We start from the raw sequence: 288,358 nt of genomic DNA on the forward strand, positions 1-288,358 counted from the left end.
GGTGAACTAGGGACACTTCACAGAAGTGCATTCAATGAAGGACACAATTAATGAAATGAGAAACATGTTTGACAGAATGAACAGTAGGATGGAAGAAAGAGAGGAAAACATTAGTGACCTAGAACACAGAGTAATGAAAAGTAATCAAGCTGAACAAAAGAGAGAAAATAATTATGCAAATCAAGAATAGACATAGAGAGCTCAATGATTCTATCAAACATAATAACATTCGTTTGATAGGCATCCAAGAAGAGAGAAAAAAGGGGACAGAAAATTTATTTGAAGAAATAATGGCTTCAAACTTCCTTAATCTGGGGAACAAAACAAAAATTCAGATCCAGAGGGCACAAAGAACACAAATCCATAGCAACAAAAGTAGACAGACACCAAAATATATTGTAATTAAATTTGCAAAATATAGTGATAAAGAAAAAAATTAAAAATGGCAATACCAAAAAGAACATTCATTTAGGACAGAAAACCCATAAGGCTAGTTGGCAATCTGCCAAGAGAAACTTTATAAGCCAGAAGGCAGTAAAAATCTTCAGCCAGGAATACTCTATCCAGCAAGGCTTATTCAAAAAGAAGGAGAAATAAATAAATAAATAAATAAATAAATAAAAGTTTCCCAAACACAAACTAAAGTAGTTTATGACAACTGAACCAGTTCTGCAATATGTATGTGTGTATATATATGTATATATACATATGGATGCATACATGCATATATACATATATACATATATATACATATATATGATGATCTTGTTAATATAAAAATATTAGCAAAATGAATTCAACAATGGATTTACATTTTTATTCACAATGATCTTGTGGGATTTATATCAGGATTGAAAGCATGGTCCAATATTTGCAAATCAGTCAATGTGATACATAACATCAATACAACAAAACATAAGAATCATATGATGATTACAAGTGATGCAGAAAAAGCATTCGACAAACAACAACATCCATTCATGATGAAATCTCTAAACACTTTAAGTTGAGAGAAACATAATAGAGGCTGTATATGAAAATCCCACAGATAAGATCATCCTAAAAGGGGGAAAAAAAGTGCAATATCCCCCTATGTTCAGGAACAAGACAAGAATGTTCACTCAAACCAATTTCATTCAACATATTACTGGAAGTCTTAGCCAGAATATTCAGAATACAATAAAAAGGAACAAAAAGAATCCAAATTCGTAAGGCAGAAGTAAAAATCTCAGTATTTGCAGATGACATGATACACTAAATATAAAGTCCTAAAGAATCCATCAAAAAAACTGCTAGAACTTATTAACAGATTCCCAAAAGTTGCAGGATACAAAATGAATGTACACACATCTGTTGCTTGGCTTTACACCAATAAGGAAACAGCAGAAAGTAAAATTAAGAAAACAATCCCATTTACAATTGCACACAAAATAATAAGATACCTAGGAATAACCAGAACCAAATAGATGAAAGACTTGTACTGTGAAAACTATTAAAAAAAACTGATGAAAAAATTAAAGATGACACAAAGAAATTGAAAAATATTCCATGCTCATGTATTGGAAAAATTAAGATTGTTTAAAATGTTGATAAAACCCAAAGTAATCTACACAGTTACTGCAAACACTTTCAAAATACCAACAGCATTTTTCACACAGCTAGAACAAATCTAAAATTTGAATCAAGAAACAAAGGGCTCCATACAGCCAAAACAATGTTTAAAAAGAAAAACAAGGGGCGCCAGGGTGGCTCAGTCAGTTAAGCATCTGACTTCAGCTCATGTCATGTTCTTGCAGTTTGTGAGTTTGAGCCCCATGTCTGGCTCTGTGCTAACAGCTCAGAGCCTGAAGCCTGCTACAGATTTTTGTCTCCCTCTCTCTCTACCCCGTTCTCACTTGAGCTCTGTATCTCTATGTGTCTCAAAAATAAATAAACATTAAAAAATTTAAAAAGAAAACCAAAACTTGAGTCATCATAATTCCTGACTTCAAGTTTTAGTACAAAGCTCTACTAATCAAAACAATATGGTACTGGCACAAAAATAGCCACATAGATCAGTGGGATAGAAAAAAAAAAAGCAGAAATAAATCCACAATTATATGATCAATCTATCTTTTACAAATCAAGAAAGAATATCCAAGGGGAAAAGACAATCTTTCAACAAAAGGTGTTGGGAGAACTGAACAGCAACATGTGAAATAATGGAACTGGTCCACTTTCTTACACCATACAGAAAAATAAATTCAAAATGGATAAAAGACCTAAATGTGAGACCAGAAACCACAAAAATTCTAGAAGGGAGTAGAAAACACTAACTTATTTTATGTAGGTCATAGCAACTTTTTCTAGATAGGTCCTCTGAGGCAAGGGAAATAAAAGCAAAAATAAACCATTAGGACTACATCAAAGTAAAAAGCTTCTGCACAGCAAAGGAAACAATCAACAAAACTAAAAGACAACCTATGAAATGGGAGAAGATATCTGCAATGACATATCTGATAAAGGGTTAGAATCTAAAATATGTAAAGAACTTATAACACTCAAAATGCACTTTGTTGACTGATTATTAAAGATCCCAGAATTGGACCCAAAAATGTATGGCCAACTAATCTTTAAGAAAGCAAGAAAGAGCATCTAATGGGAAAAAATACAGTGTCTTTGGCAAATCCTGCTGGGAGAGCCGGACACTGACATGCAGAAGAATGAAACTAGACTTCTTTCTTACACCATACAGAAAAATAAACACAAAATGTATGAAGGACCTAAATGTGGGACAAAAAATCATCAAAACCCTAGAGGAGAAAACAGGCAACAACCTCTTTGAACTCAGCGACAGAAATCTATTGCTCTTCATGTCTCCAAAAGCAAGGGAATTAAAAGCAAAAATCAAGTATTGGGACCTCATCAAGATAAAAAGCTCCTGCACTGCAAAGGAAACAGTCAACAAAACTAAAAGGCAACCGACAGAATGGGAAAATATATTTGCAAATGACATATCGGATAAAGGGGAAAAATATTTGCAAATGACATATTGGATAAAGAGTTAGTATCCCAAATCTATAAAAAACTTACCAAACTCAGCACCTGAAAAATAAATAATCCAGTGAAGAAATGGGCAGAAGATATGAATAGAATCTTCCAAAGAAGATATCCAGGTGGCCAACAGACACATGAAAAGATGCTCAATGTCACTCATCATCAGGGAAATACAATTCAAAACCACACTGAGATACCACCTCACACTAGTCAGAGTGGCTAAAATTACCAACTCAGGAAACAACAGATGTTGGCGAGGATGTGGAAAAATGGGAACCTTCTTGCACTGTTGGTGGGAATGCAAACTGGTGCAGCTACTCTGGAAAACAGGTTTCTCAAAAAATTAAAAATAGAATTACCCTACAACCCAGCAATAGAACTATTAGCAATTTGTCTTAATGATGCAGGAGTGCTGATTCATAAGGGCATATATACCCCAATGTTTATTGCAGCACTTTCAACAATAGCCAAGTTATGGAAAGAACCTAAATGTCTATTAAACGATGAATGGATAAAGAAGATGTGGTTTATATATACAATGGAACACTACTTGGAATGAGAAAGAACGAAATCCTTCCATTTGCAATAACGTGGATGGGACTGGAGTGTATTATGCTAAGTGAAATAAGTCAGAGAAAGACAGATATATTTTCACTCATACGTGGAACTTGAGAAACTTAACAGAAGACCATGGGGAGTTGGAAGGGGAAAATTAGTTGCAAACAGAGAAAGAGGGAGGCAAAATATAAGAGGCTCTTAAATGCAGAGAAAAACTGAGGGTTGATGCTTGGGCAGGGGAGAGGTGAACATAGCTGATGGGCATTGAGGAGAGAACTTGTTGAGAAGAGCACTGGGTGTTGTATGTAAGCAATGAATCACGGGAATCTACGCCCAAAACCAAGAGCATACTGTATACAATGTATGTTAACCAACTTGACAATAAATTACATTTAAAAAAACCTCAACATGCAAAATAAAGTAATACAATTAAAAATGTGCATAACACATGAATAGAATTTTTTTTCAAAGAAAGCATATGGATGGATGCCCAAGAGACAAATGAAAAGATATGCAACATCACTGATCATCAAGGAATACAAATAAAAACTACAATGAGATATTACCTCACACCTGTCAGAATGACTAAAATAAAAAACACAAGGGAAAACAGGTGTTTGTTTCTCAATTTCCATTTTGTTTTATAATATCGAACTATTAAATCTGCCAATTGAGATCAATTTTCAGTAGTAATTTTTATTTTATATACGGAACAATAATTTGAAAAATGATGCATTTCTTTAGGATACATAAGGGAGTTTGAAAAAGTTGAGTAAACATGATTATTTCTAAACCAAGGGAATAAATTACAAAAGGAAATCCATTTTCTGGCACTTGCTGGGAATTCAGCACATGCTGAAATCAATGTATATAGGAAAATAAAGTTGAAATGATTTTACTTTTTTCTTTTTCTTCCCATAAAGTCCAGCCCTAACTTTTCTCCAGGCTTGAAGATGTAGAAGGAAGAAGATCTAGAACAATTATAGATGGAGGGAAAGGGCCTGTGTCTGAATGGACTTAGAGTCAATCTCAGAAATAGAGTTAAAGACTCATAAATAAAAATGAAATTCTTTTTTAAATTCCTCACATCTCATCACTTGTCTATTATCCCTTTAAGCACTAAGCACAGATCATAAGTGTCCTACATTTTTAATCAATTATTTTTTAAATTTAAATCCACATTAGTTAACATATAGTGCAATAATGATTTCAGGAATAAAATTTAGTGATTCATCACATACTTATAACACCCAATGCTCATCCCAACAAGTGTGCTCCTTAATGCCTCTTGCACATTTAGCCCATCCCCCCACCCAACACCACTCCAGCAATCCTCAATTTGTTCTTTGTGTTTAAGTCTCTTATGGTTCCTCTCCCTCTCTGTTTTTATATTATTTTTGCTCCCCTTCCCTTATGTTCATATGTTTTGTATCTTAAATTCCATGTATTCGTGAATTCATGTGATATTTGTCTTTCTCTGACTGACTTATTTCACTTAGCATAATACACACTAGTTCCATCCATGGTGTTGCAAATGGCAACGTTTCATTTTTTTGATTGCTGAGTAACATTCCACTGTGTATATATACCATATATATATACCACATCTTATTTATGCATTCACCAGTCAATGGACATTTGGGTTCTAACCATACTTTGGCTATTGTCAATAGTGCTGCAATAAACATTAGGGTGCATGTGCCCCTTCAAAACAGCACTCCAGTATCCTTTGGATAAATACCTAGTAGTGCAAATTCTGGGTTGTATTTTTCTATTTTTACTTTTTGGAGGAACCTCCATACTGTTTTCCAAATTAGCTGCACCAGTTTGCATTCCCAACAGCAGTGCAAAAGGATTCCTCTTTCTCTGCATCCTCGCCAACATCTGTTGTTTCATGGGTTGTTAATTTTAGCCATTCTGACAGGTGTGAGGTGGTATCTCATTGTGGCTTTGATTTGTATTTACATTATGATGAGTGATGTATAGCATTTTTTCATGTGTCTTTAGCCATCTCAATGTCTTCTTTGGAAAAGTGTCTGTTCATGACTTTTGCCCATTTCTTCACTGGATTATTTGTTTTTTGGGAGATTTTGATCTGTTCTTTATAGATTTGGATACTAACCCTTTATCTGATATGGCATTTGCAAATATTTTCTCCCATTCCGTCAGTTGCCTTTTACTTTTGCTGATTGTGTCCTTCATTATGCAGAAGGTTTTTATCTTGATGAAGTCTTAATACTTGATTTTTGCTTTTGTTTCCCTTGCCTCCATAGACATGTCAAGTAAGAAGTTGCTATGGCTGAGGTCACAGAGCTTGTTGCCTATTTTCTTCTGTAGGATTTTGATGACTTCTTGTATTACATTTAGGTCTTTAATCCATTTTGAATTTATTTTTGTGTACACTTTAAGAACGTGATCCATGTTTATTTTTCTGCATGTCGCTGTCCAGCTTTCACAACACCATTTGCTGAAGGGACAGTCTTTTTTCCGTTGGATATTTTTTCACGCTTTCTCAAAGATTAGTTGGCCATGCTTTTGTGGGTCTATTTCTGGGTTCTCCATTCTGTTCCACTTATCTATATGTCTGTTCTTGTGCCATTTCCACACTGTCTTGATGATTACAGTTCTGTCATACAGATTTAAGTCCAGAGTTGTGATGCCTCCAGCTTTGGTTTTCTTTTTCAGGATTGTTTTGGCTATTTACGGTCTTTTCTGGTTCCATACAAATTTTTGGATTGTTGTTCTAGCTCTGTGAATTCTGCTGGTGTTATTTTGATAGGAATTGCATTGAGTTTCTTAGAGGCAAACATATATTCATGTGGTTTCTTTTTAATGTTTATTTATTTTTAAGAGAGAGAAAAAAAGAGAGAGTGTGGGAGAGAGAGAAAAAAAGAGACAGTGTCAGAGAAAGAGGGGGACAGAGGATCTGAAGCAGGCTTTGCACTGACAGCAGTGAGCCTGATGCATGGCTTGAACTTCCCAACTGTGAGATCATGATCTGAGCCAAAATCAACACTCAACTAACTGAGCCACCCAGATGCCTCTCTATGAGTTTTTTAAAGCTATATGTGATACTTACTACAGAGTTACAACTTCCACATATATTTGGAAAAAAATGATAAATTAATAATCAAAAGTGTTCAAAAAATGAAGTTTAGCTTATTTGGGGGAGATAACAGGATTATGAATTATAAGAATTATAAAGATATTTTGGAAATTTCATATACAGAATATACCTCTTGTGACCAGAGTCATCAACTAGCGTTCATATATAGCAAATAGAAAGAAAAGTTAGCCAGAATCTTCACTAATCAACACATACAGGTACCCACTGATGGCGACAGGAGCTGTGAATATCTAAAAAAAAAAAAAAGATTTAGTTTACAGTAACTAAAGCTACAGTGAATGTAAAGTGGTTTAATATTACCAAATTACGTAGATCACATGTGTATAAATTACCTGCTTCTTCACTAAAAATTGTAATATGTGGCAAAATAAAATTGTGTGTGTCTACAATCTTAACTAAGTTAAGACAAAAACTGCACCTTTTCAGTCTTAAGAATCAAAAGGAGGAGGTTGGCCAACATGGCAGGGAAGTAGGGGGATCTTTACCTCCTGTGTCTCTGAAACAAGGACAGGCTGAATCCAAAGAACTTTGAACCCTGAGGGTATGGAAGAAAAAGAGACTGAGTCTAAAAAGGAGACATCAGGACAATCTTGATGGACTATAAGTGGGTGATAGTGAACTGGAGGAGATAAAACAGGCCATGTAGACACGGAGGGGAAGGATCCCCTTCTGTGGAGAGACAAAGGGAAGAGAAAAAGTGGCTGGGGAAGTGTAGGGCTATATCTGGACAAGAGAAAAACCTCAGACTGGGACTCTTTAACTGCTGGGCTTTCATTGAACTGGGGCAGACTGCCCTGTTCATGCACCTGGGGAGTAGGGGAGCCACCCTCATGTTCGGTGGTAGGTCAGGGATGCAGTCTGCAGTAGGAGAAAGTGACTTCCTCCCTGGAGTGCTGCATGATAGGACAAAGCCTGCCTACATCCGCCACTCCTGAGCTCAGTGGCTAGGTAGAGGGCACAGTCCTCAGCAGGAGAAAGTGGTCCTCTCCCTGGAGGGCTGTGGGACAGGACAAAGCATTCCTGAGTCCACCACCCCCGAACTCAGTGGCTAGGTCATGGGCGCAGTCCACAACAGAAGGTGGTCCTCCCTGAAGTGCTGCAGTACAGACACAACCAGTTGGTACCACATATCGGGCTGTACAGAAAGGTGCTTCCCCAGTGCTGGAGCACACAGAGCAGCAGTTTGAATCCTAGCCAAGCGCTGGGGCAGGGAAGTCAGCAGAGTGAGAAGGACCACCCTGTCTGTGACCCCGGCACAGTGAGGATGAATTGAATGGAGTCCACCAGGTCCATGGAGAAGAGTCTGGGGGATTGCCATTTTCTGCCCCCCCCATCAAGGTGGGGCCTCACGGATCAGTCCATGGGGCTCACAGTGGAGGTTGGACCAGCTTACACCAAGCCACGCCCCTCTGCACCTGGTAACTGCATATCTAATGGAGAAGGATAGATGCCATGGAACCAGATGGCCCCGTCCTCCAAAGCAACACTGCTGTATAGCCTGGATTAACTCCAGGATTTTTCTTGTTATTTAGGTATATTTTCCCTTCCTTTTCTCCTTCTTATCTCTTCCCACCTTTAGGCTGGTTACTCTGGTTTTTGGTTTGTTTAAACAGACTTTTTTTTAACGTTTTTTATTTATTTTTGAGACAGAGAGAGACAGAGCATGAATGGGGGAGGGGCAGAGAGACAGGGAGACACAGAACCGGAAGCAGGCTCCAGGCTCTGAGCTATCAGCCCAGAGCCCGATGCGGGGCTCGAACTCATGGACCTGGAGATGGTGACCTGAGCTGAAGTCAGACGCTTAACTGACTGAGCCACCCAGGCGCCCCTAAACAGACATATTTAATCCATTCTCTTGATACATGTTCTACGCCTCTTTCCTTACTTTCCTCTCTCTCTGGAATAATCAAGCCCTATAGTTTCTCTGTTTGGGTAACTTTATCTTCATTTTTTTTTTCCCCACCTCCTTCTTTATTTTCCTTTCTCTCTCTCTGGATTAAGTCATTTAGTCTCTCTGCCTGGTCAATGTTTATTTTCTCTTTGTTGCAGCCCCTGTCATTTCTCTCCTTTTATGTGTTCTTCCATCAGCACTGCTTCCACCCTGTACTTTACTTGTAGCTGGTGTTTCTGTTTTTTTACTTTTGGATTTTTTATTTGTTTGTTTGTGTTTTTTCCCTTTGTTTGTTTTATTTGTCAGTGTGTTTGCATGTTTTTGTTTCCTATTTGTCTGTTTGTTTTCCTCTCCAGGGCTACTTCAAGGAATAAGTCAAAGGATACCTTATGGTGAGTCCAAAACATCACTATGAGTAGAGAAATAAAATAACCAAAATCACAATAATAGAGAGCAAGTAACACTCTCTGAAAAACACCTCCTGAAGGGACAGGCCCTGGACAGTGTATGACCCCCCTTTAATATAGCAGTGCTCACGGGTACAGAGCACATAACAAGCTTTTAAAACTCACAAGGGACAGAAAACTAGCCAAAATGATGAAATGGAAAAATTTTCCTCAAAAGAAATTCCAGTAATAAGTGACAGCTAAAGAATTTATCAAAACGGATATAAGCAACATAACTGAAAAAAAAATTCAGAATAATAGTCATAAGATTAATGGCTGGGGTTGAAAAAGGTATAGAAAACAGAAGAGAATCTAATACTGCAGATACCACAGAAGAAAAAATAGTCATGATGAATTAAAAATTCTATAAATGAGGTGCAAAATAAAATGGAGGCAACCACAGCACGGATTGAAGAGGCAGAGAGTAGAATAGGTGAATGAGAAGATAAAATTATGGAAAAAGAGGAAGCTGCAAAAAAGAGAGATAAAAAAATCCAGGAATATGAGGGGAGAATTAGAGAACTAAGTGATGCAATCGAGCAGAAACAATAATTGTATTATAGGAATTCCAGAAGAAGAGAGAGAAACGGGTTGAAGGTATACTCGAACAAATCATAGTTGAGAACTTCTCTGATCTGGGGAAGAAAACAGACATTGAAATCCAAGAGGCACAGAGAACTCCCTTCAGACGTAACTTGAATGGATCTGCTGCATAACATATCATAGTGAAACTGGCATAAAACAAGGATAAAGAGAGAATTTATAAAGCAGCTAGGCATAAACCGGCCTTAACATACAAAAGTAGACACATAAGGGTAGTAGCAGACCTACTTACTGAAACTTGACAGGCCAGAGAGGAATGGCAAGAAATCTTCAATGTGATGAACAGAGAAAATATGCAGCCGAGAATCCTTTACCCAGTAAGCCTGTAATTCATAATAGAAGGACAGATAAAGGTTTTCCCAAACCAACAAACCTGAAAGAATTTGTCACCAGTAAACCAGCCTTACAAGAGATCCTCGGGAGGATTCTGTGAGTGAAATGTTGCAAGGACCACAAAGTACCAGAGACAACACTACACACATAAAACCTACAGACATCACAATGACTCTAAACCTATATCTTTCAATATTAACACTAAATGTAAATGTACTAAATGCTCCAATTAAAAGACATAGGATATAAGAATGGATTTAAAAAAATAAACAAGATCCATGATCAAGGGGGATTTATTCCTGGGCTGCAGGGCTGCGTCAATATTTGGAAATCAATAACTGTGATACATCACATTAATAAAAGAGAAGATAAGTACCACATGATCCTGTCAATAGATGCAGAAAAGGCATTTGACAAAATACAGCATCCTATTTTGATGAAAACACTTGAGAAAGTCAGGATAGAAGGAATATATTTAAACATCATAAAAGCCATTTGTGAAAAGCCCACAGCTAATATCATCCACAAGAGCGAAAAACTGAGAGCTTTCCCTGTGAGATCAAGAACACAACAGGGTTGTCCACTGTCACCACTGTTGTTTAACATAGTGTTGGAAGTGCTAGCATCAGCAATCAGACAACAAAAGCAAATAAAAAGCATCAAAACTGGCAAAGATGAAGTTAAACTTTCACTTTTCACAGACGACATGATACTCTACATGGAAAACCTGACAGACTCCACCAAAAGTCTGCTGGAACTGATACATGAGTTCAGCGAAGTCACAGGATACAAAATTAATGGACAAAAATCAGTTGAATTTTTATACACCAATAATGAAGCAACACAAAGAGAAATAAAGTAACTGATCCCATTCACAATTGCACCAAGAAGCATAAAACACCTAGGAATAAACCTAACCAAAGATGTGAAGGGTCTGTATGCTGAAAACTATAGAAAGCTTATGAATGAAATTGAAGAAGACACAAAGAAATGGAAAAATATTTCATGCTCATGAATTAGAATAATAAATATTGTTAATATGTCAATAGTACCCAAAGCAATCTACACATTCAATGCAATCCCAATGAAAATGGCACAAGCATTCTTCTTGAAGCTAGAAAAAACAATCCTAAAATTTTTATGGGACCACAAAAGACCCCAAATAGCCAAAGTAATATTGAAGAAGAAAACCAAAGCAGAAGGCTTCACAATCCCACACTTTAGCCTCTACTACAAAGCTGTAATCATCAAGACATCATGGTATTAGCACAAAAATAGATACATACACCAATGGAATAGAAGAGAGACCTCAGAACTGGACCCACAAATGTATGGCCAACTAATCTTTGACAAGGCCGGAAAGAGTATCCAGTGGAAAAAAGAGAGTCTTTTTAACAAATGGTGCTGGGAGAACTGGACAACAACATGCAGAAGAATGAAACTGGACCACTTTCTTACACCATTCACAACATAAACTCAAAATGAAGGACCTGAATTTGAGACAGGAAACCATCAAAACCCTAGGTAAGAAAGCAGGAAACAACCTCTTTGACCTCAACTGCAGCGATTTCCTACTCGAGATATCTCCAAAGGCAAGAGAATTAAAAGCAGAAATTAACTATTGGGACCTCATCAAGATAAAAAGCTTCTGCACTGCAAAGGAACCACTCAGCAAAACTAGAAGGCAACCGTCAGAATGGGAAAACATATTTGCAAATGACATATCAGAAAAAGGGCTAGTATCCAAAATCTTTTAAGAGCTCACCAAACTCCACACCCAAAAAACAAATAACCCAGTGAAGAAATGGGCAGAAAACATGAATAGACACTTCTCTAAAGAAGACATCCGGATGGCCAACAGGCACATGAAAAGATGTTCAGCATCGCTCCTTATCAGGGAAATACAAATCAAAACCACACTCAGGTATCACCTCACGCCAGTCAGAGTGGCCAAAGTGAACAAATCAGGAGACTATAGATGCTGGAGAGGATGTGGAGAAACGGGAACCCTCTTGCACTGTTGGTGGGAATGCAAACTGGTGCAGCTTCTCTGGAAAACAGTGTGGAGGTTCCTCAAAAACATTAAAATAGAACTACTCTATGACCCAGCAATAGCACTGCTAGGAATTTACCCAAGGGATACAGGAGTGATGATGTATAGAGGCACTTGTACCCCAATGTTTATAGCAGCACTTTCAACAATAGCCAAATTATGGAAAGAGCCTAACTGTCCATCAAGTGAAGAATGGATAAAGAAGATGTGGTTTATATATACAACGGAAAACTATTTGGCAATGAGTAAGAATGAAATCTGGCCATTTGCAGCAATGTGGATGGAACTGGAGGGTATTATGCTAAGTGAAATAAGTCAGTTCAGAGAAATACAGATCCCATGTGTTTTCACTCATATGTGGATCTTGAGAAACTTAACAGAAAGCCATGAGGGAGGGGAAGGGATAAAAAGTTACAGAGAAGGGGTAAGGCAAACCATGAGACTCTTAAGTACTGAGAACAAATGAGGGTTGATGGGGGATGGCAGAGAGGGGAAAGTGGGTGATGGGCATTGAGGATGGCACTTGTTGGGATGAGCACTGGGGGTTGTATGTAAACCAATTTGATAATAAATTATATTAAAAAATAGAAATTACAAAGTTAGAAATGACAAAGTGAGTATTATAAATTCCTTTACTATTTTTCAAAAAGGACTCTGATAAACAGAATTAAATTGCAAACGTCATTGATCTATTACGTATATTATTTCCTGTGGAGAATTTAATAAAAGTAATAAAAGTAAGTTTTACTTTCAACATCTAATATGTTGATCATTATTTTGTAATCTAACCAAAGGAAACCAAAATGTGAGGCTTTAAGAGTGTCTGGATGGCTCAGTATGTTAAGCTTCTGTCTTCAGCTCAGGTCACAATCTCATGGTTTGTAAGTTCAAGCCATGCATCTGGCTTTGTGATGAAAGCTCAGAGCCTGGAGTTTGCTTCGGATTTTGCATGTTCCTCTATTCCTGCCCCTCTCCACTCGCATCCTGTTTCTCTCTCTGTCAAAAATAAATATTAAAAAGATAAAAGTAAATAAAAATAAATATGTGGTTTAGTGTCCATGGTTGACTGTCAACAGCCTAAATTGATATGTCACACCATAATCACCTAGCATGCCAATAATCTATAATATGAAAATGGTCTATGAGAGATCAATGAGTTGATCTGTTGACTATAAATAGTGTTAATCTCTTAACCAAATAAAGACAATTAACAAAGAACTTAGGATCAAGTAAAGCGAGTTTCATTTATGCTATGACTATCATCTACAGTCACTTTTCAAACCAGTGTATCAGTCATCTCAAGGGCTCTCCTTAGCAACAAAATAACATAAGACAACATAACATAGATTTGAGGCATGAGTGAAAGAAAACTATACGTAGTGGATGCTATAAGGGCATTTTAATTTAGCAGAATGTAATTTAGCAGAAATTGTACTTTGACCAAGTAACTGATATTGCTTCTCTTGTATTCATGTTTTGGTGCATAGTAAAACCTCTCTAGTCCAAATGTCTATACCTTAAAGAATTGCTACTTAAATCTATAAATTGATTTAATCATTTAAAATATAATATTGTACGGGGCGCCTGGGTGGCTCAGGTTGGTTGGGCGTCTGACTTCCTCTCACAGTTTGTGAGCTTGAGCCCCATGCCGGGATCTGTGCTGACAGTTCAGAACCTGGAGCCTGCTTAGGATTCTTGTCTCCCTCTCCCTCTGCCCCACGCCTGCTTATGCTCTGTCTCTCTGTGTCTCTCAAAAAGGAATAAACGTTATTTTTTTAAATAAAATATAATATTGTGTAATTTCATACATTAAAATTAAAAATGTGAAATTTAGAGACATAAAGGAGTGATTCCAAACATAATTGGGCCTCAGTTTCTCTTTTGTTGTTTTTCTTCATTATGTAAGTAATTTTCATCTATTCTTTCATATTCTTTCTCAGCCGTAATAAAAGTACCATGTCTCAAAAGTGGGTGAGAACAATAGTAGATGTCACTGTTAAAAAGAAAAGAAAAAATGCACAGGCAATTAATTTGGGGAAATTCTGGGTTAGAACACGTTGAACTTTGCTGCAATATATCTCTGAGCCTTTGAAGCTAATATTAATTACAAATCCAAGGAACACAATTTAGAAAAAAATATCCTAAGTAAAGGTATCACTTAGCCATTAAGTATTTGCAAGGGACATATGGTTGTCTAAATGAATCCTTAAGGCAGCTTAATAAGCAAACTGATGGATCTGCTTAGTTGTCTTGCACTGGGTCTTAAGATCACTTGAATGATCAAAGACTCAAATTAATTGCCCACTTTAGATTTGTTGATTCCCCAATACTAGATTTGGTGGTGCATAGCCTCTGATTCAGCACCAAATATTTCAGAATAGATAACTTACTAGACTTCTTAGGTTTCCATGTGTGTGTGTGTGTGTGTGTGTGTGTGTGTGTGTGTGAACATGCATACATAGTATTTTAGCAATATCCAGCACTTCTGATCTTTATATTATTTTTTTCTTGAGTCCCTCTATCATCTTTTACAGTTATTAGTATTATCAGCACTTGGCCAGTATACTACCAAATGTTAACTTATGGCATTCTCTACATGTATGAACAAATATCAGGAAGAAAATAGAGAATGACAATTTTTTCTCCCTATTGCCATTGTGATTCCAAGTGTTAGTACATGTTTGGCATCCTTGTTTAATAGTCTGCATTCCTTTTAACAAGTTAAAGAAGCTTATTCTTTTAAACTTAGTATTTTTCATTATTTTGAGGTTCATTAGTATAACAAGAGCACTTTCAATTTAGAAAATACCAACTGAGTCCAAAGACATGGATTTGAGTCACATATGGGGCAGCTAATTTTGTACAGAAAACATATTTTGTTTCCCACTATGCCCTTTGTCATTAACCTACTCTCTAACAAATGTCTTTTTTTTATGATAAAGGGAATCCATCACTGTTGCTATTTTTTTTTAAGAAGCAAGCAGGATCATATGCATATGTGGGCAGCATGCCTGTTCATCATTATTAATTAACATCCTTAACCATACTTCTAAACACATAATTTACTTAAACTGTCCCAAGGGATAAAACTCAAGATCTAATCACATTTTAACTAAAGGTCCATTTTAACAAATCAATTTCAAGTTGTTCTTTCTCTTATACAAGTATCAACATTTTTAACTGAAAAATACAATGTGAAGTATTACAACAAACATAAAAGCAATTCATAGATTCATGGGCTATTATTATCTGCTAAAATCTAATTACTTTTTATTTCATAAAATAATCTCATCCACCTTATTAAAGTGAATTTAAATTATAATTCTATTTTTCTTCTTAGAGCAGATTGTAAATCATGGTACAGAATTTTAATTGGAGTAGATAAAATTGCAGCATTGTTCCAGTATTTTGCCATTTAAAAATAACAAAGTGACAACTTATCTTGAAGAAAAGTTTTAAGGTTTGACTAATGTTCTTTATTTGTGAAATGTAATATATTTAGCAGTTGAAAGTGGAGGAAAATCTAATCCTAAGGAGTATTGTCATCGTAGAACTTGAAAGAAAGATTGATTTGATACTTTCCTATCTTATGTTCAATATAAAATTTCATTTTGTTTGATTTCTCAGGAATTTCGTATATCCTTTAAACATGACAGATGATTACGTGACAAGAAAAATGTCTTAGGACCCAAAACCCAAAACTTGAGCAAATTCTATGATTTCCAAGATGATAATGGCCACTCCTACTTTACTGAGCTCCATATTGTACGGATTGCATGCTTTTTGTCCCTTAATTAAAAGACCAAAATATCTTCCTCATGTGTATAAATGTTTTGTTTCAATGTTCCACTTAGTTGCAGATGTGGTCAAGAATCATATTCTAGATAGCTACAGAAATGATTAAAAATTTTTCAGAATTATGGGCGCTTCAGTGGCTCAGTCGGTTAAGCGTCCAACTCTTGGTTCCAGCTGAGGTCATGATCTCGTGGTTCATGGGTTCGAACCCTGTATAGGGCATTACACTGGAGCTGCAGAGCCTGCTTGGGATTCTCTCTCTCCGCCCCCCCCTCTCTCTCTCTCTCTGCCCCTCCCCTACTTTCTCTCTCTCTCAAAATAAATAAATAAACTTAAAAAATTCAGAATTAAAAATTGAAGTTATTTTGTAGGTCTAAATTAATGCACTTAGTAAAGACTCAAGCCTGTAATTTAAATTTCACTTTTAAGAATATTTTTAATTACTTGGGAAAAATAAAAGGGAGGTTTTTTGACATGGATAAATAGGGAGCAAGTAATGGTATTGTGGAGTCTTAAACTTATACATAGGGGCTCTCTTTAACAAAATGATAACAAAATTAATAATATAATTTGGTTTAAAAAATATTAATTTATAGAGAAAAAATAATCACAACAAAGGACAAATTTATAAAAGCTGATATCACAAACATTGAAAAATCCAACAGGATAGTATATGTGTGTTAACAAACTGCTTGACATATGTCTAGAATAATTCTTTCCAACATTTTTTGGCTGCATATCATTTGATTATTCCTTCATATGACAATGATTTTCAGGCCTCTTCTAAGGTCTATACAAGTGAGGTGTCTTAAGCTTAAACTTCATTAGCTTTATAGTAAATCTGCCTCTGTTTATATCAGTCATTTGATCACTGTGTGGCTGTTCAAATGATCTACATTGCAACAACATACTGTTTCAAAACTACACATCTATATCTATATCTATATCTCGATATCCATAAATCTATCATTTTATCTATGTATACATATTTATGTATACACACACATAGAGACTACATCTCATGCCATTGTTGTTATATAAAGTATATTCATTTTTTAATGTTTATTTTTGAGAGAGAGAGAGCACCAAGGGGAGGGGCAGAGAGAGAGAGGGAGACAAAGAATCCCAAGCAGGCTCTGCGCTGTCAGCATAGAGACCAACGCAGGGCTCGATCTCACAAACCATGAGATCATGACCTGAGCCAAAATCAAGAGACGAATGCTTAACCAACTGAGCCACCCAGGCGCTCCAATATGGGATTCATTTTACTTTTGCAATGTATGTGAGGGCAAATGGCTCCTTAGGAATGATGTAAGTTATAATGGAGATAGAGTAGAAAAGGATATTTATTTTCTGCAAATTAATTGATATTATAAATCCCTTCTCCCTGCCTCCCTCAATATAATATAATATAATATAATATAATATAATATAATATAATATATAATTAATATATAATAAATAATATAATATTATATATATACATACATATATGTACATATATATATATTATACTTAACATTATATAACTATCTAGATCTATAAAATACAGGTGAGATGGAAAGGCTATTTAAGGAATGAATTTGCCTAAAATGTGTCTTGAATATATAGTTTTTCATTAAATATTTTGTTATTCATGAGTAAATGAACTAACAAATAAGTGGGTGAATAATACAGCTATACTTACCTCCGATTTTCTTTTCCCTCAGTGACTGTTTTTCTTTCATTCTTTTGCCCATATATTGCTCTTCCTATCCCCAGTTTTGTAATGGAGTCTGGTCTGTTCTCGGAAGCAGTACATAAAGGGTAACATGAATGTTAGTAGTATAACATAGCTATATGCAATAGGATTATCTCATCATTATGGGCAGACAGGTTTGAAGAGTCCAGAGAGATGCTTTTAAAACTGCTTAGCAGTATTTTTTTATACTATTTGAAAAGGGTTCCCTGGTTGAATTAACTCTTCATAAGCTCCCACTGCAAACTAACCACACATACTGCATACGAAGACACAGGTGGTCCTACTCTAAATAAACCTGTTTCCCATCTGGACAGCACCCCTACCTCCCCCAAGTCTAACATGTTCCTCTCCTGCCCCCTAGGGGACCTTAGTCACAGCACACACACCATCTTTGTCCTCTGGCCTCCTGAGTTGTTTTTCCACTGTACTGCCTTCCCTTCCTCAGGATCCCAAGGTTGCCTGTTCTTCATACCTTTTTCCTTCTCCTCCTCTTAAAGACCCAATCTAGGTTACTAATTCTCACACATACTTTTAAGACAAAAGACTTATCTTCTAGTTTTTGGATCTCTTTTAATTTATTATTAGTTGAATAAGCCAAGTTAATTTTAAGAGTTTATTGGACTATAATTTAGAGCTTCTTGGTAAAGCAAATCTAATGTTACAATAAAGATATTGTTTATCTGACAATTTACAAGTCTAGACTGCATCTCATGTCACAGTTCTGTAAAGTATAAGAAGCAGGCACTATAATTCAGAAAAAGTTTTTAAGTTATATAACTTTTAAGCATTATTAACCCAGAAAGACTTTTGAAGAAAAAGAGACTAGAATGGCACAGAGTTAAAAATAGATTCGGTACAAACTATAGTATCATTTAATTCTCCATAAATGTTAGTTTATAAAAATAACTGACAGATACAGTTAAAACTTTTAATATAAGTATATAATTCTTGAGGACCTTGACTAACTTTGAAAATATACATTTCATTGTCTATGTCACCAGTTGATACACACTTCAAAGTTACCACACACCTTCTCTTGTAAATGCATTTTTAAAATATTGTTGCCTTTTCAGAACCATTTAGGCTCCTCACCACAAGTGATCCTTATACAAAAACAGGAGTAATTATAATAATTCATAGAACATTTGGAAACCTCTGTCATTTAACAAGTTTATGAAAAAAATTAATTTCACATTTTTTAGATATTTTATTGAAATTATTCTGACTGTTACATTCCTATGGTTACTTTGGGAGAATAATTTATAACTGATGGGAATGGAATTGTATGTGTTAAGTAATTCAGTTGCACTGTTCAAAAATTATAAACATCTTTGATTAACATATCATTACTTGTTGTGATGAATTACAAAGGCTTACCAACATAGCCTAGCCACTTCAGCATCTTCTATAGAATAAATGGTCCAAGAATGTAATACATGAAATGTGAGGCTGGAGTCATAAGTTATTTGGTACTTAAAGGAAAGTCTAGAAGGCTGTCCTGTTGGGATCATGACCCTCAGCCAAGCAGGTAATATTTCATTGATACTGAAACTAGAGCACCAGTGAAATGCACCAGTTGAAACTAGGCAATGCTCCAAGTGAGTATCAGAACATCCACACTGGTACTAGCAGTATGTACTAGTGGTAATAGTGGTGTCAATCAGATAACTAAGGTAGATGGCTAATTGTACAAATTAGATCACTAGAATTAGACTTGGAATAAGACTTGTATTTGTTAGATTCACCTCAAGACACCTGGTCTGAAAGGACACTGAATCTGAAAACTCCTTAGTTGACATGGTGGAGATTTTTAAAGGATTCTTTGATATGACAGAATTAAATTCAGTTTGAAAGTAAAGCTCCTTTTAGTGCTTTGAAGAACAGTAACAGAACTAGAGAAGGTGGAGCCTACTGATAATAACAACATTCACAGTAGAAGGAATACAGGAACAATACATTACTTTCATTGCCAATTTTGTGTTATACTATGTTGTATGATAACCCTTCTATGCTCCAAACACTCTTCCTTCACTATGTAGCCTGTCAGACAAGCACAATAGAATCAACAGTGTGCTAGGACATCTGGTTGACTCAGTTGGTAGAGCATGCAACACTTGATCTCAGGGTTGTGAATTTAAGTTCCATGTTAGGTGTAGAGATTACTTAAAAATAAAATCTTAATTAAAAATCAATAGGGGCGCCTGGGTGGCGCAGTCGGTTGAGCGTCCGACTTCAGCCAGGTCACGATCTCGCGGTCTGTGAGTTCGAGCCCCGTGTCGGGCTCTGGGGTGATGGCTCAGAGCCTGGAGCCTGTTTCCTATTCTGTGTCTCCCTCTCTCTCTGCCCCTCGCCTGTTCATGCTGTCTCTCTCTGTCCCAAAAATAAACGTTGAAAAAAAAATTAAAAAAAAAATAATAAAAATCAATAGTGTACCAAATTGCATCTGTGGTTTCACTTTATTTAGATCTCCATCAACAAAGAACAATTAATTGAAAATTTCAAGACATTTTTTTACATGAAAGTAAAATGAATCACTGATCTTCATTTTACGTGAAAGAAAATATAAAAGGAATAGTGAAGAACAGCTGTGTCTTGGCAAATGAGAAAAATTCTTGGTTTTTATATTTTATCCAATTACAGAAACTGACATTCAGCTAATTTTCAGTAATGATAAAATAAAAACTATTCAATCTTAAAAGAAAGCAGAAATCCTATGTTGATTATCTAAACATACATCTAATCATTTAAAATGAGGTATCTGCAGTACTCTAGTCAATGAAAAATGACTCAAAGTAGCCATTTATTAAAAGCTATGTTGATTAAACCACAACCATGGTTGTTTAGAAAACAAAAAGTAAAGTGGTTTTCTACATCTTTCAATGGAATACGCAGTATATTTGTTATCATACATCAAGAAATATAACTGATTTCACAAACTATACAAGAGTTAAGTCTACTTAGCTCATAGTCATACCTTATAATAGAAATAAAGAGGCCTAAAAATAAAGAAGGCTCTGAGTGGTATGCAATTAGCCCAGGACTCTTTAAAAATGTATATTTTTAGGGGTGTCTGGTTGGCTCAATAAGTTAAGTGTCCAACTTCGGCTCAGGTCATGATCTCGCAGCTCACGAGTTCGAGCCCCACGTCAGTATCTGTGCTTCAGATTCTGTGTGTGTCTCTCTCTCTGCCTCTACCCCCACCTCAAAAATAAATAAACATAAAAAATTAAAAATGTGTATTTTTATCAAACTTAATCTATTGCTTTGGAGAAATTATATTATTATTTTCTTATGTGTGTGTACTACCTAAATTTAGAGCAGTAGCTGACCCCTATTTCTTGAAAAGAGATAACATAGAAGTTTGGATAGAATAAGAAAAAAAATAAACTCAATCTCCATGTTAAAAGAAATAACAAAAAATAATTCTTGTTTCCTCAGCAACCAAAACCTCTTTGACTCTTTCACCTCACCAAGCAACATCTGAATAACTCAAGCTAAAGCCTGTCCTTGGGAAACAAGGACAGAATCCATTAATAGTATTATGATCTTGCCATGCTTTTAAGATACAATTTTCCCTGCTCATGTCCATTCATAACATTACAGGTAAATAACACACTGATGAAAAACCTCATCCAATACAGTTTGTAACTACTCATCTGCAGAAAAAAGACTACAGTAGGAGAAACAGATTCTTTAGTAGGAACAACAACCCTGAAAACAACACTACATACCTTTACTCACTTAATTGCATTCATCAGAGCTCAGTGCTTCAGTAAAAGTTCAGCTATACATATGAGGCCATCATTCCCAGGCTTCTATGAGAGAATTTCAGCTGTAGTTTCTGTCCACTGCAAGCGTCGGTAGCTATTCAAGCTGAACAAGAGGAGAGAGAGAGAGAGAGAGAGAGAGAGAGAGAGAGAGAGAGAGAGAGTCTTATATGGCATGATTACCAAGCATTTTCCCTACCCTTGTTTAATTACAGAGGTTGTTGGAGTGGTCAGGAATTCCTGTTGAAATCTTTCCTTCATTGAAAGCCCTTTCTCGGGAATTTCTCATCAACCCCTCCTTGGGCTTTTTTTTTTCCTCAGAGTAAGGAATCGTTGAAAACTTTTCCCAATTATTTGCCCAAGCATTATAGCAAATTTCTAACATTTTATTATTTTGATAATGTTGTAAGGCTAGTCCTGGCACTAAAACAAAACAAAACAAAACAAAACAAAATAAAACAAGAAAAACCAAAATAAAACAAAAACCTTCCAAGTCATGTACAAGAGGGAATGGAGAAATGCTAGTTTCCTTTCACAGGTACACCCTTCACAAAGTCTCCTCATCTATAGTGATGTAGAAAGTAAATGGTGTTGGAGGACTTTATACATCCTTCTAAGCTCTCACTAACAGCACTCTCCAGTATTTCTAGTGGAGCAATGCATTTTATTATCAGCCAGGTATGGTATTTCTGTAGTTAAACTACTGAAAACATAGATCTCCGGTTAAATACCAAGTTTTCTCCCATTCCTATAACTTTAGCTTCTTCATGAATTCATTTGCCTCTGTGTACCTGCACCATTTCAGCCTCATTTTCATTTGTGACTTGAATGCCTCAATGCTAGAAATATCCACCAATTAAATGTCAAAGTGTCTGTACAAATTATGATAGTAAAAATGTTTGGAATTGAGAAAGTTCTTTTCACTCTTCAGGGCACTTCCATACACATTATCACTTTTATGTGTCACAATATTGTTCCTCTTCCCAGAAGCACACATGTATATCTGTTGTTCTAAGAAAGAGAAGTAGAATGATTTCACTTGGGATAAAATGTAATAATAGTAATTGTTGTGATGAGTATCAGGTCTTGTATGGAAGTGTAGAATCACTATATTTACACCTGAAACTAATATTACACTATATGTTAACTAACTGGAATCAAAATAATAACTTATAAATAAATAAATAAATAAATAAATAAATAAATAAATAAATAAAATTAATTCTTAAGTAAAGTTTTCTCCTGAGGTAGTCCTTAATCCAATAGGGTTTAAGTTTCTTTCTTTTTTTTTTTTTTTTAATTTACTTAAGGGGCACCTGGGTGGCTCAGTCAGTTATATGTCTGACTCTTGATTTTGGCTCCAGTCATGATCTCAAGGTTCGTGGGTTCAAACTCTGCATAGGGCTCTGCAGTGAGAGTGTGGAGTCTGCATGGATGTCTCTGGGGTGCCTGGGTGGCTCAGTTGGTTAAGTGTCTGACTTCCACTCAGGTCATGATATCACAGTCTGAATTTGAGCCCCACATTGGGCTCTGTGCTGACAGCTCAGAACCTGGAGCCTGCTTCAGATTCTGTGTCTCCCTCTCTCTCTGCTCGTCCCCAGCTTGCACTCTGTCTCTCTCTCAAAAATAAATATTAATTATTTTTAAATTTTACTTAACATCTTTATTTACTAACTCTTGGAGAGTGATAACTTTTTAACTTAATGTCAGGCACTGTGCTAAGAATTTCAGGTGCATTATCTTATTTAAATATTAGTCAATAATTTGAGGAAAATAAAGTTATATCCCCATTTAAAATGTTTTAATGTTTATTTATTTTTGAAAGAGAGAGAGAATGTGAGCGGGGAAGGGTCAGAGAGAGAGGGAGAGACAGAATCAGAAGCAGGCTCCAATCTCTGAGTTGTCAGTACAGAGCCCGATGCAGGGCTCGAATTCATGGACCAAAACTATGAGATCATGACCTGAACCAAAGTCGGATGCTTACTTAACCCACTGAACCACCCAGGTGTCCCATCTCCATTTTTAGATAACATAATTGAAGCATTTTAGGATAGATCATTGTAAAATATATATAATTCAAGTCACATATGGAATTTAAAATTTTCTAGCAGCTACATTTAAAATATTGAAAATAAACAGGTGAAATTATTTTTTAATAATATGATTAACCAATTAGTCAAACTGTTATCACTTCATCGTACAGTTTATATAAAAATATTAATGATAAAAAATAAAAATAAAAATATGAATGATATATTTTAAATACACGTGTGTCTGTGCATGTGCTAAGTCTTCAAAATAGGGTGTGTATTTTATACTCACAGCACATCTTAATTTGGATTAGACACACTGCAAGTGCTCACTAGTCTCATGTGGCTAGTGTCTATCTTTTTTTAATGTTTATTAAGTTTGAGAGAGACAGAGAGCACACACACACACACACACACAATTGGGGGAGCGGCACAGAGACAGGGAGAGAAAGAATCCCAAGTAGGCTCCACACTGTCAGCACAGAACCCCAATGGGCCACTCAACCGCATGAATTGTGAGATTATGACCTGAGCCAAAATCAAGAGATGGTTGCTTAACCACTTAACTGAGTGAGCCACTCAGGCGCTGGGCTAGGGTCTATCTTACTACACAATACAGGTCTAGAGATTAATTTGCCCACAGCCACGCACCTAGAAAATGTGAGAGCCAGGGGGGCTTGGGTGGTTTAGTTGGCTAAGCATCCTATTCTTAGTTTCAGTTCAGGTCACAGGTTCCTGAGATGAGCTCCAGGCAGGGGTCGGGGGGGCTCCAAGAGGACAACGCAGAACCTGCTTGGGGTTCTCTCTCTCCTCTCTCTGTCCCTCCCTGCTCCTCTCAAAATAAATAAATAAATATTAAAAAAGAAAGGAAGAAAATGCCAGAGCCAGAAATCCAAATTTGGTCTAACACCAAAGTTCTTTTCTGAACCACTGGGCATCACTGCCTCCTCCTAATTGCAGTTGTTGCTGATGGTTAATATTTTGTTTTTATTTATCTAGAGACAGAAATAGAGTCTCTATTTCTGGGGGGGAGGGGCAGAGACAGAGAGGAAGAGACAGAGAATCCCAAACAAGCTCTGCACTGCCAGCAGGGAGCCCAGTGCAGGGGCTCAAACTCACCAGCCATGAGATCATGACCTGAGCCAAACCAAGTCAGATGTTTAACCAACTCAGCCACCCAGGCACCCCAATGATGGTTAATATTGAATACTGAAAAATATCACAATGTAATTTATCCAGTCTTACATTTTTATGACCACATACACACCTACTTAGTCAATAACAATGATTTATTGATTGTAATATTTATATACAATATACAGTGCAAGTTGTGGACAACACAAAGATGAATGGGATTTTATGCAAGATAACTATCAAATGATGCAAAGTACCTGTTCTCATCTATCTGTATGACCAGTGCATTCTCTCTGCAGAGTACATGGTAAGGCAAATTGCAATCAGACTGCTTGATAAGGGGTATTTCAATGTAAGGGCAATTGAAACCTAAAAATATTTGATTTCCTTCATCAATCTCATACTGGTGGTTTCACTAGTGAGATGAAAATGAACATGAAAAAGAGCTACCAATGCTCATCTCTTTGACTCTTTTTTTTAAACTAGGTCTCCCTGACTGATCAACCCCTCTTCACATTAACACTTTCTCAGTTTTCATCAATTCTTACCAGCCTGATAAACATCCTTACCCACTGAAGTATTTGAAATCTCTTCTGGGATCTATTCTATAATTGTATAATGGCTTTTAACTTTTGAGGGTTTTGGTTAATTATATAATTTTTAATGTAAAGCAAGTTCTGAAAATTTGTAGCCACACAATTGGAGGACCATATGCAGAGCGTCAGCATAGTAGAGTGGAAATGACATGGGTTTGAATTTCCCAACCTATAATTTATACCTTTAGAACCTTGGGCATTTTATCTAGTCTCTTTGAATCTCTGTTTCATCATTTCTTTTTTTTAATTTTTTTTACATTTATTTATTTTTTATAGACAGAGAGAGACAGAACACAAGTGGGGGAGGGGCAGAGAGAGAAGGAGACACAGAATTGAAGCAGGCTCCAGGTTCTGAGCTGTCAGCACAGAGCCCAATGCGGGGCTCCAACTCACAAACCGGGAGATCATGACCTCAGCCGAAGTCGGACGATTAACCGACTGAGCCACCCAGGTGCCCCATCTGTTTCCTCATTTCTTAAAAAAAAAAAGAAAATGAAGCTAATAATAGCTATGCCACAGAATGTTTTTGAGGATTAATACGACTGATGGTACATAAAAGGCATTCAATGAAGGAGTCCTGCTCTTTGTACACAAATCCAGCTGAGTCCCCATCAGTCCTTTTAGAGTTAGAACACTAAGAGGAGAGCTTTTGCTAGGTGTCCTGGCTTTTGGTTATTCCATTGGTCATTGATGCCACCATCAGACAGAACACAGGAAAAGAGAAATGGGAAACATTTTCATTATTATCAGATGTGGATTTCTGTCAGTCTTATCAGCAAACTAAAATTTGCAGATGATTTTCTGGTTTACTTAGTTCAACTGGTAGTCTCCTTGGTCTGTAAGTAATGTTTCTACTCTACAGAGATAATTTTCTATTGGACTATACACTTGAAACTAAATGCTGTGCTGTATATTATAGAATAATATGGATTAACTATAAAGCAACCATGTAGCTGAATTTAGGAGTTAAGACACTCTGAATGGAAATCCAGAGTCTGTTACTCTTCATCTCCATGGTCTTGTGCAAATTATCTGACCTCTATGAACTTCAGTTTCAGGAACTGTAAAATGTAGACAATAATATTAATCTCTTGAATCTGTCAGGATGATAACTAAATATTTCATAATACTCACTGAATAGTTCTATCCTCCTGCATTGAATTTAGATGGAGATTTTAAGAAATCAGTTAATTAGTGTCTAAAGTACATGTTATAAATGATTATCAGTGCTCTGAGAGTGCCTCCATGGCATGGCTTTGCCACACTGTCCTGGATTAATCAGTGATTTTATTTTCATTGAGTTCCTGCCATTCTCTATGGCACAGTCTTATCCAGAAGTGCAAACCACATATCAGAACTGTAACCATTTGACAGCTTCTGATTTCATCTCCAAGATATTTTCCTAGCTACCAAGAAGAGGACAGTGCATATGCTGGATCCTGTGAATTATGAAAGAACAGTTACAAGAGGAGTAAAATGTAATAGTAAATATTTCAGTGTGTGCTCTTTCATGAAGATCAGACTGAACTGCAGTGGTAATTACACTCTCAATGGAAACTTTACATGTTTTAAAAAAAAAAAAAAGGAAAAGGTAAGTGATGTGAGAATTATTTGAACCAAAGTGCTAATCTTTAAAATATATCAGAACTTGGAATGAAGGCAGTTATGAAGATGGAGATGGACATACTAGGGAAATAAGTTGTAAAGACTTTCCCTTCCATTAAAAACAAAAACTTTCCACAAAAAAGCTATTAGAGAAAATCAACTCATGATAATTAGCAATTTTATTTTCCTTCTTGATGTTCTACCTTACACAGATACATTCCCCCTTTCATTCAGTAGACAAAAATAAAAATGAATACTGTGGTCTTGGCACCCAAAAACATTATCTACGTTTTTCTCTTATTTCTGAAAAGACAGCCTCCTCCTCAAACAAAGCAGAGCACTAGAAAGATAAATATTTCTCTTGATTGAGCATGGAAAATGGATTTTTTCCCCTAAAACCCTACATCTTTCTAAAGAGGAATTTAGAAATTCACCTGGTTCATTGTTTGGCCTCTGGGTACATTGAAGGACTTGCTTTTTGGAGTAAAAATCAGAGAGGACCAGCTGGGGTGGTTTTGGTTGTTGCTATTTGCTTTTAATCCCATGACAGGGACAGGAAAATTAGACCTGTTTCTAGATATCCACGACCCGTCAGAGCCATAGGCCAGCCAAACTGCCTCCCCAGGCTTTAGTGTTCTTGGGAGACCTGGCACGTCTATGCCCACCCTGGGGTCACTGACTAGTCAGCCTGAGCATGCTGGCAAGCACCAGTCTTGCGGGCGGGCGTAGGGCTAGGTTCTTCCCTCTCTTGCATTCTTTCCTACCTCAGGAATGTCTGCACCCGCAATGCTGCTGGGTCCCAGGCAGTCGAAGTGCTGGACCTCGCTAAAGCAGCCTAAAGCCAGAGACGTGCTTATTCGCATACGTACTTGCTATCTGGAGTAGACAAATACTAGATTTTTCTCTTTATTCCCCTCTCTGCCACCCCCAGACTATCAATCTGAAAGGCAAGCGAGGTACTGAAAGTGGCTCACAGTTGAGTATGATATATGCAGACACAGTCTATTGGCTCCAACTACGATTTGGCCCAGCTCCTGTCCCTACTTCCACTAGTTTTCCTTAAGTATCCTTTGTATGAGAAAATGGTGCTTCTGGAAGCTTGTTCTCTAGCTGGAGTCCGGGCATTCAGGCGGATCGGGAGAAAAGCCCACATAACAAAAATGAAATAAAACTTCTGTAAGATAATGTGAGTGAGTTAAGCTTAAAAGAAAGCCAAGACATAAGCGAGTGGAGGACCGAAAGGAGCAATGCATGCCCTATTTTTTACTCTGCAAAACGCGCAGCCGGAAAGTAGAACGGTTTCCCCAGCAGCGGGTCTAGCACGTGAGCGTGCAGCCAGCATACATTGTGCTGCCTTCGCGGGGCTGCAAACAGTAACTTCCTAAGATTGCCTCCATCTCGCCCCCGCCCTTCTCCCCCATTCCCCGTCAGCCAGGGGTGTGTGTGGGAGAGGGTTCCTGGAGCTGCGGGAGATGTGGAGTTCAGAGAGTGGGGACCCGAGGGGGGTACCCAGCCATAGGTGTTGCGCCATCCCCTCCCAGCAGGCGTCCCGGGCACTGGTTTACTTCTCCCCCCCATCCCCGCCCTCCACTCACTCACCCCCTTTCCTTCCCCCTTCTTCCTCTCTATCTAGTCCCTCCCCCTCGCCTTTGAAAAGGGCTGGCTTGGCACAGGCTCAGTACAGACGGTGAACGGTCAGGGCAACAGGAGCCATGAGCCCGAGCTACGCGCAGAAACCGGCACGACAAAGCAGAAAGCAGCCTAAACAGTGCGAGGGGTGACTTTAGCAGCGGCGACACAGGCAGCCCAGGCAACCCCGGCTTTGTGAACAGTCTTAGAGACAGCCTCCACGACTCCAGCTGCTCCACGGATTGTAAGCTGTGGCGGTAGAACCCGCTACAGCAATCGCCGTCTCCGTGGAGCTCGTGGAAGGCTTTTCCCTTTTTTACTTACCACCTCATTCTACTCTAGAGGCTTCTTTCACTGGGTAAGTAATGGCCCCGGGTGCCAGAATGAAATGGAGTGCGGCCTGTGAGGCGTGAGTACCACACTTAGTGCGCGGAGGTTTCCTGCTGTCCACTCCTGGAGTCTAGACTATAACAAGAGTGGTTTTAGAGATGCTTCTGGTGTCTTCCCTTCCCCCTTCCCCAATCTGTTGGAGGTCAGAGAAAGAGCAAAAAGAAAGAGGTGAGCGCAGATAGCATATATTCCTGGCACTGTCACTGCTTGGCTTGGCTTGGTTACTTTGCGAAAACTCTCACTTCTGTCAGAAAAGTGTCCGCTCATGAATTTCCCCGACATTGGCCCTGTAAAAAGGTCTTTTCATTTTAATGGATACAGCCAGCTTAAGCGAGGCTGAGAGAAATTCTAAGATTGGGGCAAGTGCTGAGAAAAGATCACACCCGGGACTCTGGCTAGCCAGGTTGAGCTGCGAGAGCTGAGAGGCAATGCCTGGAAGCCCAGAATCGGGCTCAGACCTCCTACAGCCAAGCTGCTGAGCTCGTATCTCTGGGGGCTCGGGGTTTGGATCCCTGCCAAGCTGGTTCTAACCCTTGGGGACCCGAATCTTGGCTCGGAGTGCGCCATAGAGCGCACAGGGTCCCCCAGGACCATTATGCCTGGCGCTGGCCTCCCTGCCTTTTCTTCCCGCCCTACTTATGGACCTCTGCTCAGCCAGCACCTGCTGAATGTTGAGACAGTAGGTGGAAAATTCTGCCTAGCTTTGAATTACTTATAATCGCGTAGCCGAAAAACACCTTCCTTTCCTCAATGAGAAGAAGAAGAAGAAGAAGAAGAAGAAGAAGAAGAAGAAAGAAAGCGTAGCCAAACGTAAAACGGTTCCTCTTTAACTAAAGAAATGACTTTTACTCCCTTATCCAAAAAAAAGAAGAAAAAACAAAACAAAACAAAACCTTACCTCGTCCATAAATGAGTGACGTTTAATAAGATACAACCGAAAAACAGTTCATCTCTCCACAAAGGAATTGTTTTTTTTAAAGCGCATAGCCATAAACATACCCCTTTTTTGAAAATGAATGCCTCAATAAAGACATCATCAGAAAAGGTTACTTTTTAAAAGCTCATAGCTGCAAATGGGTCCTGTTCTTTAGAGACTTTAGAGGAGCAGAGAGGCAGTGGAGGCAGTGTGTCTTCGGTTAGAGACACGTATGAGCACTTGGCCACAAGTTGACTTCCTCTCCTTGCAAAATAAGGGGGAGGAGAGGTCTTTTTCTAGGAGTGTATAGTGGGAACCACTTCCTTTCCTCCTCTAAGGAAAGACGTTTAAAGTTCAACTGAAAATGCCTCTTCATTTCCATAATGAATTATTCCGGGTGTTGCCACTTTGGCCGCCTATGCAGTTTTGGGTGCCAGGCGCCCGGATGCGTGTGTGCAATGCGTGTGCACACACGTCTGTAGGAGGGCCCTCCCCCTAGCACCCCCAGTGTAGTGCCCTTCCAAAATGTTGGCTGGGGGCTGGGAATCGAAACTTGCGCCATTGAGGCACAAACCCACAAGGCAAAGATCCAAGAAGAGAAGAAGGGCTAGGTCAAAAGAATAAATAAAATTAAGAAGAACAAAACGAAACCAGGTCCCTGTGTGCAAATATCTCACGGTGGCAGGTAAACCTAACACAATAGCTGTACGAAGGAAAATACGTAGAAGATAGTGTTTAAAAATCGGGATAAGCAGGGAAGTGGAGAGAAAATATGGGGAGGAGGCGATGGTGTTAAAGGAGCCGCTTGAGTGCTCCTAAGCGCTGCAACAAGGAAACAACCAGAGGAGAGTGCAGAGAATTCTGCACAACATCGGAGAAGGTAGTGGCGCTTTATAACTAAAGCGATTCTTCCTCCCATAAAAGGTTTAAAACAGGTGTGACTCAAAAAAAGGGGCGGAGGGAGGCGAGGGTACTTGCAGGCACCTTCTGAACTTGGTAACGACTGGATGGAATTCCACTCACAATCTTGTTTGAAACAAACTCGCAAGATCATGGCAGGAAATCTAAGCCTCAGAGCTGCCCTTTCGCCTGCGTAGATTTATGGGAGGGGTGGCATTTGGAAGCAGGTAGAAGTAATAGTTTTTGTAGACGTTTCCCCCTTCCCTGCCTTTGTCTGGTTCAACCGAGAAAGAGCGGTCGATGTGCGGGCAGATTTGATAAATGAACCAAGAGATAGACACGCTAAGGTCTAAAGATACCTTTTTCTCCCTCTGGTAAATTAAGAATTGCCTTGCGCAGCTCTCGCGGGGGGAGTCCAGCCACAACTGCCACCGCGCTGCTCCTGCCTAGCGGTAAGGGAGCGCCTCCGCTAGCAAGGCCCAAGAACCTTTTTCTCCAGTAGCCTTTGCAGGGGCAGCCCCCACCCCCACCTTCTGGCAATGACGTCAATGACGTCAGCCCAGGAGAGGCAAGGCAGGCCTGGAGTAGGCTGAGCAGGTAGCCCGGGTCAGGAACGCGAGCAGCCCTGCCCCGCGCGCTCCCGGTGCGCAGCCGCTCTCTCTTGCTTTAGGCCTCCTTGCCGCCGCGCTCCAGCTCTCGGCCCCTCCTTGCTCACAAGCTACTAAGAGGCGCGCGGAGACTGGGAGGCCAGGGAGACTTTTGCGGGCCTAGATGCAGCTGGTTTTGAACCTCAGGATCAAGCACAGGTTTATGGTCTTCCCACGCTCCTAAACTCCTTTTCTTTCCCTCCCCCACCCCTGTTCTCTCCCCCTTTCAGTTTATATCTTCACTATTAACTGTGAATTTACTTATTTAGTGGCATTTTGGAGGGCACGTTCTTCGGATAAAATAATAGTAGTTACCAGTGTTAAATTCCCGCTGTTTTCTATCCTTCTTGGGTGATAAGGAAAGGGGATGGGAAGACGGGCGTCTTTAAAATCCCGTGGCTGTCTTTTCTCATGCAACCGAGCAAGCTCCCTAGAAAGCTAAGAGGTTTCTCTCCGCAAAGGAATGCTGTGGTGGAGGAGTGGGTCAATCAAAGGCGGTGGCGCTCTATGAGGAATACCCTTAACTGAAAGAGATGACTGGAACTTGGGAGTTGTGAAAAGAAAGGTTCTAGTTGCTGCTGCGGGGGAGGAGAGGCCACCATGCTCTTTATAATGAGGCTGCACAGTCACTTATGGATATCGGCGCGCCAAATTCAGAAGATTCTGGAATAGGATTTTCAAGAAGGAAGCTTCCTTTCTGAGTTTCCTTTTCTCGTTTTAAGGAGTAATCCACCGGCTTTCCTGAATTGGAGTCTTATCCATTTCCCCTGATTGCCAACAATCCTTTCTTTAGTTATGGGAGAAGGACCACAGTGCTCAGGTAGAGAAAGTTGCACTGGGCAAGAGGAAGGGGACATAGGCAGGACAAATGTAGGCGATTGAGTCTCAGAACTGTTTACCTTCCCAAGGAAATTACAATTTCCCAAAGGAAATATAGCGGATTACAACAAACCGTTTACCTACTGTATTTTGGTTTTGAGGCAGGTGGAAAACTTGGGGGAATGGGAGCAGGAGCAAATAATTCTTATGTTTGGTCAATCTAGGGTTTTGTTTTCTTGTTCCCTTTGATGGAAGGCTTCCTTACATGGTATATCAGAAAAGGCAGCAAACTTGTAGTTTGGAAACGCACAGTTGCTGTGCATTTGAATTACAGGAATGGGAAGGAAACTCAGACCAGTCATAAACACACATTCATTTTCTAGAGTTCAAATATTTGCTGAGAGTTGAAAGGAGTCTTCTTCCTCTTCTCCTCCTCCTTCCTTACCCTTCCCCTCCTCCTCCCCTCCCCCTTCTCCTCCTCCTCCTCCTCCTCCTCCCCTCCTTCTCCTCCCCCTTCTTCTTCTTCTTCTTCTTCTTCTTCTTCTTCTTCTTCTACTTCTCTTCAAATCACCAGAATGCAATTCTGATGGACGCCCAAGTAATATTGGGTTTTGGCAGCTGGGATTCATGGCAGAATAGATTCCAAGTTTCACACTATTTATTCTCTTGGTATCCAAAACTTTATGTTTTTTGCAAGATAGAAATTCCTGATAGAGAGCTTCCAGAACGCTGGTGGCAGGAAGAAATCTGGTAGGGGACTTAGAAAGCATAAAATTCTCCTTTCTCTGTACAATCAGTCCACAACAGCCTTTATCCAGGATTTATAAGTTTCTGGAGGCAGGAGGGGAGCCACACTGACAAGGAGACTTTACATTAACCACTGGCTTTAACCTACTTTGACAAAATATGTATTGTTGCCACATTTTCTATTAATATGATGGGACATTATTTACAGCATAAAAATTTGAAATCTAATTTTCTCCAGTAATTTTGTTTCACATATTTAATGTAAATTATTTCATTTTTAATGTTTATTTATTTATTTTTCAGAGAGAGAGAGAGAGAGAGAGAGAGAGAGAGAGAGCTCAAGCAGAGGAGGGGCCGAGAGAGAGTGAGAGAGAGAGAGGTAGACACAGAATCTGAAACAGGCTGCAGGCTCTGAGCTGTCAGCACAGAGCCCCTTGCCAGCTTAAACCCATGGGGGATCATGAGTTGAGCCAGTTGGACCCTCAACCAACTGAGCCAACCAGGCGCCCGTTGCTTCACATATTTTATTTGATTTTTTTTTCAATATATGAAATTTATTGTCAAATTGGTTTCCATACAACACCCAGTGCTCATCCCAAAAGGTGCCCTCCTCAATACCCATCACCCACCCTCCGCTCCCGCCCACCCCCCATCAATCCTCAGTTTGTTCTCAGTTTTTAAGAGTCTCTTATGCTTTGGCTCTCTCCCACTCTAACCTCTTCTTTTTTTTTTTTTTTTCCTTCCCCTCCACCATGGGTTTCTGTTAAGTTTCTCAGGATCCACCTCAGAGTGAAAACATATGGTATCTGCCTTATTCTGTATGCCTTATTTCACTTAGCATCACACTCTCCAGGTCCATCCATGTTGCTACAAAGGGCCATATTTCGTTCTTTCTCATTGCCCTGTAGTACTCTATTGTGTACATAAACCACAATTTCTTTATCCATTCATCAGTTGATGGACATTTAGGCTCTTTCCATAATTTGGCTATTGTTGAGAGTACTGCTATAAACATTGGGGTACAAGCGCCCCTATGCATCAGTACTCCTGTATCCCTTGGGTAAATTCCTAGCAGTGCTATTGCTGGGTCATAGGGTAGGTCTATTTTTAATTTTCTGAGGAAACTCCACACTGTTTTCCAGAGTGGCTGCACCAGTTTGCATTCCCACCAACAGTGCAAGAGGGTTCCCATTTCTCTACATTCTCTCCAGCATCTATAGTCTCCTGATTTGTTCATTTTGGCCACTCTGACTGGCGTGAGGTGATATCTGAGTGTGGTTTTGATTTGTATTTCCCTGATAAGGAGTGACGTTGAGCATCTTTTCATGTGCCTGTTGGCCATCCGGATGTCTTCTTTAGAGAAGTGTCTATTCATGTTTTCTGCCCATTTCTTCACTGGGTTATTTGTTTTTCGGGTGTGGAGTTTGGTGAGCTCTTTATAGATTTTGGATACTAGCCCTTTGTCCAATATGTCATTTGCAAATATCTTTTCCCATTCCGTTGGTTGCCTTTTAGTTTTATTGGTTGTTTCCTTTGCTGTGCAGAAGCTTTTTATCTTCATAAGGTCCCAGTAATTCATTTTTGCTTTTAATTCCCTTGCCTTTGGGGATATGTCGAGTAAGAGATTGCTACGGCTGAGGTCAGAGAGGTCTTTTCCTGCTTTCTCCTCTGGGGTTTTGATGGTTTCCTGTCTCACATTCAGGACCTTTATCCATTTGGAGTTTATTTTTGTGAATGGTGTGAGAAAGTGGTCTAGTTTCAACCTTCTGCATGTTGCTGTCCAGTTCCCCAGCACCATTTGTTAAAGAGACTGTCTTTTTTTCCATTGGATGTTCTTTCCTGCTTTGTCAAAGATGAGTTGGCCATACGTTTGTGGGTCTAGTTCTGGGGTTTCTATTCTATTCCAGTGGTCTATGTGTCTGTTTTTGTGCCAAGACCATGCTGTCTTGATGGTTACAGCTTTGTAGTAGAGGCTAAAGTCTGGGATTGTGATGCCTCCTGCTTTGGTCTTCTTCAAAATTACTTTGGCTATTCGGGGCCTTTTGTGGTTCCATATGAATCTTAGGATTGCTTGTTCTAGTTTCGAGAAGAATGCTGGTGCAATTTTGATTGGGATTGCATTGAATGTGTAGATAGCTTTGGGTAGTACTGACATTTTGACAATATTTATTCTTTCAATCCATGAGCAGGGAATGTCTTTCCATTTCTTTATATCCTCTTCAGTTTCCTTCATAAGCTTTCTATAGTTTTCAGCATACAGATCTTTTACATCTTTGGTTAGATTTATTCCTAGGTATTTTATGCTTCTTGGTGCAATTGTGAATGGGATCAGTTTCTTTATTTGTCTTTCTGTTGCTTCATTGTTAGTGTATAAGAATGCAACTGATTTCTGTACACTGATTTTGTATCCTGCAACTTTTCTAAATTCCTGTATCAGTTCTAGCAGACTTTTGGTGGAGTCTATCGGATTTTCCATGTATAGTATCATGTCATCTGCAAAAAGCGAAAGCTTGACTTCATCTTTGCCAATTTTGAGGCGTTTGATTTCCTTTTGTTGTCTGATTGCTGATGCTAGAACTTCCAACACTATGTTAAACAACAGTGGTGACAGTGGGCATCCCTGTTGTGTTCCTGATCTCAGGGACAAAGCTCTCAGTTTTTCCTCATTGAGGATGATGTTAGATGTGGACTTTTCATAAATGGCTTTTATGATCTTTAAGTATGTTCCTTCTGTCCCGACTTTCTCAAGGGTTTTTATTAAGAAATGGTGCTGAATTTTGTCAAATGCTTTTTCTGTATCGATTGACAGGATCATATGGTTCTTATCTATTCTTTTATTAATGTGATGTATCACGTTGATTGTTTTGTGAATGTTGAACCAGCACTGCAGCCCAGGAATGAATCCCACTTGATCATGGTGAATAATTCTTTTTATATCCTGTTGAATTTGATTTGCTAGTATCTTATTGAGAATTTGCATCCATATTGATCAGGGATATTGGCCTGTAGTTCTCTTTTTTTACTGGGTCTCTGTCAGGTTTGGGAATCAAAGTAATACTGGCTTCATAGAATGAGTCTGGAAGTTTTCCTTCCCTTTCTATTTCTTGGAATAGCTTGAGAAGGATAGGTATTATCTCTGCTTTAAATGTCTGCTAGAACTCCCTTGGGAAGCCATCTGTTCCTGGACTCTTATTTGTTGGGAAATTTTTGATAACTGATTCAATTTCTTCGCTGGTTATGGGTCTGTTCAAGCTTTCTATTTCCTCCTGATTGAGTTTTGGAAGAGTGTGGGTGTTTAGGAATTTGTCCATTTCTTCCAGGTTGTCCAATTTGTTGGCATATAATTTTTCATAGTATTCCCTGATAATTGTTTGTATCTCTGAGGGATTGGTTGTAATCATTCCATTTTCATTCATGATTTTATCTATTTGGGTCATCTCCCTTTTCTTTTTGAGAAGCCTGGCTAGAGGTTTGTCCATTTTGTTTATTTTTTCAAAAAACCAACTCTTGGTTTCGTTGATCTGCTCTACCGTTTTTTTAGATTCTATATTGTTTATTTCTGCTCTGATCTTAATTATTTCTCTTCTTCTGCTGGGTTTGGGGTGTATTTGCTGTTCTGCTTCTAGTTCCTTTAGGTGTGCTGTTAGATTTTGTATTTGGGATTTTTCTTGTTTCTTGAGATAGGCCTGGATTGCAATGTATTTTCCTCTCAGGACTGCCTTCGCTGCATCCCAAAGCGTTTGGATTGTTGTATTTTCATTTTCGTTTGTTTCCATATATTTTTTTAATTTCTTCTCTAATTGCCTGGTTGACCCACTCATTCGTTAGTAGGGTGTTCTTTAACCTCCATGCTTTTGGAGGTTTTCCAGACTTTCTCCTGTGGTTGATTTCAAGCTTCATAGCATTGTGGTCTGAAAGTATGCATGGTATAATTTCAATTCTTGGGAACTTATGAAGGGCTGTTTTGTGACCCAGTATATGATCTATCTTGGAGAATGTGCCATGTGCACTCGAGAAGAAAGTATATTCTGTTGCTTTGGGATGCAGAGTTCTAAATATATCTGTCAAGTCCATGTGATCCAATGTGTCATTCAGGGCCCTTGTTTCTTTATTGACCATGTGTCTAGATGATCTATCCATTTCTGTAAGTGGAGTGTTAAACTCCACCGCAATCACCACATTATTATCAATAAGGTTGCTTATGTTTATGAGTAATTGTTTTATATATTTGGGGGCTCCGGTATTCGGCGCATAGACATTTATAACTGTTAGCTCTTCCTGATGGATAGACCCTGCATTTATTATATAATGCCTTTCTTCATCTCTTGTTACAGCCTTAATTTAAAGTCTAGTTTGTCTGAAATAAGTATGCCTTCCAGCTTTCTTTTGGCTTCCAGTAGCATGATAAATAGTTCTCCATCCCCTCACTCTCAATCTAAAAGTGTCCTCAGGTCTAAAATGAGTCTGTTGGGGCGCCTGGGTGGCGCAGTCGGTTAAGCGTCCGACTTCAGCCAGGTCACGATCTCGCAGTCCGGGAGTTCGAGCCCCACGTCAGGCTCTGGGCTGATGGCTCAGAGCCTGGAGCCTGTTTCTGATTCTGTGTCTCCCTCTCTCTCTGCCCCTCCCCCGTTCATGCTCTGTCTCTCTCTGTCCCAAAAATAAATAAACGTTGAAAAAAAAATTTATAAAATGAGTCTGTTGTAGACAGCAAATAGATGGGTCTTATTTTTTTATCCATTCTGATACCCTGTGTCTTTTGGTTGGCACATTTAATCTATTTACATTCAGTGTTATTATCAAAAGATATGGGTTTAGAGTCACTGTGATGTCTGTATGTTTTATGCTTGTAGCAATGTCTCTGGTACTTTGTCTCACAGGATCCCCCTTAGGATCTCTTGTAGGGCTGGTTTAGTGGTGACAAATTCCTTCAGTTTTTGTTTGTTTGGGAAGACCTTTATCTCTCCTTCTATTCTAAATGACAGACTTGCTGGATAAAGGATTCTCGGCTGCATATTTTTTCTGTCTAGCACCCTGAAACTCTCGTGCCAATTCTTTCTGGCCTGCCAAGTTTCAAAAGAGAGATCAGTCACGAGTCTTATAGGTCTCCCTTTATATGTGAGGGCACGTTTATCCCTTGCTGCTTTCAGAATTTTCTCTTTATCCTTGTATTTTGCCAGTTTCACTATGATATGTCGTGCAGAAGATCAATTCAAGTTACATCTGAAGGGAGTTCTCTGTGTCTCTTGGATTTCAATGCCTTTTTCCTTCCCCAGTTCAGGGAAGTTCTCAGCTATTATTTCTTCAAGTACCCCTTCTGCACCTTTCCCTCTCTCTTACTCCTGTGGGATACCAATTATTCATAGATTATTTCTCGTTAGTGTATCACTTAGTTCTCTAATTTTCCCCTCATACTCCTGGAATTTTTTTCTCTCTTTTTCTCAGTTTCCTCTTTTTCCATAATTTTATCTTCTAGTTCACCTATTCTCTCCTCTGCCTTTTCAATGCGAGCCGTGGACATTTCTATTTTATTTTGCATCTCGTTTAAAGCTTTTTTCAGCTCCTCGTGACTGTTCCTTAGTCCCTTGATATCTGTAGCAAGAGATTCTCTGCTGTCCTCTATACTGTTTTCAAGCCCAGCGATTAATTTTATGACTATTATTCTAAATTCACTTTTTTGTTGTGTTATTTAAATCCTTTTTGATCAGTTCATTAGCTGTTGTCATTTCCTGGAGATTCTTTTGAGGGGAATTCTTCCCTTTGGTCATTTTGGATAGTACCTGGAGTGGTGAGGACCTGCAGGGCACTTCCCCTGTGCTGTGGTGTATAACTGGAGTTCATAGGCGGGCCGCAGTCAGACCTGATGTCTGCCTACAGCCCACCACTGGGCCCACAGTCAGACTGGTGTCTGCCTTCTCTTTCCCTCTCCTAGGGGCAGGATTCACTGTGGGGTGGTGTGGCCCATCTGGGCTACTTGGACACTACCAGGCTTGTGGTACTGGGGATCTGGCGTATTAGCTGGGGTGGATTGACAAGTTGCGCAGGGGTGGGAGGGGCAGGCTTAGCTCGCTTCTCCTTAGGTGATCCACTTCAGGAGGGGCCCTGTGGCAGCGGGAGGGAGTCAGACCCACTGCTGGAGGGGTGGCTCCACAGAAGCACAGAAGCACAGCGTTGGTTGTTTGCATGGAGCAAGCAAGTTCCCTGGCAGGAACTGGTTCCCTTTGGGATTTTGGCTGGGGGGTGGGTGAGGGCGATGGCGCTGGCTAGCGCCTTCGTTCCCTGCCAAACTGAGCTCTGTCGTCCGTCCGGGAGCTCAGCAACTCTCCCTCCCTTTGTCCTCCAGCCTTCCCGCTTTCGGAGCAGAGCTGTTAACTTATGACCTCCCAGATGATAAGTTCCGCTTGCTGTAGGAACACACTCCACCCGGCCCCTCCACTTTTGCAAGCCAGACTTGGGGGCTCTGCTTGGCAGGCGGGCCACCCCTCCGCCCCTGCTCCCTCCCGCCAGTCCGTGGAGCGTGCACCGCCTCGCCGCCCTTCCTACCCTCTTCCGTGGGCCTCTTGTCTGCGTTTGGCTCCGGAGACTCCTTTCTGCTAATCCTCTGGGGTTTTTCTGGGTTATTCAGGCAGGTGTAGGTGGAATCTAAGTGATCATCAGGATCCGTGGTGAGCCCAGCGTCCTCTTATGCCGCCATCTCGGTGTGGAAAAACTTGCTTCACATATTTTAAAGGAAGTATCATCTGATTATTTATTCACCAAATAATCCACAAACATTAATTAGTCACCTACTGTGCCAAACAGTGTACTAGGCACCAGGAATACAAAAGAGAATATGAAAAAGTGGCTTGATGCCTCTGTGAGCCAGGAGACTCTTACAAATGTATGATACAATGTGATGAATGTTTGCATTGAGCATAATGGAGGAAAAGATTAATTTTGCTAAGAGATTGAGAAAAGACTCATATAGAAGGTGTTTCTCCGGCTTTGAAAAATAAACATTCCAAGGCAATGGCTAGCCAGGAAGCAGAGTTGGAAGAGCTTCACACAGACTAAGTAAGGAAAGGTGTGAAGGTCCTGATGCCCCACTGTGGAGTTAAGAAGTGTGCATCTATTTTGTGGACACAGACCACTTTTAATGATATTTTTTTTTTCAATCAGATATGTTAAAAAGAAAACAGGATGAGAAAATTGGGTAGTAGGTGGCACACAATAGAAACATTCTTGTTGTTTGCCTTTAAATGAATGTTCGAATAAATTAATGCATGTGGAAAAAAAGAGTGGAAGCAAATAATTTAAAAATATACTGCAACATCCAGAAAAGAGGGTGAATTAATGAAGAAAGCCTGAAATATAACTAAGAAAGAAACAAATGCTAATTTGGATGAGAAAATTTATCTTTAGTCATAATCATCTATCCACTGCATCTTTATACTCATCTTCTTCTCCTAGGCTTCCAAATTTCCTATCTTCAATCATCAGAGTAAACTTCTTGAGCCGCTTGCAAGCACACTTATGTTCACTGTACTCCATTTTCCACACACCCCTCTGCATCATCTCTCCCATCCTTACCCACTTCAGCTTTCTCTCTACACACAATTAGTCCCTTAATCTTGGCTTTTTCCTCCCTTTAGGCCCAACAAACACCTCTATCTCTATTCTATTTCCTTTGCTTGTCAGTATTCCCTCCCTGTTTATTCTCTACTTTATCTATTTAGGTTATTTCTCTATTTATCCCCATTTTATTTCCTCTTTCCCACTAGCTACTTTGGACTCTCTTCCCTTTCCTCTTCAGTGACATCAAAGCTAACAAAAACAAAACAAAACAAAAAAAGGAGCATCTACTTCAAACTCAGATTTGCAACATTTTTCTCACCAAGATTTCTTGCTGTGTGTGTCTTTTGCTTTTTTATTTCAAACACAATTTATGATGGGATTCCTTAGTTGTTTTTTTTTTTTTTTTACTATGCCTGAAAATGTCTGTTATCTTTTGGTTACAAGTAGGGAATCAAATATTGTACATTGGGAAATGTTTCCAAGTTTTCTGATCTCATTACACTTTTCTAAAACTATTTCTCTGCATCCCATCCTTTCTCTTGTGTGTTCTTTTCTCATTCTTATGTTTTCAGTAAATATTTCTTTAATATTTTCATTTCCCTCTCCTTTTTGCTTTGTGGAATTGTCATAGTGGCTCAAATTTATATATTTTGAAAGGTGTTCCCCTTAAACAAACCCTCCCCCCCACACACAGAATTTTAAGGCCTTTGTCAAAGCATGTTCATACCAACATATACAGTTACCATGCCAATTTTCGGAGGCACAGGACTCCTTGTTTCTTTACTACATTCTTAGAAAGTTATTTTTGTGTGTGTGGAAAAAGGACAATTCTTAGGTCATCCATATCTCCGCATGTAGTAGAGTTGGCTGAAACTTTACTGGGAATTGAGGAGGGAAAAAAGAGTATACCATAAAAGTAAATGACGCATTTTTTCATCAATGACATATGTAACCTTTACCTTTGGGGAAAATGAAATATATAAGTACATTTAATTAGATCTATTTTATATTATAACATTTAAAATTACATGTCTTTGTATGAGCAGAGTTCTATTATCTAAAGACTTTATTGCTCTTTCACTATCCAGAATGAATAAAACTAGGTAAGATGCCTTGATATTCCACACTAGTTTGTGATGTGCAAAATAATCTTATCCTACTTGAAATGGTGTTATTTTTCAATGGAATCATGAAGGCATCATCCCTAACATGTTGTTATCTTTTGTTAGGAGAAAACCTCAAATGATTTATATGCCATGGTATCTCAAGATTCATGTCCTATGCAAGATTGTAAAACACAGGTTTATTAAGTGGGTAAAGCTATTTTAGGGTGATAAGTGTCTTTTGAGATTTGGTTACATCTGTGGAAAGACTGCATTTTCATTATCAAACATTAAAATTTGGATAAATAATCTTTCAGTTAAGATTTTCAAATTAGAAAAGTGACTTGGCAGAAATCATAAATGCTTCTTTTATCTTTTACCCTTTAAAAATCCTCAAATGATCAAGGAGTTAAATTGTCTTTTTAATTGTCTTTAATGTGTTAAGCATGAAATAAATATAGTAGATTTTGAAAGTCAGAGTGACAATGGCTATAGCTATCATTTTCAGCCCAGATCTGAAAAAAAAATGACTGTTTTCTACCTAATTTCAACTCAAATGTATAGAATTGGGAAGACAAAAAATGGAAAGTAAAAAGAAAAAAAGAAACTAAATCCTCAGAGATAATTTTTCTTTCTTTGATAAAAACTATTTTAATTAATATACCATTTAGCATGACAATAAAAGTAATTTATTGATGAATTCTAATTAAACTATATGAAAATTAATTTCTTTTTTAAATCTTTAAGTGATTAGAATACAAGTTCAGATTCATACTGATTTTACACCTCATTTACTGTCATATGTAATGAAAACAAAACATTAAGTTTTCTGCCATATATATATGTACTATATATATGTAGACTCAAAACATTTTGAGTAGAAAAAGGAGGAATGGTTATACCTATTGTTTTCAGTGGGAAAATTGAAGATCAGACAAATAAAACCAAATAGGCTTTCCAGATGGTAAGAGGGGAAGCTTATACAGGATTGATGGGCTTTTCCCAGCTTCCCACCATGACTATCATTTCTTTGAGTATATTTTTTCAAATTTCTCCATGTAAAAGTAAGCAGAAAATGTGTCTTGGATTAAGAAATAAAAATCTCAGAGACAAGTATATGCAAGTATATTTAAATAAGTCTATCAATTAACTGGCTACTTGTGCCATATTTTCCTCTTATTTATAATCTGTGTGCACTATCCTTATAAAAATTATATGCTAAAATAGCAAGATTATTGAAATTTAACAGTACACACTCACAGAAACATATATACTTCCTCTATTTTATTTACAGGAAGAATTCAAATCATGACTTATCATAATGACACTCCAAAAAGTTTAAGTTTACTTAATATGACAAGTATTTTGTGTTATAGCCTAATTCAGCTTTTAGGACATCTATATTTTTATATAGGATTTATTTTAGGGAATATTTTTCAATGATTTTTAAGTAGTGGGTTTCTTCTGACATGCCATTTGTGAAGCAGCATGTCTTTGGGAATCAATTGTATATAGGTTTGAACCATATCAAACAAAAGGACATTAAGCTTCCAATATACAAATCATTGTTTGGTATCTTCAGGGTTATAAACTCCTTTATCCCATGGTTTTTGGTACTGGAAGTGAGAGCAGCAGTTTTATTTAAACTGTGTGAATACAAAGTATTTTATGGTTCATATTTTATTAGCATCTAAAGAGTGATCTTGGGCAAATAATTTAATCTCCCTGGAGTACAGTTTTCCCAAAAGTAAAATCAAGAAACTGTAAATTATTTCTAGTCCATTTGCAATGGAAGAAAGTTATATGATGTTTTACAAAAATCAGTAGTCATATAAAGCATTCTTGCTTTGTCCAGTGGTACTGCAGGTATTACCAGTTTCACTGCATTGATCCATTAACCATTAATAACTAAAAAAGTATTGCTTGCCCACATTATATTACTTTAGATGTGGGGGTTTGACTGGGTTGTGAAGCGTGACCATTAAGGAAATTTAAGGTAGTATCTGCTTTGAGAAGCTTATATTCTGACTGGGCAAAAACAACGAACAACAAAAATAATGAAGTAATATATAATCACATCAAATTAAATTCAACATACATTAAGTGCCAGGTGGCACATTACAGTATAAACAGTATAGTCCAAGTTTTATAACCTGGAAGTAGAGGAGACAGAAACGTTATTTGGTCCAACTCCTTCATTTTACAGTAAGAAAACTAAGGGTAGAGGAATTCATGTAAGGCGTTGGGTGAAAGTGTTAGTTAATATACCCCACAACCTTACCTGTTCCCTACTTTGTTTGAATGCAATAATAATTTTGTACCTTATCACAAGTTAAATATATCCAAGACTTGTTTGTTTCTTTATGGCTTTATTAGGCTTAACAGTTTCCCAATTTGACTCAGACATGGGAAATACTGCTTCCCACATTTTGTTTTGAGTTTAAATATTAAAAATGTCTGTATTGTGCATATTATGTTATAAAACATGCAAAATGAAGTTTTGACATGAAGGCTAAGTAAATAAAGTATCAAGGCATTAAAGTATATAAATATTTTAGCTCTTTAAAAATGACTTGAGGAGCGCCCGGGTGGCTCAGTCAATTAAGCCTCTTACTTTGTCTCAGGTCATGATCTCACAGGTTCATGAGTTCCAGCCCCTCATTGGGTTCTGTGCTGACAGCTCAGAGCTTGGAGCATGTTTCGGATTCTGTGTCTCCCTTTTTCTCTGCTCCTTCCCCGCTTGTATTCTGTCTCAATCTCTCAAAAATAATTAAACGTTAAAAAAAAAGTCTTGAAAAACCCTTTTACTGGGGCACCTGGGTGGCTCAGAGGGTTAAGCATCCAACTTCAGCTCAGGTCATGATCTCACAGTTTGTGGGTTTGAGCCCCACATCAGGCTCTGTGCTGTCAGTTTGGAGCCTGTTTTGGATTTGTCTCCCTCGCTCCTCCCCTCCCCCACTAGTGCCCTCTCTTTCTCTCTCAAAAATAAATAAACATTGAAAATTTTTGAATAAAAAAAGTCCATTTAATTAAAGTGTCAAGTGATATACATTTCTTGAAGGATGGTTTTATCTTTATAAATACATATTTACCTAAATACTTAGAAGTACATTTCTCTGAAGGTTTAAATATAATTTGGGAAAGATTTTAACTTATGTCTACTTGCTGCATGATCTTCTTGCCCATGCTGGGATATATGTCTGTAGGTTAGGGAATACAGGTCAGGTAAAGTTAGTCTGGCGAAATATGCCAAAGCAAAGTTTTCCTTTCTTCCCTGAATAGCCTTAGATTGATATATATTACTTTGTGACAGAGGGGGAGGAATGGGATAAGAAAGGATATCAAGGGGCGAAGAACACTGTTAGGTGACAGGGTCTGTTTTTTCAGTTTACTGTGAAATATGCAACCTTTTTGAAACTGCCTAGGCTGGTTTCTCTCTCTAACTTCTAATATTATATATTTAGAATACTTTAACTGTTATTTGCTAATTTTCGGATAGTTTTACTTGGATCATGAAACCTCAAAAACATGTGAATATATTACAATTTTAAAACAGAAACTTAATATTGGGTAATAAACACACACCAACACACAGCAACAGGATAAAACTTTTACATGGAGCTTGTTCTATGGCCATGAGGCGGGATTTCCATTGTCTTTCTCTTTACATCAGGAAAAAAATTCCTTAGTTTAACACTGATAGTTTAGCCTTCAGTTGGGCTCCACAGGTATTTTTTCAATGTTTATTCATCTTCATTTTTGAGAGAGAGAGTGCAAGTGGGGGGGGGGCGGCAAAGAGAGAAGAAGACAAAGGATTTGAAGTGGGCTGCACAGTGCCAGGTATGACTAGAACTAATGGAACTGTGAGATCATGACATGAGCCAAGTTGGATGCCTAACCAACTGAGCCACCCTGGTGCTCCTTGGCTCTAGGATTCTTATAGCATCCTTTTTCTTACAACTTCTCTTCACCCATGAACTCCCTTTTAAGAAAATCTGTGAGGGACCCCTGGGGGGCTCAGTCAGTTAAGGCTCCGACTTTGACTTCAGCTCAGGTCTTGATCATACAGTTCGTGAGTTTGAGCCCCACATCAGGCTCTGCACTGACCCTTCGGAATCTGCTTGGGGTTCTCTCTCTCTCTCTCTCTCTCTCTCTCTCTCTCTCTCACTTTCTCTCTGTCCCTCCCCTGCTCACACTCTGTCTCCCTCAAAATAAATAAATAAACTTAAAAGCAAAAAAATCTGTGATATAAAGCAGTTTCAACATATGCTAGCCATTTTACAATGTGAGAGTGCAAAGCAGGACTATTTGAGGAAGAGAATTTGAATTGATTAAATATCATATGGCTTCTGAATGCCTTAGAATTGCATACAAGAGTAAATAAATATGGGAATATAAGGTCAATGCTAAAAAAATAGCTGGTCACCTATAACAGAATCAAAGCACTTTAGAAAGAAATAGAGCCAATACACAATATCTAATCAATCACCATCATTGCTAATGACTTGTTATTTTCAACTCCAGTTTCTAGGAAGTTATATTCTATTCCGGTGTATCTCAAACTTTAATGTGCCTACCAAACATCTGGGAATATTGTTAAAATCAGATTTTGATACAGTAGAGTATAGGTAGGGCCTGAAATTCTGCATTTATAAGAGGTTTTCTGGGGATGTAGATGCTGCTGCCCTTGCCCTGAAATCACACTGAATAGCAGAAGGCTAATTCTTAGTCTGGAAAAAAAAAAATGAAAAAGTGAGTCAGCAAAGGTAACAGCTGTTTTGCAAAGGACAGAATTTTTTAAAGATTTTTTTAAAAAAATCAAATTATATACAATTATTGCCTTTGAATATTAAATTGATTTTAACTCTTGGGATAACTATGTCAGTTGAAAGTAGCTCAGAAGAAAAAAACAGTTGCTTGTTCATTTTATAGTCAAATTTCACAAGCACTATATACATACATTTATAACATTTTAAAAAGAAAACCATTGACCACACAGTGTAGTCTACTAATTTTTTTTCTTCTCCAAATTTTAATTTATTTCGTTTTTTAAGATCTCCTTTTTTTAATTTATTTTTTTTATTTTAATTTTTTTTAATTTACATCCAAATTAGTTAGCATATGGTGCAACAATGATTTCAGGAGTAGATTCCTTAGTGCCCTTACCCATTTAGCCCATCCCCCCTCCAACAACCCCTTCAGTAACCCTCAGTTTGTCTCCATATTTACAAGTCTCTTATGTTTTGTCCCCCACCCCACCCCAGGGGGTTTATATTATTTTTGTTTCCCTTCCCTTCTGTTGATCTGTTTTCTCTCTTAAACTCCTCATATGAGTGAAGTCATATGATCTTTGTCTTTCTCTGACTAATTTCATTTAGCATAATACCCTCCACTTCTATCCACGTAGTTGCAAATGGCAAGATTCCATTCTTTTTGACTGCCAAGTAATACTCCATTGTGTGTGTGTGTGTGTGTGTGTGTGTGTGTGTGTGTGTGTATATATATATATATATATATATACCATATCTTCTTTATCCATTCATCAATTGATGGACATTTAGGCTCTTTCCATACTTTGGCTATTGTTGAGAGGGCTGCTATAAACATTGGGGTGCATGTGTCCCTTCGAAACAGCACACCTGTATCCCTTGGATAAATGCCTAGTAGTGCAACTGCTTGGTCGTAGGGTAGTTCTATTTTTAGTTTTTTGAGGAACCTCCATACTGTTTTCCAGAGTGGCTGTAACCAGCTTGCATTCCCACCAACAATGCAAAAGAGATCCTCTTTCTCCACATCCTTGCCAACATCTGTTGTTGCCTGAGTTGTTAATGTTAACCATTCTGCTTAGCATAACACTCTCCAGTTCCATACACGTTGCTACAAAAGGCCATATTTCATTCTTTCTCATTGCCATTTAGTATTCCATTGTGTATATAAACCACAATTTCTTTATCCATTCATCAGTTGCTGGACATTTGAGTGTTATGCTAAGTGAAATAAGTCATACAGAGAAAGACAGATACCATATGTTTTCACTCTTATGTGGATCCTAAGAAACTTAACAGAAGACCATGGGGGAGGAGAAGGAAAAAAAAGTTTAGATAAGGAGGGAGCCAAAATATAAGAGACTCTTAAAAACTGAGAACAAACTGAGGGTCGTTGGAGGGTGGGAGGGAGGGGTGGGTAGGTTATGGGTATTTAGGAGGGCACCTGTTGGGATGAGCACTGGGTGTTGTATGGAAACCAATTTGACAATGAATTTCATATTTAAAAAATAAATTAAAAAAATTCAACTCACCTCTAAAAAAAAATGTTAGCCATTCTGACAGGTGTGAGGTGGTATCTCATTGTGGTTTTGATTTGTCTTTCCCTGATGATGAGTGAAGCTGAGCGTTTTTTTCATTGGCCATCTAGATGTCTTCTTTGGGGCAGTGTCTATTCATGTATTTTGCCCATTTCTTCTCTGGATTCTTTGTTTTTTGGGTGTTGAGTTTGATAAGTTCTTTATAGATTTTGGATACTAACCCTTTATCTGATATGTCATTTGCAATATCTTCTCCCATTCTGCCACTTGCCTGTTAGTTTTGCTGATTGTTTCCTTAGCTGGGTGGAAGCTTTTTATTTTGATGAGGTCCCAATAATTCATTTTTGCTTTTGTTTCCTTTGCCTCTGGAGACCTGTTGAGTAACAAGTTGCTGCAGCCAAGATCAAAGAGGTTTTTGCCTGCTTTCTCCTTGAGGATTTGGATGGCTTCCTATCTTACATTGAGGTCTTTCATCCATTCTTAGTTTATTTTGTGGATGGTGTAAGAAAGTGGTCCAGGTTCATTCTTTTGCATGTCGCTGTCCAGTTTTCCCAGCAACACTTGTTGAAGAGACTGTCTTTATTCCATTGGATATTCTTTCCTGCTTTGTCAAAGATTAGTGGTCCATACGTTTGTGGGTCCATTTCCAGGTCCTCTATTCTGATCCATTGATCTGAGTGTCTGTTCTTGTGCCAGTACCATACTGTCTTGATGATTACAACTTTTTAGTATAGCGTGAAGTATGGGATTGTGATGCCTCCTGCTTTGGTTTTCTTTTTCAAGATTGCTTTGGCTATTCGAGGTCTTTTCTGGTTCCATACAAATTTTAGGATTATTTGTTCAAGCTCTATGAAGAATGCTGGTGTTATTTTGATAGGGATTTCATTGAATATGTAGATTGCTTTGAGTAGTATCAACAATTTAACAATATTTGTTCTTTCTATCCAGGAGCATGGAATCTTTTTCCATTTTTTTGTGTCTTCTTCGATTACTTTCATAAGCTTTCTATAGTTTTCAGTGTGTAGATTTTTCACCTCTTTGGTTAGATTCATTCCTAGTTATTTTATGGTTTTTGGTGCAATTCTAAGTGGGATCGATTCCTTGATTCCTCTTTCTGTTGCTTCACTGTTGGTGTCTAGAAATGCTACCGATTTCTGTGCATTGATTTTATATCCTGCAACTTTGCTGAATTCATGGATCAGTTCTAGCAGTTTTTTGGTGGAATCATTAGGGCTTTCCATATAGAGTGTCATGTCATCTGCAAAGAGTGAAAGTTTGACCTCCTCCTGGCCGATTTGGATGCCTTTTCTTTCTTTGTGTTGTCTGATTGCAGACGCTAAGACTTCCAATACTATGTTGAATAACAGTGGCAAGAGGGGACATCCCTATCTTGTTCCTTTGGGGGAAAGGTCTCAGTTTTTCCCCATTGAGGATGATATTTGTGTTCAGTCATTCACATATGGCTTTTGTGATCTTGAGGTATGCTCCTTCTATCCCTACTTTATGGAGGGTTTTTACCAAGAATAGATGCTGTATTTTGTCATATGCTTTCTCTACATCTACTGAGAGGATCATACGGTTCTTGTCCTTTCTTTTATTGATGTGGTGATTCACGTTAATTGTTTTGCAGATATTGATTCAGCCATGAATCCCAGGTGTAAATCCCACTTGGTCCTGGTGAATAATATTTTAATATATTGGATCCAGTTGGCTAATATCTTGTTGAGGTTTTTGCATCCATGTTCATCAGGGGAATTGGTCTATAGTCAGGCTTTAGTGGGGTCTCTGTCTGGTTTTGGAATCAAGTTAATGCTGGCTTCATAGAAAGTTTGGAAGTTTTCTTTCCATTTCTATTTTTTGGAACAACTTCAAGAGAATAGGTGTTAACTCTTCCTTAAATGTTTGGTAGAATTCCCCTGGAAAGCCATCTGGCCCTGGACTCTTGGTTTTTGGGAGATTTTTGATTACTAGTTCGATTTCCTTACTGGTTATGCATCTGCTCAAATTTTCTATTTCTTCCTGTTTCAATTTTGGTGATGTATATGTTCTAGGAATTTGTCCATTTCTTCCAGATTGCCCATTTTATTGGCGTACATTGCTCATAATACTCTCTTATTATTGTTTTTTATTTCTGCTGTGTTGGTTGTGATCTCTCCTCTTTCATTCCTGATTTTATTGATTTGGGTCCTTTCCATTTTCTTTTTGATCAAACTGGCTAGTGGTTTATCAATTTTCTTAATTCTTTCAAGGAACCAGCTTCTGCTTTCATTGATATGTTCGACTTTTTTTTTTTTTTTTTTTTTTTTTTTGGTTTTGATAGCACTAATTTCTGCTCTAGTCTTTATTATTTCCTGTCTTCTGCTGCTTTGGGGTTTTATTTGCTGTTCTTTTTCCAGCTCTTTAAGGCATTAAGTTAGGTTGTGTATCTGAGATCTTTCTTCCTTCTTTAGGAAGGCCTGGATTGCTATATACTTTCCTCTTATGACCTCCTTTGCTGCATCCCAGAGGTTTTGAGTTGTGTTGTTATCATTTTCATTGGCTTCCATGTACTTTTTAATTTCCTATTTAACTTCTTGGTTAGCACATTCATTCTTTAGTAGGATGTTCTTCAGTCTCCAAGTATTTGTTACCTTTACAAATTTTTCTTGTGGCTGATTTCCAGTTTCATAGCGTTGTGGTCTAAAAATATGCATGGTATGATCTCAATCTTTTTGTAACTGCTGAGGGCTGATTTGTGTCCCAGTATGTGGTCTATTCTAGAGAACATTCCATGTGCACTGGAGAAGAATGTGTATTCTGCTGCTTTAGATGAAATGTTCTGAATATATCTGTTAAGTGGATCTGGTCCAGTGTGTCATTCAAAGTAATTGTTTCCTTGTTGATTTTTTTATTAGATGATCTGTCCATTGCTGTGAGTGGGGTGTTGAAGTCTCCTACTATTATGGTATTACTGTCAATGAGTTTCTTTATGTTTGTGATTAATTGATTTATATATTTGGATGCTTGCACATTGGGCATATAAATGTTTATAGTTGTTAGGTCTTCTTGGTGGATGGAACCCTTGATTATGATATAATGCCCTTCTGCATCTCTTGATACAGTCTTTATTTTAAAGTCTAGATTGTCTGATATAAGTATGGCTATTCTGGCTTTCCTTTGTCGACCATTAGCATGATAGATGGTTCGCCGTCACCTTACTTTCAATCTGAAGGTGTGTTTAGGTCTAAAGTGGGTCTCTTGTAAACAGCATATAGATGGATCTTGTCTTATTATCCGTTCTATTACCCTATGTCTTTTGATTGGAGCATTGAGTCCACTGATGTTTAGAGTGAGTACTGAAAGATATGAATTTATTGCCATTATGATTCTTGTAGAGTTGGTGTTTCTGGTGGTGTTCTCTGGTCCTTTGTCATCTTTGTTGCTTTTGGTATGTATGTATGTATGTATGTATGTGTGTATGTATTTATTTTTTATATTTTCATCTTTTCTCCCATCAGAGAGTCCCTCTTAAAATTTCTGGCGGGGCTGGTTTAGTGGTCACAAACTTCTTTAATTTTTGTTTGTCTGGGAAAATTTTCATCTTTCCTTTAATTTGAATTACAGCCTTGCTGGGTAAAGAATTCTTGGCTGCATATTTTTCTGATTCAGCACACTGAATATATCTTACCACTCCTTCCTGGCCTGCCAAGTTTCTGTGGATAGGTCTGTTGCAAACCTGATCTGTCTTCCCTTGTAAGTTAGGGACTTTTTTTCCCTTGCTGCTTTTATGATTCTCTCCTTGGCTGAGTATTTTGTGAATTTGACTATGATATGCCTTATTGATGGTTGGTTTTGGTTGAATCTGATGGGGGTCTTCTGTGCTTCCTGGATTTTGATGTCTATGTCTTTCCCCAGGTTAGGCAACTTTTCCACTATGATTTGCTCACATAACCCTTCTACCCCTATTTCTTACTCTTCCTCTTCTGGGACCCCTATGATTCTGATGTTGTTCCTTTTTAATGGGTCACTGATTTCTCTAATTCTTAAATTGTGCTCTTTTGCCTTAATCTCCCTCTTTTTTTCTGCTTCATTTTCCTCCATTAGTTTGTCTTCTATATCACTGATTCTCTGTTCTGCCTCATCCATCCTTGCAGCCGTGGCATCCATCTATGACTGCAGCTCAGTTATGACATTTTTTTATTTCATCCTGACTAGTTTTTACTTCTTTTATCTCTGCAGAAAGGAATTTTAGTCTATTTTTTACTCCAGCTAATATTCTTATTATCGTGATTCTAAATTCTGGTTCAGACATCTTGCTTGTGTCTGTGTCAGTTATATACCTGGATGTCATTTATTCCTGCTCTTTCTTTTGGGGTAAATTCCTTTGTTTCGTTATTTTGAGGGGAGAAAAGGAATTGATGTGGTAGAAAAATTAAAATTAAAAAATAAAATTAAACCAACTAAAATTAAAAAATTAAACACACATAAACACACACACACACAATTGAGTAAATGATGCTAGATCCTAGGTGTGTTTTGGTCTGCGTATTGACAGTGGTTTGATAGATTAGAGAAAAAAAGGGGGGGAAATGAAATCGTTTGAGAACTTGGAAAAGTGAATACACTGGAGTAGACTAAAATTAAATAATAGAAGTAAAATAGAATCTGAGAAAATTTACACAAAAGTAAAGAATATGGTAGCAAAATTAAAGAAAATATTTTTATTAAAAATTAAAAATAAAAATGATTTTTTCTCTCTCTGTATTCAAGAAAAAGAAAAGAAAGGAAAAGAAAAAAGAAAAGAAAAAAAGAAAATCATTTGAAAATTTGAAAAAGTGAATACACTGTAGTAGACTAAAATAAAATGATGGAAGTAAACTAGAATTTGAAAAATTTTACATAAAAGTAAAAAATATAGTACAAAAAATTAAAGAAAATATTTTTAATAAGAATTGAAAATAGGGGCGTCTGGGTGGCTCAGTAGGTTGGACGACCAACTTTGGCTCAGGTCATGATCTCACAGTTTGTGAGTTCGAGCCCTGCGTCGGGCTCTGTGCTGACAGTTCAGAGCCTGGAGACTATTCAGATTCTGTGTCTCCCCCTCTCTCTGCCCCTCTCCTGTTCATGCTCTGTGTCTCTCTCTGTCTCTCAATACATAATAAACGTTAAAAAAAATAAAAAAAAGAATTGAAAATAAAAATGAATTTTTTCTTTCTGTATTCAAGAAAAAGAAAAGAAACAAAAAAGAAAAAATGGAAAAAAGGAAATAGTTTGAAAATTTGAAATAGTGAATACACTGAAGTAGATAGACTAAAATAAAATGATGGATGTAATATAGAATTTGAAAAAAATTACACAAAAGTAAAAAATATAATAAAAACATTAAAGAAAAAATTTTTTAATAAATACTGAAAATAAAAATGAATGTTTTCTTTCTGTATACAAGAAAAATAAAAGAAGTGAAAAAGGGAAATAAAAAGAAATAAAAATGATTAGATGGACCTGGTAACAGATTGAAACACGACTGAAATTACTTCGTTTTGCCCAAGAAGTCAGGCTATGAAGAGCTTTATTGTCCGTAAACTAAGCAAGAGGTGAGACTTGTGTTCTTGAAGAGGGAGGTTGGCCTAGTTGGGCGGGTCTTAGTGTAATGGCTCCGTTATCCACTAGATGGTGCTGCTAGCCTACTGCAGTGAATTGTTGTGGCACTCTTAGGTGCCTATAAACATGCACAGGAGCGGTGAAAATGGCGTCACCCAGCTACCCAGTATCGGAACTCTGTTCTCCCAGATCAGCAATCGCACACATGTCCTCTTTCTTCAGCTTTCATCCACTCCCAGCTTTTTCACTGTCCATGGCCAAACCCCAGGCAGTACCTCTCTTCTGAGTTTTGTCTCAGATGTGGCTGTTTTTCCTGGCCCCTTACTTCGAAGGACTGTGGCTTTGACCCATTCTGCCCCTCTGCAGGAGGGTCTCACCAAGCAACGGCTGAACAATGGCCAAATGTCAGCTGCTCCCAGGAACGCTTGCTGGACCCTGCTGCTGCCAGTGCCCCGATACTGCGGCCAGGTTCCAGTCCACCCCAGAAAAAGTTCAGGAGATAGTGTAGCAGCAGCATTTCAGGGATTATGGAAAATTACAACACACATCTGGCACCAGACTTCACCCTTAATGACCTTGTTCCAGCACCAGCAAATGCGGCCATTTTCTGGGGTCAGCTGGGACCAGGTGACTTCAACAGTCTCTACCAAATGTCCTTCCAGCAATGGAACCGCTTTTCCCCATGTGTTGCAAGAACCTCCCAGACCCCACTCTACCGTGGAGATTCGCCCTTCCCACCAGAGCACTGCCAGGTTTTGAGCTGCGGAGTTGCAGACTCTGCGCACCCCCCCCTTGTTTACAGTCTTAATAGAATTTAAACCCTCTCCTTTCTCCTTTCTCCCTTTTTAGTTTAGTCCCTGCAGCTGTTTCTAATTTTCCACTTTCTTTCCAGGTGCTTTTGGTGAGGGGTGCTTTTCCTGTATTCTCCACCCCTCCCCACCACTCCCTCCCCGTCTCCATCCTCTCTCTGCCTGCAAAAGTGTCTCTCTGCCTGCCGTGGCTTCTTGCTCCCCAAGTTCACCTCTCCTTGCCATGTACCTGTTGAATTCTGTGGTTCAGGTTGTGCAGATTGTTGTGCTAATCCTCAAATCAGTCTTCTAGGTGTGCAGGATGGTTTAGTGTTGGTCTGGCTATACTTCATGGATGGGAGACATACAAAAAGCTTCCATGCTGTTTTGCTATCTTGGCTCCCTCCCCAGTCTACCGATATTTTTAAAGCTTTTTCCAAAGAGATCCAAAAATTCTTAGCAGTTTAATATAATAGATCCTTGATGATATTAGTTTGTGAAATACTGAATATGAACGTATCAATTAATCAGATTTCAGAATAAAATAACCAATTAAATTTTCATTTACCTAATTTGCAGACGTTTTTATTTTCTTTTTAGTGTCTGATTTTTTATTGTAAATCTATTTTAATAATTTATACTTGACTTATGAGTTTAGAATGAATGCCAGATTCCATCTGTATTCAGCACTTGCAGCCGATTTCCAATTTCAGGGTCATAAAGTATAAGGCATGAAATATTAGTCCAGCTCAATTGTCCATCTGACTGTTAGAACAGAAAAAAAAAAAAAGATTTGGTCTGTGAAAAAATGCAAGTTGCCCTCATAAGGTTAGGAACCACGTTTGAATCTCCTTATTCAGCTATTTTGCATCTTACATCAGTGAGTGGATCTAAACCTTTGCTGAACATCTTTATAATGAAAGCCTCCAGTGCAAAGTAGTACATTTTTTTAGTTTCATTGTATTTATTTAAATTCCAGTTAGTTAACATGCAATGTAATGTTAGTTTCAAGGAGTGTCTAATATTTTTAAGGGCAGCAAAAACAATAGGAAAAGAGGCTTGGTAAGGGTTATGTTATATTTTCTCTCTCTCAAAACTTCCCTCAGACAGGAACAAATGGTAAATTAGGCACTGTGCTGCCTATTTTCTTCATACTAGACTTTTATCTTGACTACAGCAGAATAGTCATTTAGTCTAAGTGAACTTTGCATTAATAATCATCTAGGAAATTCTTATAATTCCATTTGTTTGTGTGCAGTTCATCTTCATATGGAGCTAGATTCAAATTAAAACAAACAACATTGAAAACAGCTATTGAAAAATGTCAAGTATAAGTGTTTAAACTGTTTGTTAGAAGGCACAGTGTGGTTCTGGCAGATTTAGGAAATCAACTGAATAAGTTGTCACTTTGAAACTAGGATTCACGTCTTAATTGTAGCATTGGGATTCATAATCCATTGCCTTCCCAATGAAACTATTAATCTTTTTTATGCTCTGACACTTTAATAGCAACATCAGAGCTTGTTTGATGTCAACTTGAGGATTCCAATGAATTAAAGGGCCAATTGGAGTGAAGTGTTTTTTGTAAGTGCTAAATGAACTTCGGTATCTGCCAAATTGCCTTGGATTTTTTATCCTTAACATTATTTAATCATGTTTAGCATAGACATCTGCCTGAGGAGGTATATATAGTAGCCAAATACACACACACACACACACACACACACACACACACACATATATACACACACATATATATGCATATATATTTTTTGAGAGAGAAATTCCAAAATATACAAAAAAAAATACTGAAAACAGAAGCAAAAACCAGGTGAAAAATAACAGACCTCTTTAAATTTTATCTTCATAGAGGAGATAAAAACTCTGTACAAAGTAGAAATATCAGTTCTATTAAAATATGCTTTTTATGCCTTAAGACAGAATAAGAATAAATTGAGTCACTTTAAAATAGCATTATAAGTCAAAAATTAGGGAGCCTGGCTAACTCAATCCATAGAGCATGCGAGACTTGATCTGGGGGCAATGAGTTCAAGCTTCACGTTGGGTATAGAGTTTACATTTAAAAAATTAAGAAACACAAAAATTATATAAAATTGAATACAATGTAAAAAGACCATGTTTGGGTCATAACGACTGGAAGAAAAATATATGAGAAATTTCTTAGTCTAATCTAACAAGTGTTACAAATGTTAAAATATTAAACAAAATTCTGTCAATTAAAGTAATCAATTCTATCTAGATAATTTTAAGTCATTTCCCTATTTTCTTGTTTTAGGGGTAATATGAATACATCTTAATAGAATGAGATTTTTTAAGTATTGGAAATATTAAATAGAGGAAAATATTGTTTAACTGTACCAAATTTGAATCATAAATCATGTAAGTTCAATAAAGTTCTTAAAGAGATATCAGTGAAAATTGAACATGATTAGCCTGTAGATAATGCCATATAATGTACATGAAATGTTGAAGTACTTATAATTGATAATAATATGAGAGGGTGACAAAAATTAGTGATAGTATTACTAAAGATATGGGTTAATTATATTAGAAAAAGTTTAGAATTCCAGATTAAGGTTGGGTTCCAGGATGAAGATAGACAACTCAAGTAAATACTATCATTCAAAGAAATGGAAGGAACTGTGAGAATATAATGTTTAATATTTCCTTTGAAAATGTCATTACACTTTATATTTTCCTTACATCATACATTAACGATAGTAACTAAATCACCTAGGAACATGCTTTGGTGGTAACTGAAACAACTGAGTTTCTGAAGAAAAAAACCAAACAATTAGAAAAGCAATGTAAATTTATCATTGGTTTTTGCATTAAATCTAAAGAAATTACCCAAAATAGCATTCCTCAGTAAGTATAAAATGACCATACTGTTTTAACTATTTTAACTATATGAATGATTGCATTATAATTTCAAAATTTGTTTTCATTGCATTTTAGAGTATTACAAATTTTGTCTTATCAAAATCTCACAGAAGTCCTGTGTTAGGTACTAAACTGTTTTGACACATGGAAAGAGACACAGATCAGTCTTTTTCTTTTTTGTCCTTAAGACCACATTACCTATTAAGTCTCAGAGGCAGCAGTAGATCATTGTTCTTGTTTTACCTGGGCCATCAGTCACTGTGTGTACTAAAATTTTAGGTCCAAATACAATTTTATATATATATATCTATATACACACACACTCTTTTAGGAGTTTTGAATTTGAATAAGAAATTTTTGGTGTGTACTTTAGCACATATGATAACATAAATATACAATGATACAATAATCATAGTGGGCTAAGAAATAAGGATGCAATCAAATTGAACAAGGAAGGAGTAGTAAGATGGATAAATCTCATAAGCCCTTTTAAATGAGGATTTGGTCCTAATACAAAATAGGCTCAGAAACCAGAGCCCAGTTCCAAAGATATTTCTTTATTTGTAAAGATAAAAATATTTGTGAGAATAGTTCTGGAAAGGGAATATTTGGGGGAAAAAAGGAAAATTTATTAAAGCCAAAGCTTAGATATAGAAAGTTAAATAATAAACTAAGGTGTATTGTTCTGGCTATGTTCTGGCAATGCTTGCAGCCCGGAACTTTGGAAGGTTTCAGGTTTCTCATTTTATTTGAATTATATTCAAGCATTTCCATAAGATAGGTTTTTAGAACAGTAGTCAACCACGTGATGTGAATAGTTTTACCCCCTGGGAGGTCACACTTTGTTTTCCCTTGGAAGAACTAGATTATTAGAAGGTATTACACAAAAAATATCTTTCATAGTCAGAGAAACAAATGTTGTTTAAGTTCTTTAATGAATCTCATGAGATAATTAGTAAAGAAAAGTATAAACGATGACACATATTCTGCCAAATTGCCACTGAATATAAAAGAAAAATATTATCCTTATTTTAAAGTTTCCTTAAAAATACAGTTCTTCTACATGAAATTGATACTTGTTTGTGAATTTGTACTTGACAAAAGACTTAGCATATAATAATCTAACACTCCAAACAAACCTATGAGTTATGTGGAGCAGACATTTTATCCCCTTACTCTTTCCTTTTTTCATTTTCCTTTTCCAAATGAAGAATCACACTAGTTCAGAATTAGCTAAATGGCTTTGCCTAAGGTCAAGTTAGTTAGGAGTGACTTTAAATTCCATGAGCCTTTCACTATATAGGTTGATTGGATCATAGATAGTAGATAATTTATCCTGGGAATTATGCAGGGATTTGATATTTTTAATAAAGGAAGAAAGTGAAAGAAGGCATTTTTTAGACATGGAATTTAATTTATGGTTGACATTTCTCTGTGGAAAATAATGTAAATTGTGATGAGATATTCAGGTTTGAGGATACTAGCAATATGCTGAAGTAATTCATAATAGCAATGTTTTGATGAAAACACACTTAGTTTGTTTATTGTTGGGATTTATCTTCTCTTCTAATAAATGCCTCCAAACAGAGAGTGTAGGGCTCTTTCAGTGAAATGCATGTTCGTAGACACTACGTAGTATACTTGAATCTCTATTCAGTTTTTTTCTTTTTCAATTAGGAAGGTCATCCTTCAGGAGTTTTTGAATTTGTGCTGAACTTGCACTTTTTCTGAAGTAACTTAATAAAACACAAATACTATTTAAGTGTGTGAATTATGATTGATTACACCTACTTAATATTTGTTGTCTTCCAGAATGCTCCATTCTTTTTGAAGTGATTTGTTCAGTCCAGGTCACAAAAGCTAGTTAGTGACAGTCTGGAATAAAATTTAGGTCTCTCTAGCCAGTGTGCTTTTCACTATACCATACTGTCTTTTACCGTAGTAAAATAGCTTGTGCAAATAACACAAAATTAGATGTGTAATGATCATATAGGTTGAAATGTTCCAAAGTACTACAAGTAATTTTGATTAGATATTTATATATTAAATACCAAAGAAATGTGTATTAAATAGCAAAAAATTGTGACTTTTGGAACAAATTAAATATTTATTAACTCATTAACAAATTTCTGAGTAAAACCTAAATGTTATAAGGCAATATTGTATATTTTAAGTAACTTACAATTTTGAATATTAGATATACCTTCTACATGAGGTTTTAAGTTTTAATTAAAATTTATTCAAATTTCACTAAAGAACTCTGCTATATTGTGACATAGATCTGTGTCTTAAATCTAAGATTTTTGTTTTGAAAAAATACTATAAGAACAGTTTTACAGTCATTAGCTTTAATGGCATGCCCCTGTTACTCAGGTCTCCAAAATACATTAATGTAAACTTTCAATGTTTCATAAACACTATAAATGATCCAATTTATGAAACTTTTGTTTTGCTTATTTATAGATAATTAAATATTTCTCTGTTTAATTTAAAGGTGTTTTCTTTCTTGCTAAAAATGTCTAACACTTCAGGTTTTTAATAGATTAATGGAATGGAGCTGCAAACTTCTGCTTAGAAAACATGCCTTCAAAGGGCATGTTGTTTTTCAAAATATAAATTAATGACGTTTGGTTAAATGGAAAGAAATACTCTAAAATCCAATGACATCACTTATATTTTGCTCTGGTTGTATTCATTTGAATGAAAGTTTATTTTACTTAAGATTATATCTTTTTATTTAAGGAGTTTTCATTATAAGCAGACAGCATTTTGTCTTCCGTAGTTATTGGTCTACAATTGTTTTTCATTTTTACCAGAGCCATATATTTCTTCTGCACAGCATAAATTCTTAAATCTTTTTAAGAAATAATTTGCATGCCTTTAACCTGATTTCCAGATAAAATTCCTAAGGTTATTTTTTTTTCTTGTTAGTTTTGTTTTTATTTTTTTTTTTAACATAGCTGTTTTGGAACTACTATACAGATAAATTTTGAAATGTTAGTTATGTGGTAAAAAAGTCAACATAGAAGAATTTCTATTCAAAAGCTACTGAAGACAAACAGGTAAAATTGGAAGCTGTTAAATGACTAAAAGGGACAAAATTTTTCAATAGCATTTTCTTAGCTGTCCATCTAGAAAAGACTTTTTACTTTTGACTGAAAAAAATCTAGAGTCAATTATTTAAACAAACACAATGGTTAAAATATAATTATAAAATACATAAAATATAAAATAAAAATAAAAATGCACATTTACCCACAATTACTGTATTAGTGCTGTAGAACACAATGCCTTGAGGAAACAAAAAAAAACCACCTCAGTTAAACTAAATATTAAGATTTTTTTTCCTTCTAAACATCATAATTGTAGGAGAAATATTCAATCTATAATATCACCTGTCATTAACAATTCAGTTACAGCCGGGGAAATATGAACACATATACCTTACAGGTCTAATTTAAAACCTACACTTTCTCCTTTGATAATTCCATTTTTTGTTATAAATTATATAATCAGCTTAAGCAAATTTAAGTTATAGATGGTTTATGATCTTTCTCATCAAAGATTGTTGCATTATCATTTCATTTTGAAATTTGATGGGTTTGATCTAGAGGTATGAGCAATATTGATTTTTAATGGATTTGCTTGGATAGTCCCAAATTAAAATAATAGTTCTCAATTCTAGTCTCTGTTTAGAAATCTTGATACATAATGCTGGGCTAAATACTAGAAGGATAAAATATTTCACAGCGTTAAACAACTAAATCATTAGCATTCTCTTGAACTACAAAGGGAGAAATTGAATTTAATTACAATCCATTTGCATAGTATCACATCTACTTGAATCAATCAATTATTTTAACTAATTTTTTTCAAATTAACTGATAGTTTTATTTTTATGTGGACATTACTCTCATTGTGTAAATAACTCAGTTTATATTTCTACTTCAGACAAATAAAGTACAGCAATTGCTTATACTTTATCATGTCCTTAGAGCTTATCAGTCAGGACAGAGACTTGTGAGTCAAGGACATTGATCAAGGATCAGTCAAATGTTAAAATATCTTCTCTTGGATTTTTTTTAATAATTAAAATTATATCATTCAATAATCATGCAGATACAGCACAAATATAGAACATAGATGAACATAAATGCCACTGCTTGGTAAGTACAAACAGGGAATCTTAGCAAGATAGAATTTTGCCTAAGTAGACTCTCATTCTAGTAGGTAAACATTGTGCATTTTTAAAAATTATAGTGATATCTTAAAATCTTTAAAAAATAGAACCACTTTTCTAAACTACAAATGTGCACACACACATACCTTTTAACATTTATGGTCCATAATGGCCTTCAAATTCGATGTAGACTAATATAAATTTATCTTTAACAGTGTTTAAAAAGTTGTATTTCACTTACTAATATACAATGCCATTTTGCTATTTAAGAATTCTAGTGTTCATTAAAAAAACTGTTTTATGGAATTTAGGCTGTCTTCCAATATTAGGACATATTACAACCAGATAGAAACGGTGCTATTGAAATTCAGTTCTATTGGTATGCGTTTTACTCAGACATGGATTATTTCTTCTTCAGTATATATATGATATGTGAAATTATATAATAAAGCATAACTATTTATATATTGAAAACATTTTAAAAAATCAATATTTATGCCCAAAACTATATTTTCCTTATCATATATATCCATTAATACTGAATCAAACATTACTCTTTTCCAGAGACTTTGGTTAGCTTATTTATGACTTATTCCATATTTGTAATATTTTCCTGAACTATTTTCTTTTGAAAAAAATCTTTCATCCATGGGAATTTAAAATAGACATTTTAGAAGAATAGAGTTTTGAACTAAATTCATGACCTCCTAGACACACAAATGTATCTTCTGATTGTTTTTTTTTTAATTTTTTTTAATGTTTATTTATTTTTGAGACAGAGAGAGACAGAGCATGAACAGGGGAGGGGCAGAGAGAGAGGGAGACACAGAATCTGAAACAGGCTCCAGGCTCTGAGCTGGCAGCACAGAGCCCGACGCGAGGCTCGAACTCACGGACCGTGAGATCATGACCTGAGCCGAAGTCAGATGCTTAACCGACCAAGCCACCCAGGCGCCCCCTGATTGGTTTTAAAAAATCATATCTGCAACCTAAATTTGCATTATTCTTCAGTTAAATAATCATAAATATAGATTCATATCATAATCATAAATAATAGTTCTGTTGAGTAAATGACTTCATTTCTACTGAAGCATTGTTCTAGGCTGACAAGAGTCAGTGTAAAATAGTCACTAAGAGACTGTGTATCATGAAGAGTCAAACACTTATGATTTACTATGAATTTCTTCATAACTAGCCAAAGAGTTTCCTGGTTATAAAATTATAATGATAGCCATTGAATTTTTTTTCTGAGACACTACACAAATAAATCATGAGACATGAAAAAATGGGGTCACTCAGAAGAACAGAATTGAAAGATATAAAGCTTTAAATATTTTAAATGCTATACATTTGTATTCATAAATGATCACAAATGCTGAACAATGATATGGTCATAAATAAGTTTTTAAAATTAGGTGTTATGCATAACATTATATAGACAGGTTAAATTACATAACTAAGTTGTACATTTTTCTAAACATTGCTGTAAGTACATTTGTATCAGTATGATATATTTATATTATTCATATATTAGACCTTAGTATTTCTGGACAAGTATATGTGAATATATATGCCAATATATTCTTGCTTAGACAAATGGCAATATAATAAATTAGACACATGTTCCTAAATACAAACTTGAAATTATTATATATATTAACAAACTTGAAATTGTCATATATACTAATCATGGAAATACAAACTAGATCTTTTAAGTTTTCATGTACATAAAATTTATTGCCCCCACAATAACAGCATGTTGACCTCTTAATAACAGGTACCACCACATTCCAGGTCAGAGAGAGTTGCCAAATTCACACAGTAGGGAGATTGACCCGATATCTCATTAGGGTTTTGGCCCAACGCTTTTCTACTTTCCATCCCTTATCCATTCCTTCTACTGTATTTTTTCTTTCTTTCATTGAATTTTCACTCCTTTCTTCAAAAAGTGACTTGCTGAAAGATTAAATATTTTACTACAAGTTATTCTGTTTTCTATTTCAGTTCTATGTAGATATGTGTATTATTATAAAAAAAGAATGCTTAAAAATACTTTTATTATTGTTTTTAAAGTATCTTTTGTTTCCTAAAAATAAATGCAAAAGGTACAATTAGGATATTAGAGCAAATATTTGCCCTTTTGATTTATATATCTAAATGAGCCTGATTAAACATAAAAATCAGATTTTTTGAGCTTTTTGGTGTCTGAAATGTCGAGGCTCAGCTACCCAGAGATGGAGGGCTGCCTAAACCTTCTTGGCCTATTAGACAATGATATCATGGCTCTGTGCAACACCATCAACAACCGCCTGGTGCAGCCTGAGGACCGCCAAGATGCCATTCGTGCAATATTAATGTACAAAGTGTAGAAGAACTTTTGAGGCATAAGAAAGTCGACCGAGAAGTCATATTTAAGTACTTGCAGCACAGGTGTTTATTAAACCTCCAGCTACTGAAAAATACAATCTTATTTAGCATGCACAGGATTACTGGAAATGGCAATTACAGCTGAAATTGAAGGAAACACCAGAGCCAGTTAAGACAGAGGACATTAGACTCTTTTGACAGCAGGAAAAACAAGATAAAAAAGCTAAAAAAAATTATTTTCGTTGATTAGGAGAAGAATTCTGTCACTGGTTATTTGAACTTCTTAGTTCTCAGAATCCTTTTCTGGGACCACCTCAAGATGAATGGGGGCCACAGCACTTCTGGCATGATGTCAAGCTTAGGTTTTATTACAACACCTCTGAACAAAATGTGATGTACTACTGTGGAGTGGAAATTGTAAGCCTTTGTCTGTTGTCACTAGTGAAAGAAGAGTATCTTTTTCTCAGTTCCAATCTAGATTCTTGTGTGCTTCTCCCCGTGGTCTAGTTATGGTTGGAGTTGCTGGGACTGTCCACCGAAGGAACACTTGTTTGGTCACTTTTGAACAAATTTTTGGACTCATACATTGCCCTTTTGTGGGAAATACTTAGAAAATAAAATTTATCAATATGAGAATTACTGGAGAGGGTTCTCTTGCTCCTGGAACATTAATGAAACTAGCTATTACATTCAAACCTAGTGATCTAGAGGCCTTGTATAACATAATTACTTCATGTGGTACCAATGAAGTACGACTTGATGTAAGGCAGGCATTGGATAGTGGAACTGGAGACCAAGTTTTATGCAGTGGAGATGAGGCATTGTTGAACAAAAGAGAACTGAGTTTACCCAACCCTCTAAAGCATTGAGCACTGTAGGTCAGTGTAAAAAATACAGAAACTCTTCCAAATACCACAGCAGTAATTTTTAAGTGATTTCAGATGGGAGGATTGACATATTTTAGTTGAAATATCTTTCTTGACTACAGACTAATATATAATGTGAATACTTGCCTCTTTCTACCTGAGTTGCAGCAAATGTTCTGAAAGCTTAATGCAGGTCATCAAATAAATCCCACTTTAGATGGTATAACTAATGGTGTGCCTTAGAAACTAGGTAATACTTTCATTTTACTTAATGAATATTCTAATATCTGTACTTTTCACGTGAGAGAGATTTAATGTAAACTCAGAAGTTATCAATTTAGAAAACTTGAGTAACATTCTCTTGCAAAAAGTCCAATAATTTAGCAGGTAGTTAAAAATTTACTTTCCCTTTTTAAAATTTGAGGAACACTTTTCAAAAGTTATCTATAGTAGTCCAAGCTGATCTAAGCCTTCAGCTAACAGTTTTATATAGCATTTATTGTAATACCACATAGAGGAAACATACTGTTGAAATTTTTATAAAGGTGTGCCCAGTTCTTTTACTGTTTTCCTCTTGCTTGATCTTGGAAGAGGTGACAAAAACACAAAACACACATACACAAGTTTATAACGTGGGATATCTATTATATACATATATATACTCCCACATCATAAATTAAATTATTAGGATTTTTCACCCCTAAATTGTTAATACAAGGTTTGAGTTACAAGATTAAGTTGCCAGATTAATTACAGAGTTGCTTTAGGGTTTAAATTCTTCATCACCTGGAAACTATTGGCTGATCTTGGATTTAGGTAGTAATTTTAATTTGCTAAAATGCCATATGGAAAAAAAATCAGCTGGAAATTTTTGTGATGATGTGCTGTACATGGTAAATTTTTACCTTTAACTCTTCTCACGATCACCTAGGGTAATAAATTTTTGAAGCAAGAGGAACAAACTCATTGCCAACAGGCACATGAAAAGATGTTCAGCGTCGCTCCTTATCAGGGAAATACAAATCAAAACAACACTCAGGTATCATCTCACGCCAGTCAGAGTGGCCAAAATGAACAAATCAGGAGACTATAGATGCTGGAGAGGATGTGGAGAAACGGGAACCCTCTTGCACTGTTGGTGGGAATGCAAATTGGTGCAGCCGCTCTGGAAAGCAGTGTGGAGGTTCCTCAGAAAATTAAAAATAGACCTACCCTATGATCATCTTTTTTTTTTAATGCCATGCCTTTATGAGGAGTACAAATTGCTATGTCTTAAAATAAGAACTTAATAAAGGAGGCAAATCCCTGGCCTGCTCTAAGAATAGTGTATTGTTTAGATTTAAAGCCAGGTTACAGTTTTCTCCTTTAAGTATAGAGTATCATCATAACATGTACTCAATAAATATCCTAAGTAAAGGATAAAATTTAAAAAAAAATCAGATTTTTGAGTAACATTTTGTATAAAGGTAAAAGGAGATATATAATTTTTATGTAATTAAAATGGTTCTCTGTGTGACATTGTTTATGTACCCACTTGTTTTTTATCTAGCGTATGAGTCAGCAATAACTTTTTAAAAAACTATTGAAAAATGCAAAAACACTCGAAAAATGCAAAACTGAACCAAACTAATATTATCATAAAATATTAAGTTGATTATTCAGTTTAAGGCATATGATAGCATATATATAACTTTTAAAAATGTTTATTTTAAATTTCAAATTTATTTATTCTTTTAAAAAAATATAATTTTCTTTTTAAAAAGTTAGTTATCCTGTCTGGGCTTTAAATAACGTGACTTTAATAAGTAAGATCATTGCTTATACAACTCGGAAGAATTTAAAACATATAAAACTTACAGGGGTTTAAGAAAAAAACTTATAGGGTTTTAAAGAGAAATATTTATTTTATCTTAGTCTATATAAAAGAAGTTCTTGGATTTCAATGAGGGTTTTTTCATTTTTAAATTATTAGTAAAAGGTAAGATGGGTTGCATATTATATCTGAATAACAGAAATTTCTTCAATATAAACAGATTTTAAAACATTGCATAGAAATGGTAGACTTATTCTTATTTTCAAAGGGAAGGAACTAGCTAAACCTGAGTGTGCAGAGTGAAATAAATAAACTTTCCTTTCATTAGTGAAAATCACATTTTACTTATATTGGGGGTGACAAAAATACTTTAAAACTTTATTGGGGCCCCTGGGTCGCTCAGTCGGTTAAGTATCTGATTCTCTATTTCAACGCAGGTCATGATCTCATGGTTTGTGAGTTGGAGCCACAAATCAGGCTCTGTACTGATGGTGCGATCTCTCTCTCTCCCTCTCTCTCTGCCCCTTCAACACTCTCTCTCTCTCTCAAAATAAATAAATAAATTAAAATAAACTTTATCTACAAATTAAATTCATATAGAAAAAAGGTATATATTTAAAAATTGGAAAAATTTTGATGTTAAATAAGGCTAAAATTATATGTGCTACTAACAAAATATGTAACATTGAATATCAACTAATCTTTTTGCAAAAATATTTTCATTATGTAAATAAATATATCGTAGATTCTTCAAGTATCAACCTCCGACTCTATTAAAAATGGCATTTGTCAGGGCACCTGGGTGGCTCAATTGGTTTGAGTGTCCAACTCTCGGTTTTGGCTCAGGGCAAGATCTCATGGTTCATGGGATCAAGACCCTGTCTTGGGCTTTGGACTCTGAACTGAGCCTGGAGCGTGCTTGGGATTTTGTCTCTCTCTAGCTCTCTGCCCTTGCCTGGCTGGCGGACAAATGAATGTGAGCACACTCTGTCAGTCAAAATAAATTAATAAACTTAAAAAACGGTGTTTGTTATCGGTTCTCCAGGGGTTATATATGACTTACAGTTATGTTTGGACTGCAATAGAAATGAAATATGTTTAATAGATGCAGTAATCTGGGAGTCCAAACTATGTAAAAGAATTCTATTTCAATGAAGCAATAAGATTCTGACTAATTTGAAAACACTGACACATTAACAGTATGCTTTCTTGAAGAAGTGGTTACTAGAGAAAATACTTAACGGAGGGAACTGGTCTTCATTCAAGTGGGGCAGATACTCTTCCTTTATAGTGTTGTATATGATTAAAGGGCAATCATTCACATGCAGATGTTATATGCGCATACATTAGAAGATATGGGAATAACATGCTTATCCAAGTTGTTATTGATAGTCTGTATTCCACTTCAGATTAAATATAGGTGATTTTCTTTATTTTCTTCTAGCTTGTCTTTGTATTGCCTTTGTGTTCTTTCATTACAGTTGAATATGTTAGTACAGTATACTACACATAATTAAGATTCAGATAATTCTGTTGACTAAAACTCATCTATTTTGATCTTTTATTTCCTGCAAATAAGTACTTTCCCTTTACTTATTTAAGCATCTTGCTGCTCACTTCACATCAAATTACATTATTAAGAGGTCTATGCATTTTTATAATTTCTGCTTATTTAATAATGTCCACCTGCATGAGATAAGTTCTTCTGCATCCAGTTTGCATATTCCCCAGATATTTGGAGTTAATTTTTTCTTATTGATACAGTAATTTATATAGAGAATTGAATATTAGTGGAAAGTCTAAGTACTGAGGCAGAACATATAAAGTAGGACCGGACCATATGAAATTGTTATTTTTCACGTCAGAATTTGTTGAATATCTGCAATTTCATATAATTATACTTAATAATCAAAGGTCTTAGACCAGATGATTTACTGACAGGGAGATGACACAGCTTAATTTGTAGTAACTCCAAAATTATAATGTTATTCATGGAGATATTTCCTGAATATACTCTTCACATATGAAATTTGTCAATATAATTGCATAAGATTTAAGCAAAAATTAATGTTGTGTAAATATTTATGAATAATTAATATTTAATAATGCATTATATGAAAGTGAGAATTGTGAAGTAAGGACTTCTGATCTAATTTTCACATGAGTTCCCAAAAATTGGGGCGCCTGGGTGGCGCAGTCGGTTAAGCGTCCGACTTCAGCCAGGTCACTATCTCGCGCTCCGTGAGTTCGAGCCCCGCGTCAGGCTCTGGGCTGATGGCTCAGAGCCTGGAGCCTGCTTCCGATTTTGTGCCTCCCTCTCTCTCTGCCCCTCCCCCGTTCATGCTCTGTCTCTCTCTGTCTCAAAAATAAATAAACGTTAAAAAAATTATTTAAAAATGAAACATAGTTCCATTAAATGTCCTTAGTGCAAATTACCTAATTATGCAATATCAATTTCAGTGAGATGTAGCATCAAGCAAATATATTTTCCAATTCAGTTACGCATTGAATTAGTAGACATTTTCTAATAAGGTAAGCATTTGGATCAAAAGATAGTATTTACTTTTTTCTACAGAATATTTATAGTGTTTGCACTTTAATACAGGTTATAGAAACATATTGGATGAAACCTCCATGTAATTGCTTATCTCATTATGAGAAAATTGAGAAAATTTGATTTCTAAGAAAAAATTAAATTAACAGAATTATTTCCCAGCAAGTACCTTCCCCATTTTTCCTCAAGTTACATTTTCATACAGATTAACTCTTTACTGGGTGATCCCCTTGAACATAATCTCAGTTTAAGTTTTGATTCCAAGACATTGCTAGGTTTTGTTTGTCTTAGTATAAGTGAACACATAAACATCTTTTGTCTTACATAAAGTATCTGTGTTAGTAGTTAAGAGCTTAAGTTTAGGAGCCAGATAAATCTGCTTTCAAAATTCTAGGTGCATACTTTAATAGCTCTGAGAACTTGTGCAAATTACTTGAACTCTTAGAGCCTCATGTCCTCATATTTAAATGGAAGTAAGAATCACAGTACCTATATCACAAGATTGTTGTATTAAATAAAAAAAATAAAAAATAAAAAATAAAAATAAATATACCTAGCAGAGTGTTTGGCATGCAATAAGAACTCAGTAAAATGGCAACAACTTTTATTTTAATAATTGATTATATACTTTAGAAGTTGTATTAAGATGAATCTAAGTGCTGAATGTCTCAAGGTATTTTAGTAATTTGTATAAACATGGAACTTTATTTCCTTTCTATTTTATTTTAATAGGATTATGACTTTCAGGAATTTAACAAGGCATACATAATCTTGGAAGCAAGAGTTCAAATAGCCTGAGTGGAGAACTATCGAATTTCTTAGATTTTCTTCAACCACATATTGATAGTGAGGTTACTGATAAAGCCTACTATTTCCTAAGTAGTGGAAATTTTACACTTCTTAAATTGGCAGCAGTGTTGTTAACAGTAGTCATCACAAATGATGTTCTTTGACAGCTTAAATGATGTTAATGTAATGCAGAAAAATGGTGAAGAAAAATACATAATTTCCATTATGAAAACTGAAGTGACAAAAATACTGATAAAATCACTTATTGTCATTACTCCTAGAAGTTGCAGTGTTCATTCGTGATATATTGTAAAATGATGAATATACCAAACTTTATTCTAAGAGAGACTTTTTGTGACTATAAAAGATAGTAGATTTAAGTTTCTTTCACCAACCATTTTATTTCTACTCACTTGATTTATTTTTAAAATTCTTATAACAGCATATTTAAATGTAGTAGTTACTTTGCAGACTTTTATTCCCCCTTTCTCCTCAGATAAAGAAATAATACATAGAAGATGAAATTTTACAGCCCCAAACTCTGTTTATCTTCAAAATGTAGTTGAAACATATGGTCTTCTGGGATTATTTAAACTAGATACTTGACTATTGATCTAGATATTGTATATTTCAGATATACATTATGTATACATACATACACATAAATATAAGTATGTGTGTGTGTATTTTGAAAATCAGTATTTGTGGTAACTTATCTCAAAAACAAATTTCAAATATCCTAAGGCTTTAATTGTAGAATCATTATATTAACAACAATAATATTCATTAGTTACATGTATTATATTTAGAGCAGTGTCGCACTAAAATAAGTGATTAAGATCTCTGTTGTTATCTTATTTTTCCTTCCCGTCTCCTAAGTTCATCCGTTTTGTTTCTTAAATTCCACATATGAATGAAATTATATGGTATTTGTCTTTCTTTGACTTATTTTGTTTAGCATAATACACTCTAGTTCAATCCACATTGTTGCCAATAGCAATATTTCATCCTTTTTGATGACTAATATTCCATTGTATGTATACACATCTTCTTTATCCATTCATCAGTTGATGGACATTGGGCTTCTTCCATAATTATGCTATTGTTGACAACACTGCTTTAAACATTGGTGTGCATGTGTCCATTCAAATCAGCATTTTTGCATACTTTGGATAAATACCTACTACAGAAATTGCTGAGTCATAGGGTAGTTTACTTTTATTTTTTTGAGGAACTATCATACTGTTTTCCAGAGTGGCTGCACCAGTTTGTATTCCTAACAACAGGGCAAATGTTTCACTTTTCCGCATCCTAGCCAAAATCTGTTCTTTCCTTAGCTGTTAATTTTAGCCTTTCTGAGAAGTATGAGGCGGTATCTCATTGTAGTTTTAATTTGTATTTCCTTGGTGATGACTGATGTTGAGCATCTTTTTATGCGACTGTTAGCCATATGGATGCCTTTGGAAAAGTATATGTCTTCTTCCCATTTCTTCACTGAATTATTTGATTTTGGGTATTGAGTTTGATAAGTTCTTTATAGATTTTGGATACTAACCCTTTATCCAATATGTCATTTGTAAATATTTTCTACTTTTCGGTCAGTTGCCTTTTAGTTTTATCAATTGTTTCCTTCTCTGTTCAGAAGCTTTTTATCTTGATGAGGTCCCAATAGTTCATTTTGCTTTTGTTTCCCTTGCCTCAAAAGACATGTTTAGTAAGAAGTTGCCACAGCCGATGTCAGAAAGGTTGCTGCCTATTTTCTCCTATGGGGTTTTGAATGTTTCCTGTTTCATAATTAGGTCTTTGATCCATTTGAATTTGTTTTTGTGTATGGTGTAAAAAGTGGTCCAGTTTCATTCTTCTGCATGTTGCTCTCCAGCCTCCCCAGAACCATTTGCTGAAGATACTGTCTTTTTTCCATTGGATATTCTTTCCTGCTTTGACAAAGATTAGGTGGCCATAAATGTGTGGTCCATTTCTGGGTTCTGTATTCTATTGCATTGATCTATGTGTCTGTTTTTATGCTAGTACCATACTGTCCTGATGATTACTGCTTTGTAATACAGCTTGAAGTCTGGTATTGTGATGCCTCCAGCTTTGGTTTTCTTTTTCAACATTAGTTTAGCTCTTTGGGGTCTTTTATTATTCCATACAAACTTTAGAATAATTTTTCTAGTTCTGTGAAGAATGCTGGTGTTATTTTGATGAGGATTGCATTGAATGTGTAGATTGCTTTTGGTAATATAGACATTTTAACAATATTTGTTCTTCCAATCCATGGACATGGAATGTTTTCCATTTCTGTATTCTATTTGTTTCATAAGCTTTCTATAATCTTCAACATACAGATCTTTTACTTCTTTGTTTGTTTAGGTTTATTCCTAGGAATCTTATAGTTTTTGGAGCAGTTGTAAATGGGATCTCTTCATTGATTTCTGCTGCTTCATTATTGGTGTATAGAAATACAACTAATTTCTGTATGTTAATTTTATATCTTGTGACTTTGCTGAATTCAGCTATATTAGTTATAGCAGTGTTTTGTTGGAATCTTTAGGCTTTCATGTAGAGTATCATAACATCTGTGAAGAGTCAAACTTTGACTTCTTCCTTGTCAATTTATATGCCTTTTCTTCTTTGTTGTCTGATTGCTGAGGCTAAGACTTCTAGTACTATTTTGAACAACAACAGTGAGAGTGGACATCCCTGTTGTGTTCCTGACTTTAGGGGAAAGCCCTCAATTTTTTCCCATTGAGGGTGATATTAGCTATGGGTCTTTTGTATATGACCTTTATATTGTTGAGGTATATTCTTTCCATCCCCACTTTCTTGAGGGTTTTTATCAAGAAAGGATGCTGTATATTTGACAAATGCTTTTTCTGCATCTATTTAGAAGATCATATGATTATTATCCTTTCTTTTATTAATATGGTGTATCACCTTGACTGATTTGTGAATATTGAACCAGCCCTGCAACCCAGAAACAAGTCCCACTTGATCATGGTGAATAATTATTTTAATGTGCTGTTGAATTTGATTTGCTATTTTCTTGTCCAAAATTTTGCATCAAGTTTCTCAGGGATATTTCTCAGGGATATCCGGTTTCTCAGGACAATTCTCCTTTTTATTGGGGTCTTTGTCTTGTTTTGAGATGAAGGTAATTCTGGCTGCATAGAATGGGTTTGGAAGCTCTCCTTCCATTTCTTCTTCTTCTTCTTCTTCTTCTTCTTCTTCTTCTTCTTCTTCTTTATTGAAACTGTTTGAGAAGAATAAGTATTAACTCTTCTTTAAATGTCTGGTAGAATTCCCCCTTTGAAGCCATCTGGCTCAGGACTCTTGTTTGATGGGAAATTTTTGATTAATGATTCAATTTCTTTGCAGGTTATGGGTCTTTTCAAGTTTTCTATTTCTTCCCGTTTGAGCTTTGGTAGTGTGTATGTAGGAATTTGTCCATTTTTCCCAGATTGTCAGGTTTGTTGGCGTATAATTTTTCATAGTATTCTCTAATAATTGTTCGTATTTCTGTAGTGTTGGTTGCTACCTATCCTCTTTAATTAATGATTTTATCTGGGGTATTTATCTTTTTGGATAAGTCTGGCTAGGCATTTATCAATGTTGTAAATTCAGTCAAAGAACCAGCTCTTAGTTTCGTTGATCTGTTCTGTTTTTTGTTTGTTTGTTTCTATATTGTTTATTTCTGCTCTAATCTTTATTGTTTCTCTTCTGGTTTTAGACTTTATTTGCTTATCCTTTTCTAGTTCCTTAGGTGACCTGTTAGAATGTTACAATAAATGGATATTATCCTCTTAACCTTAATGAATGTAAGATTTATTATTATGATAATGTGATACTTATGGAACAAATATATTAAAATAATAGGTATTGAAATAATTATAGTTACATTCACCCCAAGATAATAAAAGGATATGTGATGATGGATGAGCATTATATTTTTGCCATATAGAATATATCTCTTACTCGATTAATTTGTAAAGCCATTTTTTGAATGCTCTCTAAATCATATATCAAAAATCAAGATAATTGGTTTTATGTGGAAAAGCAACCATCATAAATTTTCTTGCAAATGCTGCTTAAGCATTGATTATTAACATATTTTATAGAAAATACTGCAACAACTTTTGTGAAGTGTTAGAATGAATCAACAAAACATAAAAATCACAAAGAAGGAAGCAATATTGATGGAATCCACTTTTTGAAGAAGATTAGACACAAATATGAAAATTAGACCTATACAAAAAAGAAATGCAATAAATGAGTACTTTATGGAATAAAAATAAAATAAAATACTAATTTTATAAAATTACCATACCTTATTAAGTCTTTTGTTTGGCACTTCATGTTTCAGAATACATAGAAAATATTCATGTCAAGCACGACAGCCAATGCACCTATTCCATTCTACCTGTGGTCAGTCCCTTTGAAAGTGTGAGTTTATCGGTTGCTCTAGTTTGTCTTTTTCCAGATATGGTTATCTTTTTTTGCAATGTCTTAGATTGCTTCCTGCCAGCTTTAAAATCTACCTTATTATTTCCCCAGTCTGTGAAAGAAGCTTTGGCTGCATGAGAACAAGAAAACAGAAGTAACTATATGATACCTGATGGTTGATTAATGGTGTATTTTTGACTTCAGGAGACATTAAAGTAATTAGAGTGATTGGAGCCAAGTGAAGTTAAGATCATGGGCAAGATTTCATATTTTCATATAATACCCGAATTTGTACTATTTTTAGCAATTTGTTATTGTAGTCTGCAACCCACTCATTCATATAGAATTAGTTTTTCAGAAATTAAAAACAGCACTATAATGTATCAATATGTGAGGGAGATTATGCCTTGGAATACTTCTGACAAACTATTTGAACATTACTTTGAAATCTCTAGAATTGAGTAGAGACTTAGTTCTTTTATCTACTTACCTTTTTAGAATGCCAACACATACATATAAAATGAATTTGCATTTTTTTCATATCTTAAAATTTCAGAGTTGCTTATTTTGTTTCTGCTTTTTTCTTTCTCTGATTGTCATGATTCTGTCCCTCTATGACTGTTGCCTATGCGACCGCTAGGCATTACATGCACAAAATATCACTTAAATAGCATTGGCACTGCTATAACTTATAGAAAATTTTAATTATCTCTATCTGTTTTAATTATGGATCCCTTATAAGTTTTCAAACTAAGACTATAGTAGGATGTCCGAAAATGGTAAAGAAATTTAAGGTTATCTTATCGTTTGTTCAAGAGAGAGAGAAAATTAGAGCCAAGTAAAGGTATGTATGTAGAAATATCTTCCCTGAATGTCTGATTTAAATTCATCATGCTTCCATAAAACTAAGCAGTGAGTTTTTATATCCATGTTTAGTAACTAAATTTCTGTACTGGTCATTCAAAGAAGCGAACTCAGCATTTTAAAGGAAAACCTTTTTAATCTTAAAGATTCAAATACATTTTCAAGTGGTAAGTGTAAGGGGTTGGAATAAAAATCTGGAGATTGAGGTTATTTAAGATTGAGGTTATTTAAAATTGAGGTTGTTTATATCCTGATAGAGGCAGAGTTGTGTTTGTTATTCATTGATTGAACCCTGAATTAAAGACATTCTGAAATACTTAAATTATGAAAGATAAACTCTGCAATGACAGAGATTTTTGTCTGTTTTGTTCACTGATTTATTCTCAGTGCTCATAACAGTGCCTGGCATATTTTTTTAAAAAAACTTAATAAATATTTTTTAATAAGTCACTAAACCTTTATGAAAGAGGGTAAATATATTCTCTATGCTTGCAATATGGCTATTTTCTTAAGTTTTAGAAATGTCATTGTCCTCTCTCAGTACTTTCCAGTTTTTAAAACCCCTGATAGAATTTCAATTGAAAAACACATATTAAAATGTTTTATTTTATGATGTTATTAAAGAAAGAGTGGAACAGATTTAGAATGGGTTGGCAGAAGAGGACTGCTTGGAATTAGGTCACTTTCTTAATTCCTCCTTTTGTGTAGAGATGTTGCAACATGCATACAATGTTTTAAAAAATGGTCTGTAGTCTTCTGTCAGTTGTAATAATGTGTAATGCTTAAGGGTAAAATAAGAAGAGAGTAGTAGTTTTAATTCCAATTGTCACTGTCCTATTTTTATTTCTGCTTATATTTGCATAGTACTTACAAAATCACACACATAGACATTGAAGCATTTTATACGCCCTATATTCATAATGTTTGTACAAGTATATTTGTGCATATTAACACAGCAAGTACAAATGGGTATTTTTATATAGAGCCAATATTTCATAAGAAATTAAATCTTGTAAAAAGTTTTATTATATTATGTAATCCCAATGTTCATCGTTGAACAAATAGGCTAAAAATACCCTAGGCAATAGTCCTTTTGTATTTATTAGGATAGAGATGTCTTCAGTACAGCATTACTCACTATTAAAATGTTTTATAAATGGCATGAACTGCTCAACACAGGAAAGTGGGTGGATTCATAATATATATGTTTTTACTTCTGTGATAAGAATTTTTAAATGAAATGTTTCAAGTTTATCTGGTTCATTTATTGGTTGACCTAAACTATTTCAATTGTTGCAACAAATACATTTATTCTATTAACGATTGCAAATAGGAAGGTTTCTTTTTTTCTCACTTTTGTGTCTTCTGACCTGTCCAAGTGCATATTTTTTTACAACTGCAGATGCACAGCTATACAGTGGGAAAATTAATTGTCTGACATAATCAGATCATAATATTTATAACAAATTTATTTATATCTATCATTTCATGAGTCTTCCTGTATTTAGAACCATTACTAGAATTTTGTTAATGTTATCAATTATCAATAAATATTGAGAACTTCCTTAATTAGATACCTATGTGCATTAATAATTTTCTGTAATGAAAAAATAATTTTCTGTTATGGATTTTTAAATGACCATCTGTCAGCTGATCTTTTAAAAATATTGAATGCATTGATAGCTGCATTAATTCCTATTTAATTGTAAAATTATAACATCTGATAGATGCATTAATTCCTATTTAATTGTAAAATTATAACATCTGATAGCATTTAGTGCAGCATGATACAAATTTTATTTTGTTTATATTAATAGATTATCAATAACATCCAGAAGCACATTAAAATGTTTCTTGAAACAAGATATTAAAAGATATTTAGTATGCCAAATTTATACTATATCAAACAACCCAAATTGAGAATTAATAAAAGAAACTGAAGAAAAAATTGCAAGTTATGAGGAAATAAAAATTTGTTATTGAATATTATCAGAGGAACTAGAGACCTGAAATAATTTGGCAAATTTCAATAAGTGAAAAATAATAAGCAAGGGGGAAAAATCAATCAAAGAGACTTTTTTGTTATGTTTATTTTTGAGAGAAGGAGACACAAAATCTGGAGCAGGCTTCAGGCTCTGAGCTGTCAGTGCAGAGGCTGACATGGAGTTCAAACTCACAGACTGCTAGATCATGACCTGAGGCAAAGTTGGATGCTTAACTGACTTGAAGCCACTCAGGCCCCCCATGAAAATCCATTTTAATATGATCTACTTTCAATCTATAAACATAAATTCTGAAAGTTAGAATATCTTCTAGTCAGTTTCTTCCATTGAATGTTTGGATGTTACCTACCAAATCATAAACATGTAGATCTAAGCTGATTAGCTAACTTCTCACTATCATCTGAAAACTGTTTTTTCCCCACAGAATAATTTAATAGGCAATTGTTTATGTTGAGTTGAAAGTTGCCTCCTTGTAGTTATTACCTAGTCTTGTTCCTCTCATCCAAAGAAAGGAAACTTGAATCTCATTTTCACATGGTAGTTCTTCTCATTTATAACCATTTGTCACATCAACCCCCTCCTCTATCTCAGGATTTTACTTCTTTAATCCAAACTTCCTGAATCCTTCATATGTTATGATTCTTGATTTCTTTTCACATAGATTGATTTTTTTTATGTACAGAGATGAACACATGGAATATTGCATAAAACATTTATTACCAATAGAAGAATTACATTTGAAAACCATATTATAATAATATATAATGACTGTATTTTTGTTATTGGTAAAACATATACCTTACTGTCCCTTAAGTATTGAATTCAGTGTTTTAAATTATTTTTATTACCTTTATCTAGCTTGGTATATTATATCTTTTACATATTTTTATCAATGATGACCACGTTAATAAATACTGAGTCTTTTAATTACTATAGGTATGTTGTATAATTTGCCTCAATGAAAAAAAATGTATAATATTATTTGTGTCAATTGTAGTAATATTTTAATTTAATGATTTTAAAACTGAGCATTTAGTTAACATACATTTAATGGTTGGCTTTAATAATTTCTTCTTTTTCTTCCTCTTCTCTCTCTCTCCTTTTTTTTCCCATTTCTCTTTGACAGTTTTCCGTGTGTTGATACAGAGAAACATTACAATTGTGCTTGCTATGGACTTGCTGTCTGGGACGTATATATTTGCAGTCCTGTTAGCATGCGTCGTGTTTCAGTCTGGCGCCCAGGAGAAAAACTACACAGTCCAAGAAGAAATGCCAGAAAATGTTCTGATAGGTGACTTGCTGAAAGAACTCAACTTGTCACTGATTCCAGAGAAGTCCCTCACATCTCCTATGCAGTTTAAGCTAGTGTACAAGACTGGAGATGTGCCCCTGATTCGAATTGAAGAGGGCACTGGTGAGATCTTCACTGCTGGAGCTCGCATTGATCGTGAGAAATTATGTGTTGATATCCTGGTGGAAACCCGTTGCTTTTATGAAGTGGAGGTTGCCGTTTTGCCAGATGAAATATTTAGACTGGTTAAGATACGTTTTCTGTTAGAAGACATAAATGATAACGCACCATTATTCCCAGCAACAGTTATCAATATATCAATTCCGGAGAACTCGGCTATAAACTCTCGGTATGCTCTCCCAGCAGCCATTGATCCTGACATTAGGAATAAATGGAGTTCAAAACTACCAACTAATTAAGGTGAGTTTTAAAAACACTTTTTTAAAGACAATTCATTTTTAAAAGGAAAAAAAATATCTTAGTGTACTTCAAATTTTGAGAAAGCCAAAATTGAGTAAACTGAATTTTTTTTTAAAGTTCAAGCATAGTGGAGGAAATTCATCAATGCAATGATTGCAATTGCAGGTGGTTTATGAATTTTTACTTTATGTACATTTATTTTCAAGCGGTTGTTCATGTTTCCTTTAACAATCTATTATAGGAGTCAGATAAGGAGCTCAACCCTGCTACTTACAAATCAATAAACTACCTAATACCTTACTTTTAATTTGTCTAATCATGACTCTGCCACGAAGTGGACCTAAACAAACAAATGTAAACATTAAGGATAAATGCATAAATCTATCATTTTTACTCAGTGGTCATTTTAGATAGAAAGCTTTATCTTGCCATTAGACAAGATGCCAAATACATTTATTTGAGGGGTGAATAGAACATTTTTTATTACTAACGTTTCTGCACATATACAGAATAATAGTTTTAATGATGATTTCCCGTCAAGGAAATACCTTTAAGCATCACTTGAGTCATCAGAATGAGATTAAATTTTAGCCAATATGCTGCTAATGTTAAATATTTTCATTTTGTTCTAATTATTTGAAAACACAGAACACTCATTTGCTATAAAAGGTAAGTAAGCTTTTTAGCCAAAAAGTTTCAGTTTATGTTAAGTACCTGTTTTGGCTTGACTTGGGTCTTGGGGTAAGGAAGACAGAGAGAAGAATAGGTGTGACAATTGGTATTTGGAATATGTGCAGAGGGGTCTTGTTTAACAAGTGAACAGGTGATTCTTTTTAATTATCTATAGAGTACATAGGATAATAAACTCAGATTTGGGTATGTGAAATAGTTTCAATGCACTTGAATGATTTTGGAAAATGTGTGGAAGAAAAACTGTGTAGAATTAATATAGATTGATCAAGGTATTTTTAAAGTTTTATAAACATTTTCTGACTATTCGCTACAAGATTATGATTTAACATAATGGCCAGTGTTACAAAATATTCTAAAAATACATAGATTATTTTGATGTATATCATCTGAAGATTTGGGCCTGAAAGAGATATATTGTAAACCTGCTCAGCTGATGCTGATGTGTTGTAAAGATATATTTGTTTATGAATATATTCAAATATCAAAGGCTAAAGATCTCTTGAGTGAATTCAACTGAAATGCATATTTGTGTGTGAGTATAAGAAGTAAAAGATAAGGGGTAGAACATTTATAAATGAGCACTTATAGGTAAGCCTTCTGTAATGGTATCTCCTTATCTGATGAAATGGAAAAATATGCTGGGGTCAGAAAGATATAGATCACAATTTTGTGCTTACTGCTGACTAGATATGCCACCTCCAGCTTAATTTTTCTGACTTCTAGTTTCCTTGGTCGTAATATGAAGACAACAATGTAAATGTCACAGGCAGAATTGGGATAATAAACATCCAGTAGAAAGTAGATACACATGCAGAAGATTTTTGGAGATGTTTTAAAATAACTGTTTCAAATGGCAAGATTTCATTATTTTTGATAGCTGAGTAATATTCCATTCTACATATACACTACTTCTTCTTTATTCATCAGTCAGTGGACATTTGAGTTCTTGCCATAATTTGGCTATTATTGATAATGCTGCTATAAACATTGGGGTTTATATGTGCCAGTTCGATTCAGTATTTTGTATCCTTTAGTTAAATACTTAGTAGTGCAATTGCTGTGTTATAGGATAGTTCTATTGTTAACATTTGAGGAACCTGCCTACTGTTTTCCAGAGTAGCTGCACCAGTTTGCATTCCTACCAACAATGCAAGAAGATTCCTCTTTCTCCACATCCTCACCAACACCTGTTGTGTCCTGGGTTGTTAATTTTAGCCATTCTGACAAGTGTGATGTGGTATATAATATGGTTTTTAATTTGTATTCCCCTGATGATGAGTGATATAGAGCATCTTTTCATGTGTCAGTTAGCCATCTTTATGTTTTAATTGAAAAAATGTCTATTCATATCTACTTTCCATTTATTAACTGGATTATTTGGTTTTTGTGTGTGTTGAGTTTTATAAGTTCTACAGAGATTTTGGATACTAACCTTTATCTGATATGCCATTTGCAAATAGCTTCTCCCATTTTGTATGTTGCCTTTTAGTTTTGTTGATCCTTTCCTTCACTGTGCAGATGCTTTTTATCTTGATCAAGTCCCAATACCTTATTTCTGCTTTTGTTTCCCTTGCCTCCAGCAACATGTCTAGTAAAAAGCTGCTACAGCCAAGGTCAAAGAGGTTGCTTCCTGTGTTCTCCTCTAGGATTTTGATGTTTTCCTGTCTCACATTTAGGTCTTTCATCCATTCTGAATTTATTTTTGTGTATGGTGTAAGAATGTGGTTCAGTTTAATTCTTCTTCATGTAACTGTCCAGGTTTCCCAACACCATTGGTTGAAGAGGCTGTCTTTTTTTCCACTGGATGTTCTTTCCTGCTTTGTTGAAGATTAGTTGACTATATAGTTGTGGGTCCATTTCTGTGTTATCTATTCTGTCTATATATGTTTGTTTTTTTGTCAGTACCATACTGTCTAGATGATTAAAGCTTTATAATATACCTTGAGGTCCAAAATTGTGATGCCTCCATGTTTGCTTTTATTATTTTTTTTTATTGCTTTGGCTATTCAGGGTATTTTGTGGTTCCATACAAATCTTCAGATTGTTTGCTCTAGCTCTGTGAAAAATACTGATGCTTTTTTGGTAGGGATTGCATTAAATGTGTAGATTACTTTGGTTAGTATAGACATTTTAACGTTTGTCTTCTGATCCAGGAGCATGGAATGTTTTTCCATTTCTTTGTGCCATCTTCAATTTCTTTCATAAGTGTTCTATAATATTCAGACTACAGATATTTTCCCACTTTGGTTAGGTTTATTTCTAGGTATCTTATGTTTTTTTGTGCATTTGTAAATGTGATAGAATCTTTTATTTCTTTTTCTGCTGCTTCATTGTTGGTGTATAGAAATGAAACAGATTTCTGCACATTGATTTTATATCATATGACTTTGCTCAATTCATTTATCAGTTCTAGAAATTTTTTGTGGAGTCTTTTGGGTTTTCTACGTAGAATATCATGTCATCTGCAAATAGTGAAAGTTTTATTTCTTCCTTGCTGATTTAGATGCCCTTTATTTATTTTTGTTATCTGATTTCTAAGTCTAAGACTTACAGTATTATGTAAAACAATAATGGTGAGTGGACATCCCTGCTTTGTTCCTGACCATAGATGAAAAGCTCTCAGTTTTTCCCCATTGAGGATGATATTAACTTTGGGTCTTTCTAATATGGCCTCTATGATATTGAGGTATATTCCATCTATCCCTACTTTGTTGAAGGTTTTTTTTTTATAAAGAATGGATGCTGTTTTTTGTCAAATGCATTTTCTGCCTCTACTGAGAGGATCATATGGTTCTTTTCCTTTATTTTATTCATGTGGTGTATCGTGGTGATTGATTTGTGAATATTGAACCTCCCCTGCAGCACAGGGATAAATTACAATTGATCAAGGTGAATGATTCTTTTAATGTACTGTTGAATTCTATTTGCCATTATCTTGTTAAGAATTTTTGCATCCATGTTCATGAGGGATATTGGCCTGTAATTTTCCTTTGTAGTGGGGTCTTTGTCTGGTTTTGGAATCAAGGTAATATTAACCTCATAGAAGGAGTTTGGAAGTTTCCCTTCCATTTCTATTTTTTTAAGTTTATTTATTTATTTTGAAATAGAGATAGAGATAGAGATGATAGAGATAGAGATAGGGATAGAGATGGAGAGAGAGAGAGAGAGAGAGAGAGAGAGAGAAAACGTGACCGGGGAGGGGAAGAGAGAGAGGGAAAGAGAGAATACTAAGCAGGCCCCATGCTGTCATTGCAGAGCCCAACACGGGGCTCTATCTCAAGGCCATGAGATCATGACCTGAGCTGAAATCAAGAATTGGACACATAACCTACTGAGCCAACCAGGCACCCCTCATTCCTATTTTTTGGAATAATTTCAGAAGAATAGATATTAATTCTTCTTTAAACACCTGGTAGAATTCTCTTGGGAAGCCATCTGGCCCTCGTCTTTTTTGTTTGTGTGTGTGTTGAGGGTGGGGGAGATTTTTGATTACTGATTCAATTTCTTTGCTGGATACGGGTCTGTTAAAATTTTCTATTTCTTCCTGTTTCAGTTTTGGTTGTTTGTCTGTTTCTGGTAGTTTGTCCATTTCTTCCAGATTGCCCAGAAATTTGACAAAAAATTCATATATCTTTAATAATCTTTTATGATTATTTATATTCCTGTGGTGGTTGTGATGTCTTTTTTTCATTCAAAATTTAATTTATTTAGGTCCTTTCTCTTTGGCTGGGATTTATCAATGTTATTAATTTTTTCATAGAACCAGGTCTTAGTTTTGTTGTTCTGTCCTACTGACTTTTTGTTTCTATATCATTTATTTCTGCTCTAATCTTTACTGTTTCCCTTCTTATGCTGCATTTTGGCAATATTTGTTGTTCCTTTTCTAGTTCCTTTATGTGTAAGGCTAGGTTGTGTATTTGAGATCTTCCTTGCTTCTTGAGTAGCCTTGTATTGCAACATGCTTCCCTCTTAGGACTGCCTTTCCTCCATCCCAAAGGTTTTAGAATGCCGTGTTTTCATTTTCATTTGCTTCTATGTACTTTTTAATTCCTTTTTTAATTTCCTGGTTATCCCAGTCTTTCTTTAGTAGGGTGTTCTTTAACCTCCATGTATTTCTGATCTTTCCAAGTTTTTTCTTGTGGTTGACTTCAAGTTTCATAGTGTTGCGGTCTGAAAATATGCATGGTATGATCTTTATCTTTTTATATTTGGTGAAGGCTGATTTGTGACACAGTATGTGATATATTCTGGAGAATTCACTATGTGCACTCAAAAAGAATGTGTATTCTGCTGCTTTTGGAGGAAATGTTCTGAATATATGTTAAGTTTGTCTTGCTCAGTATGTCATTCAATGTCATTGTTTCGTCATTGATTTTCTGCTAAGATTATCTTTCCATTGCAGTAAGTGGGGGTGTTTAAGTCTCCTATTATTATTGTATTATTATCAATGAGTTCCTTTATGTTTGTTTTTAACTCATTTATATATTTATTTGTTTTAAGTTGAGGGCATAAATATTTATAATTGTTAGGTCTTCTTGATCAATAGGTCCCTTAATTATGATATAATGTCCTTCTTCATTTCTTGTTACAGTCTTTGTTTTAAAATCTAGTTTGTCTGATATAAATGTTGGTACTGTGTTTTTTCTAACATCCATTTGCATGATAAATATTTCTCCACCCCTCACTTTCAATATGCTGGTGTATTTTGGTCTAAAGTGAGTCTCTTTTTTTTTTAATTCTTTTTTAATGTTTATTTATTTTTGAGACAGAGAGAAACAAAACATGAACAGGGGAGGGTCAGAGCGAGAGAGGGAGACACAGAATCTGAAACAGGCTCCAGGCTCTGAGCTGTCAGCACAGAGCCCGACGCGGGGCTTGAACTCACGAACCGCAAGATCATGACCTGAGCCGAAGTCGGACACTTAACCGACTGAGCCACCCAGGCGCCCCGTGAGTCTCTTTTTTTTAAATTTATTCAAATTAAAGTTAGTTAATGTAGTTTAGTATGATTTCAGAAGTAGGATTTAGTGACTCATAACTTACATATAAGACCCAGTGCTCATCCCAACAAGTGCCCTCCTTAATGCCCATCACACATTTAGCCCATTCCCCCCACTTCCCCACCAGCATCCCTCAGTTTGTTCTCTATATGTCAGAGTCTTTTATGATTTGCCTGCCTCTCTGTTTTTACCTTATTATTTTCCTTCTCTTCCCTTATGTTTATGTTTTTTTCTTAAATTCTACAGATTAATGTAATCATATGATATTTGTGAGTCTCTTGCAGGCAACATATAGATGGGTCTTGTTTCTTTGTTGTTGTTTGTTTGTTTCTTTGTTTAATCCATTGTTATACCCTATGTCTTTTTATTGGAACATTTAGTTTATTTACATTCAGAGTGATTATTGAAAGATATGAATTTAGTGCCATTTTGTTACTTGTATAAGTGTTGTTTCTAGTGGTGTTCTGTTCCTTTTAGTGTTTGTTGCTTTGGTCTTTTTCTCCCCCTCAGTGAATCCCCTTTAATATTTCTTGCAGGGTCACTTTAGTGGTGACAAACTCCTTTACTTTTTTGTTTGTCTAGGAATCTCTTTATCTCTCCTTCTATTCTGAATGAAAACCTCACTAGATAAAGTATTCTTGTCTGTTTATTTTTCCCATTCAGCCTGTTGAATATATCCTGTCATTTCCTTCTGATCTTCCATGTTTCTGTGGAAAGATCTCCTGTGATTCTGATCTGTCTACCATGGTAGATTAAGGACTTTCTTTTCCCTTGATGCTCTCAGAATTCTTTCCTTGTATGTGTATTTTATGAATTTGACTATATGTCTTGGTGATGACGAGGTTTGCTTGAATTTAACAGGAGTTTTCAGTGCTTCTTGAATTGGATATACTTTGATTTACAGAAAGGTCTTGTCATGAAAGTAGTAAGTATGCTGAGGAGATGGAGAGATTAAATAAAATCAAAGAAAATAAATATATTATGATTCATCCATAAACTTTAATAAATGTCACACTTTAAAAGCAAGTAAGCCAACCATAATAATAACTTCTGCTGAAGAGGATGAGAATTTAATAAATATTAATTTGTTATATTTTTGTTGAATAGACAAGACTAGCAAAATCATAGTTTATTCTAACTAAGGACATACAAAATGTATATGTAAAGTTCAGAGAACAAAATGTGAGAGGAGGGGGAGATATAGAGAAAAAAATTAGGGAAAAATAGGTCAGTGTACACATAAAGAGGTCCCACTGTTGACAGTTCTATATTAAGTGAAAATAAAGGCAGTGGTGGAAATGATTAATAAATCATGTATCAAAAATGTTGGGAAGCCTGGGTGGCTCAGTCTATTGAGTGTTCAATTTTTTATTTTGTCTCAGGTCATGATCCCAGATTTTTGGGATTGGGTCCTTGTTGGGTCCCACACTGAGTGTGGAGCCTGCTTAAGAATCTCTATTTCTCCCTCTGCTCCTCTCCCTCACTCATGATCTCTCTCTTTCTAAAATAAAAATAAATAGATGCACTAAAAATATATATAATATAAAATAATATAAAACAGAATATTTATCTTCAAAAATTTAATTTATAAATACTTTATTTTTTACATTTTGTTATGTTACATATGCTTTGGTATAAACAAGGAAAACGTTATTCCACATTTTTAATACTTGGAAATTCATTTTTTTTTAATTTTTTTTAACGTTTATTAATTTTTGAGACAGAGAGAGACAGAGCATGAATGGGGGAAGGTCAGAGAGAGAGGGAGACACAGAATCTGAAACAGGCTGCAGGCTCTGAGCTGTCAGCACAGAGCCCGACGCGGGGCTCGAACTCACGGACCACGAGATCATGACCTGAGCCGAAGTCGGAGGCCCAACCGACTGAGCCACCCAGGTGCCCCTGGAAATGCATTTTAGAGTAATAATTTTATTGTGCTTATGATCATATGACTAGTATGATAAAGTTGGGGTCCAGAATAAGGTCTCTGACTCTTAGATTTAATTGACAGATAGATAGATAATCTTGAGGATGGGGATCACAACAAGTTCATGATGTAAGAAGGGAGGAAGAAGAAAAAAGAAAGAAATAAAAAAAGGAGAAAGTGAAAATGAAATAATGAAGTGATAACCTCCATATGATTCTGCTTAGTACAAAGAAAATTATGTTAAAATAAACCTTATCTGTGGGACCCTGGCAAAGTTTTTTTTTTTTCAACTTTTTAAGAGATTAGGATACGTTCTAAAGAAAAAAGAAAAAGATTCATTAAAAATGTCTGATGTTGGTTGCCACTTAAAAAATCCAGAAACAAAATCTTCACTTTTCCTTGTTTCAAGTAAAGTTATGCTAGAATGTGAATTCCCCGTCATATTTTAGTATAATTTCCCTTAATTTCAACTACCTATGCTAAATATTTATAATTATATATATCTGTATATACAATAACATATGTATATAAGTACATATACACACTTTTATTTATGTGTGTATATACACTTTTTATGTATTAAAATATATTTTATTTTATATATATCATAAATATATCGCTTTATTAAATGTTATTGAATAATATACTTTAAAATATTTTATTATATATTATATGTGGTATATACAGATATATAAATATCTGTATCTAACTATATATATTATTATAATTATATAATTATAATATAATATAATATATACTATATAACTATAACAATTATATAATTAAAATTAATCTCCTTTTTAAAGGTCTTGCTAGAAAATTTTGCAAGTATGAAATAATTCCAAGGCTGGAATTATTATATATATATATATATATATATATGTATATATATATATGTAATATGTGTGTATATATATATGTATATATATATGTATTGTATATATATATATACACATATATATAGTTAGATGCAGATATTTATATATCTCTATACACCATATATAATATAATATATACACCATATATTATATATATATATATATATATATATATATATGCAATTGAGCCCTTGAAGCATTTGAGGCTGTTCACCAAGAATAAGATATTACAGTATCTCTTTAATTTTAATCTTATTTAATCTTATTATTATTATGATGGCCTGTTATTTATACAGTTTTTTTTTCACATTCTAAGTCTTGTTGACAGGGAAACCAATTTTTCACAAATAGAAATAAATTTCATGTACCCAATCTGAATCAAGGTATAGATGTAAACTATAGAGACCTGCTTCTTTTTATGGTTGGAACTCAGGGTAATTTAGTTTGTGTAATCATATTACATATGTCTTCATTTTCTCCTTCAGATTTCCATCTTCCTTTGCATGTATCAATAATGTTCCTATACTAGTCTAGTGACAGTGTGTTGATTGCTTCCCTTGAGACAGGCGTGGCAGTGTTTCAAAGGTTGACAGTTTGTGCTGACAGAGCATGAAGATCAAGTGTTTCTCAGATTAGTGGTCTTAGTTGAAATCATCGCCCATTTTGCCCATTTCATAAAGCATCTTTATCTTTTCAATCACCCTTCAAAGAAAATTTAATTTGGGCTAGTCTTTTCACATGATCAAGGATTTGGGCACTTATTTCTATTTTATTTTTTAAAAAGATACAACTATTTGGTCTTTAATTTTAAAACTAAGTGAGAACTAAATATCTTTCCTATTGGTCAAGAGTTTGGACTTATGGTTAAAGTTAGATATGTTTTGAAATCTGGGTTTAGAAAATCCAAATTGTGATATCTGAGTGTGGTTTTGATTTGTATTTCCCTGATGAGGAATGAAGTTGAGCATCTTTTCATGTGCCTGTTGGCCATCCGGATGTCTTCTTTAGAGAAGTGTCTATTCATGTTTTCTGCCCATTTCTTCCCTGGGTTATTTGTTTTTTGGGTGTGGAGTTTGGTGAGCTCTTTATAGATTTTGGATACTAGCCCTTTGTCTGATATGTCATTTGCAAATATATTTTCCCATTCCGTTGGTTGCCTTTTAGTTTTGTTGGTTGTTTCCTTTGCTGTGCAGAGCTTTTTATCTTCACAAGGTCCCAGTAATTCATCTTTGCTTTTAATTCCCTTGCCTTTGCGGATGTGTTGAGTAAGAGATTGCTACGGCCGAGGTCAGAGAGGTCTTTTCCTGCTTTCTTCTCTAGGGTTTTGATGGTTTCCTGTCTCCCATTCAGGTCCTTTATCCATTTTGAGTTTATTTTTGTGAATGGTGTGAGAAAGTGGTCTAGTTTCAACCTTCTGCATGTCAGAGCGGCCAAAATGAACAAATCAGGAGACTATAGATGCTGGAGAGGATGTGGAGAAACGGGAACCCTCTTGCACTGTTGGTGGGAATGCAAATTGGTGCAGCCACTCTGGGAAACAGTGTGGAGGTTCCTCAGAAAATTAAAAATAAACCTACCCTATGACCCAGCAATACCACTGCTAGGAATTTACCCAAGGGATACAAGAGTACTGATGCATAGGGGCACTTGTACCCCAATGTTTATAGCAGCACTCTCAACAAGAGCCAAATTATGGAAAGAGCCTAAATGTCCATCAGCTGATGAATGGATAAAGAAATTGTGGTTTATATACACAATGGAATACTACGTGGCAATGAGAAAGAACGAAATATGGCCCTTTGTAGCAACGTGGATGGAACTGGAAAGTGTGATGCTAAGTGAAATAAGCCATACAGAGAAAGACAGATACCATATGTTTTCACTCTTATGTGGATCCTGAGAAACTTAACAGAAACCCATGGGCGAAGGGAAGGAAAAAAAAAAGAGGTTAGAGTGGGAGAGACCCAAAGCATAAGAAACACTTAAAAACCGAGAACAAACTGAGGGTTGATGGGGGGTGGGAGCGAGGGGAGGGTGGGTGATGGGTATTGAGGAGGGCACCTGTTGGGATGAGCACTGGGTGTTGTATGGAAACCATTTTGACAATAAATTTCATATATTGAAAAGAAAAAAAAAAAAAGAAAGACCCAACTCTAATATCATCCTCAATGGGGAAAAGCTGAAATCTCCCCCCCCTAAGGTCAGGAACAAGACAGGGATGTCCACCATCGCCACTGCCTTCAACTTATTATTAGAAGTCTTAGCCTCAGCAGTCAGACAACACAAAGGAATAAATGCATCCAAATCGGCCAGAAGGAAGTCAAACTTTCGCTCTTCGCAGATGACATGGTAATCTATATGGAAAACCGAAAAGATGCCACTAAAAATAAACTGCTAGAACTGATTCATGAATTCAGCAAAGTTGCAGGATATAAAATCATTGCAGAGAAATTGGTAGCATTCCTAGACACCAACAATGAAGCGACAGAAAGAGAAATCAAGGAATCGATCCCATTTACAGGTGCACCAAAAACCATAAAATATCTAGGAATAAATCTAAACAAAGAGGTGAAAAATCTATACACTGAAAACTATAGAAAGCTTATGAAAAAAATTGAAGAAGACACAAAGAAAAAATGGCAAAAAAAGAGTCCATGCTCCTGGATAGGAAGAACAAATATTGTTAAAATATTGATACTACCCAAAGCAATCTACATATTCAATGCAATAGCTATCAAAATAACACCAGCATTCTTCACAGAGCTATAGAAAATAATCCTACATGTCAATGCAATCCCTATCAAAATAACACGAACATTCTTCACATAGCTAGAACAAATAATCCTAAAATATGTATGGAACCAGAAAAGACCTTGAAGAACCAAAGCAACCTTGAAAAAGAAAACCACGGCAGGAGGCATCACAATCCCAGACTTCAAACTATACTGCAAAGTTGTAATCATCAAGACAGTAAGATATTGGCACAAAAAAGACACTTAGATCAAAGACAGAATAGAGAACCCAGAAATAGACCCACAAACGTATGGCCAACTAATCTTTAACAAAGCAGGGAAGAATATTCATTTGAATAAAGGCATTCTCGTCAGCAAGTGCTGCTGGAAAACGGGATGAGCACTGGGTGTTGTATGGAAACCAATTTGACAATAAATTTTATATATTGAAAAAAAAAGAAAAGAAAATCCAAATTGTGAAAAACTCTTCTACAAAGAGATTTAGTAATCTTGAATTAAATTGCTAAGAATGAAGCATTGAATAATATATCCTGGAGACAAAAAGCAAACAAACTTTATTTTTCTGAAGGAACTACTATTACTTTATCTTATGTAACCATAGCTCAAAGTGGTGTGCAGTTAGTATCAGGTGCAGTGAGTAAAGGTACACTAATGTTATTTGAGGCAGAACTTTCAGTCTATAATAAATAACGTGTTTGTCTTAGAAAGCATAGTTGCCTCTAAGAGGATCAGAGGAGTTTGAATATAGTGATTTCTTCATTTTTTTCAACTCTAAGATGAAATTTTAACTAGAAGTTTATGCTTTCAACTTTAAGATAACTCAATTTTATATTCTCTGATTTATATGATGTGTAGATTCACATTTTTGGTCTATGCTAAAAAGCAAAAGAGATGACAAATCAAATGCTAATGACTATTAGGTTCCTGAAAACTTGAGGTTATTATCGAAATGCACCTCCAGTGGGAAAAATGAAAATAGAAACTTATTTTATTCATAAATAGATCTTTATTAATGTTCTCCATTCTTATTAAAATAAGTGCTTGGCACTAATAGGATGAAGTAACATTTTAGAAATTTTTTTAAAAAATTTTATTTTATTTTGATTCCAGTATAGTTAACATACAGTGTTATATTAGTTTCAGGTGTACAATATACAGATTCAACAATTCCATATATCACCTAGTGCTTATGGTGAATGTGCACTCCTTAATCCCCATTACCTACTTTATCCATACTTCTATCCCCTTCCCCTCTGGTACCCATCAGTTTGTTCTCTATAGTTAAGAGTCCGTTTCTTAGTTCCTCGTGAACTCTCTTTCTTTGCTTGTTTGTTTCGTTTCTTAAATTCAATATATGAGTGAAATAATATGATATTTATCTTTCTCTGACTTATATTGCATAGCATTATACTCTAGCTCTATCCATGTTGTTGCAAATGGCAAGATTTCATCGTTTTTATGGCTGAATAGTATTCCATTGTACGTATATGTGTATATATACATGTGTATGTATTGTGTATATATTCTGGTTAATTTTATTCCTAAGTATCTTATTATTTTTGTTGCAATTGTAAAATCGATTATTTTCCTAATTTCTCTCTCTGCTGCTTCATTATTAGTGTATAGAAATGAGACCAATTTCTGTACACTAATTTTGTATCTTGTGACTTCACTGAATTCAGTATCAGTTGTAGTAGTTTTTTCTGTGGTCTTGAATTTTCTACATACAGTATCATGCCATTAACAAACAGTGAAAGTTTCACTCCTTCCTTGCCAATTTGGATGTCTTTTACTTCTCTTTGTTGTCTGATTGCCGTGGCTAGCACTTCCAGTACTATATTGAATAAAAGTCATGTGAGTAGAAATCCTTGTCTTGTTCCTGACCTTAGGGGGAAAGCTCTCAGATTTTTCCCCATTAGGTATGACATTGACTGTGGGTTTTTCATATGTGGCCTTTATTATGTTGAGGTATGTTTCCTCTAAAACTAATTTGTTGACTTTTATCATGAGTGGATGTTGTAATTTTTCAAAATTTTTTTGTATTTATTGACATTATCATATGGTTTTTATCCTTTCTTTTATTGATGTGATGTATTACATTGATAGATTTGCAAATATTGAACCACTCTTGCATCCTGGGAATAAATCCCACTTGATCATGGTGAATAATTTCTTAAATATATCTTTGGATTTGGTTTACTGGTATTTTGTTGAGGATTTTTTCCATTTTTGTTCATCAGAAATACTGCCCGGTACTTATCTTTTTGTGTGGTGTCTTTATCTGGATTTGCTGTCAGGGTGATATTGGCTTCATAGAATGAATTTGGAAGTTTTCCTTCTTATATTCTTTGAAATAGTTGGAGAAGAATAGGTATTAACTCTTTAAATGTTTGGTAGAGTTCACCTGTGAAGTGGTCTGGTCCTGGACTTTAGTATGTTGGGTTTTTTTATTATTATTATTACTGATTCATTTTCCTTGCTGGTAATCAGTCTGTTCAAATTTTCTTCCAGCATCTGTTTTGATAGGTTATTTTTTCTGTAATTTATCCATTTTTTTCTAGTTTGCCTATTTGTTGGCATGTAATTTTTTATAATATTCTTTACAACTGTTTGAATTTCTGTGGTAGTAGTCGTTTCTCCCCTCTCACTTTGTGATGTTTCTTTATTTGGGTAATTTCTCTTTTGTTTTTCAGAACTCTGGGTAGAGGTTTATCGATTAATTTTTTTAAAGAATAGCTCCTGATTTCATTGATCTGTTCCAGTTTTGTTTTAGTTTCTATATGATTTATTTCTGTTCTAATGTTTATTATTTCCTTCTTTTTGCTGTTTTGGCTTTCTTTTGTTGTTGTTATTCTTTTATTAGCTCCAACAGATGTAAGTTTAGGTTGTTTATTTGAGATTTTTCTTGCTTCTTGAGGTAGGCCTCTATTGCTATATATGTCCCTATTAGAACTGCCTTTGCTGTATCCCAAAGGTTTTCGACCTTTGTGTTTCATTTTTGATTGTTTCCATCTACCTTTTGACTTCTTTGATTTCTTGCTTGACCCATTAATTGTAACGTAGCATGTGTTTTTGGTCTTTCCAGATTTTTTCTTATGGTTAAGTTCAAGTTTCATAGTGTTGTGATCAGAAAAATGCATGGTGTGACTTCGATCTTTTTGAGGTTTGTTTTGTGGCCCAATATGTGATCTACTCTGGAGAAAGTTCTATATGCACTTGAAAAGAATGTGAATTCTGCTGTTTTAGGATGGAATTTTCTCAATGTATCTGTTAAATCCATCTGTTTGGTACGTCATTCAAAGCTTCTGTTCCTTTTTGATTATCTGTTTGGATGATTTGCTCATCCCAGTAAGTGGGGTGTTAAAGTCCCCTACTATTATTATATTGTTATCTATTATTCCTTTATGTTTGTTATTAACTTTCACATATTTGGGTGCCACAATATTGGGTGCATAAATATTTATAATTGTTATATCCTCTTGTTGTATTGTCCCATTTATTATGATATAGTACCCTCTTCTTCATTTCTTATAGTCTTTGTTTTAAAATATTTTTATGTGAATAATGCTACCCTGGCTTTCTTTTAACATCTGTTTGTATGATAAATATTTCTTCATCCCTTCAGTTTCAATCTGCAGATGCCTTTTGGTCTTGCATGAGTCTCTTGTAGGCAGCATATAGATGGGTTTTTTTTAATCCTCTCTGTTATCTTATGTCTTTTTTTCACCCTATGTCTTTTGATGGGAGTGTTTATTCTATTTACATTCAACGTAATTTTTCATAGGTATGTATTTACTGCTATTTTGTTACTTGTTTTGTGGTTGTTTCTATAGATTTTGTCTGATCCTTTTCCCTCTTGCTCTCTTTCATAGTTTGTTGGAGTTTTTTTTAGTGATATACTTGGATATCTTTCTCTTTATTCTTTGCTTATCTATTACTGCTTTTTGATTTGTGGTTAATATGAGGCTTATATATAACATCTTCTGCATTTAATAGTCTATATTAAGTTGATGGCTGCTTACATTTTGACCCAATCTTTACTGCTCTCCCCTCCACATTTCTGATATGTGGCATCATATTTTATAATCTTTAATTTGTGGTCCTTTTGATTGATTTTTACAGGTATACTTTATTTATTTATTTATTTATTTATTTATTTATTTATTTTGCTTTTGTGCTTCTTATTTTTCTTACTCTTACTCATTGTGGTTGTTTTCCACTCACCCAGTCCTCCATAACAGTTGTTGTAGGGCTGGGTTTAGTGAACATGAATTCCTTTAGCTTTTATTTTGGAAACTATCTCTCCTTCTACTCTGAATGATAGTGAATGAGTCCTGGAGCTTTAAGCCCCTATTATGAATGAGAGCCTTGCTGGATAGAGTATTCTTGGCTGCAGATTTTTCCCTTTCACAAGAATTAAGTACATTTTGATTTCATTTACTATTACTATAATGCTGATTAATATTCATAGTCCACTAATACCTTTCATTATATACTCCTGTTATCAATAGTGCTACATGGAACCTATATATGTAGGATATTTGAGATAGCTCAACTCTTGAATTTATAATTGAAACTATGAAGAGAAAATGGGTTTCCTATTCTGATTAATTCACTCATATCCTGCCCCTTGACTTTTTAATACCAACTAACTAAAAGAAATAGTGCTAAATTTTATATTGATTATTATTAGGTGCCTACTTAATGTTCTGTTATTCCATTTTTCACTGTATCTAAACAAAATCCTACTTGATACTTAATTTTCTTCCTGCCAAAGGCAATGACTTGAAAGTTACTATAATTATATATTTCACAAGACAAAATTATGTGGCATAGAACTCTTTAATGAAAACAAGAGGTTTGGTTACACAGATATGTTTGGCTTCCATTATTATGCTTAGTGATAATAATCTAAGATAATAAATATCCCAGTGTGGATAGTTGGTTTCACATAAATTATATTTTTTCTACACTGCTTTATATAGACTATATAACAACACTTTGTGTAATGAAGGCCTCTTCATAGTGAAATAAAGTATGAGCTTTCATTCAATCTTAGACCAAAAAAAGTTGATGAATTGATGAAGTTTTTGAATTAGAATTGAGGATAAAAGCAATAAGGTCATTTTGTGGGAAACTTTCTAATTTTAGTTTTATCTATAAAATAACAGTTTTATGCTTTTATAATAGTTCACAATAGATTTATGCTTTTATAAAGCTTTATGTTTTTATGCAAATTTGGACCAATTATTTAAGAAATTATTCTTCAGCAAAAAACATAAAAAGCACATGAAAAATAGTTCTCACTTCAAAAATCAAATACTAAAGACATCATTTATAAACATCAGTTTATAGTCATCTTCATAAAATCAATAAAAATTGTGAATAATTAAATAATTCAGTAGCATAATAAGTTAAATAAATTTCCTTTGCCACAATATAAATTTTAGTATATTTTTATTGAAGAATCTTTTAGTTCTGCATACATGTAGAAGTTATCAGGAGAAGGAAAGTATTATGTTCAATTTATTTATAAAACACAGACGCTTAATTTTCTTAACTGTTTTTGAAATGGCCATTTTACATTGGTCTTTTGCTTGCAGAAATTATTATGAAATATCTGATAATGTGTTTTATCTATAAAATGTTAAATATTCATTACCAGAAAGCTCAGTGAATCACAATAGAATATCCACATGTACTCACACACATATATGTGTATTGTAGCAAATAAACGGATGAAACTATAGTTGCTCATATATTTTTAATTTGCTGTGAAATATAAGAGGTAATTCTAGGTAACAAGTAAAAAGAAACCTATTGCTTTTTTTTAATACATTGAAAGAATATGTACTAGTATTATATTTTAATGGCTACATATACACATCTCTATACATACAGGTAAACTAAGAAAAATAGTACAAAGTTATATAATAGGAAATACAAATAAAATACATTTTGAAAAAAAGTAATTTTAAATTTGTTTCACTAAAAAAAAGGAGTTTTAAAATTTGAACACTGTAGGTGCTCCTGGGTAGCTCAGTTGGTTGACTATCTGACTCTTGATTTTGGCTCAGGTCATGATCCCAAGGTCCTAGGACTGAGCACTGTATTGGGCTTGGTGCTGAACATGAAGCCTGCTTTAGGTTCTCTCTCTCTCTCTCTCTCTCCCTCCCTCCCTCCCTCTCTCTCTCTCTCTCTCCCCCCTTTTTCCCCTGTCCCTTGCTCTCTCTCTCACATGCTCTAAAATTTTTAAAAAAATGAATATTATGAAATGATGTTTTGGACTATCTAACCTAATTTACATTTGTCCTTGAGAACTCATTTAATCAGAAATTTTATTATGTGGAGGATATTTTCATGATCATTTCTGATCTTCATGTTTATTTTTAATAAGGAAGTCCATTATTTCAAGCTTCTCCAATGTAATGAAGTAGAATTCTGCAGAACAGAAAGCTGATCTGCTGAATATTCTCTTAGTTGTAACAGCAATTCTCTGCTAATATCTTAGCCTAATTCCACTCATATACATTTATTTATTTTTTATTTTTTTAAAATAAAAATAAGGAAAACCATTCTTTGTTTTTTAATATGAAATTTATTGTGAAATTGGTTTCCATACAACACCCAGTATTCATCCCAACAGGTGCCCTCCTCAATACCCATCACCCACCCTCCCTTCCCTCCCACCCCACATCAACCCTGAGTTTGCTCTCAGTTTTTAAAGAGTCTCTTATGTTTTGGCCCTCTCCCTCTCTAACCTTTTTTTTTTCTTTTCCCTCCCCCATGGTCTTCTGTTAAGTTTCTCACGATCCACATAAGAGCAAAAACACGTGGTAACTATGTTTCTCTGTATGACTTATTTCAATTAGCATAACACTCTCCAGTTCCATCCACGTTGCTACAAAGGGTCATATTTCATTCTTTCTCATTGCCACGTAGTATTCCATTGTGTACATAAACCACAATTTCTTTACCCATTTGTTAGTTGATGGATATTTAGGCTCTTTCCATAATTTGGTTATTGTTGAAAGTGCTGCTATAAATGTTGGGGTAGAAGTGCCCCTCTGCATCAGTACTCCTGTATCCCTTGGGTGAATTCCTAGCAGTGCTATTGCTGGGTCATAGGGTAGGTATCTTTATATTTTTTTGAGGAATCTCCACACTGTTTTCCAGAGCGGCTGCACCAGTTTGCATTCCCACCAACCGTGCAACAGGGTTCCCATTTCTCCACATCCTCTCCAGCATCTATAGTCTCCTGATTTGTTCATTTTAGCCACTCTGACTGGCGTGAGGTGATATCTGAGTGTGGTTTTGATTTGTATTTCCCTGATGAGGAGCGATGTGGAGCATGTTTTCATGTGCTTGTTGGCCATCTGGATGTCTTCTTTAGAGAAGTGTCTACTCATGTTTTCTTCCCGTTTCTTCACTGGATTATTTGTTTTTCAGGTGTGGAGTTTAGTGAGCTCTTTATAGATTTTAGATACTAGCCCTTTGTCCCATATGTCATTTGCAAATATCTTTTCCCATTCCATTGGTGGCCTTTTAGTTATGTTGATTGTTTCCTTTCCAGTGCAGAAGCATTTTATCTTCATGAGCTCCCAACAGTTCATTTTTGCTTTTAATTCCCTTGCCTTTGGGGATGTGTCAAGTAAGAAATTTTTGTGGCTGAGGTCAGAGGGTTTTTTTTCCTGCTTTCTCCTCTAGGGTTTTGATGGTTTCCTGTCTCTCATTCAGGTCCTTTATCCATTTTGAGTTTATTTTTTTGAATGGTGTAAGAAGGTGGTCTAGTTTCATCCTTCTGCATGTTGCTGTCTAGTTCTCCCAGCACCATTTGTTAAAGAGACTGTCTTTTTTCCATTGGATATTATTTCCTGCTTTGTCAAAGATTAGTTGGCAATACTTTTGTGGGTCCAATTCTGGAGTCTCTATGTTATTCCATTAGCCTATGTGTCTGTTTTATGTGCCAATACCATGCTGTCTTGATGATTACAGCTTTGTAGTAGAGTCTAAAGTCTGGGATTTTAATGCTTCCTTCTTTGGTCTTATTCTTAAAAATTACTTTGGCTCTGAGGAGTCTTTGTGATTCCATGCAAGTATTAGGATTGCTTGTTCTAGCTTTGAGAAGAATACTGGTGTAATTTTGATTGGGATTGCATTGAATGTATAGATAGCTTTGGGTAGTATTGACATTTTAACAATCTTCACTCTTCCAATCTATGAGCACAGAATGTTTTCCCACTTCTTTATATCTTCTTCAATTCCCTTCATAAGCTTTCTATAGTGTTCAGCATACAGATCTTCTACATCTTTGGTTAGGTTTATTCCTAGGCATTGTATGGTTCTTGGTGCAATTGTGAATGGGATCAGTTTCTTTCTTTGTCTTTCTGTTGCTTCATTTTTAGTGTATAAGAATGCAACTGATTTCTGTAAATTATTTTTGTATTCTGCTACTTTGCTGAATTCATGTATCAGTTCTAACAGACTTTTGGTGGAGTCTTTCGTGTTTTCCCTGTATAATATCATGCCATCTGCAAAAAGTGAAAGCTTGACTTCATCTTTGGCAATTTTGATGCCTTTGATTTCCTTTTGTTGTCTGATTGCTGATCCTAGAACTTCCAACACTATGTTAAACAACAGCAGTGGGAGTGGACATCCCTGTCGTGTTCCTGATCTCAGTGGGACACCTCTCAGGTTTTCCCCATTGAAGATGATGTTAGCTGTGGGCTTTTCATAAATGGCTTTTATGATGTTTAAGTATGTTCCTTCTATTCTGACTTTCCTATGGGTTTTTTATTAAGAAAAGATGCTGAATTTTGACAGATGCTTTTTCTGCATCAATTGACAAGATCATGTAGTTCTTACCTTTTCTTTTATTAATGTGATGTATCACACTTATTGATTTGCAAATGTTGAACCAGCCCTGCAGCCCAGAAATGAATCCCACTTGATCATGGTGAAAAATTCTTTTTATATGCTGTTGAATTCGATTTACTTGTATCTTGTTGACAATTTTTGCATCCATATTCATCAGGGATATTGGCCTGTACTTCTCTTTTTTATCTGGGTCTCTGTCTGGCTTAGGAATCAAAGTAATCCTGGCTTCATAGAATGAGTCTGGAAGTTTTCCTTCCCTTTCTATTTTTTGGACAGTGTGAGAAGGATAGGTATTATCTTTGCTTTAAAAGTCTGGTAGCATTCCTCAGGGAAGCCATGTGGTCCTGGACTTTTATTTGTTGGGAGATTTTTGATAACTGATTCAATTTATTTGCTGCTTATGGGTCTGTTCAAGTTTTCTATTTCTTCTTATTTGAGTTTTAGAAGTTGGTGGATGCTTAGAAATTTGTCCATTTCTTCCAGGTTGTCCAGTTTGTTGGCATATAATTTTCATAGTATTCCCTGGTAATTGGTTGTATTTCTGAGGGATTGGTTGTAAGAATTGCATTTTCGTCATGATTTTACCTATTTGGGTCATCTCCCTTTTCTTTTTGAGAAGACTGGCTAGAGGTTTATCAACTTTGTTTATTTTTTCAAAAAAAAAACTCTTGGTTTATTGATCTGCTCTACAGTTTTTTCGATTCTATATTGTTTATTTATGCTCTGATCTTTATTATTCCTCTTCTTCTGCTTGATTTGGCGCGTCTTTGCTGTTCTGCTTCCATTTCCTTTAGGTGTGCTATTAGATTTTGTATTTGGGATTTTTCTTGTTTCTTGAGATAGGCTTGGATTGCAATGTATTTTCCTCTCAGGACTGCCTTTGCTGCATCCCAAAACATTTGAATTCTTGTATTTTCATTTTTGTTTGTTTCCATGTATTTTTAAATTTCTTCTCTAATTGCCTGGTTGACCCACTCATTCTTTACTAGGGTGTTCTTTAACCTCCATGCTTTTGGAGGTTTTCTAGACTTTTTCCTGTGGTTGATTTCAAGCTTCATAGCATTCTGGTCTGAAAGTGTGCATGGTATGATCTCAATTCTTGTATACTTATGAAGGGCTGTTTTGTGTCCCAGTATGTGATCTATCTTGGAGAATGTGCCATGTTCACTTGAGAAGAACGTATATTCTGTTGCTTCGGGATGCAGAGTTCTAAATATATCTGTCAAGTCCATCTGATCCAATGTGTCATTCACGGCCCTTCTTTCCTTATTGATCCTCTGTCTAGATGATCTATCCATTGTTGTAAGTGGGGTATTAAAGTCCCCTGAAATTACTACATTCTTATCAGTAAGGTTGCTTATGTTTGTGATTACTTGTTTTATATATTTGGGAGCTCCCATATTTGGCGCATAAATATTTAAATTGTTAGCTCTTCCTGATTGATAGACCCTGTAATTATTATATAATGCCCTTCCTCATCTCTTGTTACAGCCTTTAATTTAAAGTCTAGTTTGTCTGATACATGTATGGGTACTCCAGCTTTCTTTTGACTTCCAGTAGCATGACAGATAGTTCTCCATCCCTTCACTTGCAATCTGAAGGTTTCCTCAGGTCTAAAATGAGTCTCTTTTAGAAAGCAAATGGATGGGTCTTGTTTTTTTATCCATTCTAATACCCTATGTCTTTTGGTTGGAGCATTTAGTCCATTTACATTCAGTGTTATTATAGAAAGTTATGGGTTTAGAGCCATTTTTATGTCTGTAGGTTTCATGCTTGTAGTGATGTCTCTGGTACTTTGTGGTCCTTGCAACATTTCACTCACAGAATCTCCCTTAAGATCTCTTGTTGGGCTGGTTTAGTGGTGATGAATTCCTTCAGTTTTTGTTTGTTTGGGAAGACCTTTATCTCTCCTTCTATTCTAAATGACACACTTGCTGGATAAAGGATTCTCTGCTGCATATTTTTTCTGTTTATCACATTGAAGATTTCCTGCCATTCCTTTCTGGCCTGCCAAGTTTCAGTAAAGAGATCCGTCATGAGCCTTATCAATCTCCTGTTATATGTTAGAGCACATTTATCCCTAGCTGCTTTCAGAATTCTCTTTATACTTGTATTTTGCCAGTTTCACTATGATGTGTCATGCAGAAGATGGATTCAAGTTACGTCTGAAGGAGTTCTCTGTTCCTCTTGGATTTCAATGCCTTTTTCCTTCCCCAGTTCAGGGAAGTTCTCAGCTATGATTTCTTCAAGTACACCTTCAGCAGCTTTTTCTCTCTCTTCCTCCCTGGAATCCCTATTATACGTATATTATTGCATTTCATCACATCACTTAATTCTCTAATTCTTCCCTCATTTTCCTGGATTTTTTTATCTCTCTTTTTCTCAGCTTCCTCTTTTTCTATAATTTTATCTTCTAATTCACCTATTCTCTCCTCTGCCTTTTCAATCTGAGCTGTGGTCGCCTCCATTTTATTCTGCACCTCATCTATAGCATTTTTTTAGCTCCTCATGAATAGTTTAGTCCCGTTATCTCTGTAGCAATAGATTCTCTTCTGTTCTCTATGCTTTTTTCAAGCCCAGCGATTAAGTTTATGACTATTTTAAATTCTTGTTCCTTTATATTGCTTAAATAGTTTTTTGATCAATTCATTAGCTGTTGCTACTTCTGGAGTTTCTTTTGAGGTAAATTCTTTCGTTTTATCATTTTAGATATTTCCTGCATGGCGCCAAACTGCAGCACACTTCCTCTGTGCTGTCTGGAGTAACTTTTGTTGGTGGGAGGGTCCACAGTTGACCTGATGTCTTCCCCCAGCCCACTGCTGGGGCTATAGTCAGATTGGTATGTACCTTATCTTCCCCTCTCCCAGGGGCAGGACTCACTGTGGAGTGGTGTGGCCCCTGTCTGGGCTACTTTGCACACTGCCAGGCTTGTGGTGCTGCTTTGATGGGATCTGGCATATTAGCCGGGGTGGATCTGCAAGGTGCACAAGGGTGGGAGGGGCAGGCTTAGCTTGCTTTGCTATAGGTGGTCCCCTGCGGGAGGGGCCCTGCAGCACCAGGAGGGAGGCAGAGCCATCAGAGGGATGGATCCACAGAAGCAGTGTTTGGTGTTTGCGCGGTGCAAGCGAGTTCAGAGATGGGAACTGGCTCTCTTTGGGATTTTGGCTGGGCAATGGGAGAGGGAGATGGCGCTGGCCAGCACCTTTGTTCCCTGCCGAGTTGAGGTCTGTCGTCAGACCTCTCCCTCCTGCTTTCCTCTTGCCCTCCTGCTCTCAGAGCAGAGCTGTTGACTTATAACATTCCAGATATTAAGTCCTGCTGGCTGTTAGAACTCATGCAGTCTGCTCCCTCTGCTTTTGCAAGCCAGACTCAGGGATTTTACCTTGCCAGGTGGGTTGCCCCTCCACTTCTCTGTCTCTCTCCTGCCAGTCAGTGTAGCATGCACCGCCTGTCTGCCCTTCCTACCCTCTTCCGTGTACCTCTTGTCTACACTTGGCTCCAGAGAGTCCGTTCTGCTAGTCTTCTGGTGGTTTTCTGGGTTATTTAGGCAGATATGGGTGGAATCTAAGTGATCAGCAGGACAAGGTGAGCACAGCGTCCTCCTACCCTGCCATCATGCAAAACTTTCCCCCAGTCATATAAATTTAACATACACTTAATGAATACCTAGTGTGCAAAGACTTAAGGGATAAAAATATGTTTGAATAATAACATGATCCCTAAGCAACTTAATAACAGGCATATAATGAGTATATTTTTACACCAATTATATTAAGAAAAACATAGTTATATATATTTTTTAATATTTTATTTTAATTTTGAGAGAGAAACGACAGAGCATGAGTGGAGGAAGAGCAGAGAGAGGGGAGACACAGAATCCAAAGCAGGCTCCAGGCTCTGAGCCATCATCTCAGAGCCAGACGTGGGGCTCAAACTCACAAACCATGAGATCATGACTAGATCAGCTCCTTTCATATAATGGAAGAATTTAAAACTATACTTATCAAACAAGAAGAGATATTACAAAAATTAAAAAATAATAAAGGTATATAAAATTTGCTGAAGGCCTCAAAGAAAAGTATTCCATAAACACTAGTTATTGGTTTTGCTCTATAGTTTAATTGTAGGCTTCCCCAATTTTTTTTGAGAATATGCTTTTTACCCTTTAAAAATCTTATTTTACATCTTGAACTTATTTATCATGCATATTTTTATATGTACACAGATAAAAAATATGCCGGTATTGTTCTCCTCAATCAATGCCATTGGTTTCACACTTACTTTTGATCTAGTTCATTTTAAAACAAACTTCTATTTGCCTTCTTCAGCTTATATCTTGAATCAAAAGTTTTTTTCTTCATTTGTCTTTGTCTCCTCCTGGCTCCCCATATTACTATTATACTGCTAATGTGAATATCTTCTCATATACAGCTTTTACCATCTGACATTGCTTTATTTGCATCTCATTCATATGCCATTTAAAAATACAAAATTCCCTGTCCTGTCTTTTCTTTTTTAATGATAAAAAAGGTTTTCCATTTTGTATTTATTTTCCTGTAATTCAATCATGGTTACTTCTGCAGGGGATTCTGTTAGAGAGATTTGCAATATAAAATTTGAATTTTTTTATTTTTAATTTTTCTAACCTAATATTTTAAATATCATTTTTCAAACAAGATATTTGCTATAACCAGGCTTTCATGGAGTTTTGTATATTTTTCTAGCTTAAGAGGTGGCTAAGATATTCTCTGAGGACAGGAGTTTGGTTAGAAGCATCCATTTAAAATATCTTGGCCATACAACACCCAGTGCTCATCCCAACAGATGCCCTCCTAAACCAATTTGAAAATAAATTTCATATTAAAAAATAAATAAATAAAAATAAAACATATAGGGAGAGGGGCAGAGGGAGAGAGAGAATCTTAATCAAGCTCCATGGCCAGCGTGGAGCCCAATGCAGGGCTCAGTCGCACTACCCTGAAATCATGACCTGAGCGAAAAGCAATAGTAAGACACTCAACCAACTGAGCCATCCAGGTGCCTTCACAAAAATCTTCTGATCCTCTCCAGGACTTTTTACATTATCTCCCCTTGATTCTAGACCTGTAACTGGACATAAGTGTCAGTAGATGTCAAAGAGTACAAATTGAGACCCGTAAAGAGGTGTGATACACACTAAAATAAATGTATAATTTTATATTAAAAAAAAAAAAATACCTTGACCAGAGACAAGGAAGAGCTTTGCTGTCAGTAATGAAAATAATTCAGTAAATGATTAACTGAAGAATAAATTGATGCCTTACACAATCCAGGGACACAATAATTTAAAAAATTAAAAACAATCTAATCTATTATAAATAAATTTAGAAGTAGAGAACTGTATAGATTGTATTCAAACATAGTGCTTTAAATCATGGAATTCATCATTATATGGATGAATATGAGACTGCATATAGCTATCAAAAAGCTGGAAAATACAAATCATCATTACAAACTACTGAATATTAATATTAATCATCATTATTATTAGTTAATGTATTCAAGCCAATTTAAATATATTTCAATAAGCAAACATGAAATGAAGGCTACCTTTGTTGACTGAATACACAAAAAGTATAAAATTCTGATGATGGGGCACCTGGGTGGCTCAATCGGTTGAGCGACCGACTCCGGCGCAGGTCATGATCTCACGGTTTGTGAATTCGAGCCCTGCATTGGGCTCTGTGCTGACAGCTCAGAGCCTGGAGCCTGCTTCTGATTCTGTGTCTCCCTCTCTCTCTGCCCCTCCCCCACTCATGCTCTGTCTTTCTCTGTCTCAGAAATAAATAAACATTAAAAAATATTTAACATTCTGATGATGATTATTACATTCTCTACTTCATTTAGTGGTGTCATATCATTTTTTTCTGAGGATTTGAGTATTTAACAAATTTTGCCTGTTTCAAGAGACATTTAAACCTTTTGATTTTACTTTGAAAAAAAGTGATTCCTAGTAGATAAGCTACAGATAGCCATACCATTTCGTTCAGCACCATGTCACTTCTCAAATACATCATTATTCTAGATTCCAAACCCAGTCTAGAACTCTCTAAATTGAAAAACTAGTGGTGACCCTTCTATCATTTTTAAGCCTTTTAAGGAAACCATTAAAATGGCATAGAAATGTATCTTTTACTAGAAGTATGCATGGTACTGGAAAAAATAATTTCCTCATTGGGGAAATATATATGGTGCTTAATTGGAATATTGTTGGCTGGCTTCTACATAGGCTCACCTAGCTTAAACATATGCAGCTTTTATGATTCTAAACACTTCTCTGAAATCAGTTTTTTTCCAGAAATCACACCATGAATTTTCAGGCATATTCAGGTTCCTGGAGTTTTGCTTTAGTCCTTCAAACAATGCTTAAAATCAAATATCTAAATTAAATAATGTACCAATTTTTATAAAGCTAGAAGCCTTGTATAGAAAACCAGTTTACGTGTAAAATAACCATATTAATAAAAATGAGGTTTTAATTACTCTTAGAAATCAGATTTTTTTATTATTTATCAAATAGATATGACTTCTGGAGGTATATTTGTCTACACAAATATAATTATACTATCAAAATTTACCTAGTTTAAAGTACTTTATAATTTTACTCCACTTGTTTTTTTTTTGATGTTTTGTAAATAGTAATATCATTTCAACTATGTTTGATCTTTTATAATATAAATTGGTAACTGTATGAGGCAAAATATTAACTCCTATCTGAGATAATATTCTACATACCCCACAAAATAGTGGTTGACCTTATTTGGGTATTGATGGCTGTAAATTATCATTGTACCAAAAAAATCTGATATTGCCAAACAACTCTGGATTTGGTGAAGCAATTACTTGTGTATTTTTTGGATCTTAAGGCATCATGTCTTACATTTCATAAAACTATAAGTAAACGTGAACTATTGCCTTACATAACCTCAGGAGTTATTCCAAAGTATCTCCATGCTTTGCTACACAGTTCCTTGACAATTGTTTTATCTGCTACAGCTGTTAAGCTTTCTTAAAGTTGTGATTGCTCCAATGAGTTAATGATAGGTGATTCACGCATATTTGTAGTGCACTGCCAAAATGATTTATCACAAATTCTTTTTACTGACAAGAGCTTTTGTGTTGTCTGCTAGTGTGATATTGAAAGATTTTTTAGGGTGTCTGGGTGGCTCAGTCAGCCAAGCATCTGACTTCAGCTCAGGTAATGATCTCATGTTTCTGGGTTCTAGCCCCATGTCGGGCTCTGTGCTGACAGCTCAGAGCCTGGAGCCTGTTTCGTGGATTCTGTGTCTCCCTTTCTTTCTTCCCCTCCCCTGCTCGTACTCTGTTTCTCTCTCGGTCCCTCTCTCAAAAATAAATAAAACATTAAAAAAGAAATATTTTTAAATTGCTTTTTTATCACAAATAACTGAATGCAAACCTCTATGTTTTCACAGATGTTTAGAAATTTCTGTTTTACAAATAACTGGATTTGTCTTCCTAGTTGCAGTTATCAGTGTTGTTTTAAAATATAACTGTGTAAACAAAGAGACTCTTGACTATAGAGAAAACTGATGATTACGAGAGGGGAGGTGGCTGGGTGGATATATTAAATAGGTTATGGGGATTAAAGAATGTACTTGTGATGAGCACCAGGTGTTATATGGAAGTGTTGAATCACTATATTGTACACCTGAAAGTAAACTTACACACTATGTTAACAAACTGGAATTTAAGTAAAAACTGAAAAAAAGAAAACTACTTATTTTGATGATTGCTTAGGCCATATTTGTAGTTATTTTAAATGTTCCTTTCTCCAATGATTTTCACAGAAACAGTGCACAAATGTTTGATGTGTAGAGTTCAGATTCAACTTGTAGATTAAAGAAAGGGTTATCTTTGTATGGCTTGTATGTAACTTTGTGTGTTTTTTAATCTCTATTTTATTCTCATGTGGTTTTCTCTTTGTGTTGTATTTAAAGAACATGACTGTATAATGTATCTTCCAAATAAGGACAACTTCTGAACACAAAAGAGACCTTTCTTAATAATTAAAGATGGGCAATTAAAATATACAGTAACAATATATAAAACCCAAAACATCTAGACTAGCTCCTTCTTTGCAAGTATACATTCTCTCTTCTTACTGAATGTCTGGACTACCTTGAGCCACAGAGTTGCTACTTCTTGCATAATATCGATGAAGTCAACTATTGCACAAACTCAAGCTGAACTCTTCATTTATTTTAGCTAAACAACTTTCAGGATGTGTTAGCTCAACTGGGAAATGATTAGCCTGTGAATTATCTTACAGCAGGCATGGTAACATCAAATTTATATAGGGTGAATCCTTTTCTAAGCTGGCATTGTTCCCCTTGTATAGTGTTTCTTAAAACTAAATATGTAAGATAATGGCAGGGAAACATACATAATTACATTAAAATTATTTTATTTTGGATATATTTCCTTAATATTTAAATATGTGAAGATCACCTCTACGTTGTTTCCATGCACTGAATTATAAAAAGTAGGAGGTATTAGACTTCTGGCTAAGGTTCTAAACAACTAAGTTTTCAAGAAGCTAAATATCTTACCCAGTTTCTCCTTTTCTACAGTTTTTCCTAAATATCTATTTATATAGAGGTAATTTAAGTATAGTCTAAAGACAGAATGAGCTACAGAACCTCTTGAGCATCTTTCCAAAATAAGAATTAGGTTTTAGATCAAGAGCCTTCAGTGGTTTCTGTAGAAGAATGGTGACTTTACCTGTATTGACATATTCTTCATAAATACTTTTAAACAGAACAGTTTACATTTTTCTTCATTATACTACTTTGAGAATAATTGATACCATTGATACAGTACCAAATTTGTACTCTTTTATTGTTTGTTTATTAATTCACTAATTCACTAACATAAAAAATATGATGTCACCAATAATCAGTTAATTATATTGGGGTCATATGTTTTCATTTTATTTATGGATTTGCCTGGGTTTTTCACCTAAGGGTTTGGAGATTGCATATAGATAGATGGATAGATGGAAAGATAGATACACACATACATATACATATACATATATTTTACATATATTTTACATATATTTTACATATATTTTACATATATTTATAAATATTTATAGATACATGTACACTTATAAATACATTTTTAAAATATAAACATGGGAACATAAGTCACCATCAGAAAATATATTTATATATCTATGTCTACATCTCTATTTGTCTAATCTGTATGTAAACAATGTATATTCTGATGGTAATTTAAGTTCCCATGTCTTATTCTAGTAGAGTTAATCATTTCCTAAAGATATATTTAAAGGTTTTCCTGAAAAATCTTCAACATGGATTGCCTCATTGTACTAGATATGATGAAGAATTCTATATTGAAAGCCAATTGTGCATATCAGGATTACTTATCCTTTATATCACATTATTTATGAAAAGTGAAGGAATTCAATTGATTAGTAAACACATTTCAGGTACTTTTATTTTGAAATTTGCCTTTAATTCTTAGAAATTATTTTAATAATTTAACATAGTCCCTAATAAAAATAATTGAATTAAATTGAAGTATTTAGTTAATAGATTTAATAGCAATTGCTGCTACAATTCCTAAATAATTCTGGTGATAACACGAATCAAGTTAAATACAAAATGTGGTTTAGTGTTCAGTTAGTTTAATAATCTAGTGGTTGATTTTAGAATAATGATGTTGTGAAATGCAACTTGCTTATTATCAGGTTCCTTGACTTTATTTTAAGTGTTCTTCTTCCACCTCTTGGAAGTTTGCCAAAAATCATAAACAATTTTGATCAGAGAAAAATGTATTTTTCAGAAGCTACAATCAGTACTTACTAGATATTTACCAGTTTACTATAATTGATAAGGTTTTACTATATTTCAAAAATATATACTTCAATGTAAAATTTTTGAGAACTTGTGATATTATTAGAATTATTACAATTAGGGGCGCCTGGGTGGCGCAGTCGGTTAAGCGTCCTACTTCAGCCAGGTCACGATCTCGCGGTCCGTGAGATCGAGCCCCGCGTCAGGCTCTGGGCTGATGGCTCGGAGCCTGGAGCCTGTTTCCGATTCTGTGTCTCCCTCTCTCTCTGCCCCTCCCCCGTTCATGCTCTGTTTCTCTCTGTCCTAAAAATAAATAAACGTTGAAAAAAAAATATTTAAAAAAAAACATTTATAAGAATTATTACAATTAGAATTCAACAAGCAAAACATGACTTCAAAGTCTAGGTTCGTGGAAGTTAAGATGTCAGAGTTATAGGAGGACCCTATGCTTGCCTCATCCCATGAACAAAGCTAGATAAATATCAAATCAGAATGATTTCTCTCAGTCCTCAGAACAAACTGAGGACTGAAAGAACAAACTGCATAGCTAAAAGGAGACAAGAGGCCACATTGTGAAAGGTAGGAGGTACAGAGATGTGATTTGGGGGAGAAAAGAATCATGGGTGCTGTGGAGAGGAGGGAGTGCTGATCATGAAAAGAGTGGAAAGACAGTGAAAGGGTGACAGACAGCAGTGAACAGAAGATTGCACAAGAAAAACACTTCCCCAAAATCATTGACTGGGAAAAAGTGAGGGGCTGATTATTGTGTTTTCATAAGCAATGGAGCTCAAACATTGAAATTTTAGAAATTCGTGCTGTGGATAATGCAGAGGTTGGCAGGTGCAGCAGTGCTCCTGTGAAGGAGGGCAGAGGCCTGGGAGCAGACAGTATCATCTGATGATCCCCTAGGATGCACTGGGAGAGACGTTTCACTCTTCTTGAAGTGTATCTGGGAGAGGAGGTATTGCCTTCAGGGGACAAAAGAGTCAGCAAGTGCCATATTGCTGCCCTATTCCTTAACATAGGGGCAGAGACACCTACAGAGGGCAGCTAACCTGCACACTGGCTTTTTGCTATGCTTTATTCTAAACTTCAAGTTCCTGCATGTTGGTAAGACTCCCCTCCTGTGACAAACAAGCACTGGCTCCAGTGCAGTGAGACCCTCCCCCAGAGGACAAGCATGGATCTACATTGCCCTGGGTCCCTAAAGTTTTGAGTTTTGAAACTCAGCCAGCATGCCTGAGATAAAAAACAGGTGCACTCTGCTGATTGGTAGGCAGACGACACGGACACAGCCTGGGTGAAGGCAGGGATCTAAAGGACTCCTAGGACACATGAAAGGAGATAGTCCACTCTGCCATGAAGGCTTCCCAGACAGCAGTGGGAATGAACTTCCCTCTCCAGGGATAAAGGAGAAAGCTGGTGCCATGTTTCTCCCCTACCCATGAGCATGGGCCAACTTCAGTGAGCATAAAAGTACTAACAAGTGGGGTCCTCCACTGCTTACACCAAGCCCCACCCCCATGTACTCTGCAGGTGCTTCCTTAGTAGAGCAAGTGTGCCTGAGTGTCAGAGCAATGGGCACCTCCCCCAGAAGACCAGCACAAACCCACTGCACCTAATTTCTACTGACCATAGAGTGCTGCAAATCTTCAGCTATAGTAGAAATAGGGTCTGGCCTCTTTTAACAAGCAGACTGGAAGACACCTAGTTAAAACTCACCACACTCTAAACAAGGTCGAAACAATCCCCACTGAAGGCAAAGAGAAAGTCTTTAGAGAATTGAGGGGGAAAAGCAGCCAAAACACAGCAGAAGAGTGCACACAGCATACCCAAGAAATATTTCCTTAAGCACCAGACCCTGGATAGTATGTGACTTCTTAATAAAGCCATTACTCTCAGGAGCAGGAAACATAACAGGTTTTCTTAGCACACAGAAAAAGACAGAGACCTAGACAAAGTGCCAAGATGGGGGAATTCATCCCAAAAGAAAGAAAAAGGTCATAGCCATGGATCTAATTGGAAGATATATAAATGATATGCCTGATCGATAATTTAAAACAACCATCATAAGGATCCTATCTGGTTTGACAAAAGCATAGAAGACACCAGGGAGTCTCTTACTGCAGAATTATTATAAAAGACTTAAAAATTAGTCAGGCTTCAATTAACACGCTATAACCAGGATACAAAGCTGACTGAATGTAATGACCACAAGGATGGAAGAAGGAAAAAGTAAGTAATATAGAAGATAAAATTATGGAAAATAATGAAACTAAAGAGAAGAGGGAAAGAAAAATCTTGGATCACTAATGTAGACGTATAGAACTCAGCATCTCCATAAAGCATAATACCATTGTATCATAGGAATCACAGAAGAAGAGAGGGAAAAGGGACAGGAAGTTTATTTGAGCAAATTATAGCTGAAAACTTCACTAATCTGGAGAAGTAAACAGACATCCAAGTCCAGAAGGCATAGAGAACTCCCATCAAAATCAACAAAAACAGGCCATCACCAAGACATACTGAAGTAAAAATTTCAAAATACAAAGGTAAAGAAAAAAAATCCTAAAATCAGCAACAGAAAACAAATTACTAATTTATAAGGGAAGACTAATAAGGTTAGCAGCAGACTTATCTACCTAAAGTAGGCAGGCCAGGAGGGAGCGGCATGATACATTTAACATGCTGAATGGGACAACTGTGCAGCCAAGAATATTTTATCCAGCAAGGCTATCACACAGAACAGAAAGAGAGATAATGAATTTCCTAGACAAACAAAAACTAAAGGTGTTAGTGCCCCCTAAACCAGCGCTGCAAGAAATATTAAAGGGGAACCCTGGAGTGGGAAAGAAAGATCAAAATGACAAGGACTAGAAAGTAACAGAAAATCTCCTTAAACAATGAAGTAACGGGTAATAAAATGGCACTAAATTCATATCTATCAATAATCACTTTGAATGTAAATAGACTAAATGGATGTAATGTAATGGATACATTACATGGAATATAAATGGATACATCTATATATATAAGATACAGGATGGAGATTTTATATATATATAGAGAGAGAGAGAAAGAGAGAGAGAGAGAGAGAGAGATTATATGTGTATATATATATATAAATATATATTATATTTTATATGTAGATTATATATGCGTATATGTATGTGTGTATATATGTACATGTACATGTACATATATGTGTGTGTATATATATATATATATATATATATATATGACCCATCTGTATGCTGCCTAAATGAGGCTCATTTTAGACCTAAAGACACCTAAAGATTAAAAGTGGAGGATGGAGAAACATTTACCATGCTAATGGATGACAAAAGAAAACCCGAGTAGCATACTTACATAAACTAGATGATAAGCCAAAGACTGCAAACTGAGGCAAAGAAGGGCACTAGATCACAATAAAGGGGTTTATCCACCAAGAAGATCTAACAATTATACATATTTATGACGCCAATGTGAGGGTAACTAAACACATAAAACAATAAGAAAAATAAAGAAATTCATTGATAATTGTACAGTTATACTAGGGGGCATTAATACCATACTTATAGCAATGGACAGATTAAGCAGAAAATCAACAAGGAAACAATGGCTTTGAATGACACACTGGACCAGTTTGAGTTAACAGAAAACTTCAGAACATTTCATTCTAAAGCACCAGAATAGACATTCTTTTAGAGTGCACATGGGACATTTCCCAGAAGAGACCACATGCTGAGTCACAAATCAGGCCTCAACAAATACAAAAAAATTGAAGTCATACCATGCATATTTCCTGACCACAATGCTATGGAACCTGAAGTTACCACAAGAAAAAAATTGGAAAGAACGCTCATACATGGAAGTTAAAGAACATCCTACTAAAGAATGAATGAGTTAACCAAGAAACTAAAGAAAGAAAGAAGGCACCTGCATGGCTCAATCAGTTAAGCATCCAACTCTTGCTTTCAGCTCAGGTCATAATCTCACAGTTAGTGAGATCTGGCCCCAAGTCAGGCTCTGTGCTGACAGCATGGATCCTGCTTGGGATTCTCTCTCTCCTTCGGTCTCTGCCCCTCCCATGCTTGGGCAGACACTGTCTCTCTCTGTCTCTCTCTCTGTCTCTCTTTCTCTCTCTCAAAATAAATCAGTAAACATTTACAAAAAATAAAGAAGAAAAATAAAAAATTACATGGAAACAAATGAAAATGAAAACACGATGGTCCAAAAACTTTGGGATGCAGCAAAAGTGTTTTGTTTTTTAGATTCCACATATGAGTAAAATATGTATTTGCCTTTCTCTGTATGACCTATTTCACTTAGCATAATATCTTATAGGTTCATTCATGTTGTCACAAATGGCAAGATCTCATCACTTTTTATGGCTAATATTTGTGTGTGTGTGTGTGTGTGTGCGTGTGTGACAGAGAAAGAGAAAGAGAGAGCATGAATATGCACCACATTTCTCTATCCATTCAACTACCAATGAACACTTGGGTTGCATATATATCTTGGCTATTGTAAGTATTGCTGCAATAAATATAGGAGTGTATGTATCTTTACAAATTAGCATTCTCATTTGGGGGGTAAATACCCAGTCATGAAATTATTGGATCTTATGATATTTCTATTTTTATTTTTTTGAAGAAGCTCCATACTGTTTTCTGTAGCGGCTGCACCAATTTACATTCTCACCAATAGTGTACAAGAGCTCTCTTTAATCCATATCTTTGCCAAAACTAGTTTTTGTTTTATTTTTTATTTTTTATTTAAATTCCAGGTAACATACAGTGTAATATTAATTTCAGGTGTACAAAATAGTGATTCAACATATCCATAAAATACCTTTTGCTCATCACAACAAGCGCAGTCCTTAAACCCCATCACCTGTTTAACCCATTCCCCCACCCACCTCCCTTCAAATAACCATCAGTTTGTTCTCTATAGTTAAGAATCTGTTTCTTGGTGAGAGTGTGATGCTAAGTGAAATAAGCCATACAGAGAAAGACAGATACCATATGGTTTCACTCTTATGTGGATCCTGAGAAACTTAACAGGAACCCATGGGGGAGGGGAAGGAAAAAAAAAAAGAGGTTAGAGTGGGAGAGAGCCAAAGCATAAGAGACTCTTAAAAACTGAGAACAAACTGAGGGTTGATGGGGGGTGGGAGGGAGGAGAGGGTGGGTGATGGGTATTGAGGAGGGCACCTTTTGGGATGAGCACTGGGTGTTGTATGGAAACCAATTTGTCAATAAATTTCATATATAAAAAAAATTAAAAAAAAGAATCTGTTTCTTGGTTTGCCTCTCTCTCTCTTTTTTTTGCCTTTGCTCATTTGTTTTATGTTAGTTTCTTTCTTTCTTTTTTAAGTTCCACATATGAGTTAAATAATATGGTATGTCTTTCTCTGAATGACTAATGTGCTTAGCATAATGTTCTCTAGTTCCATCCATGTCCTTGCAAATGGCAAGATTGCAGTCTTTTGTGGCTGAGTACTATTCCATTGTATATATGTACAACATCTTCTTTACCCATTCAACACTTGATGGACACTTGGTCTGTTTCCATGATATGGCTATTGTAGACAATGCTGCTCTAAACATCGGGGTGCATGTATCCCTTTGAATTAGTATTTTTGTATTTTTTGGGTAAATACCCAATAGTACAATTGCTGGATTGTAGAGGAGTTGTATTTTTAACTTTTTAAAGAACCTCCATATTTTTTTCCAGAGTGGCTGCATGAATTTCCATTCTCACCAAAAGTGCAAGAATGTTCCCCTTTCTCAACATCCTTGCCAACACCTGTTGTTTAGTGTTTTTTTTTTATTGTTTATTTTTGAGAGAGACAGAGACTGAGTGTGAGTGGGGTAGGGGCAGAGATGGAGACACACAATCAGAAGCAGTCTCCAGGCTCCCAGCCGTCAGCATAAAGCCCAATGCGGGGCTTGACACACAAACTGCTAGGTAATGACCTGAGCCAAAGTAGGATGCATAACCGACTGAGCCACCAAGGCATCCTCTTGTTTTTCATTTTCGCCATCCTCACAGGTGTGAGCTGGTATCTCATTGTGGTTTTTATTTGGACTTCCCTAATGATGAGTGATGTTCAGCATTTTTTGATGCATCTGTGGTCATCTGTGTGTCTTCTTTTGAAAAATGTCTATTCAGATCGTCTACCCATTTTTTAGTCATTTTGGGTTTTTTTGAAATTGAGTTGTATAATGTTTTATATGTTTTGTATATTAACCCCTTATCAAATATAACATTAGCAAATATATTCTCCCATTCATTAGGTTACATTTTAATTTCAAACAATACTACCAAGCTGTAGTGATCAAAACCATATGGCATTGACACAAAAATAGACACATAGATCAATAGAACTAAAGACAGAGGCCAGAAATAAACTCACGCTTACATGGTCCATCAATGTATGACAGAGCAGGCAAAAATATATAATGGGGAAAATACAGTTTCTTCAATAAATTGCACTGGGTAAACTGGACAACTACATACAACAACAACAAAAACAACAACAACAACAAAACTGGACTGTTTTATAGCACCAAACACAAAAATAAGCTAAAAATATATTAAAGAGCTAAATGTGAGACCTGAAACCATAAAAAGCATAGAAAAGAACATAAGCAGTAATTTCTATGACATCAGCCATAGCAAAATTTTTCTAAATTTGTCTCCTAATGCAAGGGACAGAAAAGCCAAAAGAAACTATAGGGATATTAAATAAAAAACTATAAGGATATTAAACTATAGGGCTATTAAAATAAAAAAATATTTTAAAATAAATTTTTATGTTAATTTTTCATATTTGTATAAATACAATTTTATATTATTTAAAATAAATATTTAAAAATATTTAAAATAAAATATTAAAATAAAAAAGCTTTTGCACATAAAAGAAAACCATCAACAAATGCATGTCTTTTCAGTTAAAACAAATAGTGATTGGGACACCTGGGTGGTTCAATCACTTAAGCGACCAACTCTTGATTTCAGCTCAGTTCATTGATTTCATTGTTGGGACATTGAGCACAGCATTGAGCGTGAAGTCTGCTTAAGATTCTCTCTCTCCCTCTCCTAGGGCACCTTGGCCACACTTCCTCTCTCCATTTTCTCTCTCTCTCTCAAAAAACAAAAAACAAACAAAAAACAAAACACTGCTTAAAATCACATACTTGAAAATGTATTTCTTAAAGTAGTTTCTTTTTTTTAAATTTATATTATTTTTTTTAATATATGAAGTATATTCTCAAATTGGTTTCCATACAACACCCAGTGCTCATCCCAAAAGGTGCCCTCCTCAATACCCATCACCCACCCTCCCCTCCCTCCCACCCCCCATCAACCCTCAGTTTGTTCTCAGTTTTTAAGAGTCTCTTATGCTTTGGCTCTCTCCCACTCTAACCTCTTTTGTTTTCCTTCCCCTCCCCCATGGGTTTCTGTTAAGTTTCTCAGGATCCACATAAGAGTGAAACCATATGGTATGTGTCTTTCTCTGTATGGCTTATTTCACTTAGCAACACACTCTCCAGTTCCATCCAAGTTGCTACAAAGGGCCATATTTCATTCTTTCTCATTGCCACGTAGTACTCCATTGTGTATATAAACCACAATTTCTTTATCCATTCATCAGTTGATGGACATTTAGGCTCTTTCCACAATTTGGCTATTGTTGAGAGTGCTGCTATAAACATTGGGGTACAAGTGCCCCTATGCATCAGTACTCCTGTATCACTTGGGTAAATTCCTAGCAGTGCTATTGCTGGGTCATAGGGTAGGTCTATTTTTAATTTTCTGAGGAACCTCCACACTGTTTCCCAGAGTGGCTGCACCAATTTGCATTCCCACCAACAGTGCAAGAGGGTTCCCGTTTCTCCACATCCTCTCCAGCATCTATAGTCTCCTGATTTGTTCATTTTGGCCACTCTGACTGGCGTGAGGTGATACCTGAGTGTGGTTTTGATTTGTATTTCCCTAATGAGGAGCGACGTTGAGCATCTTTTCATGTGCCTGTTGGCCATCCGGATGTCTTCTTTAGAGAAGTGTCTATTCATGTTTTCTGTCCATTTCTTCACTGGGTTATTTGTTTTTCGGGTGTGGAGTTTGGTGAGTTCTTTATAGATTTTGGATACTAGCCCTTTGTCCGATATGTCATTTGCAAATATCTTTTCCCATTCCATTGGTTGCCTTTTAGTTTTGTTGGTTGTTTCCTTTGCTGTGCAGAAGCTTTTTATCTTCATGAGGTCCCAGTAATTCATTTTTGCTTTTAATTCCCTTGCCTTTGGGGATGTGTCGAGTAAGAGATTGCTACGGCTGAGGTCAGAGAGGTCTTTTCCTGCTTTCTTCTCTAGGGTTTTGATGGTTTCCTGTCTCCCGTTCAGGTCCTTTATCCATTTTGAGTTTATTTTTGTGAATGGTGTAAGAAAGTGGTTTAGTTTCAATCCTCTGCATGTTGCTGTCCAGTTCCCCAGCACCATTTGTTAAAGAGACTGTCTTTTTTCCATTGGATGTTCTTTCCTGCTTTGTCAAAGATTATTTGGCCATACATTTGTGGGCCTAGTTCTGGGTTTCTATTCTATTCCAGTGGTCTATGTGTCTGCATTTGTGCCAATACCATGCTGTCTTGATGATTACAGCTTTGTAGTAGAGGCTAAAGTCTGGGATCGTGATGCCTCCTGCTTTGGTCTTCTTCTTCAAAATTACTTTGGCTATTCGGGGCCTTTTGTGGTTCCATCAGAATTTTAGGATTGTTCTAGTTTTGAGAAGCATGCTGGTGCAATTTTGATTGGGATTGCATTGAATGTGTAGATAACTTTAGGTAGTATTGACATTTTGACAATATTTATTCTTCCAATCCATGAGCACAGAAAGTTTTTCCATTTCTTTATATCTTCTTCAATTTCCTTCATAACCTTTCTATACTTTTCAGCATACAGATCTTGTACATCTTTGGTTAGATTTATTCCTAAGTATTTTATGCTTCTTGGTGCAATTGTGAATGGGATCAGTTTCTTTATTGTCTTTCTGTTGCTTCATTGTTAGTGTATAAGAATGCAACTGATTTCTGTACATTGATTTTGTATCCTGCAACTTTTCTAAATTCATGTATCAGTTCTAGCAGACTTCTGGTGGAGTCTATCGGATTTTCCATGTATAATATCATGTCATCTGCAAAAAGTGAAAGCTTACCTTCATCTTTGCCAATTTTGATGCCATTGATTTCCTTTTGTTGTCTGATTGCTGATGCTAGAACTTCCAAAACTATGTTAAACAACAGCGGTGAGAGTGTTCCTGATCTCAGGGAAAAAGCTCTCAGTTTTTCCCCATTGAGGATGACGTTAGCTGTGGGCTTTTCATAAATGGCTTTTATGATGTTTAAGTATGTTCCTTCTATCCCGACTTTCTCGAGGGTTTTTATTAAGAAATGTTGCTGAATTTTGTCAAAGGTCTTTTCTGCATCGTTTGACAGGATCATATGGTTTTTATCTTTTATTTCATTAATGTGATGTATCACGTTGATTGATTCACGAATGTTGAACCAGCCCTGCATCCCAGGAATGAATCCCACTTGATCATAGTGAGTAATTATTTTTATATGCTGTTGAATTCGATTTGCTAGTATCTTATTGAGAATTTTTGCATCCATTTTCATCAGGGATATTGGCCTGTAGTTGTCTTTTTTTGCTGGGTCTCTGTCTGGTTTAGGAATCAAAGTAATACTGGCTTCATAGAATGAGTCTGGAAGTTTTCCTTCCCTTTCTATTTCTTGGAATAGCTTGAGAAGGATAGGTATTATCTCTGCTTTAAACGTCTGGTAGAACTCCCCTGGGAAGCCATCTGGTCCTGGACTCTTATTTGTTGGGAGATTTTTGATGACTGATTCCATTTCCTCGTTGGTTATGGGTCTGTTCAAGCTTTCTATTTCCTCCTGATTGAGTTTTGGAAGCGTGTGGGTGTTTGTGGAATTTGTGCATTTCTTCCAGGTTGTCCAGTTTGTTGGCATATAACTTTTCATAGTATTCCCTGATAATTGCTTGTATCTCTGAGGGATTGGTTGTAATAATTCCATTTTCATTCATGATTTTGTCTATTTGGTTCATCTCCCTTTTCTTTTTGAGAAGCCTGGCTAGAGGTTTGTCAATTTTGTTTATTTTTTCAAAAAAACAACTCGTGGTTTCATTGATCTGCTCTACAGTTTTTTTAGATTCTATATTGTTCATTTCTGCTCTGATCTTTATTATTTCTCTTCTGCTTCTGGGTTTGGGGTGTATTTGCTGTTCTGCTTCTATTTCCTTTAGGTGTGCTGTTAGATTTTGTAGTTGGGGTTTTCTTGTTTCTTGAGATAGGCCTGGATTGCAATGTATTTTCCTCTCAGGACTGCCTTCGCTGCATCCCAAAGCGTTTGGATTGTTGTATTTTCATTTGCATTTGTTTCCATATATTTCTTAATTTCTTCTCTAATTGTCTGGTTGACTCATTCATCCTTTAGTAGGGTGTTTTTTAACCCTCATGCTTTTGGAGGTTTTCCAGACTTTTTCCTGTGGTTTATTTCAAGCTTCATAGCATTCTGGTCTGAAAGTGTGCATGGTATGATCTCAATTCTTGTATACTTATGAAGGGCTGTTTTGTGACCCAGTATGTGATCTATCTTGGAGGTTGTTCCATGTGCACATGAGAAGAAAGTATATTCTGTTGTTTTGGGATGCAGAGTTCTAAATATATCTATCAAGTCCATCTGATCCAATGTTTCATTCAGGGCCGTTGTTTCTTTATTGACCGTGTGTCTAGATGATCTATCCATTTCTGTAAGTGGGGTGTTAAACTCCACTGCAATCACCACATTCTTATCAATAAGGTTGCTTATGTTTGTGAGTAATTGTTTTATATATTTAGGGGCTCCTGTATTCGGCATATACACATTTATAATTGTTAGCTCTTCCTGGTGGATAGACCCTGTAATTATTATATAATGCCCTTCTTCATCTCTTGTTACAGCCTTTAATTTAAAGTCTAGTTTGTCTGATATAAGTATGGCTACTCCAGATTTCTTTTGACTTCCAGTGGCATGATAAATAGTTCTCCATCCTCTCACTCTCAATCTGAATGTGTCCTCAGGTCTAAAATGAGTCTCTTGTAGACAGCAAATAGATGGGTCTTGTTTTTTTATCCATTCTGATACCCTATATCTTTTGGTTGGCACATTTAGTCCATTTACATTGAGTGTTATTATAGAAAGATATGGGTTTGGAGTCATTGTGATGTCCATAGTTTTCATGCTTGTAGCGATGTCTCTGGTACTTTGTCTCACAGGATCCCCCTTAGGATCCCTTGTAGGGCTGGTTTAGTGGTGACAAATTCCTTCAGTTTTTGTTTGCTTGGGAAGACCTTTATCTCTCCTTCTATTCTAAATGACAGACTTGCTGGATAAAGGATTCTCAGCTGCATATTTTTTCTGTTCATCACATTGAAGATCTCCTGCTATTCCTTTCAGACTTGCCAAGTTTCAGTAGAGAGCTAGGTCATGAGTCTTATAGGTCTCCCTTTATATGTTAGAGCACATTTATCCCTAGCTGCTTTCAGAATTTTCTCTTTATTCTTGTGTTTTGCCAGTTTCACTATGATATGTCATGCAGAAGATTGATTCAAGTTATGTCTGAAGGGACTTCTCTGTGCCTCTTGGATTTCAATGCCTTTTTCCTTCCCCAGATCAGGGAAGTTCTCAGCTATGATTTCTTCAAGTACACCTTCAGCACCTTTCCCTCTCTCTTCCTCCTCTGGAATACCAATTATGCGTAGATTATTTCTCTTTAGTGCAGCACTTAGTTCTCTAATTTTCCCCTCATACTCCTGGATTTTTTTTATCTCTCTTTTTCTCAGCTTCTTCTTTTTCCATAATTTTATCTTCTAGTTCACCTATTCTCTCCTCTGCCTCTTCAATCGGAGCTGTAGTTGTCTCCATTTTATTTTGCAGTTCATTGATAGCATTTTTTATCTCCTCCTGGCTGTTCCTTAGTCCCTTGATCTCTGTAGCAAGAGATTCTCTGCTGTTCTTTATACTCTTTTCAAGCCCAGTGATTAATTTTATGACTATTATTCTAAATTCACTTTCTGTTATATTGTTTAAATCATTTTTGATCAGTTCATTAGCTGTTGTTATTTCCTGGACATTTTTCTGAGGGCAATTCTTCTGTTTTGTCATTTCAGATAGTCCCTGGAATGGTGCAGGACTGCGGGGCACTTCCCCTGTGCTCTCTTGAATAACTTGCATTGGTGGGCATGGCCTTAGTCAGACCTGATGTCTGCCCCCAGCCCACCACTGGGCCCACAGTCAGACTGGTGTCTGCCTATTCTTCCCCTCTCCTAGGGGCGGGATTCACTGTGGGGTGGCATGGCCCATCTGGGCTACTTGCACACTGCCAGGCTTGTGGTGCTGGGGATCTGGCGTATTAGCTGGGGTGGATTGGCAAGGTGCACAGGGGCGGGAGGGGCAGGCTCATCTCGCTTTTCCTTTGGAGATCCGCTTCGTGAGGGGCCCTGTGGCACTGGGAGGGAGTCAGACCTACTGGAGGGATGGATCCGCAGTAGCGCAGCATTGGGTGTTTGCGCGGTGCAAGCAAGTTCCTTGGCAGGAACCGGTTCCCTTGGGATTTTGGCTGGGAATGGGCAATGGAGATGGCGCTGGTGAGTGCCTTTGTTCCCCAACAAACTGAGCTGTGCCATCCCAGGGCTCAGCATCTCTCCCTCCCGTTGTCCTCCAGCCTTCCCGCTCTCTGAGCAGAGCTGTTAACTTATAACCTTACAGATGTTAAGTCCGAATACACTCCATCCGGCCCCTGTGCTTTTGCAAGCTAGACTCGGGGGCTCTTCTTGGCCGGCGTGCTGCCCCTCTGCCCGGGCTCCCTCCCGCCAGTCCGTGTAGCACACACCGCCTCACTGCCCTTCCTACCCTCTTCCTTGGGCCTCTTGTCTGCGCTTGGCTCCGGATACTCCATTCCTCCTGTCTTCTGGTGGTTTTCTGGGTTATTTAGGCAGGTGTAGGTAGAATGTAAGTGATCAGCAGGACTCTTGGTGAGCCCAGCGTCCTCCTACGCCGCCATCTTCCCAGGATCCAATGAAAGTACTTTCAAATGAAATGTAAAACATTAAAATCTCTGGGATCAAGTCCAATTCTTTTAAAATTTTTTTTTAAAAAATGTTTATTTAGTTTGAGAGAGGAAGACAGAGAGAGAGAGAGAGAGAGAGAGAGAGAGCAAGGTGAGGGGTAGAAAGAGGGCAACACAGAATCCGAACTTGGTTCCAAGCTCTGAGCTCTCAGCACAGAGCCGATGAGGGGCTCAAACTCATGGACTGTGAGATCATGGTCTGAGCCAAAGTCAGAAACTTTACTGACTGAGCCACCCAAGTGCCCCTCAAGTCTAATTTCTATTTTAAATACTTGACAAGTATTAAAGAGCTTTTCTATGTTATAAGACTTGCTTAGTCTTTGCAAGTGTTAGAAACTGCAGAGAGACAGACAGAGAGAGGGAGAGCAAGCAAACAGCAAATGGAAGTAGTAAGAAAGAGAATCTTTAATTATTATACTGTTGCATCCACACAACTCCTGAAACAGAATGCTACAGGCACCAGTGACAGTCACAACCAAGTTTATTACAATGAGAGTCAAGGCTGACCGATTGGGACCAACACTCTTGATAAGAGTGCAGCCCCGAACAGCCAAGGTACAGAGTTTTTATAACTGATCACATCGTTTTATCACCACCTGGGAACAGAACAAGGAAAGTTTCCAGATGAGTCAGAAACAGTTGCCAGACGAGTTAGAAACAGTTGCCTAATGAGGTGTTTATTTTAGACTTTCTGCCTCTAAGTTGCAACCAGTGGATCTCCTTGACCCTGCCTCTGATGCTCTTTTCTTTGAACTTTTGTTTCCTTAATTGGTCAAGCCTAATTTACAAGAGTATGAGTCATAGTTTACAAGAGTAAAGCAAGGCTGTTATCTCTTAACCTTCAGTATCAACACAAAGCTGTTATTTTCAAGCTAAGCGTTAGCCCTACACTACAATTTAACCCTTAAATAAATACATATTCATAAAAAGTGTTTGCTTTCCTTATAATGAGTTAATAAAGTAAATTATATTATGTCTTTTATTTCACATGTATATCTCATATTCGATCATTTGTTTAAAATTTTCCTTTTTCGATGGTTTTGGAGAAGTGTTTTCCTTGTCTGAAGCCAAAATCTGGTTTTGAAAAACTAAGTGAATAACGGATTGGAAAAGTGGACACCTGATGAATGTATTTGTTCCAATATCCATCTGTTCTCATGGGTATAACCACTGTCATATATTGAATTAAATGTGTTTGTTCTTGCTCATAACATGAATTTAAGTTAACACTTTAAAACATTTCAATCTGAGTGTTTATTCCAAATAATATACTCAAGTGGTTTGATTATTGTCCCAGATAGGGACACAATACATTGGCAGTGACTCATGGGCATAAAAAAGGAAATATTATTTGTTGTTTACCATCAAAAAATCCCGAAGGGAGAAGTACACTTTAAGACAGAACTTACTATAAAAATACTCTCATTTTCAAGAACCTTCCTGAGTGCCTACTTTTTTTTTGTTTTAATTTTAATCCCAATATAGTTAACATGCAGTGTTATATTAGTTTCAAATACACAATATAGTGATTCAACAATTTCATACATCACCCAGTGCCATCACAAGTGCACTCATTAATCCCCATCAACTATTTTTCCCATACGGCCAGACATTTGCACTCTAGTACCCACCAGTTCTCTACAGTTAAGAGTATGTTTCTTGGCCTCTCTCTCTCTTTTGTTTGTTTGGTTTCTTAAATTCCACACGTGAGTGAAATCATATGGTATTTATCTGTATCTGACTTATTGTGCTTAGCATTATACTCTGTAGCTTCATCCATGTTGTTGCAAATGGCAAGATTTCATCTTTTATGGCTGGATAGTATTACATTGCGTCTGTGTGTGTGTGTGTGTGTGTCTGTGTGTGTGTGTATTAGCTTCTGTGTGTGTGTTTGTTTTGTATTTTGGGGGTAAATACTCAACAATGTGATTACTTAATCATAAGGTAGTTATTTCTAATATTTTGAGGAACTGCCATACTGTTCTCTACAATGCCTGCACCACTTTGCATTCCTACTAACATTGTAAGGGAATTCCTTTTTCTCCACATCCTCACCAAAACTTGTTATTTTTTGTTTTTATTTTTTAAGTTTATTTTTGAGACTGGGGGAGGGAGGGGCAGAGAGTAAGAGGGAGAGTGAGAGAATCCCAAGCAGACTGTGCACTGTCAGCGGGGAGGAGGATGTGGGGCTCGAACTCAGGGACCTTGAGATCAGGACCTGAGCTGAAATCAAGAGTTAGATTCTTAACCAACTGAGACACCCAGGTGCCCCTCTTCTGTTTTTGATTTTATCCATACTGATAAGTGTGAAGTGATATCTCACTGTAGTTTTGATTTGCATTTCCCTGCTGATGAGTGATGTTGAGCATCTTTCCATGTGTCTCTTTGCCATCTGTATATCTTCTTTGAAGACATGTCTATTCATGTCTTCTTCCCATTTTTAATTGGATTATTTGTTATTTTGGTTGTCGAATTGTATTAGCTCTTCATATATTTTGGAAACTATAACCTTTTATTACATATAACCTTTGCAAATATCTTCTCCCATTCAGTAGGTTGCCTTTTAATTTTATTGTTTCCTTAAATGAGCATGTTTTTATTTTTATGTACTCCCAATAATGTATTTTTGTTATTTTCCCCTTGCCTCAGGAGACATATCTGGAAAAATGTTGTTACAGTGGATATCAGAGAATTATGGAATATGGTCTCTCCTAGGATTATTATGGTTTCAGTTCTCTCATTTAGGTCTTTAATCCATTTTTATTATTTTTTGTTTTTGTATATGGTGTAAAATAGCGGTCCAATTCATTCTTTTGAATGTCACTGTCCAGATTTCCCAGCACAACTTGTTTAAGAGGCTGTCATTTTCTCATTGCATATTATTTCCTACTTTGTCAAAGATACACTGACCATATAAGTGTGGATTTATTTCTACTCTGTTATATTGACCTATGTGTCTGTTTTTGTGCCAGTACCATATTTTCATTACTGCAGTCTTGTTAGAATAAATTGAAGCTTATAATTGTGATACCTTTAGTTAGTATTTCTTTTTCAAGATTGCTTTGGCTATTGGGGGTCTTATGTCGTTCCATACAAATTTTAGGATTGCTTGTTCCCATGTGAAAAATGCTGTTGGGATTTTGATAGGGGTGGCATTAAATGTGTAGATTGCTTTGGATAGTATTGCTTTGGATTGCTTTATTCTTCCAGTCCATGAGCATGGAATATTTTTTCCAGTTCTTTCTATCTTATTCAATTTCTTTTTTTTCTTTCTTTTCATCAGTGTTTTATAGCATTCACAGTACACGTCTTTCACCTATTGGTTAAGTTTATTCCTAGGTACTTTATTATGGGGGAAGCAATTGAAAATGTGATTGTTTTCTTGACTTCACTTTTTGCTGCTTCATCATTGGTGTATAGAAATGCCAACAGATTTCTGTACATTAATTTTCTATCCCTCAAATTTACTGAATTCATTCATCATTTCCAATAGTTTTTTTTGATTGAATCTTTGGGGTTTCCTATATATAGCATCATGTCATCTGTAAATAGCGAAAATGTTACTTCTTCCTTACCAATTTGGATGCTTTTTTTTTGCTTTTTGTTCTCTTATTGCTGTAGCTAGGACTTCCAGTCCTTTGTTGAATAAAAGTGGGGAGAGTGAGATTACTGTCTTTTTCCTGACCATAGAGGGAAAGCTCTTAGGTTTTCCTCAGTAAGGATGATATTAACTGTGAGTGTTTTTAATATGGTCTTTATTATGTTGAGGTATGTTCCCTATAAAACCACTTTGTTGAGGGTTTTTATCAAAATGGATGTTTTACTTTGTCAAGTGCTTTTTCTGCATCTATTAAGAGGATTATATGCTTTTTTCCTTCTATTGTGCATGTCAGGTATAATGTTGATTGATTTGCATGTCTAGAACCAGGCTTGCAACCCAGGAATAAATCACACTTCATCCTGCTGAATACTTTTCTAATGTACTTTTAGATTTGGCTTGCTAGTATTTTGTTGAGGATTTTTGCATTTATGTTCATCAGAGATGAACCTGTGCTTCTCTTTTTTGTGGTGTGTGTTTAAAACATTAAAACATTCTTTTGAAAAAAATAAATACAATTTTTTCTCTTTGTAAGAAAATTTCTTTTATTGAAAAATAAAAGAAAGGAGAAAAGTAAAGACAGAAAAGAAAAACAAATTAACCAAGATACAGAATGAAACCCAAATGAAGTTACATCCAGTTTCCCCTAGAACTCTAACTATGAAGTATTCTGTAGTCTGTACTTAAGCCAGATGAGAGACTTGTGCTGTCTTCTAAGGGATGTGCTTGGAAAGTACAATTGGGCAGGGCTTAGTGTATATGCTTCTTTCTCCACTAGGTGGCTCTGTTTGTCTCAATGTGGTGGCTTGGTGCTGTGAGCATGCACATGTGTGTGAAGGAGGGTTAGAAATTACCTCACCCAGCTTCCTAGTCCCTGGCATGGGAATTTTGCACTCTCACCCTCATGAATTCAAGCACCCCTCTTTGTCTCATGTTTCTGATTCACTCCTTGCCTCTATCCTGTCTATGTCCACACCATCAGCCTCCCAGGTGGCACCTGACCCCAGAGTTTTATCTCAGATGGGACTGTGGTTCAAAACCCCTCACTTCAGAGAACCCCGGGGCTTGGATCCACTCCAGCTCTCTGGGGGATTGTCTTGCTGAGCAATGGCCATGTACTGACTTGTCCCAGAAAGTGTTCATGTGATCGTGCAGTGGCAGACAGTGCCAGGTTTCAACATACTCTGGTGTCTTTATCCCAATGCCAGCAAACATGTCTGCTCTCTCAGGTCTGCTTGGACATTTTTCTGTAGGGAGGCTGTAAGCCTCTACCAAATGCTATCCAAGCAGGGGAACTGATTCTCCTCATGTGGCATATGGATGCCTCAGACCCCACTGCCTGCTCCTGGAGATTCACCCTATGTCCTCACCAGAACACCATCTGGCACTGGGCTCCAGAATTTTAGACTCTGTGTTCTACTGTTTATTGAATCCTAATGGTATTGAAACACTCTCCGTTCTCCCTATCAATAGTTTTGGGGAACAGATTTCTTGTTCAGTCCCTTGTGAGTGTTTTTACTCTGTCTCTTTCTCTCCAGCTACTTTTGGGATGAGTGCTTTTCCTGCACACTCCCTATGTGCCACACCCCCCACCCTTCTTTGTCCTCTCTCCACAAAAACAGCTCCCTTTCATCCATGGCTTTTCTCTTCCTCCAGGTCACCTCTCTGTGCTGTGTATCTGCCATGTTCTGTGGCTCAGGTTGTATAGATTGCTGTGTTAATCCTAAGATCAGTTTTCTAGGTGTGCAAAATGGTTTGATGCTGATCTAGCTGTGATTCAGGCATAAGACAAGCTGAGAGCTTCCATGATGCTCCTAGATTCCTAGATCTTGAACCCCTCCCTCTCTCGTTTTAAAATTTGTTTTGATGTGTCTGCCTAGAGGTTTATAAATTTTGTTGTTGTTTTTTTTTTAAGAAACCGGCTCCTGGTTTTATAGATCAGTTCTATTTTTTTCTACCTAATTTATTTCTGCTTTAATATTTATTTTTTTCCTTTCTTCTGCTGGGTTTAGGCTTTGCTCGTTGTTGTTTTTCTACCTCTTTTAGTTGTAAGTTTAGGTTCTTGAGGTAGGCCTGTATTTCCATAACCTTCCCTCTTAGAGCTGCTTTTGCTACATCCCAGAGTTTTACGACCATGGTGTTTTCATTTTCAGTTTTCTCCATGTACTTTTTAGTTTCTTATTTTATTTTATAGTTGACCCTTTCTGTGTTTAGTAGTATGTTATTTAACTTTCGTGTATCTGTGGTCTTTTCATATTTATTCTTGTTATTGATTTTTAGTTTCATTACATTGTAGTGAGAAAAGATGCATGGTAAAACATCAATGTTTTTGAATTTGTTCAGACTTGTCTTGTTGCCTAATTTGTGATCTATTCGAGAGAATGTTCCATGCCCACTTGAAAAAATGTGTATTCTGTTGCTTTATGATTGGGTGTCCTGAATATATCTGTTAAACCCATCTGGTCCAGTGTATCATTCAATGCCACTGTTTTCTTGTTGATTTTCTGCATGGATGATCTTTCCATTGATGTAAGTGGGGTGTTAAAGGCACATACTGTAATTATATTACTATCAATTCGTTCCTTTATGTTTGTTATTAACTGTTCTGTGTATTTGGGTGCTTCCTTGTTGGATGCATAAATATTTACAATTGTTTTATTTTCTTGTTGGGTTTTGTCCTTTATTATTATTAGTAGTAGTAGTAGTAATAGTAGTAGTAGTATATAGTACTGTTTTTTGTTTCTCTACAGGTTTTGTTTTAAACTCTTATTTTTTCAGTTATAAGTTTTGCTCTCCTGGCTTACTTTTTTTTTTAGATATATAGAGAGAGTGTTAGCATAGGAGATGGGCAGAAAGAGTGGGGAGAGAGTCTCAAGCAGCTACATGCTCAGTGCACAGACTGATGTAGGGCTGCATCCCATGACCTGGGATCATGACCTGAGCTAAAATCAAGCCAACCAGGCACCCATATCCCAGTTTACTTTTAACATCTATTTGATAAATATTTCTTCATCCTTTATTTTTTATCTGCAGGCATCTTTAGGCCTGAAATGAGTCTCTTATAGGCAGCATATAGATGGGTCTTGTTTTTTATCCATTCCATCACCATATATCTTTTTATTGGAACATTTAATCTATTTACATTCAAAGTCATTCTTGATAGGTATGTATATATTGACATCTTGTTACTTGTTTTGAAATTGTTTTTATAATTTTCTCTGATCCTTTTTTCTCTTGCTCTCTTTCATATTTTTCTTTTCTTTAGTGATATATTTGTTTTCTTTTCTTTTTATTCTTTGCTTTATCTATTACTGATTTTTTTATTTGTGACTACCATTAGATTTGTATATAACATCTTCTGCATATAAAAGTTTATATTAAGTTTATGTTCACTTAAGTTTGACTCCATTCTTTACTTTTCTCATCCCCACGTTTTAGGTATATATGACACTATGTGTACATCTTTTATTTTGTGAATCCTTTGACTGATTTTTATAGATATTCTTATTTTCAAACTGTCATGTATTTTCTTTCCTTTCCCTGAGTGCTTACATTTTTTTAAAGAGGAAAAAGAAACAGAATACTCCTATTGTTGTAATCTGATGAAATAGAGAAAAAAAATTCTATAAGAAGAAACTTATGTTACAAATATCCTTAGTCTACTAAGGAGGTTTTGCTAAATTTCAGTAAATAATATTTTAAAAAGTGTGATGTCTTAAACCCTGTGCATAGCTTTGCCAAAATTATTATCACTGTTATTAACATTTTAATGTAAGTTCATTTCTTCCAAAGAGAGTGGATGTTTTCTAAAACACATGGCTCTCGGCTGGGTAGTTTGCAAGATGGCGGCTTAGGAGGACACTGGGCTCACCGCACATCCTGCTGATCACTTAGATTCCACCTAAATAACCCAGAAAACCACCAGAGGATTAGCAGAATGGAGTCGCCAGAGCCAAACGCAGATGAGAGGCCCACGGAAGAGGGTAGGAAGGGCGGCGAGGCGGTGCACGCTCCACGGACTGGCGGGAGGGACCAGGGGCAGAGGAGCGGCTCGCTGGCCAAGCAGAGCCCCTGAGTCTGCTTGCAAAACCGGAGGGGCCTGACTGACTGTGTTCCCACAACAAGCACGACTTAGCGTCTGGGAGGTCATAAGTTAACAGCTCTGCTCGGAGAGCGGGAAAGCTGGAGGACAAAGGGAGGGAGAGCTGCTGAGCCCCCGGATGACAGAGCTCAGTTTGGTGGGGAACAAAGGCGCTCGCAAGCACCATCTCCCCCGCCCATCCCCCATCCAAAATCCCAAAGAGAACCAGTTCCTGCCAGGGAACTTGCTCCCTCCGCGCAAACACCTAACTCTGTGCTTCTGCGGAGCCAAACCTCCGGCAGCGGATCTGACTCTCTCCCACTGCCACAGGGCCCCTCCTGAAGTGGATCACCTAAGGAGAAGCGAGCTAAGCCTGCCCCTCCTGCCCCTGTGCACCTTACCTACCCACCCCAGCTAATACGCCAGATCCCCAGCATCACAAGCCTGGCAGTGTGCAAGTAGCCCAGATGGGCCACACCACCCCACAGTGAATCCCGCCCCTAGGAGAGGGGAAGAGAAGGCACACACCAGTCTGACTGTGGCCCCAGCGGTGGGCTGGGGGCAGACATCAGGTCTGACTGCGGCCCCGCCCACCAACTCCAGTTATACACCACAGCACAGGGGAAGTGCCCTGCAGGTCCTCACCACTCCAGGGACTATCCAAAATGACCAAGCGGAAGAATTCCCCTCAGAAGAATCTCCAGGAAATAACAACAGCTAATGAACTGATCAAAAAGGATTTAAATAATATAACAGAAAGTGAATTTAGAATAATAGTCATAAAATTAATCGCTGGGCTTGAAAACAGTATACAGGACAGCAGAGAATCTCTTGCTACAGAGATCAAGGGACTAAGGAACAGTCACGAGGAACTGAAAAACGCTTTAAACGAAATGCATAACAAAATGGAAACCACCACAGCTCGGCTTGAAGAGGCAGAGGAGAGAATAGGTGAACTAGAAGATAAAGTTATGGAAAAAGAGGAAGCTGAGAAAAAGAGAGAGAAAAAAATCCAGGAGTATGAGGGGAAAATTAGAGAACTAAGTGATACACTAAAAAGAAATAATATACGCATAATTGGTATCCCAGAGGAGGAAGAGAGAGGGAAAGGTGCTGAAGGGGTACTTGAAGAAATAATAGCTGAGAACTTCCCTGAACTGGGGAAGGAAAAAAGCACTGAAATCCAAGAGGCACAGAGAACTCCCTTCAGACGTAACTTGAATCGATCTTCTGCACGACATATCATAGTGAAACTGGCAAAATACAAGGATAAAGAAAAAATTCTGAAAGCAGCAAGGGGTAAACGTGCCCTCACATATAAAGGGAGACCTATAAGACTCGTGACTGATCTCTCTTTTGAAACTTGGCAGGTCAGAAAGAATTGGCACGAGATTTTCCGGGTGCTAGACAGAAAAAATATGCAGCCGAGAATCCTTTATCCAGCAAGTCTGTCATTTAGAATAGAAGGAGAGATAAAGGTCCTCCCAAACAAACAAAAACTGAAGGAATTTGTCACCACTAAACCAGCCCTACAAGAGATCCTAAGGGGGACCCTGTGAGACAAAGTCCCAGAGACATCACTACAAGCATAAAACATACAGACATCACAATGACTCTAAACCCGTATCTTTCTATAATAACACTGATTGTAAATGGATTAAATGTGCCAACCAAAAGACATAGGGTATCAGAATGGATAAAAAAACAAGACCCATCTATTTGCTGTCTACAAGAGACTCATTTTAGACCTGAGGACACCTTTAGATTGAGAGTGAGGGGATGGAGAACTATTTATCATGCTACTGGAAGCCAAAAGAAGGCTGGAGTAGCCATACTTATATCAGACAAACTAGACTTTAAATTAAAGGCTGTAACAGAGATGAAGAAGGACATTATATAATAGTTACAGGGTCTATCCATCAGGAAGAGCTAACAATTATAAATGTCTATGCACCGAATACCGGAGCCCCCAAATATATAAAACAATTACTCATAAACATAAGCAACCTTATTGATAAGAATGTGGTGATTGTGGTGGAGTTTAACACCCCACTTACAGAAATGGATAGATCATCTAGACACACGGTCAATAAAGAAACAAGGGCCCTGAATGAGACATTGGATCAGATGGACTTGACAGATATATTTAGAACTCTGCATCCCAAAGCAACAGAATATACTTTCTTCTCAAGTGCACATGGAACATTCTCCAAGATAGATCATATACTGGGTCACAAAACAGCCCTTCATAAGTTTACAAGAATTGAAATTATACCATGCATACTTTCAGACCACAATGCTATGAAGCTTGAAATCAACCACAGGAAAAAGTCTGGAAAACCTCCAAAAGCATGGAGGTTAAAGAACACCCTACTAACGAATGAGTGGGTCAACCAGGCAATTAGAGAAGAAATTAAAAAATATATGGAAACAAACAAAAATACAACAATCCAAACACTTTGGGACGCAGCGAAGGCAGTCCTGAGAAGAAAATACATTGCAATCCAGGCCTATCTCAAGCAACAAGAAAAATCCCAAATACAAAATCTAACAGCACACCTAAAGGAACTAGAAGCTGAACAGCAAAGGCAGCCTAAACCCAGCAGAAGAAGAGAAATAATAAAGATCAGAGCAGAAATAAACAATATAGCATCTAAAAAAACTGTAGAGCAGATCAACGAAACCAAGAGTTGGTTTTTTGAAAAAATAAACAAAATTGACAAACCTCTAGCCAGGCTTCTCAAAAAGAAAAGGGAGATGAACCAAATAGACAAAATCATGAATGAAAATGGAATTATTACAACCAATCCCTCAAAGATACAAACAATTATCAGGGAATACTATGAAAAATTATATGCCAACAAATTGGACAACCTGGAAGAAATGGACAAATTCCTGAACACCCACACTCTTCCAAAACTCAATCAGGAAGAAATAGAAAGCTTGAACAGACCCATAACCAGCAAAGAAATTGAATCGGTTATCAAAAATCTCCCAACAAATAAGAGTCCAGGACCAGATGGCTTCCCAGGGGAGTTCTACCAGACGTTTAAAGCAGAGATAATACCTATCCTTCTCAAGCTATTCCAAGAAATAGAAAGGGAAGGAAAACTTCCAGACTCATTCTATGAAGCCAGTATTACTTTGATTCCTAAACCAGACAGAGACCCAGTAAAAAAAGAGAACTACAGGCCAATATCCCTGATGTATATGGATGCAAAAATTTTCAATAAGATACTAGCAAATCGAATTCAATGGCATAAAAGAAGAATTATTCACTATGATCAAGTGGGATTCATTCCTGGGATGCAGGGCTGGTTCAACATTCGCAAATCAATCAACGTGATACATCACATTAATAACAAAAAAAGAGAAGAACCATATGATCCTGTCAATCGATGCAGAAAAGGCCTTTGACAAAATCCAACACCCTTTCTTAATGAAAACCCTTGAGAAAGTCGGGATAGAAGGAACATACTTAAAGATCATAAAAGCCATTTATGAAAAGCCCACAGCTGACATCATCCTCAACGGGGAAAAACTGAGAGCTGTCTCCCTGAGATCAGGAACACGACAGGGATGCCCACTCTCACCGCTGCTGTTTAACATAGTGCTGGAAGTTCTAGCATCAGCAATCAGACAACAAAAGGTAATCAAAGGCATCAAAATTGGCAAAGATGAAGTCAAGCTTTCGCTTTTTGCAGATGACATGATATTATACATGGAAAATCCGATAGACTCCACCAAAAGTCTGCTAGAACTGATACAGGAATTCAGCAAAGTTGCAGGATACAAAATCAATGTACAGAAATCAGTTGCATTCTTATACACTAACAATGAAGCAACAGAAAGACAAATAAAGAAACTGATCCCATTCACAATTGCACCAAGAAGCATAAAATACCTAGGAATAAATCTAACCAAAGATGTAAAGGATCTGTATGCTGAAAACTATAGAAAGCTTATGAAGGAAATTGAAGAAGAATTAAAGAAATGGAAAGACATTCCCTGCTCATGGATTGGAAAAATAAATATTGTCAAAATGTCAGTACTACCCAAAGCTATCTACACATTCAATGCAATCCCAATCAAAATTGCACCAGCATTCTTCTCGAAACTAGAACAAGCAATCCTAAAATTCATATGGAACCACAAAAGGCCCCGAATAGCCAAAGGAATTTTGAAGAAGACCAAAGCAGGAGGCATCACAATCCCAGACTTTAGCCTCTACTCCAAAGCTGTCATCATCAAGACAGCATGGTATTGGCACAAAAACAGACACATAGACCAATGGAATAGAATAGAAACCCCAGAACTAGACCCACAAACGTATGGCCAACTCATCTTTGACAAAGCAGGAAAGAACATCCAATGGAAAAAAAAACAGTCTCTTTAACAAATGGTGCTGGGGAACTGGACAGCAACATGCAGAAGGTTGAAACTAGACCACTTTCTCACACCATTCACAAAAATAAACTCAAAATGGATAAAGGTCCTAGTTGTGAGACAGGAAACCATCAAAACCTTAGAGGAGAAAGCAGGAAAAGACCTGTCTGACCTCAGCCGTAGCAATCTCTTACTCGACACATCCCCAAAGGCAAGGGAATTAAAAGCAAAAGTGAATTACTGGGACCTTATGAAGATAAAAAGCTTCTGCACAGCAAAGGAAACAACCAACAAAACTAAAAGGCAACCAACGGAATGGGAAAAGATATTCGCAAATGACATATCGGACAAAGGGCTAGTATCCAAAATCTATAAAGAACTCACCAAACTCCACACCCGAAAAACAAATAACCCAGGGAAGAAATGGGCAGAAAACATGAATAGACACTTCTCTAAAGAAGACATCCAGATGTCCAACAGGCACATGAAAAGATGTTCAGCGTCGCTCCTTATCAGGGAAATACAAATCAAAACCACACTCAGGTATCACCTCACGCCAGTCAGAGTGGCCAAAATGAACAAATCAGGAGACTATAGATGCTGGAGAGGATGTGGAGAAACGGGAACCCTCTTGCACTGTTGGTGGGAATGCAAATTGGTGCAGCCGCTCTGGAAAGCAGTGTGGAGGTTCCTCAGAAAATTAAAAAGAGACCTACCCTATGACCCAGCAATAGCACTGCTAGGAATTTATCCAAGGGATACAGGAGTACTGATGCATAAGGCCAATTGTACCCCAATGTTCATAGCAGCACTCTCAACAATAGCCAAATTATGGAAAGAGCCTAAATGTCCATCAACTGATGAATGGATAAAGAAATTGTGGTTTATATACACAATGGAATACTACGTGGCAATGAGAAAAAATGAAATATGGCCTTTTGTAGCAACGTGGATGGAACTGGAGAGTGTGTTGCTAAGTGAAATAAGCCATACAGAGAAAGACAGATACCATATGTTTTCACTCTTATGTGGATGCTGAGAAACTTAACAGGAACCCATGGGTGAGGGGATGGAAAAAAAAAAAGAGGTTAGAGTGGGAGAGAGCCAAAGCATAAGAGACTGTTAAAAACTGAGAACAAACTGAGGGTTGATGGGGGGTGGGAAGGAGGAGAGGGTGGGTGATGGGTATTGAGGAGGGCACCTTTTGGGATGAGCACTGGGTGTTGTATGGAAACCAATTTGTCAATAAATTTCATATATAAAAAAATAATAAAAAAATAAAAAATAAATAAATATAACACACGGCTCTCCTTTCCATAATATACCTTTATAGTAAAGAGAATCTTGGTGACTTATTGTGAAACATATGACTAACAGCCAGGTCATTTTACAGGTAATACATTTAATGTTCTAGAAAATAGAGCATAAAATATAAATGATACTGCAATATTGAATGTTAATTCTAGGCAACCTATAGCAAACCAAGGCATTTTAATTGAATTAAAGTACATCTACTATAGTTACCATTGTATTTGTTTTGAGAATATTAAATTTATTTCCCTACCGTTTTCTAAAATATCTATATCTTTGTGGTTGTATCCATTTGAAACTATGTCCTTGTATTTCTCTTGCCCAAAGATGTATCAGTAAGAGTATGAAAAATACTGGTTTTAAAAAAATATTAAGTTAGCTTTGGATAAATAATGTAGTGGTAAAGTTCGGAAATAAACTTTTAGTCTTTCCCTCAATATTCCTTGACCTAAAGCATCTTTTATTTAATCAGTGTTAGAATACAGTTCCTTCAGAACTATTTTTTTTATTTTTTAAATTTTAATTTAAATTACAGTTAGTTAATATGCAGTGTTATATTAATTTTAGGTGTACAATTTTGTGATTTAACACGTACAGCACCTGGTGCTTATCACAAGTGCACTGCTTAATCCCCTCCACCTTTTTAACCCCATCCTTTACCCACTTCCCCTCTGGTAACTGTAGGTTCGATCTCCATAGTTAAGAGTCTGTTTCTTGATTTGTTTCTTTGTCTCTGTTTCCCTATCATTGTATTGTTTATCTGATTTTACATATGACTGAAATCATGTGGTATTTTCTTTCTCTGAATGACTTATTTTGTGTGGCATAATACTGTCTGGCTCCATCCATGTCATTGCAAGTGGCAAGATTTCATTCTTTATTTTTATGGCTGAGTAATATTCCATTGTCTAACACTACATCTTCTCTGTCCACTCATCAGTCAGAGGACAGCTGGGCTCTTTCCATAATTTGGCTGTTGTATATAATGCTTCTATAAAGGTGAGGTGCATGTATCCCTTTTAATTAGTGTTTTTGCATTCTTTGGGTAAATACCTAATAGTGTGATTGCTGGATTATAGGGTTGCTCTAGTTTTAGTTTTAGTTTTTTTTTTTTTTTTTTTTTTTTTGGAATCTCCATACTGTTTTCCAGAGTAGGCTTGCCAGCTTGCATTCCCACCAACATTGCAGAAGGGTCTTATTTTTGTACTTACTGTCACTGTATGCATTTTCTGACAAGTGCACCACATCTCTTACTCTGGAAGTCCTGTGTTATTGCCTTCCAACACCAAAGAAGTCGTTTCTTGCACATGAATATGTCAAAAATTTTAAATTTTAGTACAATAGTTTGGTTAATTCTTTTCTGGAACAATAGACAAAAATATAGCTTTTAATTAGGGGAAAATATATTTTATTCATTTATTTAAAAAGCATGTATACTTCCCCTTGAAGTTTCCTATCCACCTTTTCTTCTTTGGTTTTACAAATCCCTGTTAAGAATTAAATAATTAAATGCATAAAAGAATTAAAATAATTAAAGAATTAAATATCAGATGAGATTAACATCTTGCAAATTTCAGCAGTCATCCTGCATTTGCAAACTCAAAGCTTATTTTTGAATTTAGGAAGAAATATTACTAACAAATAATTTTAAGCCTTTCACATTACATGAAGTTATTAAAAAGTCCTTAATTTAAAAAAAATATTTATTTAAATTCAAATTAGTTAACATACCATGTACTATTGGTTTCAAAAGTAGAACCCCGTGATTCATCACTTACATGTAACACTCAGTGATCATCTGGACAAGTGCCCTTCTTAATGCCCATCACCATTTAGCCCATCCCCCCCACCTCCCCTCCAGCAACCCTCAGTTTGTTATCTGTATTTAAGTCTTTTATGGTTTACCTTCCTTTCTGTTTTTACCTATTTTTTCTTCCCTTCCCCTATGTTCATCTGTTTTCCTTCTTAAATTACACATGAGTGAAATTCTATATTTGTCTTTCTCTGATGTACTTATATTGTTTAGCATACCATGCTCTAGTTCCATCCATGTTGCTGCAAATGGCAAGATTTTATTCTTTTTGATCACAAGTCATACTCCATTGTGTATATATACCACATTTTCTTTCCATTCATCAGTTGATGGACATTTTGGGTATTTCCATACTTTGGCTATTGTTGATAAAGCTGATATAAACATTGTGGTGAATGTGCCTTTTTGAATCATCATTTTTTTATCCTTTGGATAAATACCTACTAGTGCAATTGCTGATTCTTAGGGTAGTTTTATTTTTAATTTTTTGAAGAACCTCCACCTTTCCAGAGTGATTGCACCAGTTTTCATTCCCACCAACAGTGAAAAAAGCTTCCCCTTTCTCTGCATCCTTGCCAACATCTGTTATATCCTGAGTTGTTAATTTTGGTCATTCTGACAAGTGTGAGGTGGTACTCATTGTGGTTTTGATTTGTATTTCCCTTATTATGAGTGATGTTGAGAATCTTTTCACATGTCTGTTAGCCATCTCGATGTCTTCTTTGGAAAGGTGTCTATTCATGTCTTCTGCCCATTTCTTCACTAGATTATTTGTTTTTAGGGAGTGTTGAGCTTGATAAGTCCTTTATAGATTTTAGATACTAACTCTTTATCCAATTCTGTATGCCGACTTTTAGTTTTGCTGATTGTTTCATTCCCTGTGCAGAAGCTTTTTATCTTAATGAGGTTGCAATAGTTTGTTTGTTTGTTTGTTTGCCTTTGTTTCCCTTGCCTCCAGAGTCATGTCTAGTAAGAAGTTGCTGCAGCTTAGGTCAAAGAAATTGCTGCCTGTTTTCTCCTGTAGGATTTTGTCCACATTTTTTTAAACTTGAACTGGAATTGGCAGTTTAGGGTACTTGATTTCAATTTCATTTAAGATATGAGAATCCGGGGTGCCTGGGTGGCTGAGTTGGTTAAGCATATGACTTTGGCTCAGGTCATGATCTCATGGTTTGTGAGTTCGAGCCCCATGTTGGGCTCTGTGCTAACAGCTCAGAGCCTGGAGCCTGCTTTGGATTCTGTGTCTCTGTCTGTCTCTGCCCCTCCTCTGCTCATGCTCTGTCTCTCTCTGTCTCAAAATTAAATAAAACATTTTTTAAAAAAGATATGAGAATCCAAATCAACATATGATGTGTTTCATTCAATTCATATAATATGCTGTTTTCTTCTCTGTGATTTTGTGTTTTTAATTTTTATTATTTGGACATATGTATGTTTAACAGATGTAAAGTTTTAAATTTTATAAATAATGCACTGGACACTTACCTCACAAAACTTGTCATCATTTCTTCTGAAAATGAAGGTTTACTAATACTTTGTAAATTTTTACCAGAGATTGAAACTTTAGCTTATTATATCCCAAACAGAAAAAAAAAATAGTTGTTTTATAAAATAATAGTGAAAAAACTTTAATGGAGTATTTTATAGTTTGCCTCAGTTTTTTCTTTATATTGTATTAAAGAAAAAAATTTGTTTGTTTATTTTGAGAGACAAGGGGGGGAGGTAGAGGGGCAGAGATAGAGGGAGACAGAAAATTCCAAGAAGGTTCAGTGTTGTCAGCACAGAGCCCGAAGTGGGGCTCGAACCCATGAACCATGTGATCATGGTTGAAGTTGGACACTTAACTGACTGAGCTGAAGTTGGACACTTAACTGCCTGAGACAGTCAGGCACTCCTCTTTTATATTTATTAAGCTTTAAGTAAATTAATGAGAAAAACACATATGAATGATATTTAGTGCTCTCACCAAAAGGAGGACACTTGGGAGAATTTGTCCCTGTAAACAAGGGGAAATAATTTTAAGTAGGTTTGGGATTCAAGATAATACAAGTAAGTTATCCCAAAGTTTTTACTTTTTTGTGCATAAAATATATCTCTGTTAATGTTAGTATGATAATAAATTAAGTAGCTATCCATCTTTATTTGCCTTTTTCACTTATCCCACTATTCTCAGGTCATGGTCTAAGATATGGTGAAAGGCTTCAGCTTTTTCATTGCTCACATGGGTATGAGTCTCAATTCAATAAATACCATCAAGGTAGCAGTAGTAATGGGTCCGTGTGTTATTCATTATCTATTCCTGAAGGAGATAAGGTAGAGGAACAGCCTTTGAATACTCACTCAATAATGATAGTAAGCTCATATTAGCGCCATATTTTGGCACCAAACTTCAATATCTGGCCAAATATTTTTCAATTACTTGGACAGCATGAAATTTAAATATTTAAATCAGCAAAGCATTTGTAGAGCTATAAATATCTGGGGGAGATGCACATGCAATCACCTGAGCATAAATTTTTGTTAAAGAAAAACATTATAACTTCTTAGAACAGTACAGTCCAATAGAACTTCATGCAATAATGTAAATTTTCTATATCTGTGCTGTCCAATGAAGTAACCACTACTTACATATGGCTATGAAAACTTAAAATGTGGCTAGTGAGATTGAGGAACTGATATTTAGATTTTATCTAATTTTAATTAATTAAAAATTATATTTAAAGACTTGTGGCTATTATGCTAAGTGAAATTAGTCAGAGAAAGACAAAATCATATGACTTCACTCATATGAGGACTTAAAGAGACAAAACAGATTAACACAAGGAAAGGGAAATAAAAATAATATAAAAACAGGGAGGGGGACAAAACAGAAGAGACTCATAAATCTGGAGAACAAACTGAGGGTTACTGGAGGAGTTGTGGGAGGGAGGATGGGCTAAATGGTAAGGGGCACTAAGGAATCTACTCTTGAAATCATTGTTGCACTATATGCTAACTAATTTGGATGTAAATTAAAAAAATAAAATAAAAAATAAAAATATTTGAAAGTGAAATTCAAAAAATAAATAAATACTTTGGCTAATCACTACCATGTTGGAAAGAATAGTTGTAGAAGGCAGAAGGGCAATATGGACACTGCTCATTACCTGGCATGTATATTCTCTTATCACCTTGAAATTAAAAAAAATATTTTAACATTCCTGTCACTTCATATAAAATAATTAAAAGACAACAAAGACGCTATTCTTGGATTTTTCAACCTATACATTTTGCCTTCATTTGCTTGAGAAAGCAAAGGTTAATTCAAAATTCAAGCCAAGGCATAAGATTAAACTCTAAACAAATGGCACACACTGCACAAACATAAATATGTAAAATTAAAAATTAAAACTAGTACATTTTCCCCAGATGTATTATGGTCATAAATTGGATAATTGGTTCTTAAACTAAAAACTTAAGGGGTGCCTGGGTGGCTCAGTTGGTTGAGCGTCCAACTTCAGCTCAGGTCATGATCTCATGGCTCGTGAGTTCCAGCCCTGAGTTGGGCTCTGTGCTGACAGCTTGGAGCCTGGAGTCTGCTTCATATTCTGGGTCTCCCTCTCTCTCTCTGCCCTCTCCCGCTCATGCTGTCTCTCTCTGTCTCTCAAAAATAAATAAAATAAACATTAAAAAAATTAAAAAAAAAACTTAAGTGTATTTACTTATTATTTCTAATATAGTATTTTCTTGTTCTTTCTATATTATATATGCTAGTTTTCACTTATATAACCTTTAATAATACTTTATATTCTCCCTCTATAGCTCTTATTAAAAATGCAATTATTCTGTAGTAATCTAAATCTGTTAGTATAAATAACATTAAATACTTAGATTGTCATCAGTTTTTTCTCATTTTAAGTAGAACTTAATTTTTGTTACATTTATAAACTATGATTACTCACTACCATATCCCCAATGCCTAGAAGAATGTTGTGACTGTATTTACCACTAAATATTGAAGTTTGACAATAATTAGCAAAATAGTATTAAGTGCCATGGCTTTTTATGACTTGCAATTTAGAAACTTTTTTCTACTCATAAATAACACATTTTAGGTTTGAACCTTCTTAAAATTTTTTCAAATACGTTTACAAAATAAAATTATCTTTAATAACTGAGTTTATTTGATAAAATTATAATAGTAAGTATTGCATTTGCATTTGACATTATTGTCACAAAATTATATTTTTTGTTAAAATATGCAGTATAATAATAGATTTCAGTTTGATAATTTTCACACTTATAAATTGATATGACATGAAAAATGTTTCCATTGTTAAACACTTTATTCAAACAAAAGGTAGGTTGTTTATTGGTTTATATGAATAAAATATTAATAAAATGTTCATTCTTGTTGTTTGAATTAAAAACAAGATGACCGATACACATCAGTTACCTCCTATTATTTTTTTTAATTCATTAAAGCAGATAAAAGAGAGAAAAAGATGGCAGCAAAGAGGACCCAAACTGATACCATTCTGAATGGCCACTTTAAATTTAATAATGAACATCTAATTCTTCCAACAATATATATTATGTTTCTGGATTTGAATAAAAATGTAAGTAAATCTCAGCACAAAAGAAAAAAAAATTGCAGAAATATCTTCAAGCAGTTCAAAAGGTAGAAGATAGATATATTTGAGTATTGTACACAGTTATATGGAGACAATTAAAGCACTTTGGTAATTACAAAAATATAATCATATAATTTTACTATATATTCTAGTCACCCCTGGAAATCTAATATCATTCATTAGTTTCTAACTTTTAGGATAATATTTTATACACTGTTATGACAAAATTATGAAACAAAACCCTCATATATTAACCTGTTCTTTGTTTGCAGAGCACATAAATGAGAGATCAATAACTGATCCCTGCCACATGCCAGCAACTTTTGTGTAAAACAATTCTATTGAAGAATTAAAAATTATATTGAGTTATGTGTGTGTGTATGTGTGTTTGTAAACATTTATAAATTACCCACATAATAAGAATCTTAAGGTCCTCTTCTGATCTTCTCTTCACAGCCTCCAGTATCTTTTCGTCTTACTCATTTCTGTCAAAATGCTAGAAATAACTGGATAGGACTGCCCCTGAGAGCCAATCAGCAGTACTACTCAATCATTTAGCAAAATAACTATTTATCTGTGTAAGGCTCATTTTATTGTAGTTCAGGGAAGAGATTTAAAAAATTGATAAATTGGACTTTATCAAAATTAGGATATTTGAGTATTTAAAAAACTTGTTCAGAATATGAGATTCTTCATGTAGTCATAAGCAGCCCTTAAGAGAGGTCATGCACATTAAATATTTCACAATTTTATATTACTCGCACTTCCTCTTTTAAGGTTAAGAGGTAGCCAGAACCAGAGAAGACTGCTTTTTAAACGTTCCCATATTCTGACTCCATGGACATACAGAGAAAATAGTGCTGTTCCAAGCTATATTTTCCAAATTGAAATTTTGACATGTGATTTTCAGTCCATTGTGCTTTCTCATTAAAAAATAATAAAGTTAATTAAATAACATTGTGTTGTTAATTTCCAATAACATTTTGTTTTTAATACCTGTTTCTATAGAAGCAAATGGAAATATTGTGTATTTTACACAAAGTTTTATTCCTATCAGACTTTGTGTATTTTCTCCTTCTATCAAAGGTTTTAGCTGTACTTTTAGATATATGTTCTTGTCTTGGATGAATACGTTATACTTGATTGTTACTTTTGGAATAACATTTGGAGTAACCATGATTAATTCACTTATAACTTCATTCACGATGTGAAACACTGACATCTTTTTATACTTTTTCCTTTTGAAGATTTTAATACTTTACATAAGTGAATTACATTTATTGCCATAAAATGCTATGAACTGAAAAACTCTCAGAACAACTTATAGCACAACTGTCTAATTTTAAAAATGCCTGTAGATGTTAAGCAACTTGCTTGTGGTCACAATACTAGTTATAGACAGAGTTGGGACTTAGAATATAAGTCTTCTGGCACCTATTTCTGAGCTGATTCTATGTCATGTGACTTTAATAATTTGAAAGCTGGTCTCATTATATAACATAAGTTAAATACGTTTCATTGTATGTTTTCTAGGGTCAAAGTATGTTTGGGCTTGATGTCATTGAAACACCAGAAGGAGACAAGACGCCACAGATAATTGTTCAAAAGGAGTTAGATAGAGAAGAGAAGGACACATATGTAATGAAAGTAAAGGTTGAAGATGGTGGCTTTCCTCGAAGATCCAGTATGCTATTTTGCAAATAAATGTTGCTGACACAAATGACAACCACCCAGTATTCAAGGAGAATGAGATTGAAGTCAGTATACCAGAAAATGCTCCTGTAGGTACTTCAGTAACACAACTCCATGCCACAGATGCCGACATAGGTGAAAATGCCAAGATTCACTTCTATTTCAGCAATCTAGTCTCCAACATCACCAAGAAACTATTTCACCTGAACAACAACACCGGACTTATCACAATCAAAGAACCACTGGATAGGGAAGAATCACCAAACCATAAGTTACAGGTTTTAGCAAGTGATGGTGGATTGATGCCAGCAAGAGCAATGGTTCTAGTAAATGTTACAGATATCAATGACAATGTCCCATCAATTGACATAAGATACATCATTAATCCAATCAATGGTACTGTGATTCTTTCAGAAAATGCTCCACTTCACACCAAAATTGCTCTCATAACTGTGACAGATAAAGATGCTGACCATAATGGCAGGGTGACATGCTTCACAGATCATGAAGTCCCTTTCAGATTAAGGCCAGTGTTCAGTAATCAGTTCCTCCTGGAGACTGCTGCATATCTTGACTATGAGTCCACAAGAGAATATGCCATTAAATTGCTAGCTGTAGATGCTGGAAAACCTCCTTTGAATCAATCATCCATGCTCCTTGTCAAAGGCAAAGATGAAAATGACAATGCTCCGGTTTTCATCCAGCCTTTTATAAGTCTTTCTGTTCCTGAGAATAACTCTCCTGGCACCAAGTTGACAAAACTAAGTGCAGTGGATGCAGACAGTGGGCACAATGCTGAAATCAATTATCTTCTAGGTGTTGACGCTCCATCTGAATTCAACCTGGATCATCGTACAGGCATTCTAACTGCAGGGAAGAAACTAGATAGAGAGAAACAAGAAAAATATTCCTCCACAGTTCTGGCAAAATATAATGGGATACCATCCTTCATGACCAATGCCACAGTCTTACTGACCATTCTTGATCAGAATGATAACAGTCCAATTTTTACTCACAATGAGTACAACTTCTGTGTCCCAGAAAACCTTCCAAGACATGGCACAGCAGGACTAATCACTGTAACTGATCCTGATTATGGAGAAAATTCTACAGTCACCCTCTCTATTTTATATGTGAATGATGACTTCACCATTGATCCACAAATTGGTGTTATCCAACCAAATATTTCGTTTGACAGAGAAAAGCAAGAATCTTATACTTTCTATGTAAAGGCTGAGGATGGTGGTAAGGTATCACATTCTTCAACTGCCAAAGTGACAATAAATGTGGTTGATGTCAATGACAACAAACCAGTTTTTGTTGTCCCTTCTTCCAACAACTCCTATGAATTGGTTCTACCATCCACTAATCCAGGCACAGTGGTCTTCACAGTAGTTGCTATTGATGATGACACTGGCATGAATGCAGAGCTTCATTACAACATTGTAGGAGGAAACACAAAAGGTCTATTTGTAATTGACCAAACAACAGGCAACATAACACTGAAGGAGAAATGTGTTGTTACAGACCTTGGTTTACACAGACTGGTAGTCAAAGCTGAGGACTTAGGACAACCTGATTCTCTCTTCAATGTTGTAATTGTTAATCTATTTGTGAATGAGTCAGTGACCAATGCTACACTGATTCATGAACTGGTGCACAAAAACATTGAAATACCAGTGACCCCAAATACTGAGACAACTGATGCATCCTCACCAACCAGTGACTATGTCAAGATCACGGTTGCTATTATTGCTGGCACCATAACTGTCATCATTGTTATTTTCATTACTGCTGTAGTAAGATGCTGCCAATCACCACACCTTAAGACTGCTCATAAAAACAAGCAGAATTCTGAATGGGTTACTCCAAATCCAGAAAACAAACAGATGATAATGATGATGATGAAGAAGAAGAGGAAGAAGAAGAAGAAGAAGAAGAAGAAGAAGAAGAAGAATGCCCCTAAGAGCTTGCTGCTTAACTTTGCCACTATTGAAGAAACTAAGGCAGATGATTCTGAGAATGATGGAAACAGTGCCACACTAGACTTTCCCATTCAACTGGAAGAACAAACCATGGGCAAGTACAATTGGGGCACTATACCTACTACCTTCAAGCCTGACATCCCTGATTTGGCCTGGCATTACAAATCTGCCTCTCCACAGCCTGCCTTCCAGATCCAGCCTGAAACTCCCCTGAATTTGAAGCACCACATCATCCAGGAACTTCCTCTTGATAACACTTTTGTGGCTTGTGATTCCATCTCCAAGTGTTCCTCCAGCAGTTCTGATCCTTACAGTGTTTCTGGATACAGCTATTCAGTGACAACTTTCAAGACTCCTGCGTCTATACACACCAGACCGGTAGGCAATCCAAGTTTCTAACTAACTTTTCTAACTTTATTTAAATTTTTAAAATTATTTTCAGTTGAAATAGAATATATTGATTCCAACAGTCAAAATGATCTTATTTGGCAGAAGTATCCAAATAGATATATAGTGTCATTTTATGCTTGGTAGAAAATCAGATAAAATGACTCCTGATAGTAATAAAGTGGAGGCAGATTAAGAAAATGTGGTGTGTGTATACATATATATACATATATATATATGTGTGTATACATATATATATATGTATACACACACACAGACACACACAATGGAGTATTGCTCAGCAATCAAAAATAATGATACACACACACACACACACACACACACACACACAATGGAGTATTACTCAGCAATCAAAAAGAATGAAATCTTGCCATTTGCAACTACATGGATGGAACTGGAGGGTACTAAGCTAAGTGAAATTTGTAAGTCAGAGAAAGACAAAAATCATATGACTCCACTAATATGAGGACTTTAAGAGACAAAACAGATGAACATAGGGAAGGGAAACAAAAACAAGATAAAAACAGGGAGGGGGACAAAACAGAAGAGACTCCTAAATCTGGAGAACAAACTGATGGTTGCTGGAGGAGTTGTGGGAGGGGAGATGGGCTAAATGAGTACAGGGCATTAAGGAATCTACTCCTGAAATCATTGTTTCACTATATGCTAACTAATTTGGATGTAAATTTTTAAAAATAAAAAATAAAATTAAAAAAAAGAAAGTGGGGGCAGAATGATGATTATAACAGAGACAATATTGTTTGCAAATGGGACTATGACACTTCATGCTAGAGAATATACTGGAAAGACTCTAAAATAAAGGATCCTGGCACTGTCTTTTGTACTATTTTGTGTATAAGGATCAGAACAATCAGTGTTAGACACATCACAGTAAAGCTTTTTAGAATCTGTTAAGAAGGTCTTAGTACTTAATGGTATTTGGAATCCTAGCTTCACTTGGGAAAATGTGTCTGCTCAAGATAATAAAATAGCATCAATATATTCTCCCTGTTCACTATGCTCCCAAACTCCCACAAGGAAAAGAGGATGTTATGTTTATATTAGGAAACAAACATTATGTTGTTTCCTAAAATCTTTACACAATGTAACAAGAATAGGATTAGATAAATAAAGACATGCTACTCATTCTCATATTCAAGCCAGAAAATGGAATATATATGAGATCTCTATCTTGGATATCCATTTAAGTATTTATATATTTGTACAAGGTATTGAAAGCCCTCAGGAGACATTCTTAAAAGATAATTACTGGGGCGCCTGGGTGGCGCAGTCGGTTAAGCGTCCGACTTCAGCCAGGTCACGATCTCGTGGTCCGGGAGTTCGAGCCCCGCGTCGGGCTCTGGGCTGATGGCTCAGAGCCTGGAGCCTGTTTCCAATTCTGTGTCTCCCTCTCTCTCTGCCCCTCCCCCGTTCATGCTCTGTCTCTCTCTGTCCCAAAAATAAATAAACGTTGAAAAAAAAAAAAAAAAAATTTAAAAAAAGATAATTACTTTTGGAAAATGAAATATGTCTGCTTTCTTTAATGGGCCTGAAGGAAAGTATTGGCCTATTAAGACAATGGAGTATATATAATAATTGGAGTATGTATAATAATTTAAAACCCAATAAACTTAAGAAAACAAGAGCTTACACAGTGAGTTATCTGTACTCTGTGAGAAATGACTACTAATGTATCTAGAAATTCATAAGTAAATTGAATGATTTAAGTATGGTTACTTCCTTAATAAATTCAAGCCGTGGAATTTACCTTTTTTTCTTTGGAAATCATGTCACGTGTTGATTTTATTGTCTTGTATGTGCTACTTTTTAAAAGGTCTTTGTCCCAGTTTCAGTAAATAAAGGTTTTTGAAAACCTATTCAGTCTTAATAAAATGGTTGTAATTTGAAAGTCAAAATGGGTTTCTTTTCACCAAAGTTTGAGATAATAAATGAAGACTATCAGAATTCAAAATAACAAAGATAATAATAATTCACCATACTTTAGGAAATGTTTTTAAGAATCCAGGTCTTTCAAGAATAAGGATAGTTAAATTACACAATAACATTAATCTTTCTTTATCACACAGTGAAGCTAAGATACTAATCCAGTTGTGGGTGCATTTTTGTTACAATAGGAACATAATTATGATATTTAAGACAGTAAAATAGTACCCTATTCTCTGTGTACAGAGTTTGTTATGTTTCGGTTTTACTGGGTAGTGTTTACTTCTACAGTTCAAATGAGCCCCATCTTTTCCTACCTAGGTGAATTTTAGATGAGTGACAAACACAACAGACGCCTAACATCTCCTCAGAGTATACTTTGGTTTCTATTTAATCATGCATAAAGGTGCTATTGTTTTACAATTTTATTGCTATTATTGTATTTTATAAACATTCTCCTCAACAGAAATAACAGAACATTTTCTTTTATGAAGAACACATTGTGTTGTGTATCTTGTGTGTGTGTGTGTGTGTGTGTGTGTGTGTATTGTGTATATTAATGGCACTTTTCCCAGAACTAAATTTGTGACTCATTTAAAAATGTGTAAATACAGAGGGTGGGGTTTTTGAATTATATTTGCAGATTATCACTTTTAGTAGATTGTCTCATGAAGTTTGTTAAAAGAGTGAATTCTTGTTTCAATGGTTTTTGAAGGCCTAGAGATGTTTTATGAGCTAGACTTATTTTACTTGAGAATATGAACATGCAGTAAGCAATGGGATAGATGATTGATGAAGAAAAAAATTGAAATATTTTCCAAATATCATCCTTCTTTTATTTTTATTTTTATTTTTTGATATTTTGTAATTCTTAAAAAGTTAAATTAATAACTTTTTCCAATATGCCATTTTCTTTTATTTAGTTAAGAGATCTTAACAGGACAAATAACTTCATGAGATAGGCAAAATACAAAAAGTAAATGCTAATTCCTGTTTATCACTAGATTTTATTAACTAAAGGGACCATCTTACAATCAATGAATTATCTGATGGCTTATTCTATTTTTTCACATCTTAAAAAATAGACAAATTATCTATTTTCTGTCATTGGTTGACATTACTAAATTACTCAATATCTGCTGGACATTAACTGATGAACTTAGGCAGAGTAATATGATATTAAAATATTTTGAATTCTTACATTTTGTGTTAAATTTGCAATAATTTTCATTCTTTCTATATACATTCTTCAATTTCTGATTAATGCCAGGTTAGGCATTTACTGATGTTGCAGAATGCTAAATAAGTACTGAAAAAGAACTAATATATTTAAAACTTCAAGTACAATAGATGTCTTCTTTTTAAAGAAATATCACATAAAGTGGGGAAAAGTGTCAACCAAAAGAACAAGAATTCATTCAATTTCCTTAAGGAAATTATGACAATGAAATAAAATATTGTTAGCAGAAGGCAAAAATGTTCCAATTAATTTTAAACAAAGTGGAAAATATATTTTCAAAAGGAGACTTTAGGGTGATATTCACATTTAGCTCACTATTCCCCTAGTAGAAAATGAAAATAAAGAAATGAGATGGTTGTAGTAGACTGTAAAATATAAGGAGATTTACCAGAAATTTCTTGTTTTCAAAAAGGAATAAAATATTTTCTATAATTTTTCCACTCAGATGTTCTGAAAAATTATAGAACATTCATAAGAAATGTATCTTTTTTATAAAACCATTTATTACTTGGAAATATGATGCTCTTCTTTAGTATAAATATTTACATATATTCTGAAAGGCATTTTTGTATATATTGTAGCAGAAATGAAAAACATGAAATTTAAAAGATCATTTTACAGTTTACCTTCAATTAACATCTTTCAGAGCATACAGATAGCATTTCATTGGTATGACTAGAAAACATTAAATATAACCAATTTAGAATAAATTTTGATAATTCTCGTATAAAAGAAGTCCTTGCTTAGAATACTTATTCCATTAAAATATTGTGAAGACAATATACACTTGAAAAATAGAGGAGAATAAAAACGAAAATACCATTTTTTAAGTCACTGTCTTACACATGTACTTCAGGTACTTTATTAAAAAAAATTCTAACCAATTTCTGTTTTAGGAATGATGTAAAAAGAATGGTGGAAGATTTATATAGTTATAAGATAATTCATGGATGTAACCACTTGTAGGTATTATACATGGATTCAAAATGATAGCAAGAGTCTAAGTTAGCTTGGAATAGAATTGGTGCTATTTGTTAATTTAATAACTTTGATTTTGTGCATCTATATTTTATTAATGTGAATTTTAGGTATTTAGCATGCTTGGAAACTAAGGCTCCTAGAACATAGCCATCTGATTTTGATAACTTGTTATTTTTCTTGTCCTAGACTGATTCCAGGATATCAACTATTGAAATCTGCAGTGAGATATAACTTTATTGGAACAACATAATTCCATTCCTCTTCCAAAAAAACTCCAATAATTTATGGTTTCAAAATTGGCCAAGATCATTGATTTTGTAATCTGAATTTCCCATTATTAAAGGCAAGCAAAACAAAGATATTGTAAAAATGATGTTCCAATGAACCTTATGCTTACTTTAACTGTAATCTTGCCATAAAAATTTAAAATTTGTGGAAGCAACAGTGCAGTGATAAAAGTTTTATCAAGGTGTTTCTCCATTTACTTACTCTAAATGTCAACAGCAATAATGTAATACAATGCTGTTTTGTAGAAACTGATGGCTAATGTATCATGAAACATGGAATTACTTGCCCTATCTGAAAGGAAAGGTATCCAGGGCAAGAGAATTTTTAAAGACCAAAAACAAACAAGAAAAAACTTTACTTTTTCTAAAAAAAAATCACTAATATAGTGTTGCTGAAAAATAATTATAATTACCTACCTATCACTCTGCTTAAAAGTTGGATGATATTAAATAATCTTATTGGGAATTTAGGTTGATTGCAATCATGTTGTTCCACTTTATTACAAAATTATTTTGTTGTAATTATGTTTCCTTTTTCTTTAAATACTGAAAAAAAGTTTTTTCTATTCGTATTTACTAAAAGGACAATTTATTTTTAATTCTTGATATTTTGAAAGTAGAATGTAAACTTTTTTATACTCCCTGATATAACTCTAGTCATATGAGAGTAGAAACAAGATTTAGATAGGATATTTAAAAAGTTTTTATCTCAATTGTTAAACTACCTAGGAAAATATAAGGCACACGAGTCACACCTAAACAATGACATTTATTTTATTTCTCTGGCATTAAATTACTGAATACGTTTCATAGCTTTGAATAATTTGTCCTTTAAAATTAACCAATTTTTCTCAGTATGTCAATTAATTCATTTACTACACAAAGGACTAACTGCTTTGAATTGGGGGTATCTTAAATTTTATTGAAGAAAGAATGACGTCCCAATTTTCTGTGATATTCTTTAAGCTGCTTACGACATACTGATACTCTTAACATATTTTTAAGTGATTTCTTGGGACAAAAGGGAGTATAAAGGACCTTTATAATCATAACACAGCACATGCTTCCTGGATTTTCATTCAAATGCTTCCTTGTGTGTCATTTTACCTTGCAAAGTGTGAGTAGGATTTGGTTTATTATGTATGTACATTAAATTAATGTATTATTTGAAGTGTTTTTTGATGTAAACACATTTAGAAGAGGTTTATGCTCTGTTTAGCATTTAATGTTAGTACAATTCTTAGATATTTGATATATAGGTAATATTTTAAACAAGCTTCTGTTAAAATCTAGTGTTCCTATTTACTCAATACAGAATCTTTTATACCTCCAATCTCATTGACATAATTAGTATCTAAATTTTTAAACACTACTTATGACTGTGAATGTAACTATTTTACTGGTAATGAAAATGTCATGTAAGTTACAATATTGTATTTAAGTATGGTTACTTCCTTAATAAATTCAAGCCGTGGAATTTACCTTTTTTTCTTTGGAAATCATGTCACGTGTTGATTTTATTGTCTTGTATGTGCTACTTTTTAAAAGGTCTTTGTCCCAGTTTCAGTAAAAGTTGATACCTATTATTCTCAAAGTATCCTAAAAAATAGAAAAGGAAGGACAACTTCCAAATTCATTCTATGAGGCCAGCATTACCTTGATACCTAAACCAGGTAAAGACCTCACACAAAAAAAAAACTACAGACCAATATCATTGATGAATATTGATGTGAGAATCCTCAAAAAATTCTAGCACACAGAATTCAACAATACATTAAAAAATCATACACCACAATCAAGTGGAATTTATTCCTGGGTTGCAAGTGTGCTTCAATATTCACAAATCAATCAACATGATACATAGCATCAATAAGAGACAGTATAAGAACCATCTGATCATTTCCATAGATGAAGATAAAACATTTGAAAAAGTACAACATCAATTCATGATAAAAATCCTCAACAAAGTAAGGTTAGATTTAACATGCCTCAACATAATAAAAAACATATATGAAAAACCCATAACTAACATCATCCTTAATGGAAAAAAAAAAAAAAAAACCTGAGAGCTTTCCCCTAAGGTCAGGAATAAGACAAAGGATATCTAATCTCACCACTTGTTTTCAACATAATACTAGAAGTCCAGGCCACAGCAATCCAATAACAAAAAGAAATAAATGACATCCAAATTATTAAGGAAAAAGTAAAAATTTCACTATTTTCAGGTGGCATGATACTATATTTCCAAAATCCAAAGATTCCACCAAAAATTCCTGGAACTGATACACCAATGCAATACAGTCACAGGATACAAAATCAATGTGCAAAAATCTGTTTGCTTTTCTACACTCCAATAATAATGCAACAGAAAAAGAAAATAAGAAAAGTCCCATTTACAAATGGACCAAAAAGAATAAGACACCTAGGAATAAACCTGAACAAAGAGATAAAAGAACTGTATTCTTAAAACCATAAAACACTTATGAAAAAAATAGATGACACAAAGAAATGGAAAAATATACCATGCTCATGGATTGGAAGAAAAATATTGTTTAAATGTCTATACTACCCAAAGTAATCTATACATAATGCAATACCAATCAAAATATCAACAACTTTTTTTGCACGACTAGAGAAGACAATCCTGAAATTTGTATGAAATCACAAAAGACCCCAAAATATCCAAAGCCATTTTGAAAATGGAAAGCAAACCTGGGGGCATCACAATGCCAGATGTCGAGTGATATGACAATGCTGTGGTAATCAAAATTGTATGATACTTGCAAAAAAAAAAAAAAAGACACATAGACCAATGGAACATAATAGAAAACCCAGAAATAAACCCACAATTATATGGTCAATTAATCTTTGACAAAGCAGGAAAGGATATTCAATGGGAAAAAGATAGTCTCTTCAACAAATGGTGTTGGGAAAACTGTGGACAGCAACAAGCAAAAGAATGAATCTGGATCACTTTCTTACACCATACATAAAAATAAATTCACTTTATAGTAAAGCCCTAAATGTGAGATCTGAACCATAGAAGTCCTAGAAGAGAACACAGGCAGTAACTTCTCTGATATTTACTGTAGCAACATGTTTCTAGAGAGGTCTCTTGAGGCATGGGAAACCAAAGCAAAGATAAACTATTGGGACTACATTTAAAAAAATAAGCTTCTGCACAACGAAGGAAATGATCAACAAAACAAAAGATAGCCTATGAAATGGGGGAAAATATTTGCATATAGCATATCTGATAAAGGTTATTACCCAAAATATATAAAGAACATACAAACTCAACACCCGAAAAACAGATAATCCAGTTAAAAATGGTGAGAACACATGAACATTTTTCCAAAGAAGACGTAGAAATGACCAACAGACACATGAAAAGATGCTCAACATCACTCATTATCAGGGAAATACAAATCAAAACTACCATGAGATATCACCTCTCATCTGTCAAAATGGCTAAAATCAACCACACAAGAAACAACAGGTGTTGAGGATGTGGAGAAAAGAGTAAGCACTTTTGTTGGGAATTCACATTGATGCTGCCACTGTGGAAAAGAGTAGGGAATTTTCCCTAAAAGTTAAAAACAACTACCTTATGATCCGGTGATTGCACGACTGGGTATTTTCCCAAAGAACACAAGACCAGTAATCCTTATGTTTATAGCAGCATTATTTGCAATAGCCACAATATGGAAGCAGTTGAAGTTTACACTGATAGATGAATAAAGAAAAAGTAGTGTATGTATATATACATGTATGTATATATATGTATGTGTGTATATATATATATACACACACACATATATAGTGTATGTGCATATATGGTAGAGTATGTATATATATACATATATATGTGTAGTGTATATATACATATGTATGTATATATGTAGTGTATGTATATATATATATATATATATATATATATATATATACACATCCGTAAAAAAGAATGAAATATTGCCATTTGCAAGGACATGGATGAAGCTAGAGAGTTTCATGCTAAGTGAAACAAGTCAATCAAAGAAAGACAAATACCATATGATTTCAATAATGTGAGGAATTTAACAAAACAAATGAGGAAAGGGAAAGCAGAGAGAGAAGAGAGAGAGAGAGAGAGAAACCAAGAAACATGTCTCTAATTATATAGAACAAACTTATACTTACCAATGGGGAGGTGTGTGGGCGATTGGTGAAATAGGTGATGGGAATCCAAGAGTGCATTTGTTGTGACGAGAACTGGGTAATCTATAGAATTGTTGAATTACTATATTTTACACCTGATACTAATATAACACTATATGATAACTGGAATTAAAATAAAATCTTTAAAATAGTTAATTTCTTTTCCTATCCAGATTCCAGTATAGATTCTAGTTTTTCACAAAAAAATGCTAATATGTTTACCTTCAGTAATATTCAACTTCTACTCAGTTGGTCTAATGATATGCATATAAAAATCCATTAAAGTAATCCTCTTTATTTTGCATTGACACTCTATTTAATTTTAATATCCATGATATAATAAAAAGAAATAAGTAGTTCTCTGTTAGTGCTTTTGGCTATGTCATATTTTCAGTTTCATATATCTGAAACTTTGTGGGTTTATGTTTCCACTAAAAGGCTAAGATAGGAATTTCATATAATCATATGCAAGTACAAACATCCTCTTATGTATGTATATACACATACATTTTTATAAGCAGCCTAATGTGTACTATGGATTGACATAAATCATGGAAATATTTATGAGGAGAGGTCCATTTTTCAGAATGGGCAATGTGTACAAGTTATTAGCATTTCTGTTTTTGAGTGGAGTACTAAGAACAGCAACTGAAGAAAAGCTGTGTAACATCAAAATTGTGAGAATTTAAAATATAAGAGCACTCACAATTACTTTAAAATTTTTGTTTTTGCTTTATTTGTGGCTATGATTTTAAGAAAGAATAAATGGCTTTTTTTGTGAATGCATTAGAATGAATATTATAGAGCATCTTTAAACTGGAATACATGTAGCTACTAACACTGGCTGTGTTTGATGTAGTGTCAGTGCATAAAATGTATGTAATCTGTATTAAGTGAAATACCTATAAATAAAGATGATTCTGCCTACAATAATATACCTTCTGATATTTTTTGAAGTACTTATTGTCAGCAGGGGCTACCAATTTCATTAACATCATTAAGGATATTAAAATAATCATTAACACATTTACATCCTTAAAGTAGGAGTTTTGAGAAATATTTAATCTCATTTGAAATCATAGTAAACTCCACTATCTACCATGTTCTATAAATAGAGTAGTTAATACATAATAGCATATTGTCAGTATCCAAGAATTTGAGTACAGTAAAATGCACAAAGCTAAAACTTTAGTAAGTATGAGTCACATCTATCTACTTCATTGCTTTGGGTTAGTTGAAAAAGACCAGCTACCTCCAAACGTGGGTGAACAAGAATGCCAACATACAAAGTTCTGGTTAATATATAACACAGATAATGAGTTATGCTATGAGGTTGTATGCAAATGTGTTAAAGAAAAAAGTCTTTGTATATTGTAAAAAGGATGAAACCTTAATTATTGCATTTTTAAAGAGATCTCACAATTTTATTTATTTTTTTTTAATTTTTTTTTTCAACGTTTATTTATTTTTGGGACAGAGAGAGACAGAGCATGAACAGGGGAGGGGCAGAGAGAGAGGGAGACACAGAATCGGAAACAGGCTCCAGGCTCTGAGCCATCAGCCCAGAGCCTGACGCGGGGCTCAAACTCAGGGACCGCGAGATCGTGACCTGGCTGAAGTTGGACGCTTAACCGACTGCGCCCCTTGAGATCTCACAATTTTAAACAGGTCTACTTGGTCATCTTTATCTTTTAATGTTCCATGTATCCCATATTTTTGTCACACTTACTACTTGTTTCTGGACCACGCCATGCAATTTGATGCTTCCATAAATCTGAACAATTTATTACCATTATATCAAGGACTTCTTTTGGTTAAGACGCTGCTATGAGGACAACAAAAATGACTAAGCCATAGTCAGTGAAGTAGAAGTGTAATTGCAGAGATAAGTCAGGAAAACAAATATTTTTAATAGCAGAAAGAAGATGATAAAAATAAAAGAATGCTACCTGTGACTTTATTAAAAATGGAAACAAGCTTGGATGTTATCTTTCTCTCCAATATCTTGTTTCTTAATATGAATCTATATAAATCTTGTAAAAATAAAAACTTCAAGTAAATGACTAGGTTGTATAACCTTTCAAACATTTGTTTCTGGAAAAAATTTCCAGAAAATTTATATTATATGATTTTTCTGCATTAATTTTAGAGATATTTTTAAATATTTGCCTCAGATATTTTGATTCTTGTTATGTTTCACTTAAAATGTCTCAAAGGAAAAACTTGATGTTTTTATTGACTTTAAAATTGTCCATATTCAAAGAAAGCAGAGACCCACATACTGCCTTTAGGCATTAAAAAAAATAGCATCTCACTGTGACATTCCTTCAAAGAAAAATATTCTGAGAAAAAAGTGTTCTTGTTTTTAAGAGAAGTTTTGTTTTGGTTAGTTTATCTTTCATATCTTTGCTAGATCTTCTTATATCAGGATGCTGGGACCCCAACATTACCATAAAATATTTCCATATTAGTTGATGATGGTTTACAAAAATGTATTACTTATTTTGCATATTTTTATAAAGTGAATGGACATCTTCAGGAGTAGGGAAACATTTCTTTAGCTCAGTTATAATAACTGAGAATATTCCAAGCATCCCAGATAAAATAAAAGCAACTACTAACATCCTTAAAATCAGAGGCAGAAGCCACAGTGAACTAGAGTAGAATGAAGAGACTCATGGAGGAGATTGAACATGTTTTGGTCCTAAAAGTAAAATCTGGGAAAATAGAGAGGAAATAAAATTACCAACCAGTAAGAATTAAATGAGCTAAAGCCCAGGTCCTTTCTTTGGAATAGGGTTTTTAGTTGCCTTAAAGATAAATTTAGGAAGATATATTAGGGCTATGTTATAGACAAAATTGTGGAAGCAATAAATACCAGACTAAGGGAGTTTTGATATTTTTAGAACACTATTTTTTGCAAATCCTTATCAACTGGGAAAATTACATTTACCATCTAATCTACACTTTCTCAATTCCCATTCATTCCTCAAAACATTGTTATCTAGCCTCTAGCTCACTACCCACATTCCTCATCTGGTTAGCAGTGGCTTCCTATTTGCTAAACTCAAAGGCTATTTTTTCATTTGCATACCTTTCTGTGTCACTTGACACCTTTTCTCATTCATTTATTCTTTTTGAGTTTCTAATCCTTGGCTTCCATGCTGAAATTCCTTTCCAATTTGATGATGTTAATTTCTTTGTGTGGTGTGTGTGTGTGTGTATGTGTGTGTGTGTGTGTGTGTGTGTGTGTGTGTGTGTGTATACTGCATCATCTGTCCATGGCTTAAGTTTAGTTTTTCTTAGAGTTACATTCTTCATCTTTTGTTCTCATAACTTTATACTCTCCTTTTTTTCATATATGGCCTATATCCTCATGAGCTATAATTCCCATATATAGCCCTGGACTCTCTTTGCAATTTTGACAGGTATATAAAACTACCTTATGTATATCTTCCTATCAGTGGCCTATTGAACCTCAAACTCAACATTCCCCAAATGGGATCAATCCCCTCCAACTCCATTTTCCCAAATCTGGCCCATTATCTATTACCAGCTGATGGAAGTCACCATTCACTCAAATCACTCAAGTTAAAAATGTAGGTAATATCCTATGTTTTCTTCTCCCCTGCCCCCTCCCCCATTCCAATGATTCAATAATTTTTTAACTTTAAATTTGAAATATTATTAAAATAATGCAAATAAAAGCAGGTAATATTTTTTGAAAATTTACTATATGCCAGGCATGTGCCAAGAACTTTAAGAATACCTCATTTGTTTAAATTTTATTTATTTTGGAGAGAGAGAGAGAGCATGCACACAGGTGGAGGAGGGGCAGAGCGAGAAGGAGACACTGAATCCTAAGCAGGCTCCAAGCTGTCAGCACAGATCCTGAGGAGGGGCTCAAATTCACTAACCGCAAGATCATGACCTGAACCGAAGTCGGACACTTAACTGACTGAGCCACTCAGGCACCCCTAAGAATACCTCATTTAATTCTTATATTACAGGAACTATTTTTCTTGGTCACTTATATGAAAAACGAAGCTTAGCATTAGGACCATTTAGTACCTTGCCACATGTCACAGAGGTTAATAATTACTAGAGCTGGTATTTAAATACAAATATTTAAAAATTATACATTCCATACTCTTACACACAAATAGTAGCATTTACTGCTTCCTGTCTCTACTCCACTCTCCTATTTTAGGGTACTCTACATCTTTCACATGGGCAAATGCAATAGCTGCTTGACTAGCATTCATCATATATCTAGTCCATGATGTGGTCACAGCTTACTTTTCAGCCTTAGATTTCACCTATCCCTCCCTATGTCATAGTTTATGCTGCAGGGATATCAAGTTGTTTGCAGTTTTCTATTACAAAAGATGCTGTTTTTAGTCTTTGCAAATTCATTTGTGTTTTTTCTAGTGGAGGTCTGCTCTTTGACATTCTCTTAACATGATTAAATTCCAGGGACATGTTTGTGACTCAGCTCAAGCTCCTGTATGAAGCCTTCCTTGACCAACTTCCTTCTTATGATAATTACATAAAATCTTATTCTACCCACTCTCAGTGGTTTGAGAGGATGGTTTTTGTATTCCCAGAATAGGCACATTCCTGAAATGCAATATGTGTATAATCTTTGAATAAGAAAATATGATGAAAAATACTTTGAGACAATTGGCTAAGGAATGAAGGATCATAATGGAAGATCAAGAATAAATAAAGAAGAAAATTTTTAAAAATTGCCTACAATCTAACCAACTCAATGATGTAATTTTAGTGCATATTTTCCAATATTATCTATGTATATATTTCAATGATTTTTATTTTGTAAAATAGAAATCATTGTTTTTAATTTTATTAAATATTATTTTTTAAAACAAAAAGTTTGATGTCTTTACACATTACATTATATAGATATTCCATAATGCATTTAGGTATCTAACATTGTTGCATGTTTCAATTTTATGCTATTATAAGCAATGCTATAATGAACCTTATTGAATATAAATCTCTCTGTGCACTGACCCAACAGCCAGCATAATTCAGAGAGAAATACTGGAGAAGATTCCATTAAATTCAGTAATAAGCTTAAATGGCTATTTGTTTTAAATTGTTTTCGACATTTCATTCAAAACAATAACATGAGGAAAATAACAAATACTGCAAAGGTAAATATAGTCCTACTAATATTTGTTGTTAATTGCTTTCTTCTACTGAGAAACTCCAAAAGAAACTTGTGGCAGTATGTAAATGAACAGCTTTTAGAAGTAAATTTTGGTAATGTGTACCTAAATCTGTAATTTTACTTCCAGAAATTTATTGTACATATCTTGTCAGTTATAAATTGACCTAATAGATAATTTATCATTATTAAGTACTTTTTATATAGCAGCTTTTATTTGTAGTAGAGAAAATAGTTTTAGCTCACAGATAGCTCTAGAAGTTGACATTAACTTACCACAAAAATGTAGAGATATATTTGACTCTTCTTTTTAAAAAATTAGCATATTTAAATCTTTGTGTTCTATTTTCAGCATGGGCAGTTAAGCTATCTAATAAGCAATTATATATTGAAGATTCTTCAGCATTTTCAATTTGTCCTTTAAAAGGGTGATTCCTCAATGACTCAGTATATTAACGATTTTGATAAAAGTGACCTTTTATTTGATCACTGTCTAGTGATTCACAAGAATGTATGTGCATTAAAATTGCATTTGGAGGTCAGAATCTCTCCCATGAGATTATTATAGAGTAGGTGTGAATTGAAGCTTAGCTCTCATTATTTTTCATCCACTTCACAGGTGATTTGGATGTACAAACAGGGATGATATTTACTGAACACAAACATATGTCCATTAGATGAATCCTTATCCACATATTTGAAACATTGCTCATTAATAACCTTACTCTCGAGACTCAGCTTTTCAAAGGCAGATACAGTAGCTTTGTTAGTTTTTTATCCTCAATAATTAATTCAGTTTTCAGCACATACGCTCAAGAAATATTTGTTTGTTTGTTTAATGTAGTCAAAAAGAACTCATTAAATCAATGAAGAACCATACCCTTGGTTAGATTCATAGAAAATGACAAAATTTTTATGAAATAATCCAGTGAAGAAATGGGCAGAAGACATGAAAAGACATTTTTCCAAAGAAGACATACAGATGGCTAACAGACACATGAAATCCCTATTTAATTTTTTTTTTAATTAATGTTTATTTTTGATACAGAGAGAGACAGAGCATAAGCAGGGGAGGGGCAGAGAGAGAGAGGGAGACTCATAATCTGAAGCAGGCTCCAGGCTTCGAGCTGTCAGCACAGAGCCCGATGCGGGGCTCGAACCCACGGACCGTGAGATCATGACCTGAGCCTAGGTCAGATGCTTAACCAACTGAGCCACCCAGGTGTCCCTCCCTTTTTTTTAGTTTAATGTTTACTTATTTTTGAGACAGAGAGAGACAGAGCGTGAGAAGGGGAGGGGCAGAGAGGGAAATCCCTATATAAAAATCAAACACAAAACTACTGTTGGAACAAGTATTAAAATTGATTTTTTTTCCTTACTTAAACTCTTTTTTGAGTAGAGTTGACAAACAATGTTACATTAGATTCAGGTATGTAACATGGATTCAACAAGTGTGTACATTATGCTATGGCTATGTTCACCAGAAGTGTAGCTATGATCTGTCCTAATACAACACTATTACCACACCTTTAATTGTATTCCTTTTGCTATGTCTTTTATTCTCATGACTTTCTCACTCCATAACTGGAAGCCTGTATCTCCCACTCCCCTTCACCCATTTTTCCCAACCTCCCACCCACCTCCCCTCTGCCTACTATCAGTTTAACAATGCTCTTTTTTTTAATTATTTTTTTCTAAGAAGTCTCTTTAAGGAAAATCAAGAATGATTTTGCTAGAAAAGCATTTTCAGCATTAAAGTGCTAATGGGAATACTGTACATTTCCCAAGTAATAATTCACAATGTACATTGTGAGTTTCTACCTTTAAAATAAAATAAATTATTAGAGCAAGTGGAAGTATAAAATTACGTGTACTACCGAACTATTTTCACTGAATAATTTTAAAACATAATCAATTATTAAACTGATTTTAGCAGTTTTTTAAATAGCTGATTTTTAGACAGAGGCAGGGTGAACCTGATATTTATTTTATTTTCTGACTGGCTTCTAAATTTCTACAAAAAGCACCCAGTGGTACACATTAACGTATAAGTACACTCCACCCTCAACACCCATGCACATGCACACACACACACACACACACACACACACACACACACACCTTGACCTAAATTTATTGTAATAGACGAATATAGGTTTTTAAGCTGCCATGTTCTTAACTAGTACTGATGTGCTTTTTTTAAGTTTTTAAATATTTATTTTTGAAAGAGACAAACAATGTGAAAGCAGGGGAGGGGCAGAGAGAGAGGAAGATACAGAATCTGAAGCAGGCTTCAGGCTCTGAGCTGTCAGCACAGAGCCCAACAGTGGGCTCAAACATACTAACTATGAGACCATGACCCGAGTTGAAGTCGGCTGCTTAACAGGCTAAGCCACCCAAGTGTCCCTTCTTTTTAAAAAAATGTTAATTTTTTTTATTTGAGGGAGAGCACACGTGTGAGCAGGGTAGGGGCAGAGAAAGAGGGAGAGAGAGAATCCCAAGCAGGCTGTGCACTGTGAGCATGGAGCCCGATGTGGGGTGTGATCTCAGGAACTGAGAGATCATGAACTGAGCTGAAATCAAGACTCAGATGCTTAACTGTCTGAGCCACCCAAGCACCCAAGTACTGATGGTTTTCAATTAATATTTTAAAAATTTTTTTTCAAAGTTTTTATTTATTTTTGGGACAGAGAGAGACAGAGCATGAACGGGGGAGGGGCAGAGAGAGAGGGAGACACAGAATCAGAAACAGGCTCCAGGCTCCGGGCCATCAGCCCAGAGCCTGACGCGGGGCTCGAACTCACGGACTGCGAGATCGTGACCTGGCTGAAGTCGGACGCTTAATCGACTGCGCCACCCAGGCGCCCCTCAATTAATATTTTAAACATCAAATATAATACATTGTCAACAGAAAAGACAACTTTATTCACTTTAGTTATTTCTTTACCACTTTTATCTGTTTTATAAAACAGATGCCAATTATCTTTTATTGTTCCAATAACACACACACACACACACACACACACACACAAATAAATGCTGGGAGTCAACAGGAAGTTTAGCATTCTTCTGCCAAAGTGTTATTCATTACACCTAGCAGGTGATTTATATACAGTATACAGAAATATGTAAGACAAAATCAGGAGACCCCCATAGATGAGTGTAACTAACACCATGTTTAATGTAAATGGGATGCTTCTTCTTTCCTCTCTGTCTTTTCTTAAATATTTGTTTCCACACTGGAGTTTACTGAAATTGCTGTTCATTAGTAATGGAAGGCATATACTATTCCTACCTCTAGTGCAGAGTTATCTGTTGTACTAAATCTCTCAACTTAGCCAGAGAACACATGATGGTATATTTTGTTCTTTCTTTTTCTTTTTTACATGAGATAAAAATAAAATGAAAAGCCCCAGAAAAATTAATGGTACACATAATGAATTATCTAGGGTCTACTTTACATCCAGAGACCAGTATGTTAAAATCAGAATATTTAGAACGGAATTGATCATCTTCATCCAACACAGTTGTGATAGACAGAATTCCAAAATGCACGTCTCTCAAGATATATGTCCTAAACTCTGGGACTGTGAATATGATGAGATGCTTGTGATTATGTTACATTAAGTGGCAAAAGGAATTTTGCAGATGCAGTTAAATTTACTAATCAGTTGACTTAGAGTTAATCAAAAAAGTGATTATCTGGGTGAGCCTGATTTAATTACATAAGCCTTTTTAAAAGCAGAGAATTTTCTCTAGCTAGTAGCAGAAGAGGATGTCAGACAGATTCAAAATGTGAGAAGTATTTTCACTGCAGAGATGGAGGGGATCATGGACCAAGGACCTAAGCGTGGCCTCTAAAAACTAAGAGTAATCCCTGTTGACATCATCAAGAAAATGGGACCTTAGTCTTATTACTAATTGTTTTGAAAAACCTGAATGAGTTTGGAAGCAAATTCCTTCTCAGAGATTCCAGATAAAAGCAAGCCTGGCAAACACGTTAATATCAGCCTGATGATACCGTAGGCAAAGAACCCAATCAGGCTTGCTTAAACTTCTAACTTATTCAATTGTGAGATAATAAATGAATAGTTTTAAGCTGCTAAGTGTGTGGCAACTTATTATACAACCACAAAGCCTAATGTAGCATTGATTTTAATAGATAAGGAAACTGAGTCCCAGAGAGGTCTACAAATATAAAATAATTTGTCTCACTCTTCATTCTTCACATCCCACCCAATACTTGCATTGTGTTTCTCTATTGGCAACTGCCTGCAAATTCCACAAAACAAAAATATATAATTAGTTTTAAATGGTCAAATACCCATAAAACAAAAAAAAACTGACAAGGAAATAACACATGAATTGCTGAATTGTCAAATGTACTAATGGGGGAATTATTACTATACATCTCCATATTCTAATTAATTGAAACCACTTTACTTTTAGCTTTGGCAATAATAAAATGATTAGACTCCCCATTTTAATAGATCCAGAATCATTTGGTTTCCATAATTGCTTCTCAACATACATATTCTACTAATTATTTCAAAACAACCTCTAGAGATAAGCTTAATTACTCTGATTTAGCTAGTTTCACTATTTCATATTGAATGAACATGCAAAGTCCTTATGTGTTTACAAATTTCAGAAATAAATATAAAATCAACTATCTTTGTATAGATAGACCTAAATGAGCCTTAAAAATATATCAACTTAATGGAGTTTTAGTAATCCTATGAAGGAAGAGAGAAATTGCTATTGTGCCTCTGGGATATGTCATTTGCTTGAGTTAGCACATGTTTGCTCTAAACATTTTTTTGGGCATAAGATAAATATCTAACAATGGCTATATTAGAATCCTACAGTCAAATAAAGTGGAACATTTTAAGTGAAACTTCAAGATGTGTCCAGGTTATTTATTTGAAGTGTGTGTGTGTGTGTGTGTGTGTGTGTGTGTGTGTGTATCTTTATGTATGCTTCTTGGTGTTATCACTGGTAAAACAAAAGTGAATTGAGTGATGTGGATCACGGAGGTAAGTTAATGTCTTATAAAAAAGTCACCGAATGAGGTAGCAGTCAGGAGGTTTGACTAGTCGTTTATGAACCCTGTTTCCAAGTCTGTTTTCTCTTATGATCTATAATGTCCCTTCCACTTACAGAAATATTTTATAGGTGGGCCTAATTAACTGCCTTTGCTTTCTATATAAGATATTTTCCTTGCAGTTATAAATACTATTCTTCCTCTTTAATTATAACATTTATGATGATTAAAGCATTATAATGCTCAAGATTATAAAAAGAATGGATCTATCCTTTTTAATCAGTGGTACTTGAGTCTGATCAATCTTCCTTTTGGTTCCATCCTCCTTTGACACAAATTGTTTCCTTTTATTCAAATTTTGAGCACTCAGTTCATCTTTAAGATTTGAAACTCCACTTTCATGGACCATGAAACAGAAGGATTTGTATTTTGTGGCAATAAATCATTATTTTTGACAAAATACTCTTTACTCCTATGTGCATCTGTATCTCAGTGGTTGGTATACAAGAACATACTGGTATATTTGTGCCAAGTGTACTGATTATATTAAGTGAAAATACCTACCTATAATACTCATTTTGTTGAGTCAAGTATGAGTATTTACTCTGATAAAATCAAAATAATATTTTTAACTAAAGTAATAAAAATGATTAATTTTCTATATGTAAGCTTTAATATGTCAGGTCTGGACCACAGTGAGACAAGATTTCTCTATCAGAGTAATTTGCATGAATTTGAGAGTGAGCACCTCTAAATTTTGTGCCCTAGGTACCTCACCTCAACCTAGTTCCAGCCCTGTAATGTAAATTAACTGGTTTTTATATTATTTAAATTTGAATCACTTCTTTTGTTCAACAGCTATATTGAAGACAATTATGGATGTATAAAATTGCCATGTAAGTATGCATTTTCAATATTTGGGAAAAAAGGACAAACATGTAATATCTTATACAAATTGTATTTGAAGGTACCAATTAACGAGCTCATCAAACACAAACACTTTCATTCAAATGACGGATTGTTTATTTTTTATGAATAATTGTTATTTTTATGAATTGATTTTCCCATGGACATGGGAAGTAGAGTGAACCTAATATAATTATTGAAATGGCCATACATATGTAGTACCAACAAAGGAAAGCTCAAATGCTTATAAGATTGGATTAGCTTATAGTATTTTTGGAATTTTGTGATTTTTACTTCCAAATAAATATCTTTAAAAGTTACAAAACAATAAAAAGCTGTGTTTGAATTTCAGGTAGTGAATTTTTATTAATTTGGAATTTCTGAAACAAAAATAAGTACCTTCAAAACATTACAAAATATGCTAGCTTTAGTTCTGTTTTTAGGTTTCCCAAAATAAGTTATAAATTAGTAATAGTTGTATGAGGTCAATATCAAACTCTTATGATAGATTTTTCTGAATTTTATCTCATAACGATATATGGTGTGTTTTTTTTTAACTAGCCTAGCTGCTTTATACGTTTTTAAGTTCACCAAATAATAATAATTTAAGGAATAAGGTGAGAGTGACATCTTAAATAAAGGTTAGGTACTTTCACAATAAACAAAATGTACATTTGATATTTCTGAATTTTCCAAACTAGACAATGATACAGGGTAATGTGATCTGATATCAAAATCTTTCCAGTATTTTCTTCCTGGGTGTTTTTATATTCTTGCAGCTCATCATGTAATGTCCTCTGTGAGGTTTGCAAATGCCAATATTAAGATGTAACTTACTTTAGGAAGTCAAATTGTGTATATTTAGAGCTCATGAAAATGGTCTTTTTTGTTTGGGTGAACATTTATATGAAGAATTATTAACTTGTTTAAATCTGTGTAGGAATGTTTCCACACAAGACAACTGGAGCTTTTCTATATTAATATTTCATTGTGTATGCAAATCACCAAGTTCAAATAGCAAGACATTTTGTCTGGACCTATAAAATTAGTGTATATCATAGTTCAATATTAGTGTTGATCCTTTCCAACTTCTAATTTCTTCTCTCCACAATTTAAGTAGTCTTTGGGAATTAATAAGTCCCCAAAATGGAAAAAAAATAAGTGTTACTATTTTCATTGTTTCACATAAAGTGAAACTTTTTCATGGTGATGTATATAGAAAAACCAGATACAGAAAAGCCAATGTGCTGATCAACAGTCCTTTAGATTAATTGGAACACTGCATGTCATTAACGGATGCTGTTAAAAAAAAATGTATATTCCAGAGATAATATTTTAATGAAACTGGCTTAAATGTCTGGGTACTACTGGGCACTGACTCTCTGCAAACCAAAAACAGGAGAAGTTATAAAACATGCATTACTGAAGAATGATATTACCTTAGAACTGACAAACTAATCATCTAATGTGCCATCTTTACAGACAAATCAGGAAATAGATGTGACATAACAGTTTCCAAGGTCTCTCTTGAACTGAAGATTTCAACTATTTGTTAGGCAATACAAAGTAAGAGTCTGAATCTAGTGAGGCATCAAAAAGATTGCTAAATTCAATTTTTTAGCCTGAATTACTGTCCTTTGAAATCAGCAAGCCATGATAAATGTTTACACCTTCTTTCATTATATCAAATGAAACTTTTTAAAACTAGCAAAACACTGCAAGATCTTTAAGGGCATTCTTTCAACATATAAAATGCCACACAAATATTGTTAATGCATTTCCTTTTGGTGTCCATTGAGTTTCTTATGACTGTGAATGTCTAGAAGGTGAGATATATTAACAACATATTAGCTAGCAAATGTGACAAAGCAGAGGATCAGAAAGGAGAGGTCAGAGGCACCTGGGTAGCTCAGTCGGTTAAGCGTCCGACTTTGGCTCAGGTCATGATCTCATGGTCCATGAGTTCAAGCCCCGCGTTGGGCTCTGTGTTGACAGCTCAGAGCCTGGAGCCTGTTTCAGATTCTGTGTCTCCCCCTCTCTGACCCTCCCCCATTCATGCTCTGTCTCTCTGTCTCAAAAATAAACAAGCATTAAAAAAAATTACGAAAAAAGAAAGGAGAGGTTATTATTTTTCCAAAGTAGCTGTGGATGGCAACATCTAAGTTTTCAAAATAGTTTTATCTTTGTTTTTAATATGTCATTTTAAAATTATTTTTTTCCATAAAAGTATTTTAGCTATCTAAGATCAATCGTATTTCTACTCAAACTTAACATGGATACAAATTTTGGAGCAAAATTTGTAATGATTTGTTTTGAATAGGCCTGTGTAAAGCTGCCTCTTCTCACAGGAATGAAATTGTTTCATAATATGCTATTTTTTTACTTTATCCTGAATGCTTTGCAGTTTATTTTAATGTTTTATTTTATTCTTTTTGAGAGAGAAAGACAGAGAGAGAGAGAGAGAGAGAGAGAGAGAAACATGAACAGGTGAGGGCAGAGAGAGATGGAGATACAGAATCAGAATTTTCCAGGCCCTGAGCTATCAGCACAGAGCCCAACATGGGGCTTGAACCCATGAGCTGTGAGATCATGACCGGAACCGAAGTCCAATGCTTAATTGCCTGATTCACCCAGGTGCTCTTGTAGTTTATTTTAGGCAAAGCATAGAATCATGTGTTTCACAATATTTTTTGATACATAGGATACTTGATACATGTAAATATGAGTTTCTCTGGTAATACTATTTAGTAAAAATTACTTAAAATTGTACTGGATAAAGAGATTTTAAATGGATTTTTAATGTATATTTCAATTTATGAAATTCTAGTGCTTTACAACATTTCTGTTAGAAAAATCTGCATTATTATTAGCTCATTTCTTTTTCACTGAAATATTTATTTTTAATATTTTTTGCTAAATCTTCATGTCATCTTTAGTGCGTCATAGTTATGTATGATGAAACAAGTAAAGATAAATTACACTATTATTATCAGAAACTTATTGTATATAGGTTAAATTTTTATAAATTTAGCTATGATATTTATAAAACTTGTTAACTTGCCAAGAATAAAGAAATGGAGAAACCACTATTAAAATAATGAAATGTTTAAAAATAAAGACTCTGAATTCTGGGAAAAAAAATAAAATAAATAGTCTAAAGTAGAAATTTTCATTTTTTAATGTTTATTTTGAGAGGGAGAGAAAGACAGAGAGAGAGAAATCAGGTGAGGGGCAGAAAGAGAGAGGGAGCAACAGAATCCCAAGCCAAATCCATGTTGTCAGTGCAGAGCCCAATGTGGAACTCAGTCTCAGGAACCATGAGATCATGACCTGAGTCGATACCAGGAGTCAGAGGCTTAATTGGCTGAGCCACTCACATGCCCCTGAAGTAGAAATTTTAAAGTGATTGTACTTAATTTAGAGTGATTTGTGAATCACAATCTTTAGGTAGTTTTATCTGTTCCATCACTTAATAAACAGAGTCTAAACTTCCTGGACTTGTATTTAAGATCTTCCATGATCTGGCTCCAACCTGAAATTAATAACTCTATTCTCAATATTGCCTCATCTTCTATAACATACAATCAAACTGTAATAGATGCATGTGTAGAGTATATTCAACTGGAGACAATTAAAATTTATTTACAAGCATTGTGTCTTATAGAAGTTATAGATTTATAATTTGATTCTAAAATTGCAATAGCTAATTTAAACTGGAAAATATTAAGAAAGTTACAGAGAATCTTTAAACTTTATGATAAAAACAATTTGAGGCAGCACATTCACATTATAATAATTTTTGTAAACATTTTGTAATGTCTTCTATTATTTTATTTTTTGAGAGACAAACAGAATGCAAGCAGGAGGGGGGCAAAGAGAGAGAAGGAAACAGAATCCAAAGCAGGCTCCAAGCTCTGAGCTCTCAGCACAAAGCCCGACGTGGGGCTTGAACTCACAAACTGCAAGATCATGACCTGAGCCGAAGTCGGATTCCTAGCCAACTGAACCACCCAGGCTCCCCAACAATATTCTATTGTTAAAATCTTAATTCATTACACAATGAAGAGAATAAATCATTAGACTTATAAGAATCTCTCTTTTCGGAATGTATATTTTAAATTTTAAATAAATATATAAATTAAATTCTAATTATATAAAACATTCATAGAGTAATATTAATCTGGTATGTAGTGTAAATGGTATTTACTTAGAAAAAGAACATTTTATATATATAGCCTAATGTTTTCTAAAATTCTTGAAGTTAATATATTTTTGTCAGACATACAAATTTTTGCTAGTTTACCATTATGAGCCAAAGAAAAAACTGAGGTCCTTATCCAGAAAATTCTACTGAATTAAAGACCCAAAAATAAGTTCCTCTTTGTTAGTATTGAATTCAAAATTGTTGTTTGCCTTGCTATCCTACATTTACTGTTAGACTTTCTCCATTATTCTTTAATGTACTAAAAAATGAAACATGAAGAATCAAATACAATGTTTATTCCTACTTATCTTGCAGAGAGAAAGGGGTATCTATGGAATATATTATTGAGCATAAAGCCTTGCCGTAGAGATCTGGCCTTCCAATAAAATGAGAGTTACCTCTAATATCTGGAATTTCATGCATTGCAGTGAGTGTGTGCCTTGAGATATTTGATTAATTAATTTTTAGACATATGTGAAGCTGAATTGTTGATTCATTCATAGCTGTAGAGTTAATCATCTCTCTACTAAGATTTCTTTACTATTTGTCACTTAGTTACCTAATTACTTTTAATTATGATATATCATTACACATTTTAGTCAGCTTTTTGGTCTTCCCAAGGAAATTACTATTTAGTAAATAGTTTAAGTCTTTTTATAATGGAGTATATATGTGTGTGTGTGTGAGTTTGTGTGTGTGTGTGTGCACTTGCATGCTTCTGCCCAAGGAAGTGGGGTGAAGAGTTAAGAAAAGTGTCATAGTTATTATTCTTATAATGATTACTATTGCATAAAATCTCATTGTGCATGACACCATACTTGCCTTAAGTTGCAGGGTTGTATACAAAAAAAAGATCATTAAATTTAGAGCCTGTTCAGATTGAGTTTAGTTCTGAGTCTGTCACTAATAGCATGGTTAATTTTGTCAAGCTTTTCAATCTCTTAAACTGAGTTTCCTTTCTTGAGAAGAAATGTGCTTTTTTTCTTTTTAAATATTTTCTCTAACTTTTCACTGTATTGTTTTACTTTTTAAAATTGTTTCTCATTTTTTATTTATTTTTGAGAGAGAGAGACAGAGTGCAAGCTGGGGAGGGGCAGAGAGAGAGGGAGATGCAGAATCTGAAGCGGGCTCCAGGCTCTGAGCTGTCAGCACAGAGCCCAATGCAGGGCTCGAACTCATGAACTGTGAGATCATGAACCAAGCTGAAGTCAGACACTTAACCAACTGAGCCACCCAAGCACCCCTGCATTATTTTGCTCTTAATCACATTTAAAAGCATTTTTTTTAATTTACTGGGTGATAGCACAAGCAGAATGCTATATATTATTAATTGAAATTCTGTTTCAAATGCTTATTTTAAGCATAATTTTCCAACACAAATAATACATGCTAATATTCTAAGAAGAATATAAGTATATTTAGCACCTAAACACTGGATATTAGGAGGAAAAATATATTTAAAAATGACAGATAATCACGAGCTTGGTGTGAATCAAAATTCAATTGATCAAGAGGCATCCTACTGGGCCTGAAATGTGTTTGGGGAATAATATTATGGAGATATTTACTGCAAAAATGGTTTTTCACATTTTGTGTTAATGCTAGATTTTCTACTTTTAATCAAGGAAAGTTCTCAATTACTTCATGGAATTTTTGCTTTATTAAATCTCCTCCAAAATCAATCCAATTTTTATGTATTAATATATGAAGTTTTCTTTTTTTAATTTACTAAAATATATTTGATGTACAATATTACATTTGTTTCAGGTATACAGCATTTATATACATTGTGAAATGTTCACCACATAGTATAGTTACCATCTGTCACCTTACAAAGTTCATACAATATTATTGACCATATTCCCCATGCTGTACATTATAGCCACATGACTTATTCATTTTATAGCTGAAAGTTTATACTTCTTACATCCCTTCACTGATTTAGCACCCTAACCTCCTTCACCTGTTGCACCACTAATCTGTTCCCTGTATATGAGGCTGGATTTTGTTTTGCTTTGTCTTGTTTTGTTTTAGATTCTACATACAAATGAAATCATGCATCATTTGTCTTTCTCTGACTTGTTCTACTTAGTACAATACATTAGGAGACTTTCTTTTTTAAACTTATTGTGGCCACATGATAAATTACTTTCTCAAATATCCACTGGTATTATAGCTCTCTTTTCAAATATTAAGAAGGATTCTATTCCACAGAATAGAATTCAAGACAATATAAACTCAGTGTACTCTGCAGTACTTCCCTCTGGGAAAGTACAGATAAAATATCACCCACAGTTGGGGCGCCTGGGTGGCGCAGTCGGTTAAGCGTCCGACTTCAGCCAGGTCACGATCTCGCGGTCCGTGGGTTCGAGCCCCGTGTCAGGCTCTGGGCTGATGGCTCAGAGCCTGGAGCCTGTTTCCAATTCTGTGTCTCCCTCTCTCTCTGCCCCTCCCCCGTTCATGCTCTGTCTCTCTCTGTCCCCAAAATAAATGAACGTTGAAAAAAAAATTTAAAATATCACCCACAGAATGTGATATAAACTCTTCAGGGAAACTGAAAATATAGAGGTCATAAAATTAGGGAACACAAAGGAACAGATTATTTTTTTAATTCAGTAGAGGTCTGTAATTCGACACTGTTCAGGTGCAGATAAGAACTACTGGGGTCAGAAACAAGTGGGTTCAGTAACAGATAACACTATAAATGATGAGTCAATCGCATTACCAACTACCTGTTTAAAATATCAAAGCATACATAGTCAGTTGGGATTTACCTGATGGCAACACTGTTCTGGTGTCACCCAGTCTTTACATTGCATTTTAAGTCTCAAAAAAGAATTATCTTTGTTGTCAGAGACAATATTTTAATCAATAATTATGGCACAGCAGTGAATGAGTGATGTGGGTTAATTCTAGATTGCAAGTTGTAGATAACTGTCCATTAAAGCAATGATATTAACACATCAGGCTGCTTAGAAATCATTGAGGTAGAGAGAATATTTGAATAGTTTTTTCTGTCATTATGTCTTCATCAAAGCTTTTGTTGTTAAAGAGCAATTACCCTCTTTTTAATGTTTATTTATTTATTTTTCTATCCAGATTTATTATTTATTTGTTATGTATGTATGCATGTATGTATGTATTTATTTATTTTTAAATATGATTTATTGTCAAGTTAGCTAACATACAGTGTATACAATGTGCTCTTGGCTTTGGGAGTAGATTCCCATGATTCATGACTTACATAAAACCCTCATTACTCATCCCAACAAGTGCCTTCCTCAATGCCCATCACGCATTCCTCCCTGTCCCCCTACACCCAATAAACCCTCAGTTTGTTTTCTGTATTTAAGAGTCTCTTATGGCTCTCTGAAACTATTTTCCCCCTTCCCTTCCCCCATGGTCTTCTGTTAAGTTTCTCAAATTCCACGTATGAGTGAAAACATATGATATCTGTCTTTCTTTGACTGACTTATTCACTTAGCATAATACCCTCCAGTTCAATTCATGTTTCTGCAAATGGCAGGACTTCATTCTTTCTCCTTGCCAAGTAGTATTTCATTGTATATATAAACCACATCTTCTTGTTCCATTCATCAGTTGATGGACATTTGGGCTCTTTCCATAATTTGGCTATTGTTGAAAACACTGATATAAACATTGGGGTGTATGTGCCCTTATGAATCAGCACTCCTTTGGATAAATTCCTACTAGTGCTATTGCTGGGTCATAGGGTAATACTATTTTTAACTTTTTGAGGAAACTCCACACTGTTTTCCAGAGGAGCTTCACCAGTTTAAATTCCCATTAACAATGCAAGAGGGTCCTCATTTCTCCATATCCTCATAAACATCTGTTGTTTCCTGAATTGTTAATTTTAGCCCTTCTGACCTGTGTGAGGTGGTATCTCAATGTGATTTTGATTTGTATTTCCCTGATGATGAGTGATTTTGAGCATCTTTTCATGGGTCTGTTGGCCATCTGGATGTCTTCTTTGGAAAAGTTTCTATTCATGTCTTCTGCCCATTTCTTCACTGAATTGTTTGTTTTTAGGGTATTGAACTTGGTATGTTCTTTACAGATTTTGTATACTAACCTTTTATCTGATATGTCATTTGCAAATATATTCTCCCATTCCATCAGTTTCCTTTTAGTTTTGTTGATTATTTCCATTGCAGTGCAGAAGCTTTTTACCTTGATGAGGTCCCAATAGTTCAATTCTGCTTTTATTTCCCTTCCTTTTGGAGACGTGTTGAGTAAGAGGTTGTTGTGGCTGAGTTCAAAGAGGTTGTTGCCTGCTTTCTTCCCTAGGGTTTTGATAGTTTCTGTCTCACATTTATGTCTTTCATCCATTTTGAGTTTATTTTTTTGAATGTAAGAAAGTGATCCAGTTTTATTCTTCTGCATGTTGTTGTCCAGTTCTCCCTGTGCCATTGGCTAAAGAGACTGTCTCATTTCCCCTGGATACTCTTTCCTACTTTGTCAAAGATTAGTTGGCCATACATTTGTGTGTCCAATTATGGGCTCTCTATTCTATTACATTGGTATGTGTTTCTGTTTTTGTGCCAATACCAGACTGTCTTGATGATTACAGCTTTGTAGTAGAGGCTAAAATCTGGGATTCTGATACCTCCTGCTTTGGTTTTCTTTTTCAACATTACTTTGGCTGTTCAGGGTCTTTTGTTATGGTTCCATACAAATTTTAGGATTGCTTGTTCTAGCTCTGAGAAGATTGTCAGTACAATTTTGATTAGGATTGCATTGAATGTGTAGATTGCTTTAGGAAGTACTGAAATTTAACAATATTTTTCTTCCAATCCATGAGCATGTAATTTTTTTCCATTTCTTTGTGTCTTCTTCAATTTCTTTCATAGGTTTTCTATAGTTTTCAGCATACAGATCTTTTACATCTTTGATTGGGTTTATTAATAGGTATTTTGTATTTCTTGGTGCAATTGCAAATGAGATTGATTTCTTTATTTCTCTCTCTGTTGCTTCATTATTGGTGTATAGAAATGCAACTTATTACTGTACATTGATTTTGTATTCTGCAACTTAGCTGAATTCATGTATCAGTACTAGCAGCTTTTTGGTGTCTTCAGGTTTTCAGTGTAGAGTATCATGCCATCTGCAAAAAGTGGAAGTTTGACTTCTTTGCCAATTTGGATGTCTTTTATTTCAATTTGTTTTCTGACTGCTGATGTGAGGTCTTCCAACTTCCACTGTTAAACAACAGTGGTGAGAGTGGATATTCCTGTCTTTTTCCTGATCTCAGGGGGAAAGCTTTCTGTTTTTCCCCATTGAGGAGGATACTAGCTGTGGGCTTTTCATATATGGATTTAATGATGTTAAGTTATGTTCCTTATATCCTGACTTTCTTGATGGTTTATTATTAAGCAAGGATGCTGTATCTTGTCAAATGCTTTTTCTGTATCTATTGCCAGGATCATATGGTTCTTATCCTTTCTTCTATTAATGTGATATATCACATTGATCAATTTGTGATATTGAACCAGACCTGCAGTCCAGGAACAAATCCTATTTGATCATGGTGAATAATTCTTTTAATGTCATGTTGAATTTGACTTGCTAGCATTTTGTTGAAAAGTTTTGCATCCATTTTAATCAGGAATACTGGCCTGTAATTCTCCTTTTTAGTGCTGTCTCTGTCTGGTTTGGGAATGAAGATAATGCTGGCTTCATACAATGAGTCTGGAAGTTTTCCTTCCTTTTCTCTTTTTTGGAACAACTTTAGTAGGATAAGTATTAACTCTGTTTTAAATGTCTTGTAGAATTCCCTTGATAATCCGTCTGGCCCAGAACTCTTAGTTGGGAGATGTTTGAAAACTGATTCAATTTCTTTGCTGGTTATGGATCTGTTCAAATTTTATATTTATTCCTGTTTGAGTTATGGTAGTGTGTGTGTGTGTGTGTGTGTGTGTGTGTGTGTGTGTGTGTGAGTGTGTGTGAGTGTGTCTAGGAATTTTACCATTTCTTTCAGGTTGTCCAGATTGGTGGCATATAACTTTTCATGGTATTCTCTAATAATTGTATTTCTGTGGTGTTGATTGTGATCTCTCTTCTTTGATTTGGGATTCTATATGCTTGAGTTCTCTCTCTTTTCTATTTGAGAAATCTAGCTAAGGTTTTATCAACATTGTTTATTCTTTCAAAAAAACAGCTCTTAGATTCATTGATCTGTTTTACTGGTTGTTTTTTTTTATTCTATACTGTTTATTTCTATTCTAATATTTATTATTTCTCCTCTTCTGCTGGCTTTGGGGTTTCTTTGCAGTTCTGCTTCTATTTCCTTTAGACATGAGGTTAGGTTTTGTATTTGGGATTTTTCTTGTTTATTGCTATAGGCCTAGATTGCAATGTATTTTCCTCTTAGGACTACCTTTGCTGCATCCCAAAGGATTTGGACTGTTGTGTTTTCATTTTAATTTGCTTCCATATATATATATATATATATAATTTCGTCTTTAATTGCCTAGTTGACCCATTCATTATTTAGTGGGATGTTCTTTAACCTCCATGCATTTGGAGGCTTTTCAAATATTTTCTTGTAGTTTACTTCAATTTTCATAGCATTGTGATCTGAAAATATGCATTGTATGATCTCAATTCTTTTATATTTGTTGAGGGCTGCATTGTGACCCAGTATGTATCTGTTTTGGAGAATGTTCCATGTGCACTCGAGAAGAATGTGTATTCTGATGTTTTGGGATGAAAAGTTCTGAATTTTTCTGTCAAATTCATCTGCTCCAATGTATCATTCAAGGCCATTGTTTTGTTACTGATTTTCTTCCTACATGTTGTGTCCATTCTCATAAGTGGAGTATTACAGTCACCTGCAATTATCATATTCTTATAGATAAGATTACTTATGTTTGTGATTAATTGAATTATTTATTTGGGTGTTCCAGTTGGGGGTGCAAACATTCACAAATGTTAGCTCTTCTTGATAATAGACCCCATAATTATGATATATTGCCCTTCTTCATCTTTTGTTACAACCTTTAGTTTAAAGTCTAGTTTGTCTGATGTAAGTATGGCTACCCCAGCTTTCCTTTGACTTCCAGTAACATTACAGACAGTTCTCCATCCCCTCACTTTCAATATGGAGGTGTCTTCAGGTCTAAAATGAGTCTCTTGTAGACAGCATATTGATCATCTTGTTTTATACCCATTCTGATACCTTGTGTCTTTTGACTGAAGCATTTAGCCCATTTACATTCAGAGTGATTATTGAAAGATATGGATTTAGTGTCATTGTGTTACCTCTAGGTTTCATGCTTGTGGTGATGTCTCTGGTCCTTTGTAGTCTTTGCAGCATTGCACTCACAGAGTGCCCCTTAGGATCTCTTGCAGGGCTGGTTTAAGTGGTCATGACCTCCTTCAGTTTTTGTTTGTCTGGGAAAGCCTGTATGTGTTCTTATATTTTGAACTACAGCCTTGCTGGACAAAGGATTCTTCGCTGCATATTTTTTTCCTATTCAGCACATTGAATATTTCCTGCCACTCTCTTCTGGACTGCCAGGTTTTAGTGGACAGGTCTAGACTACCCTTATGTGTGTACCCTTGTAGTTTAAGACCCATTTGTCCCTTGTTGATTTCAAAATTCTCTCTTTATCTTTGTATTTTTCCAGTTTTCTTTCATGGTGAAGACCTTATTTAATCTGAAGGGAGTTCTCTGTGCATTCTGGATTTGGATATCTGCTTCCATCCTTAGATTCGGGAGGTTCTCAGCTATAATTTGTTCAAGTAAACCTTCTGCCTCTTTCTCTTCTTCTTCTGGAACTCCTATGATACAGATTTTATTATGTTTCATTGAATCACTTAATTCTCTAATTTTCCCCTTGTGGTCTAGCATTTTCTTTTCTCTATTTTTCTCAGCTTCATTTTACATACTTTTATCTTCTATTTCACTTATTCTCCCTCTGCTTCCTCCATCCTTGCTGTCATTGCATCTTTTTAGTTTGCACCTAATTTACAGTATTTCTTAATTTGTTGTGACTATTTCTTAGTTCCTTGATCTGTGCAGCAATAGATTCTCTGCTGTCTTCTATGCTTTCTTTCAAATCCATCTATTAATTTTATGACTACTATTCTAAATTCTTGATCATATATGTTGTTTATATCTGTTTTGAGTAACTCTCTAGCTGTCATTTCTTCCTGGAATTAATTTTGGGGTGAATTCTTCTGTTTCGTCCTTTTGACTAGTTTTCTTTCTTTATGTTATTTAATAGTTTGTTATGTGTCCTGTACCTGGGAGCACTAATATATTAAAAAGGGGTCATGCACTGTCCAGGGTCTGGCCCTTCAGGAGGTATTTTTGGAGTGTGTTACATGCTCACTATTGTTGTGACACTGGTTGCTTTATCTCCCTACTTGTAGTGGTGGTTTGTACTTTCCACTAAGTGTGCTTTGATTTGTTCATTGAAGTAACCCTGGAAAAATTTTAAAACTTGGGGGGAATTGTAGAAGTCTTATCCCATACAAAGAGAGAAATGAGAAGGCTGGGGAAAAAATGACCAGGCAAGGAATCAGAGAATCTATATGGCTTAATTGAGAGAGAGAGAGAGAGAGAGAGAGAGAGAGAAATAAAGAAGGAGGAAATACAGAAGAGGTATAAAAAGAGTAGATTAAAAATGTCTGCTTACAAGCAACCAGAATAGAGAAGGAAAGAAAAGGGAAGCATATATGGTGAGAAATATATATAGGAAATATATATGAATATATATAATAAGAATTGACCAATAATTATATCAGAAAATACAAAATTGCTGGACTGATATCTGATGGTGCCTTGGAACCAGTGGCTGCACTGGTCTAGAGGAGGGGCTGTGGGATTTTGCCAGTGTCAATCTTTCTCACATGGATTTGCAGTTACCAGGCATAGAGGGGTATGGTTTGGTATAAGCGGGTCCTGCTTCCACTGTGGGTCTGTTGTCTTGTTCCCTGAAGCCCACCATATTAGTGATGGGGAGAAAAATGGCAATACCCCAGTGTCTCCTCTGTGGACCGGGTGTTCCAGACCACTCTGTTCAGGCTATCCTCACAGTGCCTTGCAGGTGCAAGTGGGCTTATTTGTCCCATTCCACAGTCTACAGTGTCTTCTAGGTCCTCTGCTGGGATTCAAACCCAAATGACTTAAAGGATCCTGCCCAATGTGCCCTGGTTCCAGGGTAGTGCCACTCCACCCAGCAAGGCAACCAAGATCCTTTGGCTGGTGGGCACCTGCAGGGTCTTTTGTCCTTGGAACAGCCATATAACTCCTTCCCACAGCACTCAAGGGAGGGGTATGTTTTCTCCAACTGTGTCTCTGAGCTAGCTACCAAGCCAGGGGTTGGCTCTTCCTTTCCCCAGGTGCATGTAGAGGGTGGCAGGCCCCAGTCCAGAGAAAGCCCACAACCCTGGATCGTGTTAGAAATTGGTTCTTCCTCTTTTTTTTCCGTTCCCTGGTCCATGGTATTTCTTTTGTCCAAATACAATCCTACACTTCTGCAGCCTCTTTCTCTTCCTTTTATCTCTCCGCAGAAGGGATTCCCTCCCATCTGTGCCTATGCCGCCCATTTTATCTCTCCCAATTTATAATCATGCACCTATGGCCCTCCAGGTTGTTCTGTGGGCCACTAGAGATGTTTCTGTCACTCTGTAGCCTGGATTCCTGGAATTCCAAGGGTTCTGGCTTCAATACTGCTGTGTTTGAGGGACAAGGGAATTTTGGATCCCAATAGTTCTCTGCCATGTTGACTCATCCCTGTTTATTTATTTGGAGGGAGGGAGGGAGAGAGAGACAGAGAGAGAGAAAGAGAGAGAATAAGTGGGGGAGAGGCTAAGAGAGAGGGAGAAAGAAAATCCAAAGCAGGCTCTGGCTATCAGTGCAGAGTCCGACATGGGGCTTGATCTCACAAACTGAGATCATGATCTGAACCAAAACCAAGAGTTGGATGCTTAGGGCATCTGTGTGGCTTAGCCCTTTACTCGTATTACTCTTGATATCAGTTCAGGTCATGATCTCGTGATTTGTAAGTTTTAGCCCTGTGTCACTTGGGATTCTTTCTTTCTTCCCTTCTCTATGCCTCTTTCCTGCTCTCTCTCTCTCTTTCTCAAAATAATTAAACTTAAATTTTTCAAAATAAAATAAGAAACAGTTGAACACTTAACAAATTTTCAACACATTTTTGCTAGTTCACAAACTCAGAAGCTTCCTAGGTGTAATCTGAAACAGACTTTCATACACAGAAGGCAGGGAGAGACCGAAGAAAGTGGCAGGCCATTCCAGATTGGTAGCTGGCAGTTTTAATAAGCAGAAGAGCTTACATACAAGGCTTGTATTGAGCAGCTTCAACATGAGTAGATCTCTGCACCAACCTGCCAAATATTAAAAGTTCACATGGAGGCCTTAACTGGGCTCAGGTGAGTACAGACAGCCTCAACACCACATCACTATCTCAAGGATATGCCCTTGGGGAAGTTCCTGTGAGTGGAGAAAGCAAGAGGGTTGCTCAAGGACAGAAGAGGGGATGAGGAGCCTTGATTTCTTGGGTGCAGCTCACAGGTCAACTTGTGGACATGTCCTCTTCCAGACTTCCTCCAGAAACTTTGCATTCCACAACCAGGATTTAAAGAATGAGGTACTGAGAAAAATAGAACCTCAGAAAGAGAAACAAGCATTAGAAAGAAAAAAAGAATTAAGTTTGGGGTTGATAAAAATAATTCATTATAAGTATAAAAGTAACAAAGTATGGTATATTCCTTCTGAAACAACTTGATGAGCCATTCTTTGTGACTCATTTTAAAGTAACTTTCAGGTATTTTTTCAAGTAGATAAACAATGGTAACTCAGCTTGTTGAAAACTTGCTTAGAGGGGCGCCTGGGTGGCTTGGTCGGTTGGGCGTCCGACTTCGGCTCAGGTCATGATCTCACAGTCCGTGAGTTCAAGCCCCGCGTCAGGCTCTGTGCTGACCGCTCAGAGACTGGAGCCTGTTTCAGATTCTGTGTCTCCCTCTCTCTCTGCGCCTCCCCTGTTCATGCTCTGTCTCTCTCTGTCTCAAAAATAAATAAACGTTAAAAAAAAAAAGAAAACTTGCTTAGTTACACATTCAACAAACCTGATGGACTGTTTTGATTATTTTTGTTCTTTACCAAGTAAGTGTAAAGTAACACTAATTAAAAGCTTTTCTACTGAATAATCCATGTGCATCACCGTACAAAGTTTAGCTTAAGGATCCAACATTGACAAAAATGCATTTTATTCCCTTCACTTAATTTCATTGGTGGGATTTCCCTTTTACTTTGTGGGAACATTTAGATTTTCTTCCAGTGCATGTTAGAGCTAAGAACAATTAGCAAAACATGTGAAGTAACCACAACTCAGGGATAGTGGAAATGAGCCCTATACCACTGTGCAAGTACTGGGAAGATTTAGATATGTTCTGTGCAGTGGTGGATAAAATAAGGATGGACTATATTGTACCAGAGGATTTTCTATAATATATAAATGCCCTTAATTTTAGTCCACATTTGGCATTCTGCGTGACATGTAAAATTTCCATTTTAAAAATGGTATTTTATTCTGCATATAGTTAGTAGTTCTGAAATCAGTCAAAATATATTACTATTAATGTCAATAATGTATTTGCATTAAATTAGACATTTTATTTTATTCATTCATTTTTTTAAAGTTTATTTATTTGAGAGAGAGAGAGAGAGGAGAGGGTGTCAATGAGCGGGACAGGGGCAGAGAGAGAGGGAGAAAGAGAATCCCAAACAAGTTCCTGCTGTCAGTGCATAGCCTGACATGGGGCTTGATCTCACAAACTGTGAGATCACGACCTGAGCCAAAATCAAGATTTGGATGCTTAACCAACTGAGCCACCAAAGCACTCCCTTAAATTAGACATTTTATAAAGACAATTTTAAAATTTGTTATAACTCAGTAATAAAGCTAACATGTATATAGCACTTAACTGAGTGTCAGATCTTGTTCTATTGACATATTTTATCTAATTATGTAATTCTGTTTTACAGATTAGTAAACTGAGACATAGCATGGGTAAGTGACTTGTTGAAGATGACACAATTACTAAATGATATATATATATTATTTAAGCAAAGTTGAGCTCTTAATTTTGACTTCTGGAAATCTATGTCAAAAGAAACATGCCTAAAATAATAAAAAAAAGTAAAAAAATCATATTTTGTGGGCTTCAATGTAAAAATACCTGTTGTATTGTGAAGAATAATATCTAATGTGCATGTCATAATTCCTAAAACCTGTGAATATGATACCTTAGTTGGCAAAGGATACTTAAGTTTACAGGTGGAATTAAGGTTGTTAACAGATGATTTTATGATAGGTATCCTGAATTATCCAGGGGGATCCAATGTAATCAAAAGTTTCCTTAAATGTGGAAGTGAGGGACAGATCAAGAGGCCATAGTGATGGGGGAAATTAGACACGCTGACTGCTGCAGGCTTTGATGGAAGAAAATGGCTGTAATCCAAGGGAATATGAGTGGCCTCAGAAACTGGAAAGGGATTCCCTAGAACCTATAGAAATGAACAGAGCCATGCTGACACCTTGATTTTAACTCAACAAGACTCATTTCAGTTCAGATTTCTGACCCCTAGAATTATAATATAGATTTTTATTGTGTTAAACGACTTGCCTGTGACAATTTGTTAGATCAGTGATAGGAAATTAATACACACACACACACACACACACATTTGTCCTGAGTATCAACTTTCTTCAATCCAAAACAATATTTTTGGAAAATGCTCAGAAAATGATAATATGGTCAATAGGATTCCAGGTTGTTGTCATTGGCAGTTACATAACATAACAAATTCACCATCTAACTGTCAAAGACTTTACATATGTTAATTTATTTAATTTGCACAATAAATATATGATGTAGATTCTATTATCTTCCCATTCCATATATGAGAAAACTGAGGAACAGAGAGTTTAGATAACTTGCTGAAGATCTCAGAACTAGTAAGTGGTAATGAAGACAGTCAGGCTTTTTGGTTCTAGAGGCATTAAGCATACTGTTTTTCAAAAGAGATTAAAAGATTTTTTTAAAATCTTGTTATAAAACGGATGTTGTAACCATGTAGCATAAGTGGTAGAAATTTTAGACTCAGAAAACTAGAAAGGCTTTCGTGACCAATTCTTTCCTTTATTGATGAGGGATCTCAGGAAACCAGAAAACTTAAATTACTTGTCTGAGCTCAAGCAACCTATCTTTGATATCTGTCACAACCTTTTTGAAAATTTCCTTCGTTAAAGATGGGTAATGGCAGATAGGGAAGACAGTCAAGAACAGAAACAGAAACAAACAAAAAAGCAAAAAACTTACTGAGAATACTGATAGAGACAATGTAACACCTACAGAGCCCATTTCCATGTTCTGATATGCTACTTAATTAGGTATTAGTTTAGACATGAATAGGCTTCATAATTCCTAAGGATGTGAAGGAGGAAAGATTGAACTCAGAACTCCATAGTTACTAAGGGAGGGTATTAATCATCTGTCTAGTGTTATAAAAACAGTTAGTTTAATTTATAATACAAATAACTTACCAAATAAAAGTACATATATTTCTCTGCACCTGTTTTTCAACTAAAAATTAAAGTTAAGACAAAGAGACACCAAGACTGGAAATTAAGTTTCAAGGTTTATTTTAGTGATTTTCTCTTATCTATACTCACTGTGACAGCTGCCTATGAATATGCTCTTGACTGCTACACTGAGTAACACTTCCCTCACTATGCATATGAGATGAACAACCTAATCAAACTTGGCTTTCGTGGTTTGTATTCTTTGCAGACACCCATTGTAAAAATATAGTCTTCTATCATGTTGAGGAGCATCATTTTTTCATAAATATTACATAAGTAGTGGTTGCTTTGAAAAGGGAAGATGCTAAAAGGGTTATGATTAACTTTATGAGACATGAGGAGATATGCAAATAATTACTGTAAATCAAGAAACAAAATTGGAACCTTAATTTGAATGCAAATATTACTCTGAGAGGAAGGAAATAAAGATTTTATATGTACTGAACTTTAAATTTAACTGGAGTTTGCCCCGACAGTATATTTCCAGATACCCTGAAATTGCAGTTCAACAATTAGTGGTTTCGTGTGTGAGCAAAATGTCTCTATAGCGGGAAATGTATGGTTAGCTCATCTTAGCTGTGAATATAAATATCATGGGTAAAAGGTCATAATGAATGATTCATGCTCTGAGAAAAGATACAGAGAGATGTTGATTTCTTTTCAAGTATTGTAATATGATACAATATCCTTGAAATTGACATTAAGTAGGAAATTTTAACTTACAGAATTCACTGCTCCAGGATACCATAAAAGTAATCAAATGTAATGGGTAGATTAGGGGAAGAAATGAATTTCATAATCATGAAAAAAATTAAATAAGAATAAATAAATCAAGCATTTAGGGCAAATGTATGTACATCAACATTTATTTTTATTTAGGTAATACCCTATATATAGATTCTTTAGGGCAATTAAATATGTTTTTATAAGTTTAGAGAACTTAAAACCTATAAACTGAAACTGATTAGATGGCACCTAGAATAGATGGTAATGAACAGTCTCTTTTCTATATAGTTTATTAAATTTTAATTAGAAGATAAAATAGTAAATTCAAATTCTGACAAAAATATAATGTATTTATGTATTTAGCTATTTTTTCTAACAATTAAATGACCTGCTCTAAATACATTTTATAAAATCATTTCTATCATATTGATAGTTGGTTGGCACTACTTGTTTGATATTCAGTGATAGCTAACACATTACATTTATAGTCCACCTGATGGCTATGTATATACAGAATATAAAAAGACGATCAAGGTTTACTAAGTCTTTACTACATAACAGGTACTAATATAAGCATTTGAACATATGACACACAACAGCCCTGTGAAATACATTTCTTTATATTCTGTTTTCTAGGTAAGGAAACTAAAGCCCAGAAATACTAATTAAACCTTCCAAGATCACCAACCTAGGAAATAAGGGAACTAGAGTTCAAGCTCAGGCAGTCTGATTAGAGAAATCCAGTTTTAACTACTTTTACTGATTACCGTAGCCACATGGGTCAGCAAAGCAGAAAGCATTCATAGTTTTAATTTTAATTTTTATAAATTTTTTATTTTATTTTTTAATTTTTAAATTTTTAATTTATTTTTTTTTGTTTTTTGTTTTTTTTAAATATGAAATTTATTCTCAAATTGATTTCAGTACAACAGCCAGTGCTCACCCCAACAGGTGCCCTCCTCAATGCCCATTACCCAATTTCCCCTCCCTCCCACCCCCCATGAACCCTCAGTTTATTCTCAGTTTTTAAGAGTCTCTTATGCTTTGGCTCCCTCGCGCTCTAACTTTTTTTTTCCACTTCCCCTCCCCCATAGTCTTTTGTTAAGTTTCTCAGGATCCACATATGAGTGAAAACATATGGTACCTGTCTTTTTCTGTATGGCTTATTTCATTTAGCAGAACACTCTCTAGTTCCATCCAGATTGCTACAAAAGGCCATATTTCATTCTTTCTCATTGCCATGTAGTATTCCATTGTGTATATAAACCACAACTTCTTTCTCCATTCATCCGTTGATGGACCTTTAGGCTCTTTCCATAATTTGGCTATTGTTGAGAGTGCTGCTATAAACATTGGGGTACAAGTGCCCCTATGCATCAGCACTCCTGTATCCCTGGGGTAAATTCCTAGCAGTGCTATTGCTGGGTCATAGGAAAGACCTATTTTTAATTTTTTGAAGAATCTCCACACTGTTTTCCAGAGCGGCTGCACCAGTTTGCATTCCCACCAACAGTGCAAGAGGGTTCCCGTTTCTCTACATCCTCTCCAGCCTCTAAGTCTCCTGATTTCTTCATTTTAGCCACTCTGAATGGCGTGAGGTGGTATCTGAGTGTGGTTTTGATTTGTATTTCCCTGATGAAGAGGGACATTGAGTATCTTTTCATGTGCCTGGTGGCCATCTGGATGTCCTCTTTAGAGAAGTGTCTATTCATGTTTTCTGCTCATTTCTTCACTGGATTATTTGTTTTTTGGGTGTGGAGTTTGGTGGGTTCTTTACAGATTTTGGATACTAGCCCTTTGAATCATATGTCATTTGCAAATATATTTTCCCATTCTTATGTTTGCCTTTTAGTTTTGTTGATTGTTTCCTTTGCAGTGCAGAAGCTTTTTATCTTCATGAAGTCCCAATAGTTCATTTTTGCTTTTAATTCCCTTGCCTTTGGGGATGTGTCAAGTAAGAAATTGCTGTGCCTGAGGTCAGAGAGGTTTTTTCCTGCTTTCTCCTCCAGGGTTTTGATGGTTTCCTGTATCACATTCAGGTCCTTTATCCATTTTGAGTTTACTTTTGTGAATGGTGTAAGAAAGTGGTCTAGTTTCATCCTTCTGCATGTTGCTGTCTAGTTCTCCCAGCACCATTTGTTAAAGAGACTGTCTTTTTTCCATTGGATATTCTTTCCTGCTTTGTCAAAGATTAGTTGGCCATACGTTTGTGGGTCTAGTTCTGGGGTTTCTATTTTATTCCATTGGTCTATTTGTCTGTGTTTGTGCCAATAGCATGCTGTCTTGATGATTACAGCTTTGTAGTAGAGGCTAAAGTCTGGGATTGTGATGCCTAACGCTTTGGTCTTCTTCAAAATTACTGTGGCTATTCTGGGCCTTTTGTGGTTCCATACAAATTTTAGGATTGCTTGTTCTACCTTCGAGAAGAATGCTGGTGCAATTTTGACTGGGATTGCATTGAATGTGTACATAGCTTTGAGTAGTACTGACATTTTAACAATATTTATTCTTCCAATGAATAGGGAATGTTTTTCCATTTCTTTATATCTTCCTCAATTTCCTTCATAAGCTTTCTATCCTTTTCAGCATAGAGATTTTTAGATCTTTGGTTAGGTTTATTCATAAGTATTTTATGATTTGTGGTGTAATTGTGAATGGGATCAGTTTCTTTACTTGTTTTTCTGTTGCTTCATTATTAGTGTATAAGAATGCAACTGATTTCTGTACGTTGATTTTGTATCCTGCGACTTTGCTGAATTTATGTATCAGTTCTAGCAGACTTTTGGTGGAGTCTATCCGGTTTTCCGTGTATAATATCATGTCATCTACAAAAAGTGAAAGCTTGACTTCATCTTTGCCAATTTTGATGCCTTTGATTTCCTTTTGTTGTCTGCTGATGCTACAACTTCCAACACTTTGTTAAACAACAGCGGTGAGAGTGGACATCCCTGGTGTGTTCCTGATCTCAGGGGGAAAGCTTTGTTTTTCTCCCATGAAGATGATACTAGCTGTGGGCTTTTCAAAAATGGCTTTTATGATGTTTAAGTATGTTCCTTCTATCCCGAATTTCTTGAGGGTTTTTACTAAGAAAGGATGCTGAATATTGTCAAATGGTTTTTTTTTTTCTGCATTGGTTGACAGGATCTTATGGTTCTTATCTTTTCTTTTATTAATGTATTGTATCACATTGATTGATTTGCAAATGTTGAATCAGCCCTGCCACCCAGGAATGAATCCCACTTGATCATAGTGAATAATTATTTTTATATGCTGTTGAATTCGATTTGCTAGTATCTTATTGAGAATTTTTGCATCCATTTTCATCAAGGATATTGGCCTGTACTCTTTTTTTGCTAGAATTCTGTCTGGCTTAGGAATCAAAGTAATACTGGCTTCATAGAATGAGTCTGGAAGTTTTCCTTCTCTTTCCATTTTTTGTAACAGTTTGAGAAAGATAGGTATTATTCCTGCTTTAAATGTCTGGTAAAATTCCCCTGGGAAGCGATCTGGTCCTGGACTCTTATTTGTTGGGAGATTTTTGATAACTGATTCAACTTCTTCACTGCTTATGGCTCTGTTCAAGTTTCTATTTCTTTGTGCTTGAGTTTTGGAAGTGTGTGGGTGCTTAGGAATGTGTCCATTTCTTCCAGGTTGTCCAGTTTGTTGACATATAATTTTTCATAGTATTCCCTGATAATTGCTTGTATTTCTGAGGGATTGGTGGTAATAATTCCATTTTCATTCATGATTTTATCTATTTCGGTCATGTCTCTTTTTTTTTGAGAAGCCTGGCTAGAGGTTTATCAATTTTATTTTTTTTTTCAAAAAACAAACAGCAACAACTCTTGGTTTCATTGATCTGTTCTACTGTTTTTGTTTTTGTTTTTGTTTTTGTTTTTAGATTCTGTATTGTTTATTTCTGCTCTTATCTTTATTACTTCTCTTCTTCTCCTGGGTTTGGGGTGACTTTGCTGTTCTGCTTCTATTTCCTTTAGGTGTGCTGTTAAATTTTGTATTTGGGATTTTTCTTGTTTCTTGAGATAGGCCTAGATTGCAATGTATTTTCCTCTCAGGACTGCCTTCGCTGCATCCCAAAGCATTTGGATTGTTGTATGTTCATTTTCATTTATTTCCATATATTTTTTAATTCCTTCTCTAATTGTCTGGTTGACCCATTCATTCTTTAGTAGGTGTTCTTTAACCTCCATGCTTTTGGATGTTTTCCAGACTTTTTCCTGAGGTTGATTACAAGTGTTATAGCATTGTGGTCTGAAAGTGTACGTGGTATGATCTCAGTTTTTTAATAGTTATTAAGGGCTGTATTGTGGCCCAGTATGTGATCTATCTTGGAGAATCTTCCATGTGCACTTGACAAGAAAGTATGTTCTGTTGCTTTGGGATGCAGAGTTCTAAATATATCTGTCAAGTCCATCTGATCCAATGTATCATTCAGGGCCCTTGTTTCCTTATTGATCCTATGTGTAGATGATCTATCCATTGCTGTAAGTGGGGTATCAAAGTCCCCTACAATTACCACATTCTTATCAAAAGGTTGATTATGATTGTGATTGTTTTATATATTTGGGGGCTCCCGTATTTGGCACATAGACATTTATAATTGTTAACTCTTCCTGATGGATAGACCCTGAAATTATTATATAATGCCCTTCTTCATCTCTTGTTACAGCCTTTAATTTAAAGTCTAGTTTGTCTGATATAAGTATGGCTACTCCAGTTTTCTTTTGACTTCCAGTAGCATGATAGATAGTTCCCCATCCCCTCACTTTCACTTTGAAGGTGTCCTCAGGTCTAAAATCTAAAATGAGTCTTTTGTAGATAGAAAATAGGTGGGTCTTGTGTTTTTTTTTCCCATTCTGGTACACTATGGCTTTTGGTTGGAGCATTTAGTCCATTTACATTCAGTGTTATTATTGAAAGATATGGGTTTAGGGCCATTTTGATGTCTGTAGGTTTCATGCTTGTAGTGATTTCTCTGGTACTTTCAGTCCTTGCAACATTTCACTCACATAACCCCCCTTAGGATCTCTTGTAGAACTCGTTTGGTGGTCATGAACTCCTTCAGTTTTTGTTTGTTTGGGAGGACCTTTGTCTATCCTTCTATTCTGAATGACAGACTTGCTGGATAAAGGATTCTTGGCTGCATATTTTTTGTTCATCACATTGAAGATTTCCTGCCATTCCTTTCTGGCCTGCCAAGTTAAGTAAATAGGTCTGCCACTTGTTTTATGGGTCTCCCTTTTTATGTTAGTTAGAGCATGTTTGTCCCTAGCTGCTTTCAGAATTTTCTCTTTATCCTTGTATTTTTCCAGTTTCACTATGATATGTCATACAGAAGATGGATTCAAGTTATGTCTGAAGGGAGTTCTCTGTGCCTCTTGGATTTCAATGCCTGTTTCCTTCCCCAGATCAGGGAAGTTCTCAGCTATGATTTCTTCAAGTACACCTTCATCCCCTTTCTCTCTCTCTTCTTCATCTGGAATACCTATGATACAGATATTGTTCCATTTGATCACATCTCTTAGTTCTCTAATTCTCCCCTCATACTCCTGGATTTTTTTATCTCTTTTTTTCTCAGCTTCCTCTTTTTCCATAATATTGTCTTCTAATTCACCTATTCTCTCCTCTGCCTCTTCAGTCCTTGCTATGGCCACCACCATTTCATTTTGCACCTCATTTACAGCATTTTTTAGTTTCTTATGACTATTTCTTTGTCCCTTGATCTCTGTAGCAATAGATCTTTGGTGTCCTCTATGCTTTTACAAGCCCAGCAATTAATTTTATGACTATTATTCTACATTTTTGTTCCATTATATTGCTTAAATTGGTTTTGATCAATCCGTTATCTCTCACTACTTCCTGGAGTTTCTTTTGAGGAGAATTCTTCCATTTCATCATTTTGGATAGTCCCTGGCATAGCGCCAAGCTGCAGAGCACTTCTCCTCTGATGTCCGGAGTAACTTATTTTGGTGGGCAGGGCCAAAGTCAAACCCAATATCTGCCCCCAGCTCACTGTTGGGGCCACAGTCAGACTGGCATGTACCTTATGTTCCCATCTCCCAGGGGCAGGACTCACTGTGGAGTGGTTTGGCCATGGTCTGGGCTACTTGCACACTGCCAGGCTTGTGGTGCTGCTTCGATGGGATCTGGCCAAGGGTGTATTAGCCGGGGTGAATAAGTAAGTTGCACGGGGAGGGAGGGGTAGTCTTAGCTCGCTTTGCCATCAGTGGTCCCCTGCAGGAAGGGCCCTGCAGCTCTGGGGGGAAGGCAGGCCCGTCGGAGGGTTGGATCCACAGAAACACAACATTGGGTGTTTGCGTAGTGCAAGCAAGTTCAGTGACGGGAACTGGTTCCCTTTGAGATTTCGGCTGGGGGATGGGTGAGGGAGATGGCGCTTGCCAGGGCCTTTTTTCCCCCACCAAGCTGAGCTCTGTCTTCCGGGGCTCAACACCTCTCCCTCCTGGAGTCCTCTCACCCTTCCTGCTCTTCAAGAGCAGAGCTGTTGACTTTTAACTTTCCAGATGTTAAGTCCCACTGACTGTCAGGACTCACAGAGTCCGTCCTGTCTGCTTTTGCATGCCAGAATTCGGGGGCTATGCCTTGCCGGGGGGTTGGGGGCTGCCCCTCCACTGCTCCAGATCCCTCCATTGGTCCCTGTAGCAGGCACCACTTCTCCACCCTTCCTACCCTCTTCTGTGGGCCTCTCATCTATGCTTTGCTCCAGAGGGACCATTCTGCTAGTCTTCTCGTAGTTTTTTGAGTTATTTAGGCACATGTGGGTGGAATCTAAGCAATCAGCAGGACAAGGTGAGCCCAGCGTCCTCCTATGATGCCATCTTCCACGATCTCTATAGAGTTTTTAAAAATGTATTTATTTTGAGAGAGAAAGAAATAGTACACGAGTGGGAGAGGGGCAGAAAGAAGGGGATAGTGAGAATCCCAAGCAGGATCTCCACCGGCAGCACAGAATGGAGCCTGTTACAGGGCTGAAAATCATGAACTACCGTGAGATCATGACCTGAGCCAAAACCAAGAGTCAGATGCTTAAGTGACTGAGCCACCCAGGCACCCCAAAGCAGATAGCATTCTTACCAGTAAGCTTAGAAAAGATTGAGACATGCTGTTAAAAATAGAAATCTTGGGGAATTGATAGATTAACTTTGTAATAGAGAACATGCAAAGGAAGTAAAATAATAATTATCATATTTTTTAAGTTTTATTTATTCATTTTTGAGAGCAAGAGACAGAGACAGAGAGCAGGGGAGGGGCAGAGAGAGGGAGACAGAAAATTCCAACCAGGCTCTGCTTTGCCAGCACAGAGCCTGACACAGGGCTGTCTCACAACCTGTGAGATCATGACCTGAACCAAAATCAAGAGTCTGATGCTCAACTGACTGAGATGCCCAGGCACCCCAGGAATTACTATATTTAATCACTTCAGTTGTTGAAACAAATTCTGAATCTTTTTTTAAATGTTTAGTTTTGGAGCGAGAGAGCAAAGAGGAGGGGCAAAAATGGAGAGAGAGAATCCCAAGCACACTCCCACCCTCATCGCAGAGGCCAATGTGGGGCTTGACATCATGACAGTGAGATCATGACCTGAGCCAATATCAAGAGTCAGCTATTTAACTAAATGAGCCACCCAGGTGCCTCCACAAATTCTGCATCTTATATGGAAAAATAAATGGTAAAAAATAATTCTAGAGAGTTTGAGTCCCAGAAAGTTGTTTAATTTTTAGTACTACTTCTAACAGTGTTATGCAAATTCATAATATGTTGGTGATTATGTGTTTTTCAGACTTGTGGCAGGCTCATAAATCATCTCCATTAATGAGAACAGTTTCCTTATTTATTTAATAACAGGGTTTTAGAAATAACAGAAAGCAAGTTGGAGTCTATAAAGTAGTAGAAAAGCTGATTAATGATGTATTCATACATACACATGATCTCTTAGAATACATCCAGGAACTATAAAGACAATAAAAGAAAATAGACCCAAATAAGAGTAGTTTCTTCACCTCCAAAAACTATTTCAAAGATTTCAGATCCAGCCTGAATGTCTATAGATAATTTTGAAATATGGAATATTTAATGCATTAAAGTGATAGAAAAAACCTTTTAGAGATAGTTAGAAATTAATTTTAAATATTAAAAAAATGACCAAATCCAAAATTATATCTGATAGTAGTGGTTAATTGCTCTATGTATGTGTATGTGAAAGAGAGAAAGAGAATGAAAGACAGAGTTAGTAAAAGAATAAAGGATAATTATTTCCCCTAAGGCACTATTGGGAAATATATAGTCATATAGTTCTATACAATAAAAAATTAGACAAGGAAGAAGGAAAGATAATTTGGGAAAAAAAAAGAGTGGGGTCAAAAAAAGAGATCTTCAAATACTTTTTTTTATACCTTGATCAGAAGAAAAGGAAACTTTAGGGTTCAATTTCTGGTCACTGAAAGTGAGAAGTGGGGTCAGTACCATGGCTACTAGATAGATGTAACAGAGCTGGTGTCCCTGCCATGAACTCAAAATTCCCAACATAATGACAATTATTAATTTTGACTTAATGGCTTAATTTGGTCTTTGGTGCTGACACCAGAGGGCATTTGAGAGGGAAATCCTGTGTGGTCACTTCTATGGTTAGTTTTAAATAGACTTAGATCACTAAATATATAATATTTAAAAGTCCCACTAGCTCTAAAAGAGTATTTATAAGCAGTGTTCAGGAAAAGGAGTTCAGGCAAACTTAATCTTTGGGGTTCATATAGGTAAAATTTTTACTTTCTGCTTCCCTAAAATTTTGTATGTGTGTGATTGTTAATCTTGAATTAACCATCAACATAAACTGCCATGAAAGAAAACCTTTTCAAAACTTGTTCAGCTTGTTCCAATTACCTTTTTTTTTTTTTTTTAAAATTTTTTTTTTCAACGTTTATTTATTTTTGGGACAGAGAGAGACAGATTTTTATTTTTTTTTTAATTTGTTTTTTCAACGTTTATTTATTTTTGGGACAGAGAGAGACAGATTTTTATTTTATTTTTTTTAATTTTTTTTTCAACGTTTATTTATTTTTGGGACAGAGAGAGACAGATTTTTATTTTTTTTTTAATTTTTTTTTTCAACGTTTATTTATTTTTGGGACAGAGAGAGACAGATTTTTATTTTTTTTTAATTTTTTTTTCAACGTTTATTTATTTTTGGGACAGAGAGAGACAGATTTTTATTTTTTTTTTAATTTTTTTTTTCCAATTACCTTTTATATAATAAGATTCAGTAAGACTATGTGTGTGTTGGGCTGCCAGAAAAAAATTATGAAATGCAGAACTAATTATGCTGAAAAAGTCTGCTAATGTACTAGGAGAAATCAGCAGTAAACTATGAGTGGAGTTTACACAGATTATATTTCATTTAAAGGAAGAATTTTCTAATAAAATTTAAATTTAATAAGGTAATGGGATTTCCAGCATTGGAATTTAAAAAGCAAAGGATACTTGGTAACTTAGAGAAGATTCAGTTGAAGGAGTTCATAGTGGTGTGTACTATATGAATTATAAGGTTACTTCTACCTGTGTTTTAACACTTCTAAGTGCAAAAGAAACAAAGTGTTTTAGATGTGCATTAAGTTGTCTTGAGTCAATGGGTGGATTAAGCAAAAGATGTTAGAAGAATATTTTAACTTGGTTGATGAATACAATTGAATCTAACAGAGAAGATATATTTTAGATAGTTAAAAATTCTCCACTGAATAATAAAATATGCCATTTTATTGTTTTATTGAGTCAGGGAGCAATAATGTCCTGTTCCCTTCAAGGTATTCCTAGCTGGACTAATAATCAAATTGACTTGAGAGAGATTAACAGGAGAAAATAAAATATAATAGCATACATATGAGGAATCCACACAGATGTGGAAATTCCACAGATGGGAAAAATGAGGTAGACATGTCATCCTGAACTAAGAATAAATGGGTAGACATCTGGGACTTCAGAGAAAGGAATACAATTTACAAGGAAATCAGGAGAAGAATTGATGTTTAGTAATTAGATGTTTACACTGCTATACAGATAGTTCATCAGATAAAATTTACCTCTGCTAATTACCCTTATTGTGGGAAAGACCCCCAATTTAGATTCTTCTATGTAGCTATGGGAGACACAAAAGTTTCCATTGAACCCATAAGATCTTGATTGCCTTCCCCTCAGACCAAAGTGGCCCATCCTGGGGCAGCCTCCTTTCAGCCCCTACAATGGTCTTGTTCCTGACCAAAGCTGAAACAAATGAAAATTGTAAATATGGAACAGTGTACTTTATTATGTGTGTATGTAAAAAAATAAGAAAAGAAAAGTCAAAAATAGCATATACTTTTCTGATTATTGGACAAAGCAATGTGAAGAAAGGGGAGAATTGGGGAAATGAGGGGAAGGAACACAGAGGGGATAAATTAGAGAGAGAAAGGGAGTGAAAAATGGGGGAGAAGTACAATAAAGATGCAGTGGAGAAACATGGGAAAGGGAAAGGGGAGGTAGGTCAAAAAAAGAAAGAGAACAAGAAGTGGGAAAAAATGCTGGGAGAGATGGAGAGAGGCAGAATCTACAGCAAGAGAGAAAAGAGGAGAAAGAGAGGCAGAATGTGAGGATAAAGGAGAGAGAAACACAGGTATGGAAAAGTGTGTGGAGGAAAGTTACAGAGAGAAACAATGTGACAGAAAGAGAGAAAGATAATTTGTAGAATTACTCTGTACTGAAACAAATCCATTATTAAATAGCACCTACTTTAATAAATAAAGTAATTTCATTAATATCTAAAACCATCCTGTGTTAAATTAATGAGTTCATTGCAAATAGCATTTCAGAGAGGAGATTTAGACTGCTTGCACATACGGTTCCTTCCTCCCAACCCCCAAATCTTACAGGAGGCAGGAGAGGGAGACTACTGGAATTATACACCTGTTGTCAATCCTGATTTCCCTTTTGAATGGAAAATCCCCATTTAATGAACAAATATTGAAATGAGTCATTTCTGCAGAGGTCAGGAAAATTTTTATCATAACATTATTTCACTTCTTGACTTCCTAAATATCACTCTTTTGATTTTAAGATTTTTTTAGGATAATCAAGTCAGGCCTTGATTTGCCTATTTTGAAAATCCCCTCTAACTGGTAAAAGCAGATCTATGCCCTGCAAAGCAATTGTTCCTTAACTCCCAATTAGTGGCAATTGAAAGACTGAAATAAACAGGCCAAACTATATTCAGAAAGTTCAGACACAACCAGAGAAAAAAATCTCTTCCTCTGCTACAATTAGCCCTCAAAGAGAAAATCAGCTATTTTGACCAAGTCTTCTTAAAGGAAGAGTGAATTGCCCTTAATAAAATATTAGAGGGTGTTTTTTATGTATAATATTCCTACATGTTAGTGGACTTTTACTACAATATAGGCAATTCAAATTGCCTACATTATTTCAACTTTCAAAATGATTTAGCATATAGTTCTCTATGCATATATTTAATAATATTTCCACTTTTGATGTATTTCAAATTTATCTAAGAAAAAAGCATATATGAGAAAGACAAAATTAATGTGAGCTAGTAATTTTGACATATTTAGATACATTTTTATTAAAATATACTTTAGCTTCACAGTTTGTTGATTAAAATTAGTGTATGTTTTATAAACTACTTAGGTAGTAAGCAATTATTTCTAAATTTTTAAGTGAATAAAAATTGCTGAATGGGATAGTTGGTATGAATAAGTGAATATTTTAGCTATCAGACATTCCTAAATAAATCTCTTTTTACTTGAAATCAGTGTTAAATTCTCCCATTCAAGAAGTGTGTAGTGAGAAAGTAATAACAACTATAATATGTGAACAAACAAAAATCACCAAAAAAAAAATCAGGTTTCTGAGTAGAAACATTCTAATAGCCCCTGTATTAAGTGTGCTTTAGAGAAAGGGAGAGAGCAAAGTTGTAGTTAGGGGTATGTCTCTAACCAAATAAAACATTCTAAGTGTGTTACTTAAGACAACAATAGAACTAACATCCCAAACACCAGATATATTTTGCTTTTTGTAAATGATAGCAAAATATTCATCTCAGCTATTTAAATTCTTATTCCCTTTGATAATTGTTCCTAAACATGAGAATGTTATTGTAGAATAATTGTAGAGACCAAGTGGTAGGAATCATTGATTAGGGCATTCAAATGTTACCAGCACTGGGAAAAACTTAGTTCCTTCAGATTTGGGTTAAAATAGTACTCACAATTAAATATGTCTGTAATCAGCTGTTACGCATTTGTCTTGACTTTTAAAAAATAATCTGCTCATTTTGAGTATACAATTTCCCCCTCACCAAGGCTTGCAGATCATGCTTTTTTTCTTGCTAAAATTTGAAATTCTTGTCATGAGACTCCACTGTTAGCTAGATTAGTTTTTTTTTTCTGACTGTAGTAAGGTTTACAGACATTAGTTATAAAATGCCTTATATGTGTCTGTCTGTGATACTCTAAAATAGGCTAGAGAGACTTTATCAGGTTCTTCAGAACCATATGGAACCAATTTAAGTTATATTTTAAGTCAATATTTGACTTTAAAAGTTCACTTTGTAGTATATTAATCCTTTACACAAACGCTAGTAAGTTTGTAGTTGTGAGATCGAGCCCTGTGTCCATCTCTGTGATGAACATGGAGCCTGCTTGGGATTCTGTCTCTTCCTCTCCCTCTGCCCATCCCCCACTTGTGCTTTCCCTCTCTAAAAATAAATAAATAAATATTTAAAAGTTGTTCATATGTCTGATATGTAACAATTTCAGTTGAGGTCATCTTTATTGTTTTTTTTTTCCCTAAAAGAAACACTTTTGTTGTCGTCATTCTTTACTGAATTAAAAGAAACTTGAGTTTCCTATTTTCCTACCTGAAATTCCTAGATAAGTGATAGAAATTAGACTGGCATCCCACTGTAGATCTGTTAGTACATATAAACTGAATTAATAGTGTGTAAAATAAATCATCCTAAATCTGGAAATAAACCATAATAGTTATTGGACTGTTAGGAGAAGAGTTAATTTTATAATATGTGACTCATCAAGTAACAAAGCAAAGAAATTTAACAGACACAGCTTAATGAAAACAAGAAATTTGAAAGGGAAACAAGCATTTTACAATGTATACTAATTCAGGGAAAAAATATCTCAATATAGTATGTTATCCCAATTAGTTACCAAGGAAATTCAACCTTTCAAAAATGCATTGTACAAAATGATGATCTATGCAAGTGAGAAAGAATATTGGAACATTTTTTCAATCTGTCATAGTTATGAATAAAAAAAATGTCAAAAAGCTTGAAGAGATATTAAGTGAAGAAATGTTTCTTAAGGGATAGGTTAAAGGAACATAATGAAATTTTCATATCATAAATGAGCTTCATTTAGTTTAATGACACAGAGTTAAATCTACATTATGACTCAGTGCTGAAAATGTGTCACATGTTTTGTTACTATTCCTACTGGATGGAGATATCATTTTTTTTGTTCAATCCACATACATTATTTTTTCAATCAATTATATAAGAGAAGGGAGGTTGGATGATTGTGACAGAGTAGGAGAACCATAGGCTCACTGGTTCCCATGAATACAACTAGGTAATTATCAAATCATACTAAGTAATACAGGAATTGACCTGAAGACTGGCAGAACAAACTCCACAACTAAAGGTAGAGAAGAGGATGCATCGAAGAAGGCACAGAGTATGGAGATGTGGTTTTGGAGAAAAATAGATCATGGCTGCTATGGTGGGAAGGGAGCTATGTTGTGGAGAAGGGTGAGAGACAGATTAACACACAAGGGAACTCTAAGGCAAAGTTAATTTCCATAGCAATTGGCTTGGAAAGCAAGTGAGGGGTGGTGGAAATTACAAGACTACTGGCAACCAGTGGGGCTTAAAGCCTGGAGTTTTAAAGGTTACAGGCTTGGCTGGGATAGAGTTCAGAGGGCATTGCACTGCTTTTGGAAAGAAGACAGGCATAAACCCATGGATATACAGCATAAAGATAGTAATATCAAGAGTGCTTGTGGCCGAGGTGGGGAGGATATTTGCTTATTTCAGAGCATGTCACAGACAAGCAACATTCATAGAGAGACCCCTCCAGGAACAAAGGAACTTACAGACACCATTTCCTGCCCCTGTCCCTCAGCATAAACACAGGGCCATCTGTGGAAACCAGCTCAGCACTGACACTTCCTTCCTAACGTGTTTACACCAAGTCTCAGGCCTCCACACTCTGGTGGAAACAGCCTTCCCAGTTATCAGTCACAAGGCAGTGAGGCTTCTTTCCCAGGAGACCTGTCCAAACCTCTGCTCACACCACATCTCCAGCCTTGGGAGTTTTGTGGAGACTTGGTTCTGGAGGAATGGCAACAGGTGTCATTTCACAAGAAGATCAGAGCATATCTACTTAAAACACTCCACATTCAGGTTAGGGAACAAACACTGCCCCAACAGGTAGAAAGCCTCTGCATATGACCAACCTGATGGATAAAGAAGCCAGGAGAAAACACTAAAACACATGCAGCACACATTGGAGATACTCCAGGAAGTATCAGGCCCCGGAGACCAGAGGACACTACATAGCAGGGCACTATAAGACCTCTTGTCATAAAGCCATTACCTTCAAGAAAAGCAGATTTACCTGACTTTCCTAACATCATGAAGCAGCTACAACTTTAGACAAAATGACAAGGCAAGAGAAATTTATCCCAAATGAAATAACAGGACAAGGCCACAGCCAGATATCTAAGTGAAACATATATAATTAATATGCCTGATGGAGTATTTAAAGCAATTACCATAGGGATGCTCACTGTACTTGAGAAATAGAAGACATCAGTGACATCTTAATACAGAGATAAAGAATAAAATAGCAGAAGTAAAGGACTTAATAAATAAAATGCAAAAACATTTGATGGAATGAAGAGTAGAATGGAAGATGCAGAAGAATGAAGTAATGACCTCGAAGACAGAGTAATGGAAAGTAATCAAGCTGAACAAATATGAAAAAAACAATTTTACAAAACAAGAATATACTTAGAAATTCATTGATTCCATCAAATGTAATAACGTTCATATTATAGGTGTCCTAGAAGAAGAAGAGATAAAAGGGCACAGAGATATTATTTAAAGAGATAAGAGCTGAAAACCTCCCTAATCTGGAGAAAGAAACAGATATCCAGGCTCAGGAGGTGCAAAGAAGCCACAACAAAATCAACAAAAGCGTATTCCCACTAAGATATATTGTAATTAAATTGGTAAAATATAGAGATAAAGAAAAAAAAATTAAAGCAGCAAGAAAAAAGAAGACAGTGACATGAAAGGGAAAACCCATAAAGCTATCAGCAGCTTTTTCAGCAGAAAGTTAGCAAGCCACCAAGGAGTGACATGATATATTGAAAATACTGAATGGGAAAAATCTTCAGCCAATAATACTCTATCCAACAAGGCTATCATTCAGAATAGAAGGTGAGATAAAGAGTTCCCCAGACAATCAAAACTAAAGGAGTTCATACCATTAAACTAGCCCTGCAAGAAATATTAAAGGGGACTCATTGAATGGAAAGGAGAAACCAAAAGTGATAGAATGAAATTAAGAAACAAAACAACAGGGGCGCCTGGGTGGCGCAGTCGGTTAAGCGTCCGACTTCAGCCAGGTCACGATCTCACGGTCCGGGAGTTCGAGCCCCGCATCAGGCTCTGGGCTGATGGCTCGGAGCCTGGAGCCTGTTTCCGATTCTGTGTCTCCCTCTCTCTCTGCCCCTCCCCCGTTCATGCTCTGTCTCTCTCTGTCCCAAAAATAAATAAACGTTGAAAAAAAAAATTAAAAAAAAAAAAGAAACAAAACAACAATAAAAATGAACACTTCTATGAAAAATCAGTCAAGGAAATCATAAAACAAAAGGATATAAATTAAGACACCCTATACCTAAAATGTGAGGAGGAGAAGAGTGAATAATAGGTTTAAATTTAAGTGGCCATCAACTTAAAATAGACTACTATATGCAAAGGAAGTTATATACAGACCAAATAGTAACAACATATCAAAAATCATTAATAAGTATGATAAGAATTAAAAGAGAAAGAATCCAAATATATCATTAAATAAAACCAGAAAACTATAAAAAAGAGAAAGACACAAAGGGGTAAGAAAAAAATTCAGAAATGACCACAAAACAAGTAATAAAAATAAAAATACATATCAATCAATAATTACTTTAAATATAAATGGTCTAAATGCTCAAATTAGAAGACATAGGGTGAAAAAACAGACATAAGTTGACAGAATGGGTGAAAAAAGAAGACCTATCAATATGCTGCTGGCAAAACACTCATTTTAGACCTAAAGATAATTGAAGATTGAAAGTGAGGGGATGGAGAAAGATCTACCATGAAAACTGGTGTCAAAAGAAAGCCAGAGTAGCAATGCTTATTTTGGGCAAACAATAGTCTTTAAAACAAAGACTGTAACAAAAGACAAAAAGGACACTATATAATAATAAAGGGGAGAGTTCAACAAGAAGATATAACAATCACAAATATTGTGCACTCAAAATAGGGGCATCGAAGTACATAAAACACTTAATAACAAACATAAAGGAACTAATTGATAATAATATGAAACAGTAGGAGACGTTAACAACCTGCTGACATCAATGGACAGATCAAACAGAAAATCAACAAAAAAAGAATGGAATTGAATGACACACTGGAACAGATGGATTTACCAGATATATTCAGATTATTCCAACCTAAAACAGCAGAATACACATTCTTTTCAAGTACACACAAAACTTTCCCCAGAATAAATCACATATTAGGTCACAAGGCAGGCCTCAATAAATTCAAGAAGATCAAAGTCATACCATTCATCTTTTCTGAACACAGTGCTAAGAAACTAGAAGTCAAACATAAGAAAAGAAATCTGGGAAGACCACAAATAATGAAACTTAAATAATCTCCTATTAAACAATTAATAAGTCATCCAGGAAGTAAACAAATAAATCAAAAAAGTACATGAAAACAAATGAAAATGATAACATAATGTCCCAAAACATTTGGGATGCAGCAAAAGCAACTCTAAGAGGAAAATTTATGGAAATATAGGCCTACCTCAAGAAGCAAGAAACTCTCAAATAAATGATCTAATGTGACACTTAGAAGAGCTAGGAAAAGAACAAAAAACAAAACCTAAAACCAACAGAAGGAAGGAAATAATAAAGATTAGAACAGAAATAAATGGTATACTAGCTAAAAAATAAAAAAAATAAAAGAGATCAATGAAACCATGAGTTGGTTCTTTCAAAAGCCAATAAAACTGATAAACATCTAGCTGGGCTTATCAAGAAAAAAAAGAGAAAGGTCTCAAATAAATAAAATCACAAATGAGAGAGGAGATATAACAACCATGACCACAGAAATACAAACAATCATGAGACAATATTATGAAAAACTACATGTCAAGAAACTGGACAACCCAGATGAAATGGAAAAATACCAAGAAGCACATAAACTATAAAAATTGAAAGAGGAAGATATCAAAGAATTGCACAGACCAATTACTAGCAATGAAATTGAATCAGTAATCAAAAACATCCCAACAAATAAAAGTCTAGGACTAGTTGTTATCACAGGAAAATTCTACCAAACATTTAATGAAAAGTTATTACTTATTCTTCTCAAACTATTCCAAAAATATTTTAAAAGGAAGAAAAATTCCCAAATTCATTCTATGAAGCCAGCATTACCCTAAGACCAAAAGCAGATAAGGACTGTAATAAAAAACACAACTACAGGCCAATATCCTTGGTGAACATAGATTCAAAAAACCCTCAACAAAATACAGCAAACCAAATCCAACAATACATTAAACAATCATTCACCACAATCAAGTGGGATTTGTTCCTGGACTGCAAGCATGGCTCAATATTCACAAATCAATCAACGTGATACATCACATCAATAAGAGAAAGGATAAGAACCATCTGATCATTTCAATAGACGCAGATAAAGAATTTTAAAAAGTATAACATCCATTCATGATAAAGACTCTCAACAAAATAGGTTTAGGGGAAATGTACCTCAATGTAATAAGTATATATGAAAACCCCACAGCTAACATCATCCTCAATGGGGAAAAACAGATCCCTTCTTTCACAGTCAGGAGCAAGACAAGATGCCCACTGTCACCACTTTTATTCAACACAGTATTGGAAGTCCTAGCCACAGCAATGAGAAAACAAAAAGGAAGAAAAAGAATCCAAAGTGCTAAGGAAAGTTAACATTTTCACTATTTGCAGATGACATGATACTATATATATATATATATATACACAAAACCCCAAGGAATCTCCCCCCAAAAAACTCCTAAAATTGATAAACTAATCAGTCATGTCACAGAATACAGACCAATGTACAGAAACCTTTTGCATTTCTATATTCCAGTAATGAAGCAGAAAAAAGATAAATGAAGAAAATAATCCCATTTGTAATTGCACCAAAATATTAAGATACCTAAGAATAAACCTTATCAAAGAAGTGAAAGACATGTATCCTGAAAACTATAAAACACGAATGAACCAAATTGAAGATGATGCAAAAATAGAAAGATATTCCATACTTATGCATTGGAAGAACAAATACTGTTAAAATGTCAATACTACCCAAAGCAATCTATAGTTAATGCAATCCTTTTCAAAATACCAACAGCATTTTTCACAGAACTAGAACATACGAACCTATAATATCTATAGAACCACAAAAGACCCTGAATAGACAAAGCAATCTTAAAAAAGAAAAGCAAGGGTTGCCTGGGTGGCTCAGTTGGTTAAGTGTCTGACATTGGCTCAGGTCATGATCTTTAGCTCGTGAGTTTCAGCCCCACATTGGTCTCTGTGCTGACAGCTCAGAACCTGGAGCTTGCTTCAAATTCTGTGCCTCCCTCTATCTCTGCCCCTCCCCTGGCTCATGTCTCTATCTCTCTCTCTGAAAATTAAATAAAAACATTAAAAAGAAAAGCAAAGCAAAGCTGGATTCATCACATTTCCATACTTGAAATTATATTACAAAGCTGTAGTAATCAAAACAATATGGCATTTTCACAAAAATAGACTTAAATATCAATAAAGCAGAATAGAAATCACAGAAATAAACCCACAACTCTATGATCAATCAATATTCAACAAAGCAGGAAAGAATATGCAATGGAAAAAAGACAATCTCCTCAACAAATGCTGTTGGGAAAACTGAACAGCAACATGCAAAAGAAACTGAAGCACTTTCTTACACCATACACAAAAATAATTTCAAAATATATTAAAGTCCTAAATGTGAGACTTCATACCATAAAAATCCTAGAGGAAAAAAAAGGCAGTAACCCCTCTTAACATTGGCCATAGCGAATTCTTTCTAGATATGTTTTTTGAGACAAGGGAAACAAAAGCAAAAATAATCTATTGGGACTACATCAAGACAAAATCTTTCTGCACAGTAAAGAAAACAATCAACAAAACAAAAGGCAACTTATGAAATGCTTGCAAATGGCATATACAATAAAGGATTAGTAGCCAAAATGTATAAAAACTTATAAAACTCAACATCCCAAAAATGAATAATGAAATTACAAAATGGGCAGAGTACATGAACAGACATTTCTCCAAAGAAGACTTCAAGACAGCCAACAGACATATGAACAGGTGTTCACCATTATTTGCCGTCAGGGAAATGCAAATCAAACCTATGAGGTATCACCTCATACCTTTTATAATGGCTAAAATCAACAACACAAGAAACAAGAGGTGTTGGCAAGGATGTGGAGATAAAGGAACACTCATATTGGTGGAAATGCAAATTGGCACAGCCACCATGGAAAACAGAATGGAGATTCTACATAAAGTTAAAAATAGAACTCTTTGGGGTCTGGGTGGCTCAGTTAAGCATCCAACTTTGGCTCAGATCATGATCTTGCAGTTCACAGGTTTTGGCCCTATGTCAGGCTCTGTGCTGACAGCTCACAGCCTGGAGCCTGCTTTGGATTCTGTCTCCCTCTCTCTCTCTGTTCCCTCCCCCACTCATACTCTGTCTCTCTGTGTCTCATGAATAAATAAACATTAAAAAATTATTAAAAAAATAGAACTCTACAATCCAGCAATTACACTGCTGGGAATTTACTCAAAGAATACAAAAACACTAATCCAAATGGACACATGCCCCTGTATGTTTATAGCAGTATTGTTTACAATAGCCAAATTATGGTGACTCAGTTGGTTAAGCGTCCAACTTCGTTTTGTCTCAGGTCATGATCTCATGGTTCATAAGTTCAGGCCCCGCACTGGGCACTGTGCTGACAGTCTGGAGCCTGCTTCAGATCCTCCTTCTCCCTCTATCTATGCCCCTCTCCTCTCTCTCTGTCTCTCTCAAAATAAATAAATAAACTTAAAACCATTAAAACTTAACCCATTGGTGCAAGCTCAGAGAATTCTTAAACTAATTCCCAACACAAAATATATAACATCCAAAAGAAAGTGAGATGTGTTTCAGTACAATGTGATCTACTGGGGGTAATATTCTTCCTCAATATTTTTCAATCATTGAGCCTAAAAATATTCAAATATCATTGAAGTTAAACAGTAATTGGTGGTCCTCCAAGATGAAAATTTGATTGACTTTAGTAATGTAGTCTTCATCACATGTAGCTGATGCATACACAGAAAGATGCAAATTTCACTTCATAATGATCTCTACAAACTACAACTGTATTTTCATTCCTGACTTGTTCCTCTCTTAAATATATAGCTCTTTTGAAACATATATCCTGTCACTCACATAGTATAGTTTAAATAATATTGGGAATATTTCCTTGTCTATGATTGATTTTAGTTGCCATAAACTTGAATGTAACATTTTAATGTGCTTGGCCTTGATCTTAGAGAATTTTGAAAGAAATTATTTATGATTGATTTATGATTTAATTTCATATGTAGACTAAATTTTTATATTATAGCATCAAGCCATATATGAATAAGCTCATTGCTTATCTGTGTTGATGTATTATAAAGAAAATATGATAGCTACAGTTTTGAATATATCATAAACTATAAAGTTATCAAGTCACTATGTTTACATCTGAAACTAACGTAACATTGTGTGTCAACTAAGTTTCAGTTACAAAGATGATAATTTTATGGCATTAATATTTATCCTTTTTGTTGAATATTCAATGAGAATGTTTACTATTTTCTCATTTTGTTAGATTCAATTCTATTACTTCAATAAGCTTAAATATGTTATATGTTATAATTACTTAGATAATGTCTTAAATAGTTTAATTCAAAGTCAAAACTTACAAATGAAGCATTTTTTGTTAAACCATAATAGCTTTAAGGGTCTGGATTGAAATGCTATGTAAACTGATTATGTAATTGCCACCCAATAAGAACTCATCTTTCAGCTTACACATTTTGTAAGTGTTCATGGCTTAAACTCACTTTTTTAATTCAAATGTCCATATATATAATAAGAAGGAAAACAGTAAGATGAGCATTTTTTGTATGTCTGCAACTCAGTATACCTGACTATTTTTCCTTTTAAATAATAATATGCACCAGTACTATGTTGTTCTATTTTCAGAAGCACAGTAGAATTTAAATTTTTTTCTTACCTGGTATATGAAATTCTTTATGTTGCTCTTAAGTACTTTCTCTCTAATTATCTTATGCAATTTGTACAATAATCATGCTTAGTGAGTAAAGTCACAATAATTTTTCAGTGCATCATACGTAGGCACAAATATTAAATGCCCAACATTTTTGCATTATTAAAAAAAGTTAAATGTCACTTCATTCAAATAAATGCAATAAAATTTAGAGATGTGGATATTGGCTTCAATAATGTTGGTGTAATTTCAACATATGGTATAATTTCGGCTATTTTTCTTTTCTTCATCAATTTTTAAAAATTAAACTCATTTTCCTCATGCAAATATGATGTTTATACCTCATGTAATTAAATTAATTTTATTACATATGTTTATTTGTCTAATTTGGCCAATAAAGTCAGCATTAATTTTAAATTGCCTATTTGATATTATGCAATTCCTCACAAATAGAGAAAACTAGCACTAGAACATGACGTAACAAAACTGTCAATTATTTTGAAAAATGCATAGTCTTCTATTATGTATACAGCTTCATGTCAAATTTTCCAAAGTTAATATGCATAAATATTGTCTTGAACCAACATTGCTACAACCTTTCTTCAATATCCATGGTTGGAGGAGTCAAACTAGGCTGAAATTTCTAAATTGGAATGAACTTATTTTCACAAAGTACAGCCTCAGAAGCACATTTGTCCTTTTAAAATCCACTTATAAATTTCTGCTTTTGCCCAAAATGTAGTAACAAGGAGCATATTTACCCTACAACCTGAAAGAATGCAAAGAGGGGTGGATAGAGAGAGAAAGAAAATAAAATACAAAATATATGAAGCAACATTTCTAAAGAAGTGAGTCTCAGGCAATGAAAAGCAGCAATCACTTAAAGGAAGGAAACGAGTGAGGTGAACTGTAAGATTGCAACAGTTTGCACTCTTGAGGTAGTTACCGGGGCACAACACAGAGAGAAGTAATTCATATGGAGCTGGAAAACTCCTTGAGTTAAGAAGACAGAGATGACAATCCAAAGAAACCAAGGTGGCTAAAGTTTCCAAGGCACAGTGCTGAAGAGAAGAGAGCTACACAGAGAAGAAACCCTGGGTTGGGGACCAGCTGAGTTTGTCCCTCAGGTATTCATCAGTTTATTCATCAGTGCTTATGTGAGGAAACTATCTGAGGCCAGCGAACATCCATTAATATTATGGCATGGTGCTTTCACAAGCTGGGAAAAGTACTTGGTCCCACCAGCCAGACTGGAAAAAGTCCTATTTCAGGGGCATTGAGTAGAATAGTCAAGATGGTCTTTCTTTGTAGTGGAGCTGATAGCGCTATATGGAGAACTACTCTGGGTCTATCTATCAAATAAGGAAGACCCACAAAAAGCAAACTATTTCCAAATAACTTAAGTACATCCCAGATAAAAGCTCAATAATATTTATAGAAAAATAAAAATATTCAGAAGCCATCAATGTAGAATGCAAAATGAATGACATTCAAAGAGAGATTATCAGGCATACAAAAAGGTAGGGAAACCATATCCTATACTGAAGAGAATAATAAATCAATAGAAATTTATTGAGAAATGATACAGATGGTAAAATCAGCATAAAATGGCATTTTATTTATTTTTTATGAATATACTTTATTGTCAAATTGGTTTACATACAACACCAAGTGCTCATCCCGACAAGTGCCCTCCTCAATGCCCATCACCATTTTCCCTCTCCCCCACCCCCTCAACCACCCTTAGTTTATTCTCTGTATTTAATAGTCTCTTGTGGTTTGCCTCCCTCCTCCTCTGTTTGTATCTATTTTTCCCCTTCCCCCTTGGTCTTCTGTTCAGTTTCTCAAGATCCACATATGAGTGAAAACATATGATATCTGTCCTCTGACTGACTTATTTCACTCAGCATAATACCTTCCAGTTCCATCCACATTGCTGCAAATGGCATGATTTCATTGTTTCTCGTTGCCAAGTAGTATTACATTGAATATACAAACCACATCTTCTTTATCCACTCATCAGTTGATGGACATTTAGGCTATTTCCATAATTTGGCTATGGTGGAAAGAGCTGCTATAAATATTGGGGTACAAATGCCCCTATGCATCAGCACTCCTGTATCCCTTGGGTAAATTCTTAGTAGTGTTCTTGCTGGGTCACAGGGTAACTCTATTTTTAATTTTTTGAGGAACCTCCACACTGTTTTCCAGAGTGGCTGCACCAGTTTGCATTCCCACCAACAGTGCAAAGGGTTCCCATTTCTCCACATCCTTGCCAGCATCTCTAGTTTCCTGATTTGTTCAATTTAGTCACTCTGACCAGCATGAGGTGGCATCTTAGTGTCATTTTGATTTGTATTTCCCTGATGATGAATGATGTTGAGCATCTTTTCATGTGTCTGTTGGCCATTTGGATGTCTTCTTTGGAGAAGTGTCTATTCATGTCTTCTGCCCATTTCTTCACTGGATTATTTGTTTTTTGGGTGTTGAGTTTGCTAGGTTCTTTATAGATTTTGCATACTAGCCCTTTACCCAATATGTCATTTGCAAATATCTTTTCTTACTCCGTCGGTTGCCTCTTAGTTTTGTTGATTGTTTACTTTGCAGTGCAGAAGGTTTTATCTTGATGAGGTACAAATAGTTCACTTTTGCTTTTAATTCCCTTGCCTTTGGAGATGTGTCAAGTAAGAAATTGGTGCAGCTAAGGTCAAAGAGGTTATTTCCTGCTTTCTCCTCTAGGTGCTAAACAAAATTAGTCAGTCAGAGAAGGACAAATATCATATGACTTCACTCATATGTGTAATTTAAGATATAAAACAGATGAACATAAGGAAAGGGAAGAAAAAATAATATACAAACAGGGAGTGGGACAAAACATAAGATGGTCTTAAATATAGAGAGCAAACTGAGGGTTGTTAGAGGGGTTGTGGGTGGGGGTATGGGCTAAATTGGCAAGGGGCATTAAGAAGGACATTGTTGGGATGAGCACTTGGTGTTATATGTATGGGATGAATCAGTGGTTTCTGCTCCTGAAATCATTATTGGACTATATGCTAACTAACTTGGATATAAATTAAAAAATATATAAATAATAAAAATAAATAAACTTAAAAATATTATATATATATATTATATATATATGGAACAGGCAGAAAACAGTATTTGAATTAATAATGGCACATTTTTCCAAAGCTCATGAAAGGAAAGATATTCCATGTTCATGGAGTGTTAGCATTAATATTTTTAAAATGTCCATAGTACACAAAACAATCAACATATTCAATACAGTCCTTATCAAAATACAAAAAAAAAATTCACAGAACTAGAGCCAACAATCCTAAAATTTGTGTGGAACCACAACAGACGCCAAGTAGTCAAAACAATCTTGAGAAAAAAGTACAAAGCTAGAGGTATCACAATAACAGATTTCAAGCTGTAGTAATCAAAGCAATATGGTACAGGCACAAAAATAAGCACACAGATCAATAGGACAGAAAAGAAAGCCCAGAAATAAAACCATACTTATATGATGAATTAATCCACAATAGAGGAGGCAAGAATATACAATAAGGAGAAGACAGTCTCTTCAATCAATGGCGCTGGGAAAACGGGTCACCTGGATGCAAAAGAATGAAACTTGACCACTTTATCACACCATAAACAAAAGTAAACTCAAATAGATTAAAGAGCTAAATGTGAGACCTGAGACTACAAAAATCCTAGATGAAAAAATAAGCAGTAGTTTCTTTCACTTTGGTCTTAGCAAAAATTTTTGAGAGATGCTTTCTTAGACAAGGGACACAAAAACAAAACTAAAATATTGAAGTAAACCACTATAAAATATTTGCACAGTGAAGGAAATAGTAAATAAAACCAAAAAGCAACCTACTGAATATAAGATATTTATGAATGATGCATCTGATAAGGAGTTAATATCCAAAAAATATATAGAACTTATACAACTTAACAGCAAAAAAACCCCAAACAACTCTATTTAAAAATGAGTAGAGGATCTGAAAAGACATTTTCAAAGGAAAACATAAAGATGGCCAACAAACACATAAAAAGATATGAAACATCACTAAGCATCGGGGAAATACAAATCAAAACTACAATGACAGGGCGTCTGGGTGGCTCAGTCAGTTAAGCAACCGACTTCAGCTCAGGTCATGATCTCACAGTCCATGAGTTCAAGCCCCGCATCAGGCTCTGTGCTGATAGCTCAGAGCCTCGAGCCTGCTTCGGATTCTGTGTCTCCCTCTCTCTCTGCCCCTCCCCTGCTTATGTTCTGTCTCTCTCTGTCTCAAACATAAATAAAAACATTAAAAAAATAAAAAAAAACCTACAATGACATCACTTTACATCTGTCAGAATGGTTAAAATAAAAAAGACCAGAAACAACAAGGGTTGGAAAAGATGTGGAGAAAAAGGAACTCCCTTGCACTGTTAGTGATAATGTAAACTGGTAGAACCACTGTGGAAAACAGTATGGAGGTTCCCCAAGAAATTAAAAGTAGAAATACCATATGATCCAGCAATCCCAATTCTGCATACTTCCCCAAAGAAAATGAAAATAATATTTTGAATAGGTAAGTGTACCCCTATGTTTACATGCAGCATTATTTACAATAGCCAAGATATGGAGTCAATCTAAGTATCCATTGCTAGATGAATGTAAAAGGAGATGTAATATAATATATATACACACACACACACACACACACACACACACACACACACATACACACACTCTAGAATACTACTTGGACATAAAAAAATAATGTGATCTTGCCATTTGCAATAACACGAATGACATAAGTGGACCTTGAGGTTATAATGCTAAGTGAAATAAGCCAGACTGCGAAAGACAAAAACAATACGTTTTCAGTCTTATGTGGAATATAAAGGAGAAAAAGTAAATGAATTAACCAATGAGCAAACAGCAGACTGAGACATACAAATACAGAGAATAAGCTGAGGGCTGCCAGAGGAAAGAGAATGAGGGGGGATGCAAAAAAAATGGATGAAAGGGAATGGGAAATACTGGTTTTCAGTTATGGACTTAATAAATACTAGGAGTAAAAGGTACAACACATGGAATATAGTCGATGATACTGTAATGATGTTGTACGGTGACAGATTGTAGCTACACTGTGGTGAGCATACACTAATGTTTATAGATGTTTAATCACCATGTTGTCCACCGAAATTAATGTAACATTGTGTGCCAACTATTCTTTAATAACAATAAAAAAGCTAACCATAATCAAAGTTATTGGAGCACCTGTGTGACACAATTAGTTGAGCATACGGTTCTTGATTTTTGGTCAAGTCATGATCTTGGGGCCATGGGATCAAGCCCTTTGTGGGTCTCTTTGCTAAGCATGGAACCTGCTTGGGATCCTCTCACCTTCTCTCTCAGGCCCTCTATCCCGCTCATGTGTATACACAATCTCTCTCTAAAATAAAATATATACATAAATTTCTCAAAATTGTGATAAAAGATGTAAAAATAGACAAAAGAGACACATTATGTAAAGCTGACAGCAGATTTCTTGTCTGAAACAATGCAAGTGAGAAAATGGTGGGGAAACATCTTGAAAGTTCTGGAAAAAAATGTCAACATAGAATTTTACAGCCAGTGAAAATATTTTTTTAATGTGTATTTATTTCTCAGAGAGAGAGAGAGACAGAGCATGAGTTGGGAAGAGGTAGAGAGAGAGGGATACACAGAATCCAAAGCAGGCTTCGGGATCTGACATGTCAGAACAGAGCCTAAAGTGGGTCTCCAACCCACAAACTGTGAGATCATACTCTGAGCTGAAGTCAGATGTTTAACCAACTGAGCCACCCAGGCTGCCAGTGAAAATATTTTTAAAATTGAAGGCAAAATATAGTCCTGACATACCAAACTGAAAGAATTTATCACCAGCAGACTTGAATTACAAAAATGTTAAAGAAAGGCTGTAAAGCACAAAGAAATTAAATGAGATAAAAATATCAATGAACACATAGGAATGAAGAGTACTAGAAATGTTGACCAAAATGGAAATATATTATTGTAAATTTTTTATGTTATATGTGAAGTAGTATAATATTACATGAAGGTAATCTGTGATACATTAAAGATATATATAATTAATCCTAAAGCAAACACTAAAATAATAATTTAGAAATATATTAAAAAAGAAGACAACAAAGGACATAAGTTTGAATCATAAAAATGTTCAATCTTTAAAAAGGCAGAAAATCAAAACAGAATAATATGGAACAAATAAAAATTGCAAAATTATTAAATATATCCTAAACATATCAATAATCAAATTAAATGTAATGGGTCTAATTACCAGTGTGGAAATGAAAAGATTGTCAGATTTCATTTAAAAAGAAAACAAGGCTACTGTATGCTATCTACAAAAAAATGCATTTTAGATATAAAGATGCAAATAGATTAAAATTAAAGTGATGGAAAATCACATACCATAAAATAATAGGCAAGAGAAGTTGTAGAAACTATTTTAATATCATGAAAAATAGACACAAGAGTAATAAAATAGTAACAGAGATAAATATATTTCATATTGATAAATGCATCAATTCATCCAGAGGCCATAATATTCTTTACATGTTTATGCACCCAGTAACATAACTTCAAAACATAAGAGGAAAACAACTAATAGAACTTCAGAGAGATATAGAAAAATTGACAATTTTAATGTGGGATTTCAATGCACTTCCTTCATTAATTGATATACTAAATAGAGCCAGAAGGTCATAGTTTACTTGAATGTCACTATTAACCACCTTGACCTAACTGGTATTTAACACTCCACCAGAGTGAAACTAATTTTGACAAAGGTGCAAAGGTAATTCAAAAAAGAAAGAATAGTATTTTGAACAAATTGTGCTGAAAACAATAGATATTAAGGTGTGTAAAAATGAATGTGGATCCATAACTTGAATAATATACAAAATTAACTCAAAATTATAGAAGAAAATAGATTACTGACTTAAGTATAACACCTAACACCACAAATATTCTAGGGAAAAAAGGAGGAAATATGTGTGACTTTGGATTAGGTAATGTTATTAAATATGACATCAGAAGCATGATCTGTAAAAGATCTGTAAATTGATAAAATTGACCTCATCAAAATTAAAATTCTCTTAATAAGATACTTTCAAGAAAATAAAAAGAGAAGTCATTGTATAAGAAAAATATTACAAAAAAATCATCTACCTGACAAAGGACATGGGTTCAGAACTTATAGAACTCTCAAAACTGAAAAATAAGAATGGCATCAACCCAATTAAAAAATGGGCAGTAGATTTGGACATACAGTTCACTGAAGATATTATATATATGGCAAAGAAGCACATCAGAAGATGCTCGGTATCATTAGTCATTAAGGAAATGCAAATTAATACTCATTTTACACACCAATTACAATGCCTAAAATCTTAAAAACTGATCATATGCACCAATTATTGACCAAAGTGTTGGTAAGGATGTGGAGAAACTGGAGCATTTCTAGTTGAAATGTAAATGGGACCACTTAGGTAAACGGTTTAGAAGTTTCTTAAAATGTAATTATACACCTATAATATGATCTAGACATTCCACTCTTGAGTATTTACCTAAAATAAAAGAAATGTATGTCTATACAAAGATTTGCATAGGAATATTCATAGCAGTTTTACTTATAATAGTCAAAAAAAGTAAGCCACTCAAAATTTCCATCAATAAGTGAGGGGATAAACACACATTGATATATTTATATGATGGGATACTATTTGACAATAAAAATGAATTAATTAATGATACAGGTAAAATATGGTTTAATCTCAACAATGCTGAGTTAAAGAACCTAGTTTAAAAAAGACAACAATTTACAAAAATTGTAGAAAATGCAAACTAGCCTATAGTGGCACAAGGCAGAAAACAGTAGTTAGCAGCAGTGTGGAGGTATGGGAAATAGTAGGGTTTTGTTTTAGGTGATGGATATGTTCACTACTTCATTGGGTTCTTCCTTCTAGGGATGTGTACATATTCCAAATTTATCAAATTTTGTAGGTTAAAAAGTGCAATTTATTGTATAGCAATTTTACCTCAAAAAAGCTGTTACAAATAAATATTTAAAGAGTTAGATTTAATCTAGCTCACAAAAACCACACTATTAAAAATATTTGAGTATGAAAACAAAAATCTTTTAAAAAGATATGCTGTTTATTTCTCCAAATTAGTGCTTTTAATATGGTTTTCTATGCTATGGAATTTCCTTGTTGATATTTTTTGCATGATTTAAAACTATTGGTAAAACAAAGGTTTAGATTTGTATCTTTTTTGGTTAAAATTATATTTGATGACTACATAAATAATAGCTTAAATGTATTTGCAACTACTATATTAAGAATCTAAGATGCTTAAGACAGAACACACAAATTATACTAACTATAATATTTCAGACTAAAAAATTAAAAGAAAACCAATAAGTCTAAGGCTAATTTCCAGTTTTTGATATAACCATTAAAATACCTGACGTACTTAGTGAAAACTATCTGTGATTTCACCTTACCTTATTAGCTTACTTGTTTTCTTCTTTAAGAACTCCATGGTCCAAAACTATTATTCTGGATTTGTCATTATTGTTGTTTTGTTGTTGTTGCTGTTGTTCTTTTTTTTTTTTTTTTTTGGATATGAATATAGAGGGATTTGCTTTAAGGAATTGGCTTACACAATTGTGGAGACCTGGTGAATAAAAAATCTGATGGGAAAAAAAAAATTGATGGAGTTAGCCAGCAAGTTTCAGACTCAGGAATGAGTTGGAGTTCAAAATCCAAAGGTACTCAGGTTGTTCAGGAAAGGTCAATCTTTGTTCTATTAAGACCTTCAAATGTGTGGATGGGGCCCACCTACATTATGGAGAACTTTGGCTTTACTCAAAGTTCATCAATTTAAAGTTTTTTTTTTAAAGGTTCTATTTAAATTCTAGATAGTTAACATACAGTGTAATATTGTTTCAAGTGTACAATATAGTGATTCAGCACTTCCATACAACACACAGTGGTAATCAAAATAAATGCAGTTCTTAATACCCATCGCTTATTTTACACATCTCCCCACCCACCTTCCCTCTGTTAATCATCAGTTTGTTCTCTATAGTTAAGAGTCTGATTCTTGGCTTACTTCTCTCTCTCTCTCTCTTTTTCCCTTTGTTTATTTTGTTTTGAGTCTTAATTCTACACATAACTGAAATCGTATGCTATTTGTTTTTCTGACTTATTTGACTTAGCATAATACTCTCCTGTTCCATCCATTTCATTGCAAATGGCAAGATTTCATTCATTTTGATGATTGAGTAATATTCCATTGCATATATATACCATTTCTTCTTTATCCATTTATCAGTTAATGGACATTTGGGATGTTTCCATTATCTGGCTATTGTAGATAATGCTTCTATAAACATCCAGTACATGTACCCTTTTGCATTAGTATTTTTGTATTTTTTGGGTAAATACTTAAATTGTAGTGCAATTGCTGCATTGCAAGGTAGCTCTATTTTTAACTTTTTGAGGAACCTCCATACTGTTTTCCAGAATGGCTACACCAGTTTGCATTTCCACCAACAGTGCAAGAGGGTTCCTCTTTCTCCACATCCTCACTAGTACCTGTTGTTTCTTGTGTTGTTAATTTTAGCCATTCTGACAGGTGTGAAGTAATATCTCATTGTAATTTTGATTTGTATTTCTTTGATGATCAGTAATGTTGAGAATCTTCTCACTTGTCTGTTGTCCATCTGTATGCCATCACTGGAAAAATGTCTACTCATGTCTTCTGTCCATTTATTAATTGGACTATTTGCTTTTGGGGTGTTGGTTTTTATAAGTTCTTTATATATTTGGGGGACTAACCCTTTATCAGATATGTAATCTACAAATATCTTCTCCCTTTCCATAGGTTGTCTGTTAGTTTGGTCAATTGATTCCTTTGCTGTACAGAAAATTTTATTTTTATGAAATCCCGATAGTTTATTTTTGCTTCTGTTTCCCTTGCCCCAGGTGACATATCTAGAAAGAAGTTGCCAAGACCAATGTCAAAGAGGTTACTGCCTGTGTTCTTTTCCAGTATTTTTATGGATTCAAGTCTCACATTTATATCTTTCATCTAGTTTGAATTTATTTTTGTGTATGGCGTAGGAAAGTGGTCCAGTTTCGGTCTTTTTCATGTTGCTGTCCAGTTTTCCCAATACTATATGGGCCAGTGCCATACTGATTTGGTCACTAAGGTTTCTTATATAACTTGAAGTCTGGAATTGTGATGCTTCAAGCATTGCTGTTTTTTTGTAAGGTTGCTTTGACCATTTGGGGTCTTTTATGGTTCCATACAAATTTTAGAATTGTTTGTTGTTGTTCTGTGGAAAATGCTTTTAGTATTTTGATAGGGATTGCATTAAATGTGTAGAATGCTTTGGGTAGTATATAAACATTTTAACAATATTTGTTCACTGAATCCATGAACATGGGATGTCTTTCCATTTCATTGTGTCATCTTCAATCCCTTTCCTCTGTGTTTTATAGTTTTCACAGTAGAGGGCTTTCACCTGTTCGGTTAGGTTTCTTCCTAGGTATCTTATTGTTTTTGGTACAATTGTAAATGGGATTGATTCCTTAAATTCTCTTTCTGCTTTTTCTATTAGTGTATAAAAATGCAACAGATTTCTGTGTGTTGATTTTGTTTCCTGTGACATTACTGAATTTCTTTATCAGTTCTAGCGGATTTTTTGGTGGAGACAAAATGCTAAGATGGAGGAATTTATCCCCCATGAAAGGACAAGATAAGTCCATGGCGAGATGTAAGCCAAACATATATTAGTAACATGCCTGATGGAGAATTTACAGCAATAAACATAAAAATACTTACTGGGCTTGAGAAAAGAATTGAAGACATCACTGAGACCCTTATCACAGAGACAAAAGAGTTAAAAAGAAGAGTCAATCAAAGATGATGAATACAATACATAAAATTGGAAACAGGCTTGATGTGATGAACAGCAGTCTGCAAGGACCAAAGGTTAGTGACCTAGAAGACGGAATAATGAAAATAATGAAGCTAGACAAAAGAGAGAAAGAATTATGCAAAATAAAATATTGTCTTTGATGATTGATTTTAAGGAAAGTTTCCTACAAGGATGATTTGAAACAGTAGCAGCTTAACAAGCACAGATGAACAAAACAATGTATAGTTAATCAGATAAAAATTGCCACATGGTTTTTGAGAGGCAGATGTGTGTGGGAGATCTACAGTAGAAATAAAGCACTGTGCTTTCTAAATAGATGAACTAACCTTGGGAAATGTTATCATAAACTAAGGCATTTAGAGTTTTCATCTTATCATTTTAAAACATAGATTAATGACCAGAAAAAAACAATCAAAATAAACTCGTGCAGTTTGGTGGAGTGGAAAAATAACTTTACTGCCAATCAGGTGCTGGGACTTCAGACACAGTTCTGCCTTTGTAATCTGCTTAACTATGAATAAATCACTCAGTCTCTAGGACTCCGTTTTCTCTGCTATAAAATGAAGTTAGTTTCGATGATGTTCTAAATCCATTTCAGATATATTTTAATAGTTTTAAATTTTATACTTTCATCAGAAATACAATAATTATTTCATTAATTTGTACAAATAAATTTCACAGGAGGAAATAATAAGCAAAGGTTGGAGTGATTGGGAGGGTTTTAGGAATGAGGTAAAATTTAAACTACATACATCACACTTGCTCTAAAAGTTGGCTGGGATTCTCACAGGTGGAGATGAAAAGGACAAAAAGTGGAAAGAATATTTTGAATTATAAGAAGTATGGATGTATTTGAAAGGAGGGGGAGTGGTTTATAAGTGGGACACTAAAGAAAACAGGCTGACTGGAGTAGAGGGTTGAAAGTGGTGCAAAACAGAATGGCATGATTTATAGCAGCATATTAAATTCACACAGAGTACATTTCAGAGGACCAAAATACATTTCAAAATGCAAAATATTTTTTTTTGCTTGTGAGAACGGATTTATTTATTTTTTTTTATATGAAATTTATTGACAAATTAGTTTCCATACAACACCCAGTGCTCATCCCAAAAGGTGCCCTCCTCAATACCCATCACCCACCCTCTCCTCCCTCCCACCCCCCATCAACCCTCAGTTTGTTCTCAGTTTTTAAGAGTCTCTTATGCTTTGGCTCTCTCCCACTCTAACCTGTTTTTTTTTTCCTTCCCCTCCCCCATGGGTTCCTGTTAATTTCTCAGGGTCCACATAAGAGTGAAACCATATGGTATCTGTCTTTCTCTGTATGGCTTATTTCACTTAGCATCACACTCTCCAGTTCCATCCACGTTGCTACAAAAGGCCATATTTCATTTTTTCTCATTGCCACGTAATATTCCATTGTGTATATAAACCACAATTTCTTTATCCATTCATCAGTTGATGGACATTTAGGCTCTTTCCATAATTTGGCTATTGTTGAGAGTGCTGCTATGAACATTGGGGTACAAGTGGCCCTATTCATCAGTACTCCTGTATCCCTTGGATAAATTCCTAGCAGTGCTATTGCTGGGTCATAGGGTAGGTCTCTTTTAATTTTCTGAGGAACCTCCACACTGCTTTCCAGAGCGGCTGCACCAATTTGCATTCCCACCAACAGTGCAAGAGGGTTCCCGTTTCTCCACATCCTCTCCAGCATCTAGAGTCTCCTGATTTGTTCATTTTGGCCACTCTGACTGGCGTGAGGTGATACCTGAGTGTGGTTTTGATTTGTATTTCCCTGATAAGGAGCGACGCTGAACATCTTTTCATGTGCCTGTTGGCCATCCGGATGTCTTCTTTAGAGAAGTGTCTATTCATGTTTTCTGCCCATTTCTTCACTGGGTTATTTGTTTTTCGGGTGTGGAGTTTGGTGAGCTCTTTATAGATTTTGGATACTAGCCCTTTGTCCGATATGTCATTTGCGAATATCTTTTCCCATTCTGTTGGTTGCCTTTTAGTTTTGTTGGTTGTTTCCTTTGCTGTGCAGAAGCTTTTTATCTTCATAAGGTCCCAGTAATTAACTTTTGCTTTTAATTCCCTTGCCTTTGGGGATGTGTCGAGTAAGAGATTGCTACGGCTGAGGTCAGAGAGGTCTTTTCCTGCTTTCTCCTCTAAGGTTTTGATGGTTTCCTGTCTCACATTTAGGTCCTTTATCCATTTTGAGTTTATATTTGTGAATGGTGTGAGAAAGTGGTCTAGTTTCAACCTTCTGCATGTTGCTGTCCAGTTCTCCCAGCACCATTTGTTAAAGAGGCTGTCTTTTTTCCATTGGATGTTCTTTCCTGCTTTGTCAAAGATGAGTTGGCCATACGTTTGTGGGTCTAGTTCTGGGGTTTCTATTCTATTCCATTGGTCTATGTGTCTGTTTCTGTGCCAATACCATGCTGTCTTGATGATGACAGCTTTGTAGTAGAGGCTACAGTCTGGGATTGTGATGCCTCCTGCTTTGGTCTTCTTCTTCAAAATTCCTTTGGCTATTCGGGGCCTTTTGTGGTTCCATATGAATTTTAGGATTGCTTGTTCTAGTTTCGAGAAGAATGCTGGTGCAATTTTGATTGGGATTGCATTGAATGTGTAGATAGCTTTGGGTAGTATTGACATTTTGACAATATTTATTTTTCCAATCCATGAGCAGGGAATGTCTTTCCATTTCTTTAAATCTTCTTCAATTTCCTTCATAAGCTTTCTATAGTTTTCAGCATACAGATCCTTTACATCTTTGGTTAGATTTATTCCTAGGTATTTTATGCTTCTTGGTGCAATTGTGAATGGGATCAGTTTCTTTATTTGTCTTTCTGTTGCTTCATTGTTAGTGTATAAGAATGCAACTGATTTCTGAACATTGATTTTGTATCCTGCAACTTTGCTGAATTCCTGTATCAGTTCTAGTAGACTTTTGGTGGAGTCTATCGGATTTTCCATGTATAATATCATGTCATCTGCAAAAAGCGAAAGCTTGACTTCGTCTTTGCCAATTTTGATGCCTTTGATTTCCTTTTGATGCAGAAATATTTTCCATTGTGAAAAACATATGAATATTTATTTCATTAATATATGTAAAATTGAGTGGTAAATTCTTTTTTTATTCACAGAAACTATTACTTCCTGTGTGCTAATATTAATTATAATACCAGTCATGTATTTACACATTTGAGTTTAATCTAAGTTTAGAGAGTTATTAGAAATAATTTTATTATATTTCAAGTGTATCTCAAATCTTTTGAGTGTGCTTTATTGCATTAGCACAAGACAATTTATATGTATATATATATATATATTTAATGTTTATTTATTTTTGAGACAGAGAGAGACAGAGCATGAATGGGGGAGGGTCAAAGAGAAAGGGAGACACAGAATCCGAAACAGACTCCAGGCTCTGAGCTGTCAGCACAGAGCCCGACGCAGGGTCGAACTCACGGACGAGATCATGACCTGAGCTGAAGTTGGACGTTTACCAGTTGAACCACCCAGGCGCTCCGACAATTTATATTTTATTGGCATATGAACACATGCTTTAAGTTCATCATGGGAATCTGGGCCATAAACCAAATTAACTCATCAGACAATGGTATGATAATAAGCCCCAGGTGTCAGTCCATTATTTAAAAAAAATACTATAAAATTGACTATTTGTAAGATTTTGTATTCTTCATAATGGTAATTCATGATTAATGACCCATAATTTCTGTAACTATTAAAAATTTCACAACTTACTATGATCAGAGATGTTCTCAAAATCGTCAAACCCTAAAAGGTTTAGTTAACTAACATTTGTATAGCTTTTATTTTTCATGGAAGTGGCAGAAGGAAGAACTAATATTGAATTGAGACTCCAATATCTTTTAAGAATAATCCTAAGTGTTTTCATCTGCGCTTACTTTGTCATTTAATTTTCAGAATAGTTAATTGAGGTTGGTACTGTTATACCCATTTTTCAAATGAAGAAATGAAATAAACTTCTCTAAGGTCAGAGAACTCATAGTAGAACCTAGGCCCATGTGCTCCTAGATTCTTTCACAGACAACCATTTAATTGAAAATATCTAGATTTCCGGTCATACTCAGAAGCAGGATTCCCACCTGTAGCTGATTCGGTTGGTGGTGGCAGGCGGTGTGAGGTTTTTTAACACTGCTCCTGGCGGATCCACTCAGTAGCCAGCATGTCTAACAGAAACAATAACAAGCTGCCCAGCAACTTGCCACAGTTACAGAATCTGATCAAGCGGGATCCGCCGGCCTAAATCAAGGAGTTTCTATAGCAGTATAATCACTATAAATCCAATGTAGAGATTTTCAAATTACAACCAAATAAACCCAGCAAAGAACTGGCAGAGCTGGTGATGTTTATGGCATAGATTGGTCACTGCTATCCAGAACATTTAAGTAAATTTCCTCAAGAGCTGAAAGATCTTCTTTCCTACAATCACACTGTCTTGGATCCAGATCTTCGAATGACATTTTTCAAACCTTTGATCTTGCTGAGAAACAAGAATCTCATCAATCCATCAAGTTTGCTAGAACTCTTCTTTGAACTTCTGCGTTGCCATGATAAGCTTCTGCGAAAGACTTTATACACACATATTGTCACTGATATCAAGAATATAAATGCAGAACACAAGAACAATAAAGTGAACATAGTGTTGCAGAATTTAATGTATACCATGTTAAGAGATAGCAATGCAACTGCAGCCAAGATATCTTTGGATGTGATGATTGAACTCTACAGAAGAAACATCTGGAACGATGCCAAAACTGTCAATATGATAACCACGTGTTTCTCTAAGGTCACTAAGATATTAGTTGCTGCTTTGACATTTTTCCTTGGGAAAGATGAAGAAGAGAAACAGGACAGCGACTCAGATTCTGAGGATGAAGGACCAACAGCAAGAGACCTGCTAGTGCAATATGCCACAGGGAAAAAAAGTTCCAAAAACAAGAAAAGGTTGGAAAAGGTTATGAAAGTTATCAAGAAACAAAAAAAAGAAGAAAAAACCAGAGATGTTTAACTTTTCAGCTATTCATTTGATTCATGATCCCCAAGATTTTGCGGAAAAACTACTAACGCAGCTAGAGAGCTCTAAGGAGAGGTTTGAGGTGAAAATGATGCTCATGAACCTCATCTCCAGATTGGTGGGAATTCACGAGCTTTTTCTCTTCAACTTCTATCCCTTTGTGCAAAGATTTCTGCAGCCCCACCAAAGAGAGGTAACAAAGATTCTTCTGTTTGCTGCCCAAGCATCTCATCACTTAGTACCCCCAGAGATCATTCAGTCATTGCTCATGACTGTGGCCAACAATTTTGTCACCGACAAGAACTCTGGGGAGGTCATGACAGTAGGAATCAATGCTATAAAAGATAACAGCTCGATGTCCTCTAGCCATGACTGAAAAACTTCTCCAAGACCTGGCTCAGTATAAAACACACAAAGATAAGAATGTGATGATGTCTGCTAGAACTTTGATTCAGCTCTTCTGAACACTGAATCCTCAGATGTTGCAAAAGAAATTCCAGGGTAAGCCTACAGAGGCCTCCATAGAAGCAAGAGTGCAAGAATATGGAGAATTAGATGCTAAAGATTACATTCCAGGAGCAGAAGTTCTAGAAGTTGAAACAGAAGAGAATGCTGAAAACGATGAAGATGGGTGGGAGACCACCAGTCTCAGTGAGGAGGCAGATGCCGATGGTGAGTGGGTTGATGTGCACCACTCTTCTGATGAAGAACAGCAAGAAATCTCCAAGAAACTCAACAGCATGCCCATGAAGGAGAGGAGAGCCAAAGCCACGGCCATTAGCACTAGCTGAATTTTAACTCAGGAAGACTTCCAGAAAATCCGCATGGCCCAAATGTGGAAAGAACTTGACGCTGCACCAGGGAAAGGCCCAAAAGAGGAAACACATTGAAATAGATAGTGATGAGGAGCCCAGGGGTGAGTTACTTTCTCTTCGGGACATTGTACGCCTTCATAAAAAACCAAAGTCTGACAAGGAGACAAGACTAGCAATGGCAATGGCTGGGAAGACAGACCAAAAAGAATTTGTGAGGAAGAAAACCAAAATGAACCCATTTTCTAGTTCCACAAATAAAGAGAAGAAAAAACAGAAGAACTTCATGGTGATGCGGTATAGCCATAATGTCCAGTCAAAGAACAAGCGTTCCTTCCGAGAAAAGCAGCTGGCACTACGAGATGCACATTTGAAATAGAGAAAAAGAATGAAGTAACCTCCCAGCAAGTTCTCCATTCCAAGAAAAATGCTACATTTGTATCGTTATTTTGAAAATTAATCAAGAATGATTGTTTACATTAAAAAGTCCCAAAGTAAAAAAAAAAAGAAAAAAAAGAAAATATCTAATCTTTCAATCGCTATGAGGATAATTTGAGGTGTATCAAAATCTTATATGAATGCTTCTTTAGTTCCTAAAGCATTTATAAGTTGTAAATTCGGTTTATCTCTTTATATCCTTTTTGGATCCAGAAATAAAACAGTGTAATTTGACAAGGAATGAGCAGGATTAGCATTCTTGTCATTTCCTGATTTTGTAATATTTTTAAGCCATTTTATCTATGGAAGTGGTCCATGGGAGTAATATATGCCCAATTCACCATATTTTGTGGGAATCCAATGAGATACTTCATCTGAACACTTTTGCTGTATCTTTGAAAGCCTCATCAGTAAAAAATTTATTTTTCCAAGTTTAAGGTAGTCATTGTTTCTCTTTAAAAAATTCAAGGGATTAAGAAGTAAGCTCGATGTTATTTTTGACTTAGACTTTGAAACTGAAAACAAAACAAAACAAAAAGTCCTTAGCAAAAACAGTTGCTCAAGAGAAATGATCAGAATGTATAGATATGTATTTCAGGGAAAGGAAATTTGCCTTTCAATGAAAATGAAATACTTGCTATGTGGGTATCAAGAGTACTGGTATCTCAAACGCTTTTAATTTTCTGTTCTAGAAAAAGGGAAGTAGAAATTTTAAAGTAGTCATCACATCAACTTTTCCTAGAGGGAAGTAACTATGAGGAGCAAATAGACCTACAGGGATATGTTGGCATAAGATGTCCTGATAAATATGCCTGAATAAAATTTGAACTAGGTTTCTTTATTTTACTTTGGTTCATACTGCCACTTAATACTTATCAATTTACATAGTATGGGGCTTTTTCATTACAATGTTTATGTTAGAAAAAGACCAATTTAAGAAGTATCGCTTAACACTCAATTTAAAATTGTATTTTTACATAGAAAGTCATTATTAAAACAAACCAGACTCTGGAAAGTTGTCTATAAACAAACCCTGGAATGGAAGAGAGACTTTGAATCTTCTGTTGAAGCATATATGGGTCATTCAACATGTTAGCAAATGTCATGTTATTTTTGCTGAATATATTTCTATCAGTTATATTTTGGGCTTTCCATAAATACCATGCTAGCAATTACTTAAATTGATATTTATGCATTTGGATTGAATATTTAAATTTTGTTTTTCTATTCTAAAAATTAAACTGCTTGAAGTTCTTTGATTTTTTACTTATAGAGATATAACACATGCATAGGAATTGAATATTATTCATTTATATGAAAAGGGTTTATTCTTTTATGTTTAGAATGATAACATAATTCATTCTGCATTCATATACATTTATATTGTCATAGTACATTTATGAACTTATACTTCATTCTGTGCAGTTATGGCTTGAGATGTAGATCATACTAGGATTCAGTAGGTAAGTTTTCCAAACAAAATGGACAGTGAAGTGACAAAGAAAGCATGATATTCTGTTATGTAATAATGATTTCATTTTAGAAATTAGCACAAATTAAACGAAAATATGAATATCTACAAGGGGATTTCTATGGGGTGGACTGGCATTCATAATTATAGAGATGGTTTAGGAGTCCTCTGTTCTGAATCAGATTGAAGGGTACTTGTCTACTCTTTATAATGAGTTTTATTTTTGTCCTGACTGTAGTTGATAGTTGGTCTTTATGACTACTAAATAGCACAGAATCCTGTCATAGTTTTCTACATATTACTAAAAATACCATATAATAACAGCAAAAACACTGTAGTGAATCCAACTGCCTTTAGCATTAGCCAACTGATATTAAAGAGAGTTTTACTTTAACACTTGGGAATTGTGTTATCTTAATATCTTTCAGGTATTTCAAGATATCTTTCAAGTTATACCAAGCTTTTATTTTATTATTGCACTGGAACTAAAAGCTCCAAAAACACAAAATAAATAAATAACATTAATGGTGCTTACCTCATTTATCAAAAGACCAATGTAGTACAATATATATAAATGTCCTCCATACCCTGATTACCTCTCAATGTAAAGATCTTGAAAAAAAATATTTAAAATAAAAATTATGGCTTTATTCTGTTCTATGTGCCATCAGGTAAAATAAAAAGAATTCCATAGGGAGTGAGATCGTTTCTGTGTCTTAAATGACCATGTAAGTGTAGGACATTTTAGTTATAAACTTTTCAAAGGAACTATTAATGTACAAACTATTTTTTGTCCTTTTAAAAATCTAACTTTAAAAATAAATAAATAAATAAATAAATAGTAAAAATCTAACTTTATGGGGGTTCTGGGTGGCTCAGATTGTTAAGCAACTGATCCTTGGTTTCAGCTTAGGTCATGATCTCACAGTTTGTGAGTTTGAGCCCTATGTCAGGCTCTGCAGCTAGCAGCATGGAGCTTTCTTGGGATTCTGTGTCTCCCTCTCTCTCTGCCCCTCCTCCACTCTTGTTGTCCTTGTCTCTTTCAAAACTAAATACACTTAAAAATAATTTAAAAATGTTTTAAATATAACTTTATTTCACTATAATTTACACCATAAAATGCACAGATTCTGTTTGTATAGGCAGTGTGTTCTGACAAATGTGTACATTCATGTAACCATCACCACAATCAAGTTATAGAATATTTTCCATCAAACCAAATAGTTCCCTCATGCCCCTTGTAGTCGGTCTTTTCTTATTCTTGTCTCATACAACTACTGATATGCTTTTTGTCACTCTAGGTTAGTTTTGCCCATTCTACAATTTCATATAAATGAAATTACACAGTAATTATAAGTTTGTGATTGCATGATAATTAAGGAACTTAATTAGCTCTAAATTGACGTGTGCAGTAATGTTTATAAAGGGAAATTACTCTTGAGGATTAGTTATAATGTGAACCCCTAATAGTTGAAGATATTTGATATGTTAAATTTCATTTTTTGTGCTGTGTATGAAATTCTAGTAATACTACTGGTTAACAAAGACTGAGGATTTAATGTAAGGTACAAGTCTATCCAAACTTCCAAACTGAATAAACCTTCAGTACTCTACTTTGCATTGAAGGCTCTGTAGCATTAACATATCCATTGTAAATAGTCCAGTAGCACTTTTGTACTGAAGTACAAAAGCTATTTTTGTGGCTTCTACGTCTGTTGTTACACTTAATACTAAAATTGAAAAATTATAAGTGTACTATATATTCAAAGAAAAATATTGATATACTATGAATTTTAAAGAACTATACCAAACATTGAATTAAAGATTGATGTAAGCATACTTAATATTTTTTTTAATTTTTAAATTATTTTTAGAAAGAGGGCATGAGTGGGAAGAAAGGCAGAGGGAGAGAGAGAATCCTAAGCAGGCTCCACACTCAGCATGGAGGCTAACAGAGGGCTTGGTCCCACAACCCTGCAGCATTATTTACAATAGACAAGATATGGAAACAACCCATTTCCATCAGTAGATGAACATACAAAGAAGTTGTGTGTGTGTGTGTGTGTGTGTGTGTGTGTGTGTATGATGGATGGAATATTACTCACTATAAAAAATAATGAGATATTGCCAATTGCAACAACATGGATAGACCTGAAAAGTATTATGCTAAGTGAAATGACAGAACAAGAAAAATAAATACCATAGGATTTCACTTATAGGCAGAAGCTAAGAAAAAAACAAATAAACAACCATTAGAAACATACTCTTAAATACAGAGAGCAAACTGATAGTTTTCAGAGGGGAGAGAGGTGGGAGATGGGCAAAATGGATAAAGGGGAATGGGAGATACAAGCTTCCAGTTATGGAATGAATACGTCATGAGGATAAATGATACAGCAAGGGAATATGGTCAATAGAATCGCAATAGCATTATATAGTGACAGATGGTAGTTATACTTTTTTGTGAGCATAACATAATATATAAACTTGTTGAATCACTATGTTGTATTCTTCAAACTAATGTAACATTGTGTGTCAACTATACCACAATTTTAATAATGAACAAACAATCATGTGAAAACAGACCCGTAATATAGAGAATAAACTGGTGGTTACCAGAAGAGAGGAGAGTGAGGGGATAGGCAAAATATATGAAGGGGAATGGGAAGTGCAAGCTTCTAGTTATGGAATAAATAAGTCATGGCCATAAGAGGTATAGCATAGAGAATATAGTCAGTGGTATTATAGGAGCATTGCATGGTGACAAATGGTAGCTACACTTGTGGTGAGCACATCATAATGTATACAGTTGTGGAATCACTGTGTTGTACACCTAAAACTAATGTAACATTGTTGGCCATATATACTTCAATAAAAACAAATTTTAAATAAATAAGTAAAATATACTTGCTTATGTCATTGTAACACATAATGTATTGCAAATTGTCAGTTAACTATTAGCTTTCTGAGTGTAGAAACCAATTACCTTTTTTTGTAATTCACAGTAATATTCACAGTGCTCTACATGTACGGGGACCTTATAAAAGTGATTGTTAAAATAAAATATGCCCTTCAAATTTTTTGGTCCTAAATTTGTTTCACTAGTGATTAGGAAAATTATTTTATGTATTAAAAACATGTAGAGGAGTTGACAGAGTTTATACTTTGAACTTGCCTTCATACCATTCTCTTTGTGCTTAAAACAGTGATCCTCAACTTTATTGGAATTTCCTGTGTATATTAAAAGATGATGATATAGGGGCACCTGGGTGTCTCAGTCAGTAAAGTGTCCAACTTCTGCTCAGGTTGTTATTTTGTGGTTTGTGAGTTTCAGCCCCACATTGGGCTCTCTGCTGTCAGCATGGAGCCTGCTTCAGATCCTCCGTTCAGTTCTCTCTGCCCCTGCCCTTCTTGTGCTCTCTCTGTCTCTCAAAAATAAAAATAAAAATAAAAAACAGATAATGATAGTCCCTCAGTCATCTAATGTGTAGCCACAGATGAGAATCACTAATCTAGTCACTCTAACAAGCCTCCATGATGTTTCTTTTGTCACCCTGGTGGGCTTAGAACAACAACAACAACAACAAAAACAGAAAAGGTACAGTACATGTACAGAAAAAGTACATATCCACATTTCTCAGATCTCTATTTCTATAATATTATAAGAAGAGTAGTAGACACAATAAAAAGACATGGATACACTTGAGCTTTGACAATTATTTAACCTTTCTGAGCATTAGTTTCTACATTTTTTAATATTAGAAAGAAGAAATAATTTTGCTGTGATAGACAATGTAAAACATTTCCTAAGATGCTGCTGAATTACACAGTATTGATTATAAGATGATATTTTAGACTAACTTAGAAAATATTTAGAAGAAAGGAACAACCTATGATGGATCATGTTGTTTGGAAATAGTATGTGCTTATGCCTCACAAAGGCCATGGTTCCAGTTCTGACTCTATCATTTGACATCCATGAACCATTCACTTAAACTCTCTGGACTTGTTTAAAGAGTTAAAGTAATAACCTATTCTGCCTCCTTCAGGAGTTTGTTCTTATCATTAAATTCAATTATGTATGAGAAAGTGTATTCACATATCTTATGTTAATATTACTATCAGACAAAGCTTGGATATTCTAAAAACTATTGGTCTCTACTTCTGCTTTTTCAGAGTCACCTATCTGAATATTTACTTAGGAAGAGAATACTTAAAATTTTACATTTATTTATTTTGAGAGAGAGAGAGAGAAAGTGCATGCGTGTGCATAAGAGCAGGGGAGGGGCAGCGGGAGAGAAAGAATCCCAAGCAGGCTCCATGCTGTGAGCACAGAACCCTATGTGGGACTTGACCTCAGGAACCTTGAGATCAATGACCTGAGCTGAAATCAAGAATCGGATGCTTAACTGACTGAGCCACCCAAACACCCCAAAAGGAATCCTTCTTAAATGTCTTAAAATTGCTGCTGGTGAACTCAGTTCCATAATGGATACATGTAATTTAGTATATACTTGCTCAGAAAAAGTATAATCAGTAGAAAATAATGTAAATTTATTGTTCTTTGAAAAGAACATTGGACTCAATTCATTCTATTACCATAGTTGTGATTATTTATATCAGCATTCTCCCACAGAAGAGAAGTTGTTTTTCTAATGCTAATTAGTGAAATTTCTACTACAAAGCTGACTCTGCCATGAATCAAACTGCTTTTCTTTTCTAGGCATTACAAAAGTAATACTTACTTTAGCAACCATTTATCTGTTCAGACATTGAACCTATAAATATACATTTAAATTATAAATGTTGAAATCTCCATACTTCCTTTAAAATCAATTTCTTATACAGATAGTTTAAAAAGTAAGTTTACCTTGTCTAAGAAGACTAATGAAGACTAATAGATGTCTTAATGACATAAAGAATTATTTTATATTCAGTCATACATGCCAAGGACAATAAAATTTATAAATTCCAGTTTATTATAAATTTTCAGGTCTCAAATGTGCTGTGACTTTCCAAATATGGCCATTGATATGAGATAAATTGTCAGAAATTTCTCAGAAATAAAATTTAGGCCATGCAGAAGTGGTAATATAGTAGAAGCTAGTCTCTGCCCACTAAGATCAGCAAAGGTGGCAATGTTCTTAAGGAAAAGTAACATGCTTCTTTTACTTTGAACCGATAGTGAAGATGAGGCAGACATTTATCATTCCATATCTAATAGAGTGCGTGGAAACTGGAAAGTCATTGATAAAAGAAGTGATAATAAAAGAGGCTGCACTACCATGTTTCATCCACCTTACTTACTTTTCATTTTCTAAGTATCTGTAGAGCAATAATAGAGGAACCTGGAAATGATGGAAAGGGATGGACTTATCTGTGTGAACAAATGCAGGGCAAATTATGAGATCAGAAGGTATCTGATGGTTGTTTTCAGGGGATCATTTTTTTAGGCACAGTAGGAATCTAGTTGAGGTAGATAACCTCATTAATCATCAAACAGTTAATGAAGGTGTGTCAAGAAAGGTAGGAGTGGTTTGTTTTGTATAGAAAAACAGTTGGATAACTAGAGCACTGGGAGGCTGTACCCATTTTTGAATTAAAATCAAGCTTTAAACATGTATGGAGCAATATTAAGGTGTTATTCTCAAATGTTTTGTGTATGGTATAATAGAATATAATTTGATGCTAACTAGGTTCGTTTATTTTATTTTCTTAAGATGAATCATTTACATGTGCTTTATTTTCATTAGTTGTTTCTCAAAGCATGATCTATAGTAATCTGAATAAGAATTATCTGGGGGGGAGGCATGTTAAAAGTGTAATTTTGATTTGAATGGTTGTTGGATCCACAACAAGAAACATCTTTGATTCTTTTTTTTTTTTTGCCATGGTGCTACTTTATAATAATGTCTTTCTCTTGTTAGGAATTGATTATAATACTTCTGTAATGAAATATATTTTTGAAACAAACTATGACATTGGATTATAACAGAAATGATGACAATTATTCTATATTCCAATAAAACAAAGTTAAAATGAGGCCAAATTAAAACACATAATTTAGTTTCAGGTAGAATGTTAAGCTTGTGGTGGTAAAGTTTGGTCTTTTCAGGAAATTTAAATGAACTTATTTATATCTAAAACTGAAGAGAAAAAAAAACATCCATGTTTCTTATTGTACACAGTTTAAAAAAACTTTTAAAATTATTAGTGTATCTTTAATAGTAGAATTATCTTTCTTGGTGTGTTTCAGTCCTTATTCTCCACGAACTGTAGATCTTTATGTTATTTGAAAAAGATTTTTCCATTTATTTGCCTATTGACCACTCAATTTAGTTTATTGGAAAACATATCTCTTTGCAGGAAACTTCAGTTATAAAGACATAAAGCAGGGATGGAAACAATGCAACAGATTACCCATTCCATTTCTAAATAGTCAATATTCTTTTCATATAATGCATCTTTAAGAATTTTTCTACCCAATATTTAATTTCATAAGTAATAAATAATCTATTAATTTTGAAGGGTGTTAATTCCAGCTAAAATCATTATTTTCTTTTCTGTATTTAGAAAAATTTACTTTTATTCTGTCCTTTCTTGGTTTTATTTCCTAATATCACTGTATTACTCTGAATTCTATTTACTCTGGGGATGAAACAATTGGGTGTGTATGTAATGTCATAGCTACAGAACCATATTATCAGCTGTTCCCAATCCTGTCTTTATACCTATTCACTCAAAAAATACAAATCTTATGGGTAAAAATCAATATAAGTAATGAAACAAATATAAGTTTTGGGATACTTCAATTCCTGGTAGTAGTTACAAAGAGGGATTACTTTGTTCTTCATGCAATACTGGACTCCAGATCAAAGATCCTTCAAATATGTTTTTTTTTTTAATTTGTAGCTAGGTCTCATAAAGTCTTAAGTTGGGATTATATAATAAGTAGCCATTTTATTCCCTTACATCTTTATGTTCAGAAAAATCACCTAGGAATCTTGATAACATGTAGATTTCAAGGCTCCACACCCAGATATAATAATTTGGTAAGCCAGAGTTATTGTTCAGGAAACTGCATTGTACACAGGAACCTTAGCACCTTTGACTGCAGATAGCTCTTGGATTTGGCTCTGAGAAGTACTCATTTGGTTAGGCCTATACTGTGCAAATATCTTGTTTGGGATTTCTACTTAAATGAACAAATGATACTCACATCTGAGGTGTATCTGTCACAGTGTGAATAAACTATGTTGAAATGAAGCAACAGGATAGACCTTCAGAAAGTGACTCGGATACTTTAAAGTTTTTTTTTTTAATTCTTTGAGCAAACTTAATTTTTTTCAATGTATTTTAGTTTTCTCAGACTTAAATATAAGTCTCTGCTCTGAGGTTATTCTGCTTCTTCAAAAAAAAAAAATCATCCAGATCTATGAAATAGGTTTATAAGAATTGAACAAGTTTCAACCACATTGTTTTACCTGATTTAATCCTCACAAATATTCAATGAGAACAATTCTCACTTTCATATTTCACAAATAGGTAAGATGGAACTTTAGTATGGTCAATTTCCCTAAGATATGCATTTAGTAAAAACCGACCCATGCTTCAGATATACGCACTTTGGGTCATGACTCTCTTTCCACTATATTAAGCAGTAGTGTACAAAGACATAGTGGATAATATATATTATGATCAAAGGCTATGGGAAGATATCAGTGACTTCTTGTTGTTATGCCATTATTTGTTATGGAAAGGAAGGAACGGTAAGATGTCAGTGAAAATTCAGTTGGAAATCATGCTGGCACCATCCTTGTGATGCAGCTATTTATCTGAATGGGCATAAGAGTTGTTAGAGTGACTGGCTAGTGAAACATGAAGACAAAGAAGTCTGTGTAAGGAAGTTTGTTAGCCTCTAGCCCAAACATTTTTCCAGTGACAGCAGGCTTATGGTCTCTAAAAAGGTCATGAATTATTTTTCAAATGCTTATTTATTTACTTTGAGAGCACGAGAGATAGAAAGAGAGAGGCAGAGAGAGAGAGAGAGAGAGAGAGAGAGAATACCAAGCAGGCTCCACACTGTTAGTACAGAGCCCAGTGTGGGGCTCAGTCTCACACTCATGACCTCATTACCTGAGTGGAAATCAAGAGTCAGATGCTTAACTCACTGAGCCACCCAGGCGCCCCTGTCATGAATTATTTTCTTCAATTCTTTTTTTTTTAAGTTTGTTTGTTTGTTTGTTTGTTTTGAGAGAGACAGATAGAGTCTGAGTTTGGGAGGGGCAGAGAGAGGGGAATAGAGAGAATCCCAAACAGGCTATGCATTGCCAGCACAGACCCCGATGTGGGGCCCAAACCCATGAAACTGTGATGCCATGACCTGAGCTGAAACCAAGAGATGGACATTTAACCGACTGAGCCATCCAGGCTTCCCATTCAATTTTTTTCTAACATTTTGCCTGTCTCAGAGAGAAAACCAATGAGAGACCATAGTAATTATTCATTTTATTGTCACAGCCAAACTTAGCCAAACTTAGAAATAATTTCTAGTGCAATGTGGTGAGAAGCCAATATTTATCACCTAGAAGGAGAAGCAAAAGCCTTGGCTATAGTTTCTTGGGCAATGTTGCCAGTAAGGTCTGTGATCAATTAAGCGGTCCCTTTGTTGGATTTTACTGAGATCAGACTTTGATGCTCACAGTGTGGAACAGGCATATTATAAGGGTAGGGAAAGGATCAGTGTCATAAAGCCAGAATTACACCAAAAGGGAAAATAATTGAAGTCCCATAACCTTTGTGGGATTGAAGGTTCCCTCATCAAATATGTAAAATATTCATATTACATTATTTCAGTAAAACACAATTTGAATCATTTATTTTTTTTATCAGCATTTGGCTTTTTTGTTTCCTGCCAGTTGACACAATGTACTGATATTAATACATAAATACAATAAAATTGACATCTACCCAGCTGGATTTACTCAAAATGTCTAGATACTCAGTTTTTATTTTCTGGAACTAAAAGGACACAAAAGCCTTTCTCTGCATTCCAATGATCTCCTACATAATAAGTGAGATCTAGTGTATTAGAAGTATGTGCCAAAAATTACTCTTGAAGAATGGGCTTATTTGATAAGGAAATTTCTTTTCCCTTGAAATATTAGAAATAATTGCATAAAATCTTTCTGAATTCTAAAACACTGATATTTAATGAAATAGGCCTGTCATCTTTTATTCTTCTTGCCTGTATACCTTTTCATACACATCAATTCATACAACAAAACTCATTAGCTCTTACTATGGGCCAAGCATTGTGCTAAGTGCAAGGGAATAATATAAACAAGACAAACACAGTACTGGTCATCACAAAGTTTATATATTATCCCAGACAGCTTTCCAGAAATATCCACAGCCATTAAGTGCTCTCATATTTTCATTAATGTAAGTATTATGACAACAAGGCTCTTCTGAAATATAGAGCTAGTTACATATGGCTGGTATCATGGCCAGAGAAAAATTACCCTAGCACACAACTTTCTTTGGTAAGTTCATACATATCTTAACTCATCAGCAGTTCTTCCACGTGTTTTAAAATTAAAATCTAGTGTCACCTGGGTGGTTCAGTCAGTTAAGCATCCGACTCTTGATTTTGGCTCAGGTCATGATCTCAGAGTTGGTGAGTTCAAGTCCCACATGACTGCACTGTCAGTGCTGCAGAGCCTGCTTAGGATTTTCTCTCTGCCCCATCCCTGCTTGTTTTCTCTCTTTTTCTCAAAAATAAATAAATAAACATTAAAAAATTAAAAATTAAATTAAATTCTAATTACTATAATTTTAAATCATAATCTGGGACCTTTGAAGACAAAGTGGTAGGTCAGCCCCACAATCATAGTAAACTTTATAGAAAATCCATGAATTTTTTCCATAACCTTCACATGGTTCTTGGACCATCATAAGCAATCAGTGCCTACCTAGCACATGAATAGAAGATAGCATAATATGATTAAACACCTGAACAGAAATAAGAACATATTCATTCCAAATTTAAATCTATTTTTAAATCATCATGTGATGTTTGCAAAGTAGTTTCTACTTCATGGACTTTAATTTTTTTTAACTGTAAAATGAAGGCAGTTGACTTAAATGAAATGTATTTTCTTCTAGTCCCACCAATGTAGAACTATGTAATAATACTGAGATTAGCATTTGGAAGAAGGTATTTCTCATTGTTTCCATAGCAGTCCTTATTCCTGTTGGCTGCTTATGCCAAATGTTTCAAAAACAAAAAGAAAGGAGGAAGGGAGGGAGAATGGGAGGGAAGAAAAGATGCCAAGTAAAAAGGAACTCTTCACATAAATCCAATTTTAGTTTATATATGGTACATAAACTTCCAAAAAGTAATAAACATAGGGGTATGTCTGTGTTAGTTTCTTGAGCGAATTTAAACTAAAGCTAAATACTTCCAGCTTGGAAAATTCAGGAATAGCTTTATTTCTGTTAGGACTTTGGCTTTCAAAAAATTTAATTAAACAGTTTCACAGTTTTTCATTATAGTAATAGAAAAGGTCAAATGTTTATTTATGATCATACTGAAACTGTCATATCTGGAGTGTCTCAGTAGGGAAAATGAATCTTGTAAATACTATTACTTGTTCATGTTAGCACTATGCCTGTTCCTGGAAACAGATTAGTTTTTTTCCTGTGGACTTCACAGATTATTAAAACTATTTTCGCTGTGTACACTTAAAAAATTATTTTTATCAGATGCTTGAGCAGAAATACATGTATTGCTAAGCTTTCACCTTTATTCTATTTTTTTTGCAATAATTATGGTCAGTTGTGAATAAATTTGTCTTATTTTCTGAAAGCTGAACTTTTTCTTTTAAAATGAAGATACTGAAATAGTTGACACATTTGTAATAGTTTAAGCATTGCAAAGATCTGCTTATGTTGCAAAATATTTATAAAATATTTTATCTACTGTAATTAAATACCAGTAGTACAGAAAGCTTAAATCCTTCACTCTCCTCTTCAGTTTTTACTTGTACAGATAATACATGAATTTTAGACACCATTTGTTCTAGGTTTTGAAATTCAACATTAGATCTGTGTTTACAAGTGTTGCTTATTTCGGTAAATTTTCTTGAGACTTGCTTATTTGCAGGGAGTACCAGTTTCAACTTTTTTTAAAGCTACTAATGAGTGATTCTTAGGATTTTTGGCAGAATGAGGGCAGTTACAAAAAGAAATAGCAACACTGTCTGTATAGCATGGTACCACTCTCCCTATTAATAATACTTTACATTAAAACTTTCCCTCAGCTGAGCAGCTGACTATGCTAATTCTTCAGATTTGTGTTAACCATTAGTCATTTCTCCCCCCTAAGCCTACTTGCCAGGAATAGCTAGAGAAACTAAAAAATTTCAAGGTCAGGGAAGATAAGATTACATAGCTGCTTTATTGGCATTGTCATTTAATCTATTCTTGAATGTTTATATTTCTGAAGACCTTGGTCTGATTGTAGCTTTTTCATGATCTTGTACACACACACACACACACACACACCTGTTAGAACTATCACACAAAAAAGAACTATCACAGATATCTATCTATATCTATTTTAACACTTTTTTTAAATGTTTATTTATTTTTGAGAGAGAGAAAGAGAAACAGAGTGAGAACAGGGGAGGGGCAGAGAGAGATGGAGACACAGAATCCAAAGCAGGCTCCAGGCTCTGAGCTGTCAGCACAGACATACTCCTGAACTGCAAGATCATGACCCGAGCTGAAGACAGATGCTTACCTGACTAAGCTACCCAGGTTTCCCTCTAAATACATTTTTTATTGCATAACTTACTCCTTGTGTTATGAGGTCAAGGAATCTGTCTCTCTCCAGAATTTAGAACACTGCTCAATAAACAGAGTTGATCCTCATTACTTGTATATTATCTATTTGTGAAGGCGCTTACTCTCTAAAATTTATTTATACCCCATAAATCAATACTTGTGTCATTTTCACAGTCATTCATGGATATGTGGACAGTGGTGAAAATTTTGAATTAGCTTTGCCCATGTTCTGTTTCCCACTGAGATCCCCCAGGCACTGCTTTGCCTTCTTTCAGACGTAAGACAAAAATGACCAGATGGGAATAGTAAAGAACAGTGTAGTGAAGTGCAAGAAGCTCTGACTCATGCCAGTTGAATCAGGTTTAAATCTTACTATGATACATACCTGTTAATGGGGTATCCTCAGAGCAAGTCATTTAACAAGTATAAATGTCACTTTTTCTTTTGTAAAATAAATGGAATCTACCAGGATTTAAGATACACACACACACACACACACATTAAGCTTTATATATATATATATATATATATATATATACACACACTAAGATATATATACATATACATATGCATATATATATGTGTATATATATATATATTAATTAAATGTTCGTAACAACTTTATACATAGTTATTTCCAATAACAATAATTGACTGTATTTTCTGAGTAAGGGGAAGAATCATTGACCCAAAGCAGTAATTCATATTATTTATTTTGTGACTATTTTATATAAATGGATTTTAATTTTTGCTTAACGATTTACCAAAGAATGTTGTAGTATGCAAATAATGCACTACCATAACCAACTCCTTGCCAAGGATGTCCACATTCTAATCTCTGGAACGTATGGATATATTAGGATGCATGGCAAATTAAGACTATGTTTGCAGATGTAGTTAAACTTGTTATTCAGCTGACCTTAAAATAGGGAAATTATTTTGAATTATCCTGTGTACCCAATGAAAAGTAGAAGAGGGAGAACTGAAGAAATGGTAGTATTACAAAGTCTCAGCCCAAAACTGCTGACTATAAAATTGCCTGAGACAATTATTTAGGGAATGTGGGTGGCCTCTAGAATCTAGAAAAGGCAAGGAAATGCAGACATGCTAACACCTTGATTTTTATGTCCATGAGATTCATTTTAGATTTATGACTGTCATAACTGTAAGAGATTAAGTATGTATTGTTTTAAGGCACTAAATCTGTGGTAGTTTATTTACAGTACCAGTAGGAAATGAATATAGATGACTTCTAATAATAAGTTGATTTTTTTTTGCTATCCTTAATATTGTTTTTGTCAAAATGAAAAAATTAACCTAGTACTAAAAAATTTTCAAAGGAGAACAAAATTTCAGTAGAAAAAATCCCTCCAATACCTTTTGTCATAGTGGGGTAGAAAATGTTAGAAATTTCAACACAAGTTGGAAACTTTACCAGGAGCAACTATCAGATACAAAAGATGATTTACCTTGACACCAATAAAATACACACCATTCATTTCAAGTCCCAGAGGGGTTTGGTGTACTATCCATATGTCACATAGATCATATTTTTTGTAAAATTGTAAAAATAATATTCTTAAAATAACAATTTTAAGGTAGTAAAAAGTGCTTCTCAAATTATTTTCAGGACTAAGAAAACTTAGATGCACCCCTACTTAAATGCATTATCAGGAAATTCAGAGATAAAGATTGACTCTGATCAAAAGAAAAAAAACAGTAAACAAAATGAAACACCTGTGTCTCATGTACAGTTGTGCATATTTTCCACTCAAAATGCATTATTTTGATTGTGAATGATGCACATGACAATGATATATGAGGACTGAAATAGAGATAGGGAACTGGCAACAAATACATAATTCATCTAATATTGATCAATTAAGCACTCAATATGTGCCAGAACATTGTGAGTTACAAAAGATATCTATGACTCATTTCAATTTCACTACACTCTAATTGGGAAGATAAAATGTACATAGACATGTCATCATTAGTATGATACAATATATAATTAAGCACTAATATATAAAAAACACTGGAAATTAAAGAGTAACATCATAAATTACAGCTTTAGTGGAACAAATAAGACACACACACATACACATACACACACACACTGACACACAGAATTGGATATTGGCTTCATAAAAGAGGTAAGATCTGGACTTGGTCTTAAGGGATGACTATTTGACTATTATATATGTCTATTAAATTTGCAGTAGTGGCTTAAAGGTGGCACAACATAGAAAAAGACAAGTTGTCTTATGAATACTACAAGGAATGGACTGATTGAAGGAAACAAAAATACCTGACAGGCTTAGCACATACCATCATTCTAATCGCTATGGACTCACACAGTTGAGAAGTTTGGATATATAGAGAAAGTCAGATTAGGCAGGTTTCAAACACTTAACAAAGACTTCATTCAGTTTATATGTTAGCATACTTTCATATAAATCATATTTTACATGTATACACACATAACCTTTGAGAAATTATTATTTATTCAACAGATTATACCAGCAATGTCCAGGAAGCTTTTATATATCTTTGACATAACTATGTAAATTGCTGAAGTACACATTAACTCATAAAATCATTTGTCTAAATGCCACAGAAATGAAGTTAAATGTGAGATAGGCTTTGCTCTTGTTGTTACAGAATAATATGGAGTACTTCAAAATATGTGATATAATAGGATAGTTATATTAAGTTAAATTATTTACAAGTCATACTAAAAAGATGAATGTGCTTATGGGTGTTGCTTTTTTAAGAAGTAAAGAAATATTGATCTGGAGCATAGATGGTTGAACAGCATGGAAGTTTGTTTTGTGTGTCTCGCATCCATGAAATACAGCCAGATCAACACTAAACCATACTGCACATCTAGAAAACTGATTTGAGGATAAACACAACAATCTGCACAACCTGAACCACAGAACTCTCAGCAGGTATGCGGCACAGACAGGTGAACTGGGGGAGAGAGAAGGCACAAAGGGCAGAGAGCTGTTTTTGTGTACAGAGGATGGAGATGGGGAGGGGAGAATATGGGAAAAGCACTCCCCCCAAAAGCAGCTGGAGAAAAAGTGGAAAAGTAGAAACAGCCCCAGGGACTGAACTAAAAAGGAAGAAAGGAGAAAGGAGACGGTTTAAATTCCATTAAGACTCTATAAACAGGGGGAGCACAGAGTCTGAAACTCCACAGCTTGATACCTGGCAGTGCTCTGGTGAGAAGGGCTAGTCTCCAGGAACAAAGTTAAGTCTGGGGGGTCTTTGGGCCACACAGGGAGAGGCAGAAGGAAGATCCCCTGCTGGGAGGACATCTGATAGAGTCTGTGTGGCTCCCCCAAAGGCAAAGGCCCCAGCAGGCCTGGGAGAACAACTCCATTTGCTGGTGCTGGAACAAGGTCATTGGTGGTGAAGCCTGGTGCCAGAGGCATGTTGTGCTGTGCTATAATCCCTGAAATGCTGCTGCTACATTATCGCATGAACTTTTTCTGGGGCGGGCTGAGACCAAGCTGCAGTATCTGGTCATCAGCAGCAGCACGGTCCTGTGAAAGTTCCTGGGCGTGGCCAGCACCTGGCCATTGCTTGGTGAGACCCTCCCTCAGAGGGGCATAATGGTTCAAAACCGCAGTCCCTCAGAAGTAAGGCATCGGGAAACAGAGCCATGTCTGAGATAAAACTCAGGAGGGAAGTGCTGCCTGGGGCTTGGTCATGGACAGTGTAAAATTGGCGAGTGGATGGAAGCTGAAGATAAAGGACGGGTGCACGATTGCTGATCAGGGAGAACAGAGTTTTGATACCAGAGACTGGGTAGCTGGGGGGCGCCATTTTCACCTTTCCTGCACATGCGCATACACACCTACAAGAGCCAAAACAATCCACCCAAGTAAGCTAAGCAGAGCCATCTAGTGGAGAATGGAGCCATTACACTAAGTCCTGCCCAACTGGGCCAACTTTGCTCTTCAGGAACATAAGTCTCTCTGCCTGCTTACTTTATTAAGTATAAAGCACTTCATACTTTGACTTCTAGAGGAAAATGAAGTAATTTCAATTGTATTTCAGTCTGTTTGCTGGTCCAACTTTCAATTTTCTTTATTTTTTTCTGTTTTTTTTTATTCTCATTTTTGTTTCTTTTCTTTTTCTTGAATACAGAAAGAGAAAAATTATTTTTATTTTCAACTTTTATTAAACATATTTTTTAAATTTTTTTCTACTATATTTTTTTACTTTTGTGTATTTTTTTAATTCTATTTTACATCCATCATTTAATTTTAGTCTACTTCAGTGTATTCATTTTTTCAAAATTTCAAATGATTTCCTTTTTTTTCCTTTCCCCTTTTTTCTCTAATCTATCAAGCCCATTTCAACACCCAGACCAAACACACCTAGGATCTAGCATCATTTATTTGATTTTGTATGTGTGTATGTGTGTGTGTTGTTTTTAATTGTTTAATATAAATTTTTTAATTTTAAATTAATTTTTTACCTCATTAATTCCTTTTCTCCCTTCAAAATGATGAAACGAAGCAATTCACCCCAAAAGAAAGAGCAGAAATAAACGACAGCCAGGGACTTAACTAGCACAGATACAAACAAGATGTCTAAACCAAAATTTAAAATCATGATAATAACAATACTAGCTGGAGTCAAAGTAGATTAGAAACCCCTTCTGTGGAGATAAAAGAAGTAAAAGCTAGTAAGGATGAAATAAAAAATGCTATAACTGAGCTGCAATCTCGAAGAGATGCCACAGAGGCAAGGATGGATAAGGCAGAGGAGAGAATCAGCAACATAGAGGACAAACTTGTGGAGAATAATGAATCAGGAAAAAAAAAAGGAGACTAATGCAAAAGAACACTTTTTAAGAGTTAGAGAAATCAGTGACTCATTGAAAAGGAACATCAGAATCATAGGGATCCCAGAAGAGGAAAAGAGGAAAGAGTGGTAGAAGGGTTATGTGAGCAAATCATAGTGGAAAAATTTCCTAATTTGGAAAGACACAGACATCAAAATCCAGGAGGCAGAGAGGACTCCCATTAGATTCACCAAAAACCGACCATTAACAAAAATTAAACCATCAAACAAAAATTAAAGGAGTTTGTGACCACTAAACCAGCCCTGCAAAAAATTTTAAGGGGGACTCTGAGGGGAGTAAAGATGAAAAATATGAATAAATAAAGACCAAAAGCAACAAAGACTAGAAAGAATCAGAGAACACCTCCATAAATTCCAACTCTACAAGCAACATAATGGCAATAAATTCGTATCTGTCAGTACTCACTTTAAACGTCAATGGACTCAATGCTTCAAAGACATAGGGTAACAGAATGGATAAGAAAACAAGATCCATCTATATGCTGTTTACAAGAGACCCACTTTAGACCTAAAGACACCTTCAGATTGAAAATAAGGGGATGGAGAACCATCTATCATGTTAATCATCCACAAAAGAAAGCCAGAGTAGCCATACTTATATCAGACAATCTAGACTTTAAAATAAAGACTGTAACAAGTGATGAAGAAAGTCATGATATCATAATTAAGAGGTATATCCACCAAGAAAACCTAACAATTGTAAAAATTTATGCACCAAATGTGGAAACTCCCAAATGTATAAATCAATTAATCACAAACATAAATAAACTTATTGATAATAATACCATAATAGTAGGGGACTTTGGGACCCCACTTAAACCAATGGACAGATCATCTGATCAGAAAATCAACAAGGAAACAATGGCTTTGAATGACACACTGGACCAGATGGACTTAACAGATGTATTCAGAACATTTCATCTTAAAGCAGTGGAATGTACATTCTTCTTCAGTGCACGTGGAAAATTCTCCAGAATGGACCACATACTGTATCAAAAATCAGCCCTCAACAAGTACAAAAAGATCGAGATCATACTGTACATATTTTCAGACCACAATACTATGAAACTCGAAATCCACCACAAGAAAAAATGTGGAAAGATAACAAATACTTGAAGACTAAAGAACATCCTACTAAAGAATGAATGGGCTAACCAAGAAGTTAAATAGGAAATTAAAAAGTACATGGAAGCCAATGAAAATAAAAACCCCACAACCCAAAACCTCTGGGATGCAGCAAAGGCAGTCATAAGAGGAAAATATATAGCAATCCAGGCATTAATAAAGAAGGAAGAAAGGTCCCAGATACACAGCCTAACCTTACACCTTAAATATCTGGAAAAACAACAGCAAATAAAACCCAAATAAGCAGAAGACGGGAAATAGTAGAGCAGAAATTAATGCTACTGAAACAAAAAACAAACAAACAAAAAACAGTAGAACAGATCAATGAAACCAGAAGCTTATTCTTTGAAAGAATTAACAAGATTGATAAACCATTAGGCAGTTTGGTCAAAAGGAAACAAGAAAGGACCCAAATTAATAAAATCACAAATGGGAATAAACGTTAGGAGCTTTTGCAAGATGGCGGCTTAGGAGGACACTGGGCTCACCGCATGCCCTGCTGATCACTTAGATTCCACCTACACCTGCCTAAATAACCCAGAAAACCGCCAGAGGATTAGCAGAAAGGAGTCGTTGGAGCCAAACGCAGACGAGAGGCCCACGGAAGAGGGTAGGAAGGGCGGCGAGGCGGTGCGTGCTCCACGGACTGGCGGGAGGGAGCCGGGGTGGAGGGGCGGCTCGCCGGCCAAACAGAGCCCCAGAGTGTGGCTGGCAAAAGCGGAGGGGCCTGACGGACTGTGTTCTGACAGCAAGCGCGACGTAGCGTCTGGGAGGTCATAAGTTAACAGCTCTGCTCGGAAAGCGGGAAGGCTGGAGGACAAAGGGAGGGAGAGCTGCTGAGCGACTGGACGACAGAGCTCAGTTTGGCGGGGAACAAAGGCGCTCCCAGCACCATCTCCCCCGCCCATCCCCCAGCCAAAATCCCAAAGAGAACCAGTTCCTGCCAGGGAACTTGCTCCCTCCACGCAAACACCCAACTCTGTGCTTCTGCGGAGCCAAACCTCCCTCCCGCTGCCACAGGGCCCCTCCTGAAGTGGATCACCTAAGGAGAAGCGATTTAAGCCTGCCCCTCCTGCCCCCGTGCACCTTGCCTACCCACCCCAGCTAATATGCCAGATCCCCAGCATCACAAGCCTGGCAGTGTGCAAGTAGCCCAGATGGGCCACACTACCCCACAGTGAATCCTGCCCCTAGGAGAGGGGAAAAGAAGGCACACACCAGTCTGACTGTGGCCCCAGCGGTGGGGTGGGGGCAGACATCAGGTCTGACTGCGGCCCCGCCCACCAACTCCAGTTATACACCACAGCACAGGGGAAGTGCCCTGCAGGTCCTCACCACGCCAGGGACTATCCAAAATGACCAAGCAGAAGAATTCCCCTCAGAAGAATCTCCAGGAAATAACAACAGCTAATGAGCTGATCAAAAAGGATTTAAATAATATAACAGAAAGTGAATTTAGAATAATAGTCATAAAATTAATCGCTGGGCTTGAAAACAGTATACAGGACAGCAGAGAATCTCTTGCTACAGAGATCAAGGGACTAAGGAACAGTCACGAGGAGCTGAAAAACGCTTTAAACAAAATGCATAACAAAATGGAAAACACCACAGCTCGGCTTGAAGAGGCAGAGGAGAGAATACGTGAACTAGAAGGTAAAATTATGGAAAAAGAGGAAGCTGAGAAAAAGAGAGAGAAAAAAATCCAGGAGTATGAGGGGAAAATTAGAGAACTAAGCGATACACTAAAAAGAAACAATATACGCATAATTGGTATCCCAGAGGAGGAAGAGAGAGGGAAAGGTGCTGAAGGGGTACTTGAAGAAATAATAGCTGAGAACGTCCCTGAACTGGGGAAGGAAAAAGGCATTGAAATCCAAGAGGCACAGAGAACTCCCTTAAGACGTAACTTGAATCGATCTTCTGCACGACATATCATAGTGAAACTGGCAAAATACAAGGATAAAGAGAAAATTCTGAAAGAAGCAAGGAATAAACGTGCCCTTACATATAAAGGGAGACCTATAAGACTCGTGACTGATCTCTCTTTTGAAACTTGGCAGGCCAGAAAGAATTGGCACGAGATTTTCAGGGTGCTAGACAGAAAAAATATTCAGCCGAGAATCCTTTATCCAGCAAGTCTGTCATTTAGAATAGAAGGAGAGATAAAGGTCTTCCCAAACAAACAAAAACTGAAGGAATTTGTCACCACTAAACCAGCCTTACAAGAGATCCTAAGGGGGATCCTGTGAGACAAAGTACCAGAGACATCACTACAAGCATAAAACATACAGACATCACAATGACTCTAAACCCGTATCTTTCTATAATAACACTGAATGTAAATGGATTAAATGCGCCAACCAAAAGACATAGGGTATCAGAATGGATAAAAAAACAAGACCCATCTATTTGCTGTCTACAAGAGACTCATTTTAGACCTGAAGACACCTTTAGATTGAGAGTGAGGGGATGGAGAACTATTTATCATGCTACTGGAAGCCAAAAGAAAGCTGGAGTAGCCATACTTATATCAGACAAACTAGACTTTAAATTAAAGGCTGTAACAAGAGATGAACAAGGACATTATATAATAGTTACAGGGTCTATCCATCAGGAAGAGCTAACAATTATAAATGTCTATGCGCCGAATACCGGAGCCCCCAAATATATAAAACAATTACTCATAAACATAAGCAACCTTATTGATAAGAATGTGGTAATTGCAGGGGACTTTAACACCCCACTTACAGAAATGGATAGATCATCTAGACACACGGTCAATAAAGAAACAAGGGCCCTGAATGAGACATTGGATCAGATGAACTTGACAGATATATTTAGAACTCTGCATCCCAAAGCAACAGAATATACTTTCTTCTCGAGTGCACATGGAACATTCTCCAAGATAGATCATATACTGGGTCACAAAACAGCCCTTCATAAGTTTGCAAGAATTGAAATTATACCATGCATGCTTTCAGACCACAATGCTATGAAGCTTGAAATCAACCACAGAAAAAAGTCTGGAAAACCTCCAAAACCATGGAGGTTAAAGAACACCCTACTAACGAATGAGTGGGTCAACCAGGCAATTAGAGACGAAATTAAAAAATATATGGAAACAAACGAAAATCAAAATACAACAATCAAAACGCTTTGGGACGCCGCGAAGGCAGTCCTGAGAGGAAAATACATTGCAATCCAGGCCTATCTCAAGCAACAAGAAAAATCCCAAATACAAAATCTAACAGCACACCTAAAGGAACTAGAAACAGAACAGCAAAGGCAGCCTAAGCCCAGCCGAAGAAGAGAAATAATAAAGATCAGAGCAGAAATAAACAATATAGAATCTAAAAAAACTGTAGAGCAGATCAACGAAACCAAGAGTTGGTTTTTTGAAAAAATAAACAAAATTGACAAACCTCTAGCCAGGCTTCTCAAAAAGAAAAGGGAGATGACCCAAATAGATAAAATCATGAATGAAAATGGAATTATTACAACCAATCCCTCAGAGATACAAACAATTATCAGGGAACACTATGAAAAATTATATGCCAACAAACTGGACAACCTGGAAGAAATGGACAAATTTCTGAACACCCACACTTTTCCAAACCTGAATCAGAAGGAAATAGAAAGCTTGAAGAGACCCATAACCAGCGAAGAAATAGAATCGGTTATCAAAAATCTCTCAACAAATAAGAGTCCAGGACCAGATGGCTTCCCAGGGGAGTTCTACCAGATGTTTAAAGGAGAGATCATACCTATCCTTCTCAAGCTATTCCAAGAAATAGAAAGGGAAGGAAAACTTCCAGACTCATTCTATGAAGCCAGTATTACTTTGATTCCTGAACCAGACAGAGACCCAGTAAAAAAAGAGAACTACAGGCCAATATCCCTGATGAATATGGATGCAAAAATTCTCAATAAGATACTAGCAAATCGAATTCAACGGCATATAAAAAGAATTATTCACCATGATCAAGTGGGATTCATTCCTGGGATGCAGGGCTGGTTCAACATTCGCAAATCAATCAACGTGATACATCACATTAACAAAAAAAAAGAGAAGAACCATATGATCCTGTCAATCGATGCAGAAAAGGCCTTTGACAAAATCCAGCACCCTTTCTTAATAAAAACCCTTGAGAAAGTCGGGATAGAAGGAACATACTTACAGATCATAAAAGCCATTATGAAAAGCCCACAGCTAACATCATCCTCAACGGGGAAAAACTGAGAGCTTTTTCCCTGAGATCAGGAACACGACAAGGATGCCCACTATCACCGCTGCTGTTTAACATTGTGCTGGAAGTTCTAGCATCAGCAATCAGACAACAAAAGGAAATCAAAGGCATCAAAATTGGCCAAGATGAAGTCAGGCTTTCGCTTTTTGCAGATGACATGATATTATACATGGAAAACCCGATAGACTCCACCAAAAGTCTGCTAGAACTGATACAGGAATTCAGCAAAGTTGCAGGATACAAAATCAATGTACAGAAATCAGTTGCATTCTTATACACTAACAATGAAGCAACAGAAAGCAAATAAAGAAACTGATCCCATTCACAGTTGCGCCAAGAAGCATAAAATACCTAGGAATAAATCTAACCAAAGATGTAAAGGATCTGTATGCTGAAAACTATAGAAAGCTTATGAAGGAAATTGAAGAAGACTTAAAGAAATGGAAAGACATTCCCTGCTCATGGATTGGAAAAATAAATATTGTCAAAATGTCAATACTACCCAAAGCTATCTACACATTCAATGCAATCCCAATCAAAGTTGCACCAGCATTATTCTCGAAACTAGAACAAGCAATCCTAAAATTCATATGGAACCACAAAATGCCCCGAATAGCCAAAGTAATTTTGAAGAAGAAGACCAAAGCAGGAGGCATCACAATCCCAGACTTTAGCCTCTACTACAAAGCTGTCATGATCAAGACAGCATGGTATTGGCACAAAAACAGACACATAGACCAATGGAATAGAATAGAAACCCCAGAACTAGACCCACAAACGTATGGCCAACTCATCTTTGACAAAGCAGGAAAGAACATCCAATGGAAAAAAGACAGCCTCTTTAACAAATGGTGCTGGGAGAACTGGACAGCAACATGGAGAAGGTTGAAACTAGACCACTTTCTCACACCATTCACAAAAATAAACTCAAAATGTATAAAGGACCTAAATGTGAGACAGGAAACCATCAAAACCTTAGAGGAGAAAGCAGGAAAAGACCTGTCTGACCTCAGCCGTAGCAATCTCTTACTCGACACATCCCCAAAGGCAAGGGAATTCAAAGCAAAAGTGAATTACTGGGAGCTTATGAAGATAAAAAGCTTCTGCACAGCAAAGGAAACAACCAACAACACTAAAAGGCAACCAACGGAATGGGAAAAGATATTCGCAAATGACATATTGGACAAAGGGCTAGTATCCAAAATCTATAAAGAGCTCACCAAACTCCACACCTGAAAAACAAATAACCCAGTGAAGAAATGGGCAGAAAACATGAATAGACGCTTCTCTAAAGAAGACATCCGGATGGCCAACAGGCACATGAAAAGATGTTCAGCGTCGCTCCTTATCAGGGAAATACAAATCAAAACCACACTCAGATATCACCTCACGCCAGTCAGAGTGGCCAAAATGAACAAATCAGGAGACTATAGATGCTGAAGAGGATGTGGAGAAACGGGAACCCTCTTGCACTGTTGCTGGGAATGCAAATTGGTGCAGCCGCTCTGGAAAGCAGTGTGGAGGTTCCTTAGAAAATTAAAAATAGACCTACCCTATGACCCAGCAATAGCACTGCTAGGAATTTACCCAAGGGATACAGGAGTACTGATGCATAGGGCCACTTGTACCCCAATGTTCATAGCAGCACTCTCAACAATAGCCAAATTATGGAAAGAGCCTAAATGTCCATCAACTTATGAATGGATAAAGAAATTGTGGTTTACATACACAATGGAATACTACGTGGCAATGAGAAAAAATGAAATATGGCCTTTTGTAGCAACGTGGATGGAACTGGAGAGTGTGATGCTAAGTGAAATAAGCCATACAGAGAAAGACAGATACCATATGGTTTCACTCTTATGTGGATCCTGAGAAACTTAACAGGAACCCATGGGGGAGGAGAAAGAAAAAAAAAAAAGAGGTTAGATTGGGAGAGAGCCAAAGCATAAGAGACTGTTAAAAACTGAGAACAAACTGAGGGTTGATGGGGGTGGGAGGGAGGAGAGGGTGGTTGATGGGTATGGAGGAGGGCACCTTTTGGGATGAGCACTGGGTGTTGTATGGAAACCAATTTGTCAACAAATTTCATATATAAAAAAAAAACAAACCTCAATAAAATCATAACTGCTAAAAAAAATGAATAAATATTAAAAAATTAAAAAAAAACTATAGGAATAAAAACTGATAAGGGCTATTGTTCACCCTGAACACATCATCAGCTACTACACAATTCTGTGAGACCTTCTTTTCTTAAACTGTTTGCCATTTGTACTCCTCATTTCAGAGCTGATGGTGTTATAAAGGTGATTTTTGTTTTTCTGTTTGTTTTTTAAAAATAAATTTATAACAAAATATAAAAAAATAAAATAAAATCACAAATGAAAGAGGAGAGATCACACCAACACATCAGAAATAAAAACAATAATAAGAGAATATTATGAGCAATTATATGCCAATAAAATGGGCAATCTTAAAGTAATGGACAAATTCCTAGAAACATATCAACTACCAAAACTGAAACAGGAAGAAATAGAAAATCGGAACAAACCATAACCAGTAAGGAAATCGTATTAGTAATAAAAAATCTGCCAAAAAACAAGAGTCTAGGGCCAGATGGCTTTCCAGGGGAATTCTACCAAACATTTAAGGAAGAGTTAACACCTATTCTCTTGAAGCTGTTCCAAAAAATAGAAATGGAAGGAAAACTTTCAAACTCTTTCTATGAAGCCAGCATTACCACGACTCCAAAACCAGACACTCCACAAAAAAGGAGAAATATAGACCAATTTCTCTGATGAACATGGATGCAAAAATCCTCAACAAGATATTAGCCAACTGGATCCAACAATACATTAAAAAAATTATTCACCACAACCAAGTGGGATTTATACCTGGGATGCAGGGCTGGTTCAATATCCACAAAACAATCAATGGGATTCATCACATCAATAAAAGAAAAGACGAGAGGGGCCCCTGGGTGGCTCAGTCAGTTGGGTGACCGACTTCAGCTCAGGTCATGATCTCACAGTTCATGGTTTTGAGCCACACATCGGCTTCTGTGCTGATGGCTCAGAGCTTGGAGCCTGCTTCGCATTCTGTGTCTCCCTCTCTCTATGCTCCTCCCTCTGCTTGCAGCCTGCCTCTCTCTCTCTCTCAAAAATAAATAAACATTAAAAAAAAGGACAAGAACCATATGATCCTCTCAATAGATGCAGATAAAACATTTGACAAAATACAGCATACTTTCTTGATAAAAACCCTCAAGAGGGGTGCCTGGGTGGCTCAGTTGGTTAAGTGTCCAACTTCGGCTCAGGTCATGATCTCATGGTTTGTAGGTTCGAGCCCGATGCCAGGCTCTGTGCTGACAGCTCAGACCTGGAGCTTGCTTCAGACTCTGTGTCTCCCTCTCTATCTCTCTCTCCCCCTCCCCTGCTTGCACTCTGTCTCTCTCTCTCTCTCCCAAAAGTAAACAAACATTAAATTTTTTTTTAAAAAACTCTTCCGAAAGTAGGGATAGAAGGATCACACCTCAATTTCATAAAAGCCATATACGAAAGACCCACCACTGATGTCATCCTCAATGGGGAAAAACTGAGAGTGTTCCCCCTAAGGTCAGGAACAAGACTGGGATGTCCACTCTCGCCACTGCTATTCAACATAGTATTAAAAGTCTTAGTCTCAGCAATCGGACAGCACAAAGAAATAAAAGGCATCCAAATCGTTCAGAAGGAGGTCCAAATTTCACTCTTCGCAGATGACAAGATACTGTATATGGAAAATCCAAAATATTCCACCAAAACCCTGCTAGAATTGATTCATGAATTCAGCAAAGTTGCAGGAAAAAATGAATGCACAGAAATTGTTTGCATTCCTGTACACCAACAATGAAGTGACAGAAAGATAAATCAAGGAATTGATCCCATTTATAATTGCACCAAAAACCATAAATACCTAGGAATAATTCTAAACAAAGAGGTGAAAAATCTATACACTGAAAACTATAGAAAGCTTATGAAAAAATTGAAGAAGACACAAAAAAATGCAAAAACATTCCATGCTTCTGGATAAGAACAAATATAATTAAAATGTCAATACTACCCAAAACAATTTACATATTCAATGCAGTCCTTATCATGATATCACCAGAGTAAGTACACAAAGATGGCAGTGTAGGAGGACTCTGGGCTCACCGAGCGTCGTGACACTGATTACTTAGATTCCACCTACACCTGCCTAACTAACCCAGAAAACCACTAGAAGACTAGCAGAATGGAGTCTCTGGAGCCAAGCGCAGACTAGAGGCCCACGGAAGAGAGTAGGAAGGGCAGAGAGGTGGTGCACGCTGCACGGACTGGCAGGAGGGAGCCGGGGCGGAGGGGCAGCCTGCCGGCCAAGCAGAGCTCAGTTTGGTGGGGAACAAAGGCGCTCGCCAGAGCCATCTCCCTCACCCAACCCCCAGCCAAAATCCCAAAGGGAAACAGTTCCTGCCAGGGAACATGCTTACTCCGTGCAAATACCCAACACTGTGCTTCCGTGGAGCCACCCATCCGGCAGCGGATCTGACTCCTTCCAGCTGCCACAGGGCCCCTCCTGAAGTGGATCACCTAAGAGCAAGAGAGCTAAACCTGCCCCTCCTGCCCCTGAGCACCTTGCATACCCACCAAAGCTAATAGGCCAGATACCCAGCATCACAAGCCTGGCAGTGTGCAAGTAGCCCAGAAGGGCCATGCCACCCCACAGTGAATCCCACCCCTAGGAGAGGGGAAGAGAAGGCACACACCAGTCTGACTGTGGCCCCAGAAGTGGGCTGAGGGCAGACATCAGGTCTGACTGCGGCCCCGCCCACCAGCTCCAGTTATACACCAGGGCACAGGGGAAATGCCCTGCAGGTCCACACCATGCCAGGGACTATCCAAAATGACCAAACGGAAGAATTCCCCTCAGAAGAATCTCCAGGAAATAACAACAGCTAATGAACTGATCAAAAAGGATTTAAATAATATAACAGAAAGTGAATTTAGAATAATAGTCATAAAATTAATCGCTGGGCTTGAAGACAGTATAGAGGACAGCAGAGAATCTCTTGCTACAGAGATCAAGGGACTAAGGAACAGTCAGGAGGAGCTGAAAAGCGCTTTCAACGAAATGCAAAACAAAATGGAAACGACGATGGCTCGGATTGAAGAGGCAGAGGAGAGAATAGGTGAACTAGAAGATAAAGTTATGGAAAAAGAGGAAGCTGAGAAGAAGAGAGATAAAAGAAAATCCAGGAGTATGAGGGGAAAATTAGAGAATTAAGTGATACACTAAAAAGAAATATTATACACATAATTGGTATCTCACAGGAGTAAGAGCGAGGGAAAGGTGCTGAAGGGGTACTTGAAGAAATAATAGCTGAGAACTTCCCTGAAGTGGGGAAGGAAAAAGGCATTGAAATCCAAGAGGCACAGAGAACTCCCTTCAGACGGAACTTGAATCGATCTTCTGCATGACACATCATAGTGAAACTGGCAAAATACAAGGATAAAGAGAAAATTCTGAAAGAAGCAAGGGATAAACGTGCCCACACATATAAAGGGAGACCTATAAGGCTCGTGGCTGATCTGTCTTTTGAAACTTAGCAGGCCAGAAAGAATTGGCACGAGATCTTCAGTGTGCTAAACAGAAAAAATATGCAGCCGAGAATCCTTTACCCAGCAAGTCTGTTATTTAGAATAGAAGGAGAGATAAAGGTCTTCCCAAACAAACAAAAACTGAAGGAATTTGTCACCACTAAACCAGCCCTACAAGAGATCCTAAGGGGGATCCTGTGAGACAGTACCAGAGACATCACTACAAGCATAAAACATACAGACATCACAATGACTCTAAACCCGTATCTTTCTATAATAACACTGAATGTAAATGGATTAAATGCGCCAACCAAAAGACATAGGGTATCAGAATGGATAAAAAAACAAGACCCATCTATTTGCTGTCTACAAGAGACTCATTTTAGACCTAAGGACACCTTTAGATTGAGAGTGAGGGGATGGAGAACTATTTACCATGCTACTGGAAGTCAAAAGAAAACTGGAGTAGCCATACTTATATCAGACAAACTAGACTTTAAATTAAAGGCTGTAACAAGAGATGAAGAAGAACATTATATAATCATTACAGGGTCTATCCATCAGGAAGAGCTAACAATTATAAATGTCTATGCGCCAAATACTGGAGCCCCCAAATATATAAAACAATTACTCATAAACATAAGGAACCTTATTGATAAGAATGTGGTAATTGCAGGGGACTTTAACACTCCACTTACAGAAATGGATAGATCATCTAGACACACGGTCAATAAAGAAACAAGGGCCCTGAATGATACATTGGATCAGATGGACTTGACAGATATATTTAGAACTCTGCATCCCAAAGCAACAGAATATTCTTTGTTCTCAAGTGCACATGGAACATTCTCCAAGATAGATCACATACTGGGTCACAAAACAGCCCTTCATAAGTTTACAAGAATTGAAATTATACCATGCATACTTTCAGACCACAATGCTATGAAGCTTGAAATCAACCACAGAAAAAAGTCTGGAAAACCTCCAAAACCATGGAGGTTAAAGAACACCCTACTAACAAATGAGTGGGTCAACCAGGCATTTAGAGACGAAATTAAAAAATATATGGAAACAAACGAAAATGAAAATACAACAATCAAAACGCTTTGGGATGCCGCGAAGGCAGTCCTGAGAGGAAAATACATTGCAATCCAGGCCTATCTCAAGCAACAAGAAAAATCCCAAATACAAAATCTAACAGCACACCTAAAGGAACTAGAAGCAGAACAGCAAAGGCAGCCTAAGCCCAGCCGAAGAAGAGAAATAATAAAGATCAGAGCAGAAATAAACAATATAGAATCTAAAAAAACTGTAGAGCAGATCAACAAAACCAAGAGTTGGTTTTTTGAAAAAATAAACAAAATTGACAAACCTCTAGCCAGGCTTCTCAAAAAGAAAAGGGAGATGACCCAAATAGATAAAATCATGAATGAAAATGGAATTATTACAACCAATCCCTCAGAGATACAAACAATTATCAGGGAATACTATGAAAAATTATATTCCAACAAATTGGGCAACCTGGAAGAAATTGACAAATTCCTAAACACCCACACTTTTCCAAACCTGAATCAGAAGGAAATAGAAAGCTTGAACAGTCCCATAACTAATGAAGAAATTGAATCGGTTATCAAAAATCTCCCAACAAATAAGAGTCCAGGACCAGATGGCTTCCCAGGGGAGTTCTACCAGACGTTTAAAGCAGAGATAATACCTATCCTTCTCAAGCTATTCCAAGAAATACCGGAAGGAAAACTTCCAGACTCATTCTAGGAAGCCAGTATTACTTTGATTCCTAAACCAGACAGAGACCCAGTAAAAAAAGAGAACTACAGGCCAATATCCCTGATGAATATGGATGCAAAAATTCTCAATAAGATACTAGAAAATCGAATTCAACAGCATATCAAAAGAATGATTCACCATGATCAAGTGGGATTCATTCCTGGGATGCAGGGCTGGTTCAACATTCGCAAATCAATCAATGTGATACATCACCTTAATAAAGGAAAAGAGAAGAACCTTATGATCCTGTCAATCGATGCAGAAAAGGCCTTTGACAAAATCCAGCACCCTTTCTTAATAAAAACCCTTGAGAAAGTCGGGATAGAAGGAACATACCTAAAGATCATAAAAGCCATTTATGAAAAGCCCACAGCTAACATCATCCTCAATGGGGAAAAACTGAGAGCTTTTCCCTGAGATTAGGAACACGACAGGGATGTCCATTCTCACTGCTGTTGTTTAACATAGTGTTGGAAGTTCTAGCATCAGCAATCAGACAATAAAAGGAAATCAAAGGCATCAAAATTGGCAAAGATGAAGTCAAGCTTTCGCTTTTTGCAGATGACATGATATTATACATGGAAAATCCGATAGATTCCACCAAAAGTCTGCTAGACTGATACATGAATTCAGCAAAGTTGCAGGATACAAAATCAATGTACAGAAATCAGTTGCATTCTTATACACTAACAATGAAGCAACAGAAAGACAAATAAAGAAACTGATCCCATTCACAATTGCACCAAGAAGCATAAAATACCTAGGAATAAATCTAACCAAAGATGTAAAGGATCTGTATGCTGAAAACTATAGAAAGCTTATGAAGGAAATTGAAGAAGATTTAAAGAAATGGAAAGACATTCCCTGCTCATGGATTGGAAAAATAAATATTGTCAAAATGTCAATACTACCCAAAGCTATCTACACATTCAATGCAATCCCAATCAAAATTGCACCAGCATTATTCTCGAAACTAGAACAAGCAATTCTAAAATTCGTATGGACCACAAAATGCCCCGAATAGCCAAAGTAATTTTGAAGAAGACCAAAGCAGGACAATCCCAGACTTTAGCCTCTACTCCAAAGCTGTCATCATCAAGACAGCATGGTATTGGCACAAAAACAGACACATAGACCAATGGAATAAAACAGAAACCCCAGAACTAGACCCACAAACGTATGGCCAACTCATCTTTGACAAAGCAGGAAAGAACATCCAATGGAAAAAAGACAGTCTCGTTAACAAATGGTGCTGGGAGAACTGGACAGCAACATGCAGAAGGTTGAAATTAGACCACTTTCTCACACCATTCACAAAAATAAACTCAAAATGTATAAAGGACCTGAATGTGAGACAGGAAACCATCAAAACCCTAGAGAAGAAAGCAGGAAAAGACCTCTCTGACCTCAACCATCGCAATCTCTTACTCGACACATCCCCAAAGGCGAGGAATTAAAAGCAAAAATGAACTACTGGGAGCTTATGAAGATAAAAAGCTTCTGCACAGCAAAGGAAACAACCAACAACACTAAAAGGCAACCAACGGAATGGGAAAAGATATTTGCAAATGACATATCGAACAAAGGGCTAGTATCCAAAATCTATAAAGAGCTCACCAAAGTCCACACCCAAAAAACAGATAACCCAGTGAAGAAATGGGCAGAAAACATGAATAGACACTTCTCTAAAGAAGACATCCGGATGGCCAACAGGCACATGAAAAGATGCTCAACATCACTCCTCATCAGGGAAATACAAATCAAAACCACACTCAGATATCACCTCACGCCAGTCAGAGTGGCCAAAATGAACAAATCAGGAGACTATAGATTTTTGAAAGTATGTGGAGAAACGGGAACCCTCTTGCACTGTTGGTGGGAATGCAAATTGGTGCAGCCACTCTGGAAAACAGTGTGCAGGTTCCTCAGAAAATTAAAAATAGACCTACCCTATGACCCAGTAATAGCACTGCTAGGAGTTTACCCAAGGGATACAGGAGTACTGATGCATAGGGGCACTTGTACCCCAATGTTTATAGCAGCACTCTCAACAATAGCCAAATTATGGAAAGAGCCTAAATGCCCATCAACTGATGAATGGATAAGGAAATTGTGGTTTATATACACAATGGAGTACTAAATGGCAATGAGAAAGAACGAAATATGGCCCTTTGTAGCAACGTGGATGGAACTGGAGAGTGTGATGCTAAGTGAAATAAGCCATACAGAGAAAGATAGATACCATATGTTTTCACTCTTATGTGGATTCTGAGAAATTTAACAGAAACCCATGGGGGAGGGGAAGAAAAAAAAAAGAAGTTAGAGTGGGAGAGAGCCAAAGCATAAGAGACTGTTAAAAACTGAGAACAAACTGAGGGTTGATGGGGGGTGGGAGGGAGGGGAGGGTGGGTGATGGGTACTGAGGAGGGCACCTTTTGGGATGAGCACTGGGTGTTGTATGGAAACCAGTTTGACAATAAATTTCATATATTGAAAAAAAAATAAAGGAGGAAGTACAACTTAAGTAAAAAAAAAAAAAAAAAAGATATTACCAGAGTTCTTCACAGAGCTAGAGCAAACAATCCTAAAATTTGTATAGAACCAGAGAAGACCCCGAATAGCCAAAGCAATCTTGAAAAAGAAAACCAAAGCAGGAGGCATCACAATCCCAGACTTCAAGCTGTACTACAAAGCTGTAATCGTCAACACCATCTGTTACTGGCACAAAAACAGACACTCAGATCAATGGAACAGAATAGGGAACCCAGAGATTGACCTACAAACCTATAGCCAACTAATCTTTCCAGAACAGTAAAGGATATCCAATGGAATAAAGACAGTCTCTTCAGGAAGTGGTGCTGGGAAAACTGGACAGTGACATTCAGAAGAATGAACCTGGACCGCTTTCTTACACAATCCACAAAAAAAAAAAAAAAAAAAAAAACTCAAAATGGATGAAAGACCTCAGTGTAAGTCAGGAAGCCATCAAAATCCTCCAGGAGAAAGCAGGCGAAAATCTCTTTGATCTTGGCCACAGCAACTTCTTACTCAGCACATCTCCAGAGGCAAGGGAAACAAAAGCAAAAATGAACTACTGGGACCTCATCAAAATAAAAAGCTTCTGCACAGTGAAAGAAACAATCATCCAAACTAAAAGGCAACTGACGGAATGGGAGAAGATATTTGCAAATGACACATCATATAAATGGTTAGTATGCAAAATCTATAAAGAACTTACCAAACTCCACCCGAAAAACAAATCCAGCGAAGAAATGGGCAAATGACATGAATAGACACTTCTCCAAAGAAGACGTCCAAATGGCCAACTGACACATGAAAAAATGTTCCACATCACTCATCATCAGAGAAATACAAATCAAAACTACAATGAGATACCAACTCGCACCTGTCAGAATGACTAACATTAACTCGGACAACAAGAGATGTTGGTGAGGATGCAGAGAAAGAGGATCTCTTTTGCACTGCTGGTGGGAATGCAAAATGGAACAGCCACTCTGGAAAGTAGTATGGAGGTTCTTCAAATATTTAAAAATAGAACTACCCTACGACCCAGCAATTGTACTACTAGGTATTTATCCAAGGGATATAGCTATGCTGTTTCTAAGGGTCACATGCATCCCAATGTTTATAGCAGCACTATCAACAATAGCCAAAGTATGGAAAGATCCTAAATGTCCATCAACATATGAATGGGTAAAGAAGATGTGGTATATATATATACATATACATATATATATGTATATATATGTATATACATATGTGTACGTATATATATGTATATATATACACACATATACATATATGTATACACACACACACAATGGAGTATTACTCAGCAGTAAAAAATAATGAAATCTTGCCATTTGCAACTACATGGATGGAACTAGAGGGTATTATGCTGAACGAAATTAGTCAGAGAAAGACAAATATCATATGAGAACTTTAAGACACAGAACAGATGAACACAAGGGAAGGGAAGCAAAATAATATAAAAACCGGGAGGGAGACAAAACATAAGAGACTCTTAAATATGGAGAACAAACGCAGGGTTACTTGAGGGGTTGTGGAGGGGGGATGGGCTAAATGGGTAAGGGGCTTAAAGAGATATACCCCTGAAATCATTGTTGCACTATATACTATCTTGGATGTAAATTTTAAAAATGAAATTAAATAAATAAACAAATAAACAAATAAATAAATAAGATTAAAAAAAGAAGTAAAGAAATATCAATCCATTGTACTTAAAGTAACTGGGCAGATAATCTGAATTAGAGTAATTTCACTGCATGTGAAACATGGTACATGACTAAAAGCTTATAAAAACATAAATTATTATTTAAGAGTAAATATTAAATATTTCATAACAGTATACAAATATGATTAAGTTTGTCAATAAGTACACAGACATTAACAGGTGATTGCAAGTACTATTACTTTCAGGTTAAAAATCACTGGAAGAAAAATATATTTTGATAACTAGCAGCTTCCCTTTACTTTTCAACTTTTGCTTCACTCATCTTAGGTGAACTGAATATTACTTCACATATAGGCAAATTTTAATAACGTAATTACTGCAAGATTTACAGACAATGCAGTGTGATTTTATAATATCTATCTATATAATTGAATATGTAAATTTTACAGTGACTAGAGCTTGTCAAGTAAAGGAATGAAGTATATTATTTAAGTTTTCATTAATCTTCAGGGACACTAGTGTTATATGTAAATGAAAAAAGAAACCTGCTGTCAATTTTCTATATGTATTTCTATACAATGGGAAATTGCTTTGAAAAAACAAATCCTGATATCTAAGTTGTTGTTTTAAGTCAATATATTTACCACCTAAAATTAAATAAGTACAACCATTATGTTTAAGATAATTGATATGAACCATCAGGGTTCAGTAATTTCAGATGAATCTGAACAACTAGTGTTGTGTCTTGATTTTAGAATTGGAACACTTGTTGCCTAGTATAGCCACAGCTTCTAACGAGTGTGAATTTGGGAAAAGGGTGTGTCAATTCTAATAAACTAATTTCCTTAACTTTAGAGTGAGGCATTTGATTAGATTTTTATCCGGTGTATTTCTTACTCTAAAAATCTAAGGTCCTTTGATTTTGTTGACATTGGCTGATACCAAAGTATTACAGATTTTCAAGAAAACACTTCAGTAAAGTTGGCTACACTGAAAAGTAAAAATAGACACATCTTATGTGTTGGAAAAAGATGATAATTTTCATAGATACTTAATTTCAATAGAAATTATGAACAAATAATTGCAAGAAAAAATGAGGAAAAATAATGTACATTATTATCAATTCAAAATTTTCAGTCTTGAAATATTATGTGATAACACTTTATATTACTAAGTAATTTTAGAGACTTATAGATTTAAAATGCGTCAGGAAGACAATAGTGCTTAGATAACAGGTACCTAGTTATGGTTGAAGGAAGGCCTAGATCATATTAACACAGTGAATGATCAAGGTAAACACTCTTAATATTGAAATATTAGAAAACAGTATATTATCAAGGATAATACATTTATCTAGGAAATATATAGTTGGATGGAACTATCTCAGAACTGGCAAAGGCCACCAGAAATTTATGTAATTAATGCAATTTTTTAGTTTACTGTCTATTAAATTTGCTTTATTTTTTGTTTTTATATAAATACCAGATAGAAAACAAACAGTGTAATGTTGGTTTCAGGTGCAGAATTTAGTGATTCCACACTTATGTACAACACCAGGTGCTCATGAAAACAAGTGCTCTCCTTAATCCCTATCACCTATTTAACCCATCCCCCCACCCCACTTCCCCTATGGAAACCATCTGTTTTTTCTCCATAGTTAAGAGTCTGTTTCTTGGTTTGCCTTCCTCTCTCTTTTTTTCCCTTTGCTCATTTGTTTGTTTCTTAAATTTCACATGAGTGAAATCACATCATTTGTTTTTCTCTGACTGACTTATTTCACTTAGCATAATACAATATAGCTCCATTGATGTTTTGTGCAAATGGCAAGATTTCATTCTTTGTTATGACTAATATTCATATATATATATATATATATATATAAATCATTCATATATATATCACAACATCTTTATCCATTCATCAGTTGATGGACAGTTGGGCTCTTTTCATACTATGGCTATTGTTGATAAAGCTGCTATAAACATCAGGGTGCATGTATCCCTTCGAATTAGTATTTTCGTTTCGTTTGGGTAAATACCTAGTAGTGCTATTTCTGGGTAGTAGGGTAATTCTATTTTTAACTTTTTGAGGAACCTCCATACTGTTCTCCAGAGTGGCTGCACCAGTTTGTATTGCCACCAGCAGAGCAAAAGGGTTTACCCTTTCTCCACATCCTCAGCAACACCTGTTGTTCCAGTGTTGTTAAATTGAGCCATTCTGACAGGTGTGAGCTGATATATCATTGTAGTTTTAATTTCTATTTCCCTGATGATGAGAGATGTTGAGCTTCTTTTAATATGTCTATTGGCCATCTGAATGTCTTCTTTGGAAAAATGTCTATTCATGTCTTGTGCCCATTTTTAACTGCATTCTTTGTTTTTTGAGTGTTGAGTTTTACAAGTTTTTTATATATATTGATTTTCCTTCAGTGTGCAGAAGCTTTTTATCTTGATGTAGTCCCAATAGTTTATTTTTGCCTGTGTTTGCCTTATCTCAGGAGACTTACATAGTAAGAAGTTGCTATGGCTGATGTCAAAGAGGTTACTGCCTGCATTTTTCTCTAGGATTTTCATGGTTTCCTGCCTCACATTTAGGTCTTACATCCATTTTGAATTTATTTTTTGTGTATAGTGTAAGGAAGAGGTCTGGTTTAATTCTGCATGTTGCTGCCCAGTTTTCCCAACACAATTTGTTGAAGAGACTGTCTCTTTTCCATTGGGTATTCTTTCCTGCTTTCTTGAAGATTAGTTGGCCATATAGTTGTGCATTCACTTCTGGGTTTTCTATTCTGTCCCACTTATTTATCTGTCGGTTTTTGTGCCAGTACCATAGTGTCTTGATCACTATAGCTTTGTAATATAACTTGAAGGCCAGAATTGTGATGCGTCCAGCTTTGCTTTTCATTTTCACAGTTGCTTTGGTTATTTGGGGTCTTTTGTATATCTATATGAACTTTAGGATTGTTTATAATACCTCTTTGGAAAATGCTGGTGGTATTCTGATAGGTATTACATTAAATGTGTGGATTGCTTTGGGTAGTATGGGCATATTAACTATTTGTTCTTCCAACCCATGAGCATGGAATATTTTTCAATTTCTTTCATCAGTTTTCTATAGTTTGCATAATACAGTTATTTTACCTCTGTGATTAGATGTATTCCTAGGTATCTTATGGTTTCTGGTGCAATTGTAAATGGGATAGATTCTTTGATTTCTCTTTCTGATCCTTCTTTATTGGTGTATAGAAATTAAACAGATTTCTGAACATTTATTTTGTATCTTGCAACTATAGTGAATGCATGTGTCGGTTCTACCAACTTTTGGTGGAGTATTCCAGGTTTTCCATATAGAGTATTATGTTATCTGCACATATTGAAAGTTTGATTTCCTCCTTGTTGATCTGGGTGCCTTTTATTTCTTTGTGTTGTCTTATTGCTGTGGTTAGGCTTTCCAGCACTATGTTAAATAACAGTAGTGTGAGTGGACATCACTGTCTTGTTCCTGACCATAGGGGAAAAGCTGTCAGTTTTTCCTCATTGATTATGATATTAGCTGTGGGTCTTTCACATGTGGTCTTATGATCTTGATGTTGAGTTATGTTCCTTCTATCCCTATTTTCTTGAGGGTTTTTACCAAGAAAGGATACTGTCTTGTCAAATTCTTTTTCTACATCTACTGAGAGGATCATATGGTTTTTATCCTTTATTTTATTAATGTGGTGTATCACATTGATTGATTTGTAAATAATGAACCACCCTTGCAACCGAAGAATAAATCCCACATGAACATCGTGAGTGATTCTTTTAATGTGTTGCTGATTTGATTTACTAGTTTTTATTGAGAAATTTTGCACACGTGTTAATCAGGAATATTGGCCTGCACTTCTCCTTTTTAATAGGGTCTTTGTCTAGTTTTGGAATCAGGTTAATTCTGGCCTCATAGAATGAATTTAGAAGTTTTCATTCCATTTTTATTTTATTTTATTTTATTTTATTTTATTTTATTTTATTTTATTTATTTTTGGATTAGGTTGAGAAGAATAGGTATTAACTCTTATTTAAATTTTTGGTATAATTCTCCTGTGAAGCAGTCTGGCCCTGGACATTTGTTTGTTGAGAGATTTTTGATTACTGATTCATTTTCTTCTCTGGTTATAGGTCTGTTTAAGTTTTCTATTTCATCTTGTTTCAGTTTTCATAGTTTATATGTTTCTAGGAATTTATCCATTTCTTCCAGGTTGTCCACTTTTGGAGTGTTGCAGGGAGTATGGCTGGAATCGCAAAAGATGAGTTCTCAAACAAAATGCATTTAAGTGAAGGTCCTCAAACTTGAGTCGGAATGAGGCCCTGACTCCAGAATGAAGCTTCTTTTTATTAGGATAATTGCTAAAGACTATGTGAATAAAGTCAGCTAAGCAAGTGTGTTAATCAATCTAATGGTTTAGCTTTTCAAGGTTGAATTTTGAGTTAATTGTTTTCTATAACACTAGGAAGGGGCAGATGTGAAGGAGGATCTGGCCCTGGACAATGTTAATGGATCTAGGCGCTCCTTTGGAACTGCATTCAGCTGTGTAAACATGTCCTGAGGCCTTGCACCTTTTCCAGCCCTTCTCTTTTGAAGTCTTTTCCTTTGATGCTTCTCTCCTGCATCCCCCACTTCTCCCCCTTTTTCTTTCATTTGGCAAAACTGGAGGGCAAAGAAGAGGCTTGTGAGGCATTTTCTCAGCTTTGCTGCTCTCCTCTTCTCCAGACTAGGTATATGCAGAGTAATAAGACAAAGATTAACCTAAAATACCAATTGCAGAAAATCTTAAGGGTTTTATATAATTCATTGGATTCAATCCCGAGATTCGATTAGTTATCTCAGATAGAGAAGGAGCACCAGAAATCATCTCAAGTTTATTTTTGAACATTTCATAGATGTCCTTTTGCAATTGAGCTATATCAGCAGAGGTGTTACCTTAAGAAGGTGTCGATGTACCAGGTCCCATGATATCTTAGATTGATTATATACATAGGGGTGAAACAAAAGGTGGTTATGTTTCAATCACATTGAAGTTTTATCTGTTGTTGTAAAATAATCAATTGATCTCCTAGAAAAAGAACAGCTTGTTGCAAGTCAGATAGTTGGTTCTCTATTCAGCTATCATTCAGCCACTGGCTGTTCCACAGCCTTTCTGAATCTTGATGCCAGTTTTGTACAAAGTGGGTGGTTTGTACAGCCTGATGCAGTGGAACACCTGCTGTTGCTGCTGTAGCTCTAGTAGCTATAATCCCAAGTACAGCAGTTACCAGTAAAACTACAAACTCTCCAGTGCAGTGTAAGACACGTTTCAATATTTCATCTATGAGATACATTTCAGGGGAGTGTTGCCAAGACCAATCCATGATTACAGGTATTCAAATCCCATTATGTGCTTTAAGGATATATAAGCTTTGTTTTTTCCTGGTTAAAAGAAATAGTAGAATTAAGACAAGTATAAAAGGAACAATTATGGCAAGTAAGAAGATTGTTATTAGGGTCCCAATGAGACATACCTAACATAAACAGAAAAGGAAGTCTGACACATGCTTGAATTTTATGAGTCTCATTTAATTTAAAAGAGATGGATAAAGTTCTGAATGAACTGGCCCATCAGGTAAACGTGGGCTGGGGGGAGTCACCCCTCCTTCATGCCATACAATGGGTTCAGATGTTAATCTGAAATGATGTCGTCTTGAAATCGACACCATAGGAGCTCTTTTTTTTTTTTTTTTTTTTTGAGTATTTGGTCTGAGCAAAACCTACAGAGGCCCAATTAATGACACTTCCTTTGGAAGTATTAAGAACTCTACCAACCTCTCCTCTACAGAGCTCCCAATTAACCCATTCCTCAGCATTTATGTTTTTTCTTAATTGACATGGAGGCAATTTAGGAGGGTGATCATATGTAATTCTTTGACTTCTCATGGAGACTCCCTGTAATAAGTACAATATAGAGACATTAGTCCCATTGGGTATTTTTGCTATACATGCCTGTGAACGAAATGTAACACAGTGTTTGCCTTTTCCAAAGCATATAGGTGGCCCATTTGCACCTACAGAATATTCAGGGATTACTTTTCCTTCTTCTTCTGGTTTAAATGGACCTCTATTATCATAAGGTCCAGGCAACCAGCCTGAATCATTTACATAAACCTGGAAAGAGGGATAATCCCATGCAATTAATCTATTAAGGGGTGGATTTGGACTATAAGCTCAATATGTGTGATTAGCACTCACGGTTAAAGAACCAACATCATGGCAATAAACAAAGTAGAAGTCTTAGGTGTTCCTGTTTTTTTGAGGATCTGTTCTGCTTCTAGTGTCATCTTCTTCATCTGTCCCCATGTTGGAGGTTTGGCTTTCGTTGTTTATTCTGTTCTTCTTTTTAGCTCCTGTTCCAGGCTTAATTCTTCCATATGTTTCTCCAGTAGTCGAAAATTGTCGAATTTTTTTCTCCTTGCCCAACTGTTCATATTGTGGTTTTAATCACCAGGCTGGGAGCCCGATATCTCCACTATCTGTGCATACAAGAGCAAATCCTCGACCCCACAATTTAACATACCCAGGGCACCATTGGTTATTATAATTTTTCCAAAATATTGTTTGTGAAAGGGGTCTGGTATTAGAGACTGTGTGATGTTTTTCAGCTGCAGTGAGCTTTTGTTCACCTCTTAAATCCAAAAAATTAAGTGTAAATAATGCTTTCATTAATTGATTCTTTGGATTCAAGGCCATATCCCCCTGTTTTTGTTTTTGTAACATGGTTTTTAATGTATGATTAGCATGTTCAATAATGGCTTGACTCTGTGGATTATAAGGAATGCCTGTAGTATGATGAATGCCCTATTTTTGGCAACATATAAGAAAAGTGTGAGAAGTATAAGCCGGGCAATTGTCAGTTTTAAGATTCTGGGGGAGTCCCCATGGTGGCAAATGCTTCTAAAAGGTACTGAATAACATGGCCATTTTTTTCTCCTGATAACGGTGTAGCCCATATAAAACCAGAATATGTATCTATTTACATAGGTACATATGCAAGGCGACCGAATTTTGGAACATGAGTAACATTCCTTTGCTATAAATCATTAGGCTGTTGACCTTTGGGATTAACCCCCTGAGAGTAGGGAGGGCCCACAAGTTGGGCAGTGTGTCATAATTTCTGTACCTTGGTTAAGGGAAATAGAAAAGCATTTACTTAAGCCTTTAGCATTAAGATGAGTCAGATTGTGAAAATCTTGTGTTGTAATAACAGGAGCTGCCAATAAGGAATCTGTTGTAGCGTTTCTTTCTGCCAAGAGGCCAGGGAGGCCAGAATGAGATCGTATTGAGTAATGTATATAGGATGGGATTGGTTTTGGAGACAATGTTGGACCTGAAAAAATAAGTCAGGTAATTCTGAGCCATCTGAGTAAATATTAATGGTTTCTAAATTTTCAATCACTTGTTTAGAATAGTCTGAATCCATTAAGATATTGATGGACGAGGGAAAATCCTCAAGCAATTGAAATATGGCAAAGAGTTCAGCCTTTTGTACTGAGGCATATGGGGATTTTACATATTTAGAAATAGGACAATAATATGCAGAATAACTGGATTTGTTGCCATCTATGAAATAATTACGTCAATTTACAGGTACCGATTGTACAATTTGAGGCATGATGAAGGAGGTAGTTTTGATAAATTCAATTAATTTGGATTTAGGATAATGGTTGTCGATGTGACCTATATAACCTGCAACTCCAAGTTGCCATGAAATTCATTGCCAATATGCCATGGATATTTGTGCATGAGACAGAGGTACTATAATTGTCTCAGGGTCTTGGGCTCTTATTTCCCAACCTTTAAAAATTAACATTCCTATTTTGTCTAAATATGTAGATATTTTTTAAAGGCTTTGTTGGAAATAAATATCCATTCTATGATTCCATTAGCCTGCCAAAGTACTCCTGTAGGAGAATGAGGTGACAGTAAAATTAACAAGGAGACAGGTAGCGAGGGGTTTATTCGAGTAAACTGACTGGAAGCAATTTTTTGTTCAATCCATTGTAATTCTTAGGATGCTTCCAGAGTTAATTTTCTAGGGCTATTTAAATTGGGATCCCCTTTAGTACATCAAAAAGCTGAGTCCGTTGATAAGCAGGTATACCTAGAGTTGGACATAGCCAGTTAATATCTCCAAATAACTTCTGGAAATCATTTAAAGTATGCAAAGTATCTCTACGAATTTGAACATTTTGAGGCATTATTGAATTTTGTACTAATTTTTGACCTAAATAGAATAAGGGATCTTCAAACTGAATTTTGTCTTCTGCAATAATAAGGCCATAATCTGAGAGGGTTGCCTGAGCTGCTCAAAAGAGTTCATGTAAATCATGTCGTTTGGGTAAAGCTGATAGGATGTCATCGATGTAATGGATGAAGTTAGCATGAGGAAACGGAGATCATAATATCCGAGAGGTTCTGCAACAAAAAGCTTGACAGAGTGGGACTATTTAATATTCCTTGGGGTAAAACTTTCCGTTGAAATCTGCTAAGGGTTCCTCATGATTAACTACAGGAATGAAGAACGCAAATCTCTCTGAATCTTTAGGGTTTAAGGGAATGGAGAAAAAAAATCCTTAAGATCAATAATTATAATTTTCCAATCTCGAGGGATACCAGCAGGCGTCGGAAGGCCAGACGGTAGACCCCCCATAGGTTTTATGATTTTATTTATGGCTCAGAGATCAGTCAGCATTCTCCAATTTCCAGATTTCTTATTATGACAAAAAAAATGGAGAATTCCAGGTACTAGTTGAAAGTTCAATATGTCCTGCTTCTAATTGTTGAGAAAATAAAGATTTTAAAGTTGCCAGTTTTTCTTGAGAAAACAGCCACTGCTCTATCCATATGGGCTCATCAATAAGCCATTTTATTTATTTTTGGCAAGTTTTACTTTATAATAGGAAAATTTAGAAAAAAATTATTGATAAGGGAAACAGAAGCCAATCATGGATAAAGCAGAATATCCCAATCTATATGATGGGATTATTTAGTTACAAAAAGAAGAAATGGAAAGAATACATACACACACACACACACACACACATATATATATATACACACACATATATACATATACATATATATGTGTATACACACACATATATACATATACATATATATGTGTATACACACACATATATACATATACATATATATGTATACACACACATATATACATATACATATATATGTGTATATATACATATACATATATATGTCATACATAAACTTAAATACCATAAGGTATGAATTATTACCTGTGTCGTAATAATAATTATTAATTATAACTAATATTTATTTGATACTCTGTTCTAGATAATTTACTTATTGTTATGTAATCATACTACCATTATCATTCTTATTTTAGAGGTGAAAGAACTGACAACCGCTATGTAGCTGAACCAATGATTGAACTGAGACCACCTGGTTCTAGAACGTCTGCTCTTAATGACTCTCCTTTAGTATCCAGTTGATTCATTCATTCAATATTTATGGAACATCTGTTATGCGCCTGACTTTTAAAAGATGAGGATATAAGGATGAACTAGCAAGCCATGTCCCATGCTCTTTGGAAGCCAACAACCTACTGGTGACACAGAAATAAAATAATAGTCTCCCAAATTAATGTAAAGTACAAACTGGTATAGGAATGAAAGAAATGTACAGGATGCTTAAGAAAGAAGGCCAACTTTGAAATTAAAGGAGGAGAGATGATGGAAGTCCTCTCTATGTTAGAGGCCTAAAGAATAAGTAGATTTTAGCCATATCTAGGTGGAGGTGGAGATGGAAAACACATTTTAGAGAAATATAATTGTTTATGCATTCTACAGTGGCAGAGAGCTCAGTGTCTATGAAGACCTGATAAAAGGTCAGAGTGACTTCAGTACTGAGATTGAAGGAATCTGTAGTGTGAGATGTAGCAGAGCAGAGATCATGCTAGGCCTTGTAGCCCATACTAACAATTATTAAGCTAAATGCAGTGGGTACAGGATTGGAAGGGGTCAAGAATGAAGGATAGCTTTTTTGCAAAAGCCTTGTAGGTAGTTTGTATAATGAAAAAATGGGACTAAATGACTTCTTTTCTTATCTATTTGAGCTAAAAAAAAAATCATAAATGTTTTATTCTAGAAATCTCCACGCATCCAAGAGCTTTTTTTTTTCTCTGACAATACTTTGATTTAATCTTTGTAGTGCTAGTAACTCAAAGGCAAATCTCTTACTGGATTTGTAATCCAATGAGAAATACAGCCCTCACATGTGTGCCTGGCTTAATGACTTCTGCTGAGGTTGAATTGTGAGATGTTATCCATCTCCTCTCTGAAATATAAATTCTAGTTTAGTGGAATTTGTTGACTTTAGGGAGTTGGTGATATCACTTTTGGTATGACTTTTTTAAAAGCCCACTGACAATATATTTTAAGATGGAAAGCAATAAAATGTGCAGTATTTATTTATTTATTTTTAGCTAGCTAGTTGAAATTGTAGGTAAACCTTTTATCATAAAAGTTTGGAAACATTCATAAATTAGCTTCCAAAATGTATAGGCTCGTTTAAGCTTCAGAGAAGACATTGATATGTATTTATATTTTTACATACTTATACACTGGATACATTCAAAACAATATTGTTCATTTGGTTATTATTTTCCAAATCATGGAACTTTATAACAAACATCACCTTTCTTCCTGAAAGGTGATAGAAATGAAATGGTTGACAAATATAATCATCTTATATGTTTCTCAAACACTTTTATATTGTATTTGCCTTCCTTTCTCTGATAGGTGACTCTAAAATTCATAATTTTTAATTTTTTTAATTTCATTTTATTTTTTTAATTTTAATTTAATTTTTTTTTAAATTTACATCCAAATTAGTTAGCATATAGTGCAACAATGATTTCAGGAGTAGATTCCTTAATGCCCCTTACCCATTTATCCCATCCCCCCTCCCACAACCCCTCCCGTAACCCTCAGTTTGTTTTCCATATTTATGCATTCCTTCTGTTTTGTCCCCCTCCCCGTTTTTATATTATTTTTGTTTCCCTTGCCTTATGTTCATCTGTTTTGTCTCTTAAAGTCCTCATATGAGGGAAGTCATATGATTTTTGTCTTTCTCTGACTAATTTCACTTAGCATAATACCCTCCAGTTCCATCCACGTAGTTGCAAATAGCAAGATTTCATTCTTTTTGATTGCCGAGTAATACTCCATTATATATATATATATATATATATATATATATATATATATATATATCACACTTCTTTATCCATTTATCCATCGATGAACATTTGGGCTCTTTCCATACTTTGCCTATTGTTGATAGTGCTGCTATAAACATGGGGGTGCATGTGTCCCTTCAAAACAGCACACCTCTATCCTGTGGATAAATGCCTAGTAGTGCAATTGCTGGGTCGAAGGGTAGTTCTATTTTTAGTTTTTTTGAGGAACCTCCATACTGTTTTCCAGAGTGGCTGCACCAGCTTGCATTACCATCAATAAGCCATTCTAAAGGGAGCGCATATTTTTGTTCTCTTGCAGAGGCCACTAAGATAAATTTAGATATCTTAGCCCTGTGGCTTTATGTTTTGGGGAAAATATCGAGAGGTGTTCTAATGCCTTGTTGATTTTACCTAATCCCTTCAGTGGGTCATATCCCATGGCACACATTATATTTTTACTTCGAGTAGATACAGATGGGATATTAATATATGCACTCCATTGTTGAAGTAAATCTCTACCCCATAGATTAATGGCAATGTTAGCCACATAGGGTTTGAGAGTTGCTATCTGATCCTTGGGTCCTTCACATCTCATAATCTTTTGACTTCTTTTTATTCCCCCTAAGAAGCCAAGTCCTGTAAAAATTACAAGTATGTTTTCAACAGGCCAAGATGAAGGCTAAAACTTTTCAGATATGATGGTAACGTCAGCTCCAATGTCTACTAATCCTATAAAAGATTTATTATTAATTTTAAGATTTATTTTGGGTAAGGATCTTTCAAAAAAGTTTGCCAATATAATTGTTTTCTAGGATTGCCAAAACCTCCAAGTCTGATAACAGGATTGTTTTGGCCTTCTATATAAGGAAGAATAAGTAATTGAGCAATTTTGTCTCCTGGTTGAATAGTATAAGGGTTATTGGCCGATATCAAAACTTGAATTTCCTTTTCATAATCACAATCAATAACACCAGAATGCACATGAACACCTATAAGTATCAGACTACTCTGTCCAAAAATAAGGCCTATTGTGCCTTTCTCCAAAGGCCCATATTTAATAATTAGTGTTTTAGCATTTTATCTCATTAGATATCCAATGAATTTATCTCAATTCATCATGCAAACAAAACCTAAATGTCATAGGTTACCAAAGACTTTGAAAGTTATCTTAACAATTACCCACGAAAATTATGAGGCAAATAAAGTTAACCATTACTTTAAGTCATCCTTTTGTTAACAGATTGTAACAGACATAACGTAAGTTTATTTGACCTTTAATAAACTTTAGTAAAATACAGTTCTATATTTAATGTTGATAACTTTAAAAAAAATCCAACAAATTTAAATTAGTTTAAATAGTAAATATGTATTATTTACCATTTAAATCCTGGGAAGTTTGTTAAAACCTTAGGAAGTTATCATAAAACATATCCTAAATAGGATTATAAATTATTAAAAATCTTAAAATTTTATTTATTAACCAAAGTGGCAAAAAGATCCTAAATGCGAATGGACATTATTTGGTTCTTTTTTTTATTTTCCATTTTTATTAAAATATTTTTGATAATATTTTTATACTCTATTATTTACTGTTTTGTAAATTTTTAAATTCTATTTTACTTTCATTATTTCTATTTTATTTTTATTTTTTTTCAATATATGAAATTTATTATCAAATTGGTTTCCATACGACACCCAGTGCTCATCCCAACAGGTGCCCTCCTCAGTACCCAACACCCACCCTCCCCTCCCTCCCACCCCCCATCAACCCTCAGTTTGTTCTCAGTTTCTAAGAGTCTCTTATGCTTTGGCGGCTCTATCCCACTCTAATCTCTTTTTTTTTTCCTAACCCTCCCCCATGGGTTTCTATTAGGTTTCTCAGGATCCACATAAGAGTGAAAACATATGGTATCTGTCTTTCTCTGTATGGCTTATGTCACTTAGCATCACACTCTCCAGTTCAACCTACGTTGCTACAAAGGGCCATTTTCATTGTTTCTCATTGCCATGTAGTACTCCATTGTGTATATAAACCACAATTTCTTTATTCATTCATCAGTTGATGGACATTTAGGCTCTTTCCATAATTTGGCTATTGTTGAAAGTGCTGCTATAAACATTGGGGTACAAGTGCCCCTATGCATCAGTACTCCTGTATCCCTTGGGTAAATTCCTAGCAGTGCTATTGCTGGGTCATAGGGTAGGTCTCTTTTAATTTTCTGAGGAACCTCCACACTGCTTTCCAGAGCGGCTGCACCAATTTGCATTCCCACCAACAGTGCAAGAGGGTTCCCGTTTTTCCACATCCTCTCCAGCATCTATAGTCTCCTGATTTGTTCATTTTGGCCACTCTGACTGGCGTGAGGTGATATCTGAGTGTGGTTTTGATTTGTATTTCCCTGATGAGGAGCGACGTTGAACATCTTTTCATGTGCCTGTTGGCGATCCGGATGTCTTCTTTAGAGAAGTGTCTATTCATGTTTTCTGCCCATTTCTTCACTGGGTTATTTGTTTTTCGGGTGTGGAGTTTGGTGAGCTCTTTATAGATTTTGGATACTAGCCCTTTGTCCGATATGTCATTTGCAAATATCTTTTCCCATTCCGTTGGTTGCCTTTTAGTGTTGTTGGTTGTTTCCTTTGCTGTGCAGAAGCTTTTTATCTTCATAAGCTCCCAGTAACTCACTTTTGCTTTTAATTCCCTTGCCTTTGGGGACGTGTCGAGTAAGAGATTGCTACAGCTGAGGTCAGACAGGTCTTTTCCTGATTTCTCCTCTAAGGTTTTGATGGTTTCCTGTCTCACATTCAGGTCCTTTATCCATTTTGAGTTTATTTTTGTGAATGGTGTGAGAAAGTGGTCTAGTTTCAACCTTCTGCATGTTGCTGTCCAGTCCCCAGCACCATTTGTTAAAGAGACTGTCTTTTTTCCATTGGATGTTCTTTCCTGCTTTGTCAAAGATGAGTTGGCCATACGTTTGTGGATCTAGTTCTGGGGTTTCTATTCGATTCCATTGGTCTATGTGTCTGTTTTTGTGCCAATACCATGCTGTCTTGATGATGACAGCTTTGGAGTAGAGGCTAAAGTCTGGGATTGTCCTGCTTTGGTCTTCTTCAAAATTACTTTGGCTATTCGGGGCATTTTGTGGTCCATACGAATTTTAGGATTGCTTGTTCTAGTTTCGAGAATAATGCTGGTGCAATTTTGATTGGGATTGCATTGAATGTGTAGATAGCTTTGGGTAGTATTGACATTTTGACAATATTTATTCTTCCAATCCATGAGCATGGAATGTTTTTCCATTTCTTTATATCTTCCTCAATTTCCTTCATGAGCTTTCTAAAGTTTTCAGCATACAGATCTTTTACATCTTTGGTTAGATTTATTCCTGGGTATTTTATGCTTCTTGGTGCAATTGTGAATGGGATCAGTTTCTTTATTAGTCTTTCTTTTGCTTCATTATTAGTGTATAAGAATGCAACTGCTTTCTGTACATTGATTTTGTATCCTGCAACTTGCTAAAGTCATGTATCAGTTCTAGCAGACTTCTGTTAGAGTCTATCGGATTTTCCATGTATAATATCATGTCATCTGCAAAAAGTGAAAGCTTGACTTCATCTTTGCCAATTTGGATGCCTTTGATTTCCTTTTGTTGTCTGATTGCTGATGCTAGAACTTCCAACACTATGGTAAATAACAGCGGTGAGAGTGGATGTCCCTGTCGTGTTCCTGATCTCAGGGAAAAAGCTCTCAGTTTTTCCCCATTGAGGATGATGTTAGCTGTGGGCTTTTCATAAATGGCTTTTATGATCTTTAAGTATGTTCCTTCTATCCTGACTTTCTCAAGGGTTTTTATTAAGAAAGGGTGCTGAATTTTGTCAAAGGCCTTTTCTGCATCGATTGACAGGATCATATGGCTCTTATCTTTTCTTTTAATAATGTGATGTATCACATTGATTGATTTGCGAATGTTGAATCAGCCCTGCATCCCAGGAATGAATCCCACTTGATCATGGTGAATAATTCTTTTTATATGCCATTTAATTCGATTTGGTAGTATCTTATTGAGAATGTTTGCATCCATATTCATCAGGGATATTGGCCTGTAGTTCTCTTTTTTTACTGGGTCTCTGTCTGATTTAGGAATCAAAGTAATACTGGCTTCATAAAATCAGTCTGGAAGTTTTCCTTCCCTTTCTATTTTTTTTAAATAGCTTGAGAAGGATAGGTATTATCTCTGCTTTAAACGTCTGGTCGAACTCCCCTGAGAAGCCATCTGGTCCTGGACTCTTATTTGATTGATGACTGATTCAATTTCGTCTCTGATTATGGGTCTGTTCAAGCTTTCTATTTCCTCCTGATTGAGTTTTGGAAGAGTGTGGGTGTTTATGAATTTGTGCGTTTCTTCCAGGTTGTCCAGTTTGTTGGCATATAATTTTTCATAGTACTCCCTGATAATTGTTTGCATCTCTGAGGGATTGGTTGTAATAATTCCATTTTCATTCATGATTTTATCTATTTGGGTCATCTCCCTTTTCTTTTTGAGAAGCCTGGCTAGAGGTTTGTCAATTTTGTTTATTTTTTCAAAAACCAACTCTTGGTTTCGCTGATCTGCTCTACAGTTTTTTTAGATTCTGTATTGTTTATTTCTGCTCTGATCTTTATTATTTCTCTTCTTCTGCTGGGCTTAGGCTGCCTTTGCTGTTCTGCTTCTCTTTCCTTTAGGTGTGCTGTTACATTTTGTATGTGGGATTTTTCTTGTTTCTTGAGATAGGCCTGGATTGCAATGTATTTTCCTTTCAGGACTGCCTTCGCTGCGTCCCAAAGCGTTGGATTGTTGTATTTTCATTTTCGTTTGTTTCCATATATTTTTTAATTTCTTCTCTAATTGCCTGGTTGACCCACTAATTCGTTAGTAGGGTGTTCTTTAACCTCCATGCTTTTGGAGGTTTTCCAGACTTTTTCCTGCAGTTGATTTCAAGCTTCATAGCATTGTGGTATGAAAGTATGCATGGTATGATCTCAATTCTTTCCTACTTAGGAAGGGCTGTTTTGTGACCCAGTATGTGATCTATCTTGGAGAATGTTCCATGTGTACTTGAAAAGAAAGTATATTCGGTTTCTTTGGGATGCAGAGTTCTAAATTAGTCTGTCAAGTCCATCTGATCCAATGTATCTTTCAGGGCCCTGGCTTCTTTATTGACCCTGTGTCTAGATGATCTATCCATTTCTGTAAGTGGTGTGTTAACGTCCCCTGCAATTACCACATTCTTATCAATAAGGTTGCTTATGTTGTGAGTAATTGTTTTATATATTTGGGGGCTCCCATATTTGGTGAATAAACATTTATACTTCTTAGCTCTTCCTGATGGATAGACCCTGTAATTATTATATAATGCACTTATTCATCTCTTGTTTCAGCCTTTCATTTAAAATCTAGTTTGTCTGATATAAGTATGGCTACTCCAGCTTTCTTTTGAATTCCAGTAGCCTGATAAATAGTTCTCAATCCCTTCACTCTCAATCTGAAGGTGTCCTCAGGTCTAAAATGAGTTTCTTGTAGACAGAAAATAGATGGGTCTTTCTTTTTATCCATTCTGATACCCTATGTCTTTTGATTGGAGCATTTATTCCATTTACATTCATTGTTATTATAGAAAGATATGGGTTTAGAGTCCTTGTGATGTCTGTAGGTTTCATGCTTGTAGCGATGGCTCTGGTACTTTGTCTCACAGGATCCCCCTTAGGATCTCTTGTAGGGCTGGTTTAGTGGTGATGAATTCCTTCAGTTTTTGTTTGTTTGGGAAGACCTTTATCTCTCCTTTTATTCTAAATGACAGACTTTTTGGATAAAGGATTCTTGGGTGCATATTTTTTTTGTTCATCACATTGAAGATCTCCTGCCATTCCTCTGGCCTGACAAGTTTCAGTAGAGAGATCGGTCATGAGTCTTATAGGTCTCCCTTTATATGTTAGAGCACGTTTACCCCTAGCTGCTTTCAGAATTTTCTCTTTATCCTTGTATTTTGCCAGTTTCACTATGATATGTTGTGCAGAAGATCGATTCAAGTTATGTCTGAAGGGAGTTCTCTGTGTGCCTCTTGGATTTCAATGCCTTTTTCCTTCCCCACTTCAGGGAAGTTCTCAGCTATTATTTCTTCAAGTACCCCTTCAGCACCTTTCCCTCTCTCTTCCTCCTCTGGGATACCAATTATGAGTTTATTATTTCTTTTTAGTGTATCACTTAGTTCTCTAATTTTCCCCTCATACTCCTGGATTTTTTTATCTCTCTTTTTCTCAGCTTCTTCTTTTTCCATAATTTTATCTTCTACTTCACCTATTCTCTCCTCTGCCTCTTCAATCCAAGCTGTGGTCGTCTCCATTTTATTTTGCAGCTCATTAATAGCATTTCTTAGCTCCCCCTGGCTGTTCCTTAGTCCCTTGATCTCTGTAGCAAGAGATTATCTGCTTTCCTTTATATTGTTTTCAAGCCCAACGATTAATGTTATGACTATTGTTCTCAATTCACTTTCTGTTATATTGTTTAAATTGCTGTTGATCCTTTCGTTAGCTGTCGTTATTTCCTGGAGGTTTTTTTGAGGGGAATTCTTATGTTTCATCATTTTGGATAGTCCCTGGAATGGTGCAGAACTGCAGGGCACTTCCCCTGTGCTGTCTTGAATAACTTGTGTTGGTGGGCGAGGCCGCAGTCAGACCTGATGTCTGCCTGCAGCCCACCACTGGGGCCACAGTCAGACTGGTGTGTACCTTATCTTCCCGTCTACTAGGGGCAGGATTCACTGTGGGGTGGCGTGGCTTGTCTGGGCTACTTGCACACTGCCAGTCTTGTGGTGCTGGGGATCTGGCATATTAGCTGGGGTGGATCGGCAAGGTATACGGGGCAGGAGGGCAGGCTCAGCTTGCTTATCCTCAGTGATCCACTTCAGGAGCATCACTGCAGCAACGGGAGGGAGTCAGTCCCACCGCTGGAGGGATGGATCTGCAGAAGCACAGCATTGGGTGTTTGTGCGGTGCAAACAAGTTCCCTGGCAGGAACTGGTTCCCTTTGGGTTTTGGCTGGGGGATGGGCAAGGGAGATGGCGCTGGCGAGTGTCTTTGTTCCCCACCAAGCTGAGCTCTGTCGTCCAGGGCTCAACAACTCTCCCTCCCATTGTCTTCCAGACTTCCTGCTCTCTGAGAAGAGCTGTTAACTTATACCCTTCCAAATGTTAAGTCCTGTTTGCTGTCAGAACACACTCCATCCGGCCCCTCTGCTTTTGCAAGCCAGACTCAGGGTCTGCTTGGCCGGCAGGCTGCCCCTCCGCCCGATCTCCATCCCACCAGTCCGTGTAGTGCTCACTGCCTCTCAGCCCTTCCCACCCTCTTCTGTGGGCCTCTCGTCTGCACTTGGCTCTGGAGAACCCGTTTTGCTGGTCTTCTGGCAGTTTTCTGGGTTATTTAGGCAGGTGTAGGTGGAATCTATGTGATCAGCAGGATGCGGTGAGTCCAGCGTCTTCCTATGCCGCCATCTTCTCTGAGGACTTCAACATTATATAGTTCTTAGCAAAACTTAGTTCCTTTAACTTTGAGAAGTTTTACCTAAGCAATCAAAGACCTGATGAAGATGAAACCTAAAGCTTTGTGTTTTTTGGCAGAGAGAAAAGAAAAAAACCTTTGTTTACATTGTCTTATCAATTGCAGAACAGTCCAAGAAAGCTTTGTTTTTTGAACAGTGAGAAAAGTGGAATTTTAACCTTATAACAGTATATTTTTAAAATTGAATTTATCTCAACCTTAGAATAAAGTTTTATAATTTAAAACACATGTTTACCTTAATAATATTTTATCTGTGTTTTCTTAAAAGTTTACCATTGTTGATTTTTTTCCCATGGAACCAGTGAGGAAATTTAAAGTTTAAGGAAGTGTTTTCTTTGCCCTTTGACAGCGTATATCCTCACCTGGCAGATGAGGTGAGGTGTCGCTGCCTAGAGGCCTGAAGGCAGACAGAGGTGCAGAGGGCAAAGAAAAGAGTTCACATGGTTCTAAAGTCTGTCAGCTCAGATAGACAACCAGATACCGATTTTTGCTTTGTTTTGTATTATTTGTTTTGTTTTGTTTTGTTTTGTTTTTTGTCTTCCAGTAGTGGAATTAGGCAGTCAGTGTTGGGCCAGGGAAGACAGGGAAGTTCCCGGAAACAAAAGGAGTTTTGGCAGCTGCTTGGGAATATTCCTTAAAATCTCTATCCCAAGGTAGACTAGCCAGAGACAATTGGCTCTAATCATCATTTGTGGGTGGGGGCGGAGGCCATTCTGATGAAGTATTTTCCTCAGGTGCTATAGCCTTGATTACCTCAGAAGACTCATCCTCAAAATTATCAGATGTAAAATCCAACTCATCTCCTTCTTTTTGATGAGTTTTTAATTTAGATGAACTTATATTTCGTTCTGAGTCAGATTGTAAAGTCTGTAAAGCCATCTCAAAGAGCATAAAGACCAAACTTTTAAAGAAATGATATCTCCATTTTGATGAGCATGTCTAAGTGTTCTCATAATTAATCTCCATTGTTTAAGTTTTTTTTCCAGAAGGGTTAAACCAATAGCAATGTTTTTTAACCAAGTACCAGAGCTCATCAAAAGTTCCCCTTTTCACTTTTATGCATGAACTTTGCAATAAAGTACGAAGTAATTTAGAGTAAGCTTCATGATCATGAGACTGGGAATTTCCCATACTTCACTATCCCAAAGCCAGGACTTACCTGTCCTACCATTCCACTTTGGTCCTCTGCGACTGTAAACCAAAGTGGTCTCGAAGATTGCTGCACTGTATCTTGCCGACTATGCAAAATGTTGCAGGGAGTATGGTTAGAGTCGCAAAAGATGAGTCTGCAAACAAAATGCAGTTAAGTGAAGGTCTTCATATTCCAGTCGGAATGAGGCCTTGACTCCAGAATGAAGCTTCTTTTTATTAGGATAATTGCTAAAGACTATGTGCATAAAGTCAGCTAAGCAAGTGTGTTAATCAATCTAATGGTTTAGCTCTTCAAGGTTGAATTTTGAGTTAATTGGTTTCTATAACACTAGGAAGGGGCAGGTGTGAAGTAGGATATGGCCCTGGATGTTAATGCTAATGTTAATGGCTCTAGGCGTTCCTTAGAGCTGCAGCCTGTTCATCTGTGTAAACATGTCCTAAGGCCTTGCACTTTCTCCTGCTCTTCCCTTTTGAAGTCTTTTCCTTTGATGCTTCTCTCCTACATCTCCCACATTGGAGCATATAGTTTTTCATAATATTTTCTTGTAATTGTATTTATGTGGTGTTGGTTGTTATTTCGCTCTCTCATTTTTGATTTTAGTTATTTGGGTCCTTTCTTTCATCTTTTTGCAAAGCCTGGGGAGAGGTTTATCAACATAATTTTTTTTCACAGAAACAGTTCCTGATTTTATTGATCTGTTATACTGTGTTTGTTTGTTTCTAAATAATGTATTCCTGCTCTAATCTTTTTATTTCCCTTCTTCTGCTGGGTTTTGACTTCATTTGTTATTGTTTGTTATTGTTGTTATTGATTTTATAGCTACTGTAAGGTTAGTTTGTTTGAGATTTTACTTTCCACTTGAGGTAGTCCTGTATTGCTCTATAATTCCCTCTTACGACCGCTTTTGCTGCATTCCAACATTTTGGACAGTTGTGTTTTCATTTTAATTTGTTTCCATATTTTTTCCATTTCTTCTTTGATTTCCTGGTTTCCACTCATTGTTTAGTAGCATGTTGTTTAACCTCCTTATTTGTGGACATTCCTAATTTTTTCTTATGGTTGACTTAAAGTTTCATAACATTGTGGTCTGAAAGATGCATGGTATGATCTGCCTTTTTGTATTTGTTGAGGACTGATTTGTGACTTAGTATGTATTCTATTAGGAAAATGTCACAAGCTCACTTGAAAAGGATGTTTATTCTGTTGCTTTACAATGAAATGTTCTGAATATATCTATTAAGTCAATCTGGTCCAGTGGGTCATTCAAAGCCATTGTTTCTTTATTGATTTTTCTGCTTGGATGATCTCTCCATTGATGTAAGTGGGGCATTAAAGTTCCCTACCAATATTGTATTATTATCAATGAGTTCCTCTATATTTGTTATTAATTGTTTTATATATTTGTGTGCTCCCATATTGGGTGAATATTTACAAATGTTATATCTTGTTGAATAGTCCTATTTATTATAATATAGTGTCCTTTTTTATCTCTTGTTACAGTCTTTTGTTTAATATCTACTTTGTCTGATATAAGTATTCCTACTCTGGCTTTCTTTTGACTTCCTTTTGCATGATAAAATATTCTCTATCCTCTCAGTTACAAAGTTTATTTTTTTAGGTTTATTTGTTCATTTTTAAGAAAGAGAGAGAGAACACACATGAGCTGGGGAGGGGGGAGGGGCAGGAGCAGAGACAGGGAGAAAGAGTACAGAGCCTGATGTGGGGCTCAAACTCACAGATTGTGAGATCATGACCTGAGCTGAAATCAAGAGTCAGACGCCTAACCGAATAAGCTATCCAGGCACCTCTCCATCACCTCACTTTCAATCTGATGGTGTCTTTAGTTCAAAAGTGAGTCTCACATAGGCATCATATATCATATAGATGGGACTTTTTTTTTAATTCATACTAACACTCTTTGTGTTTTGATTGGAGTGTTTAGTTCATTAACAATCAGAGTAATTGATAGATATGTATTTAGTGCCATTTTATTACATGTTTTGCTATTTTTTTTTGGAGATTTTCTTTGTTACTTTCTCTTCTTTGCCCACTTTAGTATATATTTCCCACTTAAAAATTCCCCTTTCATATTTCTTTCAGGGCTGCTTTAGTGGTCATGAACTATTTTAGTTTTTGTTTGTCTTAGAAATTCTTTGTCTCCCCTTCTTCTCTGAATGATAACATTGCTAGATAGAATATTCTTGGTTGCAGATTTTTCCCATTCAGAACATTGAATATATTATGCACATCCCTTCTGGTTTGCCAAATTTCTGTGGACAGATTTGCTGCTACCCTTAGGGGTTTTCCTTGTAATTTAGAGGCTTCTTTTGTCATGCTGTTTTAAGATTTTTTTCCTTATCATTATATTTTAGAAATTTCATTACATTTGGATGTCTGTTTCCTTCCCCAGGTTAGGGAAGTTTTCAACTATTACTTCCTCAAATACACCTTCTGCCCTCTTTTCTCTCTTTTCTCCTTCTGAGATTCTTATGATATGAATGTTATTATATTTCTTGTAGTCACTGACTTTCCTAAGTGTACTCTCGTGATCCATAATTTTTCTTTCTCTTTTGTCACCCTTATTGTTTCCCATTATTGTATGTTCTATCTCACTGTTCCTCTACGTCTTCCATCTTTATGGTAATACATCCAATCTGCTGTGAATCTCAGTTATTTGATTTTTCATTTTTGTTTTATTGCTTTTAATTCCTTTATCTCTGTGATAAGTTTAATTTAATTTATAAACAGGGTATTTGTGTAGATGGCAAGTAATTTTTCCATCATATAATCGTATGCAAATATAACGTAATGTTATTACATTGTTTAACATTTCATGTTCTCTTGAACTTAGCTTATGGGGTACATTTAAAATAAAATAAAAGCTAACATTATGCATTCTTTTTGGATAATGATCCATACCCATGCTTAGTTGTTTTCCTAGGTTTTTACTTCTTGCTTGGAAAAAGATGTATCATAAACATGTGGCAGGTAGGTGATTTCAGGTTTTATAAAATGAACTTAGAGTCTGCCCAAGCCTGACTCAGCATTTTAATGTTATTGTTATGTCTTTTTCAATTTCCTCCCATTTTTCAATATCAACATTTCATATGGATATTTAATTTATTTTTCATAGTCTTTATTTTTTTTTTAATTTTTTTAACGTTTATTTATTTTTGGGACAGAGAGAGACAGAGCATGAATGGGGGAGGGGCAGAGAGAGGGAGACACAGAATCAGAAGCAGACTCCAGGCTCTGAGCCATCAGACCAGAGCCCAACACGGGGCTCGAACTCACGGGCTGCGAGATCGTGACCTGAGCTGAAGTCGGACGCTTAACCGACTGAGCCACCCAGGCGCCCCTCATAGTCTTTATTTTGAATCACATTTTGAAAGAATGAACTTTGTTCATAAGGAATTATGATTGTGTGGTATCTTTATAAGCCACATATGTTAGAAATGCCAAAATTTACCCTGCCTATATAGTGAGGTACACAGAGAACTGAAAACTTTCAGATACAGTTTAGATACATAGTCATTTTTTTGAGGATATGATAAGCTAATGACAATGCAATTTTTCAACGAATTCTGAATGATGGTAATATTTTTATTTATTTTTATTTTTTTAAATCATTTATTGTAAAATTGGTTTCCATACAACACCCAGTGCTCATCCCAACAAGTGCCCTACTTAATGCCTATCACCCACTTTCCCCTCTCCCCCAACCCTCATCAACCATCAGTTTGTTCTCAGTGTTTAAGAGTCTCTAATGGTTTACCTCCCTACCTCTCTGTAACATTTTTTTCCCTTCCCCTCCCCATGGCCTTCTGTTAAGTTTCTCAAGACCCACATAGGATTAAAAACATATGCTGTCTTTATCTGACTGACTTATTTCACTTAGCATAACATGCTCCAGTTCCATCCACATTGCTGCAAATGGCCAGATTTCATTCTTTCTCATTGCCAAGTAGTATTCCATTGTGTGTGTGTGTGTGTGTGTGTGTGTGTGTGTGTGTGTGTGTATACCACATATTCTTTATCCATTCGTCAGTTGATGGACATTTAGGTTCTTTCCATAATTTGGCTATGGCGGAAAGCACTGCTATAAACATTGGGGTACATGTGCCACTATGCTTCAGCACTCTTGTATCCCTTGGGTAAATCCCTAGCAGTGCTATTGCTGGGTCATAGGGTAGTTCTATTTTTAATTTTTTGAGAAATCTCCACACTATTTTCCAGAGTGTCTGTACCTGTTTGCATTCCCACCAACAGTGCAAGAGGGTTCCCTTTTCTCCACATTCTCACCAGCATCTATAGTCTCCTGAATTGTTCATTTTAGCCACTCTGACAAGCATGAGGTCATATCTCATTGTAGTTTTGATTTGTATTTCCCTGATGATGAGAGACATTGAGTGTCTTTTCATATGTATGTTGGCCATCTGGATGTCTTTTTTGGAAAAGTGCATTCATGTCTTCTGCCCATTTCTTCACTGGATTATTTGTTTTTTGGATGTGGAGTTTAGTGTGTTCTTTATAGATATTAGATACTAGTCCTTGATCCGATATGTCATTTGCAAATATCTTTTCCCATTCTGTTGGTTGCCTTTTAGTTGTGTTGATTGTTTCCTTTGCAGTGCAGAAGATTTTTATCTTCAAGAGGTCCCAATAGTTCATTTTCACTTTTAATAACGTTACCTTTGGAGATGTGTTGAGTAAAAAATTGCTGCGGCTGAGGTCAGAGAGGTTTTTTTTTTCCTGCTTTCTCCTCTAGGGTTTTGATGGTTTCCTGTCTCACATACAGGTCCTTCATTCATTTTGAGTTTATTTTTTGTGTATAGTGTAAGAAAGTTGTCTAATTTCATTCTTCTGCAAGTTGCTGTCCACTTCTCCCAGCACCATTTATTAAAGAGACTGCCTTTTTTCCATTGGATACTCTTTCCTGCCTTGTCAAAGATTACTTGGTCATACATTTCTGGGTCCGATTCTGGGTTCTCTATTGTATTTCATTGGTCTATGTCTCTGTTTTTATTCCAGTACCATAGTGTCTTGATGATTACAGGTTTGTAGTAGTGGCTAAAGTCTGGGATTGTGATGCCTACCACTTTGGTTTTCTTCAATATTACTTTGGCTATTTGGGATCTTTTGTGGTTCTATACAAATTTTAGGATTGTTTTAGCTTTGAGAAGAATGCTGGTGCAATTTTGATTGGGATTCCATTGAATGCGTAGATTGCTTTGGGTAGTATTGACATTTTAATAATATTTTTGCAATCCATGAGAATGGAATGTTGTTCCATTTCTTTGTGTCTTCTTCAATTTCCTTCATAAACTTTCTATAGTTTTCAGCATACAGATCTTTTATATCTTTGGTTAGTTAGATTTATTTCTAAGTATTTTGTGATTCAAGGTGCAATTGTGAATGCTATCAGTTTTTTATTTATCTTTCCGTTGCTTCATTATTGGTGTATACAGATGCAGCTAATTTCTGTAGATTAATTTTGTACCCTGTGACTTTGCCAAACTCACTGTATCAGTTCTAGCAGACTTTTGGTAGAGTTTGTCAGGTTTTCCACGTAGAGTATCACGTCATCTGTGAAAAGTGGGAATTTGATTTCATCTTTTCCAATTTTGATGCCTTTTATTTCATTTTGCTGTCTGATTGCTGATGCTAGGACTTCCAACACTATGTTAACAAGAGTGGTGAGAGCAGAAATCCCTATCATGTTCCTGATCTCATGGGGAAAGCTCTCAGTTTTTCCCCATTGAGGATGATATTAGCTATGGGCTTTTCATAAATGGCTTCTATGATGTTTAAGTGTGTTCCTTCTATCCCAACTTTCTCAAGGGTTTTTATTAAGAAAGCATGCTGTATTTTGTCAAATGTATTTTTCTGCATCTATTGACAGGACCATATGGTTCTAATCTTTTTTTTTTTATTAATGTGATGTATCACATTGATTGTTTTGCAAATATTGAGCCAGGCCTGCAGCGCAGGAATGAATCCTACTTGATCATGGTGAATAATTTTTTGTATATGCTGTTCAATTCTATTTGCTAGTATCTTCTTGACAATTTTTCATCCATATTGATCAGGGATTTTGGCCTCTAGTTCTCTTTTTTTGCTAGGTGTCTGTCTGGTTTGGGAATCAATGTAATGCTGGTTGCATAGAATGAGTCTGGAAGTTTTCCTTCCATTTCTGTTTTTTGGAACAGCATGAGAAGAATAGGTATTAACTCTGCTTCACATGTCTGGTAGAATTCCCCAGGGAAGTCATCTGGTCAAGGACTCTTATTTGTTGGGAGATTTTTGATAACTGATTCAATTTCTTTAGTAGGTATGTGTCTGTTCAAAATTTCTATTTTGTCCCGTTTGGGTTTTGGTAGTGTGTGGGTGTTTAGGAATTTGTCCATTTCTTCCAAGTGGTCCACTTTGTTGGTATATAAGTTTTCATAGTATTCCCTAATAAATGATTGTATTTTTGAGGGATTGGTTGTAATAAATCAATTTTCATTTGTGATTTTATCTATTTAGGTTCTCTCTCTTTTCTTTTTGAAAGCCTGACTAGAAGTTTATCACTTTTGTTTATTTTCTTGCAAAACCGACTCTTGGTTTCATTGATCTGTTCTACTGTTTCTTTGGATTCTATATTATTTATTTCTGCTATGATCTTTATTATTTTTCTTCTGCTGCTGGATTTGTGGTGTATTTGCTGTTCGGCTTCTAGCTCCCTTAAGTATGCTGTTAGATTTTGTATTTGGGATTTTTCTTGTTTCTTAAGATAGGCCTAGATTGCAATGTATTTTCCTCTTAGGACTGCCTTATTGCATCCCAAAGTGTTTGGATTGTTGTATTTCCATTTTCATTTCTTTCCATATATCTTTTAATTTCTTCTCAATTTGTCTGATTGACCTATTCGTTCTTTAGAAGGATGTTCTTTAACCTCCAAGCTTTTGGAGGTTTTCCAGACTTTTTCCTGTGGTTGATTTCAAGTTTCATAGCATTGTGGTCCGAAAGTGTGCATGGTATGATCTCAATTCTTTTATACTTATTAAAGGCTGTTTTATGACCCAGTATGTGATCTATGTTGGAGAATGATCCATGTGCACTCAAGAAGAAAGTATATTCTGTTGTGTTGGGATGCAGAGTTCTAAATATATCTGTCGAGTTCATCTGATATGATCCAATGTATCATTCAGGGTCCTTGTTTCTTTAATGATGCTGTGTCTAGATGATGTATCTGTCGTTGTAAGTGGGGTATTAAAGTCCTCTGCAATTACCACATCCTTATCAATAAGGTTGCTTATGTTTGTGATGAATTGTTTTATATATTTAGGAGCCCCTGAATTCAGTGCATAGACATTTATAATTGTTAGCTCTTCCTGATGGGTAGACCCTGTAATTATTATATAATGCCCTTCTTCATCTCTTGTTACAGCCTTTACTTTTAAAGTCTAGATTGATATATGTAAGGCTACTCCAGCTTTCTTTTGACTCCCAGTAGCCTGATAGATAGTTCTCCATCTGCTCACTTTCAATCTGAAGGGGTCCTCAGCTCTGAAATGAGTCTCTTGTAGACAACAAATAAATGGGTCATATTTTATTTTTATCCACTCTGATACCCTATTCTTTTGATTGGAGCATTTCGTCCATTTACATTCAGTGTTATTATAGAAAGATATGGGTTTAGAGTCATTGTGTATTTGTATGTTTCATGCTTGTAGTGATGTCTCTGGTACTTTGTGGTCCTTGCAACATTTCACTCACAGAGTCTCCCTTAGGATCACTTGTAGGGATGGTTTAGTGGTGATGAATTCCTTCAGTTTTTTTTTTTGTTTGAAAAAGCTTTATTTCTTCTTCTATTCTGAATGACAGGCTTGATGGATAAAGGATTCTTGGCTGCATATTTTTCCTATTCATCACATTGAAGATTTCCTGCCATTTCTTTCTGGCCTACCAAGTTTCAGTAGATAGGTCTGCCACTAGACTTATGTGTCTACCTTGGTATGTTAAGGCCCACTTAGCCTTAGCTGCTTTCAGAATTCTCTCTTTATCCTTGTATTTCTCCATTTTCACTATGATATGTCGTGCAGAAGATCGATTCAAGTTATGTCTGAAGGGAGTTCTTTGTGCCTCTTGGATTTCAATGCCTTTTTCCTTCCCCACCAACTCTTGGTTTCGTTGATCTGCTCTACAGTTTTTTTAGATTCTATATTGTTTATTTCTGCTCTGATCTTTATTATTTCTCTTCTTCTGCTGAGTTTAGGCTGTCTTTGCTCTTCTGCTTCTCTTTCCTTTAGGTGTGCTGTTAGATTTTGTATTTGGGATTTTTCTTGTTTCTTGAGGTAGGCCTGGATTGCAATATATTTTCCTCTCAGGACTGCCTTCGCTGCATCCCAAAGCATTGGGATTGTTGTACTTTCATTTTCATTTCTTTCCATATATTTTTTAATTTCTTCTCTAATTGCCTGGTTGACCCATTCATTCTTTATTAGGGTGTTCTTTAACCTCCATGCTTTTGCAGGTTTTCCAGACTTTTTCCTGCAGTTGATTTCAAGCTTCATAGCATTGTGGTATGAAAGTATGCATGGTATGATCTCAATTCTGGTGAACTTATGAAGAGCTGTTTTGTGACCCAGTATATGATCTATCTTGGAGAATGTTCCATGTGCACTCGAGAAGAAAGTATATTCTGTTGCTTTGGGATGCAGAGTTCTAAATATATCTGTCAAGTCCATCTGATCCAATGTCTCATTCAGGGCCCTTGTTTCTTTATTGACCGTGTGTCTAGATGATCTATCCATTTCTGTAAGTGGGGTGTTAGTCCCCTGAAATTACCACATTCTTATCAATAAGGTTCCTTATGTTTATGAGTAGTTGTTTTATATATTTGGGGGCTCCGGTATTTGGCGCATAGACATTTATAATTGTTAGCTCTTCCTGATGGATAGACCCTGTAACTATTATATAATGTCCTTCTTCATCTCTTGTTACAGCCTTTAATTTAAAGTCTAGTTTGTCTGATATAAGTATGGCTACTCCAGCTTTCTTTTGGCTTCCAGTCGCATGATAAATAGTTTTCCATCCCCTCACTCTCAATCTGAAGGTGTCCTCAGGTCTAAAATGAGTCTCTTGTAGACAGCAAATAGATGGGTCTTGTTTTTTTATCCATTCTGATACCCTATGTCTTTTGGGTGGCGCATTTAATCCATTTACATTCAGTGTTATTATAGAAAGGTACGGGTTTAGAGTCATTGTGATGTCTGTATGTTTTATGCTTGTAGTGATGTCTCTGGTACTTTGTCTCACAGGGTCCCCCTTAGGATCTCTTGTAAGGCTGGTTTAGTGGTGACAAATTCCTTCAGTTTTTGTTTGTTTGGGAAGACCTTTATCTCTCCTTCTATTCTAAATGACAGACTTGCTGGATAAAGGTTTCTCGGCTGCATATTTTTTCTGTTTAGCACACTGAAGATCTCGTGCCAATTCTTTCTGGCCTGCCAAGTTTCAGAAGAGAGATCAGTCACGAGACTTATAGGTCTCCCTTTATATGTGAGGGCACGTTTACCCCTTGCTGCTTTCAGAATTTTCTCTTTATCCTTGTATTTTGCCAGTTTCACTATGATATGTTGTGCAGAAGATCGATTCAAGTTACGTCTGAAGGGAGTTCTCTGTGTGCCTCTTGGATTTCAATGCCTTTTTCCTTCCCCACTTCAGGGAAGTTCTCAGCTATTATTTCTTCAAGTACACCTTCAGCACCTTTCCCTCTCTCTTCCTCCTCTGGGATACCAATTATGAGTTTATTATTTCTTTTTAGTGTATCACTTAGTTCTCTAATTTTCCCCTCATACTCCTGGATTTTTTTATCTCTCTTTTTCTCAGCTTCCTCTTTTTCCATAACTTTATCTTCTAGTTCACCTATTCTCTCCTCTGCCTCTTCAAGCCGAGCTGTGGTGGTTTCCATTTTGTTATGCATTTCATTTAAAGCTTTTTTCAGCTACTCGTGACTGTTCCTTAGTCCCTTGATCTCTGTAGCAAGAGATTCTC

At 35.7% G+C, this 288,358-nt stretch overlaps 1 protein-coding gene, 1 long non-coding RNA gene and 2 pseudogenes across 2 annotated transcripts; 3 read left to right on the forward strand and 1 right to left on the reverse strand.

Moving 5' to 3' along the window:
• Positions 1-12,984: 12,984 nt before the first annotated feature.
• LOC109496553 lies at positions 12,985-21,451 on the reverse strand. The gene is made up of 3 exons (XR_002152647.3): positions 21,315-21,451; positions 17,530-17,622; positions 12,985-13,043 (listed from the first exon to the last, which is right to left on the reverse strand). It is a non-coding gene; the product is annotated as an uncharacterized LOC109496553 (long non-coding RNA).
• A 9,176-nt stretch (positions 21,452-30,627) lies between these two features.
• On the forward strand, positions 30,628-151,605 carry PCDH11X (protocadherin 11 X-linked). The gene is given in 6 exon segments (XM_023248909.2): positions 30,628-31,356; positions 77,999-78,546; positions 78,548-78,583; positions 143,121-143,271; positions 143,274-145,642; positions 150,024-151,605. Coding segments are annotated over 5 exon segments (3,105 nt in total). The 5' UTR covers positions 30,628-31,356; positions 77,999-78,042; the 3' UTR covers positions 150,069-151,605.
• LOC101101036 lies at positions 63,256-64,633 on the forward strand (annotated as a pseudogene).
• A 69,248-nt stretch (positions 151,606-220,853) lies between the features above and the next one.
• LOC101099532 lies at positions 220,854-223,052 on the forward strand (annotated as a pseudogene).
• Positions 223,053-288,358: the final 65,306 nt, after the last annotated feature.

This window comes from Felis catus, chromosome X (genome assembly GCF_018350175.1).
Source record: "Felis catus isolate Fca126 chromosome X, F.catus_Fca126_mat1.0, whole genome shotgun sequence".
NCBI classification, from domain to species: domain Eukaryota; kingdom Metazoa; phylum Chordata; class Mammalia; order Carnivora; family Felidae; genus Felis; species Felis catus.